The 288,358-nt window shown below is 39.9% G+C and overlaps 3 protein-coding genes across 9 annotated transcripts; all 3 read right to left on the bottom strand.

Annotated features, from left to right (window-relative positions):
* Nucleotides 1–54,610: 54,610 nt before the first annotated feature.
* Nucleotides 54,611–61,054, bottom strand: CYP26A1 (cytochrome P450 family 26 subfamily A member 1). Its single transcript, XM_022569334.3, has 7 exons — nt 58,745–61,054; nt 58,335–58,559; nt 57,794–58,084; nt 57,546–57,704; nt 56,925–57,059; nt 56,265–56,417; nt 54,611–55,995 (listed from the first exon to the last, which is right to left on the bottom strand). Exons 1-7 carry the CDS (start codon nt 58,931–58,933, stop codon nt 55,654–55,656), a joined length of 1,494 nt encoding a protein of 497 aa, XP_022425042.1. The 5' UTR covers nt 58,934–61,054; the 3' UTR covers nt 54,611–55,653.
* Nucleotides 61,055–63,640: 2,586 nt separating this feature from the next.
* On the bottom strand, nt 63,641–72,976 carry CYP26C1 (cytochrome P450 family 26 subfamily C member 1). The gene is made up of 6 exons (XM_022569335.2): nt 71,167–72,976; nt 70,421–70,645; nt 69,655–69,930; nt 68,220–68,378; nt 65,979–66,308; nt 63,641–64,043 (listed from the first exon to the last, which is right to left on the bottom strand). The coding sequence occupies exons 1-6, from the start codon at nt 71,368–71,370 to the stop codon at nt 63,666–63,668; spliced, it is 1,572 nt and encodes a 523-aa protein (XP_022425043.1). The 5' UTR covers nt 71,371–72,976; the 3' UTR covers nt 63,641–63,665.
* A 106-nt stretch (nt 72,977–73,082) lies between these two features.
* EXOC6 (exocyst complex component 6) lies at nt 73,083–266,279 on the bottom strand. Of its 7 annotated transcripts, none has more exons than XM_089897932.1 (23): nt 266,130–266,277; nt 230,284–230,455; nt 228,964–229,011; nt 228,783–228,873; nt 226,056–226,101; nt 221,582–221,786; nt 209,168–209,320; nt 207,062–207,130; nt 201,578–201,661; nt 192,515–192,561; nt 192,271–192,391; nt 190,810–190,881; nt 185,789–185,886; nt 181,655–181,760; nt 176,083–176,192; nt 172,173–172,284; nt 171,515–171,649; nt 149,208–149,387; nt 138,637–138,666; nt 125,929–126,070; nt 108,869–108,942; nt 75,425–75,537; nt 73,083–74,351 (listed from the first exon to the last, which is right to left on the bottom strand). In XM_089897932.1, exons 1-23 carry the CDS (start codon nt 266,228–266,230, stop codon nt 74,219–74,221), a joined length of 2,442 nt encoding a protein of 813 aa, XP_089754058.1. In that variant the 5' UTR covers nt 266,231–266,277; the 3' UTR covers nt 73,083–74,218. The 7 variants fall into 7 exon arrangements, with proteins under 7 accessions (XP_089754058.1, XP_089754059.1, XP_089754060.1 ...); XM_089897933.1 differs by lacking the exon at nt 266,130–266,277 and adding an exon at nt 265,692–265,929; XM_089897934.1 differs by lacking the exon at nt 266,130–266,277 and adding an exon at nt 244,947–254,411.
* Between the last annotated feature and the right edge of the window lie 22,079 nt (nt 266,280–288,358).

Genomic DNA, 288,358 nt, shown 5'->3' with positions numbered 1-288,358 from the left:
GATTCTTGAGGTCCTCCAGACCCCTAGGGGGCACCAGAGCTTTCATGCTCTCCAGAGTAAACATCTACACTACAGACAAATGCATATATTGGTAATATTGGCCATAATCCCAATGCACTGTTCTCCTTACAAAGTCTCCTTTTCTACACTGGAAAGAGTGGAAGGGAAATTCACTCATCACTCTAGTAACTACTTAAGTGTCTTAACCCTTCCAGAAAAGGTGCCTGACACACGGTGAACACTCACACATTGTGAACACTTATACTTCAAATTTCTACCTTTAAAGCTCCCAGAACCTAAGGGGTGACAACAAAGCAAGCACTCTGAATGCCCGTCTATACATCTACACTGGGAACTCATGTAGTGCGTGAACCACATTGTGACAAGCCTAGCAGAAAGGCCCAGAAATAAAGGTAGTAGATTTTCAAGAAAATGGCAAGGCTCATCAGTAATCTGCAGACCTAATGGGCTTTCCCCTTCATGACCTCTTCCAGCTCACTGTGAAAGCTGGATTCCTAAGGATTTAACTCCAGGGCCAAACTCAGGTAGGTCAGATGCAGGGAGCTCTCCTTCCAGGAAGGCTCTTTCAGTCTTGGTTATAATCCAAGGACAGATGATATAGTCAGACCTATAACCCCAAAACCTATGGTCAGGCCCAAAACCAAAAAGTCTAGGATAGGAAAGGAGGAAGAGGAACACAGACTAAATCCAACAAAGCTAGACTAGAAGAACAGTGAGAATTTAAACGTATGTGTGTATATTCACACATACATATAAACACACACACACTTTTTTTTAAGAACAGGAAATGAGTGAATCCCAGTATTCTGAAAGTTCACTTTGACAACCCTAAGAAACAGACAGGAATGAAAATTGACCACAGGTGATTGCAATGAATTTTTTGCAACTCAACATTTAGTTGACTTAAACATAAAGCTTTTGAATGCTTACTACACTCCCTTGCTATGGCTGGTGATACAAAAATGGAAATAACATCGCTGCTCTTGAAAATCTTACAACCCAATAAGCTATCACTTCCATTTCTCTGACTTCCATTTGCAATCATTTGACCATCTTAAATGTTATACAGCCCTAGAACAAGAAATTTGGAATCACAGTCAGTCTTCATTACTGATAAACCAGCCATGGAAAGTTAAAGCTAATAGCAATCATTTAGCAAACACTTACTGGGCACCAGCCCCTATGCTAAGTGCTCTACCATGCATCATGCCCTTAGCATACAACAACCACATGAAGTAGGCACTGCTATTACTCAGCTTTATACATGAGGGAACAGAGGGTGAGAGAGGCTAAAGAATTAGCCTAAGGTCATGCAGCTAGTAAATGGGAGAGCTGACATCTGAACCAGGATCCATCTGACACCAGAGCAGCAGATTCTTAACCTCTAAACTGCATTACCTCCCAGGGTGTCACAGTGGCTATTGGGGCATCTCACAAGTCATGTCTTATTCGACTCCAGGATATTAGCCCCAAAAATGGAATGAAGAAATGCACATTGAAGGAAGTATTCAAATGTCAGAAAGGATTGTGGTTCCAACCAACTGATTAAGAAAGAGTCTAGGGGACTTCCCTGGTGGAGCAGTAGTTAAGAATCCACCTGCCAATGCAGGGGACACAGGTTCGAGCCCTCGTCCGGGAAGATCCCACATGCCACGGGGCAACTAAGCCTGTGCGCCACAACTATTGAGCCCGCGTGCCACAACTACCGAAGCCCGCATGCCTAGAGGCTGTGCTCCACAACAAGAAAATCCACCACAATGAGAAGCCCGCGCACCGCAACTAAGAGTAGCCCCAACTCGCCGCAACTAGAGAAAGCCCGTGCGCAGCAACAAACACCCAATGCAGCCAAAAATAAATAAATAAATTTATATTTTTTTAAAAAAGGGGCTTCCCTGGTGGCGCAGTGGTTGAGAGTCCGCCTGCCGATGCAGGGGACACGGGTTCGAGCCCTGTCCAGGAAGATCCCACATGCCGTGGAGCAACTAAGCCCATGCACAACTACTGAGCCTGCACTCTACAGCCTGCGAGCCACAACTACTGAAGCCCACGTACCTAGAGCCTGTGCTCCACCAATAAGAGAAGCTACCACAATGAGAAGCGCACGCACTGTAACGAAGAGTAGCCCCCTCTAGAGAAAGCCCGTGCACAGCAACAAAGACCCAACGCAGCCAAAAATAAATAAATAAATACAATAAATTTTTTTTTTAAGTCTAAAAACAACAAAATCCAGAGTTGCTCGTCGTTGTAGTCATGGTGCTAGGTCAACGGCGCTAGCTCTCTGGTTTACGCAAAGATCAAGGTCAGAACAGTTCTCTGAACCATTAGCCATCAAGCACAGACCCGTTCTGAGACCCAGGAATGTTGCTGCCAGTTTTCCAGCTCGTAATGCTGGGCCACACACATCCCAAAAGTGCCTGGAAAATCTTGTCACAGGTATTTGGCACTGGTGAGATGCTCATGGCCCATTCAACCCCTCAGATCTGATTACAACAGTGCTGGCAGAAACAGCTACCTTTGATAGTAATATGAAGGGTTTTTTTAATCCTAAGAAAGTTGAATAGAAGTATCATTCAAATACAAATTAATCAGAAAAATCCATTTATGAAACCAAGTGTTTGCAATTGTCCGTGGGTCATTGTCCAAGAAGACTCAGCGCAGCAGAGCAGCTCCGAAACCATTTCCTGAGATGTGTGTAAAGACTTCTTTTTCTCATACATGTACACAGCAGGTGGGAACTAAGATTTTTTTATGTTAATTTAAAATGCCAAGTTTGATTCTACGACACATGCTTCACTCAAAGACAATCATTCTGAAAAATAGAGCCGCCAATAATTGGACCCTTCCACAGTCTGGCACCTTTCTTTCCCCTTGGGAAGCAGCTGGCTCCTAGAAATGCAGACAGCGCGTCCCCAGACACAGGGAGTCGTCACCAGGCTCTAATAACTGCTTGTCTTGCCAGGAAGACGGGCAGGCCGGGGCAAGCCCATGGCCTGCAGCATCTGTATCCTATTCACTCTCCTCAGTAAGCAAACTTTCTTCTCACCTCAGAGTGGGTCAGAGATCAGGCAGAACCATTTCATAGGCTTGGACCTAGCAAAGGTCTATCTGGGATGCCGCCCTCCATGTATGGAGCATAAGAGGTTTTCATTGCAAGAGAACCCTTCACCCCAGCCTACCCACATTTCCCGTAGCCTTTGGGTGTCCAAACCTACCCTCACACACCCCCCTCCTAGGCAAACAACTCCCCACTCAGCATCAACTACGCACTTCACGCACAGGCTGTTTCAAACGGGTCTGTCCAGGAATCCCACTGTTATGATGGGAACTGGAAGGAAGTTTAAAACCTAACTTTGAAGTCATGAAAAATTGCCCTTGACAGTTTTTGAATGAGCAGAGTTGGCTTTGGGAGCAGAGTTGGAGCCATTTGTTCATCAAACAATGAGCTATGGGTTTTTTTTCCTTTGGTGTCAAGATGTTTGTTTTGCTTATTGTCATTGTTTACTTTTGCTGGCTTCTACACTCAAATTGGATTTAGTTTCACAAAAGCAGGCTCCCCAACTTCAAGATATTTTAAGACTTTTATGATTTCATTGCTAAATGCAGCCTTTTATGAATGACTCCGGCCCCCTAGTGGCTGGGTAATAGTAGCCGATGTGATAGTAACAGCCATTTAAGGAATGAGAGCTGAAGACAAAAGTTAGCAGGTTCCATCTCTAAGGAGGAAGACTGGTAGGCTCACAGGAATGACTGCCCATCTTTGCCAGTGTAAGCCAGGCTGTAGAAACATCCATCCTGGCTAAACAGATCCACACGGACTTCTTGGCATTATGGATTAAGAGTGATTTTTTTGTTGTTGTTACTTAGGACATTGTAGAAATCCCTTTTCTAACCCATTTTCTTAAAGAAAAAGGTTCTTAAAGGCAAGGACCGTGTCTCCTGAGTGCTTAACACTCAGTACTGGGAACTCCCGTTCTACAGAAAAGGAAACTAAGACTCAGAGCTAGTCTAACAGGTAGTGTGTGTGGCAGTGTCAGGACTCAAATACATGCCAGTGGCCAGTTCTCACTGATTTCCCTCCAGGGGTCGTGGTCCCAAGAGTAAAGGCTCTGAGCTCAGCCAATCCTACCCAGGTCCCATGGGCTCTGTAACAGTGTTTCCTGTTTCATTATTCTCTTCCTCACCATCCACAAACCCTCCCACCTATATGTGGAAGTATATAGCTCAGGGTCAGGATGGGAGGTAGGGAGAGGGGGAAGAGAGATATTTATAAGCAGTTGAGGCTCTGTTTCTGTATACAGACAAAGATGTGTGTACATTACCCATTTACTGAGTACTTACTAGCTAAAGGGCATCCTGGGACTTGGCATAGAGAAGATGTTCGATTAATGTTCAGTGAACAAAAGTCTAAATGAGTTCACAAGCCAATTTTTAAAACTAATAATGGGTTTTTGCATTCGTATCTTTGAGGAAAATCCCAGGCATTGCTAACCAGCTCTGTGACCCTGAATGAAACGGTCTCTCTGACTACCAATCCACTGATCTGCAAATGAAAAGCTAGCCTAAAGGAGATTTTTGGCCCTTCCCATCCAAGCATTATGGGAATAATGCTTGTTTGTGAATCTTCAACAGGAGGGGCTGCCCTCTGTTAGAATAGCTCCTCCATTCCTTAGCAGCCCTGGAAGCTCAGTAAATACATGTTGAATGTAAGCTTTGTAAGCTGGCGAGACTGCAGAGTTGGCCAAAAGAGTCAAGTTTCCTAGAAAGTGAGTTTCCATTAAGTGATTTACATTTTTCTCCTGGTTTCCATTGTCAGAAATTAATTTTGCTTGGGCTAGTGAGAAATAACAGCTGAAAGGTATAATCAAAGCACACTCAGAATGTGATAAGAGAAAAGCACACAGATTTCCACTTCCTCAATTCAATGGCCTAGGTATCCTGAAATAGCATGGGTACAAATAAGGTTTAAAAGTCTAGACACAAGAGAAAAAGCTCTCTTTAAATAGATTAGCTTCCAAGGAAATAAGAGTACTTTACCTCCCTGAGGCCAAGATTGAAGCAGGAGACCAGAGCTAAGCAACTATTGCCACCACTGCCTATGCTGGGGCCACCTATGTATCTTCAAGCATCTCAACTAGGGTGAAGAGCCAGACCACCCTGCAAAAAGCCACAACTCAAGTAGGCTATGCCCTGGGGAAAAGGTGACCTGGAAGAAAACCCACCCAGCAGTGGCAGACAACAAAGAAAATGGTCAGTGTCTGCCCTGGCTCTGGGTGGAGTTAATAGTAACAAAAATAACAATAAAATTTCCCTGAGATTTTGTAACCACAAACTTGGCCACACACAGACGTTTGGGGGCACAAATGGTTGTACCTACAATGCCCACAAAAAGAGTGAGGAAACTTTTATTTCAAAATAAGATTTTCAGCAAATGAGTTCACAATCAAAAAATACATAAAACAAAGGAAGCAAGCCACCAAGAGTGAAAGTCAGCAGAAACAACTAATAACAGAAGATGATTCATAAGGACTTTAGGTATTAGGATTACTGCATACAAAACATAAAATAAGAATGTTTAAGATGTTTTCCAGAAATAAAAAAATCAAAACCAAATAAAAAACAGATCCGAAAATCAACCTACTATAACTTCTAGAAATTAAAATATAAAAATTTAAATTTAAAATTCAATGGAAGGGTTAAACCACAGGGAAAACAATAACTAAAGAAACCAAATAGATCTGAAGAAATTAAACAGAAAACAACACAGAAAGAAGACCAAAAAATATGAAAGAAAGGGTAAGTAAGCACGAGGATAGTAAGAAGGTCCTGTAGACACTTAATTGATATCCCAGAAGGAAATAAAGATAATGCTGAGAATTTTCCCAAACTAATATGATTCCAATCTGTTTATTCAGGAATTCCAATGAATTTGAAGCAGGATACATCCTAGACAAGGAAGTTAACAGTAGTCAGAAAGCAAAGATGGAATCCTTCAAAGGAATGAAAATTAAACTGACAGAAGACTTAACAACAAAGATAGAAGTCAGTAGATAGTGGAATAAAATCTTCAAGTGCTGAGAGAAAAGAACTTTCAACCTAAAAGTATGTACTTAGAGAAACTCAAGAATGAGAGTAAAGATAGTTTTAGATAAATAAAAATTGACAAAATTTACTGACAGATTCTCACTAAAAGTGCTTCTTAAAGGATAGATCTCAAAAAAGAAAATTACCCCCAGAGGAATATCTGAGATGCAAGCAGGGGGATGAAGCACATCCCCCTATGGGTATGGGTATGAGTAACTCTATATGATTCTTTTTTATTTTATTGGAGTAAAATTGCTTTACAATGTTGTGTCAGTTTCTGCTGTATAGTGAAGTGAATCAGCTATATGTATACCTATATCCCCTCCCTCTTGGACCTCCCTCCCACCCCCCACCCCATCCCACCCATCTAGGTCATCACAGAGCACTGAGCTGAGCTTCTGTGCTATACAACAGGTTCCCGCTATCTATCTATTTTACACATGGTAGTGTATTTATGTCACACCTAATCTCCCAATTCGTCCCACCCTCCCCATCCCCCAGTGTCCACATGTTCGTTCTCTACATCTTCGTCTCTATTCCTGCCCTACAAATAGGTTCATCTGTACCATTTTTCTAGATTCCACATATGAGTTAATATATAGTATTTGTTTTTCTCTTTCTGGCTTACTTCACTCTGTATGACAGACTCTAGGTCCATCCCCATCTCTACAAATGACCCAATTTCATTCCTTCTTATGGCTGAGTAATATTCCATTGTTTGTATGTACCACATCTTCTTTATCCATTCATCTATCGTTGGACATTTAGGTCGTTTCCATGACCTGGCTATTGTAAATAGTGCTGCAATGAACACTGGGGTGCATGTGTCTCCTTGGATTATGTTTTTCTCAGGGTATATGCCCAGCAGTGGGATTTCTGGGTGATATGGTAGTTCTATTTTTAGTTTAAGGAACCTCCATACTGTTCTCCATAGTGGCTGTATCAATTTACATTTCTACCAACAGTGCAGAGGGGTTCCCTTTTCTCCACACCCTCTTCAGCATTTATTGTTTGTAGATTTTTTGATGATGGTCCTTCTGACCAGTGTGAGGTGATTCTATGTAAATCACCATGAATAATGTTAACAAGAAGCACTTCAGTTTCTAAAAAACGTAGCAATGCTCTGCTTTAAAATTTCTCTGAATTATATTTTTTTTCCATCCAGGTTTATTGAGATATAATTGACATACAGCACTGGATACATTTAAGGTATATAGAATAATGATTTGACTTACATACATCATGCAACGATTATCACAATAGGTTTAGTGAACATCCATCATCTCATATAGATACAACAATGAAGAGATAGAAAAAAATTCTTTTTCCTTGTGATGAGCACTCTTAGGGAATTATATTCACTCAAGAGAAACGCAGCTTTCGCAAATATTTTTACTTCTCTCTACTTCTTCCCTCAAGCCTCCCTGCCTTCACTTTCTCCACCTTTGGGTACAGTTAAAAGCTAAACTGGCCAAATCTCACCTAAAGATGGAAGGAGTCAGCAGATTATCAAATGCCATAAAAAGATCAACAGGAACATCTTTGGTGCCCTGAGTAAGAGTACTTTTCGTGGACTGTGGAGGCTGGAAGTGAGACTGGGTAATGAGCGAGGGAGAGGTCGGTAGTGAGTGAGATGTGACATGTGGGGTCAGTTCACTAGAGGATGAGGACGAGGGGCACAAGGACAAACACAGAGGTCAAAGGGTACCTTGTGTGCCTGCAAAGGCCTCATATAAGCCTCCACTTGAAGCCCAGAGTAAACGGGACTCATGTAAAAGAAATTCAGACTTCAGGAACACATGAATTGGTTGTAATTCCAAAGAATTAGTACCCTTCCCTTTTAAGATTTATTTCTTCAAGGTCTGTTTCAAACTTATATTTATTGACTGCTGACTCCACACCAGTCATAGAGTGCTTTACATACATTATTGTGTAATCTTCAAATAACCCTTATGAGAGGATTACCATTTTTATTCTCAGAGGGAAACCAGAAACTCAAAACAATTGAGTAATTTGCCGAAGGTCACGGAGCTAGGAGGGGATCAGTCAGTACTTGAACCCAAGTCAGTCTGACTTCAAAGCTCATGCTCAAATCACTACATTTTTTTGCTTCCATTAACTCTTCCTATTATAGGGCCCTATTTATGTTTTTTAATGTGTAGCCCACCATATGATAGTAAAGCAACTGTGTGTGTATACACTTATATTGCCATATGTATTTTTTATATACTATGTTAATAACATTATATCTGTATAGATTATATAATTTATATTATTTAATTTAATACAAAGCAATGACTTGAAGACTTTCAGGAGCCCTGTGACCCACTATTTAATAACACTGTATGTCTTATTCATCTTTGACTTCCTTGTATTTAGCACACAGCAAGTACTCAATAAATGTTTGTTGAGTGTAGTTCTATGACTTTCTCAATAGACTGTATGTAAACACTTGCATGCTTTTGCGTGAAGATTCTTTAGAGACCTTAGAGTATGTCAGTAAGGTAAGGACTGAAAAAACAACTTTTCAAAACATGGTTCAAAAGCACTGTTGAAGTCAAGAGAAATGGATTCCACTTCCAGTTCTGACATGAGCAGCTTAGCTATTTCACTTCTCTAATGTGGTATAAATGCAGTGGTATAAATGTATAACAAGAGTAAAACATAGCCCTAATTTGTATCACGTGCCCATTTCCATGGTGTAATTTCTAGAAGGCATGCAGTAGCCCGTTATTTTCTAATATTTCCACCACACACATACAATAGACACAAATAACCTCAAAAATTTCATAATAGTAAAACATAGTAAAATAATTAGGGAGTGGTAAGTTTTGAGTCTTTATAATTTTTGCTTACTTAATATATAATTTACTTAACTACGGTTTAGTTAAGTTTATGTAATTTTATTTTTTTAAATGGCTGTGTTTAACAACCAGATTGAAATTTCCTGGAAATGTAACAATTTACTCTCACAAACAGGCCTAGACCTCATTTGGCACATCTATAAAATGTTGTGAGTTATCCTAAGGAAACAATGAAGGATTTGTGCAAAGATTAAACTACAAGAGTATTTATCACATTATTATTTATAAAATCAATAATCAAAAATTAAGCCTCTGTCAATAGATAGTTAAAAAGAACAACAGTAACATTCTTTGAACACTCAGTGTGCCTGGCACTGAGAACTTGGCACGGAAGTCACTCACTTGCTAGCCTCTGGCAAACAGATTCACTGATTGACCTCTGATCAGTTGGCCTCTCTCTAGAAGACTCCTGCGTCCTGTTCCTATGACTGAGCTCTGTGCTTTTCAAAAGTAAAGCGTCCTTGTCCCCAAGCCTGTTATGCCCACTGTACTTGTTAGAGTGTGGCTATAATTAATATGTATAGCAAAGAAACAAGAGTCATAAGAGAGTTACTGTTTCTTTGAATCTCATTTCACTACTTTGAAAAGATCGCTCAAGACAAAAAAGCTTTCAAATTATGTGTGAGAAATACAGCTCAGAAAGATGGAGGAAATCACAAACATACCAGACTGTGTCCTCAGGGTACGCCCGTATACTGAAAAAAGTTATTTGTTGTCTATCTGAAATCCGCGTTCACTGAGTGTTCTGTATTTCACTGGCCACTCTACTGGTGAGCCCCTCCACATGCTCCTTCTAAGACCCCCAAATAGCAGCTTTACTCATAAGGAGTTTTATCCTTTCAGTAACCTTTGTGTCCCAACAGACCTCTGCCGACAGAAAGAAAAGCTTTCACCTCCTCTAGAACAAGGTTGGGCCTCTTCTAGCCTGCAGTGGGGGGCTTCCCTAAAAGGTGGCCTGAGCAGCTGGCCCAGTGGGAGCCAGAGGTCCCTACGAAGCCCATGATGCTCTTAAGTGCATGGGGACAGTGAAAAGGTCCTGTTTTCAGGGCGAGACCCAGAAGTCAGCCTTCACTCACTTGACAGTTTGGCCCAGGACTAGCCTAGGTCTTAACTAGGGCTGGGAAGTCAACCGAAACTGCCCACGGAACTCCCTCCTGCTCTCCCGAGCCATTTTTCTTTATTGAGCAGTTCATCTCATACTTCCAAATCCCTTGGACATTCCCACTCCTGGATTGAACAACCTGTCTTTAGTTGCAAATGAAGTCATGTATATCCTTCAAATGAGTCTGAATCCCAGTTACAGGAAAAGGCCCCACCAGTCAATTCTGCCCCGGAACAAGAGGTGAGACATTGCCTAAAGGTGCTAGAGCATTGCACAGAACACGCGTGTGTGAACTCTCCCCTTGTCTTCGGCACCATCTATTTGGATGATGCATTGTGACCTGCCCATGAAAGGTGGGGTCGCTGCTGCAGTGAGGAAATTGCCTACGATTATGGGGAAACGTGAAAGGATGGGAGTGCCTCTTTGTAGCGCCTCACCCGAGGTAATAGCTGTCATGAAAATGACCCCAATTTTGCCTCTTCTCACTTGGGAAGGAGGGAGGAACTTCACTTCCCAAGCTTTTGAAGGGATATCCTTGGTGCTAGTTTTGGATGTAGGGGATTTCTCATTTTCAGGAAAACCCATAGGTTTATGCAGGGCATGAAGGCCCGAAGCTGGAAGCCACATCTCGGAATTTGGTGATTTGGAGTTTAGCAATGATGTTATTCCATAGTGGAAAACCTGGAAAGGGTCTGAATGTCTGTAAAAGGACAGCTAAAATAAATGAGGTGCCTCATGGATAAAACTGTTGCCATTAAATGTGACACTGAAGACTAGTTAATGATGTGAAAGACAGCTGATACAGAATTAGGTGAAAAGTTGCAAAACATGTGCAGTAATAATCCACCCAAAGGCGGACAGTGGTAATCTCTGAATGGTAGAATTATCAATTATTTTCTTCTTTTTCATGACACTCATTCGCTTTTTAAAAAATCATTCACTTTTTAAAAATCAATGAATATGAACTGCTTTTGTAAAAAAGCAAAAAAGTTCATCTACACATATTAAAAATCTTTAAGCACGCCAGAACCTAGAATAGTGCTTTTAATTCAGGTGAAAACCAAGGAACCAAAGATCCATTTAAAACCAAACCACAGCAAGAAAATTCAGCAAGGCTTCAAACCATTCTCTACACAATAGAAATTGAAACTTACAGATTTATAGACTCTCCACGAAGCCAATCAAGTATGTGTGAGCTACAAAGATCCCAGTGATGACACAGTGAACCATTATCATTTCCAGAACTCTTCCTTACTCTGTGCCAGGCATCAGGCTAAGCACTGGATTATCTCATTCAATCTTTCAACAGCCCTGTGAAGTAGATACTCCCAATCATTATCTCCAGTTTTCAGGTGAGAAAACTGAAAGTTGGAGATGTAAAGGGATATGCCTAAGGACCCATGGCTAGCAAACAGACAGCCCCGACCTGTCCCTGCATAGATGCAAATCCTTTCATTTGATTTTTCCAAGTACCACACCTTATGGATGTTGCCAACAAACAATGTCTCTCAGCCATATTAGGCCAGGGTCCTCACTTAACTGTCAAAATCAAGATCTTTTCTCTTTTTTAATTATCAGAAGAGAAAAACCCTGAGGTCACAAAGAATCTGTGTACTTTCTTCAAGCAGTTACTGGAGGAAAAAAGCTAACCCAAGTCTACAGTCCTGTGCACCAGAACACCAGCAAGCATAGAAAAAAGGTACAGTTTGGTCAACCAGCTGGTTATTTGTAGACTAACCAGTTGGCTGACTCAACAGGATTTTTTTTTAATGTTTTAATTGACTGCTTGACTTACATTCCCCACTTCTACTCTCTCCTCCCATTCCTGCCCCCTCCCTCCCATCCAGGGAGGAAGAAAATCAAGGCGGGTATATAATAAAAAACACTGCACAACTGGGCAGAGAACCCAGGCTAGCAACCAGGTGTTTCTCTACATTTTAAACAACCTTTTGATGTTGGCTTTGCTTTTTGTGTGTTGTTTTTTTCCCCCCTGAACTGATACTCTGTAGTATTCAATTAAGTCAAGCCTGTTTGGATATCCTGTCCTTGAAAAATACAGCAACATAGAAATATACTGGCCCCACCACTCCTGGGGTCTCTGAGCTCCCCTCCCCATTACCTAGACAGAAGTACTGCAATCTTGACCTCTCAATCTGAAGGTATTTACCACTAAGACTATCAAACATGCTCCTTATGGGACTTAACTCCTGAAACACCCCAGCCCAGGTCTCACGGGCAACATGGCAGTGAGGTCTATTCAGAAAGAGCATAAACAAGCTGAAGGTATGAGGAAGCTGGTGCCTTCCCCACGCAGGCCTCCTTCGAGTTAATCAGGGGAAGGGTGTGTTTCAGAAGTCCAGCTTAAAGGGAGTGAGAAAACCTGAGGCTTCATTCCATAATTCTTATTCGCTGCTGAAGCCGTGAGGCCAGGATGTGTGTTTAAAGCCTCCTTAATTCAAAGACCTGTTATCTTTACTTGACCTTATTTCCTGTCATTGGAGAGAATCAAGCAGCTTCCATTCCCCCTAATAGCCATATAGTATAACTCTTGCTGGGAACAACCGCTGTGTGTACCTTCCTTTGTGGCAGGCCGCAATCTTGGGAAGTAATATGTCTGTTTTGAAAAGAGTCATTTACAGCCTGCTGTTTGACCTAAGGGATCCAGGAGCCCACCCTTTTCTGGCCTCACACACTGTATTTCCTTCCTGGGTTTTTTCGCAGGTTTAATGCAGCACAGGTGGCGGTGCGTTTCCAAACCAGGTGTCGGAGGCTAAAGACATTCACTAAAATATTTGGCTCGGATTTTTCTTTTCGGCTTGGGATTTAACACTGTGAACTGTGGAGACATGGTGATGGCCTGACTTCATTTTTTAAATACATTTTTTACTGTCCTTTACATAGTTTTTCCTCCCTGCAGTTTTAACACTCCCTAGAGATGCTATAAAATCCCTGCAGTTTCCCTACCAACACCTCTCAACGTAGTGATGTCGCACACACAAACTGACCGCTCTCCAGCTGACTGGGTGTAGGGCTGGGCCTGCAAATACCTGATGGGGTCACAGAAGGGCTGGCCACAGAGGAGAAACACCTGGGCAGGTGTGTGGCTAGAGACGGAGCAGGTCATTATGCCTGTCACATTACCCAGTGGTCCTCCTACACGTATCACCAAAGAGCATCCAAAGTCCAGACTTTAACAATGGTTGGTGGGAGACCAAGCCAGGGACGGCACAGGTCTCTATATGCATGCCAATAATAGAATTTAAAAAAATACTCACATTTCTCGAGCATGGACCGTGTTCCAGCACTGCGCTTGATAAACAATGTCTCGCTTTATCCTCACAGTATATTCTGAGGTAGGTGCTGTTGTTAGTCTCTGTTAAGAGATAAGGAAACAGATTCAGGTTAATTTGCCCAAAGTCACACAGCTAATGAATGGTAGAGCTGGGTTTAAACCCAGCTGATTCAAACCTCACAGTCTTTAACCACTGACTATGCCATAGCATCCCAGGGTGTGTATGTCTGTGCGCCCAAACTATGTAATGCAGGATATCTAAACATGTCAAAGATGGGAAAGTTGTTGCAGATGGTCACTGACATGGCACCACGGTCGACTCCTCACTTGGCCTAATTACATCAGAGGTCCTATTACTAATACTCTATTAAACCCTTTTCCATCGAGACAAACCTACTCTAGACAGTTTCTGGTGGCTGACAATGACTTTTTGATGGAAAATACTGGAATGGGTTCTACACCCTTCTCTCACTCACTAGCTTGGCTAACTCATTTAGCTTCTCCGAGGGGTACAGTTGGGGTGACCATCTGTTCGAGTTTGCCCAGAACAGTACCATCTACATCTATGGCCCCATTGTAACTATGAATGGGGCCCCCTATTACTGTAAAGTATTCCAGTCTGGGTCATAAGTTATATGGTCACTTCAAGTACAGTGTTCCTCTCTTGAGGTTATTCCCATTCTTTTCATAGCAGCACCTAGATGTCTGAGGAATTGAAACTGTGGGTTAAATTCTTTTCACCTGCCTTCACTAATCAAGTTTTAAGACTTGCACGTCCTCCAAGCAGCACGTAGCCTTGGAGGTTTTGCCCGAGCTATTTTCCTGGAACTTGGGGTCAGCTGCGTCTAGTTCATGCTGAGTCGGTTAAGACTGGATGGGGCCACCGACCCCGAACTGGGCTTACATGAGTGTCGCATGCCCTTTCAATATCAGAGCCGAAAACGCCACCCTCAGAAGGTGCCGAGACCTGTAGCCTAGTTATGCCTGCGCAGAATGACGATTACCGCACCTTTTCCCCACACTCTCCGTGCCTCAGACCGCCCTGCTTCTTTATTCTTTACCTCAGAAATACTCCAGCCCCTTGGCTTCATGGAGGAGTATGTGAGATTTGGTCTCCCGTCTGCTTGCATGGCTGCCTTGCAAATAACGCCTCTCTTTGCTGCAAAACTCTCAGCATTTCCGCTTGCTGTGCATCGCGCAAAACGAACCTGGTTCCGGTAACAGCATCTTCCTGCCCTATATGGCTTAGGTAGCCCGAGCTGGCCAATTATCGTTCTGCATTCCCCCAGGCCATGGCGATTGGTTCAAAGCTGAGCATGTGGCCCACACCTGGCCAATAAGGGTGGACAGGCGGAACTTCCATACAAACTATCAAGGAGGAGGCCCTCTCTTTCCAGGGAGGTTGCTCAGCTGCTGGTAGGATGTCAATTTAGAGTTGTTGGCGGCTACAACATGAGGGACACCTGCCAGATAAGGAAGCCACACAGAATATACAAGCACTGAGAAGTGGAAAGAACCAGCATTCTGATGATATGGGCTTAAACCCCTGCACTGAAGCCAGACCCATGCGAGGACCTTCTAGTTAAATGTAACGACGATTTCCCCGTTATGCACAGGCTAGTTTGACTTGGGTTCTGTCCCTTGCAGCTGAAGGGGGGCTGCCTGAGAAAGAGGGGTCAGATTAGAGCATTTCAGCTCTGACACTTCATGCTTCCATTGATAAATTCACACACGTGCATGTACACACACACACACACAGAGAATAACATGCATAGAGCTCCAACCCCACTGAGGAAACCCAGGCATTACCCTCCCAGGTCTTTCATGGTTTGGTAATACTTAGAAGAACATCAAACAGTACCTAATCCAGTGTTTTTCTGCCTTCTCCATGGAGACCTAGGTTCTAAGGACATGTCTCAGTGGCCATCCCGGGTAGGGGGAAGGGAATAACAGGGATAGAGCCTGAGATGGGACCGGGCTCAACAGCCGTCCCCTGCTTAATTCAGGGAAGCTCCGCTCTTACCTGCTTTATGTATTAGGAATCAGCTTGAGAGTTCATGTAGGGGACAAAAAGGATTCCATTGCTCTAAGAAGATTGGAAAAACACGTACTTGGTCCAAACCCATCACTTTAATGATGAAGACTCCAGAATCCAGACATAGCTCACTCCCCGCCAAGCCCCCTCCACTCTCCCACTGACACCCCCATCACCACCACATGGTCACACATAGTTGATATGACAGGGAAGACTTGAACCCTGCCTGGTTCTCTGATGTCACGGTGGCTTTCTTAGTATAATAAAAAACCTTTGACTTCACAGTTATGAAGACAAATAGAGTTATATTTATAGCATAAGCAATGCATATTTATATAGTATATAAGTATAGTAGAAATAAAATATCCTGCTTGCTTCATGTCTGTGTCCCTCACTAGGTCCTTAGCCCCATGTGGGAGGGAACTAGGTGGATGGGAACCCAGCACCTAAAATACAGTAGGAGCTCAAGAAAATTTTGTTAAAAAAAAAAGAGAAAAATAACCAATTTATAGATGTTAAACAGCACCATAGGGATGAAATCATCAAAATCCAGGTTGCAAAAAAATCTACAGGACAAACATTAGTTTCTTCAACAAATAAATCTCAAGTGGGAAAAAAAAACAGTGGAGAAGGAATCTACAGATTAAGAGAGCTCTGAGCAATATATGAAACAGATGTGATATGTGGATCTGATTTGAACCAGCCAAATGTTAAATTTATGGGATAATCAGGAAAATTTCAAAGACCATATGAATGTTGGTTAACATTATTATTGTTTTCGTTTAGGTGTAACAGTGACATTGACTGTCCCTTGCTTTGAGTGTCCTTTGCCAAACACTCCCTTGGTTGTGTTTAAATAAGAGTCCCTATCTTTTAGAAATATACATGGAAATAGTTACAGCCAAGATGACATAATGAGGCTTCCCTGGTGGCTCAGTGGTTAAGAATCCGCCTGCCAATGCAGGGGGTACGGGTTTGAGCCCTGGCCCAGGAAGATCCCACATGCTGCGGAACAACCAAGCCTGTGAGCCACAACTACTGAGCCTGCGCGTCTAGAGCCCGTGCTCCGCAACAAGAGAAGCCACCGCAATGAGAAGCCCACACACGGCAATGAAGAGTAGCCCCCGCTCACCACAACTAGAGAAAGCCTGCGTGCAGCAATGAAGACCCAATGCAGCCTAAAATAAACAAATTAATTAATTAATTAAAAAAATAGATGACACAATGGCAGGAATTTTGTGCAAATAATCTGGGGGTGGGAGGGGAGGTTGGGGTAGAGATGGAAGAAGAATGGCCTCAAGTTGGTCATTGTTGAAGCTGGGAAAAGCCTATATGGGGGGTTCTTGGTACTATTTTGCTATTTTTGTGTATATCTGAGGTTTTCTATAATAAAAATTTATTTTTATTATAAAATAATAAAATATTATTATTGGGGATGCTGAGGGATGGGAGAGAGAGAAAGAAAGAGAAAGGAAAATAAGGAAGATCCTAGCCGTTGCAGTCAAACCTGGATTCAGATCTTGGCTCTTCCACTTACCCGCTGTGAGACTTAAGATACTACTTGTCATCAGTTCCCTTAACTGTGATGGAACTAAAAATAGCACCTGTCGCCTAGCATGGGTTGTAAGAATCAAATAAAATCATATATGTAACATGTGTCTAATAAATTGTATGTAATAAATGGCACCAGCAATTAAGACCAAATATAAAACATGCTGCCCTCGTTATCCAAGTATAATTGGTGTTTTTAAAATTACGCTTTGGGAATTCCCTGGTGGTCCAGTGGTTAGGACTCTGCACTCTCACTGCTGAGGGCTGGGGTTCAATCCCTGGTCAGAACCTGCAAGCCATGTGGCGTGGCCAAAAAATAAATAAAAATAACAATTACACTTTAATAACAATAATAACTAAAGTTAGAGTACTTATTATGTACCCAGCACAGTTATAGATGTTTTACATGTAAAAATTCATTTAATCCTCACACTTAAAGTGAATCCTCTTTAAACAAGATTAAAAAGTTTGCGGTAAATAGTGACATAATAGTGCCAAAAATGGATGGACATTTTTCTTTGAAAAATGAAACTAAGTAAAAATAAGTTTATTTTATCTTATATTAAACCACATTAGGAAAATAGTAGTAAATGTGCTCTAATTCTTAGACCGAACAACAGATAAATGATTTTAGGATTTCTTTGGTGCAATTTTTTCTGACAACGTTACATGATAGCACAACAGTAATATTCTTCACATTTTATTTTTCAGCACAGTCATAAAAATAGTAATTCTCACAAAAATATTAGCGGACTTCATCCCTCTTCTGAAGGCTTCCTTAATATTTCACATTCTCTGTTGAAGCATCCTGTTGATTTTCTCTCCTTCAATTGTTAAGTGGACTAATCCTGCCGAATCCACATTTGTTAACAGCTTTGTCTGAAACCATAGGAATTCTCCAACATCACCCTTCAGAATGCTTCATGAAATCCTGCATCTTTGCAAGGTTTTTTAATGTGCTGTTAGCTTGGGTAGATGTTGATGTTACGTAGGGTGAAGGTATTCAAAGGGCATTGATTGTATAAATTGTTGGTTATTAGGGAATTCTGCTTCCCTGTGCTACCTGCCAATTGTTGAGACTAGAATACTGTATCTCAGATGATCTTGTATAAAGTGAAAGTCTCATGGAAATCATATATAGCCCAAAACTCCTGAAAAGCATTATTAGAACTGACATTTCAGTATTTCAGCCTAAAAGGTTTTTGGCCTAATTATCTTGACAATTCCCCCAAATCTCCATTTCTCTTTGATTTTATGGATGTAGATTAAACCAGCTCCTCTTAAACCCATTCAGATGGACAAAGCTGGGAAGAGCAGCAGGGCCCACCAAAGGCAAGATTAAAAAGTTAAACATGGGGACTTCCCTGGTGGCACAGTGGTTAAGAATCCGCCTGCCAATACGGGGGACACAGGTTCGAGCCCTGGTCCAGGAAGATCCCACATGCCGCGGAGCAGCTAAGCCCGTGCACCACAACTACTGAGGCTTATGCTCTAGAGCCCGCAAGCCACAACTACTGAGCCCACACGCCACAACTACTGAAGCCCATGCACCTAGACCCTGTGCTCCGCAACAAGAGAAGCCACCGCAATGAGAAACCTGTGCACCGCAACCAAGAGTAGCCCCCGCTCGCCACAACTAGAGAAAGCCGCTGCGCAGCAATGAAGACCCAACGCAGCCAAAAATAAATAAATAAATTTATTTAAAAAAATAAGTCTAAGATGAACTTTGGCCTTTCGTGACTTAGTGTTAACCAGAATTCAAACTCCTGCTGCTTAACCAGAGAATTCCTTTCAATTCAATTCATGCAAATAAATATTTCAGCTCTAACATACAAAGTAAAATGGGGAATGACACCACAGGGAGTAAGATATTGCTGTATTTCAACCTTACCACCAAATGTAAACATAATCTCCATTGATTATTTGAATAATGTCACGATGTAACAAATCTCAGCAGTATCTGACAGAGATCAGAGGGAAAGTCCATAAATATAACATGAGAGATTTTACTTCCTGAACCACATAAAACCTTGCAAAGATAAACCATTCACAGCCAACTGAATTTATATTCATAAATGTGACAATCTGCCTTTACCAATGTTGACCAAGCTAGCCCCAGCACATGGGAATCACATTTGGAGCATGTTAAAAATAGATTTTTTAGATATATCCCACAGTAGTTCTAGGAGTAGAGCCCAGGAATTGATATATTTTAACAAATATCCCAAGAATCCTTCAGTTCACATAAGTTTAAAAAACACTGACTTAGTCAAGTTGGGACATTAAGAGTGAGGATGGTTAAACAATAAACACAGTGCCTCCAGCTGATCTCTGGAATCAACGTGGAAAGTAAATCGAAATAGGCTTTGGCAGCAGGCAGATGTCGGGTTGGAACTTGGCTTTCCCCCTTCCCGCCTCCAAGCCCTTGAAGAGGTAATTAACATTTGTAAGTTTCTTTTTCCTGGTGTGTAAAATGGGTATAACATCAACCCATAAGAGAATGAAATAAGGTAAGTAAATGAGAGAACTCAGCATGCTATTTGACATATAGTAAGTGTGCAGTAACTATTAAATCACTTCACCTTGTATATTGCTGGAAAACGGGTCCAATGAACAATAATATGGGCCAATACAAGCTACAAGTGCGGCACTCTTTATATCAGCCAGGTGCACCCTGCCATTATCCTTCTCCACCAGCCCCAGCCACAACCACACCGGACTTCTGTAGATCAAATTAGACACAACCAAGCTGTATTGTGCCAGTACTGCCACCTGTTGACAGCTCTTCTCCTCTTTCCCCTTGAGGGGCTCATACCCACACTGCACTCTCCCTTTTCTTCTGTCACCATCTCCCCTTCTATTACTGGCAACTGGCGTTGTCTTTCACATGAAACATCTAACTCTTTTTTTTCCCCTTCTTTTGCTCAAAAACCTCTGAAAACACTTCCTCTTACCTGCCCCCAACACTCTCCATCTGTGTTCGATCTGGGTGACAAAACCAACCTCAAAAGGAGCTGATGAGCATAAGGGAGCTGTAGGGGCAATTCTACCCGTAGCATAGAACAGAAAAGCGAAATTGGAATAGAAAGCATTGCTGTCAACCTGGGAAGTCCTTGAAGGTACCCAGAAGTTCTCTTCAGAATCAGTCCAGAAACTCGTGCCTTTCTTAACCTTTAAGAAAAACTTTCTCGGGCTTCCCTGGTGGCACAGTGGTTGAGAGTCCGCCTGCCGATGCAGGGGACACGGGTTCGTGCCCCGGTCCGGGAGGATCCCACATGCCGCGGAGCGGCCGGGCCCGTGAGTCATGGCCGCTGAGCCTGCGCGTCCGGAGCCTGTGCTCCGCAACGGGAGAGGCCCCAACAGTGAGAGGCCCACGTACAGCAAAAAAAAAGAAAAACTTTCTCAAATACCAGCGCTCATGATCAGTCACAAGCAATTTCTCTTTTAATCCTTTTATTGCTGCTCATGAAGGGAAGAAACCCTGGTCTAGGTCACAGGTGTGGCCCTCGTAAGAGGTAGTGCTAGAATCACTGAGGCCCACATATGTGAAGGTGGCCATCTTTCTTCTACTCCGAACTGCTTCTTGGCACCCCATTCTGGTGTGCTCTACAGAGTGGAGAGGATGTTGTGCTTACTGGACTCCTGCTTGTACCCACACTGGATTCCTCCCCTCTTCTGTCTTGCTCCCCTTCCTTTCCTCCCGAATTCATTGTTTTTCCCACTCCCCAACTTAGCACCATCAGATCTGGATTCAAATTCTGGCAGTACCACTTACTAGGTGTGTGGCACAGGGTACACCATCCTTCTGGGCCTCAGTGTTCCCTATCTTTAAAATGGGAGTAGTGGAAATGCCAAAGTCATAAGGTCACTATGAGGACTCAATGAATTAATAAGTTCAGAAGACAGTGATTGTGTGTGTCACACTTAGCACTGGGGCTGGTGCAGAGCCAGCACTCAACACCTGTTAGTTCTTGCTTTTAGCTCCTCTGTGTCTTTCACTTGTGCTAGCATGGGCTTGCCAGCAAACCTGGGGGAGTACCCCTTGGCCCCTCATGTGCCAGACTCATTCTCACTACTGCCAGAGGATGTGTTAAAGTAGCAGAGGAGAAGGGATGGACAAACCTTCATGGGGGTTAAGGAGCCTGCAGGACTTTTCCTGAGGGAGATTCACTTTTCCTCTTGCCTATTTTCCAAGCCTCTGTAACTCATTCAGGTCAGGAAGTAGCAGAAGCAGTTTAACCTTTGAACACATTTCTATTCTTTACCTAAGAATAAAGGTACATTTTTAAATGTCTTTCTCCTGATTAGAAATGAGACGTGATTATTCAGGATATTTTGGAAAAACACAGAAAGTTTCAAAGAAGATGAAAATCCCCTGAAATCCCCTCTGCCCAGAGATACTAATAACATTTGCCATCTTTTCCATGTGCATATATCTCTATGTTTGTTAAAAATAGACCCCTACCGGGCTTCCCTGGTGGCGCAGTGGTTGAGAGTCCGCCTGCCGATGCAGGGGACGTGAGTTCGTGCCCCGGTCCGGGAAGATCCCACATGCCGCGGAGCGGCTGGGACCGTGAGCCATGGCCGCTGAGCCTGCGCGTCCGGAGACTGTGCTTCGCAACGGGAGAGGCCACAACAGTGAGAGCCCCGCGTACCGCAAAAAAAAAAAAAAGACTCCTACCATTGTTTAACGTTTTTATCATATTTGTATGTTTTGCTTTTGTCACTTATATGGTGAACATTTCTCAGGATTGAATATTCATTGGAAATGATTGTACCGTAATCCATCATGAAAAATATGATTATTTACATATATTTCATCGTTTCCAATTTTATACAATTTACACTACCCTGAAAAATACATTTTTTATCAGAAATCTTTTGTCCTCAATTCCGAGTATTTCTCTGGGATTAATTTCTGGAGGTAGATTTTTGGGGTCAGAATGCAATGCCCTTCTTAAGACTCTTGGTAGATATTGCAAACTTTCTGCAGAAAGATTGTACTGCTTTACAACCCCATCAGCAAAGTCTGAGGGACCTAAAAGGGCCGCTTTTAGTCTTGGCGTCCTGATGAAATAGCCCCTTTGGTATGTGAGTAAATGTTGTAAGGGCTACTTAACGAGCATTCAAGAGGGATTGACCTTGCTCCCTGCTGCTTACTTTCTTCAAGAGAACCACCGCTGTATTAAAGAGTCGTCATGCTTCAAACAACTCCTACAGCCTGAAATCATCCTAAATTTCTCCACCATCTTTTTAGTGAGACCCCAAAGGCACCTGCACTAAAACTGGCTTGCATGCCTCACGACACCCAGAACCCCACCGTCACCACCCTCATATGTTGCCTACATAACACTAATTGCAAGTAGTAACTTTTTGTTCACTTGTTTCTTGTGTATCTCCCCCAGTATAATGTAAACTCCATGAGGGGCCATCTTACTTTTTCACAACTGTAAGCTCAGCCCTGGCCCTCCGTCCAGCACAGAGCAAGTGCTCAATAAATATTGTTGAGTGACTGAATGGTTCATCTTCGTCTTTCCTATGCCACACCTGCCCTCACCCCAGGTTTACAAGAGTCGTTTTGGGGTCCATAAACAGATGTAAATTTTTAATAGTGACCTGCAGTATAGCCAGTTACTACATCACCAAGGAGCACTGAGTTTCTTGACCAGCATAGTCTCTTCTGTTAACGAAATTCACTGTTATCCACAAGCTGCCCAGTTTAGAAAGCCACTTCAAGGAGCGCCACCAACACCAGGTGACAGCTTGACCACTGGTGGACTGTCATACTAGTTGTATGATGCTGGGTAAGTTACTTAACCTTACTGTGCCTCAGTTTCCTCATCTGTAAAACAGGAATACTAATGGTATCCTCCTCACATTATTTTCAGGAGGATTAATGAGCTAATACATGTAAAGCACCTGGAACGGTGCCTTGCACACAGTAAGGACCAGGGAATATTCACCACCATGATTGCTGCTGTCCCACGGCCACCAGCCCTTGCATCACCTCCATCACCTCCATCAAACTCCTCCTTCCTCAGCCTGACTCCCCCAACCCATTCTTCCTTCTCACATCTCAGATTTCCGTCCTCCCGCTATAAAGATCTATCAAGCACCAGCTACAAGCCACCGTGAGAAGGGCTAAGGAAATGAGTTTGCCCTTCTCTTGGAATCTAGTCCAGGACACAGACAAGAAACAGGGCAGTCACGACACAGCATGAAAGGAGCTAGGATGGGGGTAGGTGCGTTGCCACGGGGCCACCTAATCCAGGCTTGGCAAACCAGAAAAGCTTTCCTGCACAAAGTGACCCAGAAGATGAACAGAAATGAGACCACTTAGGGGGTCACAGGAGACAAAAGGTGAAGATGAAAATTATAGGAAGAGCCCACAGAAAGGCCCAGAGACAAGTGAGGAGAGACCAGTTCAGGGCAGTAAGAAAGCTTCTATGACAGGAAAAGAATGGGGGAGGTGCGGGGAGAGCAGGGAGTTCTGAGAGGTGACGATATTGACCCCAGCCTGGCCACATCATCCTGAGGAGCTTAAAGGCAACAGGGAACATCTGAAGGGTTTTGAGCTGGGTGGTGATGTGATCATATTTCCTTTTTAAAACATCACCCTGGCTGCTGAGGTTAAGAATGGAGGGTCTTCCCTGGTGGTCCAGTGGTAAAGAATCTACCTTATAGTGCAGGGGACAAAGGTTCGATCCCTGGTCAGGGAACTAAGATCCCACATGCCACGGGGCTACTGGGCCCACGACCCACAACTACTGAGCTCGCGTGCCTCAACTAGAGAGCCCGCGTGCCGCAAACTGCAGAGCCCATGTGCTCTGAAACCTGCACGCCACAACTACAGAGCCCACACACCCTGGAGCCTGTGCGCCGCAACTAGAGATAGAAAAAACCCACACGCCGCAACGAAGAGCCCACCTGCTGCAACTAAGACCCGATGCAGCCAAAAATAAACTAACTAACTAAATAAATAGATCTTAAAAAAAAAAAAATGGAGCCACAGAGACCAATTAAGGGGCACCATATCCAGGCGGGATGTCAGTGGGAACTGGGAATGGAAAGGGTTGGATGGTCTTGTGAGTATTGAGGAGGTGCAGTGAGCCAGACGTGGAGATGGACTGGATAGTGGTGGGGCTGCGGTGGGGGGAGGGAGTTACCCTCCCCCGGGCCCTGACCACTTGCCCCTGGGTCCTCTGGTGCCTGCACTCCTAATGCACACCCCCACTTGGCAGCCAGATTCTGCTTCCCCAAGTACCATCTTAAACTGGTCCCCTCTGATCCCCCACACTACCAGAATTCCTAATCATTGGCTTGGTCACCTCTGCTCACATGGGAACATGGTGGCTTCCACTTCCATTCCTCGTTCACACGGTTGACCTGCCCGCTGTCCCCCTGCCTGGATGTGTCTTCCAGATCTTTCTCACCCTTCAGGTCTCAGCTTCAGCATCATCTGCTCAGAGAGGGCTCCCCTGAGCACCCCGTTATTCTCACAGCCCTGACAGTGAGCATGCATTTGTGTTTGTAGCCCACCGGCTCCCCCTTCACACACACACTTCAAATGTCAGTCCATGAGGACGAGGACCCTGGCGCCTGTTCTCCATCATTGCCCAGACTCTAGCACTATGTCTGGCACACGCTGGTGCCCAATAAATATTTGTAGAATGAGGAACAGGTGAAGGAAACACACTTTGCTCCCAACCATCAGTCAAGGCAATTCCCTTCATAATCCAACCCTTGCGTGCCTCTCAACCTCCATCTCCAACCTCACCCCTACACTCACACAAACCACCACAAACCTACGTGCGTGTGTGCGTGCTCACACCCACCCCCACACACACTTTAGGCTCAACAACGTGAACCTGGCTACAATTTCCCAAATACCAAACCGTGGCACACATGGTTCCCCTATAGTCCTGTCCACCCAGTCAACTCCTCCTGGTCCTTCAAATCCCAGCTCAGACTTTACTACTTCCAGGAAGCCTTTGCTCAGCACCTCATGCCGACTAAGTTGCTCCCCCTTCCTCTCTGCTCCCTCTGTGCTGTATTTATTGCACCTGTATGTCATCATTGCCTTGTATTTGAATTCTCTGCACATCCCCCCACTAGGCTTGACAGAGGGCAAGTCCTACCTTTCAACTCTGGAACCCCAGTCCTCTCAGGGTTTTTGGAAGAATAATGCTTTGTTACACAGCTTACCACGCCCCTCCTCTCCCTCCTGAAAGACCTGCGCCAACCTCCCAAGGCCTTGGCACAAAGGCAGCTCTTCTGCTTTCAGATGTGACGCTGACTGTTGATTTGGTCGGCCTTGTCCTTGCCCTTCAACAGCCAAGGGCCAGAGGCAAATCACAGCTCCTCCCTCCCCATCGTCCCCAACGTTTTCATACAAGTAAAAGTAAATACAAAAATGGACATCCCAAACCAGACGCAATAGCAGTGGCTTCCTCTGGGGGGTGAGGAGAGGGCGCCTGAGGTCTGAGGAGGGAAGCTTTTCTTTTCCCTAAATGCTCTTTGTTGAGTTTTTACTATGGGAATGTATTCGTTTTTCAGTTACGTCGTAATAATAAAGTAGTTACTAAACAGCATGTGCGTCAAGGGCAGGAAGCCTTAAGAAGGAAAAGGCACCACAGGTCAGACCCTCAGGGAACGTATGAAGGGGATGGGGCCACCCAGACGGGGAAGAGGCAGCTGAGGCCCTATTTATTTATTTATTTATTTTGCGGTACGTGGGCCTCTCACTGTTGGGGCCTCTCCCGTTGCGGAGCACAGGCTCCGGACGCGCAGGCTCAGCGGCCACGACTCACGGGCCCAGCCGCTCCGCGTCATGTGGGATCTTCCCAGACCGGGGCACGAACCCGCGTCCCCTGCATCGGCAGGCGGACTCTCAACCACTGCGCCACCAGGGAAGCCCGGAGGCCCTTTTTAGAGCCATCTGCTTCCCCATCCTCCTGCCCTTCTGCATCCTCCATCATTGGATGAACAAGCAGAGACATCACCATGCTCAACACCAGCAAGAAAAGAAGTTTTGACAAAATTATACACCTGTTAAACATGCCCACTATCAAGATATAGATCATTTCCATCATCCCAGAGCATCCTTCATGCTTCCTTCCTGTCAGACTAACCCTTACCCAGTAAGCAAACAGGGAAACAGTGTTCTGATTTTTATCACTATAGATTAGCGTTGCCTATTCTAGAACTTAATAGAGATGAAAACGTGCAGCATATGACTTTTAGTCTGAGTTCTTTCACTTAGCCTACTATTTTGAGGTTTATCCATGTTGTTGGGTGTTTTAAGAGTTTGTTTGTTCTTATTGCTGAGTACTCTTCTATTATGTGAAAATGGCACAATTGTTTTTATCCATTCTCCTGTTAATGAACATTTGGGTTGTTTCCAGTTTGGGGCTCTTATGAATAAAGTTACTAAGAACGTTTCTAACAAAAGAAAAAAAGGGGGGAATTGAGACCATCACTGAATCTATCCGGCCCAAGGGTGACAGATCTCATCCTACAAGGGCAGGAGAGAAATCTCACACACCCGTAAGTCATGCATCTTGGGGCCTGGCTATTTGAGGCTATGTTGCTGGGCTCTACCAATGAAGAGGGCAGTATGCCTTCCAGGGCCTTCCGGGGCTGCAGATGTGTAAACGGCTGCCCACATGCAATGCAACAACTCGTCATAAACACAAACACTGGGTACAAATGTGAGTGGAGAGGAAAGTAAGGATTATTTTCCAGCCACAGCTTCAATCGGCCAGTGTCTCTGGGACTGTCTCTCCCCATCACCCCCTCTGCACGTTAAGGACCCAAAGCCTGGCAGGCCCGGCTCCCAGCCACCTGCAGGGCCTGGAACACACACTCCTTTCTTCAGCACTGAGTCTAGGGACCACCTGGTGACCTGTACCACCTCTTCTCCCAGGAGAAAGTGGCTTTTTTTTGTCCACAGTGTTAGAGAAGGGAGACCTCTTCATGGGCTAGAAAACAGTTGCCTTGTTTTTTTTTTCCCTCCCCTTCATGAACCCAGGTTTTGAAAGTCCTGCATTGAACCTACCTTGGCTACTTACATCTCTTCATAATTATGCACGAGGCAACAGTTGCGACAACTATAACTTGACACTTGGCAACGCAACTTGGTCCCCTAAATAACTGCCAGCACGGGTATAAAACCTCCTGCAACAATGCAGCCTGGTGGCTATTAGGGACGGGTATAAAACCTCCTGCAACAATGCGGCCTGGTGGCTGTTAGGGTGATTTACTCTGGACTACGTCAAGTTCAGAGGCCAGGAAAGACAGCAGAGCCTGAAATGGTCTTTCACACTTGTGTCGTAAATTCAGATCATAGCTTCAAAGGTGGTGCCAAAGTGTGGTAACCCAAAGTCAAGGGGCCTAGGTTTTGTTTTCCAGGGCAAAGGGACACCATCAATGATGGGAGAGTTCTGCAGAGTGACCCAGGGATGGGTTCCCGGCCACCTCTCCCCTCGCTGAATTCCCTTGGCCTCAAGGAAGGGACATAAAAGGTGTTGGTGGCCCCCATGCTCGGTAAATCACCGGGTGTGAACCCAGACAGGCTGGGTGATGGCCTTCGGGGGCCCCTTCTCCTGGAGGCTACACCCAGCAGGCCTCATGCTCAGTGACCTCACTGATGGGTCACCAGGAGTGTGACCACTCGGCCTGCTCAGCCACCAGAAGGGACCTTTCCCAGGGTTAGGAAGAGGTGACAGGAGACACGTCCTCAAGTCCCCCAAAGACATGGCCTCGGCTTCTCTTTGGGTAGGAATTTTACTCACAGAGCTCTTAGGAAAACACCACATGCCGATACCGACAGCTTAATCATCCTCCAGCATTCACTGAGCTCAGGCTTGATGCCAAGAAGAGTGCTACTGGGGAAAAAAAAAAAAAAAAGATTTTTTTTTCAGGACCAAAAGACCAATTGGGAAAAAGAAGTGGATATATTGCATTAGAAGCAATTATCAAAGTCATTCGTCAACAACAGGTCCCACCTATTAAGGGAATACTTTGCCCCAATACTGACCTCGAGAGGTAAATATGGTCAGAATTGCCATTTTACAGGAAAGAGCGGTCAAGGAACTCTCCCTCAATCTCACCACTAGCTGCGTCTACGTGGGTGCAAGCTTTCAGATTACATTGCCACATTTAAAAATTCAGCACTGGGGGGGACTTCTCTGATGGCGCAGTGGTTAAGAATCCATCTGCCAGTGCAGGGGACACGGCTTTGAGCCCTGGCCCAGGAAGATCCCACATACTGCGGAGCAAGTAACCCTGTGCGCCACAACTACCAAGCCTGCGCTCTAGAGCCCGTGAGCCACAACTACTGAGCCCGCGTGCCACAACTACTGAAGCCCACGGGCCTAAAGCCCGTGCTCTGCAACAAGAGAAGCCACCGCAATGAGAAGCCCACGCACGGCAATGAAGAGTAGCCCCCGCTCGCCGCAACTAGGGAAAGCCCGTGCGCAGCAACAAACACCCAACGCAGCCAAAAATTAATTAATTAATTTTTAAAAATTTAGCATTGGGGTGGTGCATTTACACTTAGTGATCAGGTCCTTTCAAGCACAAAGAACAAGTGTTTTAACAATTTTTATGCAATTTTGGAAAAGAAACATCTTTCTCTTCATTTTATTCAATATAGTAGAAAAACGAGTTGGCATGAACTCTATCTTAAGCCTAGATATTTATCGCATGGCAAGAGTTAAGAACCAGCTGGTGATCCAAGGAAGTCCAGGGCCTCAGGAGACCTGGGGTCCAATCCCACCTTGTCACTCACTTGCTGTGTGACCTCAGTCAACTCCCTTCCCTTTTTGATGTCTCAGATTTATCTTCTAAGATGAGAAGGCTTTTCTCAGGTTCCCTCCCACCCAGCTATAAAGTTGGAGTTTTAATACATGCGCTGGGAGGGGAGCCTGCCACCCAGACACCCCAGCCCAAGAGAGTAAAGTTATCCAGGGCCCTTTCTACTTTATCTTGCCTCACTGTGCTTGTTGAGTTAGGTTTGCACTATATTGGAACCATAGAAAAGCAGCAAGTTTTATGTAGCAGAGCTTCTGCCATTAGTACCACAGAGTGGCCTAGTCCCGGGATGGCAAATAGGTTTTATTTTGTTTGCATTATATCAATCAGGGTCGAGTCAGGGGACAGAAATCACACCAGGTATTTTTATAGACAGAATTTAATATGAAGAATTGTTAACTAGGCAACCCAAAAAGTAAAAAGAGAACTCTAGGGTATCATGGAGGTTGCAACTGCAGGAGTAGCTATACCCCTACAGCCAGGGCCCAAAGCGAATTAATAAAACATAGAAGCTTGGAGGAGGGTCCCTCAGAGGCAAGACTCAGACCCATGAGGAAGGGGCTGGCAGACTGGTGCCAGTGTCTCTAAAGGAGCACAAGCAGGCTGGTTTTATAGGTGTGTTGGGAAAACTACAAACCGGGTTCAGCATTTACTAGAGGAAGAAACTACCACTGCTGGAGTGAAGGACCGTTGCCCAGGTGACACGCACAGGAACACAACCAGACCCCAAGGAGCCAGTCCCTTCCATCCCCAAGCCTGGCAGCTTCCCTCTAGCTCCCCCTGCTGGGCAGAGTCCCAGCCCCAGCATCCCAAAGCAGGTATGGAAGGGTGAGGTTGGAATTGAGAGACAGGCATCTGGGCTTGCTACCTGGCCCAGCTACCTGGTTATTGCTTCTGGAGTGCAATACTGAGGCTTATGAAGTCTAGTCTAGGCTCAGCAGAAAAAAACTCTCGTGACAAATTGGTGATGTGGACCAGAAGCCTAGAAAAGAGAAATGGTGGCATGAATACCACATATTTGCCCTTCCTCTGGTGACTAAATGACCTACCACAGTGAGCATGAAAAGTGAGTGCTACCTCCCAACTTCCAAGTTCATGGACAGCTGGGCGGGCAAAGTGAGCTGCAGAGTCAAGATGGCGACCCACCAGACCCACTCCTGTCCCTCACGGCCAGCGATCACTCACCTAATGTTCATGATTAGGTTGTTGTGTCCAGAATCTGAAAGTAAATTCTAGACCTATCACCCAGTGATTTCCAGGGAACTGTTGGTTAGAGCAGGAGAGGGATTGTTTGAAAGGATGACCCTGACTACTGCCTTAGCCCCAGCCAAGGATATTCTTATAGGACCATGGAAGGGCAAGAGTGGAGGATGGGAGCAGAATCTCAGACAGCACCGCAGGCCAGGCTCCCCCACAGGGCCTCAGCTTAGAGAACAGAATCCATCACAAGGCTGGCGAGGCTTTGGAGTCAGGTAGCCCTGTGTTCAAATCCCAGGTCAGCCACTTTCTTGGTGTTTAGATTAAGTAACAGATACAATCTCTGTTCATAAATCAGGTAGACAAGAAAGATGCATTCGTATGTTTTGAAAGCACAACTTCATTTCTATTTTGCATAAGAAACGATGATTCTAGACTTTTCTGGGAGTGTTCCAGAAGGGTTTCAGTGGTGGTGGGAGCCAGCTTGCCCCAGCTCATGAGAGCAGACTGTACACAGCTTTTCCCAACTCTGCATACAGCGACCTCACGTTGGTAGCTTGAAATCAGCCGTGATGGAGCAGCTACACCACAAAATCAGCAAGTGCTACAAAATCAGGGCTTCTTTCTTTTCTTTGAAAGCCAGTTCACCAGACTCCACTGGTCCCCTTCCTTTCCCAGGGCTTGCATTCAGGTTGGGAGGGAAAGAGGGGGGAGGGCAGATCTGGTAAAGAAGTAGGGCCCATCGGGCATGGCTCCGCACATCTCACCCCCAGGATAACCCTGTTCTCGTCTGCAAGGCATCTGCAGAACACTTCTCTCTTCCCCCTTCTGTGCCGCCTCCGCTGAAGGGACCCTCTGGGAGGCTGCCCCCTTGTTCCCTCACTTAAGACTCACCACAAAGCCCTTCCCTGCAGTTCTGGGGGGTGGGGGTGTTTCTTCATTCTCATTACCTCCTACCCCCAGCCCCAGGAAGCTTTTTTTTTTTAGTGTAAATAAAATCCTTCCCTTCTCAAAATACTATTCTTAAAGTTTTTAAGCTTTTGGAAACAAAAAACCAGGAAGCTCTGTCTCAAATCTACCTTGAGCTCAGGAACATAGGACGGACTTTCTGTTTGAATGGGAAAAAGACGAGGGCAGAAATACTAGAAAGGAAAAAAAGGTTAATATGACAAAGAATTCAGGTCACAAGCACATTCCAGAGTTCTGAGCCTTTGGGGTTTTTCTCTACCACTAGAATGAGCTAATAGCTTTATCACACTTCCCTGTTGAGGCTGGAAGGACAAATCATCTTAGTAAATGGTCTCTACAGTGCTTAGCACATAGTAGGTCCTCAGTAAACAGTGCCTTCTTTTTTTTTTGAATTATCTGTTTCTTTTCAGTTTTGTTCCGTTTTTATTTTCTAGTTTTTAACATCTTTATTAGAGTAAAATTGCTTTACAATGGTGTGAATAGTGGCTTCTTTTATCTCCATTGAGGCTGTGCCCAACAAGTCGAGACACAGTGGAAAGAGAGAGCCGGCGTGGGTGCCTCATCCTTCCCTCTCTTGCCCAGGGAAGGGTTGTGATCCATTGAAATATCACTGGACCCATCCTCCTAGGCTTTGAGACACAGATACTGCTCCATTAATACGGAATAAAAACCCCACCTGCTCAATTAGTGTGTAATGTCCTCTTAGGTTAAGCAAAAAGGCAAATGGAATATTTAACAAGTGAATAAAACCAGTAATGGTCCCTCAGAGCGTAGAATCTTGGCAAGCCACCCTCTTCTTGGATGGTTTCCCTTCAGTCTCTTTCCAAGCCTCCTTTCTTTCCTGTTATTCTAACTCTACTTGTTCCCTCTGGTCAGTTTCATCCGTAACCACAGCTGCCAGGCACCTCCCCTCTGCCATCCATTGATGAATCCCAATTCCATTATTCTCTGCCCTGAACACCAGACCATAGTTGCAGTTGTGTCTCTTGGACATCTCCAGATATACTTCCCGCAGACACACCCACATTCAACATGCCCCATCCTGAACCCTTCCTCTTCCCCCTTCTCCTGACATTGACCACGGTCTGCTTCTCTGTCCTAGTGAATGTTACTTTCACCTCCTTCATGCTCGTTCCTCACAGTCATTCGATTATGAGGTCCTGTGGTTCAACTCCCTGTGGTGCCTGCCTCTGTAGCCTTTCTCTCCAGGTGCCTTGGAGCAGCCATTGTTTCTCACAGGGACAACCAACTGCTCCTGCAAACTCCTTTCTCCGCTCTCCCACTTTGCCCCTTTCCAGTCCAGCCTTCATTGGCTAAAACAAATCTGAATGTATTAGAGTTCCCTACTCAGTGGCTCCCTAATATCTATGCACTGGACTTGGAACTTCAGCAGGATACACATGGCTCTCCATGAACCAGAGATAATGCCCTAAACGTCAGCCTCATCTATTCACTCTTGCCATGCTCCTGCTGCTGCCTGCTCCAGACACACTGGACTACTTGTACTTTCTAGTTCCTTCTGCCCATGGCACCATTTTTCTCTTTTTGCTCCTGGTAAGTCATACTTATTTTTACAACTCCAATTTTAGCACCTCCTCTGTGAAGTCTTCCTGGATTCCCAACCTCTCTGATCTTATTGGATAAGTCCCTCTTTGAGACCACATATGCCTCCTTTTAAGGCTTCCCTCTCTCTTTATCTCCCTGAAATACAATTCTTCCTTTACATATCCATTTTATCCCCTGTGCTGGGCGCACTGAAGGCAATTTGTCTTAATCTTGCCTATTCTATGAAATAAGAGGTCTCTTGTAAATGGGAGTGGGTAAATAGAATTATTCTGTTGGAAGGTTATTACGTTTGTGAAGTAGGACGTCAGAAGTATGAAGTTTCAGTATGAAGGGTGATATATGAAGTCTGAAGTGGTAAAATCGAATCTAAACAGACTTTAGTAAGTTAAGGATGCATACTGTTAGTCCTAGAGAAACCACTTAAAAATATCTTTTTAATGGCTAATAAACAAATAAAGTGAGATATCAAAAAATATTTGATTAACCCAAAAGAAGGCAGACAAGGAGCAATGGAGAAACAGAAAAACTGAATAAACAAATGGAAAACAAGTAGCAGGATAAGAGGTTTAAACACGGCCATATCAATCATGACTTTAAATGTAAAAATCCTATTCAGAACTCAGAGATGATCCAACTGGATGAAAGTGAATACCACCATAAAAAGAGGAGTTTCTTCCATTTCCAACTAAGAAAGAGAAACAGAAACGAAATGCTATCTATAAGAGATACAGGTTAATTTTGAAGATGCAAATACATTGGAAATAAAAGAGATGATTAAAGATATAATGATAACGGGGGCAATTCTACAGTAAGGTATAACTATTTTAAATTTGTGTGTACCTAATAATAGAGGCTCAAAACTCATGAAGAAAAACTAAAAGAAATAAAGGGGGAAATAGACAAATCCATAATTGTGGTTAGATGTTTTCACACTCCTATCTCAAAATTTGATACAGCGAGTAGGCAAAAAAGTCATTAAGGAGCAACATCGTCAACCAACTTGATAACCACTTTGGAAACATTTTGGGAATTTCTTTTTTTTTTTTTTTTTTTTGCGGTACGTGGGCCTCTCACTGCTGCGGCCTCTCCCACTGCGGAGCACAGGCTCCGGACGCGCAGGCCCAGCGGCCATGGCTCACGGGCCCAGACGCTCCGCGGCATGTGGGATCTTCCCGGACCAGGGCACGAACCCGTGTCCCCTGCATCGGCAGGCGGACTCTCAACCTCTGCGCCACCACGGAAGCCCAGTACTTCATTACTTTTAATTACGATTAATATTCCAGTGTGTGTGTGTGTGTGTGTGTGTGTGTGTGTGTGTGTGTATACCATGTTTTGTTTATCCATTCATCCATTGATGGACATTTAGGCAGCTTCCATCTTTCGACTATTGTGAATAGGGCAGCTATGAACATGCCTGTACATGTGTTTGTTTCAGTATCTTTTCCAATTCTTTTGAGTATATACCTAGGAGTGGAATTGCTGTGTCATAAGGTAACTTTATGTTTAACTTTCTGAGGAACCGTCAAACTGTTTTCCACAGTGGCTGGACCATTTTACGTCCCCAGACTTTTTTTTTAATAGTCAACCTTTTGGCGGTATAATTTACATATCTTAAATTGCACACATTTTCAAGTGTACAGCTCAATTAGCTTTGTCAAATGTATACCTTTGCCATAATTACCATCACGGTCAAGAAATGAAACATTTCCATCACCTTAGGAAAGTTTCTCATGGCTGTGGAGTCAACCTGCCCTCCAGTCAGCCACTGATATGTTTTCTGTCCCTGTAAATTAGTTTTGCTTGTTTTAGGACTTCATATAAAGGGAATCATGCAGTATGTATTCTTTTGGACTTGACTTCTTTTGCTCAGTATAATGTTTTTTAAGATTCATCCATGTTGATATGTTCATTGTAGTTTGTCCCTCTTTATTACTGAGTAAAAATCTAGTTTACTGACACCACAATTCATTTATACATTCATCTGTTTATGTACTTTTGGGTTGTTTCCAGTTTGGGGCTGAAAAAAGTAACTATAAGAATTCGTGAACAAGTCTTTTTGTGGTCATGTATTTTCATTGATCTTGAGTAAATACCTAGGAGTGTACTTGCTGGATCAAAGGGTAGATGTATGTTTAATTTTTTAAGAAATTCCCGGGCTTCCCTGGTGGCGCAGTGGTTGAGAGTCCGCCTGCCGATGCAGGGGACGCGGGTTCGTGCCCTGGTCCGGGAAGATCCCACATGCCGCGGAGCGGCTGGGCCCGTGAGCCATGGCCGCTGAGCCTGCGCGTCCGGAGCCTGTGCTCCACAGCGGGAGAGGCCACCACAGTGAGAGGCCCACGTACCACAAAAATAAATAAATAAAGTGGTTAACTTTATGTTATTTGAATTTTACCACCATAAAAAAGAGGAGCTTCTTCCATTTCCAACTAAGAAAGAGAAACAGAAACGAAATTTGCCTCCATGCCCAAAACAACCAAAAAGAATGGACAAAATATATGAAACAATGATTTTCAGGACACTGTATATCAGGAAACAAAGGACGGTGATCCCTGAGAGGGAACAAACGAGGCAAACTCTATGATTGCTCCAGTTTCTAATTTTAAAGGGTTTCCAGGCCACAGCACACAGAGGGGGAATCCAGGTGGAATCCACCAGACTCCCCAGTATGAAGAAACACAGCTGAGTCTGGAAAGATCAAGATGCTGAGAGTATACAATCATATCTATAGGTATACAGAAATACCTAACAACAAACAAGATGTAATTTTAAATGTTTGGCATCCAATTAAAAAATTACCAGGTATGTAAAAAAGGTGGAGAATATGATTCAAAATGAAGAGAAAAATTACCAGTCGAAACCAATTTGGAACTGACACAGATGTCAGAATTAGCAGAGATGGACATTAAAACAGTTATTATAACTACATTCCATGTGTTCAAAAAGTTAAGTAGAGGCAAGGAAGGTACCAGAAAAGTTTAACTAAAATTGAACTTCTAGAGATGCACCCTACAATGTCTGAGATGAAAAGTATCCTGAATGGGCTTAACAGCAGATGAGACATTGCAGAAAAAGAAAAGAGTGAATTTGAAAAAATAGCAATAGAAACAATCCAAAATGAAACAAAGAAAGAAAAGAGGATTTTTAAGATGAAAAGAGCAGCCTTCCCTGGTGGTGCAGTGGTTGAGAGTCCGCCTGCCGATGCAGGGGACACGGGTTCGTGCCCCGGTCCGGGAAGATCCCACATGTGGCAGAGCGTCTGGGCCCGTGAGCCATGGCCGCTGAGCCTGCGCGTCCGGAGCCTCTGCTCCGCAATGGGAGAGGCCACAACAGTGAGAGCCCCGCGTACCGCAAAAAAAAAAAAAAAAAAAAATGGTGACTACATTGGCAAATACAGGAGATTTGTTCTAATTACACAAATATATATTTTAAATAATTGATAGTTTTAACCAAAAAATAACAACATAATGAGAGATTTATATGTAATATGTTTTTTATATAGAGACAAAATATATGAAACAATAATTTTCAAGACACTGGACATCAGGCAACAAAGGACTGTGCTCCCTGAAAGACAGGGAACAAATGAGGTGAACCCCACGATTACTCCAGTTACTGACTTGAAAGATATACATATCTCAACAATAGGCGTAGAGAAGAGAATTGCAATTGGAGGATTATTGTTTTAAGGTTCTTATCCAAGTATTGGAAAGAGTGTGGAGCAAATGGACCTATCTTATACTGGTTGTAAAAATGTAAAGTTGTACATCACTTTGGAAAACAGTTTGGAAGTTTTTTTAAAAGTTAAACATATGTCCATTATATAATCTGGTCATTCAACTCCTAGTTATTTACCCAAGATAAATGAAAGCTCATGTCCATACAAATACATGTACATGAATGTTCATAGCACCTTTATGTGTAATGGCTAAAAACTGGAAGCTAAATCGTCTATCAACAGGTGGATATGTGAACAAATTGTGGTATATCCATATAAAGGAGTGCTACTCAGCAACAAAAAGGAACAAGTCATTATCACATAATAACATGAATAATTATAATGAGTGAAAAGTCAACACAAAAAGAGCATCCTGTATGATTCCATTTATAGAAAATTCTAGAAAATGCAAACTAATCTATAATGACAGACCAGTGATTTCCCAGGCATTAGAGAAGCAGGCAGGAACAGGTGAGAGAGATTGCAAAGGAGAAGCTTTTATGGACGATTACAAGGAAACTTTTATGGGCGATAGATATGTTTCCTCTCAATTGTTGTGATGGTTTTACGGGTGTATACCAATGTCAAAATTTGTGAAACTGTATACTTTATGTGCCGTTTATTGTATGTGAATTATTCTTCAATAGAGCTGTCAAAGTAATACATATATATAATAAATTTTTAAGAATCCGCCCTGGACGTCCCTGGAGATCCAGTGGCTAAGACTCCATGCTCCCAATGCAGGGGGCACGGGTTCGATCCCTGGCTGGGGAACTAGGATCCCACGAGCCGTGAGGTGCGGCCTAAAAAAAATTAAAATTAAAATTAAAAATCTGCCCAGAATCAGCATTTTCCTTCACAATTTCTTGCAGCATCTGATTTCCTGGTCACTTGCCCTCCCTGCTGCACAGAAACTGGGATGGAGGCTGGCATGGCTGTGGTCAGCACGACACCAGACGCTGCTCCATCCCCGCCCCTCCCCCATCCCCCAGGCCCAGAGCCTTTTCAGCCCCCTTCCCCACGGCCTGCAGCAGATTCACTGGAAGGGAAGAGCAGCCCCCAACCCCTACCTTTGCCCCTACCTTTCTGCCCTTCTCAGTGTGTGGCTCCAACTACCCCCCCCAACCCTGGGCCCCTGTCAGCTTATAAATTGTCCCCAACCAACAGCTGAGTGTCTGCACGGGGACACCCTTCTCCCGCTCCAGGCTCTGCTCTCACCTTCCCAGGCTGAGGACAGCACTTCCAGGACCCTCCCTGATCGCTCAGGCCCCAGCCCAGACCCCTCTCTGTCAGGCACTTCTGGGGAAGTCCCCCGCTGTCACTCCAGGGAGATTGAAACAATTTGGTTCTGCTTAAAGCTTCTGTTTGAGGAGTTTGTCACACATGCTAATGAACAGCCGGGCTGACAGAGCAGACACAAGGGCAGGAGGGGCGGGGTGGGGGTGAGGGCCTTCTAATGAATTCTTCCTGGCGGCTGGGCTGATAAGATTCAGACAAATAGATGACTGGGGCACCTCCTGTCTCCTGGACTTAGGTTGCTTCACCTCCCTGAGCAGCTAAGCTCCCAGGCTGTGCTTCTGGGGCCCTCATGGGCTGGGCAAGGCAGGGAAGGATGCGTGGGCAGTGCAAGCGTGGGCAGTGGGTGGGTGTGTGTGGGGTTGGCTGGGCCCAACTCCTGCCCATTCTCCCCACTGCACCCAACCTCAGGTGCTTCTAAGCCGACAGAGGAATCGCTGAGCAACTTATCTGGGGGTTTCAACAAATCAACACAGTGCTCTTGTCCTCGCTTTGTTCTTAGTGATCTTTTTCCTTCTGACATGAGTGGCTTTTATGTATAATAGAAATAAAGAAAACACAGAAGAAAATTAAACCGCATGTGATCCCACCACCTAGAGATAACCATTTTCATTCTGTTTTCGTTTCTTCCTTATGTTTTTAATGCATATGTTTTTGAAAGCAAAAGTGGGTTCATGATAATAGTGAGTTTATTGAGCAAGTGCTTAACTTGCCTAGGTAGGCTGTGCTAAGCACTTCACGTGGATTATCTCGTTTAATTTTCACAATAGCTCTGAGTGATGATGTAATTAGTATTCCATGTATGGGGTAACTGAGGCTTAAAGAAGTTAAGTAGCTTGTCTAATGTCATCCAGCAATGAAGTAGTGAGGCTGGGATTTCAGCCTGGGAGATCTGATTCCAGAACTGACTCTCTCACTCCTAGTGCTTTGAAACTGACTAAATATCCTTAAGTATCTCTCCAAGTCCCTAGCTTTCAGGGTCATTTTAAATGACTACATAATAGTCTATTGTTCAGATGTACCATAATTTCCCCAATCCCCTATCAGTGGACACCACGTTGTTTTGAATAATACAGTCTCCAACAAGCATCCTTATAGTTAAATATTTGCTCCAAAACTAAAATTAGAAACCTTGGGTCAAAGAATATGTATAATTTGAAGGCTTTTGATACATGTTGCCAAGATTGTCCTCCAAAAATAATGGACCAAATTGTGCTTCCTACATCCTCATCCAACCAGACTACAAAGCATTCTTCACTCAAGTGATTAGAGGCAGCTCAAATTCTACTGCATGAATAATAAAAATTAGATTAATTAGGGGCTCAGGGTAGCCCAACCTTTTCCAGTGGAAATTCCATCCCCCCAGAGCAGAAGAACTGGAGCCAGACATTGGGAAGAAAGGAAGCTGGGGCAGGGAACACAAGACCAACGCCTACTTGACTGAATCAGCCCAGTAATTCTAAATTTCTCAGAAATGCCTTGTTTCAACCATTGTCATTGAACAGTCACTGTCAATGACCAAAAGGGAGAATAGTGTGTGGAATGTCCTGAGTACCTTGGCTGCTAAGTCAATCTGCTATCTACCGCTGCTTTTACGCTTGCTTCCTGACGTCCTGGGCTTGAAATAAAGATGCTGTGCTGCTGTACTCTATACAGTGCTGTACAGTAAAGCACGCAAAAGCACAACCACTTGTAGAGGATATTTTCACGCCTGTGACAATGTACACCAGACACATGAACTAACTTACGTGATTGGACATGCGAATGCACGTTCGCATCTTTGAAAGTTTGCAACTTGAAGGTTCGTAGGTAGGGGACTTACCGTAATCTCCCTTTGGATTAATCCAAAGTCAACTGCCTAGGGATCTAAATCCTTTCTGCCATACAATGCAAACTAACCACAAGGATGACAGCCCACCGCAATCACAAATCCCTCTCACATTCAAGGGAAGTGGACTATATAAGAGCTGGGAATCTTAGGGATCATCTTAAAATTCTGCCTACAACAGTGACTGTGACTGAGAGAACAGATAATGACGGAATGAATGCATAAATAAATGAAGTGCTCGCCTGTGCAGATAGAAGGGAGGAGAATGGTCTAAATGTGCACTCACTTCGGGATCTGAGTTTGCAGATCCCGGGCCTGCTTCACTCTCCCAGGAGTAGTGACCGTGAGAGCTCCCCTCTGTCCCCAGCATCTGACAGAGCGTAAGCTTACACAGAAGCTGAACATATGATCTGTTCTTTGAAGCTTGGAGCAGGGGTAAGTGATAATAATCCAGACAGCAGTAAAGATGAAAAGATCACACCTTATTTATGAGACAAAAAACTTTCATGCCAAATCCCACTTCACTTCCCTTCTCCCACCTCGTGGGTGTTTACACCATCCCCTCTGAGGTACAGCCTCTCACAGAGACCAACATCTGACCTGGGAAGGCTACATACATTCACCCCAGCCATGAAAGGCACATCGAGGAAGCCGCCACTGTCTCACCCCACACTGAGCGGGTCCATGGAGAGAGGCATGGATCTCAGTCCCGTTTACCCTGTCTCCTCTTTCTAGTTCATAAAATAACCCTAATCCATAACCACATTCCTCCTGAGTATCAGATGGGCCCAGAGAGTTGGACAAGAGCTAAGCCACCATAATGTTCCTGGAAGAAGAGGCTAAGACAATCTCCATGGTCAGTTGCCTTTCAACCTGTATTGATGACCGCTCAGTCCTCCATGAGCCTGGTCGTGACACCATCTCAGGCTCTTGTGTATAACTTAGGAGGTTTTGCTCATCTCAGGGAGAAGGGGGATGACCGTCCCTGTCTGCAGCTGGGGAAACCTCCACCACCCTCAACATGAAGCGTACTATCGTCTTCAGGCATATGAGTTCCACCTCTTTCTGGGATGCCTTTTGGCTGAAATGTGTACTCATCCATTCAAAAATGATTTTGGAAGACCTGTAATGGGCCAGGCATTTTGTTCTAGGTGCCAGGGGTCTAACGATGTCAAAATAAAAACCCTTGTCTTCAAGGACCTTTGGTTTAGTGAGGAACACAGACTGTAAGCAAGATAAATAAGGAAATTATATGACATGTCAGATGGTGATAAAATGCTCTGGAGAAAAACAAAGTCAGGAAAGCAGAGAGGGAAGGCGCACGGAGGAAGGAAGCAATGTTAAATAGGGTAGGAGGGAAGGCTGCCTGAGAAGTTGACATGTGAGTCGAGCTAGGACTTAAAGGTAATAAGGGGTGAGTCACCTGGGTATGTAAGTAGCTGCAAGCACAGATGCCCTGAGACAGCGTGGCTCGCGTGTTTGTGAAACAGCGAGAGGGCCAGACACAGCTGGAGAAAGAGGAAAAGAAACAGGAGACAAGACAGAGCAGCAAGGAGGGCAGGGGCTCCAGAGCACACAGGACCTCCTCAGCTATTGTCACGCCTCTCTTTGGCTTTTACTCAGAAAGTAAAAGGGGAGCCCTTGCAGGTATTGAGGAGAGGGGCACCATGAGCCTGCTTGCATTTTTAAGGGATCATTGTGGCCAGTGTGTGGAGGGCAAACGGTGGAGGTATATAGGGTGGGGCTGCTTCACTGGGCCAGGAACACCAGGTCAGGATCTGAAATCCTGGCCCTCAGTGAATATTTCTTGAGTAAGTGAATTGAATGCCTGGGTCTAAGGCCAGCTGAGAGTCTGTGAAAAGAATAAGACAGAAAGGGAACAGGAGGACATAGGTATCAGGGCCTCAGGAATAGTTATCAGGGCCCCAGGAAGCTGGGACTGTGGCTAAAAGATCAGCCAGGTAGAAGGAAGAAGCAAGTGAGATTAGTAACTAGTTGGCCAGCAAGCCAGCAAAGCCCACTACAGGGGCCAGTCCTTCAGGCAGGTGGAGTTTGTCCCCTCCCAAGCACTTGTTTTTTTTCCACTCACCTAATACTTATTGAGCTCCTACTGCATAGCCGGCACCTTGAACACAGAGCAGTAAACATGAAAATCAAGAGCTTGCTGCTTTGCGGGGGAGGATGGTCAAGTGATCATACAAATAAGAAATAAAATAATTATGCGTTGTAGCAAGTGCTGTGAAGGATACCGTATTGATATAAAATAAATGGGATCTAAGCAAACATCCAACCAACCAAACAGTGTGTGTGGCAGGGGGTGGTGGGGGCAGTATTCCAGACAGAGGAGACAGCATGTGCAAAGGCCCTGGGGAGCGGAAATCCACAGTGGTTCCAAGAACTAAAAGGAAAACTCCATGGGTTTGAAAGTTAAGCAGGGGCCTTGGTACGTCCCGTTTAGGTGGTCCAGGACTGTAAAGGGCTGTGCAGGAGGAACAGGACTGGGAGAACAAGTACTGGGAGTAGCAGCTGCAGGTGGGTCCTGAGCTCCAGGGATCCTCACTCCCCCAAGAGACTCAGGAAAAAGCTGTCAGCACCAGCAGTTCCTGGACTCACTCAGAACTTCAGAGGACACCAATTACCATTGTTAAATGGCCCAAGCATTTTAATAGGTTTATACATGAAATTGTGATAGGAAGATGTAGGAGCTTATTTACTGTTAGTTCTTTATTCCGTGAGAGTCACATTTCTGCTTAAAAACAGAAAAAGGAAGAAATAAAAATACAGGGCTTTCCTGGTGGCACAGTGGTTGAGAGTCCGCCTGCCGGTGCAGGGGACACGGGTTCGTGCCCCGATCCGGGAAGATCCCACATGCTGTGGAGTGGCTGGGCCCGTGTGCCATGGCTGCTGAGCCTGTGGTACGCAATGGGAGAGGCCACAACAGTGAGAGGCCCACGTACCGCAAAAAAAATAAAAATACAGTCACCCCTTGGTAGTTGCAGAGGGTTGGCTCCAGGAGACCCGGCTTATACAAAAATCCACAGATGCTCAAGTCCCTGATGGGAAATAACCATAGTACAGTCGGCCCTCTGTAGCCGCAGGTTTCACATTCATAGCTGAATCCGCAGATGCGAAACCCGCAGATAGGAATGTTCTGACTGTACAATATTCCTTCTAGGTGGCACCCCAAAACAAAGGAACTCTATACTAATACTTTTAGCTCAATTTTTGGATTAAAATAGAAAAGGGAGGGCTTCCCTGGTGGCGCAGTGGTTGAGAGTCCGCCTGCCGATGCAGGGGACGCGGGTTCGTGCCCCGGTCCGGGAAGATCCCACATGCCGCGGAGCGGCTGGGCCCGTGAGCCATGGCCGCTGAGCCTGCGCGTCTGGAGCCTGTGCTCCGCAACGGGAGAGGCCACAACAGTGAGAGGCCCGCGTACCGCAAGAAAAAAAAAAAAATAGAAAAGGGAAAAACAAAATCCATGGGAATGCTAATTAAAAGTAGCCTTCGCCATACAGTTTTTAAAAATCACATAGCATGACAGTTCTATTCCAGCTAATATGAAAAATATATATTAAATTTATGATATCCCACTAAGGGAAAGATCCTACTTCTCAAAATAGAAAAAAAAGGGGGGGCATAAAACTCTTCTAGATGATACAGACAGGCGAACAGCATTTGCCAATAAGAAAAAATCACATCCTCTCTTAAATACTTCTGAAGTAACATCGGCAACATGTTCCTAACTCACAATACTTTCATCTCTTTTCTAGAAACCCTGAACGCTCCACTCCTCCCAGGCCTACATGGAGACACCTGACCCCAGCTGGACCAATGAAACTCTCACCCAGGAATCTGGATGGCAACTGAGAGACAGCTTATCAGTCTTGGCAGGTGGACGGAATAGGTGGGAGACCGGCTTAATAGCTCCCCACAGCCATGTCCTAACGTATGTTCTGCGAAGTGAGAAGGCTATCCCGTCCACAAACAGGTATAAGCTCTTTCTGTGGCTGGATCTGGGAAAGCCAGGGTCACCTGAATACACATGGGCTGAGGCTTCCAGGATTCCCATCCAGCTGCAGACAAGCACTTTCTCCTTGGGCCTCACTTCCTCCATCTAGAAAACAATTGAAGTGCCTCTTCCAGCTATACAGCCTGTGACTCCTGAGGACAAAAGCAGTCTGATTGGAAGGTGGGAAGCAGATTTAAATTTCCCACCTGTTATGGACTGAATATTTGTGTGTTCTCTGTCCCCCAGATCCGTATGTTGAAGTCCTAACCTCCAAAGTGACTGTATTTGGAGATAAGGCCTGTGAGGAGGTGATAAGGTTAAATGAGATACTAAGGGTGGAGCCTTAATCCTATATGATTGGCATCCTTATGAGAAGAGGAAGAGACACCAGAACTCTCTCTCTCTCTCTCTCTGTCCTGTGACACAACAAGAAGGCAGCCATCTGCAAGCTAGGAAGACAACTCTTACTAGGAGTTGAATTGGCTGGCACCTTGATCTTGGACTTCCCAGCTTCCAGAACTGTGCGAAAATAAATGTCTTTTGTTTAAGACACCCGATCTGCGGTATTTGTTATGGCAGCCCAAGTTGACTGACGCATCACCTCTTCTTCAAAACAGGGCAGAGCAGGCTCTCATATGAGGGTAGTTGCCCTGCAGCACTGCCTGAATGCACACAACCTGCTTCAAACGGCAGCCACCAGCTTCCCGAGAGACATGAGCGGGAAGGCTCTTCAGCAAGCCCCCAGATCTTCCCTGGCCTCATCCCTTAGCCACCCCTCTACCAGGATCCGGGAGCTGACAAAATTCTGCCAGTCCCCCCGGGTGTGCATCCAGCCTCCTCTGCTGATGCCTGCTGCTTCCTCGGTGAGCAGAGGAGTTCTTCCACTTGGCAAATGAGTGGCCTTGGAGGCAGGAGCACAGCCCAGGACTGTCTGGACAAGGAGAACTGGCCCCTCCTGCCTTGTTCCCCAGGCTTTCCTGCTGGGATGTGTGGAAAGTGCCAGACGGGGACCTTGGAGGGTTGGGGAGTGGACAGCCCTAGGCCTCTCCTCCAGCCATGCTGCGGTCGCCTGAAATTTATATAGAGGCTCCCCTCCCCCTCTCGTCTTCCTTCATCTCAGTTGACCCACAGCCTCCCCTAAAGCTCACAAAATGCCATTTTCATTCTGCTGTGTTATCATTATGAACGAAGATCTTAATGTTCATTAAGATGGAAGACAGGGACGACAAAGCAGATTTTTGTCCTGTTTGTTTGTTTTGTAATGAAAGCTTGGTTCCTCAAAATCCAATTTTTATGTCTTTTAAAGAATGTCTTGGGCTTCCCTGGTGGCGCAGTGGTTGAGAGTCCGCCTGCCGATGCAGGGGACACGGGTTCGTGCCCTGGTCCGGGAAGATCCCGCATGCCACGGAGCGGCTGGGCCCGTGAGCCATGGCCGCTGAGCCTGCGCATCCGGAGCCTGTGCTCCGCAACGGGAGAGGCCACAACGGTGAGAGCCCTGCATACCGCAAAAAAAAAAAAAAAAAGTCTCAGCCTCCCTTTATAGCTCTCTCTCTCTCAGGCCTACACCTTGCTCTGTGCCCTTGGGAGTTACCTCCTGAAGGGCCTTGAAAAAACACAACCACAAAAGTCTGTCTCTCTCCTCCCTTGGCTTCAGAGATCCTGGCTACCCAGCTCTCCACCCCCCTCCCTTTCTACACACCTCTAGACACCGCGCCCGCTGAACAGCATTCTCTCCCTCCAAACTTGGGTCCACAGCCAAGCTCTCCTGAAAACCAGACCTAGCACCTGCCTGTGGACAATGTCCACCTGATGTCCTGTGGGTCTCCACCCCACAGACCCACCTGTCTCTCCCCCAAACCAGCATCTGCTTCTGGTCCCCGTCCCTCTCAGGAACCTCACCTGTGCCTAGTCACCATTGCTATTAAGCTTGGGCTCCTGCATCTCCTCATTTCCTGATCTAGAGCATCACGGAGCCCAAGCACATCCACCGCCCAGATGTCTCTGGCTTCTGTCTTCTCCTTGACACACCCAATTGTGCCCTAACTTCCTCTCCTCTGAACTTCTCCAATAAACTCACAACTAATTACCAACTGGGGAACTTGGGACAAGTCACTTTACCTCCTTGAGCTTGAGGATGAACTCTGGTAACATATGTAAATATCAATCACCTAACAAGTGCCAAACAAACGTTAATTCTTCCCGCACTTCTCCAGGCCAGTTCTCCGTGATGTGGTTTATCCTCTAGGGACAAATCTGATTTCTAGATCTGTAGTTTGCCAAAGACACCCTGCAATTTTCTGCTTCCAATCATTCAGCCGCAAGAGTACTGAGTGTCTTTTTTTCCCCATCTTAAACCAAGTTGATATTGTATAAAATGATCTGGTTATTTTGATTTATCTAAAACTTTCAGATCAGGATGATACCTGACTTTTTAAAAATAATTATGATTTTTTAAAGCTTGTCTCAGGAAGTTTTTATAAAACAAAGTAGAAAAAACTCATTCCCATTAGGCATTATCCTTCCTTCTCACTCTGCTTTTGGAAGGATTTTCAATTCAAATTGAGGATAAACTGTATTTTCACTTAGAAAAACACATTCCCTCTTAAGAATAAATCCCCCCGCAAAAGAGCCATATCTTTATATGTGTAACAATTTAACATGAAAATGTTACTGATCTCTTTTCTTCTTCTTATTCTTTCCCATCAACTCTTTAATGATGGAAATTTATGACTGTACAATCATACACGCACGTGCACTCACACACTTACACACATCCTTTGTCTTTTCAGATTTCTTCCCAACAAATCCTCACAAATGACAGTGATCAGGTTTAATTTAAATTATTTTAGCTGACATCAGCTTAGGGCCAGATCTTCAATATCAAAACAGAATGGAAAATTGAAATAAAACCCATAGCTTCCGCCAGGTTATCCTGACAATTGCGCAAAGTTCTGTATCTCTCAAGAGAAATGCTTTCAGATCAATAGAGAAGAAAAGGTGTGTTAGTGTGTTGATGACTAAAGGGACAGATGGCTCTGGAGTGTTGAGCTGAGTGTGTGGGCTCTGGAGACAGACCCTCTGAGCTGGACCCCTGACTGTGCCCCTTAAGAGCTAAGGGACTCTGGATGGGTTGCTAACATCTCCGAGTTTCAGTTTTCTCATTTGGGTTGCTGTGAGGATTAAATTAATTCATATATAGAAGTTAGGACAGTGCCTGGCACATACTAAGCATTCAGTGACAATAAGAATCACTATTATTCTAGATAAAATCAGTGCCCCTTCCAAGTACCATAAACCTGTACGCAATATAATGTAATGATTAGAACCTTTTACTCAGACAGCCTGGGTTCAAATCCTGACTCCACTACTTACTGGCTATGTGGCTCTGGGCAAGTTACATAACCATTCTGTGCCTCAATAGCTCCATTTGCAAAAGGTGTATTAAAAACTGTACCTGCATCATGGAAGTGTCCTGAGAACGAAATGAGACAATGTGAAATATTAGCACATATAGTAAATGCTCACTGAAGTCTGGCTGTTACTTTTATTTTCACTCTATGAAAAAAAGGTTAATTAACTCAAAACTGCTTTCCGAACCGCACAGAGCTTTTCAAAAGGCTAGTGTTGCAAGGTTTTCCACTTTAGCTGCTCATTATGGACCAAGCTGCATTACAACACACCTCCTATTTAGAGGTTATCCCGAGGTAGGTGGGCCGCGAAGGCCCCTGGGATCAAAGGAGGTCAGACAACCCCTCTGTCTGCAATTGGCAGCCGGTACGTGGGCATGTGACTGGGCTCAGCCAATCGGATGCTTGCAACTGGGCGGTGGTTTCTGAGAGAGAGCGGGGAAGGTTGGAGGGGGGAAGGGTCCGAGGGGAGGGGAGACTGAGGGCTCACCTCTAGAGCATCATTCACTTCACCCACAGCACCTTCACTTTTCCTCTCTCCTAAAATTAATTACAAAATCAACACATATTCTTTACAACCAGAAGAAGCATCCATAAATGTACTCAGAAAGTGTGATTAATCTCTTTGCAAAATATCCCCCTCAATTTTCCCAGCCAATAACCTAACTCCCTCTGCAGCTTTTTCTCCCTACTTAACAGTACATCGTAGTCATCCTTCAAGGTCAATGGAAGTCTATCATATGCGCCCTATTATGGCTCCGTAACTTGCCATAACATAAATGAACCACTGCTTTTTCAAACATTCCTCTTTAGATAGACACCTTTTTTGGCTCTCCAGTACAGTTTTAAATGCACGTTCTCATTGACCCAGCAGCCTCACTTTCAGGACTCAATCCTACAGAAGTAAAGCACTAGTTTGTATATAAGTCTGCACAAACAAGGTCACTTACTGATTGCAAGTTGCTTGGAGTATCAGAAACTGGAAATAACCTAAATGCCCAGAAACCTCCCCTAATCTGTGCTTTTATGGCATTTTGTTTGGGCAAGGGGGAGGAATTTCAACTGTGAAAAGTGATTTACGAAAACCACTACTCAAACCCAGGTGAGAATTGGGAACTTTAGGTTCCTTCCAACAATGAAACTTTAGAGGCCCTTCAGTTTGGGGAATCTGGGAGGCAGGAAGAAAAAAATAAGATGTGTACGTCAAGGTCAGATTACCACAGCACAAGTGGGTCATTGTCAGATCTATTTCATCCACATGGACAGCAAATCTGAATCCTCAGAGAGCCCAAGTTCAGGTTTTGCTCCTATTCAGAGTCCTAGACTGCAGTGTGCATAAGAATCACCTGGGACTCTTGATAAGCTGCAGATTGATTCAGCAGGTCTCAGGTGGGGTCTGAGATGGTGCATCTCTAACAAGCAGCCGGGCGATGCACATGCTGCTGGTCCATGGACCGTACTTTGAGTTGTAAGGACCTCATCAATTCACATCTGCTGCCTGAACTCAATTTTCCTATTTTTCAAATAATGTGGTCGATTAGGGTGACAAACCATCTGACTTCTCCCAGGACTATTCAGTTTTGCACTGAAAGTCCTGAGTACTAGGAAACAGAACAGTTGGATTAGGGCGGGGTCAGATAACTCAGAGGCCTGAAAAGTAATATAAATGAATGAAGTGGGCTGGTTGGAGACTTTCAGAAGGGCTTAAACGCCCACTCTGAGGCTCTACCCAAGGGTCTCCAACTTGCAACCTTGGCGCACATGACCCCTCAGACTCCATGCAGCTGAGAAATGCTGTAATAGAGCTTTTCTGATGGCAGTTGTAAGTTCCCATAGGTGATGGGTCACTATGAAAATATTAGAAATCAAGCACTGCCCAGAAAAGAGATGAAAATGCTTCTAAGAGAGAGCAGAAGAGTCTACCCACCCACTCAAAAACTGAGTATGGTAGCCAGCCTCCAAGATGGCCCCCAACCGTCCTCACCTCCTTGTATTCACATCCTTATGTGGCTCCCTCCTACAATGAATAGGGCTAAACTGTGTAACCAACAGGATACTGTGGAAATGGAGTGTGACTTCCAAGGCCAGGTCATGAAAAATACTGAGGCTTCAGTATTGTCTTGCCACTTTGTTAGACCACTTGCTCTGAAGGAGGTCAGCTGCCATGCTGTGAGGATGCCCAAACAGTCCTAGGAGAGATTCATATAGCAGGATACTGAGACCTCCTGCCAACAGCCCTGTGAGGGAGCTACCTTGGAAGTGGATCTTCCAGCTTCACCTAAGCCTTCAAGTGACACAGCCCCAGCCAATATCTTAGCTGCAACCCTGTGAGAGACTCCGAGACAGAACCACAGTCAAGCCATTCCCAATCAAGCACTCTGAAAACTTCTCAAGGATCAAAGACCCAAGATGTTGCAAACTGGCAGCCATCAGGGCCAGAAACAAGTTTTATTCTGCCTGCACATTTTTTTTAACTTTTTATTTTATATTGGAGTATAGCCGATTCACAATGCTGTGATAGTTTCAGGTGCACAGCAAAGGGACTCAGCCATACATATGCATGTATCCATTCTCCCCCAAACTCCCCTCCCATCCAGGCTGCCACATAACACTGAGCAGAGTTCCCTGTTCTAAACAGTAGGTCCCCGTTGGCCATCCATTTCAAACATACGCCTACACATTTTTCTTTAATGTGAATTAGTTACGAACATCTAAACAGCAGGATGTTCCCATGCAAATCTGAATTTCTAGCACCTCCTGAAAAATGGGAAGAGCTTTCATTCCTACAGGTCAAGGATAGGCCAGACTGAGCAGCACCTGCCCCTTTAGAGTGGACTGGTATGCCCTGCATTAACACACTTGCCTCCCCCAGCTGTTTCTCTCCCTGGTTCATATCACTTGTTAAATTACCTCCCGGCACCCATGAGTGTGTGATCCTTGACTTAGAGATCAGAAACATTTTGTCGGTGGTTCTCAAAGCGTGGTCCTGGGACCAGCAGCCACAGCATCACCTGGGGACTAGCTAGAAATGCAAATTCTTGGGTCAATCTAGAAACTCTGGGGTGAAGCCCAGTAATTTGAATTTCAGCAAGCCCTCCAGGGGATTCTGATGCATGCTAACATTGAGAACCACTGTTTCTCACAAACAAGGTTTCTTGCCTTTGGAAACTGTGTTAGTTTTCTAGGGCTGCCATTTTTAAAAGTACTACAACCTAGGTGGCTTAGAACAACAAAAATTGTCTCACAGTTCTGGAGGCAGCTCTTGTCTAGAAGGCTGAAATCAAGTCTCACAGTTCTTGTCTAAAAGTCTGAAGTGGGCTCCCTCTGAAAGCTGCAGGGGACTCCTTCCTTGACTCTTCCTAGCTTCTGGAGGTTTGTCAGGAATCTTCAGCGTTCCTTAGGCTGCAGATAACATCACTTCAGTCCTCCATCTTCACGTGGCATCCTGCATGCGTGTCTTCACATCATCTCGGCTCTACGTGCATCTCCCTGGGTCCCAATTTCCCCTTCTTATAAGGACTCCAATCAAATTGGATGAGGACACAGCTGAAGACCTCATTTTAACTTGATTACCTCTGTAAGGACCCTATTTCCAAATAAGGTCACATTCTGATGTACTGAGGGTTAGAACTTCAGCATTTTTTTCCCCCCGGGAAGGGGGATACAATTTAACCCATAACAGAAACAATTTTCGGCTGTACAGTAGAAGAAACTTAAAATGTCTGAGGGTCCAGCTCTACCAACACGCAGACCCAGCCCCCGGCCCCACCAGAAATGCCTGCAATCTGTACCCAGGTGCTCTCAGAGGCACAGGGAGAAGCAAGAACCTGTAAGCAGGGGCTTCCCTGGTGGCGCAGTGGTTGAGAGTTCGCCTGCTGATGCAGGGGACACGGGTTCGTGCCCTGGTCCGGGAAGATCTCACATGCCGTGGAGTGGCTGGGCCCGTGAGCCATGGCCGCTGAGCCTGCGTGTCCGGAGCCTGTGCTCCGCAACGGGAGAGGCCACAACAGTGAGAGGCCCGCAAAAAAAAAAAAAAAAAAAAGAACCTGTAAGCAATTTAGTCTCAACTAATCTGCTCACCTGCCTTTATTCCTGACATGTATATAAATAAACAATATGTTTTTTTAATTGAAGACTAATGCTACGATGTACCAGACACTGGACTGCCAGTCTTGATTCTCTGTCGTGGCCTTAAATTTCTTAGAGCCTCAGATTTCTCGGCTGTAAACCGAGGGGCTCGGATGATCTATCCATAATCTCCCTTCCAGCTCTAAAAGCCTGTGACTAATTGACGATTAAATGAACTTTCCGTTTCAAAATACCAAATCCCCTCCTCTATCATTAAATAAATCACCGTTATGTTGGATGGTATGTTGGATGGTACTTAATGAATCAATCAACATGTTTTGTCAAATGTCTGTTGTAAGCGAAGTACCTTGTCCTCTTTTCACAGAGCATTTGAGTTCAATAAATCTGTTAGTGACTAGATAAAATACTTGAAGCGTCTGTGGTCAGAGATGAGTGAGTAGATTTCTGACCCCTCGATAGACTAGGGAGGGGTTTGGCAGTGGTGAGAACTCGTAAGCTGTGGGTCAGCTTCTGTGCTGCGGTGCATGGTTATGAATATTGCAACATGATAACTCTCACCCAGAAAACCCACCTCGTAATCCAGGGCTAAGTTTCCACTCTGTCCCAGGGTTCTAACTCAAGTTGACTCTACTTCAAAAGAAGGAAAGCTTGTTTGGCCAAATACCCATGGAGCATCGGTTTCAGGAATGTGACATGCTGTTAAACCACAGCCGTGTAAGCTTGCGGCTGCTGAGATTTTCCAAGGAAGAAAGTTTCACTTTTCAAAGAAAAACATGGCACCGCAAAGCTGGAGAGACATAAGGTGAATGGCGTCGATTGGCCTCAAGAAACATTTTCTCCCAGAGAACACCTCTTATGTGTGAGTGTGTTCTGGGGGAGGGCAGGGAAGCACATGAGAATGAATTTACAAGATTCCAACGATGAGACACACACAGCTCCTGCCTTTGAGTAGCTTTTCAGGGAGCTCTGGGGAACGTCTCAGGGCATTGCCCCAGAAACCAGGTCAAGAGGATGGTCAGCATGGCACAGCTGGGAGAGGCGTAGGGGCTGCAGGAGCAGACACAGGACCTGGACCTGCAAGCAACAGGTCACAAGGCAGGAGAAAGGTCTCCCAGCAATCAACGCAGGGATTCAGCGTCTCTGTGAAGACACGCACCAGCCTCCCTGGGTCCCCCTCCACATCTGGCTTGGAGCTTTGACAGAATGATCACCAAGGACTGCTGAATGCCTCTGGAAGAGGATGACAGGACGTCCCGTCTCCCTAGATTGGAGTTAATGCATTTCAAAGTAAAGTGAGTATCTGAGCGGTTAAATTAATACAGAATCAAGTCTCAGAGAATCACAATTCTTGAACTTTGGAAGGGAACTTGGGAGAAATGTAACCCAACCTCTCCCTCTGTGTCAGAATCCTTTTGGCTGCTTGGTTATCGGCTTCAGTTTGGATGCCTCAGTTGACAGGGAGCTGCTGTCTCCCTTCTATGCCAAGCTCAGCGACCAGTGGTATCCCCACCAGTGTCCATGAAATCCAGGGTGGCAAGGTACAAAAAAAGCTGCAGAGGGACTTAGGTTATTGGCTGTGTCATCACCAGAGGGCTCTAGTTGCCTCAAAGTGTTTTCCTTATATGGTGCTAACATTTCCTTCCTTCTCGCTTACCCTCCTCAGTGCATGCTCTGTCCTTCAGAACAGGTCTGAACCCGCATTTACTACAGCAGCACTTTAACTATTGGAAGGTGGGGCCTCCACAGCCTCTCTAAACATTCCTAGTTCCTCTCACAGTGCTTTTGTGGGGCGGCTCCTGGACCTGGCGAGGGTCGTCTGAACCCTGACTAGTACGCACATGTCCCTCGAGAAACATGGGCCCCACTCCCTAAAAACCGAGAGCCATTTTCCAGGGAGAGTGAAAGCAACATAGGTCAAGTCATGGGCAGTACGTGGGCAACGCTCAAAACCAGAGCCACAGTGGATGGTGGCTACTTCAGAAGCTAAAAGACAGTCCAGATCAACCCCACCTGGGGTGACTCTTCCAGAGGGGCTGGGAAGCCATGACCAGGCCTGAGGCTGAGTATTTGCTAAGCCCTGGGTGATTGTAGCCTCTCACTGTCTGGGGTAAAAGCAGGCCCCGGGCCAGAGTCTGTGGACCCTGGATTTCATGGACACTGGTGGGGAAACCACTGGTCGCTGAGCTTGGCATAGAAGGGAGAAGCCCGCCCCCTTGTGGACCTCTGGGGGGTGGCAAGGTACAAAAAGCACCCTGAAACCTAGAAGGAGATGAGGGGTCTGGGGGGAGAAGCCGCTTCCTGTCGCTGCTCCCATTTCCCCAGTTGCCTGCAAGACAGTTGATCTCTGGAGTGTCACAGGGCAGGGGAGTGGTGGCAGGGGACGTGAAGGGAAGTTAGGATGTGGAAACTGCTGGGTCTTCTGGCAACAGAAAGTTGGAGACAAATCAGGCAGGTGTTACTAGATGTTGGGGAAAAAAAGAACGAAGAAGGAAAAAGCAGCAGGAGGCCTTTCCTGGTTCTGCCACTCCCTGGGTGGCCCCAGGCAAATGAAGACTACAATCCCTCTGAATGCTGGTGCTTTATGGACTAAGCTGGATGCCTTCATATGCCAGTCCTGACAATGGTCTGTCCTTGGTGGCACCACGCCCCTGACTGAAGAGAAGGGGGGATGGGAGGTAGCCAGGGCAAGGGGTATGGAAGGGGAGACGGAGGCCACCAACTTGACCCCCTTGGCAGGTCTACCCAAGGCCCAGGAGGGCACAGCACCCTCCATCACAGTGCCAGGCCCCTGGGAGCCCCAAAGAGTCCTTTCTCATAGTGGTCTCCCGTCCTTCCACAACGCTGGCCAAGTCTAAATCTGGAACAGTGGCCTCCTCCTGAAACACTTCTCCACTGGGTGACGCGTGAACGCTGACCCAGAGGAGGCTGGGCTGTAAAACACGCTTGCCCCAGACATTGTGACCAGGGCCCATCTAACGTCCACGCGGCAGCCACAAACATCGATTCTGCCTCGCGCGAACACACGTTGAAACTGCCTTTACTCAGCACTAAGCACATTATCAAAGATTGTGTTCTTAACGTATTTTCGAGATAAATTCCGCACTACTCTGTAATCGATGAGTCTAATTAAGCTAAGTGTAGCCCTGGGAGATGCAACCCAGAAGCACTTTCCTCAGAGCTCTCTGGATAAAAAGTATAGGTGGATTTCAAAAATTAAATTATATGCTAAAATGGCTCAAATTTCTTTCTGCACTCTGCTCATAGAGACACGCGGTCACGGTGTCACCGAAGACAGGGTTTTGAAACACTGACTGTCCTCTGGCAAAAAGAAAAGTATTGAAGTCCTTAAAAAATGACCTTGTATAAATCATCCGAAATAATGTCCTCAGGCTAGTGTGCTCCTAACTGGAATGATCCCGGGCGAATGTTATGGGGGGTGGGGGTCAGCTTTGTACACCGCAGTATACTAAAGCTTTGTCTGAAAACAAAAAAAAGCCTGTAATTTCTCATTTTTAAAAAAGGCATTTATAAGGTTATTATAAGGTATTATAAAGTATTATGTAAACACCCCTTAAAAAACAGAGGATTCCAACCTTAAGTTACAATCCAAGTTCCACCTAAAAAGCTAACGTCAGGCAGAACATGTAACTCTCACTGTAGTCAGAGCCCTTCTCAAACACCTATTTAGACCACGTAGCTTTTCTGCAGTATTGCCAAATTCTAAAATTGTAATGAAAAATTTAAAGTCCAAAACCTACAAGCCATCAGGGTTTCAGTAAGCAGATTGTGCCATTCCAAAACTGAAAATGTGCTTGCATAAGCAAGTCACTGGGCTAACCTTTCTGGATTGAGAGTCTGGCCTTCAGTTCAGAACACGGCTATGCCAGGGTCAGAAATGTGACAAAACTGCGTTTTCACGGAGGTTAGCCAAGGTTCACAGGGTCATGACTGGGCCATTTTATCAGTCATGTCAGGCTCACACCCTATTGCCTGGCATAGATAAAAACTTTATCTGTCAGTTTGTTAAATTTACTCCTCCTGCCTTATTTTCAATAAAGAAAACCTGGACTCGCTTATCTAAACCAGAGATTGGCCTTTTCCAATACTGTTTTCATATGCAACTTCAGAGTGAAGGAAACACGCCAGTGTTTGGGGGTCTCATTTTAGTCAATAACTTTGTCTTACCTAAAACTTTAATTTCAGGAAACAGTTCTGACACTGTGCGACACCATAGATTTATTATGTTTATTAAACATACTAAGTTTATGGCTGAAGGTGTTATATTAGATGATCTTCTCAAAGTGTTCTCTTTTCAAATTCAGCTTTCCCTAAAGTAAAGCAAACCCCTCCCCAAATTTTTAATTAACTTTGATAGATTTTCCAAATAGAGAATCTAAATTATCATCGAAAACTTAACAAAATTACCTTTAGACTAACTCACACACATATAATACATGCTTTCTAATAACTGTTAAGAGAAAAAAACAGCTAAAGTTTCTTCCTCCCAGAAAATAGATATGTACAGATGACAAGCCATGAATGTAGACATTTAGAAATCTGGTTAAATATACAAATATAAAACCGGTGGGTTTCCCCCCACAGGAATATTAAACGCAACACAAGCACCTTGAGATTTTACTTTATTTGTAAACTATCCAGTTCATTATTTTAATATTTAAAGACTGTGGTACTGTAGAAGAGACACATAAATATTATAATATACATTTAGAAATTAAATATAATAAAATCAACATGACACTAGGTAAAAACGCATATGTACTCTTCAAATAAGTCTGAGGTCTGGGCATTCCCATCCATCAGATTTCCCCTTGGAAACGGGTGAACCTTGCCGGGAGATCATCCACAGGATACACGGTGGGACTCGTTTTCATTGTAGGAGGTCCATTTAGAAGCTGCCAGTCACAATGCCTGGCCAGCTCCACTGTAAATATTTTGAGAAGAATTTTTGCAAACTCTTTCCCTACACAGCTCCTAAGGCCTCCTCCAAACGGAATGAAGCTGAACCTGGATGCATCCTCCGGGTGAGGCAGCAGAAAGCGGTCAGGATTGAATTCCTCCTTGTTGGTGAAGATATCGGCGACATCGTGAGTATCACAGATACTGTAGATAACATTCCAGCCCTTGGGAATCTGGTATCCCTGCAAAAGATTATGAAGTCCAAAGGACTGACAAACTGGAATTCAACCTTCAACAGGAAAAAAATCTATCACTGATATCCTTGGAGGAGTTATGAGCTGAAAGAAAGGAGGAGGGGGAGGTGGAGAGAGAAACAGAGAGACAGACATTCAGAGGCAGGACAATGTTATCAAAAGCCTAAGAAATTTAAGTCAAAGGACAGAGAAACAAAGGGAGATTTAAAACTACAACACAGAAGGTAAGGGTGGGAGGGAGAGAACTTTTAACTTACATTTAATTCAAAAGTCTTAAGAGCGACCCGAAATCCTCCTGGAACTGGGGGATTCAGTCGAAGGGTCTCTTTAATAACACACCCAGTGTATTTAAGCTGTTCCAAAATTTCCATGTCCAACTTGTTGTCTTGATTGCCCTTGCAAAGTAAACCCTATCAAAACAGTCACACAGAGGTGAACGGTTATTCTGTGCTCCAATAAAATCAGCCCAGCAGACGTAAACAGGGCTTAAGTAGCGGCTGGACCCAAAGGGCCTCATGATGGGAGAGTGTGAGGGGGAAACATTTGCCTCCACCCCTGGGCCCAAGTCCACTATCTGTTTACAGTTCCAAGAGAATGCTGCTCACCAGTTAGAACCACCAAGTTTCTCCCCTCCCCCAATCACCACCACCACTGCTGGCTGCCACCACAGTCCCCCAGGAGTTCCCCATTCATGCCCTTGAACACACAAATCCAAGAAAGTGGAACCTATCTGAAAATCTCCAAGGTTCTGCAAAACGGGGAGAAGAGGTAGAAGTACAAGGCTGAACCCTGCCCGAGTGGGATCACAGCTCAAGATTCCTTCTTTTTTATCGGGAAAGCACACTTACCTTTTGGGAAGCTGGCTAGAGAGTAGCTGAGTTTCTTAAGGTAATCCCCCCACCCCCCAGTTCCCTTACCTTACTTTTCAGCTCCTCTCGGACTTTCTGGAGGACATGTGGGTAGAGCCCCAGGTAAGTGATCAGAGATGTAGCTGCACTGGCTGTGGTTTCGTGTCCTCCAAAGAGGAGCTCAGTTGAAGACTGCTTTAGTGCCTAAGAGTGGATTAAGACGAACGTTTTGACAAGTCTGCATGCAATTTTACAGAGCGACTACTCAGAATAGAACTGGGGGTTCTGGAGGGAAGATGAGAAGGGCTGAAAGTGTGCTGACAGAAAATCCATTTAAACAAAATGCTAAGACCCTTTAGTTCAGCTAGAGCAGGAAGGCCAGTAAGATCCCACTCTCCCAGGAACTCTTAAATTAAAGCCTTGGTTGTATTATAATCACCCAACCTTCTTTATTTACATCTTGCAAATTCCAACTTTCCCTTTAAAACCTGGAAGGGATAGGGAACGAAGCCTCTCCCCACAGCTCCGCGGACCAGGTGTCTCAACTTCTGTGTCCCATCCCTGGGGTCTGGGCAGACTTCCCACTCTCGGAACCTGGGCCCCAGGCGGGCACTTTGGGGACCCGAGGAACTGCGATTGGAAAGCCAGGGGATCAAACTCCGCCGTGCCTCTCCTGAAGCTGCCACTCACCTGCATGTCCAGCCTCTCTCCCCTCTCCCACGAGTGCTCGATCAACAGCTGCAGCGCATCTTTGTAGCCCCTGTCCGCCTCGGCCGCCCGCAGCCCGCAGATCTTGGCGCGAATATTCTCCTCGATGCGCGCGTGGATGAGGTTCCGCGCCTTCAGTCCCTGAGCGCAGAGAGCGCACGGCGGTGAGCAGAAGCCCGGACCCCGCGCTCCCGGAGCCCCTAGCTCCGCACCCTACATGCCACACTTACCCGGTACAGCCCGCTGAAGGGCACGTCTATGGGCAACGAGAAGAGATTGCGGGTCATTTCCTCGAAGGCCTCTACCAGCTGCTGCTCTGCTTCCCCGCCGCTCGCCAGCCGGGACTCGCAGCCCATCAGGATGCGCATAGCGATACGGAACATAAGGCGCTTCACCTGGGGGTAGACTAGGAGGCCGCTCTCGCCGCAGCTCAGCCACTGCTCCAGGCAATTGCCCACTTCCTCGGCGATCACTGGCACGTAGCACTGGAGCGCCTCGCGGCTGAAGGCCCGCATAATCACCTGAGATCCGAGGATGGAAGAGTGTTAAAACCGGGCCCCACCCGCCCCTCTCGCCTTCCGGGGCCCCCTTCCGGAAACCCAAAACCCCACCAGGCCCAAGGCACTTCCCGGCTGGGGAAGCTACACTGGGTTTGAGAGGGTCCCTAGCCGACGCCTTATGCAGCTGGCGCTCGCCCAGCACCTATTTGCCTGAACCCCTCACGCGAATCGGGTCCCCCTTCCTGCCCAGGCGCCGCCACCCCGCCCTCACCTTCTTGCGCTGCTTGTGCAAGGAGTCGTGCAGGTTGGAGAGGCAGCCGGAGCCCAGGATGGTGCGCACAGACGCGGGCCAGTGGACTGACACCAGCCGGTGCTCCCCGAGCAAAATGCGCCGCACGTTGTCCGCTCCCATCACCCGCACCGTGGGCCGACCGAACAGATGTGTCTTGTAGATGAAGCCGTATTTCCTGCGCTTCATCTGCAGGAACTTCCCTCGCTGCGAGAGGAACGCGGAGGAGAAAGGCGGGAGTGAGGGGGCGCCAGGGAGCGCCGAGCCTCCGGCTAGTACTGATCCTAGCCTCAGTCACCTCCCTCCCGGGGGCGCCTACCCCGGTTTCAGTGGAAGCCTGGAGCCGAGTAGGGCTCCGGGAAACCGCCCTGTCCCGCCCCCATCTCCCTTACCTGAAGCACCATCTGCAAAGTTTCCCCAAAGAAGGGGAAGCCCATAGTTCCGGGGGGCAACGGGAGGGCGCAGCTGCGGTCCCGGCTGCTCACGCAGTACAGGTCCCAGAGCTTGATCGCTGCCAGGAAGAGCAGCAGCGGTAGCACGAAGGTGCAGAGAGCACTGGCCAGCAATGCTGGGAGCCCCATGGCGCGCCGCGACCTCCCGCGCCACCTGCCGCCGTCGCCAGAGCTCCGAACCTGCCGCGCGCCCGCTTTATAGGCGGCCCAGGTTGCTGCCCACGTTACCTTAGACAAATTAGTTCACCCAAAGTTCATCTTTAATTGCGGATTGGGCCCCTGGCTCCTCCCCCCTCGAGGCGCTGCCCAAAATCTTTAACCGTTTGTTCCGCGCAGAGGCAGAGGCGGCGCGGTGGCGGTTTCCCTCGGAGCGCGCCTCCTGGGGTGCAGGGCTAGGAGCAGCCTGCTTCGCCCATACAAGTTGTGCGGGGCTCTGGGACGCTGGCAGGGGCCGACCCGGGCTCTGGGGAACGGGAACTCCAAACCCTGGGCTTCCTGGCGGTCTCTTTGGAATCCCTCCCGCCGGGTCCGACGGGCGGTCCCAGACCAGAGCTGCCTGCATTGGCTTTCCGTTTACAGGCGCCGTGTGGGCCCCCTTCCACCTGCTGGCGGAGCAAAGGGAAGTGCGTTAAGAGATCGTCCAGCTTCCTTGTCCCACAGGTGGGGAAACTGAGGTGCAGAACGCAGAACAAAACGCAGGCCTCCCGATTCTTCCAAAGATCACGCAGAAGAGCCCAGGGCCAGGACCCAAACGAGAGTCGCGGGGAGTCGTGACCGGCTGACCATAGATTGCCAGCTCTCCAAACCCCTCAAGGAGGTCCACACTCATGAAGTCTTGGAAAGTCCTACTTAAGGTACAAGAGAGGCTCCAGATCCTCAGAACTCCAGGTGCAGCCCTGCACAAGTCTGAGCCCTAACTCTGACTCCCCAGTGGGGGACCGCGGTGACAATTCATCCGCGGCTCGGCGGCAACCAGAGCTCTGCGATCCTGCCACAGCCGGCCAGATTCCGAGGGCCCTGGGGTTAGCAGCTCCAGCTAGGCAGAGGGGAAGAGGGTCTTTAGCCCTGGCCGGATAAGGACACCGAGATGGAGGATGGATGGAAAGCCCAGACTCTGGGCTGTGAGTCCCAGCTCCATCTCTACTTGAGTGACCTTGGGCAAGTTACCACACATCCTTGCGCCTGTTTCCTCCTCCTTAATATGGAGGTGATCATTCCTGGCCTGTCTACACCACGGGGAAGTTGTGAGTTTCCAAAAGGGGCTCCTGGTTGCAAATACTCTTCCCAGCTCCAGGCACGCTAGGCTACGTTACCAAGGTGACCTGGGCTCCGGGCACTGGAGCCAACCTCTGCTCTCCCAGCTCCCACCGGGCAGAAAGCCACCCAGGCGAGAGGGGGACTGGGCCCTAAACTCAGGCCTCTGCCAGCCGCTGATAAGAGTGTTGGGGGAATCCGTACTGGGAAGTGAGTCTTCTGGCCTTCGCCCAGCTATACAATCGGCTGCTCCTGCAGCCAATGCCTGGAGCTCGGACACTGCGGGAAGCGCACGTGCGCTCCCTGCTTCCTGCCTGGTCGAGCCAGTGGGACTGGGTCCAAACTGCCTCGGACCAGTCAGGGCCACACGCCCCCTTTTGATTTGAGTGATGAACCCTCCAGTCGCGCCTAAAACGAAGCAATGATGTTTGTTTAAAACTGAAGAGCCGGCTCTCCCAGGAGCATGCCTCACTCATTGGAAAGCGTCCCTTGGGGATGGAATATACTTTGATCCTGACAGCTGTTAAATACGCGGCCCTCCCGCGGTGGTCCCCAAACCCGGCGGGTCGGGAAGTGTCTGCGGAGTCGCAGGGACCGCACACTCGCCGAAACGCTCCAAGCCTGGGTCGCCCCAGGATGTGTTTCGGAGAGTCGGCGTTTCTCCGTAAACCTACTTGGCGTTTCAGAGGCTCTAGGGAAGGGTCTCTCCCACTGTTATTTCTTCTAACGATTTCACAACTGTAAACAGTGACAGACGACTTCGGGGGCACCGGCTGGAACCGGGTCGAGACGCGCTGGAGGTAATTCTCAGAAATCCCGGGCCCGCCCCTTTCTGGACAGTGCCTCCGGCCGGTGAGCAAAGCTGGCGAGCGGGGGGCGTGACCTGGGGCCCAGTCCCAATCCTCCGGCCTGACCTGCCTGTGACCCCCGCAGGCCGGACCGTGACATCCGAGTGAACTCTGCAGGGCCATCTCGCCAAGTTCAGCGCGCGCCGGGTCACAAGATGAGCGGGGCCTGCGTGCTGGAAATTGCCACAAGGGGGAAAAATGTTTTAATCTACCTGCCCATCGAGACCCGAGGGGGCGATCGGCAGGAAAGGATTAAATGGGATAGTGAGGATCATTAAAGAACATCTTGAAGAGGGGAAGGGGCCCATAAATTACCAGCCCAATAAGAACTTTGATCTAGATCCCTTGCCAAACTTTCGTGGGTGGCAGTAGGTGGGGAGAGGGTTCACTGGAAAATAAAATGTTTCCAAGATGTCTGCAAAACAGCCTGTTGCTAAGGGTTGGGGGGTGGGGAGTGAGTTCCTGACTGGGGTCAGGGGAGCCCAGGCACCTGAAGCACCGCCTTCCACCTTTCTTCCAACCCCTTCTGCCCTTGTCTTGAGCACTCATCCCCATCCCAGGGTTCTATACCTGCTGTTCCCTCTGCTTGGGGTGCCTCTTTCCCAGCTCAGCGCTTGCTGGTTCCTTCCAAAGTCGAATGTCACCCCAGGGAAGTCTTCCCAGGCCCCAGCCTGCCCGGCACTGTGGTCATCATCAGACATGCTCTTGCTGTTGTCTGAGTTTATTTACTGTCTACCTCCTTGGTGAGCACGCCAAGTCCAGGAGGGCAAGAACCACATCTGCTCCTTCCTCAGAGAATCAAGAGCTACTAAAGCAAGAGCTCAGATTTTCTTGGAAATTACTGAGAATGGAGTGTCAACGGGAAATTAGAGCAAAATTGGAGCTGCCCCTACAGGGGCTTATAGTTAGTTCAGACCACCAGCAGGTAAACCAGGCCTCTTGGAACCAGCCAAGTCTGGGCTTCTGAGAGCCCCCTCCCCCAGTCTCTCTCCCCAAGTCAGATTCAGCCCCAAGCCCTGGTCCTCCCACCACCTCAGCCTAGTGGAGTTTCTCAGGCCAAGATGTTGTCTCTGCAGCCTCAGGAGCGCCCTGAGGGCAGGCCCCCAGATCCGCCACTTCTTGCCGGCTCTGTGGCTCTGTCACCTGCCTGCAGATCCCATGGCCTGGCGCCAGGGCCTGTGGTCAGCAGTGGGTGATGAATTGCCCTGGAGGGGGTTATGGCGGTGTCAGCCGAGCTCGGAAGGGCCCGCTGCACTGAGCTACCGACCCTGCCTGTGTCTGCTGCTTCCCCCGTCCCTTCTGGCCCCAGGATCCACCTTAAGCGTAAGGTCAGGAGGGCACCAGCTTTCTTCTGGTTCATTAAGGGGTCAGCTCAGGCCTTGGCGGCAACTTTCCTGACTCACCCATCATGTCCAACTGCCCCCAGCCTGTCCGAAGGTGGGTGGCAGGTTACAGTGAGCTGTTAGGAATAATGACGCCAGAGGCTCTTGGTTTAGATTTAAACACTGTTGGGAACTTCTGTGTTGGAAAGGTCCAGAGAGTCCTTAGGCCAATCTAGGGATCGCGTTGAAAGGGTAAAAGGCCAAGAGCTTCGCAGCAGCCACAGGCCTGGAAGCTGGAGCAGGGAGTAAGTGATGGGGGTGGAGGAGAGCACTGGCTGAGTGGTCCAGTCTCTCGCCTCAGTTTCACCCCTGTAATAAAGGTGGTTGAAGCGGTAAACCAGGATGTCCCTGCAGCCAACTACCCTGGAGATAATTCACAGCCCAGCTCCCTGGAGCTATGCTCAAGAGAGAAGTTCCAGCAGCCTGGACCCCAGGCTGCCCCAGTTCCTAGTCTCTCTCTGGATATATGCAGGGTAGGTCCTTCTGGGGGAAGGGGGGGGTGTCTTTCCTGAGTCTCCCTCCCCCCTCATCCCACTTTCCCACCAGGGAGCAGCTGCCCAGCTAAGCTGTAGCCCCCTCACCCAACTATTGCCAGGAAACTATTTCTTGGCCTTTCTGTTTTGGGTACAAATACCTCGAACGTCTTTATGTCTCAATCTCCCACGAAAATAATCCAGCCTTAAAGAGTCCTCTCGTTTGCCTATTCTCCCTTGTATAAATGGAAAGATTAACCGTGTTCTTGAACTAGGAGTTTTTCTTTTAAGAAATCGCCAGCAGAATCCGGCAGTGTTGAGCCTGTTTAGAGCCCTGGAAGCGCCCACCGTTCTGGGTTTCTGCCGAGACCTGCAGAGTGGCTAGGGCGCACCTGGCGGAGGCCAGCTGCCTGAAGGCCTTCCGTCGGGCGCCTTCTCGGTGTCTTCCTATGGCCCAAAGCCAGGCCAGAGATGCGCTCCCGGCGTCCCCTCTTCCTCGCGACCGTTGCAGGTCCCGCATTGTTCTACGGCCCAATCCTCCCCTAGCAAGCCTCCCCACGGCCCTGCAATCCATGCCTCCTCCCGGGCTTGGCTTCTAGTGGAGATGTTCCCTCCATCCCTGCTTCGAAATCCTGGGAAGGGCTTAAAAGACTTGGCCCACCACCTTTCCTTCCTCAGGGTGCGTGCGGAGGGCAGGAGGCACCTTCCCACTGGCCAGGGCACTTCTCCAGTGCGGTGGCGGTGGCTCACGCGTCTCCTCCCGCAGAGTCTGGCACAGAGCCGCATTCAGTAACCGTTTGGTGAACTAGAGAGTGCGCCCGACCCGGTACTGGGGAAAGGCAGATGGGCGGCTCCGCAAGTGCTCCGCTGCCACTGGCCAAGTCAGGTTCCGCGGCGCAGCGGGTCAGAGGCGTCGCCCATCCTGCGCAGCCGAAGGCGCAAGCGGGTGGAAAAAGAGCCGAAGACCGTCCACCGGGTGCACGATGGGCACGGTCTGCATGGCGGGGAAGGCAGGCGTGGCCAGCTCCCAGCGCGCCGTGCGCACCAGCTCCACCGCGAGCAGCTGGAGCACAGTCTGCGCCAGCTCCTGGCCGAGACAGCTGCGCGCACCGCCGCCGAACGGAATATAATGGAAGCGGCCGGCGGCGCCCCGCGCATCCTCGCCCTCAGTGCCGAAGCGCTCTGGGTCGAAGCCCTCAGGCGGGCTGCGGTACACCGCGGCCGTCTCGTGCGTGTCCCGGATGCTGTACATCACGTTCCAGCCCTTGGGTATTTGGTAGCCCTGCGGGGAGGTGAGGAGACCCGCCTGACCACGAGGCACCCGGAAACCCAGCCCGAACCGATCCTCCACCTGGGGTATAACAGGCTTCCGAAAACAAGCAGGGAGGCGCGTCTAACCCGGAAGCTACCGCTCTGCATACCCATATCAGCTCCTTCCCCGGTGAGCTGTGTGACGATGGGCTAAATGCTCAATCTCTGAGCCTCAGTTTCTTAACTGATAAAGTGAGAACAAAATGCCCATCTTGTTGTGAGGATTCAAATAACGGGTCTGGCCATATATATTAGTGGTCAGTATATGTGCTCTATTATTTGTTTCACTGTTTTGTTTTTGTCTTTTTTGTTCTCACGTTAGATCGGGAGACCTAAATTCTAGTCCTGCACCCACCAGTTGCCTGGGTCAGAACAATGCCAACGACAGCTCCTTTATGGTCATCTCAATTTTACAGCTCTTCTTGGGACTCAACTGAAAACTGCCTCTCTGTCCTCACCACCCATCAGCTGTACAGTAATGTTCAGATCAGGCAGCCACACTCTAAAAAGGTGCACATGACAATTAAATTGTTGGAAGGCAGCTTTCATGTTCCCTTTGCTCACCTCCAACTTTTTCAGCTAATCCACTTTTGAGATGTCTTCCAGCCCCGAGCATCCTGCTTCCCTCGCCTGAACAGCTTCAGGAGGCTCTCACAGGCAAACAGATCTTGGAATCACCAAGGCGCTCTCCCTCTCCTCTCTAGGCCTGTTTTCCCATCTGGAACCTGGAGGATGGCTAAGACCCCTGCCTCTATTCACCCTGGTGGTCCAGTGCCCTTCTCCTGCGGTTTCTCTGAGGTCTTGCACCCCAGCGCCTGCATGACGTCTGAATTCCAAGGTTCAGCATCCACGACACTTCTAAACCCCTCACTAATCCACCTACCTTTGTCTGGGCCATCCCCTCCCCCCCTCCCAGTGATGTGCTGTCCCCATCCTAACCCGTCACTGTTCCAGTTCAAATGCCAGCTCCCAAAATGTTTTGGTTTCATTCAGCTAGAGATCAGTCTCTTCTTCACACCAGTTTGTGATGAAGTTGCTGGCTCTGAACCCCTTTCTTTCCATGACAGCAACTCAGGGGCACAATCCCATTCCCTTAGGGGTTCTCAAATCCTGGTATGCAATGCACTAGGGACATTTGCTGTTTAGCTTAAAGTAAGGGTCAGGGAAGGAGGTGCCCACTCTGCCTGGAGCTGCCCAGAGACTGGGCTGGTGGTAGGGGGGATGCAGGGGCAGCCATTCAGGCAAACACTTTCAGTTTAGCCGCGCTAGGGCTCCCCTCCCCCGATGCTGCCACTGCGAAGCACAGCCGGGCCCCACCTGGAGTCAAAGCTGGAAGGGACCAAGACAGCTTCCTTCCAGAGAGTAAACTGAGGCCCAGAGTGAGAAGGAAACTGCCCAGGGTCATAAAGAGATGGAGCCAGTCCTAGACCTTAACTTTCATTGTCCAGCTCATGCCAACCTGATCATACCCCATACTTTAATTAGCCCGCTTCCCTGGAATCCGGCCTCAGCCGGGGGCCTGGACTGGTAACAATGATTAATCCCTTTTTCTTGTGAGGGAGCCAGATAAATGGGGTACGGGACATAGTGAGGGTCTCTCTTTGTGCTCCACCCAGCCTCACTGGCTGAAAAGCGGGTGCTGGGCGGAGAAAAGGATGTCTTTATTCTAAAACTCGGCTCTAACTGATTCACCCGGACCACTGCCAAAAGCTGAAGTGTACGGGGTCCCTAACCTTGCTTTGCTCCCTCAACCGTGGTTCCCGGGAAATGGAAGAGGATTCAGCCCATTTTCCAGGAGGGAAAGCGGAGGGCCGGAGAGGGGAAGAGTAGACAGCTCGGTCCTAACCCCTACCCCACCTTCCCGCGGCCGGCGGCAGGGGCGGGGCGGGCGGCGCGGCGCACTTACGTCGAGCTCGAAGGTGCGCAGGGCTGTCCGGTAGCCCCCGGACACGGGCGGCAGGAGGCGCAGCACCTCCTTGACCACGCAGCCGACGTAGCGCAGGCGGCCGAGCGCCGCCAGGCTGAGGTCGGGCTCGCAGCCGCAGTTGGCCGGGGGCCCAGCGCCGCCCCCTGAGGCCGCCGGCACGCAGCCGCACGCGCGCCCCAGCCCCTGCGCCGCCAGCTCCTGCCGGATCTCGGCGATGGCCGCCGGGTGCTGCAGGAGTAGCAGGACGAGGGACGTGCTGGCACTGGCCGTGGTGAAGAAGGCGGCGAAGAGGAGCTCCACAGCTGACTCCTGCAAGACAGCCCGGGAGCGCTGAGTCTCCATTAGCCGGGCCTCGGCCTCGTGGCCCCCTAACTGAGGCGCAGGGGCCCCATATTTGCCGTTGCGCACAGGCCAGAGCGCCGGGTGCTCCCGTGGCGCGGCTACCTGTGCAGGTCCTGGAGTCGATTGAATCCCAAGTCCGACACTTGGGGAAGTCACAGATAGCAACGAGCAAGAGGAGGATCTATCCACTTGCCGTGGGAGGTTCCCAAAGATAATGCCAGGAACTTTTTTTGTGTACTGTTCTTAGCGCTTTACGTGTATTAACTCATTCGATACTCACCCCGATCCTGTGCGGCACAATGCCCGTTTTACTGAGGCTCTGAGAGGTGCTCGAGGTCCCTGCCGTCACCAGTCCCAGTAGCCGAGCTGGGAGTCCAGCGCTCTTAACCATGCAGTGCTGCCTACAGCGCTGCTGACAACCCCAGCTGGGCGCCCTGACAGTAACGGCAGTGGAACTGACCAAGGCACCCGCAGCAGCAGCGCCAGCCCCCCACCAACGCAAGCATCGTGCTCCTCCTGCTTAGCGGTGGTCCCAGTGACTAAACCTCTTCCTGGTGTGCACTGCCTGCCTCTGCCCTCCCAACTCCCCGTGTGCTGTCTTCCTTCCTTGCAGCACCCAGTTTGTGTTTACACACTGATTGATGTTATTATAGGATGAATATGTACCCCTCCCGTCTCGCACCTCGAGGGCAAGGGCTATAGTTTGCTCACTGCTGTATCCCCAGGCCCAGCATGGAGCCTGGCACTGAATAGGTAGATAATAATATGTGTGGAATGAATGACCTGATCCAAGGCTAACTGCCTGCCCTGCACAAGATGGGGAGCTGGGACAGAGACCTTGGGGCTCCAAGGTCCTCCCTGGCCAGCCAGAACTGAAGATTTCTGGCCAGTGGGTCCCTTCCTGAGAACCTGGAGGGTGTTGTCACCAGCTCCCCAGCCCTGCCAAGGCTGAGGGACCATCCACTTCTTTCCATACTACTCCCCTTCCCAGCCCAGAACTGCTCCTATCCACTGGCTCCCCCATGACTCAAGAGCCCCCTGCTCATCTGTTTCTAACTCCTTTGACTCTTCCAGACTTCACAACCACCCAGGAGTCAGGAAAGAGATTATTAGTCCCATTCTCGGAGAAGAAACTCAGGCTGAGTGAGCCCCACCCTTCAGTGGCTGGCTAGTGTAAAGTGGGAAATTGAGGCCCCGAGAAAGGATGGGAGTTGCTTATGGAAGGCTTGAGGTGTTCCCATTTCTAACTTCCCTGCCCCCCAACCTCTCCACTCCTTTTTGGGTTCTCGAGCAGGTGGGTCCAGGGACCACTCCAAAGCTTCCCTCCTTACCTCCACTGTATGTGCACTATGCATACATGGGGAGGGGTTCTAATTCTCCAGGAGATTCTGCAGTGGCAAAACAGACAGGTAGAGAGGTGCCAGGTGCCAAGGTGGCTCATGGAAGTGTAGATTTGGGGAGGAAGAGGGGAGCTTCAAGGAGACTGTGGAATTTAGCCCTGAACCCTTAGGGTTTGTAGAGAAAAGGGGTGAAGAGCGCTTCATAGGCAGGGGGACAGCAGAGGCAAAGGCATGGAGTGACAGAGAAGTGGGGGAGGGGGAGAGCTGTTTGCTGCCAGAATCGGTAAGGGAGGGCCTAGGATTCATGCCATGGACTCTCCTCTGAAAGGGATGGTGACTGGCCCAAGGCCACAGAGATAGTGGGTGCAGCTGAGCCATAAGTGGAACCCAGGTCTCCTCTTTCCCCTCGCCCTGAGGAGTGCCTGTGGCTCAAAGTGGGCCCAAACAGGATGTAGCTCCATTGCTCCAGGGATGCAGCATGTGTGTAGAGACCTGCTAGAAATGCAAAAGAGGGGAGGAGAAATCTCCCGCCACCCACCTTCAGCTCCTGCACTGAGAGCTCATGGCCCAGCTCCCTAGTGCTGTGTATGATCCCGTCGAGGGCATCGCCTGGCTCCGCAGCAGCCTTGTCTTCATGAAGCTTCTCTGCAATGGCCTCCTCCAGGTGCCGATGCAGCTGGTCCCGTGCCCGGATGCCCTGTTGTGCAGGGAGAGAAGGGAGGTGGGGCAGGAAGGCTGAGGGGACCAGCCCTGGACACCTACCCCCAAAATCTTCCCAGTGTTGGTCTGGCTCTGCTGAGATCCTGGTGTTAAAAGTTTCCCAGCTTAGTTCCATGCCTGGCACATAGAAGGGGCTCAATAAATACTTATGAATTTGTCCCCACACACCATTCTCTCTTGATCACAAGCCCCCTTTGGGGCAAGGCAAACAGTTACTGTCCTCCTGATGGGAGGATGCTGAGGCTCAGCGAGGTCAAGCCATTATCCAGAGTCACACAGCTGTCAAGTGTCCATGTCTGGCACAGAACCCTGCCAGGGAGTCAGTCCATTGTCCTTTCCCTGCACAAGGCTCAGGCAGGGGCAGTGGGCACCAGTGCAGAGAGGAAGGGACACCTTGATGCGCTCAGGAAAGCTCTGGCTTAAAAGACACTATTGGAAGTCTAAACATTTAGCCTTTGCGAGGGGTAGGCAAGAGGGCTGGGGTGGCCCTCCAGAGTTCAGGGAGCAAGCACAGCGAAAGCGTCTGCCTGGAGAAGCATTTTGAGCACTTGGGCTTTTTAGTCAGGGGAGATGGGGTTCAAATCCTGCCCCCCTCCCTACTAGCTGTGTGATCTTGGGTAAGTCATTTAACGTCTCTGAGCTTCAGCTTCTTCATCAATAAAATAAGAATATTTTGCAGACTGAGAGGATTAAATCAGAAAATGTACCCAAGGCAATCAGCGCGTATAGCATATACGTTTATACATAACTATTAATTTTATTCAGGTGACTGAAAACCAGGGCATCAGCACAATAAGAAGCCCCAGTTCGGTTGCTCTCTGGGCCCAGCCCATCGCTCTGAAGTTTGAAGAGGCCATGGTTCTCTGATCCGGAAACTAGCGGGCCTGGGGCCGCAGGCAGGGAGCCGGTACCCACCCCTCTCCAGCTGGCGCCGGGCTGGGTCGGGGCGGGGGGCGTGTCTGCGGCCCTAGTGCTCCCATCCATTCGACTGGCTGGGCGCCCGCCACCAAGACCCAACGTCGGGGAAGCCGGCGGCTGCTGGGGCTGGAGCCCATTCCTCAGGCGTGACCCAGAGACGGTGGGTGGCCCGCCGTGGGTCACACAGCGAGTCAGGACAGAGGCCAGCCCCGACGCCCACCGCCACACCACGCCGCCTCCCCACACTGTGCAGAGCCTCCATCTCCCAGCAGAGGTGACGCCTGTGGCACACCGAGGGAGCCCCAAAAGGAAGGTTTGGGGAGGGGCGGCAGTACCTTGCGCAGGCCACTGAAGGGCACATCTAGGGGCAGCGAGAAGAGGTTCTCCACGAACTGCTCGAAGGTCCGGGCCAGCTCCGAGCACTGCGCCTCGTCTAGCCGCAGCCCCAGTAGGATGCGCGCAGCCATGCGAAAGGTGAGCGCTTTGGCGGCCTCATAGACAGCGACCGGCCCGCGGGTCGCGCACCAGGAGCGCACCTCACGCCGCAGCGCCCCCTGCAGGCGAGGCACGTAGCGCTCCAGCGCCGCGCGGTTAAACACTCGCGCCAGGATCTGTGGGGAGTGCGCGGGGTCAGCCCTGGCAGCCGTCCGGCTCCCTCTGCTCCACGACTCCATAGGAGCCAAAAGGCCAATTTCGGCCTGTCTCCCCTTCTAAGAGACCCGGACCCAAATGTGTTGGGTTTTGCTCTCGCCATTCCCTCTAGTTCTTTTCTGATGTACACAGTCCCTCCCATCCATCCAGGCTACAGGGGCCACCTCCTCCAGGAAGTCGTCGCTAACCCTCTCTAAGTTTGCATTTCCAGCGCTTCTGGTATCAGAATCGCATAAGATCGAAGGTGAAAGGACCTTTAATTCCCAGTCCTGGCCTTATAAACCAAAGCCGGAGAAGGTAAGGGACTGGCCCAGTGGCACCCACTTGTTAGTCAGGGGCCCTGGCCAGGTTCACAGTGTACCCCTAACACCTCACCCCGGCCTGGCCCACAGTAGGTTCTCTGAAACCGCGGGTCTGACGTCCCGACGGCACCTTCTGTTTTAGGCTCACCTTGCGCCGCTGCCGGTGCGGCTCGCCAACCGCGCCGAGCAGTGTGTGCGAGCCCAGTAGGATGTGCGCGCTCTGCGGCCACTGGCTGCGCACAAGGCGGTGCTCGCCCAGCAAGATTGTGCGCACGTTCTCGGCGCCGCTCACGCGGATCACCGGCCTGCCCAGCAGGTGCGTCTTGAACACTGTCCCGTAGCGCTCCCGGCGGGAGCTGTGGAAGCGCGAGCCCTGCGAGCCAGGAGCGAAGAGGGATGGGGCCGCTGGGCCTCAGCTGAGGATCTAGCCCAGGCCTCCCAACTGCCGCTTGATAAAAACCTCCTGCTCTAGGCTGGCGCCTTACTCTTTACAAACAGTCTCAAATGGGCCTCGTGACTACCCTACGGTAATGTATCTGCTCCTGTTCCCATTGGTGAGATGAGGAAACTGAGACTCAGAATGGGGACACGAGCGCCATAGGGCTCACTGCTGAGACTTGCTCCTGACTCCTGATTCTATGGTGGCAGGACATAGGGTCCTGGAACCCCTCTGTGCACCCCCGCGTTTTGTCGGTACTTAAGTTGCGTTGGAGAGTACGCCAGTGACATATGGTCCCTTCGAGGGAGCAGCTGGGCAAAGGTCAGGGCCGTGTATGCTCCCTGGGGCCCTGGGCGACAGGAAGAGGCTGGCTACGAACCCTGGGAACATTGAGAACCAGTGGGGGATAGGGAAGAAGGGGCCATATTGGGGTGCGGAAACGACGAACTGCTCACCTGAACTAACCAATGCAGCGTTTCCCCGAAGAAGGGCCAGCCCATGGAACCTTTGGGCAGGGGCAGGGCAGAGGCTCGGTCCCGGCTCAGCGTCCAGCGGAGGGTCCAGAGGTGCTGGGCCAGGCTGAGCAGCAGGCCCGCGCACAGGAGAGCGGTGCCCGCCGCCCCCAGCACCGACAGGCAGCTCAGCCCCCAGGGGAGCATGGCGAGCCTGCCGGGACCAGGCCACTCCGAGCGCAGGAGGCGCAGGAACTGCGGCGCCGGCAGCGCGCAGTGTTCACCTGTTCTGTCCGGAAAGGGCCTGGGGCTTGGGGACCAAAACCGAGATTTACAACCTCGGACAAGGACTTCGCTCTAAAAGCAGACGGGCAGCGGAGGGCAGCAGTGACCACGCGCCCTTAGGGAACGTGCCTTCATCGAGACCCGCGCGCTCAGGACTTTTCCCGGAGTCCGACGGCTCCCGGGCCAAAACGCAACCCCCTTGCGTGGGCGCCGGCTGCCTGGGGACCGCTCGAACCTCCCACCTCCCACCTCCCCTGGTCAGCACTCCTTCGATAGAAGCAGCGAAGGAGGGCAAAGAAAGGAGCAACTCACCGGTGTTGCCAACCAGGGCTGCGCGCACCCGGACTGTAGACCCCCGCCCACCTCTCTCTTCTCCAGCCTTTTAACCCTTTTCGGCCCACCCAGGCCACATTTATATAGATATTGGCTCCCTCCCTACGGATTGATACCGATTCACACGACGTGACCCGCCTCTGCATATTTAAAGCGCTCCACGCAGAGTAATGATTGGAGGCGGTGGGCAGCGGCGCGTTCTCCGAGGGGTTGGAGTGGGGAGTGGCAGCCGCTGCGGCGCTACGGCTAAGCCGGGGGCCGTGCCCCGCGCAGATCCTCGGGCGGGGCCTGCAGTTTCGCGCCAAGAACCTCCCGGCTCCCAGCAGGAGCTCGGAGGGTGGACTGACCAAGCGCACGGAGCTAATGCGGGCTCTCTCTGGGATCCCCACCCTCGAACTTCCAAGTGCCCCGTCCCCTCCCGGCACTCCAAGCCTAAAGGGCTGGGGGTTCTCCCCTTTGCTCTGCTTCTGTTTCAGGGAAACTGCGGTCTTCGATGCCTACCTTGGCATCGCAAGCCCTGATGGCCGGGGTTGAGAATCTCGACATCCCCACCCCTCCGAGGTCTCTGATCTACCACTTCCAGAATCCTTCAAAAGATGGTAGTGTCACTGCTTCTCAAAGCTTCACAGAGACCCCCTAATCCCACGAGGAGCAGATATCCCCCGGCGCCTTTCGGGACTCGAGGACCAAATTCACTGTCCCCTCCCGCTTCGTATCCTTCCCACCCCATCAGTCTACATGATTGCTTCTTGGGGCTTTTTGTGGGACCCGAAATGCCCCAGGACTCGGGCGTCCCAGTCCCTACAGCGCAACCCGAGGGGTGCGGGGTGTGTGTGTGTGCAGGGTGCTTGTTTTCCTGCGAACAGTAAAGCGAACTCCTCAAGACCATCACCGCTGAGGACCCACAGTGGTCTGCTCCAAGCAGTACAAAGGAGGCGTCTCTCCGAATCTGGTGACGCCTCATCCCAAGCCGGGAGACGTCCCTGGTGACCTGGAGAGCTGGGTAAGGCACTGGAGGGTCACTACATTCCAGTCCTCAAAGAGAACTAGCAGCTCACGCCTTCTCTGGTAACTTCCAGATTGTATTGTCCCTGGAATTACCATATTTTCCATGTAATATTTTTTAAAACGTTAAATACTTTAGGATAAGAGACGGTCAAGGGAATAAGTGCTTATTTTCTTTGTTTTGGTGACACTCCCATTCCAATAACTAGGGAATAATAGCCCTTCTGAAGAAAGCAGTTGTTTTAAGTCAGGAAGCTCTAAATAGATGCAGTATCATTGAATTTCCAACAACTTGCTCAACCTTTTTAATATTTAATCACAAAATCAAGAAATGTACATATAATTCTTTGCACTTATTTTACAGAGTCAAATAAAAGTTTCTTACAGGCATAAATCCTGAAAATGCAAAAGGATTATTCAGCATAAATACAATGAAGAGGAAGTAAGGATCAGATTGTTATTACCATCTGGACCACAGTACTTTACACAGTAAAATGTACGTTCATTTTAGGTTTTCCAGAGTTCATTTGGTTTGGCTTGTTTCCACAGTGAGGACACGGTACTGAGGTCTGCTCTTTGAAGAAAGTAACCTGACCCCTGTGGTAACTTCTGTGTGTAGGAACACATCTCTCCTAGCACAAGCGGCACCTGAAGTGGTTAGCCCCACTTAGTTTCTGTCCTTCTAACTTGAACCAAACCAAACCAAACCAAATAAATGGGGCCAGCTACAAACACTATAGTTAGAAATATTAACCCTGCTGAACAGAAACACCTTGCATCTTTAGAAAATCAAATTCCTTTTCTTCATATTCAGATTAAATTAAACCACCCAAGTAGAACAAATAATTCAAATTCTTATTGGGTTCAATTAAGTTTGACTTCAGGGACCTTTAAAGATTTATATTTCCTCCCTCGAAATCAGCAGAATTAGAAATTTTAGTCTATTTAAATAATATTGAGGTGAAAATTAAAGCTAAAAGTCAGAAAATGACAGTGAAAGATCAGACATAATTTCATTCCAAAACCAGATACTGGAAAACAAACAAACAAACAAAAAACAAAACAGAAAAATCATTCAAGTCTAAGTAGAAAAAACACCAATACATAGAGGCATAAGTTCTTCTAATGTATTTACACAATCAGTTTCATAGACAATTTTTGACCTGATTTATATATTAGTTTTGCCTTTTTTCCCTAGAAGTGAAAAAAAATTAATGCCAGGTTTTCCATATATAAAATATTATTCAGCTATTTAAAAATCCATACAAATGATATTTATAATTCTTTCTTGTTTAAGCTCTTTCATCAGTGTCTTTTCTCTACTGTATTTTTGAATTCTGCAAACAACTTTCTGTATCATGACCAGTGCCTGTTAGAGATCAATGTTGAGACACCATGGATTTGGTGTCACTGAGTGCAAGCAATGTGAAGTTTATGTGTGCTGGGACATACCATTCACCAAACTTCTCAGCTGTTTCACAACTGTCTCTATCAACTTCTGTTTGTCTCGATCATTCTTCCTGAATTGAGCAAATATATTGTTCTTTTTGCTAGTATCCTTCATCCTAGGAATATACGTGAATGAAGAAGATTAGTAAAAGGAAATTAAAAGCTATACTGTCACAAGTGAAGTATCTTGGCATGCTCTGGATTATCTCACACTAATTCTATGCTTGAAAAATATACTTCAAAGAAAATAGGTACTAATAGAATTACAGAGAAAGCAACCACACAAAATACTAGTATGTAAATCTAAAGCAAGTTTCCTTACGTGATACTATTTTCTAACATCATTCCATAAAGTATGCTAAAATACATACCCTCTATGGACTCTGCAAATCACACTCATAGCAAGACAAGGTGAAAGGAAAAATAATATTAGAAAATTTAAAGCAGTAATTTGTTTGCCTCAGTGGTGTTTCATGGCATTGTAAAACAAGCTTACATTTATTTAAAATAGTTCCTTATGTCCTCTCAAATCAAATACACCACAGATATTTTGAAATGTGGGGAAATAATATACACTTTTAATTCAAAAATTGAAAATTTTAATAGTGATGCTTAAAATGAAATATGGTAGAGTGAAAAGAAAACCTGCCACATAAAAGAAGGAAAAGTAACACCTACACTTGTTTTACTTTTAATTGGACGAGACGCACCAGTAAGTGTTCTGTTACTTCAGTTTTTAAAATATAATTTTTTTGAAACGCATACCTCTCTACCTGTAAAGAATCCAAGCCCATCATGGTAGGATCTAGACAGCACTGGTGGCAAACATTCCAATCCCTAACTATGTTTTACAAAATACTTTCTTTCCTGTGTTACAGTATTAAAAAAAAAAAAAAGTTCCAATTCTCACTTATCTGCAGTAAACATATTTCTAAAGCCAATTAGGTCAGATATTGAGGATACAATAGGAAAAATGTTTTGTCTGTATCAACATAAACAAATCTCATATAAAAGTACACAACACTGAAGGCGAGAAAGAAAGAGGCTTATGTTTGGATCATTAAAATGAACTGAACTTTTAGGTTCCATATAGACATTTCTCTTTTGATAAAAATTTCTAGTTCTTCAATTATCACTGAATCACAAAATGCTAAAATGGTATGCAAAAACATCTGCAGAATATACTCACTTCTCCAAAAGAGTAAGGGCTGTGTTTGGATTCACCCGAAGGTACTTAGAAGCTGGCTGACCATAATCAGCTAGATAAGTAGACCAATCCCAAACCATAAACAGGTCAAGGAGCTGAGGAAGATGGGGAAAAATGTTAAAGCAACTTTTGACTGTTTATCCACAGCTAATACATAAAGGATATGCTACTCTTGATCCATTTTAATATGACCTGCTTCTCAGATGCAACAGAATAAGGAATCTCATTTTTAAAACTTCATTAACTATATTTTATAACCAACATAGTGTATAATATCTTTTCACTTTTCAAATTACTAAAATTGTCAGGCCTTGCCTTTCTAATAAAATACTTAATTGCATTTTCAAATAATTGTAAAATAATGAAAACAGTTATATAATTATATTAACACGTACTGAGGTACAGAGATTTAATCTTTACACATTATTCAGTTCATACTCAAATTTAATTAATGAGGGTTGCTGTTACTAACTGAAGAATTTTAAAGAACTTAAATTGAACCTTTTTTCTAAAAAGAGGTTAAGTATGTTTACCTTTCAAAGAAGTCATTTGCACCTAGACTTTTCCCAAAGTAATTGAAACCGAAAAGCTCAGATAATCTCAATGAAGTGCATTAAACAACCTCTTCTGGATTCTCCCTGGTGATAGATCCTCAGTAGTGTTATGAAATGAGGCCTTCAGGACTCAGCCTGTTAACTCTAGGCAATCATTTTGTATAAACAAACAACAACAAAAAGGAAACCTTCTTGTTTTCCGTAGTGTTTTAAAATTGACTATTTGCTTTATAATCTCCAGTTAGAATTGTTGTCAAATATGGAAGTAATCTTTTAAAAGCAATGCAGTGCCTAAACCAAAGCACCAAACTCCTTATCCAACTTTAAAACCCTAATCCCCTTTAAGCCATTTAAAACCAACTTCCTATCCCCATTTGAATTGTTTCAGAAAGATAAATGTTTTACTTACTACCCTCCTTCGGTTTTTATATTACTTTTTCTTTTTGTTTTAGCTCACTTTATAAGTAAGGGGTGTATTGGTTTTGCTTTCAAATGAAGCAAGTATTTGTATTTACTCATAGGATATGTGAGCCAACCCACTGGCTCTGAGAGGGATAAAATTTCTGGGGTGGTTAAAACCTACAGAAAGTTAGAAGAAAGTTACAAGAAACTAGCTCTTCCTTACGAAGATAATGGACTTGTTTGACTCTTCCCATCCAATATACAGCTACTAATAGAGACTTTCTTGTACAAAGCAGAAAATTCTATAATGAAAATATTTACTACTAATATTAAAAGCCACACTATTTTCTTTCGGGCAACATTCTAGGCCATACCAGCCATACCAAAAGTTAAAACACTGGTACAGAAACTATACTGAGACAATGTTAAAAGAACACAGTCTTAAAAAGAAAAGGGAACATATTTCAAGTTCTGTGTAATTTTTGACTCTTGCTTAGCAACAAGTACATTTTCCCCTTCTTTCACAAGGAGGAAAAGTTACTTTCTATACTCTGCAGTGAAAATGTAAATTAGTATAACTTCTCTGGAATGTGAATTTGCAGTATGTATTTAAGAACCTTATAAAAATGGCCATTCCCTTTGATTCAGTAATCCTACTTCTAGGAATCTAACTTCAGTAGACAATAATAAAGGTAGATAAAAACTTATGAACAAATATATTAATCTCAAAAATGTTACTTGTGTTATCAAAAATTGAAGAAAAAAAACCCACTGAAAACAGCTTAAATCTCAGTATTAAGACAATGGTTAAGTAGTGAGGTATATCTATCTATAAGACAAGTATCATGTGGTTATTCAAATTGATGCTTACATAGAATTTTAAATAGCTTGGGAAGTTTATGATAAATATTACTACTAAAATTACAAAAAAACCCATCAAAAGAGAGTGGAAAAAAATTTGAGAAAATGTTAAGAAGAGTTGTAATTTGTGTGGTGGGATTATGGGTAACTTATTATCTTCTTTATTTTCATAATATTCTACAATGGGCATGTATTAACTTTAGAGTTAGAAATAAGGTTTACATACATACATATTTTTTTTTCCAATAAATTTCAATAATGAATTCTCCTCATTCAAAATAAAAGCCTCAGTTTGAAGGAGTCCTCTCCCAGGTATACGTAGGTGTTAGCTCAAGTGTGTGTGGGCATGCGCACAGTCAGCAACCACTTAATAATGTACTGGCTGCAAATTCCCTTTCTTTCCAAAGGCAACAGCAACATGACCTTTGGGACCTGGAAGAAGAAGAGGCCTTAAAATAAGGGCTGATCTACCCCCAGGTGGGAAAGGAGGAGCCCATTTAATGAATTTAAAACCTACACCAACACCAGCTGTGAGTATAGAAATGGTTCTTTTACAGCACAAAAACAGACTTTCCTAGATAAAGAAATATTATGCTTACTTTTTTCACGTATGGTCAGACACTCATATGCAAATTTCTTATTGCTAGAAATTACAGGAACCTCAAAATTTAACCTAACTGCCCATCTGTAGACAAGTCTAATCCACATGCTTTCAAATTTACACTAATACTTTATAGCAATACATACAGTGCATAGTTAACTTGTAGATATCAATGGAAATCTGCATAAATTTGCACACTAATGGTTAAGGAATGCATTGCCAAGGTGGATAAAAGGGCTAAGGATCTAGATAACATTCACTTATTCATTCAACAAATATCGACTGCCCACCTACAACGTGCGAACTACTGTGCTAGGCACCAGAGATACAGTATTGAATGAGACAAAGTCCCTGTCCTCAAAGAGTTTACACTGTTAAGTGGGGAAAGTGGGGAGGCAGAGTTCATAAGGAAACAAGTAATATTTTATGTTAACATGAAGAATTTATAAAGAAAAAACTATTCACACACAATCTTAGTAACTTAAACTAGAGTAACATATGAGGAAGCTACTGTCAATTTAATATTAAGTAAGATAGAAACTGATTTACATAGGAGCTAACACTGCTTGCTCTGTATTCTCAGGCCATGAATCCAGTGGCTATAGACTTGAGCACCATTTCAGTGTCTATGCCCCAAAGGATACATGGATGTGGGTGGAGAGGAATGATAAGGCCTAGCAAGCATGCTGATCTCATATTCTGATTTCTCATTTCCACATGTGTGACAGGGCCCTGTGGGGCTCCCAGGCGTAAGAGTCTTTTTTTGTCCCCCAATTCTTGTAGGCAAGACTCCAGCCTCCAAGACCTTCTCTGAGTTCCAAAGGGCGGATGTGAACAGTTGCTAATCAAGGGAGGAGCAGCCAAGAAACCACCTGATTAAAGGGAGCAGGACTCTCCTGAGATTAGGAGACCACCTGAGACCACCTGAGACAGATGAAAGGAGGGCAGGCTCTGCACATACCTTAATCTTGTCAGAGACCCCACCCTTGAACCACTGTTATAAAACCCTTCATCAAATTCTCTGGGGTTGGGACACATAGTTTTTTGAGGCAGGAGCCTGCTGTGTCCCCCCCCACCCTTTGCCTGGCAAAGCAATAAAGCTATCCTTTTCTACTTCACCCAAAACTCTGTCTCTGAGATTTGACACCAGTGCAGAGAAGCGGAGCTTTCGGCATCATAAGGATTTTTCAAATGCATAATACCACATTTAATAAGTAAATAGAAACAAACTTCACGGAGCTGTGCAGGCAAACTCATAAAGTATGTCCAGCAGAGCGTAACCTCTCAGTAGATATTCAAGAAGTATCACTCTCTGGCTGATGATGCCAGACCACTATTCCAAGTTACTTAGGAGCTTTTTTCTTAGGCTTCATGAGTACAAAATATAAGCACCCTACAGACAATTTTGGTTTATGAAGACAGCTCTAGAAAAAGGCCAAAGTTGGCCAGCAGGCAAACCAGGGCAAGTGAATGTAGTCAACTGACTTCCACCTTTCCCAGGCTTTCCCTGGGGCTTGATAAAGAGGATAGATACCCTTATGATAAGGCATTGGGTCTAATGTTAATTGAGGTAAATGATCTTCTTAGAGAAAGAAGCACTAATATTTCTGAATGGTCTACCAGTGTCCCTCCATCCATAACAATTATAAGATCCTTTTCACTTTTTAAAGTACAGTTATACTGACATGAAAGATGTAACACAAGACTAGGACGTTATTCCTGGGTCCTACCTAACACTATGCCTGGCCAGATTTACGGACTGAGTCCATTTCTATAGGCTGCTACCTATGCCTATTTTGACCAAGAAGCATGATCCCAGGTCTCTGGGATTGTTTAAAAAGAACGAGACTGCTCTGGAGCCAGAGTGTGACGGGAAGGGATGCGGAAACTGGAGTGGCACCAGGTACAATCACTGACACTCCTCTTCACTCCACACAGTCATTGCCTTGGGGACTGCCTCTCACATTCAGTGAGGTTTCACAGGATGTACTATGTCCTTAATATTAAAATCTAAATTATGGAAAACCTTACTTCTCTATCTCAAGTTTTACTTTCTTCAGATGGCAGTAAACAAATAATACATTTGTTATCAATCATACAAAATCTCCCTCAGTCTTGGAAATAAACTGTAAGACATGGTCTCAACAGGTGAATTTAGTAGTTAACACATATACCTGAAATCCAAAGATGTAGACCAAACATGAACAAAAATAAAATCTCCCCTAGATTATCCAAAAGCAATTTTACAATTACTTATTAAAGGATAAAGTCAGCCATATTAAAATGAAAATTGGTATTAAGTTCTAAAAATGCGTTTGTTCCAATAGTCAAGTAAAGTAATTCCACCTTAAATCCTTTAGGGAAGTAAGCAAAGTATGGATCATATAAAAATGAATAGCAAAATAATGTGCCTCAGTTCTATTTCATCATGATTCATAAGATTACCTAAAATTAGCAAACTAACTTTTTTTTGCACCAAGGATTCAAAAACACCCTTCATAACTAATCTGATAACATAAGGTGGGATTTATGCCAACTTTTTAAAGTGTGTTGTATGTTTCACTTCCTCAGCCACCCCTGTGTGTGTCCAGCAAACAAAAAGATTCAGCTTAAGGAAAGAAATGGTTGCATGGGTGGTCCATTTATATCCTCAAAATAGTTGAATCACGGAAGAATCACTGAATTAGTCTGTGTCAAGGCATTTAGCTTGCTGACAGCTTCTCGTCCTAAGTCGCACTCCAAATCTACACCCAAGAAACTTGGGGTCTCAGACCTGTTGAGATCACTTTGCACAAATGACACAATGAATCTAGGCCAACTTTAAACCATTCTATGAAACTCTTGAAGTGACTTTTTGCTTTTGTAAAAGTGAACCCAGAGTGCCAGGTCATTTTTTCCTTGAATCTGGTTTAGCTTTCTTTGTTTTGGGTCTTTTGGGTTTTGCTTTTGAAGCACCTCAGGGGCAGTGACCCAAGGCAGAAGATAAATAAAGTTAAGCCAACCTCAAGAGAAAAGCAATTGGGGATACCAGGTTTGCTTTTGTAAATGTGAACAGTGACCTGGGGGCTCAGGGTCAACCTTAGTCCCCCAAATTCCCCTTTCCAAACACTAAATCCACCTGGGGGACCTCAAAGTTGCTTTGCAGATTCCAAAAGTAAACCAGGAGATCATTTTTCCTTTGCTGCCAAAAAACAAAGCCAAAGCAAGGGTTCCTAAAGTGCTTCAGAGATTTAAACAACAAAAATCCTAAACCAGAATGTAGCTTTAAGGAAGAAACATGAGTAATTAGGCACTGGGGATTCAAGAAAAATGGGTCTTATTAAATTGGCCACAATGGGGGGAAATACAAGTCTGTTTTCTAAATAGATGTTGAAATCAAATGACGAGCTCTATATGCTTTTTTTTAAAAATAAATATATTTATTTATTTTTAGCTGCGTTGGGTCTTTGTTGCTGTGCGTGGGCTTTCTCTAGTTGCAGTGAGCGGGGGTCTTTGTTGCAGTGCACGGGCTTCTCACTGCAGTGGCTTCTCTCGTTGTGGAGCATGGGCTCTAGGCGTGCGGGCTTCAGTAGTTGTGGCTCATGGTCTCTAGAGCACAGGCTCAGCAATTGTGGCACACAGGCTTAGTTGCTCTGCGGCATGTGGGATCTTCCCGGACCAGGGCTTGACCCTGTGTCCCCTGCATTGGCAGGCGGATTCTTAACCATCGCGCCACCAGGGAAGTCCCTCCATCTACTCTTTTTTTTTAAAAAATTTTATTTATTTTTGGTTGCATTGGGTCTTTGTTGCTCTGCCTGGGCTTTCTCTAGTTGCGGCGAGCAGGGGCTGCTCTTCGTTGCGGTGCGTGGGCTTCTCCTTTCAGTGGCTTCTCTTGTTGCAGACCACGGGCTCTAGGCGCGGGGGCTTCAGTAGATGTGGCACGCAGGCTCAGTAGTTGTGGCTCGCGGGCTCTAGAGTGCAGGCTCAGTAGTTGTGGCGCACGGGCTTAGATGCCCCGCGGCACGTGGGGTCTTCTCGAACCAGGGCTCGAACCCGTGTCCCCTGCATTGGCATGCGGATTCTCAACCACTGCGCCACCAGGGAAGCCCCCCTCCATCTACTTTTTAAAGCACTTGGCTTTACCCTTCTCCAGCTATTTGAAAACATATTTGGAAAATTCCACATGCAGCATGGAAGAGAATTTTCAGCAGCAGTTAGAAAGGGCTTGGGCAAAAACTGTAAAGAAGCAGTATTGTGCTTCCACCCACCTCACTTTTTGCCCTCAGGTGTAAATTGCCCTCATGCTGACTTTTGGCTCTCTGGTACACCTGACCCCTAACCGGTGCCTGCCCTCTTTCAACGTCCCATCTGCCAAACCCGCTCTCAGCCAGCCTTTCCACTCCTACCTATGTGAGGATCAGAAGCAAGCTCTGAGCACATTGTGGCTTAAAGGCATTCATCTCTTCAAGTCACTTAATTCAAGTGAACTGCACACAGCAGAAGTAGAATGTTCTTAAAGTATTTTTGATGGTAAGCCATGTAATAGTCCTAAATAACTACTAGGTAGGTTTGGAATTTGGGGGGAAAAAAAGAGGCAAAAAGAATTTATATCATCAGATTTATACACATCTATATTTGCTTTACCTTGAATTTCTTGGTCACTACCATGGCTAAAAGACCATGCAGATACATATACGTGTACAATTTTACGTGGAAATTTATTCTTTATTAAAAAAATTTTTTTTAAGGAAAGAGATATTTATTTATTTACTTTTGGCTGCGTTGGGTCTTCGTTACTGCGTGCAGGCTTTTTCTAGTTGCAGCGAGTGGGGGCTGCTCTTCGTTGTGGTGCGTGAGCTTCTCATTGCAGTAGCTTCTCTTGTTGTGACGCACAGGCTATAGGCACACTGGCTTCAGTAGTTGTGGCTTGTGGGCTCTAGAGCGCAGCCTCAGTAGTTGTGGCGCACAGGCTTAGTTGCTCCGCAGCACGTAGGATCTTCCCGGACCAGGGCTCGAACCCGTGTCCCCTGCGTTGGCAGGCGGATTCTTAACCACTAAGCCACTAGGGAAGTTCCTCTTTATTAAAATTAATTTTATCAAGTAATACATGGTTAATAATCAAATGGGGCATGTCATGAAAACCAACAGTCCATTACCCTACCCTTTCCATTCTCAGAAGCAATCATGTTAACTCTTTCTGTTTTAATACTGGTAATTACCTCGATATCTCTAAATATGCTTATTTTTCTAGTTTTTATTTATCATCTTGTAGTTATCATATATGAGGATTTACCTTACTTATACTACCTTCCTGTTTTTGGTAGTTGTAACAATTTTTCTCTATTTTTGCTTTTATAATTTAATATAATTAAACTCCTATTTTTTGTTATATCACCTTAAAAAATTTTTTTTAAGTTTTGAGATATATTTCACATACCATTCAATTTATCCATTTAAAGTATACAAATCAATGGTCTTGAGTACATTCACAGAATTCTGCAACTATCTCAATCAATTTGAGAACATTTTTATCCCCAAGAAGAATACCCATACCCATTAGCAGTCACTTTCCAAACTGGAGTCATATAACATGTGGTTTTTTGTGTCTGGCTTCTTTCATTTAACATAACGTTTTCAAGGTTCATCCATGTTGTAGCAGGCATCAGGACTTCGTTCCTCTTTACTGCCAAATAACATTCCATTACATGGATATACCACATTTGTTTATCTATTGATCAGTTAGTGGACATTCGGGTTATTCCCATTTGGCGGCTATTATGAATAACAACTGCTATGAACAAGTTTTGTGTGGACACGTGTTTTTATTTCTCTCGGGTATATATCTAGGAGTAGAATTTGTTACAGAAACTTTTCAGAGGATCTTTTGACTCTCCATTTAGTAATGTAAGAATATTAGCACCTTATATAGTTGAATTTTAAATAATTCTTCTGGCAATTGGGGTTTAAAATATTTATATTATGTATTTAAACCCAAATAACAAAAGATGTGTAACTAAAGTTTTCTAAAAGTTATTTATGAATGCAGAATATATTAATAAATTATCATCAATAATTTGGGGGGACTGCCCTGGCGGTCCAGTGGTTAAGACTCCGCGCTTCCACTGCAGGGGGCGCGGGTTCTCTATCGCTGATTGGGGAACTAAGATCCCGCGTGCCATGCGGCTCAGCGTCCCCCGACCCCAACCAGAGCCACCAAAGAAAGAATTTTTTCGTCTTCTATTTCTAAAACACGAAAAACCTTGTAACTATCCAAACAGAAGAGAACACTTCAGGTATTTTGCTCAAGTAGATTTACCTCAAATAGCTGAGTGTGATTTTGGTTTTTATGATACCTTTACATGTATATGTGGCTTGTTTTTCTTCAGTCATGAGTACCTAATTCAGCTGCCTCATACTCTAAGGCGAGTCACACACTGAGTGCTAGCACTTACCTAATTACCAAAACTAGAAACCTGGATTCAGGTTGCTTTGACTCTTCTCTCTCACAACTCCTGCATCTTACTTATTGCCAAATTGTGTCAATTTAACTTCCTAAATATTTTTTTCCTAAATATTTCTTGAATTCACTTGCTACCTACCTTCCACCACCACTACTACTACTACTGTCCTAGATTAAATATCATACTCTCTCCCATGGGGCCTTTGGTCTTGCCTATCCCCTCTGCTTCTCCTTCTAATACGCCAGGATCCATCAACCTCCACACTGCTGCCAGAGAGATGCAGCTCAAATACAAATCTTATCATACCATTCACTTGCTTAAAACTTTCAGTGGCTTCCCAGCTCCTACAAGATAATGTTCAAGCTCCTTAACATGACATGCAAAGTGACTTTTTGGCTTCCTCTCCTGCCTTGGAATTTAAGCTCCTAAACTAGGAGCTACTCATAGTTCTCTTACAGACCGTGATGATGCCCCAGGACATTGTCATTTTCTTCTCTGAGTCTCCTTCCCCTCCCTTCTTCACTCAGGTAACTCTTTACTTATTCCATAAAATTTAAATCTGGATTCACCTCTCTCAGGAAGTCTCCCCAGACCACTATGTGTTAGCTGTTCCTCTTTCGTGTGTCCTCAGAGCTCCCTCCACAAATCTCTATCATAGTATTTTTCACAGTATGCTGATATCACAGTTATTCTGTCTACCCACTAAAGAATCAAATATCAATAATTCCTTTTGTAGTCTGGACAGTTCATGGCTGCCTCAGCGCTGTCTCTTTCTAATACGCCAATAGTTGAAGTGCCTTTTCTTCTTCCTAATAATGTACTTTGTAAGTGCCTCAAAGCTGGTGACTTGTTTTGCTTACTCTCTGTATCTTCACATTTGGCCCAGTACCTGGTATAAAGTAGGAACCAAGTAAATGTATGTTGAGATGAACTGCAAACGTTACCTTTTGACACAAAGGTATGTATGTTGAGATGAACTGCAAATGTTACCTTTTATGTCTACACAGAGCCCACATCATATATATTAATAAGATGGCTATGTTATCATTTACTTTACATGTCAACTATTTACAATCAAGACAACTCTGAATTTTTAGTAATGTCTTAGAATTATTCTGAAGGCCAGACTAGTCTCTTTGACTGATTTAATTTATGTTATAGAATGTACTAAAATATTTCATAACCAAAGCTCTGCTCCTGAGATTACCTTTTGCAAACCAGTGATGCCACCGTCAAGCATGTTAAATAAACATTCCCAGGTCATACATTTAATCTTCTGTCCAATTCATTGTATCATCTGCCACACTTATGTAACAGGTAGTTATATAATGACTTCACCAATGAAGCTCAGACTTCTAATACTAAAGAAATCAAACCTTGAAATTCATGATGTGAGGTGTTCACTAGACTTTCAGTTCTCTCTGATGAGTCACTTTGCTTCATTGAAGCTCTGAAGAAATAAGGTCTGCTTATATGAATTGACTTTGGAAGAAATCAAACAACAAAGGAAAACAATATGGATTAGCCAATGAAGAAAAATTGTATGCCAATGTGTCTTTACTCCAGGATATAGTAGTTGTTCAAATGAGGGAAGCTAGACTGGGCTGGGGTTTCTTTAAGTTCTCCTTTAGACTGCAGTTGTTAAGAAAAAGAGGGAGGGACTAACCATTTTTTAAAATGTGTAAGAGTCTAAGTGGATATTCTTCTCCCCTCCTCCCCATGGTTGTGTTTTAAAATAATGCAAATGACAACTTGGAGACTCTAATAGCTGGATTAATTTAGTCTTCAAAAAAATAAGTCACATATGTTTTACTCTAAAATTTTAGCAAGTAATATATATTATTTATAATTTGTCATTAGTTATAAACACTGACTTTTGGCTTTTGAAAAAAAAAAAAGCTAAACTAAAACTAAAACTAAATACTTCAGGCCCCAAGACATATTATCATTCTGTTCTTTAGCATGGAACTCAGACCATTTGAGACAAATGAAACATACCATGACCATTAAATCCCAATTGCCTCAGAAGGAAAAGGGAGATTGTCACTGTCTGCTAAGGTATTACCATAGAAACTAAGGCAGACAACCCAGTTCTAGGCCTTGCAAGAAATTTTTAGTGAAATGGGGAACTGAATTTCAGATACATATGTCATTTGTTCAGCTTTCTAGAGATAAGGTCTCAGTTTTATGTCCTAGAATATAAATACAGGCTCTTTACTATTTTGCCTTAGATTCCCAAAGAATGCAGAGTTAGCTAGTCTACCATACTTAGCATGATGGACATAAAGAAAATAAGAATCTTTATGGTCTATATTAAAGACAAAGAATACTACAATATCTTGGTGAGTATTTGTATTTAACGGGGCTTGCATCCTCATTTTTTTCTTTCAAATCTTATAATAGATTTTATAATTTTTACTCAAATAACTTAAAAAGATACGTCTTTTTTGCTTTTCTAAATCTAAAAGGCACTTACTTCTCTTATGTTAATTTATTAACCCCTAATTATCCAGACCTGATTGTATGTAATTACCTTTTGTCAGGTATAATAATTTGCTCAATAAACATGTCAGAACACTTGCTGCTTTGTCTGTTTTAACAGATAAATTTGGTTTTTCCATAGCCCCGAGGCATAATTAAATATGAAAAAAGGGGGCAGTTATCAAACTACACAAAAGCTGATTCATGAAGGAAGTGCATATTGGGTTGGCCAAAAAGTTCGTTACGGAAAACCCGAACGAACTTTTTGGCCAGTCCAATACGTAGGAGGAGCCATGGCTTACTTTGGGACCTGATGCTTGCCTGAGTGCTTAGTTAGTTACAGGTAATTTCTGGGACAGGGTAACAGTAACAACACTGTGATGTGAACTTCAAAAGGGCAACAGGCAAACTTTAAGATGCACCTTAGTTAAGAAGCAGCTGTTGGTAAATAGCTATTGGCATCCATCCCTCTTTCACTACAGGTTATAGCAGTAAAATACAAAAAGAGAAACTAAATAAAAACAACAGGAGAAGGACTTATTTTCTTGGGAAGATAAATGCAGCCAATGGAATTAAATGGCTTGTGATCTAAGTCCTACAATGCTTGCAATGATGTGAATCTACACTATGGGAGTGCAAAATGAAATCCCTACCTGACCTCTGGATAGCCTAAACAGGAAATTAGGACATTTCTAAGCAAAATAGGCTGTGTCATCCTGTTAAAATAATTGTTTCCTTTGACACTCTGCATAAACATCTTACACTAGGCTGTCAGAAAAAATTCAAGACATAGAGTCTCTTCATTGTAATACATAAAACAGGTGCCTGGTCCACTGCCCTCAACATAGCTGAGGAGGTAAAGTCTGTTGATAATTAGGAAGACAAAGAAGGGGAAAGAGGGATAACAAACAGGTAAGAAAGTTGGAAGCAGTCTTTAAGTATTTACAAAGAAGTTGAAAATAAATTAATTTTTTTAAAAGGAATTTAATTCTTAAGAAGAATCTGGGTTAATTAAGAGATTCAATGATTGGTGTTTCAGGATGTTAGAAATCGGTACCATTTGGTTGGGAAAAATCAAGTTCCTCCAGTGTCTCACATGATCAATACTCTACAGATATGACTTGTTTATCTGATTATATTTCACTTGGATAAGAAGTGCTGTTTCAGGACTTCCCTGGCAGTCCAGTGGTTAAGGACTGGAATACACCAGAACAGATAAGTAAGTAGCTGGGTTTAAGAAATATTTAGGAGGGGGCTTCCCTGGTGGCGCAGTGGCTGAGAATCTGCCTGCTAATGCAGGGGACACGGGTTCGAGCCCGTGTCTGGGAAGATCCCACATGCCGCGGAGCAACTGGGCCCGTGAGCCACAACTACGGAGCCTGCGCATCTGGAGCCTATGCTCCACAAGAGAGGCTGCGATAGTGAGAGGCCCGCGCACCACGACGAAGAGTGGCCCCCGCTTGCCACAACTAGAGAAAGCCCTCGCACAGAAACGAAGACCCAACACAGCAAAAATAAATAATAAACTCCTACCCCCAACAACAACAAAAAAAATAGAAATATTTAGGAGGAAAAATCCCTAGGACATGATGAATGACTAGGTGTGGGACACAGCAGAGTGGTGCCATCAACCAGAACAGAGAACATGGAAAGAAGATCTGATTTGAGATTGAGGGAAGATGATGAGTTGACAGCTTTGGCCACACAGGATACAAGACACACATCCCATTGGAAATGTCTACCAAACAACTAGATATGTATCTAAGGCATACAGCATTTGTGCCAGAGATCCGATGAGAACGGATGAGTTCACCCGGGTAAAGTGGATAGAGAACAGTGTCCTAAGAACAGAAACCTCAGGGACACCAACATTTAGGCAGTAGGAAAAGAAAGCCACAAAAGAGACAGACAAAGAACATTAAGAGAGGACAGCCTTTGAAGAAGAGAGAATTTGAGAGAGGATGTGATCAACATTATCAAACGCAGTAGGAAGAACCAGTAAGATAAGGGCTGAAAACGTCTACTGGCCTTCCCTGGTGACTTAAGTGAATACTATTTTAGTTAGCAGTGCAGCAAAGCAGGCTGGGTTGAGGAATGAACTGAGAAATGAGGAAGTACGGACATAATCCCTTCTAAATCATTCTCTTAAGGAAACTGGGTGCAAAGGAGAGAAAAAAGAGATTGGAAATAGCTAGAATGAGACTAGAGAAGATACTCTCGCACTTCCCTGGCAGTCCAGTGGTTAAGACTCCACGCTCTCAATGCAGGGGGCACAGGTTCGATCGCTGGTCACGGATCTGGGGAACTAAGATCCTGACTGCAGCACAGTGCGGCCAAAAAAAAAAAAAAAAAAAGAAGAAAATACTCTATTCTCTCTTTCCTTCTCTCAGATAGGAACGATCTGAACATGTTTTTAGGCTAAGGTAGTTAGGAAAAGGATAAAGCAGAGGAAAGGTAGAGGAGTAATGAAACAAAGTCCCATAAAAAAAGATGGCATCAAGGGCATAGGAAGATGAGAGAGCCTTGAATAAAATGGCTACCTATCATCTGAGTCTGAAGGAGGGAAAGTGAGGATGAGCGTGAATACAGATAAACTGTTTGATTGTAAAAGCAACAGCGAGAGATTGACGGTGATAGAGAGGCATGAAGGAGGCTGAAAGGGGCTGGAGCTTTCACTCAAGAGTGGAAAAACATGGCTCTATAAATAGAAATGGGGAACTAGGAGAACAACAATCTCTCATTCACACAGTGCAGCCCATGGAAGAATGCATGGCTACCACTAGAGAGGGCTATGGGCTTAGCAGTACTCTCAGAATTCTACAACAAGGAGGCAGAGAAAACATTCTGCCCCACAGTAAAACCTGTAGGGCCATTTACATTGGAATGAAGGTGTAAGAGGGCGAGAAGAAGTGAAAAGGTACAGAGTAAACAGGACAATGAGGGAATGAGACAGGAAAAAGGTTGGGAGGTGGGAAGGAATGGAGAAAGTAAGTGGAAAGAGAAGGGAGAAAGTACTTAACTTTATTGAGCAATCAAATATTTAATCATCTAGAAGGAGGGATGCATGGTTGGGAAGTGTCAGAAATGACAATGTCTGACCAAGACTCAGGAAGAAATGGTGAAAGCTGCCATGAAGTTTTCAAAAGAGCAGAGAGGCCTCTGTTTGAATGTGGGCTATCTCAAGATATCTGGAGCAGCAGCAAGGGTCCTGGTTAAGGGGAGAGCTTCTAGGAGCTCTGGTTAGATTTTCTGAAATCCCTTCTAATTCTCAAGTATTAGGATTTCATGACCATGAAAACCATTGAGTCACAGACTGAAGGTAATTGGAAGATGATCTGACATTTAAGAAAACACAAGAGTCAAAGATAAAGAACTATAAATTGTAACACGCTTTAGGGACTAAACTGTCACTTAACATTAAGTACTAAGCACTGTAATGTATACCTAAGAAGGAAGTTCAGGCAAAAATACTATAATGATTAATTCTCAAGCCAAATAATCCCTTCAGCAATCTCATCCTTTCAATATATATTAGCAAAAATTTTCATCATGACTATATTATCCACTTGGCTCTTAAGAAGGCGCTATTGACCTAAAGTACACTAATCTAAATTTATTTTAATACATGGTTTTATAAACATATAAGAGCGGAATGCATCCCTTCCAAGTGCTAGCTGAATGTTGGCGGTGTTGAGTTCCCCGAGCCATCTAAATTTGAGGATGGGTGGCTCTATAGACAACTGAGAACTTCCTAAAGTTTGGAATATGTACATATACCTAATTTCGGGGTTATGTCTGTTCTCACTTTCCAACCAAATTATGAGTCCTTCAAGGGCATGGTAATCTGTCTTACTTCTCCTTTAGGATACTCAATAAAAGTTTGTTGAACTGAACTAAATTACATTTCATAGAACACTTTGAGATGCAAAAGTTTAAGGACTGTGTCTTTTCTGTGACAAAACACAGCCATAAAGGAAAAGCAGAGAAATTAACGCACATGTAAAAGCTTCTAATTTAAACTACTAGAAGAGCTTTGCACAAATACAGCCTGACTCTGGGACTCTTTCACACATAGATTACTGAGTGGATCCTGATAGTCTTTACACAAAGTTCACAAATCACCTAACTGTTAATTTTTCTTAATCTCTATTTCAGACCATTAATCATATTTGTGTATAACTTTTCACTTGAACATCTCATTCCAGTGAAGTGGAGGCTTTTCTATACTTTATAAAAGGAGAAACCAAGTTTCAGAGAGATTGTCTTGTTCAAATTTATATGTGAAGTAGGATTAAAAACTAATTTCCTCAATTTATAAATTAAGTGCTTAAACAACTTATTTAGGATGGCTTAATTTACACAGGATTTCTTTTTATTTGTATGTATAACCCATCTGCTTTCAAAAAGAATGCTTGGTAAGGTTTTTTAGAACACTGCTGTAAGATTTCACATTAGATATACCAAATATAGTATGGGCAATCCAGGTAATTTTGTTATATGTAGCAAAAAAATCATAACAGTGAATATGGTGTTTCTGGTTATAATATTCATTAGTATGTGAAACAAACTACACTATTGCTATCTTTCTGACAAAGCATTTAAATATTTAAACTTCTCATAAATTATCCTCACAACTCAAAGAAATCTATAATTAAAAAGAGAAACATTTCTGGCTTCCCTGGTGGCACAGTGATTAAGAACCTGCCTGCCAATGCAGGGGACACGCATTTGAGCCCTGGTCAGGAAAGATCCCACGTGCCGCAGAGCAACTAAGCCCATGCGCCACAACTACTGAGCCTGCACTCTAGAGCCCATGAGCCACAACTACTGAGTCTGCGAGCCACAACTACTGAAGCCTGCGTGCCTAGAGCCCGTGCTCCACAACAAGAGAAGCCACCGTGATGAGAAGCCCGCGCACCGCAACGAAGGGTAGCCCCTGCTCGCCGCAACTAGAGAAAGCCCACGCGCAGTAATGAAGACCCAACACAGCCAAAACTAAATAAATAAATTAAATAAATTTATATTAAAAAGAAACATTTCTATTTAATAAAAGAAAAAATATTAGAGAAAAATATTATTTCTTATAAATGAATAATTGGAATTTTGGCAAAAATGTGAATTAATTTTGAGAGGAAGGATAAAGTTCCCTTTTGGAAAGTGTCAAATACTGATTTTATATCTAATAATTAATGGCTGTATAATATTTATTAAAAGCCAGAATATCACTATTCTTTATTGCTGGCAGACTATTCTAAAAAATTTAACCTATCCCTATCAGTGAAAAAAATAGCAAGAATATCAATGATTAAAAACATTTAGATGTGGGACTACCTCTATGTACATTATGCACTGGCTTATAATTCCCAGTCTATGGAGACAAAGACTCACTCCTTTTGTAACACATTGAAAATTTACCTCAAAATTAATCATACTATAATACTTATAGATAAGGAATATTCCCTATTTGTCCAAATGCACAATTACACAAATAATTTTTCCCCATAAATCTGTTAATTTTGTTTATTGTCATATTTACTAACTTAAGCATTTCTCTTAAAATTAATTCTGATTGGGGCTTCCCTGGTGGCACAGTGGTTGAGAATCTGCCTGCCAATGCAGGGGACACGGGTTCGAGCCCTGGTCTGGGAAGATCCCACATGCCGCGGAGCAACTAGCCCCGTGAGCCATAATTACTGAGCCTGCGCGTCTGGAGCCTGTGCTCCGCAACAAGAGAGGCCGCGATAGTGAGAGGCCCGCACACCGCGATGAGGAGTGGCCCCTACTTGCCGCAACTAGAGAAAGCCCTCGCACAGAAACGAAGAGCCAACACAACCATAAATATATAAATAAAAAAAAAAAAAAAAAAAAAAAAACTCTGATTGGTATAATTTTTTTTGAGCATGATTTTGGCAGTACCCAGTAATTCCACTTCTAAAGGGCTGTGAAAATACTTACACTATTGCTCAATATAGATGCCTAGGGATATTAACTGCAGCATTACTTATATGTAGAGAAACTGGAGGGACTTTCCTGGTGGTCCAGTGGTTAAGAATCTGCCTTCCAATGCAGGGGACATGGGTTTGATCCCTGGCTGGGAAATTAAGATCCCACATGCCACGGTGCAACTAAGCTCACTTGTCACAACTACTGAGCCCGCGCTCTAGAGCCCATGCCCCACAACTAGAGAGAAGCCTACGTGCCGCAACGAAAGATCTCGCATGCCGCAACCAAGACCCGATCCAGCCAAATAAATAAATATTAAAAAGAAAAAAAGAAAAAAGAAAGAAAAACTGGAGACTCCTTAATGTCCAACAAAAGAGAACTTGTTTAATAAACTATGGTATATTCATATGATAGAATGTTATGAAGAAGTGAAAAAGAGTAAAGTAGAGCCATATTTACCAATATGAAATCATGTAGCGTTGCATGAAAAATGTAAATTTTAGCGTATATGATCCACTTCCCCCCTCAAGCAAAGAATTCTACATGTGTGCACACAAGTGGGTGCATGTGTGTGTGTTTAAATGTACATTTAAAAAAGTCTATTGGGGGCTTCCCTGGTGGTGCAGTGGTTGAGAGTCCGCCTGCCGATGCAGGGGACGCGGGTTCGTGCCCCGGTCCGGGAGGATCCCACGTGCAGCGGAGCGGCTAGGCCCCTGAGCCATGGCCGCTGAGCCTGCGCGTCCGGAGCCTGCGCTCCACAACGGGAGAGGCCACGGCAGCGAGAGGCCCGCGTACCGCAAAAACAAAACAAAAAAAAGTCTATTGGGAAACACACCAATGATTCTGAGAGGTTGAAGAGGAAGAAAAAATGAGAGCTTTCCTTTTATACACTTTTTCATGTTAGATTTTTCTGTGTGTTTTAAACAGGAAGCATGCCATGTTAACTTCCTGATTTTTATAATTGTAGGTAGCTATACAAAAAATTACGATTGGGGGAAACTGGGTGAAGTATACAAAGGATGTCTCTTAGCTATATTTGTAACTTCTTTAGAGTAATTACTTAAAAAAAAAACAAAAAGAACTGTGAGCATGTATCATTTTTGTAATTATTATGGTGTTGGTTTGATTTCTTTCCCCTGTTTTCAAAAAATCATTTAGAGGGTAATTTTCCAAACTACAAAACAGCTCTAAAGCTTTACCCTTAAAATAATCACAAAAATCTAAGTTCAAAATTTATATCAATAACTGAAGAAGGTATAAGCATAAATTACATACCTAGTTAAGCACATAAACTGTAAGGCACCAGAATTATGACACTGAAAGGCAAAAGTCATTTAGGTACAGCCTAATCCTTCCTAATCTAAGCTCTCCCAAAGGGCAGCATACTTTTCTCATATCTGGACCTTAAAGGTAAATTTTGTGAGATGTCTGATCTTGTTATATTCAGGAGTAAACCCAAAAACGTCTTCCTTTAATTCTTTGGCACTTCAAATGAATTTAGGATTGTCTAAGGAAAAACTGCTTGCTGGAGGAGCTGTGTGAACAAGTTGTTGTCCTGCTACCATATCTAGTCAAACATTTGGATACTACAACTTTGGCAAATCTCATTAATACTTTAAGAAGTCAAAGACTTTAAAACTTCTAAAGAAAGTTCCTGTGAAGTAGTCACAGGGACATGTTTAAGCAAGCAGAGTGTGTATACAATATAGTAACAAATACAATGCAAACAAAAGAAGATTTGTTTAATTATAGTGGAAATAATTGTTATTTAAAAGTGCCTTCCTCCTCATCATAAAAGAATAAACTGGACTAGTGGCAAAAGAATTGTATGTTATGATGCCTTAAGATTAGTAACAGAAGACAGAAATTTCAAAGTAAAGTCTTGGCAAACACCCAGTCTCCAAGGCAAGAATTATGGCCTAACAATTCCTTCATAACTTACAAGGCTCGTTCATGTCCCTTTAGGTAGAATCAAAGTTGTTCAGTTTGAGTCAAATACAAGTATATATTTATCAGGTTTCTCCTATCTTTCTCTGGTGAAGGGCATCTGAACTTCTTTCCTAAATTTTATAACCATTTGGGGGCATGTTAGAGAGAGACTGTCTGACTATGTATATAAAAAGGTAGAAGAAATTAGGTGAGGAGGATAAAGAGAACAAGGAAGTGGGTTCCCAGGGTACTTCCCTTATTCAGCAATATTGTTAGAAGGAACTATGCTCCTCATAGTTTAACATGATATGGGTCTGGCACACAAGCCCTGCCATCACCCAGATGAAGTATGGTATACACAAAGAGATGGTAACTTCTGACTCAATCAACTAATGACACCTGCAATGCAAATTTCACACAATTCACTGATTTTAACAACAAAGATTAAGCATGTGATGAAGAAGATCTCTCCCCAAAGTAAATTATACACCATTTTCCCCCACAGATTTCATTAAATCATTAAAATATATGGTTGAAATAGTTCAGGAAATAGTTTCCCAACAGCACACGGTAGTTATTAGGAGAAGCAGGAATCCATCCTATTTCCTGGTTTCCTACACGATAATGTCCTCCTCAACACACCATTTGGATTCTTCAGTGGCTTTCTCGCTACACTCCTTAATTTCCATCCTTTCAGCCAAGATATCTTTCTGAATCTAACAGTCATGTTTATCTTCAACTTTATCTTCTTTGATACCAACTAACTCATCTCTCTAGCTCTTATTTTATTGTCTAGCTCTTATTTTATTGTCTACTGTTCAATTCTGTTTCCCCAGTGGCTGGCTACATAAGGCACTCAATAAACATTTCTTGAATAAATGAATTAGTAAATGAAGCAATAAATGAAAATCCATCCATACATAATGCCTTTTACTACAAACAGTTCTAGGATTCCGCTAACAAATGTTTAATTTACTTATACACTGTCTTGTTCCAAAGGCATCTTAAAGCAACTTACAAAGATACATGCAAGATAAATACAGCTTGGGCTTCCCTGGTGGCGCAGTGGCTGAGAGTCCGCCTGCCGATGCAGGGGACACGGGTTCGTGCCCCAGTCCAGGAAGATCCCACATGCCGCGGAGCGGCTGGGCCCATGAGCCATGGCCACTGAGCCTGCGCGTCCGGAGCCTGTGCTCCGCAACAACGGGAGAGGCCACAGCAGTGAGAGGCCCGCGTACCGCAAACAAACAAACAAACAAAAGATAAATACAGCTTAATAACTGAGAAAAGTCAGGGCCAAGAGAAAGTGAAGACAGGAGAGAAGATAAGGTTAGTATACAAAATGCACGTGATGCTATCCTATATATTTGAGCATTCTACCTCCGTAATGAAGAAGAAAATATAATTAGTTGGATAACTCACAGTATTTTGAGATAAAAACAAACTAGTTGCTGTGGATAAATTCAACCATTTCTCATATTGAAAACAGAAACCTCTGAGTCTGCATGAAGAAGCTACTGTGAAATATAGTGAACCACAGCATCAGTAATTAAGTAACAGCAATCAATCATCTATACCCTGGACTACCAAAACAATCATCTAACTGTTCTTCCTGATTCTAATTTTGTCCCTTTTCAATCTATTCTCCTTAGAATAGCCAGCAAAATCTTTTTCAAATGCAAATCAGAGAATGATACTAACCTGCCTAAAATCCTTGAATGGTTTCCCATCATACATAACATCCCAAACTCCTTAACAAGGCCCTCAAGGTCCTACATGACTTGGCTCTGATAACCTTCCCAATTTCATTTGCACCTCTCTTCCCCTTGCTCACTACACTATAGCCATACTTTCTCTTCCCTGACAGCACCTTAGGACTTTTCATTTGCTCCTCCCTCTGCCAGGAATACTATTTCCCCATATCTCCTAATTTCATTCGGATACCTACTCCTTAAAGAGGTTTACCCTTGACAACCCAATCTGAAGTGGTCCACTAACTCCCAGTCACTATTCACGTTAACCAGTTTTATTTTTCTCACAGAATCTAAATGTATTTGAAATTCTATATAAAGCTCTTTGAAATTATCATTGTTTGTTATGGATCTCCCTCCAACAAAACAAGTTTTAAGAGCAGGGATCTTGCCTATCTTTTTCACCACTGTATCACCAGCACTTAAAAGAGTGCCCAGAGCAGGTGCTCAAATATTTGTTTAATAAATAAAGACATCTCTGGAAATGGGACAGCTCTTTGCGATCTGGCTTCATCTGGACAGCTTTCCGTTTCTCTAGAGCAGTGATGGTGAGATAACTGTTGTCAGGTCATATATGATGCCTTTGTGAATATATTAAAACATTGGACCGTCTTCTCGGAAATATGCACATATAGACAAAATTTTGCATAAGCCTCCTAAAACCAACCTGTGATCCCCAGGTTAGAACCCCTGATCTGAAGGCACATAAGGACCTTTATGCAATGCAATCTATGTTATAACCAATTCCTGCTCGTGGAGTTGAACGCTGAAGGAAAAAAAAACCAGTAAAAAGCTACAAATCATTCCTAACAGATTTCTCTACGAAGTGGTAGAATATCGAAGAAGTCAAATGAGCAACAGTCACAGCTAATGGCTGCTTAGTCTCCTCATGTAGCATATGGTGCTGAGAAGCCCAGATTTGGGATTTATCATGAAAGAAAATGACATGTATGTTGATGACATATATGAATAAGAAAACAGATCTGAAGTAGTTTTATGGGTTGCCTTTTTTAAAAATGGCATATACTATACTCCTGTTCCAACTATATGAGATCATATTGGATCAGGATATGGATAGTCAAGTTCCAAAAATTGATAAAGTTAAAAAAAAAAAACTAAAAAGAATTGGCTTAATATTCAGAATGGTCCATTGACTCTTCTGGGACACAGAGAATCTTCCCTGGGTACCATTAATAAAAAGATGCATGTATTGGGTCACAAAATGACTTTAAAAAATATATTCTTTAAATTATGTCAGATCAAAGAAGTGATGGAAGGTAAAAGAAGTTTTTTAGGTGTACAGCTCCTCCTTTGCCTGCTAGGGAGGACTTGGTGACAGGTAAAAGAGGCAAACTGAACAAAGCAGCTTTTGTTCCCCTACCCCTTCTCTTTTTGTATCTGAAGGTGCTTACAGCTAAGTTAATGTGTAAAGTAAACCATCTAGGCAAAAAATTTCTGTAAGTTCTAAAGGACTTTGAAGTTTTTTCATCATGTTTTTAGTACCACTAAGTAGTAATACTATCTTCTTTGTGACGTTTTGGCTTTGTTTTAAGATTCTTATTTTGGAAGGTATTAGGTTTTCTGTCTTAAGGAAAGGTACAGCTATCTCGAAAAAAGTCACTTCAAATGTATTTAATGCTAGGAGATGCTCTTTATAACAAACAAAATATAGAACGTACTTTGATTATTTTATCAAAATATCTCTTTCAAAATTTTCCCATCTCATTTACAGTGTATTAGTAAGGGGGAGGGGGGGAAGTAGCAAATATATTCTTTATTTCTCTCCAAGTATGCATACTGTGGCTCAATAACAATAGCCTTGATGATTCACTAAGGAATCTGACAACTGTTAGGATCTGAACTCCATATGAGCTGGTATTTTAATTTCCCCCTTTAATCTCTTCATTCTTCACAAGCAATCCTGTGTTACTGTCTCATGCTTCTTAAAAACAAGTTATTCTGTGTGACTGACTGACTGGTTTACTGAATCTAAGCAGCATTAATCCTCTAGTAATTACCATCCTTCATAAAATCGTCTGAATGTTTTAAAAAAGAGGAAGTTCAACAAATCATTTTTGAAAACTTTCTACTATTTTCATCACTTTTGTATTATTTGTATTTTAATATTTAAATTTCATGTATCTACTGAAAGGCTTATCTTTTTGCTTTCAGAGCCCTATGTTTTAACCAGAACATAGTTCTAGGAACCCATAGAGTAACGCAGTGCAATAGTGGTTCACATAATTCAGTGTTTTCAAACTCTGTGCCATAGAACACTGATTTGCAGGATAGTAAGAGATTCTTTTTTGAAAAGTATTTAGTACTCAAACAGGTTTGGGGGGAAAAAGGGGATACACCTCTATTACAGGACTTCTCAAAGCCTTCAATGTGCCAATGAAATTGTGAATTTACAAGAGAGGAACACAATATTCAGGACTTCCTAAAATTATTTGTCTATAATTTACTTTCTTCATGACTCACTGTTCCAAATAACAGAAGTTTAGGACATGGTGCTTTATTTAAGTTCTGCTCTATATTTAGTCATTGCTGATCACTCAATTAAGGCATATACTGCCTTTGTCTAAATTCCTATAATTCCCCTGTTCAAAATATAGAAGAACAGTTGGGTTTGGAGCAATGACAACATTTCTTAGAAATAACATATTATTATTTTAGTATCCCTAATGATGACCAAGGTAAATCAAGAAATGTTTGTAATGCTTACACGTTTACTTGAGAAGGCAAAGAAATGTGTCATGTATTTTTAGAAATACTCCCATCAAAAATAACGGAAATAAAAAATTTTTTACTGCTTTTAAAGTATGTTTCTTTACATGGAACATTAACTTACATGTAATATCCCAATTCCAAATAAGGTGTTTCTGTACACCAAAAATATGTTTGAATATAGCTGAATAATTTGCATTCACTTATTCAACATTTATTGATTGTTTACTATGTGCCAGGAATAGGGTTAAGTAATACATGTATGGTAGTGAACAAAAAAGGCATGATTCTTGTCTTCATGGGCTTGTAGCTTAGCTTTTTTCTTTTATGTTACCTGAATTGTTATGAATACTTGGTCTAGAATTGCTTTATTTTTAAAAATACCTTTGATGTGGTGGGGGTATAGTTAGGCTGCTGTTTTAAAACCTCAACTTGATAACTAATTTGCTAATGGGGAATGGCATGAATCATGAAATATAAGCATACAGTTAGCTGGGGGACAACAGAAACCATTTTACTTGTATATTAGAAGCACATATCATTTATATTTCAAAGTCTTGTGTTTTATAACTATTTTACATTAAAATGCTATGAGAGGGACTTCCCTGGTGGTGCAGTGGTTAAGAATCCGCCTCCCAATGCAGGGGAGACGGGTTCAAGCCCTGGTCCAGGAAGATCCCACATGCTGCGGAGCAACTAAGCCTGTGCGCCACAACTACTGAGCCTGCGCTCTAGAGCCCGCGAGCACAACTGTTGAGCCCGTGTGCCAAAACTACTGAAGCCCACACGTCTAGAGCCCGTGCTCCGCAGCCAGAGAAGCCACTGCAATGAGAAACCCGCACACCGCAACGAAGAGTAGCCCCCCACAACTAGAGAAAGCCCACGTGCTCCAACAAAGACCCAACGCGGCCAAAAATAAAAATAAATAAATTTATTTTAAAAAATGCTATGAGAGCCAATTCTTTTCAAAAAATGGTGCTGGGTCAATTGCGTAACCATGTGGAACAAAATCAATCTTGAACCTTACACCCCATACCATGCACAAAAATCAATTCCAGATGGATTGTAAACCTAAATATGAACGGTAAAACAATAAAACTTTTAGAAAAAAACATTTCCAATTTCAGGGGAAGGCAAAGACTTCTTAAACTGGACATTAAAAAGAACTAGTCATGAAGGAAAAAATGATAAATTGGATTTCATTAAAATTATGAGCTTTTATTCATCAAAAGCCACCACTAAGAGTGAACAGACCAGCCACAGAGCAGGAGAAGATACTTGCAATACACACATTTGACAAAGGAAGGACTCATATTCAGAATATACAAAGAACTTCTGGAAATCATTAAGTAGACAATCCAATAGAAAAAAATGACAAAAAACCTGAAAAGTTTACTCACAAAGGAGGATATTCAAATAGACGATAAATAAATGAAAAGGAGTTCAATTTTATAAGTCATCAAGGAAACACAGATTAAAACCACAATGTAAAACTATTGTATACTCCCTGGAATGGCTGAAAAGGAAGAGACAACTAATATCAAGTGATACCAAGGATGCAGAGCAACAAAAACTCTTCTACACTGCTGGCTGAAGTACGAACTAATATTCTTGCTTTGGAAAAGTGCTTCACAGTGTCTATTCAAAGTGATCGTATACCTACCCCCCTGACTCAGCAATTCCACTCCTAGGTAAATACCTCAACAAAAATGGGTCTGTTCACCAAAAGACATGCAAAAGAATGTCATGTTAGTTCAATCTGTAACAATAAAACTGGAATCAATTCATATGTCCATCAATAGTAGAATGTATAAATTATGGTATATTTATATAATGGTAGACTACACAGCAAAGGGAATGAATGAACCATAGCTACATGTAACAACATAGATAAATTTCACAAACATAATATTGCGCAAAAGAAGGCAGAACCAAAAAGTTAATATTGGGGTCAGGGGTGGTGGTGGTAGGTTGAACTGGGAGATTGGGATTGACATATATACAGTAATATGTATAAAATAGATAACTAATAATAACATGCTGTATAAAAAATAAATAAAATTAAATTTAAAAAAGTTAATACTGCATGATTCCATGTATACAAAGTTCAAAATCAGACAAAATTTATCTGTGGTGTTAGAAGTAACAATAGTTGCTATCCTTTGAGAGGGAGAAGTGCAGTAAGGGGTAGGGGTCTCTTTTGAGGTACTTACTGGTCAAGTTCTTTTTCTTGATCTGTGTGTTACAGAGATGTATTTACTTTGTCAAAAATCAGCAATAGTATGATTTGCCTGAATGTATGTTATATTTCAATAAAACATTTATTTGAAAAGTGCTATGAGATCCATATATATTTTGCACAATTCGAATTCTCTCTCAAATTCTCTAAATATAGTTCAGAGGAATGATCACTCCTCTTTTCCCTATTTTGCCTGAAATAAAATACTTGAAAATGGAATCTAATCGTAGATAGAGAAAGAAAAATTGTAATTTTTATGGCACAGGGTTGTAACAGGCACAAGAAAATGGTATAGAGAAAGAAAATGCTCATATGTAAGCTAATAAGAACCACATATGTGATTTGCACTACAAAGGCATACCTCTCTAAGGCTTTAGACTATATATTCCCAGATTTTTTTTTTTTTTTTTTTTTTTAGCCGTGCAGCATATGGGATCTTAGTTCCCCAACCAGGGATCGAACCTGCAACCCCTGCAGTGGAAGTGAGGACTCTTAACCACTGGTCCGCCACGGAGGTTCCCTATTCCCAGATTTTTAAAAGGCTCTTCATATGACAAGGTATCCGATCACTCACTACCTTTGTAGTTCTCTCTTATGTGCTCTCCAATTTGTGAGCGTCCATACCATCATGCACAGTCTTAACAGCCCCAAAGCACAGTGGTCTAATAACCCAAATACCACACTTTGATTAGCGTAGTCTAAGAATTCCCAGCACGCTGTTGGTTCATTTGGAGTTAACTAAAATGACCAGGTCTTTTTCATAATATAAGTCAGATTTCCTACATCCTGTATTTTTAAAATTTTAATTAAAAAAATTAAATACAGCACTTAATATTTTTCTTGCTAAATTTAACTTTTTTGGCTTTGGCTTATCACTCAAGACTACTGAGAGCACTTTGATTTCGTCTTCTATCATCTTAGGTAACTCTTCTAGCTTTGTGTAATCTATACAAATAATTCATATTTCTTCTATGTATTTATCCAAGTCATCATTTAAAAAATATGTTGATCCCAAACTGTCAAAGACAGACATCTAGAGGGTGCTGCCAGAATCTTGACTTAAAGCAGCATTTCCCAAAGTATATTTCATGTAATACAAGCCAAAATTAGTAAGGGATGTGTTCTGTGATGAGTTTAGGTTTACCGCACCATTTCTCAGTCCTTACAATTCTAATGCACATGGTAAGTCTCTAAGAGGGGATTAGAGTACAAAGTGTTTCCCAAACTTAGCTGACTTGGAATCTTTTTTAAAGAAATCTTTTCTCATCTTGAGAAATCAGTGTTCCTGGAAAGACGCTTCAGGAAAATATACGGTGAAAAGATACATCAGCCAACATTCTTTAGGGAAGAAACTGTTTTATTAGCTTCAAACCTACTTAATTGCATTATCATCCAATCTACCTCAACCTCTCCATATTGTCTGAAGGATTATCAAGATATTGTCAAATGCTGCAATAATATCTTGCCAGTCTAACTTATCACAAAGTGAAATAGGACCAGGTAAAGAGGATTTAGTATTAGGATTATTAGTGAGCCATGGATGCTCAGTCTACTGTGAGAATTATGTTCAATAAGAAGCTATGAAAGTGAGAGATACATTTTTAAAGTTTCCCGCTAAATTGGCTACATTTTTAGAGTTTTGGTGATTAAAAACTAATCTTCAGTGGACTTTCCTGGTGGTGCAGTGGTTAAGAATCCGCCTGCCAATGGAGAGGACACGCGTTTCATCCCTGGTCCGGGAAGATCCCACATGCTGTGGAGCAGCTGAGCCTGTGTACCACAACCACTGAGCCTGTGCTCTAGAGCCCGAGAGCCACAACTACTGAAGCCCGCGTGCCCTGGAGCCCATGCTCCGCAGCGGGAGAAGCTACCACGGTGAGAAGCCTGTGCACTGCAACAAAGAGTAGCCCCTGCTCACCGCAGCTAGGGAAGGCCCGCGCACAGCAGTGAAGACCCAACGCAGCCAAAAATAAATAAAATTTAAAAAACAAAGACAAAAAAACCTAATCTTTAGTTTCCTGGGAAATTCAGTTATATGGGACACCTCACTTTCCAGTGATATTTACTGAAATCTTGCTATGTATTAAGAACGAGTTACTTTAAAAAGTATCACTGAATACTATACATTATACAAAGAGTCTTATAATAAAAACAGTTTAAAAATTTTAAGGTTTTCATACATTGTCAAAAGAATTTTACATATTTTGAAATTCTTTTGAAATCCATTTGAAAGATTACATTTAACAAAAGAGATGGTCTTTGTAAAAGAAAACAGATGCAAGTAAGTATACCAAAGTCCTTCACCAATTAGCAACTTCATTTCAGAACTGGGGGTAGAAGGATGGTAGGCTTTACTTATAAAACATGTATACACAGACAAATCACGTTCAAACGGCACGTTTAAAATCGAGTGAAGTAGTATACTCACATAATGCAGTACCAGTACTGCTAATCCTCCACATTGTCTATTGGGGCAGTAGGTCTTAAAATGTTGTTGAGATAACTGGCTTCCATTAGCAAGCATGTGATTGGCAGGATGATAAAGTCTTTTCACTCACAGGTCAGCTATTTCCTTTTCTTTAGAAGAGGGCAATTCTGATAATCCATCTTTTAGCTACAGTCTCTCATTGAGTCCCAATTCTCTTGCCTTAAGCTTTGATATGGTTCTAACTTTCCTCTTGTATCAGCTCATACTTGTCATCAACTCCTCTATTCAGAACAGCAAATATCAGGAGTTTGACCTCAGGGCAAAGTCCGGGTGGGCAGGTAAAATTTGACCACTAGACTTACTTCCTAATCTTTCATACCCAGCAATTCATGAAGCAGTATCAAATTCAAACTAAAAAACAGAAGCATGACCCCTTATAAGTACTATGAAAAGGGCTTTTTTGCCTTTCTAAGTATACTTGAAAAGAACTGTCAGCTGCCCTATTAAGACAGAAATGGATCACAGACCAGGAAAAAAAAAAAAAAGGAAAAGTGCAGAAATTCAACTGAAATGTAAATAAAAGTGTTAGCACCCTCTTTATGTTTGGTGATATACTACTTCACATAAAAGTGTTAAAATAATATGTTGCTATGAAATATCTTTATGAAGTCAGGAACATAAAAACACTACTGAAACTTAAGGTATCCTTATTTAAATAATCACTGATACTGATAAAAAACATTACATCACCTCATATGAGATTAAAGTTTTCAAAATGAATTTTATTTTTGGCCAATTCCCATACTTGGCATTTCACCACTAAACTGTTTGTAAGTTAATTTGAAAAACAAATATAGGTGAAAAATAACTATCATTATCAAATTATTAAATCCAGGCCTCTCAAATCATAAAATTCAAGTTATATCACAGCGGTCCAGTAGCTGAAGACAAGAATTAGTTGCATCGGGACTTCCCTGGTGGCGCAGTGGCTAAGAATCCACCTGCCAATGCAGGGGACACAGGTTTGAGCCCTGGTCCGGGAAGATCCCACATGCCGCAGAGCAACTAAGCCCATATGCCACAACTACTGAGCCTGTGCGCTAGAGTCCACGAGCCACAACTACTGAGCCCACGTGCCACAACTACTGAGCCCACGTGCCACAACTACTGAAGCCTGTGCACCTAGAGACCATGCTTCACAGCAAGAGAAGCCACTGCAATGAGAAGCCCGTGCACTGCAACAAAGAGTAGCCCCTGCTCACTGCAACTACAGAAAGCCCACGCACAGCAACAAAGACCCAACGCAGCCAAAAATAATTAATTTTTTAAAAAAAGAATTAGTTGCATCTTCTTGTTTATTTATTTATTTATTATTTTTGGCTGTGTTGGGTCTTCACTGCTGCACGCGGGCTTCAGTAATTGTGGCTCGTGGGCTCTAGAGCGCAGGCTCGGTAGTTGTGGCACATGGGCTTAGTTGCTCTGTGGCATGTGGGATCTTCCTGAACCAGGGCTCGAACCTGTGTCCCCTGCACTAGCAGGCAGGTTCTTAACCACTGCGCCACCAGGGAAGTCCCTCTTCTTGTTTTAGAATACAAAAGTACAAGAAGATAGCATAATTAAATTTTAACATTAATAATCAGAGAAAATAATTTAAGCCTCTTTTAAGACTAGAAAAATTAATATGTCAAAAATTAGCTCATCAAAATTTTCTATCCACTACTCACTTCCACTGCATACTAACTACCATACTTTAAAACTGTGTTTTATATTAACTAGTTATTTCTTTATAAATCTTTTAACAGTTCTATATACTTGTCATAATAGATTTCAGAATTCTAAATGTTTCATAATAGACTTTTTTATTCACTTAAGTCTCTTAAAGAAATTACCTTGCAGTTGTTAAGTATCCGTCTGCCAATGCAGAGGACATGGGTTCGAGCCCTGGTCCGGGAAGATCCCACATGCCACAGAGCCACTAAGCCCGTGCGCCACAACTACTGAGCCTCCGCTCCAGAGCCCGCGAGCCACAACTACTGAGCCTGCATGCCACAACTACTGAAGCCCATGTGCCTAGAGCCCATGCTTCACAACAAGAGAAGCCACTGCAATGATAAGCCCATGTGCTGCAACAAAGAGTAGCCCCCGCTCACCGCAACTAGAGAAAGCCCACGCGCAGCAACGAAGACCCAATGCAGCCATAAATAAATAAATAAACATTTAAAAAAAGAAAAGAAAGGAAATTACCTTGATGAGGAAATGTCAATCAGGACTTAATGCCTCTAAGTGCACTACTTGATAAGTAAATCAACCAAAAAGATTTGAGATGTTTATTAATATTTATAAGTCTGCCTTCATAACAATTTCCTAGTGAGCTATATGCTTGTAAAGAGGATTTCTTTGCTGTGAAATGATGATTGTGTTTGAAGGAAGAAAGTACCTAGGATCAGAGTTTTCTGCTTTGAACTACCTACCTACCTGGACAAATCAAGGAACAGAATCTTTGCCAACAGCTTTATAAATTATGTGATCCTACAGCAACATGGATGGATCTAGAGATTATCATATGAAGTGAAGTAAGTCAGAGAAAGACAAATATCATATGATATCACTCATATGTGGAATCTAATTTTCAAAAAATGATACAAATGAACTTATTTACAAAACAGAAACAGACTTACAGATATCAAAAACAAACTTATGGTTACCAAAAGGGAAACGTTGGGGGAAGGGATAAATCAGGAGCTTGAGATAAACATACACACACTACTATATACAAGACAGATAACCAACAAGGACCTACTGCATAGCACAGGGAACTCTACTCAATATTCTGTGATAATCTATATGAGAAAAGAATCTGAAAAAGAATAAATATATTTGTATGTATAACTGAATCACTTTGCTGTACACCTGAAACTAATACAACATTGTAAATCAACTATACTCTAATAAAAAATTTTTTTAAATTATGTGATCCCACCTACAATCCTACAATGAGATTACAAGCTAGTTAACAGCATAAAAATTCATACAAAACTGAGAAAACAGCAAACAATAAATTTCAAATTTTCTATGAACAGATTATTTGTATATAATGGGAGCTATCCTTGAATCACATATTCTTTGGACTGGAGATCATATTCATGTAAGTGGTCATAACCTAATTTGGAAATGAATATACCACCAAACCTGTTTCCACCTCGGTAAAGGACTCAGTTTTCTATACCATCTTATTAGGGGCAACAGGACAGCAACAGAGATAACTCCTTGTAAAGAAAATGGATCTACCTTCAATAGTAAGAATATCTTCTAACAAACTGAAATGGAAGTTCAGAATCCACTTTCTTCATTTTCTACTATCTTCCCCTTAACTTAGTAAAGCTAACCATCTGTAGATCTAGGTCACTCATAATAGTGTTTCTTGTTTGGCATAATACATGAGCACCAATTGTAAACAGAATAAATATGAATACATTTTCATATGTATTTAGGTTATAAAAATATTTAGGTTATTTCATATTTATGTTATGAAAATATTTCATAAATACGTTGTTCAGTGCTTTACAGATTATAATTGGGAGACAGAACGGCTTTTTCAATTTTCTTCTAAACTTGACTTGAAATACCAGTTATTTCCATACAACTCACTGTCTTATAAGTATTCCTAGCCAGTTTGTGGGTATTGTGCTTCTCTAAAGGATTGTTAAGCTCCATAAGGATGAAACTGTCTCTTATGTTACTTTTGTGTCTATTTCAACCATATCTCCTCTCTCCAAATAATCAATACTTAGCATTTCATAAATATTTATTGAACACTGGCTTGGAATTAGAAAAAGCAGCTCTGTGTTCAAACATTTATTAAAATAAGAGCTCTTTAACTGCTCACAATGGTCCTGTTCCAAACATCACTGTGGAAGAGTTCTATTCATACCAATGGTGGAGCCCCATCTCCAGTTATCTCCATCCCTCAAAGGGGATGGGACCATTAATAGACTGATATCACAGTGACTTTCTTTTAATTCCATCTCCATTTGGTTCTTCTTGCCAAGGGCAGCAGTCACGCCTGTTGTCGATCCTAGCACTCCTAAGCCCTCTAACTTGGATCTACCCCTCCTCCACACTCTTGTGCCTCTCAGCTTTATTAAGCTCCTTAATCCTATGATTAAGAAAGAAAAAGAAAAAGGAGGAGGAGGAAAGAGGAAGAAACGAATAAGAAGCAAAATTATGAGGGAGATGGAAAAAGGTAATATGAAGAAAATAAAGAAAATGACAATAGAGAAGTTAAAGAGTAAACTGAATAGAAGAAATTTAAAAATCATATTTGTTATTATACTTAGAGTTATGTGACTAGAAAAGAATTACATAAATGTATAATTAATTACCTTTAAAAATTAGTTTTATCCTTCTTTCTGGAAGCATACAGAAAAACTATAAAAATAACATTCTTTACACTGACAACATTTTAAGCAAGGGGTTCCTTTCTAGGTTGTAATAATTTACATTTAACTTGGGTCCTAAAACTAATGTTACACTACCAATTTTCATATACGACCATGAAATCATTAAGAAATAACTTAAGCTTCAAGTGTTATTAAACCAAAGTATAAAGTTTTTATTTATTCATGTGCTTTGCAAGTAATAACTAAGTTAAATATTCACCAATAAGAATGCCCCATGAAGTTGAGACACTGAATGGGTATAGGTTCAAAAGAAGGACCAAATACAGTTATCAAAGAAGCACTTTTCTAGGGCTTCTCTGGTGGCGCAGTGGTTGAGAGTCCGCCTGCCGATGCAGGGGACACGGCTTCGGTGCCCCTGTCCAGGAAGATCCCACATGCCGTGGAGCGGCTAGGCCCGTGAGCCATGGCCGCTGAGCCTGTGCGTCCAGAGCCTGTGCTCCGCAACGGGAGAGGCCACAACAGTGAGAGGCCCGCGTACCGCAAAAAAAAAAAAAGAAGCACTTTTCTAAAGAAAAGTTTTTTCAAGGCAAACAAGCATTCCTGTAGCATTAAAAAAAAAACAGGTGAGAAGTAGAAACCAATAAATGAGAAGCACATTATTACATCTTACTTGTCTGAGGTCAATGAATGCTAGCTGCAGAGTATCCCCTTGGAATCCTGGAACGGGCTCAGAGCTGGCAAACACTATTTAAAAAAAAAAAGAATAAAAACAAGATTGCAAAATATACAAGGGTTTAACCACTAAATTAATTTCTACTCATTACAAATGTATTATAATATTTACAGGTAATCATTTCAAATGAAGACTATTTATAACCTTCAATTTTCACCACTGAGAATGTTCTCCACATCCATTACCACAAATATTTTAATAATTTTAAACTTCCAATCTGCCATTTAATTACTCTAATCCTTAATTACAATAAATTTTAAATGGTTATCCATTTAACTTTTGTAAAAGTTCAAGGGTAGTAATATACTTCAATCAAGAAAAGTTTTCTGACTTTTTTTAGCCTTAAGTGAATGATTATAGAAGCATTTTGAAACTATACCAATTGCACGGTTGTCAACATATTTCAAAACATCTGCTTTGTTACAGAGTATGCTCTACACAAATCCTACTCTAGCTAACAGCGATAATAGGCAGCCATGTAAGAAGTCAGTTTTACATGCAGTTTTACATTTTACAAGTAAAATGTTCAAAGTAGCAAAATGAGGATGATGTAGGAATGCCTGTTCATTTTTTTAAAATAATTTTTTTCCATAATGGAATCCCACCTCTTTAAAAACTAAAAGACATCTTAAGACAAAATAGATTTCTTAAGACAGATTTCTTAATATCTTTAGATGAAAAATATTTTGAAAGATATTTTTCAACAACTTTTTTTTTTGGCCACACCGCATGGCTTGCAGGATCTTAGTTCCCCAACCAGGGATTTAAAGCAGGGCCACCACAGTGAAAGCGCCTATCCTAACCAATGGACCACCAGGGAATCCCTTTCAACAACTTTTTTGTACTTAAAAAAAGTTAATACTAGTAACATAGCTTTGTTTAGTTAGTTGAAGACAATCTCAATACTAGTTATTTTGAAAACAAAAGCCTTGTGGCTCATAAAAAAAACCCTATCATTTTACACACATGCTTCTCTCGTAAGAATATGAACGCCTGCCACCACTCTCCCTCCCCATTAATATATGAGTTTTCTTAGAGAGTATTATGGATTTTCCATTTGTGAATTTATCTGAGCCAGTATTTTAGAAACCACTTACATTGTTAGCCTATATAGATCTTGGAATAACAAATATAATTCTTAACTTTAGTATATTCTGCGTGAAATATAGTTTAGAAAGGCTCAAAAATCAACATCTAAAAACAATAAATATATGAAAGCCTAGCACAGCTTAATTTATTTGGCATTTTTGGAAAATGAAGAATTCAAATTAAGTTTTTTTTGTTGATGTTGCTTTTAAGTTAATTATAATTTTTGTTTTAAGCATCAAAACTTTTTTTCATCGTAAGCATTTTTTGATAAAATTTTAAACTGCATCATAATACTTTCCCTATCTTTTTTTTTTTTGCAGTACGCGGGCCTCTCACTGTTGTGGCCTCTCCCGTTGAGGAGCACAGGCTCCGGACGCGCAGGCTCAGCGGCCATGGCTCACGGGCCTAGCCGCTCCGCGGCATGTGGGATCTTCCCAGACCGGGGCACGAACCCGTGTCCCCTGCATCGGCAGGCGGACTCTCAACCACTGTGCCACCAGGGAAGCCCTCCCTATCTTTTTTTTTTAGAATACTAAACACTATATAAACGTTTCTTAATTCTCTTCATTGATAACCATTAAGAACTTTTATTCTATACAATAAATTCCCAGGGCTGCTATGGTATTAATAGCTGTTTTCTATTACATTAAATAGCTCAGAATGCTGTGTTGTTTGAGTTCTTGTGTCTATCTTTAATAATTTTTCTGCCTTCTCTCTTACAGGTTTAACATAAATTCTTACTCCCTCCTCTCTCACTCATCTCTTATTATGTTATCTTTAATCTTCTTGAGCAGGTAGGTAAGCTAGAATAGTATCTAAAGTAAGAGCAAATACAGCCTGAGCATGGGCCTCTCCCACAAGTAGGTGAATGAGTTTATATATGCCTTTGAGTAAATGTACCTTTCAGTTACTCAGTTACACCATTTTCCTCCTTACTTCTTGGTTCTCTGCTGGGTACTAAGTAGCTATGGCCATTAGATAGGTGACTACATTCGCCTTTCTCAGGCCCCCTATTTCCAGAAAACTAAGATTCATTCAGCAAATCTAACCATATTTTTCATTGTTTACTATAATTTACTCACATCACTGTCTTTTCATACAATGAAAAGTAGAATACTTTCATACTGTGGCAACTCCATCACCCCCTACCATTGCCCAGATAATTGAATTGCCTCTTTTTAGTAACATGAGATCTTAATTGAAAAATAACAAGCAAAATTCTAATAGCTTATTAAAAGTAAAGATTTTTTTTTTAATCTAAAAAGTACTTTTCTTAAGACCATCCAGCATATCATTGGCTTTCGTGGCAAGTCTCAGGCTACTGTTTCCAAGTAACAATTAACTATGAATTCCTTAATGGTCTCTAATCAAGGCTGTATATGTTAGCTCAGCTTCTACCATCACCACATATACATACACACATAAAGACTTCCTATAATACAGAGAGACTTACTTTACATATCAGGCATAAAAATCAGCTCAATTTCAATTATACTTCGATTATTATGCACTTAATCTTCCAGAATTTTTCTACACTGAAAATAATCTGTCATTTTTCTTCTCTCTCAGTTCCTATTTAAGATACTATAGTTTAATAAGCCCCATTGCTTGGCATTAATCCAAAGAGCTTAGAGTCAAAATTATAATAGTACCATAAACTTATATAGCACTTTATAGCTTACAAAGCACTTTCTCTTAATCATAATAATTTACCTTAGTAAACAGGGCATGCAGATGATGGATCACAAAATCTTGCAGCTAGAAGAGACACCCCCCTTTGAAATATCTCCAACAGTGCTCTGAAGGCTCCGTTTAAAACTCACCAAGTTCTTCATTTTATAGGGCAGAAAAATTAAAATTGAAGTGATTTGCCCAGATCACATAGCTAATTTAGATTTTCCTGACATTCAATTCATTGATCCAGAATCTGATTAAGTATTCAACCTCTCATCTTTTATGCCATCTCTTCTAAGAACCTAACCAATATGGAAGTGAAATTCACTAGTTTATAGCTCTCAAGTCTTTTCTCAAATATTTTTTAGGGATAGGAGGCTTCATATTTTTTCCTTTACTTCTTTAAAACTCAAATGTAGTCAATCCTGTTGGTTTTATCCTCTACAATATCTTCAGTCTGAATCTGTCTCTACCTCAGTTCAAGCTATCATCATTTCTTGCTTACATTACTAAAATACATTCCTATCTGGTCTCTCTGCTTCTTGTGTGCCACCTTTCCATCTACTTCTCCCAGTAAGATGTAAATGTGATTTATGCCACTTCACAGTTTAACACCTTTCAATGGTTCCCCATCACCTTCACAATAAAGCAGGACAAGTAAGATCCTTTATAACCTGGCCTTTGTCTATCTCTCTAGCCTCATCTCTTACCACCTTCCTAGGGGCACCTTAAACTCCTTCCATTCCAAACCACCTGCACTTCCTTGTATATGCCACAGTCTCTTACCAAGTACCTTTGATCCTTCTGCCTGGAGCATCCTTCCTCTTCTTTTCCACTGGGTAACTCTTACTTATCCTTCCATTCAATCTACATCTTCTGTGGAAGACTTCCATTACCCTGGAGCCTGGGTTAGGTCCCTCCTCTGTGATCTCCCTGCAACTTCTGTACACAGCCTAACTATACTACCCATTTTGCTATCTTATAATTGTTTATCTGTCTGGGTTTTCCCACCAGACCATGAACTCCCTGAGGGCAGGAAATATACTTCCATTTTTATATCCCGATCACCTAGTATAATGCCTGATACATAATGAGTAGGCAATAAAAGTTTCTTAAGTGAATGAAGGAAAATTGAACAAATGAACAAATAAATTCTAAGGGGATGCCATCCAATCCTGGTAATTGATACATTCTCTAGCTTATTGATTAGATCTAGAATGATGTTGTCCAACAGAACTTTCTCCAGTAATAGAAATGTTCTATATCTGAGCTGAACTGAATTCTTAGTTTTATTTAATTTTAATTGAATAGTCGCATATGACTACTAGACAGTGTAAATCTAGAACATTCTGTGCATATTTAGTGTATTTATTTCAAAATAACTGAGTGTGGGTAAGAATACTCCAAATGTTTCCTTCAGCCGAAACTAAATTGTGAGTTCTTCCACTAAACACGAAGCTCACAGGAAATAGAGATTTTTTTTTTTAACCTTTACATACTCTGTGCCTGGTGTACAAGAGATATTCAGTAAATGCGTTGAATGAATAAATAATAATACAAATAATTCATTTATACTAATATGGTCCCAATAATTCTAGAGGTAGATTTCAATCTGAACTTTTTAAAGAATTGATGACTGATTTTTGGAATAGCTTATGTTTGTCTTCAGATTCCTTCTTGGCTCAAGCAGATTCTCAATTTTATATGATTTGTCATATTTTGGGGTTTCTTTGTTCTCCTCCCTTGGGCCAACTTTTTATTATTTTTATTTAATAACACCTACTCCCTAATATGATATCTTTGTCATTCAGTCATGCCATTAAGGATAGTTTTTTTGGTTTTTTTGTTTGTTTGTTTGTTTGTTTTTGCGGTACACGGGCCTTTCACTGTTGTGGCCTCTCCCATTGTGGAGCACAGGCTCCGGACGCGCAGGCTCAGCGGCCATGGCTCACGGGCCTAGCCACTCTGCGGCATGTGGGATCTTCCCGGACCAGGGCACGAACCTGTGTCCCCTGCATCGGCAGGCGGACTCTCAACCACTGCACCACCAGGGAAGCCCAAGGATAGTTTTTAAAAACACACATTGATCTTGGTCTTTCAATAAGATATTTAAAAATAGTTTCCAGGGCTTCCCTGGTGGCGCAGTGGTTAAGAGTCCGCCTGCCAGTGCAGGGGACACAGGTTCGAGCCCTGGTCTGGGAAGATCTCACGTGCCGCAGAGCAGCTGGGCCCATGTCCACAACTACTGAGTCTGTGCTCTAGAGCCCGCGAGCCACAACTACTGAGCCCGTGTGCTGCAACTACTGAAGCCTGTGCCCCTAGAGCCCACATTCCACAACAAGAGAAGCCACCGCAATGAGAGGCCTGCACACCGGAACGAAGAGTAGACCCCACTCGCTGCAGCTAAAAAGAAAGCCTGCGTGCAACAACGAATACCCAGCACAGCCAAAAATAAATAAAGTTATTTAAAAAATAGTGTTAAAAATAAATAAATTTTAAAAAATTAAAATAGTTTCCAGGCTTTCTAAAGTTTTTTTCTTTTTTTTCTTAAAGGAGGTCAAAATCTTTGGGTTTTTTTCTCTTAGTGCCTCCTATTTGACTGTTTTTTTTTTTTTCATAAATTTATTTTATTTTTGTCTGGATTGTGTCTTCGTTGCTGTGTGCGGGCTTTCTCTAGTTGCAGTGAGCGGGGGCTACTCTTTGTTGTGGTGCGCGAGCTTCTCATTGTGGTGGCTTCTCTTGTGGAGCACGGGCTCTAGGCAAGCAAGCTTCAGTAGTTGTGGCAGGGGGACTCTACAGCGTAGGCTCAGTAGTTATGGCGCATGGGCTTAGTTGCTCCGCGGCATGTGGGATCTTCCTGGACCAGGGCTCAAACCCGTGTCCCCTGCATTGGCAGGCGGATTCTTAACCACTGCGCCACCAGGGAAGCCCTGACCATTTCTTTTTTAAAATAAAATAGCTTCATGATATATTCATTTCCTCTTATTTTTTGCTAGAATATGGAACTTAATAATAATGATTCCAAGTTTAAAAATACTCTTTTTTTTTAAATAAATTATTTTATTTTATTTTATTTATTTTTGGCTGCGTTGGGTCTTCATTGCTGTGCACGGGCTTTCTCTAGTTGCGGTGAGCAGGGGCTACTCTTCGTTGTGGTGCACGGGCTTCTCATTGCAGTGGCTTCTCTTTGTTGCAGAGCATGGGCCCTAGGTGTGCGGGCTTCCGTAGTTGTAGCATGCAGGCTCAGTGGTTGTGGCTCACGGGCTCTAGAGCGCAGGCTCAGTAGTTGTGGCGCACAGGTTTAGTTGCCCCACGGCATGTGGGATCTTCCCAGACCAGGGATTGAACCCATGTCCACTGAATTGGCAGGCGGATTCTTAACCACTGAGCCACCAGGGAAGCCCTGACCATTTCTTTTTTAAAATAAAATAGCTTCATGACATATTCATTTCCTCTTATTTCTTGCTAGAATATAGAACTTAATAATAATGATTCCAAGTTTAAAAATACTCTAAAGTAACATTAGAGGGACTTCCCTGATGGCACAGTGGTCAAGAATCCGCCTGCCAATGCAGGGGACATGGGTTCGAGCCCTGGTCCAGGAAGACCCCACATGCTGCAGAACAACTAGGGCTTTGTGCCACAACTACTGAGCCTGTGCTCAAGAGCCCACGAGCCACACCTACTGAGCCCACGTGCTGCAACTACTGAAGCCTGCACACCTAGAGCCTGTGCTGCGCGACGAGAAGCCACCACAATAAGAAGCCCGTGAACCGCAACGAAGAGTAGCCCCCGCTCACTGCAACTAGAGAAAGCCCACGTGCAGCAACAGACCCAACACAGCCAAAAAAATAATTAATTAATTAATTAGATTTTAAATTTAAAAAATTTAAAAATTAAAAATAAATAAAATAACATTAGAGAGGGGGGTAGAGGGAAAGGCATCACCTTATTGGGAAGGTAAATTTTTGCTGTATCAGTTTAACTGAGAAGAAGATAAGATTGAATTAATTTAGATAAAACTGGAAGTTAAAATTAATACATACTGTAGAAGCTGTGATTATAATGACAAAAGAAACCCCTTCCAAATTGGCAATCTATGACGTTTTAAGAGAACAGAGTATCTATAGGCAAAAACATGAATTATTTGTAAATCTAACAAAACTTTAAGCAGGAAAATATGCCCTTCCTGCCCTCAGGATCTATGCACAGATGTACAGGATTTGTATGGGGGGAACAAAGATGGCTAAGAAGTCAGGCTATAAGTATTTATCCTGGCATGAAAATATAAACCTCTGAAATTAAATGCAGAGGGAATAAGTCCTTGAACAATCCTGTCCTAGGCAGACAGTTATTTTTACTGTAAGGTGGATTATTTGGGAAACATTTACACAGGGTAGGAAGAATTGGGAAGTAGAAGAAAAAATGCCCATGGAATAAGAAGAGTAAATAGATCAAAAGATTGAAAAAGAGGGTGAGGAGGCTAGGCTAAATAAACTCTCAAGACTGCTTGTGGATGACAAGGCAAGGACATATAAAATGGAATGATTTCATAAATAAATAAATGACTGACTGTAAATAAAAACAGTCTTCATATTGAAAAGATTTCTCATAATTCCATTTCTTACTAGATCTGAAGATTTAAATTGGCTAGTTAGAACCCAAATTTTGGCTCGGCAACGTATTCTATGTGGACCAGATGTGTCATTAGAAGCGATGACGAAGAGCACCATCTAGTGGTTTTTCTGGTAGTGAAGAACTCATGCCTGGGAGTCAGGGGTCTTGTTAGAATTCTTGACTGTTAAATTCTGTTACATGTGGTTGGTAGCAGTGGAATGCAAGCCTCTAGAACCAACTGCCCCTCTACATTCATCACCCCACTCTTATATAAGGTAGTATCTATTCCTCTCCCTTTCTTGGAAAAGGAGCAAAGCAGCCTAAATTTGATACCGTAAATGCCATTAAAACCAGAACAAATTCAAGTAGGCAAAAAATAAAAGAGCATCCAGCTTACTTAAAAAAAAATAAAAGACAAATATCCTCTCATACCATCGACATGATTTTGCTTGAACCCTTTTATTTTGGGGTATGGACCTTTTTCAAGGCTAGAATTAGAGGCCCTGGGGTCATAGCCATATACATACAAAAAAATCTATAGAGACTTTCTTTCTTTCTTTCTTTCTTTTTTTTTTTTTGAGGTGGGCTAAGCCTTTATCCAATTGCAAAAAGACCAAGGCCTTCAAACCTAGAGATTCACCTATTTCTCAATAAATCATCACTGAAAAAGGTACCATTGCTCTTCAACCTGGAGCTTTTCTAGTGCTTATGAATTTAGGATGTTAGACTCTTAGGAGTCAATAACCTCAATTAGGTATTTGTGTCGAATATATGAAAAAGTACCTTCTAGACCTATTCTGGGTATCTCAAATCCTTCTGATTGCCTGATGCTTTGGAAATGTTATTTTGTTAGGGATGTGAAGGATTTCTGATACCTTTATAGGAACTTAAGAAGACACTTTTATTTTTTCCTCTATACTGTTGCATTTGTAAGGTGCCTTCTGATGCGACCCAATATATGAGGTGCTTAATAAAACAAAAGCACATACACAGATTTAGAACATCAGCTTTATGCCAAGCTTGGCAAATGCTCCTCCAAGAAGTGATTTCTCTTAAACTTATACAAAATCTGTAACAGGATTAAAGGTTCAATGTAGCTTTGTGGGGGGGCAGGGGCTACGTTTGCAATTCCGCATGGAATGCCTTCCTGACTTCTCCAACCACACAGTTATAGTAGTATTATTGGTTATGGTCAAGTTAACCAAAAATGTCTACTTCATTCATGCATAAGCCCTACCTAATATTCTCAATCAGTACAACTTTTTATCTAAATTAGGTCTGCTTCTTATACTCTGTCACAGTACCATCTACTTTTCTAGAATTTAACAACTTATAATCATATGTATTAGTGCAGTCATATAATGAATGCCTCCCCACTGGGCCTAAACCCAAAGAGGGTTAGGGGCTTTTTCTGTTTTGTTTACCACTGTATCCCCTAAATGCCAAGTACTTGGTAGATATGAAGGAATTAATGCATGACTCTAAAGTACCATACTCTTCTTCGCCTTAAATTTTACTATTTCTGGGACTTCCCTGGTGGCGCAGTGGTTAAGAATGTGCCTGCCAATGCAGGACACAGGTTTGATCCCCGGTCCAGGAAGATCCCACATGCCACGGAGCAACTAAGCCCGTGCACCACAACTACTAAGCTGACATGCCACAACTACTGATGCCCGCGCGCCTAGAGCCCGTGCTCCACAACAAGAGAAGCCACCGCAATGAGAAGCCCACGCACCACAATGAAGAGTAGGCCCCGCTCACCGCAACTACAGAAAGCCCACGCGCAGCAATGAAGACCCAACACAGCCAAAAGTAAATAAAATAAATTTATAAAAATAAACATAGTCATCAAATATGTGAAGAATTTTTATAAATGATCAGTTATATCTATATCAAGAAGTTGAATGGTCTTGAAAAAAATTACAGCAGCATCAATTGGCCTTAACCTTTTTTTTTTAAAGAGGCAGCATTTTATGTATGTATGTATGTATGTATGTATGTATGGCTGCATGTATGTATGTATGTATGGCTGCGCCACGAAGCATGCAGGAGCTTAGTTCCCCCTGACCAAGGATCGAACCCGTGCCCCCTGCAGTGGAAGTGTGGAGTCTTAACCACTGGACCTGCCAGGAAAGTTCCTGGCCTTAACTTTTTGATAACAAAGTTAGGAGAACTCTAGAAAAGCAAATGTAGATTATAGAGACTTCCTGATTTGTTAATTTGTTCATTTATGCAACAAATACTCTAAGCATAGCATTCTGCATTGGGTGCTGACAATTATAAATTCTATGTTGAATTTAACTATCTATCCTAGATGATTAAATCTCTTCTCTTTCCTCTCTCCTCTTCACCTTCCTCTCCTTTTCTCTTTCTTTTTTTCCCTCTTCATACCACCCACCCCAACCATGGGATGTATTCTTGGGTCTCTTCTACTATGTGAGTCTCTGACTCTAACCACCTAAATCATATCAAATTTACTCATTCACTAATTTTATGTATTCCCTCCTCCTCCTTTTAAAATGTCTGAAATCCATCTTCTTCTCTTCATTCCCACTGCCCAAAGTCAAGCTCTTTCTATCCTTCACAGGAAAAAGTTCAATAGTCTTTTAACAGGTCTTCCTACTTGTAGTACCTCTCTCATTTCAGTTCAATTTCCACATGACACAGAGTTAACTTTCTATAATACAGACTTCATAATGTCATGGTCCTGATTAAAAAGCTTCAATGGATCTCTATTGCTTATTAAATAAAGTCCAAGCATTCAGAAGTCTAACTTTTCTCAGCCATATCTTTCAACACTCTCAATCATGCATCTTGTAGTCTAGCTATACAAGACCGTATGAAGATTCCCTAAGCATTCTCTCATCACAGCACTTTTGCCTATGCCATTCCCTCTGCTCAGAATGCCCTTCCTTGCTTTTGATGAAACCTGACTCATCCTTTAAGACTCAAATTTCACTTCTGATAGTCAATCTTTTCAACCCCATGTAGGATTAATACATGCCTAACCTTCTCTACAAGTGATACATACTTCTATAAAGAATTTATGTTCTACTACAGTCATTTACATGTTTGTTTCCTCCCCATCTAGTATGTGAGATCTTTGAAACCTGATTCATCTTTGATTTCCCAGTAATAACAGGTAGTAGGTTCCCATTAAACATCTGAATAAATGAATCTTCCCTACAAATCAGTTGACTCTACATGGAAAAAATTCAGGTACAGACTGAAATTTGAGCTCAAGCCAATTTAACTCATAAGTATGTGTGTCACAAGGAATACCACGGAAAAGGGCACACATTGTTTGAAAAAATAAGTGGGTACAGGGGCTTCCCTGGTGGCACAGTGGTTGAGAGTCCGCCTGCCAATGCAGGGGACACGGGTTCATGCCCCGGTCCAGAAGGATCCCACATGCCGCGCAGTGGCTAGGCCCGTGAGCCATGGCCGCTGAGCCTGCGCGTCCGGAGCCCGTGCTCCGCAACAGGTTCAATCCCCGGTCCGTGGCAGAGGCCACGGCAGTGAGAGGCCCGCGTACCGCAAAAAAAAAAGAAAAAGTGACTACATAGATGGATCAGTGCTAATTCTTTCACTACCAGAAAAAAACAAAAACTAAAAGCACATGGCTGAATGATATGAGGAACTGAACTATTCTTAACTTTCTACCTCCCCAACTTCAGCTGGTTGTGCTATTTGTTTCTACCTGCAGACTGACATTTTAAGGCCTAGGAAATATATGCATAATGTTTTTACAAAGTAATGAGGATGGAAAAATAATCAAACCAAATTATAAAATTTAATTCAGAATTAAGGCCATTCTTGATGCTTATATTTGATGTTAGCCTCTTATTGCTTAAGTTCTTTGACTTAAGCCTTTCTTGAGTTACCCAAGATCTTTGGTCATTTTTGGTATCTAGTTCCTGATCTCTGCTATCTAACTTCCTTGGACTCTGGATTTCTTACTAGTGTAAAACAGACTAGTAGGATTTTATGTTAATCCCACAAACCAGTCACAGACGTTTTTTTTTTTTTGGCTGCGTTGGATCTTTGTTGCTGCACGGGGGCTTTCTCTAGTTGAGGCGAACAGGGGCTACTCTTCGCTGCAGTGCGCGTGCTTCTCATTGCAGTGGCCTCTCTTTTTGCGGAGTATGGGCTCTAGGTGTGCAGGCTTCAGTAGTTGCGGCACGTGGGCTCAGTAGTTGTGGCTCGCGGGATTTAGAGCACAGGCTCAGTAGTTGTGGCACACGGGCTTACTTGCTCTGCGGCATGTGGGATCTTCCCGGACCAGGGCTCAAACCTGTGTCGCCTGCATTGGCAGGCGGATTCTTAACCACTGGGTTACAAGTATAAGTGCCACCAGGGAAGTCCCTGGTCACAGACTTTTAAGTAATAGTTTCTGAGCCTCTTGAAGGGAAAGTAATTACTATGAATCAATATGGGTTTATGAAGAATCAGAGTAGTAACATTTTCTTCTTTGAAAAACTAATTAGACTGGTAGATGAGGAAAATTCAACGGCCATTATTATCCCTATATACCAGCAAGGCATCTGGCAAAGTTGCTCATAACTTTGAGCTATGATTTAGATTCAAAACTATGAATTAGATTCAACTAGGGAATTAGCAACTGGCTGAAGAAATCCAAAGATACCCAAGATTTTGAATAATGGATCTAAGTCAATATGAATAGATAGACCCGTGTAATGTTGTGGTTCTCAAACTTTACTGTGCATCAGTATCACCTGAAAGGCCGACTCAAAAAGAAATTGCTATGTCCTATGCCCAGAATTCGCAATTCAGCAGGTGGGGTTCAAGAATTTACATCGCTGGGACTTCCCTGGTGGTACAGTGGTAAAGAATCCACCTTCCAGTGCAAGGGACGCGGGTTTGATCCCTGGTCGGGGAACTAAGATCCCACGCGCCACAGGGCAATTAAGCCCGCGCACGCGCACCACGACTACTGAACTTGCGCACATCAATGAGGGAGCCTGAGTGCCGCAAACTACAGAGCCCACGTGCTCTGGAGCCCGTGCGCCACAACTACAGAGCCCATGTGTACTGGAGCCCGCGCGCCACAACTAGAGAAGAGAAAACCCATATGCCACAACTAGAGAGAAGCCCATGCGCCACAAACAAAAGATCCCGCATGCTGCAACTAAGACCCAATGCAGCTTAAAAAAATAAAGAAAATAAACAAATAAAATAAAATAAAACAAGAATTCACACTGCTAATAAGTTCCCAGATGATACTGTTGCTGCTCATCTGGGAACCATGTTTTGAGAATCACTGATGTACTATATATCAGGATACAGATATCAGGTTTTGTTCAACATTTTGCTAATGACCTTGTTAAATAAAAGCATGATTACAAACCTGCAGATGATATTAAATTTTGATATAAAAAGATCTCAATAGGCTAGCTGTGGGACAAATCTTAAAATAAAATTTAATAGGGATAATCTTAAAATCCTAAAACAAAAACTAATCATACAAGTATAAGAAAAACAAAGCTTGACAATCACACACAAAAAAAGAGAAAGATAAAGAGATTTTAGAATGCTACAGCTTCAATGATTCGAGAGTATACTCTGGTAACCAAAAAAGGTAATAACAGTTTGGATTTTACTAATAAAGTACAAAATATGGAACAATGTATTTGATAGTCCAACTACATATTATACTGGTTCCATCACACCTGGGTATCTCTGTATTCAATTTTGGGTGTCAGACATTAAACAGAAGGCAGTCAAACCAGTTTGTTCAAAGAAGAGCTTTGGACCTAAAATCATTATCACATGAGAACAGTAAGAGGAATTGTTTATCTCTGGTCTTCAGAAGATTCAGAAAGATATGAGAGCAGTTTTCATATAATTGGCTTGTGGATGAAGACTAGGTTTTCTCTATATGATCCTAAGTGGAACTGCCACCTGTAGTTATCAGACTGCTTACTATACACAGGTGCCCAGCTGAGGAGAGGAGTGGGGAGGGAACAGGGGCTGAAATCTAGCTCACATTTCACTTGATAAGTCATGTGCCTTGGTGGGGGTGTCCAGCTGGAAAAAGGGTAAACTTTTTTCTAATTCATAGAAAGGGGACAACACTGGAGGACTTTTTCCCTTCAGTGGGAATATCTTTTCTAATTTGCACAAAGGCACAATATGGACTAGTGGTGACTCTAGCCCTAACGCAGAACTAGGTACATTAGGAGAAGTTTAGAAAAAACAACTGCAACTCAATGTGAGAAATTGACAGAGTAATATATTAAATGCAAACTCATTTTCTGAAGAGTAGTTAATCTCCCAAATTAAATGTTCAAGGAATAGCTGGACAACTACTTGATGGGGTTATTTTAGAGTGTGTTTCAAGGTAGAGGAGTATGTGAGTATGTCCTACTAGGTGGGTGGTGAAACTCAATGGTTGTTTAGTTTCCAGGATTCTACATCTGAACTATCTGCCTGTTTTCTCCATATCCCAGTTGATTCTTAAGGCATCCAGATTCCTTCTCTTCACAAATTTACCATACATTCTAGCCTTCCTCTTACCTAGCCAAATTCCTCTTCCTGTCTCCCTTTCTTCTCCTTTCTCTGCCCCAATGTGTAGAAAGCATACACACAGCATTAATACTGAAAATAAACCTTGTATTTTAAAAAATTGCTTTCTTCCAGATTAAAAAACAAAAAAACAAAAACACTATTTAAAATAGGGATGAAGGGAATTCCCTGGCAGTCCAGAGGTTAGGATTGCATGCTTCCTTTACAGGGGGCACAGGTTCGATCCCTGGTCAGGGAACTAAGACCCTGCAAGCTGCGTGGCGTGGCCAAAAAAAAAGGGGATGAAAACTAAAATTCTCTGAACATATTATTAGAGAAAGCTAAGTTTCATTTTTAAGTGATTTATATATCAATCACTAAAAGTCATGAGTTGGGGAGTAGATAATTCTTTTGCACCAGAAAGAGAGTGGAATAGACATGAAAAATGTAATGTCAGGGAATTCCCTGGTGGTCCAGTGGTTAGGACTCTGAGCTTCCAATGCCAGGGGCCCAGGTTTGATCCTTGGTTGGGTAACTAAGATCCCACAAGCCTCGTGGTGTGGCCAATGGGGAAAAAAAAAAATGTAATGTCAATTTTTATTTGTTCAGTGAGTACTGAATGCGTGATACTGTATTAAGTAATGATTAAGTAATATTTGATAAAAATTAAGGAGCAGAGCCAACCACAGCCATAATCTTATAGGAAGCTGAGTTATCTTTTGTGGTTTGTCTTTGAGTCCTGGTTTCTCCCTTTCCATATCTATAGTACCAGAACCTTGGCCCCCATCAGGCTAGGGTTTATTCCTCTTGTACTTGACCCCAGACATCTTTAACTGAGTTATACCTTATACTTAGGAATAATCTCTTCCAAGAGATTAGTCTTTTAAGAAAACATCAACATCTTAAAAGCAACCTTCAGTAACTCCACCCAAATAAGTAACTAAAGGGAGAAACTGTCCTATGATGTAACAGAGAGGCAAAGTTTTGTGTTTTTTGTGCCTTTCTCTAAGTATAGTTAGGCTTACTCTTCATGGAGAGGTAAGAGGACAGAGAAAATCTCTAGGTACCTGAAGCTGCCTAACCAAACAGTAATTTCCATTTTTTAACAAAAATATCTAATTGAGAAGACACAACCAAATACCAATAAAGGGCTCAACCACCCTCAAGCAATATTTATGTAAAATGTTTACATAAACATTATCATACTGAAATGATCTCATAAGACAACTTTTTTTTTTCTTTTGGCGTGCGGCACAGCTTGTGGGATCTTAAGTCCCTACCAGGGATCGAACCCAGGCCCTTGTAATGAAATCGCGGAATCCTAACCACTGGACTGCCAGGGAATTCCCTCGTAAGATAACTTTTAAAGAACTTTAAGAAATCAGTTTCAAATTATTTGTAGAATGAATTAACAATTACTTTGAGTTAGAAACATTTTAAAAAGTGCTTTTTGGGGCTTCCCTGGTGGCGCAGTGGTTGAGAGTCCGCCTGCCAATGCAGGGGACACGGGTTCGTGCCCTGGTCCGGGAAGATCCCACGTGCCGTGGAGCAGCTGGGCCCGTGAGCCATGGCCGCTGAGCCTGCGCGTCCGGAGCCTGTGCTCTGCAACGGGAGAGGCCACAACAGTGAGAGGCCCGCGTACAGCAAAAAAAAAAAAAAAAAAAAGTGCTTTTTGGTAAGTATTTTTGTAAATACAAGATAAATATCATTTTGTAAACGATAGTTTTATTTTGAGAAAGAAATATATAAAGGTTTTCTAATTAGAGAAAATTAGAAATGCTTTCTAGGAAAAGAAAATGAATCCTCTTCCCTAGGGAAAAACTATCTTTCTTTTGCTTTGTAGATCAGTATTTCTCTTTTTTTTGAAGGAAATAGGTGGGTTTTTTAAAACTTTGCATTTCTTTTTTTGTGTAATAAACAATTGATCTTGATATATATAGAAGCAGACAAATATTTTTTATTTGTTGAAAAAAAAATCTGTCACTCCTGCTTCAGGTGAAAGCCACTGACATTTAATTTTTTAACGTCTTTCACAGAAAATATATTATTGCAAAATCTGCCCAAATAAATATTTTATAATCCTTCTTGTGCCCCACTGATTTTCAATTTATCAACAGTGGTGCCTGACTAAACTGTCAACCAGGGATTTTTATCATTTAATCAGTGTACCATTCATTTGAAAGTAATGCAAAAAATTGTTCCATAAACTCATGTTCTGTATAAGGGTAACCTACATCTAGAAGTATATATAACAAGGCGAATAACTAAATAGCACATTCAATTTTGAAGATGACTGGCTAATGTCAACATTAGATTATGGAATCTGCTAACTTGTCACCTAAAGAAAATAAAGTGAAAAACAATGGTAAAGGTAAAGACTTGAGAAATTCTTTGGGAAAGAGAATCAAAATTTCAGAATATAAAAGAAGCTTCACTTGGAATGCAGGGTCCTAAGATTATTCTTTAGCAGGTATCTGAAAAGTTATTTACAGGAAAGTAAGAACGACAAACTTGGAATCATTTCATTCACTTACTACAAACCTCAGGAGAGTCCTGGCAAGAAGACAAGAATGACCAAAAGAAGGAATAAAGGAAAAAAAATGAATCATAAATGTATCACCTTTTTAATTATCCAGTCTGGATTGTCACTTCAGTGCCTCTCTAGAGCAGAGGTCCCCAACCTTCCTGGCACCAGGGACCGGTTTCTTGGAAGACAACTTTAACATGGGCAGGGGGGTGGGGGTGAGGGGGGTGGATGGCTCAGGCGGTAATGGGAGCGATGGGGGGCGGCAGATGAAGCTTCGCTCGCTCGCCCGCCGCTCACCTCCTGCTGTGCGGCCCGGTTCTGAACAGGCTGTGGACCAGTAGCGGTCCGCGGCCCAGGGGTTGGGGATCCCTGCTCTACAGGCCCTAAATATGAAAGTGAGATATTTTTCTCTTGTTGAAAAGAAGTTGCTTCTAAGGCTGCCGAAAGTTTAACTGAATCAGGCCTCTTCCCTCCTTTATGAACTATCCTACTATATACCATTTTTTCATATAATTTAAATATAGATTCTTAGAAATGCATCAGATTTAACCAATAAGGTACTTACATTCACACTGTATGACATCTAAGTTAAATTGCTGAACGGCTCCCATGCTTATCTGTTTTAACTCACTGTCCAGGAGCATCTGCATTAATGATGTTGACAGATGCTGGCAGGCTGACATGCAAGCAGTCTGGGCAACTTTCCCCTGTTATACAAATATCCAAACCAAAAAATAAACAAACAAACAAACATATAAATATATCATCGTGTATCACAAAAGTTATATACATGGCATTTTTTGGTTTTTTTTTTTTGGTAGAATAGTAATTATTGGCCTTTCTCTTTCTGTATTCTGAGTGGCTGTCTTTTAGCATAGGAATTGAAAGTAATATTCTGTTGACTTGTCCTTCTCAGGATATAAATATCATTAAAGCTCTAACTGCATGCAGAAAAATTAAAGTACAAGTTTAAAACCCATTATTTATTATTTCAGATCTCCTGAAATGCCTCAAGTATTTTTAAAAATGCACATTAAAATATGACATTTGTGATATAAAGTAACTGTCATGTTGACAGAACATTTTATTCATATAATGCTCTTTAAGCTTTCCTTTATACAGTTAACCAAGAATTAAAGAAGTTAATAGTGTAATTTATTAGAATTGAAACTATACCTAATATGCTTTATAATATATACTTCGATACGTAATATATAAAATATACTTTATAAAATATACTTTGAGTCATTAAGTCCTTACTTCTAATAGGAACATTAGTTTGTAGCACAGCTTCAATTAGGAGGGAAAAAAAGAAGCTTGCATACCAATATGATTTCACAGTCATTTACAGATCTTCATTTAGTTTTAGAAATTTTTAGAATCATCTGATAATTTAGAAATATGTAGTTAATTAGCTATAAATACTTGTGGTTGTCTTTTAGTATATATATCATTATATTTTCTACTATAATAAGCTCCTAAAACTCTACATGAATTTTGACTGACAGCCTTGATTCAGGCTGTATCTTCTTTAAAATGATAAAAAATAATTTTAAATGTTTAGCCTCCAGATTACTGGGATCACAATACAATATTGCTTCTAGTATAAATTGTTCTTCTAAGCAGGATTTTTATTTCAACTAAAAGTTTAAAAGAAAATATTACAAAAACTATTTTAGGTAAAGTTTTCTAGTGTAATGCTGCTCCTAGTATGGTTATCTCCAAACCACAAGTATGTGATTTGGTGATGGATTGACTCCCATGATAGGATTCAAAGATCTAGGAACAGGGTTAGAAATAACGACATTTGGAAGATGTGCCGTGTTCTGCCTCGTTCTCATTAACAAATATTTACCCAGAGATATTTGATAATTATATATTTTTCCTACTTATCACAAAGGCCAATAAATCTATAAAATCATGAAAATCTTCCAAACATAAATGCTATAATAGATACAAAAATGTTTACAGAGGGTTGATCTGTTAGAAAAGTAAGAAAAAACATAAATACATTTTCAAGTTTACTAGAACAGCTGTTCATTAAGTTACACATTTAAAGTCAGACTAGAAACAAGCAACTTTTATGAATCTTTTATGAGTCTTCAGCATGTAGACACTATGCGCAGTGGAAAAACTGTGCATCTGAAATGGAATGCCAATATCTATATCAAAAACTTTAGAGATAAAAGCTGATGCAAACAATATATTTGACAGATACTGATGAACTGCCAAAAAGGAATGTAACAAACAATGCAAAACCCAGCATGCTTCAAGACCCCCCAAACCCAAGAGGAATTAGTCTAGGAGACATGCAGCTCCATTCCCCAAGCAGAATAATATCAATATGAATGAGGGGCAGAGGGAGACAGAAAAAGAAGAAATCAATGGCATGTAATTTAATTACAGTGTAATAGGCTTGAGAATAGTTAATGGAAATGTCATTTTGACCAAATGGAACAACTACTGCATTTTAGTTTAATGTACTTCTCCATCAAATCAGCTCCATGTCCTATTTACGTTGCCACTATAATGTACTAACTGCAAAAGCAGATTAATAAATTACCAAAACAATTATTATTACATTCATTTCATAAACACATTGCATAATGTTAGTAGTATTATTTTAAGGTGATCTTTAAATTTTAACACAGGTTCAGATGCTACAAATGACTATGTAGCAATAGTACTGGAGCCAAAATGATGGTACTAGTACAAAAATTCAGGCTATTCCATAAATTTGGTGGATATATAGGTAATGAAAACATATGTGTGTGCGCATGCACACGCACACACACACGCACACACACATGCGTTTAGCTTTTTGTTTAAATAATACATGTAATAATAAAATCTTAATATAAAATTTCCTTTGATTATGCATATTAAATACAGGCTTATTGTTCTCAAAGATAGAAGTTTAAAATATTTGTAAAATATTCAAATGGAAAATTCTTTCTTTTTTATAGCTCAAAATTAATATCAAAGGTTCAAATCCTTTAAATATTTAAAGTTATATTCTATAAGATTATACTTTTTAAAATGTCTACTTCCTGATTATAAAATGTGAACAAATATTCTTAAATTTTATCTATTACTTATTTTGAGACAGAAAATTTTAATGTTCCAGAAACTCGCACATTCCAAAAACCTCTCTGGCAATTCATTTTTGATGCCTGTAGCCCTTGGTACACTTTTGTATAACCAAAACACCCCTTTCTGAACACTATTTTGCTATTATTGTTGATCCTTTTAATACTGCATCACTTTCTAGAACAAAAATAATCTAAGTACTTTTACAACTATCTTTAAAAACTAGCCTTTTTCATTAGAGATGCTCTGGTTTTTAATATTACAACAAAGGCAAAATAATTAAGTGAAGTGACTGAGAAAACACAGCACATTTAATATCAAACACCTAGAAATTTCTGCTGTCCTCATCTGAAAAATTAATTGCAACTATTATTAACATTCTCCTCTTTAACAACATAAATTTCAGTAAATAAGTAAAAACACCTGCCAAACTTTTAAAGGTAACTACTTTTTTACCCTGATCTAACATTTTGCTGAAAAACAACTTGTAAAGAGAGAAAACCCTTGGACAAACTTCTTATATTTCAAAGGAACTTGTAAAAGAGAATCTGCTGACATATTAGATCCTTTTTGCATTACTCAAAAGCTTTTCTTCTAAGAACAATTGTGGTAAAGAGACATTTGGCTCCTAGGAAATTCCCAAAGGGTCAACCATATGCATCCTTCCATGGCACCTTCACAGTGCTGCTTTCTAGATCCATGTCTCAAAAGCAGCTTTCATCATTTACTTGTGTGTCAGTCAATATGATTTATGGACTGCATTCAACAAAGTCAAAGCATATAGAATGAGAAATATGACTACAATCTGCTAATTTGTTTTGTATTGAGCCACTTAAGAGTCAAAGACCTAATGTCAGACTGAGACCAGCAACACAATTAACCGGTCGGTGACAGATTCATCCATCCTCCCTGCCAGGCTGTGCCAATCAAAGACAGCATGAGGTGACATTTGGTGAAATCAGTAAGAAAACTCATTCTCTAAGTAACCTATGTGAGACCTTGATTGACACTTTTTGAATTTAGTTTGTGGAACACAGACACTCTACCCAATAGTCCCTCACTGCAAGCTGTGAAATAAAGCTTTTAATGCCAATCACAGGAACAATAAACCACAAACCACCAACCCTCAGTTTAAAAGGAATCAAGAAAACACATCTGTTTGTATGTCAAGCCAAATTTTCAAAATAATTTACTATTATAGATTAGACTAAAGATACTCTGCTTCCTTTGAAACGTCATAAAATGACATGGTAACAAAAATACAACACATTTTATTAGATTATAGCTCAAAACTGTTTTGGTTTCAAAGTAATGTTTTGATAGATCTACTCTCATATAATAGTAGGAGAAATGCAGAATACTTAAAAACTAATTTGACACATTTAAATTTTCATTTGAAGTTTTCATTTCTGTCTCACCATTCTCTTATTTCAAAGGCCTAATAAAGAAGGAAGGTTTGATTTCAATAGTACTTATTTGAAAGCATTTTTCAATGCTGCTTTCATTCTCTCAAATACATTTAACATAAAAATGTACTCTTGAAATCACAACCATTCTTTCTGCGTTGGTCTACTTTCCTTAATGATCCCCGGAGAATCCACTTTCCTTTATTTATACCCCCACAAAAGATCAACTTGGCACAAAAACCTACTTTTTATTTAAATTAAAAAAATAAAGACTCAGAAATATTATGTGCTGTATTTATTAATCTTTAAATTGATAACAGGTTTTGTTTTAAAAGGTTATGTAACTCTTGTCAGGAAAAACTGGAAAATAAAATCATGGTCAATTTGAATATTAAATCTAACATTGATAAGAAAATTTATTAATTCTGATTCTATGTGGCTTTTTAAAGTTGTTATTAATTTTTAAAGTTATTTAAATAAAAATAGTAAAATACTGCTATATTATTCAAACTTACTGCCTCTCAGTTTGCTTCATGAATTTCAGTTATGAGACCATGAAATAGCCTTTTCAGAGGGAAAACAAAAGACGAAAGGAAGTATTTTGATGAATTGGTCAGTCTCCTAAAGAGCTACAATTTTTAGCCTTTTAAAACACATAGTCCAAAAGAGTGAATTCTTTCATCAAATATGGAGTAAACATTAAAATTAGAAATAAATTCTTAATTGAAAAATGATGCCTAGTTGAAAAGTAGACATTTTAATTTAAGAAATCTATTCTTCTTTCTCTTTTACATAAGAATCACTAATTTAAATTTTACTATATGAAACTACATTTACTCAAATGTAAAGAACGTTATTAAGTCAGGAAAAAAATTCCTAAAACATGAAAATTTCTCCAAGGTGATTTCACAAATGCACAAAGATTCCTTTACCTAGTAAGTTACGTTTTAAACTATTTTCTGGCTGAACACTCTATATAAAACTGAAATTTCTCCGATTCCCAATACTACAGAATAGATGAGTTATAAAGGTTTAAATATCAAGATGAATTCCTTTAGTGAGTTTTAATAATAACTTTAACACTATCTTGAAGCCACAGTTTTGAGATTATGCCCCCAAAATTCATAGGTCTATCAAAATATACTTATTCTAACACCCCTAACATTCTCTAAAGTACCTCCTTTACACCTCTCTATTCCTCTCATACTCTCTCTGTCCTCATCTAAGTAGCTCTAGCTCCCAGAGAATTGGGTATCACATCAGTTAACCACAATTCCCATAGTCAATTATGAATTCCCTTTTTCCCGTCTGAGGCTTTTCTCCTCTAAACAATTCTCAATCATAAGGATACAAGACATAACATAAAGGCTTGCTCTTGGGACACACACACACACACACACACACGGATTAAATAAAATAGAAGTATCGCAAGGTTGGAAAAAAAATTCCCCAAACTTGGAAAACTTCAGGTCACTTGTAATATATGGCACATTTCTATTTCATGCCTTATCCCAGCTTCCTTATCCCAACCATAGGTCTCATCAAACTTTGGTGGCCTTTTTCTTTTTTTTAAACAATCTTTTGAATGTGGCCTTTGATGACACGTAACACCCAGATTTTTAGCTTTCTGCAAGTATCATTGTTGCTGTCATGGCAGTCCCATGACATCTTCCAACCCCTCCTAACTTTAGAAGGCAGAAAGAGAATGCAGGGACAAGTAGAGCAGTGAAAGTCTAGAAGAGGTCAAGGGTTTGAAGCTACTGATTATACCAGAAATCTGGATAAAACGGTAAAAGCTGCAGGCACTCTTGTCTGAAATAGCACAAAGAGGGAGCTAGTGTGCACTATGTAGGAACTGACAGATTTCTCCTACCTCTTAAATCTACTTGATAACAGCAAATTGGGCAATTAGGTACATGTTTAAGTAGGGAAGCAATAAAATATCAAGACCATATAACTTTCTCACTTGGCAAATGTAAGAAATACAAGAGAAGTTTCCACATGGTGACTGAATACTATGGTCAAGCCACAAGAATTGACTGAAAAGCCGAAGTATCCCAGGAACTGTTATCAAAGCAACATCTCTGTGATAGCAGAGTCATAGCCTCATTTTTTTTTTTTTTTTTTTTTGCAGTAGGCGGGCCTCTCACTGTTGTGGCCTCTCCCGTTGCGGAGCACAGGCTCCGGACGTGCAGGCTCAGTGGCCATGGCTCACAGGCCTAGCCGCTCCACGGCATGTGGAATCTTCCCGAACCAGGGCATGAACCCGTGTCCCCTGCATTGGCAGGCGGACTCTCAACCACTGCACCACCAGGGAAGCCCTAGCCTCATTTTTTTACATAAGAACCCAGCTTAGAGTATTAGGGCTAATATAATCATTAAAATGTACTATTTCACAACCCCAGTATGACTTAAAATTTACAAAGAAGTTGTCAGAATCACTAACAGGTTAGACAACATAGATTATTTCTGAAACAGGAGGGAAGGGGGCAGGGCACAACCTTTAAAAGAATGACAGAGCCCAAGGACACAACATAAACTGATTAGAACCAACTAGGTCCAAGATGGTGGACCAGTCGACTTCTACTAGACCTTGAGCCTCAGTATAGCTCACTGTAACACATAAGCAAGCTAAATGACACACCCACAGGCGCCATGACAGTTCCAAGGCCTACCATAAGGGTCAAAAAGTGGGTGGTAGCCCAATTCCTAGAAATCCCCACCCCTTCCTCAAAATAGCTGGAATACTCTTCCCACTCATTAGCCTATGAAATTACCCACCTCTATAAAAACTGACAACCCCCATATCCTGGTACCTTTCTTACCTTCTGAGATGGCCCACAGTCTGTCTGTGGAGTGTGTTTCTCTCTAATAAATCACTTCCTACCTATCACTTTGTCGCTCACTGAATTCTTTCTGTGATGAGACATCAAGAGCCTGAGCCTCATTAAGTCCTAAGACCAGGCATGTGATCTCAGTTAAAAGACCTTGGGTTCAAGTCCCAATCTGGGTTTTGGCCAGGTTCAAGTCCTGGCCCGTGGGTTCAAGTCCCAACCTGAAGTTACACAGTTTCATTTCCACATGATCATTAGTAAAATGGACAAATGTCACCCAAGCCAAGAGGTGGCTGATATATTATAAACATAGCCATGTATATATAAACAGCACAGAGCAGGTCTTTGTCATTCAAGGATTTATGTTTAGGTTTCAACCTTTTAAGAATGACTCTGAGAATCCAGTACAAGTAGGGCTTCATTTGCTGAGGCACACATTTGAATTACTTGCTCTGTGAAACAGGTATTGGGCAAGGAGGAACCACTCAGACTGAATGCAGTCAAAGTCCCAACCTCCCCAAGTCAATGTGGCTTTGCTGTCTTCTGTTAGCTGACATGGATAAAGTAACTCTCGCTAAAGTCTACAGTTTTCAATTATGTTTTATACCATTTCTGAAGGAAATTACATGGCACAGCAGTATTCTCATATTTAGGAATTTTCAAAGGTTTTGGGTATACTCATCCAGAATGTTAAGGGCTTTTTGAACACGTAACTTCACTGGGCTAAATCCTAGATTGTGGGAATGTGGCTGGGGTAAATACTGTTAAGAGTCACTTCCAATTGAGGGGGTACCTGGGATAGGAGTTTAAAAAGACTCAGGGAAATGTATCATGTGAGGGGAGGATACATATTAAAACAAAACAAAACTCATACAAAGGAGTGATGCCGAAAGCTCAGCTTCTCTGTACACCGGTGCTGAACCAAATCTCGAAGACAGAGTTTTGGGTGAAGGAGACTAGGATAGGTTTATATGAATATTTTGCCAGGCAAAGAGGGACACAGCAGTCTCCTGCCTTGAAAAACTATGTGTCCCAACCCAGGAGGATTTGATAAGGAGTTTTATAACAATGCTTCCGAAGGGTGGGGTTGCTGACAAGACTAGGGTGTGTGCAGGGTCTCAGGTGGTCTCCTAATCTTGAAGAGCATCTGTGGTCCCTTTAATCTGGCCTCAGGTGGTTTCTTGGCTGCTCCTCCCTCGATTAGCAACTGTTCAAGTCTGCCCTTTGGAACTCCGGCAGGGTCATGGAGGCTGGAGTCTGCCTACAAGAAATGGGGGACAAAAAAAGAGGCCTCCATGCCCGGGAGCCTCACAGGGCCCCGCTCAGTTTCAGGAGGAGGGAGCAAACAAGGTAAGTTATCTACTTACCTTTTTTTTTCTAAAGACAATCTTGCAAATGACATTCAACAATACCCTGAGAGTGAAAAATAAGTAGGTCAACTGCCCCCCTCTTGTTTCCAAACAGACAAAGGCTTTAAATCTCAATGCTACCATCTACCACACCAATTTCCATAAGAGGTAGAAAGATTTAAAACATGACAGCTTCCCTACCAGGCTTAAAGTCTCCTGAATGAAAGAAAATGAAGTGATTAAAATGTTGTTGCTTATCTTCTGAATTCCTCCCCTATGTGCAATATTCATCTAAACATGCACTTTTGTTGGGACTTTACTCTGCAAAGTCTAATCTCTTTACTTTTTGTATTACAGTATCTTGCATAAGCTTTTTATGAGTATGTATCAGCATCTTGGCCTGTTGCATTTTGTCTTCTCTACCTGACCTGCAAACATTCTGTAAATATGAATTCACCAAAGCAGTTCTACCTCTCCCATCAGCTCTATCCTCACCCTTATCCATTCCTATCTGTTCCGTACAGGGAAGAAAAAAAAAAGTAGGGGCTCTCTAGCCTCACCAGACCCTGGCTTGCACAGGAAACTTCTGACTCCAACATCTTCCCTACCATCTCCTTTCTTTTTCTCCAGGGGATCTGACCTCCTTTTCGCTATCTTCATCTGCTTACAATAAAACATAAATTCCAACTCAAACAATCTCTTAACCACATATTTTAGTCTCTTTTCCTCCCCCATCTCGACTTTTGCCTATTTAACTCGGGGGGGGGGGGAGAGAACTATCTTCTATTATTTTCTTTCTATTGTGTAATACAGGTTAAAGGGAAAGATAACATTTGCATTCCTAGAACTTATTCCTATCTGCAAAAATTCAAGTAACTTTCTAAACATGAATTCTCTGCTGCCATCTGGTAGTGAAACTGATAGTGGTACATTTTCATTTGTTTTTAATACTGAATCTTCCTGTTCAAAATGATCCTTTGCCCATAAAGCATGCATCAATGGTGTAGTTTATTTCATCTACAGCCATTAAAGAGTAAAGTTATAGGGTATTTGTAAGTGTGCACACGCATGTATGTACTAATACTGTGTGTATTTGTATAGGCTGGGAAGAGTCCACTTTATTTTTTATTATTATTATTTTAAAATATTTATTTATTTATTTTGGCTGCGCAGGGTCTTAGTTGCAGCATGTGGACTCTTTGTTGCGGCATGCGCACTCTTAGCTGCAGCATGCAGAATCTAGTTCCCTGACCAGGAATCAAACCCAGGCCCCCTGAACTGGAAGTGCAGAGTCTTACCCACTGGACCACCAGGGAAGTCCCAGAGTCCACTTTACTTATTTCCGTTTATATGTCCCTGTTCTGTTACAGGTTGTTCTTGTAATTCTCTCCTAGTCCACTGGCTTCCTACTACAACTCCCATGCTGTTTCCTTCTAAAAGCCTTCTATTACTACTACTTCTTCCAACTATGCCCTGATTAAGAGCAATTCAAAATACCGTTTTCTACGACCTTTGACAGCAGGGAAATATTTAAGTATGCTATGCTATATACACACATAAGACTTACAAACTTATGAAATTAAATTTCTCACCAAGATTAGTCAGCATTTAGCTAATAGAGACAGCAACTTAATACCTAAAAGGATTAAAGTTATAAAATTCAAGTATGTTCATTTTCAACTAAAAAGCAAGATTCTTTTCTTTTTTACAATTAACTTCCAGCAGTGAAAATAACTTAACTGTTTTATTACATTATGAAAAAGCTTAAGAAAAAATATAAATTCTATTTCTAATAGTAGGCTTTGACTGTTTTCAACTTTTTCATTTACATTTTCTCGCAAAGTTCTCTCTCTCCAATGTCCTGATATACTGTCAATGGTTTGCTCTTGTTGATTTCTGTGTACTTGGAAGTAACTTATTATAAGTGTATGGAAATGAATGTCAAAATGTGTCATAGAAATACCTCATTTATCACCACAGAAAGAATTATCTCATATAAGTAATTTTTTCAAAACACTGGAAATTCAAGTGCCAAATCTTTCTAAATTTCTTATGAATATTTATCTAAAACGGATCCCAAAATCTATCCCTCCTTCTTAAATACAGGACAAGAAACAATTTGAGGGTTTTTTCTGGATGGCAGGGTTAGTTTCACTTCTGCATTTTGAATATGCATATGGTCTATCTGCAGGAAACCTGTTAGCATGCTTAATAAGTACTTAACAACTACTACATTCATTTAATAAGCAAAAAGGTCAAGTGAAAGCATGAGGGTCTGTCTCTTCCGTGAGTCAAAGTGTTTGTCCTCAGTGTTGGCAATTTGCAAGTTATTTTGGTGCCGCAGGTTCTTTTATTTTATTTTAATCACTATTCAAAATTTATAGTTGCATCTAGAGAGTTGCGATATGAATTATATTATTCTTTCAAATATTTCTAATCAGTACTGATAACACCTTTACTAAATCACACTCATATTAACATTTTCTAAATTACTGTCTGTAAATAACAGACTGCAAACTTTCTCTACAAAACTAGAAAGTATTCTATATTTGACAAATAAATTTCTTGATTCAAAAATTCTGATTTTTGCAGTGTACTTTTTTTTTTCTTGTCTGCGCTGCACAGCTTGCAGGATCTCAGTTCCCCGACCAGGGACTGAACCCAGGCCCTGGCAGTGAAAGCCCAGAATCTTAACCACTAGGCCACCAGGGAACTCCCTGCAGTATATTTTTCACACTTTTTAAACATATAAGAAAATGATTTTGGGGCTTCCCTGGTAGCACGGTGGTTAAGAATCCGCCTGCCAATGCAGGGGACACGGGTTTGAGCCCTGGTCCAGGAAGATCCCACATGCCGCGAAGCAACTAAGCCCGTGCACCACAACTACTGAGCCTGCGCTCTAGAGCCCAAGAGCCACAACTACGGAAGCCCGTGTGCCACAACTACTGAAGCCCACGCACCTAGAGCCTGTGGTCCACAACAAGAGAAGTCACCACAATGAGAAGTCCACACACCACAACAAAGAGTAGCCCCTGTTCACCACAACTAGAGAAAAGCCCGCACACAGCAACGAAGACCCAACAGTCAAAAATAAATAAATTTAAAAAAAAAAAAAGAAAATGACTTTTATAGTAGTCCATTTCTTCACTATTTCTCTCATATTAACTTTTAAAAATACTTATCAAGCACTTACTCTATGTAACACACTGCTTAGGTGCTACAGAAGATACAATGATGAGTAGATATAGTTCCTAACATAAACAGATTAAATTCCAATAGCAGAAAGAAGGCAAGTCTACAACCATAGTACAAGACAAAATATAAATAGTACCATGAAAGTGGCACAAAGTATCAACATATGGTTAAACAGAATTAGCAAAAGCTTCATGAAAGAGGTAACATTAAAGATGTCTTTTGGAAGAGATCCATGATTTTTACAGTTATAAATGAAGACAAGGTAGAAAATTGAAGCTAGATCCAGGACACAGTAAAACTTTCCACTTTAAATGCCCTTGTTGAATCATGGACAGAAATGTATCAGACAGAGGCTGAGATCATTTATTTGTTAGCCTGTGGAATTTTTACTTAATTCAGTAGATAAGTAATAAGAGACCCTGAAGTTTTTGAATACAGAAAATAAGATTAAACTGTGCTTTGGAAAGGATTATCTGGCTTTGATATGTAGGATGAACTGCAATAAAGAGAGACTACTGGCAGAGACTAATTAGAAGACAATTACAATAATCAAAATTTGAACTTCGATAATAGAAATAAGAACAGAACGGACAAAATATAGGTTAGGAACATTTAAATTTCAAATGCTAGATGAGATTTTTTAAAAAATAAGAACAATTTTCGATATCTATACTTAAACAACATTTGAGTTCTTATTTTGGCCGTCAAGAGCTTATAATTGGAGGTGGAAAGGATGAACAAATACAATAAAAAGCAAAATGTGATGAAGCCATTAAAAAAGGGTAGAAGCTAAGGCAATTCAGGAGAACAATACTAGGCTCAGAGTGAAAAAGAAACATTTGCATTGGGTCATGAACCACACTGTGTTATGCACTGAGTTGGATTTTTAGAAGTAGAGTTTGGGTAAGTGTTGTAGAGAAAAAGCATTCAGGAAAAGCATAAATAGTCTTACAAACAAGTAATAATAACAGCTAATTTTTTTTGAGTATTTTATGCCAGGCACTTTTCTAAACATTTCATGTTATACTACCTCATTTAACCCTCACAAAAATCTACAGGCTATACACTCTTATTGAACTCATTTGCAGATAAGGAAAATATCTCCAAAGTGTGGCCTGTCATGCATGAGGTGACCACAAAGAGCTTTCCCAAAGCACTGCCCTCACCACAGACACATCATGATGTTAACTTTCACAATCAAGTCCCAGAGAATCTTGACTGCTTCACCAAAACTACTAGTATTATCTTCAAACTTTGGTTTCCATAAAACTACAAATGTAACAAGAACACTGCCAAAACAATTAGAATTTACCATAAACACCTATGCAGAGAAAAATAAGCCTGCAGAAAGTTCATTATTTTCTAATTCGCATGCTAGCTTTAGCTTGTATCTACTTACCGACATGGCTGCGTGATCATTGCTGTTAGTCTGAGAAGGAAGTCAGACAGGCAATCAAATAAAAAAGGAAAATGTATTCCAATAACGACAGAAGTGGTGTTTAAAGTAGCAAAGCAAAATACACTATGAGACAAGCAAGCTGACTGCGTGCTGCTATAATTTAAAGGCATTAATCAATCACATAAATGTGACTATCATTTTATTTTGAAGATTTACAGGTGAGTTTTTACACCCACACTAATCAGATAAATCCTCCTCCAAACTTTTGTCTACCTAATTAAGCTGTCTCGTCAGCATTAAAATACTGAGAACTTTAGCAGTTACTAAATGTCTGCTGAACCAGCAAATATAGAAAACACCAGCCCATTGAAAGGGTTATTTCCTGGAGAACAGTTATTCTCAAATTTTAAGCAAAAATAGGTAGATTTCTAAGCTCCAGAAATTTTAGTTCAGTTAGGTCTAGAGGCAAGCACTGGAATCTGAATTTTTAACAAGTATCTCTCCCAAGTGATTTTAATACAAAAGGAAATAAAATGTCTATTTCTTTACACATAGAAAATTATACTGAATAAATGACTCTGAAGATGCTTAGAAAGGATAAGCCACTATGCTTCCACATACTCTAATGCAGCTTAAAATAAATTACTCAAGGAAAGATGGCACACTAAATCATCTTACAATTAAGCATTTAAATATATTTTCTCCCCTAAGAAGTGACAAGTCAAAGCAAAAACCAAATCATTGGTCTTAATTTAAATACATATCAGCCCCTGCTGAAGTTCTGTACTAAATACATGGTACTGGCTTATTCTTTTAAGATATTAAGAACTAAATTAGTTAAATATTAATTCCTTAAAATAATAATGATTAATAAAATTAAGTTTAAGGAGCCTTAAAATACTGTTTTTTTAAATAATCTAATTTACTTTTCAAATTCCAGTAATAAACTATGTAATATTTAAGCACTACTTTTTTTTTTTAGAAAAAGATATTTACCCAGAAACATGGATTTAACCTTATTATATTAGGTCAATGAAACTCAAAATCTATTTATTAGTGGCAGTTGAACATCTGGTATAGCCTACACCAAAGGTGGCCCTCCATATGGGAAGTTGTCCTCTTCGCCAAACGTACAATGAGTAAAGGAGAAACCACAAGCAGAAATGGAGGAAGAAGACACTTAACTAGCCAGGCAGATTATTGCAATTAACCCCAGTAAGCAGTGGGCTGGCAGCTGTGTTAGCCAGACCATTCTTCTAGAAGACTGGACTAGACTCCAGATAATCTCTAAGTCCTTTCTAGATTTAACTTCCAATAAGTTTTCTTTGGAATAGTAAAATTATCCCATCACCACAGTTATTTTATTCAACTATTTTTCCCAAAGTCTTTCAAATTGTATGTAAAGGTATAAAATTGTATGTGAGATATAAAAGTCATAGAGTCAAGATGAAATTTAGCTAAGATTTAGTAACTCAGTCAATAAAAGTCAGTCAACAACATTTAACACATGAACACCATGTAAGTCATAAGACTTGTGATGTTTTCATCATTGCTCACATTATACAATTTTTGTATGTTATAGTCAATAAATCATCAGATCAATATTATACGTTATCATTATTATTTAAAAATTAATATACCAATAAGAAAAGACAATTTGTAAGCATATATATATACAATAAATATGTGGTTATGTTTTCATTTGATAAGGAAAGCACTAAAATGTATTCAACGCTACCTATGTCACAATTTAAAAAATACAACCTTTTTTGTATTTGTTTGTTTGTTTGTTTATTTTTTTGTGGTACACGGGCCTCTCACTGTTGTGGCCTCTCCTGTTGCGGAGCACAGGCTCTGGACGCACAGGCTCAGTGGCCATGGCTCACGGGCCCAGCCGCTCCGCAGCATGTGGGATCCTCCCGGACCAGGGCACAAACCCGTGTCCCCTGCATCAGCAGGCGGACTCTCAACCACTGCGCCACCAGGAAAGCCCCTTTTTTGTATTTTTAATACAATTCTTTCTTGTGTCACATAAAAGGGTGATTAAAGCCTATGATTGTACTTTGACTATTAAAGTTCTCCTTAGCAGTTTTCAGTGAAGTCAAAGGACATGTACATTTATATACTTAACTCAGGAAAAAAGTATGAACCAAAGAACATAAAAAGGAAGAGCTAAATGAGAAAGTAAGGTACCAGAATGAATAAATCGAAGTTTAGGTTGGGACTTTACAGCTGTATAACACTTAATAACAAATTTTAGATATGGGGACCTTAGAGATGGACTCATCCAATCACTTTACTTCAAAGAGAAGGAAACAAGTTGTTCAAAATCAAGATGGTAGACTAAGCTTATGTGTTTGCTTCCCATTGATCCTGAGATATAAGTGATACAAAAAGCACAGAATTACAAAAGGAATAAAATATTTAACAACAGAGAAAATGAAGGTGTATGGAGGAATTCATCAAGGGATATTTTCTAGAAGACAGAAAGCTGATTAAATAGAGAAGAGAAAGCAACTGCCCATTATATGCTACCAGGGAACTACAGCAGAGCTGGGAGTCAGCTGTGCATTAGAGAGAGGTCCAGCTGTGCATATGAGAGAGGACAGAAATAAGAAATGGGATGGAAAACAGGGAAAGTAACTGAAGATTTCTGAAACAACTGTGCCAGTGATCCCCTAACTACAGAGCACAAGCATTTTCCATAATGACAGAACTTTTAAGGGGAGAGCTGAGGCTCCGGGTATAGGTGGAAAGAGAGAGAGCAGGAAGGAGGGAGGGGGGAAAAAGCCCTCCTCATTCTGGCACAGTGTCATGACAGTGGAAAGAGAGGCAGAAGCGGCTACACAATTTGTGGAGCTCAGTGCAAAATGGAAATGTGGGGTCTCTTGTTCAAAAATTATTAAGAATTTCAAGACGCCAGCAGAGGACCAACCCACACGCAGGACCCTTCTAAACTCGAGACCCTGTGCAACAGCACAGGTTACACATCCATGAAGTCAGCCCTGAAGAGAGGAAACCACAATCTCATGGATAGCTCCATACCTGCTCACTCTAAGGTGAAGAATCCTAGGCAAAATGCCTCCCAAATTAAAAAAAAATTCCAGTCAGATTCCTACTAAGGGGAAAAAAAACTATAAAAAAATAGGGTATTTATACAGTAGCAGAGTAAACCTTTATCAGCGTTCCAGGTCCTCTTTGTTAAAAGAGAATGAGAAAAACAAAGAAACAAAAAGCCTATTCGAGAGTAATAGAGATAATTCAAGAAACAGAAAATACCTTCTTTTAAAAACCCTCTAATACCTCAGGGAGGTTTGAAAGATATATCCATTAAAAAAAAAAGAGAGAGAACAGTAGTCTAGGAAAAAGGAATACTTTTAAAACAGAAGTGATTCCTTAAAAATTAAAAAATACAACTAATAAAATATTCTCTAGAAGTACTGAAAATAAAATTTAGAAATTCTCCCAAAACAGGGAACAAAAAAAGATAAAGAGATAGGAAATGAAGGAAAGGATAATAGATATAGAAGACCAATCTAGTTAATGAGAGTCCAAGAAAGAGAATAGAAAAGTAGGAGGAAGAAAATTATCTAAAAAATAATAAAAGAGAATTTTCCTGTGCTGAATTTCTGCTTTGACAGAAAAGCACCACAGAGTAAAGAGCTAAGTGAATGAAATAAAAGCTTACATCTCCACACATCCCGTGACATTTTAGGATATTAAGGAATAAAAAACAGATCCTGAAACCTGGATGCCAGAAGACAATGGAGGAATGCAATAAAAATTGTCAGAGAAAAACCATTCAACCTAGAATTATTATAACCAGCTAAACTATCAATCAAACATGAGGACAGAAGAAGGTATTTCATGATATGCAAGGACTTAAATAGGAGGAAATTACTGTTTAGCAAGTTTAGCAAGCAGTTTAGCAAAACCAACCAGTGAAGCAAAAAAACCCACACAGAATCCAGGAAACAGTTCCCAACCCCGGACAGCAGAGAAGGAAAGTCCTAGGTTAAGAGCTACACAGAAATTCTAGAGAGCAACTGGTACAAAGTAGAGACAGAGGTCTCTGTAGCTGTCAGAAAATAGCAGATGAAGAACTGATAGAGTGAAGGGTAGGGAGGCTAATACCTTTACCTTACATAGAAGAGAATTAAGATACTGACTAAAGAAAAGGAACAAAAAATCAGAGTATAACCATTTTATATAAAGAAATGATAAACAGAAGAAATAAAATAAAATGTAACAATGAATGGAAGAAAAGGGTAAGCAAGAGGTTGCTATATGTGCCTTATCTTTCACAGTAGGAACTAACAGACATTCTCTTTTTAAGATAACCATCAGAAGAAATGAAAACATATGGTGAAATGGTAGCCTGGGGCTTGGGGGGTACAGGGGGAGGAGGTTATTTTCCATCCCAGACTCTTCTGGACTACTTGATTTATTATCATGTACACAAATTAACTGAAATAAAAGTATATTAAAACAAAACAACCTTTATTTTCAGTTCTATGAAATAAAACAGACATTAGCAAATTAATCCAGAGACTGAATGATTTGTCTACTTCCATAATGCTGGTTAATTGGAAGAATCTGGCCTAGACCCCAAATCTCAGAACTTTCAATATAGTGCTGCATCTTCAGAAAAAAATTCTTAAGGAGAATGGTTTTAAAAGTTAGACACTATCCATTTCTGGCTAAATCATGCATCTTCATTTATTGGATATATATATTTGTTTCTCACTTACAGAAAGCATATTTTTTTTAACTACTTATGGAAATAAAAAATGCAAATTAAAAATTCAGTGGCACCAGATTCATCATTTACATATATCCCTTAGTGGTTGTAAATCAATAAAACATCTTTACTGAAACAAATACATAACTAGCATTTATGAGAGAAAGAAATGCTGAGTGTTCTTTCCAGCAGCAGATCAGTGCTGGGTCTTTAGGTGGTACTGTATTCACAGTAAAAGGTTATACTGGGTTCCATTTGGCAGTCATGAATTACTAGATAACTTCAATTTGCTCAACAATTTCTTCTATTTATAGACTTGTAAGGGGTGAATGAATGTTGAATGCTTTTAAAAATTCTTCTGGTTTTAAATTTTCTAGCTAATATAAAATCTTATTTAAAAAAACACAAAGCTTACAAATTAGGCTTAAAAATAAGTGTCATAAATGCATAGAAAAAGATGACTTGTAGAATACATGCCAAAATGTTAACAGTGGTTATCTTTTTACAAGATAACAGCAGGTAATTTTTATTTTCTTCTATACTTAGCAATACTTTCTAGTTGTCAGGGAAAAAATTATTAGCAACAAGAAGGGTCACTTACACATTTGAAGTAGTAAAAATTGCTGATTCCAAGAGTACTGATTTGGGGATAAAATAATATTTATTCCATATACTAATCATACTTCACTGGCATTAGCTAGCATCTGACCGTTAGCCACTGTAAGCACTGCAGTCAAGCTATAATAATTATTCAAATAAACATGCTTTATAGTGAGTATCTTTCACAATTAATGAAGTTTCTAAAATGTCTATATAATGCAAAAGTATAGAACTCAAAGCTAAATAATATCAAGCTAAAAATGTAGGCATAAATACAAGGAAAAAAAGCGAAAAGATATTAAAACTAATACTATAAAGGGCCTTAAAACAACAGAGGAGGGCTTCCCTGGTGGCGCAGTGGTTGAGAGTCCGCCTGCCGATGCAGGGGACACGGGTTCGTGCCCCGGTGCGGGAAGATCCCACATGCCGCGGAGCGGCTGGGCCCGTGAGCCATGGCCGCTGAGCCTGCGCGTCCAGAGCTTGTGCTCCGCAACGGGAGAGGCCACAACAATGAGAGGCCCGCGTACCACCAAAAAAAAAAAAAACAAAACCCCACAGAGGAAGAAAGGAGAAGGAAAGATAAAACTAACATTTATTAACAGTACCTTTATGTCAAGCACCCTGCCAGTCAACTATTTTACACATGGTTTTAATTCATCCTCTGATAGTCCTATGGGAAAAATGGATTCTGCCCATTTTGCAGAAGGAAAGGGGCTCAGAGAGGTTAAGCAGCTTCAGGATTCCAGAGCCAAGAAATTAAAAATCTAAGGCTCAAACATAAGTCCTTCTAACTCTAAAGACCACCCTGTGCTCTCCTCCCTTCATCATCTGGTCCCTAAGAACAGTAACAGATAAATGGGTCTAGCTCTGAGTCATAAAATGGCAAGTTCCCTTGAGGCAGATAATATATTTAGCAGGGCAGCTTAACATCATTATTATAAATACTGCCTTTTAGCTTGCTGTTAATTCCTATGGCCAGTAGAGAGCCTGGCTTCTCTGCTAGAGCACAGGGAAATGCAGATGAGGAGATAATTTAACATGGAAGCAAGGAAGCTCTTTACTTTTCCGTCCTCTGCATAGGCTTGCACTGGCTGACTCTTAAGAGAAACAGGTGAGGGAAGTAATATACCAATACTCTCATGCATCCAACCCCAGAGATAGGAGGTATTTAAAGGAGACATTACTGGTGATCTTCCAAATCCTGCAGCTTTCTACCACAACCACAGTGTAGTAGAAAAGAGAAAACAATAAAGTTCTTTCTCTGGGCTCCATCAAAACCATTATTATCCATTAACTTCTATTGTTCTCATACCCTGTGAGCAGAGAACAAAATTCTATTAGGTGGATTATAACTTTTCTAGAACCAATGGAACTTTTACTACGCAATGTGGTCAGCAACTACATATCATGACTACCTTTAATGGAGAAAATATTCTTTTGTAACAATGGTAGGGACTGACAAAAAATAAATATGCAATGAAGCTAAGAATGGAGCTTTTAAACTAAAAGTCTTAGGTACTTTTTAGGGTCGGGGGCAAGAGAGTCATCTTTATCTCACAGAACCTACTTCTCTGTCCAATTATTTGCAGTACTGGCACTATTTGCACTATTTGAAAGAGTGACCCTTGGTTTCATAGCTCCCATTGACTCAAAATCATGGAATTGTTTATTAACACTGCCAAAACCAACAATCATGGAGCCAAAACTAGCTCCCCCATGTAATTCCTCATGTCTATACATGGACAAGCTGATCGACTTGGGACTGACTGTGATAAATAAATATCTTCTGAAGATTCTTTTGGTTTGAAACAGTCCAAAACTGGCCCCTCTTTCTATTTGGGTACAAAGGTAACCTGAAGACAAGGATTTATTTCCAGCTTAAAACATTTAAATAAAAATGGTAGCTTACATAATGCCATATGTTGCTTAGAAAAATAATACATTTAATAACATTGCCTCTGTTCTTTGCTTGAAAGAACACAAACTAACTGGATATTTTATACAATTTCAGGATTTCAGAGAATTAATACACTAAGCCATAATATAATTATCAACCTTGCTAAAATTTACCATAGGAAATAATTTAATATTTTTGCTTGGGAATTATACTTTTAGTTCATCCCTTGAATAAGAATATACTGTTGTTAGTACCATTTTTTTCTTTTCCTAGCTGTAAACTATAATTTTCTTATTTGGTCATATACTACATTTATTGTTGGTCTACATTGTATAAAAGTGTATTTTCTTTGCAGAAAAACCCATGTTAGATGACATAAACATCCAAAATGGCACACAAAGATTCACCTAAAACTATACAAAATATCATAATAGATCAGATGAGTGACAGGAATCTGTCATTCTCAATGTCACCAGAGTATGTCCTATGAAAAAGCAGGATTTCCCTCTAGATGTCAGTCTCCTGAGGTGAGCCATTAACCCAAAACATTTCTAACATATAACCTCTCTTAATCTTACCCTAGTTATGCACAAAATCCCTACCCATCATCTCATGTCAACCTGCGAAGCAGATACTGCAACGATAGAAACATGATGTGTGTGTATCTTGTGTATGTGTGCACACATGTGCATGTGTTTATTCTTGAGGATTGGTTTTGGCTGGAAGCACGGAGATTTACATTGACAAGGTGAATTCAAATTAATTCAACAATTATTTAATGCATACTTTTTTGAAATTAATTGATATAAAAATTATACACACACACACACACACACACACACACATACAGGTTCCCTTTTTCAACTCAAGGACAACAGTGAGGAATATAGTATCATCCCTGGGTAAGCTTCTAAATGTTCTTTGGCACAAATCCACTGTTAAAATCTCTTTAAGAAATTCTTCTATTTATTTTTTAGCAACACCTTCCTTCAACTATTCTAAGTGGCCCTTTGATGGGGAAAGAGTGAAGGGTGAGGAGAATAACATTTTTTTTTTTTTCATTTTAAGCAAGGGAGATGGTTGGAAGCAGTTGGGTAGGCTCCATATTAAACTTTTTTGTGTCTAGCTACATCTTATCATGAGATTATAAAAAGGTCAAAATTTCTCCCTATTTTATTTGTACAAAACTATTCCATTCACATTTTAACAGTAGTTCTTTTGTTAAATATACCTAATGAGAGAATGTGCACCCTACCATCATCTCTTTGATCTTTGCCTTCCTTTTTTTTTTTCCCTTTGGTCACACCGTGCGGCTTGTGGGATCTTAGCTCCCCAACCAGGGACTGAACCTGGGCCCTCAGCAGTGAAAGCATGGAGTCCTAACCACTAGACTGCCAGGGAATTCCCTTTGCATCCCTCTTCTGAAGAATCCAGTGTTTCAGCCTATTCACACTCAAATATCCCTGTTACATCATTTTTTTTAATGTTTCATCAACAGATTATTCAAGATATAGATGTACTATGACTATATATTAGTATAGAACAATGTTCCTATTTTACTTTTAATCTCTAGCCTAAAACTATCCAATAATTTCTTGGCCTTTTCTGATAGGAAAAGGCATTGATTATATTGACTTTCATAAAAACTACTCCTATTAGAGTTTATTTCTATTTAAGCCTGTGCTGTCAACTTCAGGATTTTGTTTTGGGTTTGGTGGAAAGAGAGTTGTAGTTATTTGGGTTAAAAAGTAAAACAAATTAAAATTTCAAATAACTGACTAAAGAGGTATCATGATCCCTGATTTCAAACTATACTACAAAGCCACAGTAATCAAAACATGGTATTGGTACAAAAACAGACACACTGTTCAGTGGAACATAATAGAGAGTCCAGGAATAAACCCACACATACATGGACAACTAATTTACAACAAAGAGGCCAAGAATATACAGTGGGGAAAGGAGAATCTTTTCAATAAATGGTGTTGAGAAAACTGGGCAGCCACATGCAAAAAAATGAAACTAGACCACTATCTTATACCATACACAAAAATTAACTCAAAATGGATTAAAGACTTGAAACTATAAAATTTCTGTAAGAAAACATAGGAGGTAACCTCCTTGACATTGGTCTTAGCCATGTTTTTTAGATCTGACTCCAAAGGTAAGAGAAACAAAAGCAAAAATAAATGTGCCACATGAAACTAAAAAGCTTCTGCACAGTGAAGGAAACCATCAACAAAATGAAAAGGCAATGGGAGAAGATATTTGCAAATCATATACCCAATAAGGGGTTAATATCCAAGATATATAAAGAACTCACACAACTCAACAACAAAAAAACAAACAGCTGAAAAACTGGACAGAAGATCTGAATAGATATTTTTCTAAAGACGACATACAGATGGCCAACAGGCACATGAAAAGATGTTCAACATCACTAATCATCAGGAAAATGCAAATCAAAACTTCAATGAGATATCAGCTCACATTTGTTAGAATGGCTATTATCAAAACAACCAGAAATAATAAGTATTGGAGAAAATGTGCAGAAAAGGGAACCCTCATATGCTGTTGGTGACAATGTAAACTGGTACAGCCACTATGGAAAACAGTATGGAGAGTTCTCAAAAAATTAAAAGTAGAACTGCCATATGATCCAGCTGTTCTAGTTCTGCATATTTATTTGGAGAAACAGGAAGACACAGATTTGAAAGTATATGCACCCCTATGATCACTGAAGCATAATTAACAATAGCCAAGATATGAGAACAACCTAAGGGTCCATCAATGGATGAATAGATAAAGAAAATGTAGCACATGTATACAACAGAATGCTATACAGCTATAAAAAAGAAAGAAATTTTGCCATTTGTGACAACATGGATGGACCTTGAGAGTATTATGCTAAGTGAAATAAGTCAGATGGCGAAAGACAAATACTGTATATTGCATTTGTATGTGGAATCAAACAAAATAAAGACAAACTCAAAGATACAGAGAATAGATTGGTGGTTACCAGAGGGGTAGGAGTCGGGGGAAGGGTGAAGTGGGTTAAGGGGATGGTAACTAGACTTATGGTGGTGGTCACTGTAGTGTATAAAATATTGATTTATAATGTTATACATCTGAAATTTATATAAATGTTATATACCAATTTTTACTCAATAAAAAATGGCTAAGATTCTTCACAAATTGATTTATAAAAATAGAAAAGAAATATTCAAGCTAGGAAGTTGGTTTAAACAAGTAAGCCTCCAACTAAAATTGAATTCTAAAATATACTTCAGAAAGCAAAATTATAACAATTTTTTGAAATTTTTTTATACTTACGGGCAAATGAGTAAACACTTGAAAGATGCTTCTCAAAAAATTAATAAGGTCCATTAAGTAACCACTAGCTCTTCCATCTGGCTCAGACATTGTCCAGTCATAATCAGCAAGCTGAACAAATTCATCAATTTTCTGATTAAGTTTGGTATATATTTCTCCTTCTGCTGCATGTCGGGCATCCTGACAGGAGACAACATAAAAAGTAAGAAACAGTTATAGAAGCAGTTAATAAAACAAGTTTTCTTAAAATTCTAAATTTTGTTTTTATTTTTCTTTGGTCTAACATTTTAAATATTTATTCAAAGTCCAAGAAAACTGTTGGATTTTTGGCTGGAAGTACTCTATTTATTTGAGTAGATATCACTTTCTTTCCAACCTTACTATCAACTTTTTTGTCTTTATCTGGTAGTAGAACTTATTAGTTATCAATTCTGAATTGTTCTCACAGCTCTAAGAAATGGAAAACGGAAGTTGTCAAGAATGCAGAAGACCACTCCCATCTGTTGACTCACTGAGGGAAATTAAGTTGGACCATCACAGAAGCAATGAAACTTACTGGTGTTTTGAGTCAAATAGCCCCCCACCCCCACCGCTGCCTGCAAAATAGTTAACTTCTCAAAGGAGGAGAAAAGAAACAAAGGGAGTGATGCAAAAATAGCAGAGTAAGGATATACAAACATTTTCTGATCCATAAAAGCATCAAGAAAACTAGCAAAAGTTGTCAAAAATCAATTTTTCTAGAAGTCTGGAAATTAATTCAAAACTTGTAGCAATTCAAGCAGCATTATTCATGAAAAATTTCTGAATCTTGGTAAGGAAACAAGCTTTGTGATGTTTTGATGTGCCCCATTTCCACTCTCCTTGCCCGGGTCCAGCTCCACAGTATCCTTGAAAATCAACATCCCACAACTGTGGTGCAAACCAGCAGCCTGTCAGTGAACAAAGTGGGGCAGAATGGACTGGAGCTCCTTCAAAGCCACATTCCCAGAAAATTATCATTATTTGACCTATCTGGTGGTTCCCTGGACGACATCACTTGCAGAGATGTCTTTATATGACCTAAACTGGTGATTGTCCAGAGCAGAAAGCCTTTTCTTGGGGGCATTTGTTAAAAACAATTATAGGCAATTGTTTAACATTACAGATACCTCAGGTGGTAGATAATAGCTAGGGTATACAATAAGCTAACCAAAAAGCTTAAAAGGAAAAACTGGGGAATGAGATGTCCATAGACGGCTTTGAAAAGCTCTGACATATTCCTGGGAACCTAGAAGACTATGTACATGCGTAGGGCTGTTCACCTGCTCAGGAAAGACCTGAGAAAGCTCTAAGCTCTCATTTACAGCTGACCCCGAAGCTCTGTGCAAGCAGGAAGTGATGGCTAATGCAGAGTTATCAAATGCCTGATTGCTGAAGGCATGCCCCAATACACACAGAGAGCTCCTTAGCAAAGACTGGGAGACTGATTGGTTCCAGGTTTTTAAGGAAATCTATGTCCAATCATTAGCTGGCCACTAAGCTAACCAAGCAGAGACTTAAGTGGCCACACACAACAAAAAATACAGACTTTACAGAATTAATTCAGAGAAGTCATGAAACAACCAGCCAACCACCAAGAAGAAACAACAAACTTTGAGGAGAGAAGAGAATCTGGCTTCCAGAATTGCCACATTACATTATTTAATTATTTAAAAAATATTATTGGAGTATAGTTGATTTACAACGTTGTGTTAGTTTCAGGTGTACAGCAAAGTGAATCAGTTATACATATACATATATTCACTCTTTTTTAAGATTCTTTTCCCATATAGGCTATTACAGAGTATTAAGTAGAGTCTCCTGTGCTATACAGTAGGTTCTTATTAGTTATCTATTTTACTATTAGTAGTGTGTATATCTCAATCCCAATCTCCCAATTTATCGCTGCCCCCCCTTATCCCCTGGTAATCATATGTTTGTCTTCTACATCTGTGACTCTACTTCTGTTTTGCAAATAAGTTCATTTGTACCTTTTTTTTAGATTCCACATATAAGCGAAATCATATATTTGTCTTTCTCTGTCTGACTTACTTCACTTAGTCTGTCAATCTCTAGGTCCATCCATGTTACATTATTTTAAATGTCCAGTTTTCAACAAAATTTACAAGTTACACAAAGAAACAAGAAACTATGAGACACTGGTCTATAAGACAAAGGTTTAAAATCAGCTATTTAAAATAACCAAAGAACTAAAGGAAAATATGAGAACAATACCTCACAAAATTGACTATAAATTAAGAGACAGAAATTACTTTTAAAAAAGAAGAACCTAATAAAATTTCTGCAGTTGAAAAATACAATAAATGAAATGAAAAAGTCATTACAGGGGTTCAACAGCAAATCTGAGTAGGCAGAAGACAAAGAAGATTAGATCAACAATATCAACCAACTAGACCTAACAGACATCTACTGAACATTCAACTCAACATTAGCAGACCATGCATTATTCTCAAGTGAACGTAGGACACTATCCAGAACAGAGCATACGTTAGGTCATAAAACAAACCTTTAAAGTACTGAAATCATACAAAGTATGCTCTCTGACCACAACGGAATGGAATTAGAAATTAATAATAGAAGGCGCTGGAAAATTCACAAATACATGGAAGTTAAACAAGAGACTCCAATAAATAACTAATGGGTCAAAGAAGAAATCATGATCAAAATCAAAAACTACTTTGAGGGACTTCCCTGGTGGTCCAGTGGTTAAGACTCAGCGCTTCCACCGCAGTGGGCGCAGATTTGATGTGGTCGGGGAAGTTCCACATGCCGCACAGTGAGGCCAAGAAAACAAACAAACAAAAAACAAAAAACATTGCGATAAACAAAAATAAAAGCACACTATCAAAACGTACAGGATACAATGAAAGAGGTGCTTAGAGAGAAATTTATAGCTATACATGCCTATATTATAAATGAAGAAAGATCTCACATCAATAACCTAAACTTCCAACTTAAGAAGCCAGAAGAAGAAATAAGAGTTGTGGGTTCTCACTTAGACAGCGGGACTCCGACAGAACAGCATGAGGGATGTTGGGGGACTGAAGATTAGGCATTGTGTCTTTTGGAACCAAGGCAAAAGATCTTCACGCCTATGCTTCTCTTTTAAAGGATCACACAGACTTGGACAAAAAGCATTTTGAAAGTTAAAACTAGAACAATCTCTGCCTTTCTCTCAGTTTTTTTTTAGACTGTAAAAGGCCCTGGAATTCCTTTTATCACCTTAAGGAGGGTGGACAACTTGCCACTCTGGCTAGTAGAGCTGAGAGCGAGATTTAATTTGATGGTGGCTGGGGGCAGTGGTGGTGGTGGTTTGTGATATTTCTGGCAAAACTAATACTTATTGGGAATTCCCTGGCAGTCAAGTGGTTGGGACTCTGAGCTTTCACTGCCGAGGGCACAAGTTCAATCCCTGGTCGGGGAACTAAGATCCCGCAAGCCACACATCACAGCCAAAAAGAAAAAAACAACAACTAATATTTATTTAGATTCATATCTTGACTAAGAAGAGACCTAAGTATCACTCACCATTATCAGTCCCACAATATATTTGCATACAACTTAACCTAATATATCATTTATATCATGTCTATGAATAACAGCAGTACAAAGACACAGATATCTCCCACCCTCAAGGATCTCACAATCCAGGAAGAGATACAATATTACAAAACATGATTAGTGCTACATTAGAGGTTTAAAACAAAGCATGCTGAGTAAACAAAGGAGGAAATAATTACTTCTTATTTGATAAAACGCGTTATAGAAGGGATGTCATTTGAGTTGTAACTTTTAATAATATAATCAGGAACTCTTACATTGGTATCTTGGTTTGTGTGCCTTAAGAAATTTTCAAAAAAAGAACAGTGTAAGAGAAGGCAAACATGGACAATCAAAACGTACCATTTTCTCATTTCAATGTTTTTTTGGCTCCCTCTCTAATTTTCACAATGTCTAACCACTTACTACTCACGTTGGGTTGAAGAAAACTAACTACTGGTAGGCATCTTTCCATTTACATGCTTGCCTACACAGTAGGATTGAAACAGGAATTCCAAGAAAGATTTTTCTGTTCTTCCTACTCAGAGGTCTAACACAAATTTGACACGATAAAAAAAACTTTCAACAGTGTCTCTTCTCAACTATAAAGGAAAACAAACATTGTTTTAAATAAACAGGAATTTAAGATAAGGTAATGTTATTAACTGAAATTTTAATAATTATTAAATATGACAGTAGCTAAATGAGTTCTGACTCAAAATAAAATTAACTACAGCAACTTAAGCTCTGTTAAAATTTCTAATGCAATGCAACTCTACTCAGAAAAATCTTAAGATTGAGGAGTTTAACATTAGAGTTTATCAATAACACTGTATCAGCCACTATAAATTTGATACTCTTAGGTAATGTAGGTACAAAACACCCACTAAAATGTAAGCTCCATTAAGGCAGAAAGTTTGCATCTGTTTCTGTTCACCGATTAATCCTCAGCACCTAGAACAGTGCTTGCAACAGAGTAGACAGTTGATGAGTACTCGTTAAAAAAATTTTTTTAATCACTCCTGCCTCAAAGAAGTTTATAACCTAGTTGGGATAGAAAAGTACCTCAAATGAAATAATCACAGGATGAATAAATATTAACAAATTAGTAATGACTACATGTGTAGTAAAAGTGTAGTGAAAAAGGAGAGATCATGCGGGCTGGAAAGGTTTATGTCACTTGCTGTTCCAGTTACTATTGCTGAGTAACAAACTACCCCCCAAATCTTAGTAACTTAACATAACAAGCATTTTATTATGCTCACAGATTCCATGGGTTAGGAATGCAGACAAGGAACAGTAAGGATGACTTCATTCCACTCTATCCAGGACCTCAACTGGGATGACTTGAAGGCTGAGAATGAGACTCAACAGCGGGGGATTAGAATCACCTGGAGGTTTCTTCACTCACATGTCTGGATAGGCAGACTCCCCATATGGCTTGGCTTCCCCACAGCATGGTGGCTACAGGGTACCTGGACTTTTTACATGGCAGCTCAGGCCTCCAAGCATGTGTGTTCCATGCATTAAGGTGGAAACATTGCCTTTTATGTCCTAGCCTCAGAGTCTCACAACATTGTTTTCCCTGTCATCTACTGGTTAAAGCAGTCACAAGCCTGCCCAGATTCCAGGGGAGGGGACATAGATCTCCACTTCTTAAGGACAGAAGTGTCAAGAAATCTGTAGTCATTAAAAGAAATCACCATCTTGCTAATAATGAATAATGGAAAAATTATCTATAAAAAATACGGGCCAGGGGTTTGAGAAAATAAGAAGAGGTTCGATGGCCACTATTTCACTTATCTTTACATCTTGAGCAAATTACTTAACTTTTGTAAATCCTAGTTTTTCATCTATGAAAAGAGCATCATCATCACTTAGAGAGCTGTTCTGAGCATTACACAAGTTTCTACCATTAATGTAAAATACCTAACAGTACTTGGTACCTAGTAGGTGCTCAAAAAAAGTTAGTTTCCTTGCACCTACTAGTGTTGGGTACTTAGTAATGCTCAATAAATGTTTACAGTTCTTAAATGAACTGTATTGAGACAATTAGTATAATCTCAAGCCTTTCAAATTGCCCAATTAGCTTAACTTAATTGTAGTTATTTGCATGTAAGGGAGAAAAAAATTGGGTATTAAACATTCACAGAATAATTTTTTAAAACATGAAACAGTGGTGAGATGGAAAGGGGGTCATATTTAATGTGCAGCAATTAGTCATGGCAATAATATGTATCTCTCTTTAGCCTGCTGAACAGCATTAGGGGCAGGTACCCAAGATGGCAAATGCTTATGGCCTACAGAACTAAACCGTTACACACATTAATGATACCACTTATATGTCAATTTCTCAAAGCAACATAAAAGTGTTTATTATTACCACTTTGCATTTTGCCCCAGTGTTCATCATCAGCCCCGTTTCATGTCTCACTACCTTTACTGAATCTCTGCAATTCTAGAAGGCAGCTGGATAAAGGAGGCTTAAAGCTCAGAACTGTATAAGCATCCCATAATGCTCAACCCACTTCCCTTCTATCACCAGGCAAAGAAAATTTGGAGTCTCACTGCTCCCATCTTCTACTACATTCCCTATCTGCTGCACTCAGACTGCTACATATGATTTCTCTTGCTTTTCTGGGATGCCTCTAACATAGGCAAAAAGGGAACAAGATACCTAACAAAATTTTAAAAACCAGTATCAAGGGACCCCTTTCCTCCAAACTCAGAGCTAAACAACTTGGTGAAATTCTAGATTTTTTTTTTAAATGGCTATTCTTTTAAAATCCTAATTTAAATCTACCTTTAAAATCAATGGTATACTTAATTTCCCTTTTTACTCTACAGAATTTCATTAAAATAAAGAAGATGTTATTTCGCATTTTCCTAGATTTTTTAAAAAGCAATATGGGACAATTAAAATATTAACCAAAATTTGAGATGGAGAGAGGGTCCAAAAATCTAGAAAATTTGAAGTCATGAAAGAAAACAAATGCTGTATTTATCTGAAGGAAGAAAAATTATAAAAGTGATGATGATGAAACTATTCACATTATAGTCAAATAAAGTCATTATATGCTTTCTGGATAAAGTGATTCAAAACCCACTAATTTTCTAAAAAAAGAACTAAGCAAAAATAAACGGAAAAAACTCAAAATTTATTTATTACGTTTTGCTGTTACTATTTAGAAATTTGCTGATTGATCTACTTTTCTGAGGTGACATCAAGAACAGGTTCCACTTTTCCCATATACTATCCAGATTAAGATAAATTTAAATGAAGTTTGGGAGAGGAGTGTTTTTTATTTTTAGAAGCTTATTAGTACTTTCAACAGGCTATAATAACAAAGAAATCTAAGGCAGTCAGTGGCTGTGCTGTGTGAAAGAAAAATTTCGGACAGCAGTTCTAGGCAGAAACGTGTTTCTTTTCTTTTTTTTTTGGCTGCATTGGGTCTTCGTTGCTCTGTGCAGGCTTTCTCTAGTTGTGGTGAGCGGGGGCTACTCTAGTTGCGGTGCACAGGCTTCAGTAGCCACTTCATTGCAGTGGCTTCTCTTGTTGCATAGTACGGGCTCTAGCCTCGCGGGCTTCAGTAGTTGTGGCATGCGGGCCCTAAAGAGCATGGGCTTCAGTAGTTGTGGCGCATGGGGTTAGTTGCATGTGCAATCTTCCCTGACCAGGGATCAAACCTGTGTCCTCTGCATTGGCAGGCAGACTCTTAACCACTGCGCCACCAGGGAAGTCCAGAAACATGTTTTAAAGTTAACACCTGAAAGGACTTTGCTAAGGACTAAGGATTCCGCTTATTTTATAAACCAGACAAATATAATCATTACAAATCAGGTGCATGACCTGACTCACTACATTTTATTTTTAAAGAAATAGGAGCAAGGAAAGAAACACAGAAAAAGATTTCATTGTAACTTTTCCTGTATTTATACACAAGGATACACTGAATTATTTGGTAAGATATTTCTAAAAGAGATCATTAATTGTTATTCAGAGGCTGTTAAGAAAATTAGTTTGGACTTCCTGGGTAGTTATACTACAGGTGAAACTGAAATACTCTTCAATCCTTATGACCTGACCAGAAAGTCAAGAACATATCAACTAACTCCTAAATTAAATTTTAAGATTCAGCTTATAAACAAAGCAATTAAATTCCTCCTTTGCTTGTTAAAGAAACAGTGCCCTCTGGAGACAGAAATGTACGCCACATAACTTGAGAACTATTTTTTATTTCAATGTACAAGAAGTAAGTGATACCATGCTATCAGTGGTTCTTTTTTTTTCTTTTTTTTCCGGTATGCGGGCCTCTCACTGTTGTGGCCTCTCCCGTTGCGGAGCACAGGCTCCGGATGCACAGGCTCAGTGGCCATGGCTCACGGGCCCAGCCGCTCCGTGGCATGTGGGATCCTCCCGGACCGGACCCACGTCCCCTGCATTGGCAGGCGGACTGTCAACCACTGCGCCACCAGGGAAGCCCTATCAGTGGTTCTTAACCACAGGTGTGCAACAGAATCACCCTAAGAACTTTTTTAAACAGACATATGCACAAACTCCATGCTAGACCTCACAGGCCAATAAGCATGTGTGTTCTGAATAAAAGATAAGTAGTAATATCACTGAGTATTTTAGTAAACATCTATGATTTACTGTCTATCATCCATTCCTCCTTCTTGGAAAAGTCCCCAGATGCATTTTGGAAAAATCACTCTGCTCCCATTCACAGCTCTATTTGGTCTGGATAGGACTGATCTAGTGCCAAGGATGGATCCTGATGAGTTTAAGTCAACTAACCATGGTCATCCTCTTACCCACAGGTAGTTCCTTAGCAGCTAGTAGAGGGACACACTCTTTTAGATGATAGTGCATGAGGATATAAGGTTTGGAACTGTGACCTCGCAGCCATTTTACTACCAGAGGAGAAAGCCTATAGCTGCTGCCCCACCATGTACAGTCTGAAGATGAGGCCAAAACTGCATAAAGTGGAGTTCAAAGATAAAAGGACTCTGGGTCCTTGGTGACATTTCCTGAGCAGTTGGCTCTGCCTTACATGGAATCTGACCTATTCTTGGACTTTCCAGTCATAGTGGCTAATAATTTCCCTCTATTGTTTAAGACGGTTCGAGTTGGGTTTTCTATCAGTTCTTGTCAATTTTCTTTTAGTTTCCTTGATTAATACAAGTGGCTTAAAACATTTTATTGAACATTCTAGATGAAGAAAGGTTACATTCAATATTACTCATTTGGAGCAAGGGGAACACTTCTATGACATTTTTCTGAGCCTTAAAAATCTAAGCAGGAGATGAAGTTGGAATTGTCAAAATGAAGGTGTCCTCCCTAGCTAATTTCTTCCTGCTCTTAATTCAAGAAGTGATGCTTTGATAACCTATGCTATTGATCTGGAAATTTCTAAATGTTAGTAGCATATAGCATCCAACTCGTTAGTCAACGTCACTAGTGATACTATAGACAGAGGGAAAAAAAGTAGATAAGACTAAACATAGAAACCTAGTAATCAGTTATGATGCGGTAAGGGATATGACAGGAGCAGTTAAAAAGAAATACATCTAAGATAACTCCAGGAAGCAAGAAAAATGGTGGTACCACCATAAAAAATCAGACAGGCAGAAAGAGGAGCCAATTTTAAAAATTACGATTTTTTATTCACATATTTTAGATATCAGTGTGACAATTAAGGAAAGCTGTTTTAGTCTTGTATTTGGCACCTAAATCAATAAAAAGAAAAATGATTTGCTTCCTTATGCTTCAACTTAATTTAATGAAATGGCTACTTATCACTAGGTTTTTCATTATACAATATTACTGTGATTCAAAAATAAAAGTTGTAGGTTTTAGGATATGCTTGGTTGCCTTATATACATGCAAATCATATATTACCTCTTGACCAATAACACTCTGGATTAAACAAAGCTCAAGATCTGCTCCACAATGAACTAAGAGGTCAAATGTAAAAAGTGAAAGAAAGTTTATATTAATTATAAGAACTGAAGTTTTCATAAAGTTCTAGAAAACTCTTTTTTTTTTTTGGCCATGCCACGGGGCATGAGGGATCTTAGTTCCACACCGGGAATCAAACCCATGCCCCCTGCAGTGGAAGTATGGAGTCTTAACCACTGGACTGCCAGGGAAGTCCCTAAAAGATATTTCTTCATAAAAGAACATAGTCAACATGTAGTATAAATCAGGGATGCATAATCTCATAGCTCTAAAGTCAACAGGTCACAAATAGTATACTAACTGTTCCATTAGAGATACAGATTACTGTAGGAGTTACAGTTAATTACACCTAAACAATTTCCATGGGGCAAGTCCAAAACTCTTCTTAAGATAACTAGAGTTAGATAATAAAAGCTGGGACTTCCCTGGTGTCCAGTGGCTAAGACTCTGTGCTCGCTATGCAGGGGGCCCGAGCTTGATCCCTGGTCAGGGAATTAGATCCTGCATGCCGCAACTAAAAAGATTCCACATGCTGTAACGAAGACTGAAGATCCCGAGTACCACAATTAAGACCCAAAGCAGCCAAATAAATAAATATATAAAAAAAAAAAAGATAATAAAAGCTAAAGTAGCACACAGAAAGCTACGGCTCAGATGAGAGAAAAAGAAGCTGAAGACAGAATTTCAGGAAACTGATACCAACTGTCGAGAAAGAATTATATTTTCCCCCAGAAGAAACATTCAAAACACATGTAAACCAAACATGATTTTTAAACAAAATATGCATGCTTATTAACACAAAATAAATAAATATGATTTTATATCCCTTCTGCTGGGTCATTGCATTTTAGGTTCAGGATCTCTGAACTTTCTGATCTTGAGCTTTCTAGCTTCTAAGAACGGGTTTATACCAGTTCTTCCCTTCCCTCATCTCTGCTGATTGCAACCCTACCCATGCTCCAAATTGATGCAATACCCAAATGCCTTCAGGGTCCAGGCAGGGAAACATAAACGAGTATGACTGGCAAGGTGACTGTGGCAGGCAGGATGACTATGGAGCATAAATCGAATCTAAAGGTGAGATTCCAAATGCTATAAAACCAAATCAAACATGTCTACAGGACCACATTTTTCTATTTGTTATACACTGTGGTTATTTCTTTGTAGTTATCTGCCCTTTTAGATTAAAAAATCCTAGTGGTTAAGAACCATTCCACAACCCTTCCTCAGCAACTAGCACAGTACAATAGAAATAGATTTTTGCTCTATAAATATGATTTAATATATCCTCCCAGTCCAAAACTATCAGTTTAGATGAAAAGTTCCAAGCAATTATTGATTTGTCCCAGAAAAATGTCCTTTGGGGGACTTCCCTGGTGGCAGTGGTTAAGAATCCGCCTGCCAATGCACAACTCCTGAAGCCGAAACTAAATAAATAAATATATTTTTTAAAATGTCCTTTGGGACACAATCAAAGCCTCACTTTAGATAGGACAAAGTTTTTTTTTTTTTTTTTTTTTGGCTGCGTTGGGTCTTCATTGCTATGCATGGGCTTTCTCTAGCTGTGGCGAGTGGGGGCTACTCTTTGTTGCGGTGAGTGGGCTTCTCATCGCGGTGGCTTCTCTTGATGAGGAGCACGGGCTCTAGGCACGCGGGCTTCAGTAGTTGCGGCATGTGGACTCTGTAGTTGTGGCACATGGCCTCAGTAGTTGTGGCTCATGGGCTCTAGAGCGCAGGCTTAGTTGTGGTGCATGGACTTAGTTGCTCCGCAGCACGTGGGATCTTCCCGGAGCAGGGATCGAACCCATGTTCCCTGCATTGGCAGGTGGATTCTTAACCACTGTGCCACCAGGGAAGTCCCAGGACAAAGTATTTCATTTCTTGCTCCTTACCAAAGTAGGTCCTAGAAAAACCTAAGTCTACCACAGAGCCACTTACTAAGCTACTCCACTTCTAACAATAGGCCAAAAAGGGCAATATATGTTTTGAACTAGAATCAGAGTCTACACTAATTAAAAATCCAGCTTCTGGATTATCTGGGACTGTTGTAAATCATTATAAATTGAATCATTTTCTAATTCTCAAATTACCTCCTTTTTCTTTTAAAAAGGCAAGTGCTACATATTTACCTTTCCAGTTTTCAGGGACTTCTGTATCTCAAAAGTTTTTAAGAATGTCTAGGGGCTTTGGAGTAGCATCTGCCACTTCTTAGGTAATCTAGGTTGTTTGTGATCAGGTTTGCACATCATCTGATATAAACAGCTTTTTAAAGTATCCTCAACCATTTCCTTCCCTATTCTGTTTCTGCTTTCCACACCTTTATAAGAGGCATTTGCTGTAAGCAACTGACTACTGATGATAAATTACAGAAAAACAGAAAGCTGAGCACATTCACGTATCAATGGGGTCCATAAATTTTGTGATCTTCTTCTTTTGCTTATAGAGCTGAAAAATACTTTTTTTTTTCTGTTAGCTTTTATATTTTTGGCAAAGTAGCATCCCCATTTTTTACTTTTCTGTATAATTAAACTAATTATTTATTCAATAAATATTTAAGCTTTGGCTTTTTGCTTTTTTCTGATCTTTTAGGACTTTATGTCATTCAAATGTATTAAATCAGCTGCAAGCATGAAACTGCTTTATGCAGCCCTCTCTAATGCGGGGAAGATAAGGAGAAGCTGGTGGTAATGAGTGACAAAAGAAATAAATGTCACATACCTTTTAAAAATGACAACCAAGTTGCATAAATAAAACACGAAGTTGTACAAAGGAACACTCCACCAGTAACACAAGACTATGTACAAAGCACATGAGTAATCAGAAGTTGAAATGTAATTAATCAGTCAAGAAATAATATTGCAAGTGTTATAGCAAAGCAGAAATAAATCAACTTTATATGTAAAATAATGTAACAGTTATAACTTAAATGAGAAATTTTTAAACTTCCTAATACCTTACTAGTTTTAAAAGTATGATTATATCAGTTTATGAATTTATATCTTTACCACTAAAAATTAAATAAATAAGAATTTTATTTTATTCATACAATAACACCTCAGTTATTCAGAGGTCACATTTGCAGTCAATAATCAAGAAGAAAGCAAAAACAAGTCTCTGAGTAGCTGAAAATAAATTGTAGTAAATTTTATAATGGAATACTACACTGAACTGAAAATAAACTACAGCCACATGCAGCAACACAAATGAAATATTCCAAAATATCACATTGAGTGAAAGAAGTGAGATACACAAAAAGATGCACTATATATGATTCCATATAAATAGTGCCCCAAACAGACAAAACTAATCAGTACTATTAAGAGTACTGAAAGGCAGAGATGATAACTGGGAAGAGGGATGAGGAAGGCTTCTACAATACTACTTATCTAATGTTTTATTTCTTGATTTCATAATTACATGGGTGAGTTCACTTTTTTCAATTTAAATATAATTTAGTTTTTAGAGCAGTTTTAGGTGCATAGCAAAATTGAGAGAAAGGTACAGTGATTTCCCATATACCTCCTGACCCCACACTGCCACTGTCAAATGCCCCCCAGTGAGGTATATTTGTTACCATAAATGAACCCACATTGAAATATCATTATTATTCAAAGGCCATCGTTTAAATTAAGGTTCACTCTTGGTGCTGTATATTCTATGGGCTTGGACAAATGTATCAAGACATATATCGACCATTACAGTATCATACAGAGTGTCTAAATTATGTGCATGTTTTAGTGTTTCGTGGAAGACAGACTTGTGAGCAATGAAATTGGATATTTAGCTGAGGAGATTTCTAAGCAAAGTATTGAAAGAGCAGCTTGGTTCATACTGACTGCTTATAGTAAAATGAGAAAAGAGAGAAATGAATTGAATAAAAAATTGTTAAGCAAAAAGGAATTAGAACTTAAAGATGTGGAAAATTCTCAACTTGTCCATATTGCAAAAATTGAGAAAGCAGGTTAGCAAGAGAACTCCAATGGTAAAGCTAAACTATCACTTGGTAAAGAGATTATGGGGGACTTCCCTGGTGGTGCAGTGGTTAAGAATCCACCTGCCAATGCAGGGGACAGGGGTTCGATCTCTGGTCTGGGAAGACCCCACATGCCGCAAACCAACTAAACCCATGTGCTGCAACTACTGAGCCTGCGTTCTAGGGCCCATGAGCCACAACTACTGAGCCCGCGTGCCACAATTACTGGAGCCTGCGCGCCTAGAGCCTGTGCTCCGCAACAAGAGAAGCCACCGCAATGAGAAGCCCACGCGCCACAACGAAGAGTAGCCCCCGCTTGCGGCATCTAGAGAAAGCCCACGCACAGCAACGAAGACCCAACACAGACAAAAATAAATAAATAAATACATACATACATAAATAAGAAATTATGGGACTACATGAGCAGAAACTGCCAATTTGAAAATGAAGGGAGGCTATTGGACTTCTTAGATGTTACAGGACAGGACCACAGAGCTAATAGCAACAACAATGTGCTATTCTTCAAGACAAGTGAATAATAACCCCTAAGGTAATTCAGAGATCATCAGAGCTGCCTCCTTGGTTCAAAAAGGGGGGCCACTGCCTCAGATTCAACAGGTCAGAAGGCAGCCACCCAGAGCCTTGTGGGTGGGCTCCCTCCAGGCAGAGCTGCAGAGGCACAACCCCCACCTCAGCAAGGCTAGAAAGCAGAATACTAAACCAAAGAGGATTAGTCTTGAGCCTTATGATCTAATGAAATTCACCATACTAAGTTTTGGACTTGCTTGGGACCTGTCACCCCTTTCCTTATTTTCTCTTTCTCCCTATTGGAATGGAACTTCTATCCTATGCCTGTCCCACAGTTATATCTTAGAAGCACATGACTTGTCTGGTTTCACAGGTTCGCAACTGGAGAGGAATTTTGCCTTAGAATGAATCATATCTGGAGTTTTACCCATATATGATTTAAATGACATTTAGATAAGATTTTGGACATAAGAACTTACAGTTAATGCTGGAACAAGTTAAGACTTTGGGGGCTCTTGGGATGAAATGAGTGTATTTTGGATGCAAGGACATGAATTTTGGGGATCAGGGCAGAATGTTATGGACTGAATTATGTGCCTCCAAAATTCATATGTTGAAGCCCTAACCCCCAGTGTGATGGTATTTGGAGATGGGGACTTTGGATAATTAGGTTTAGAGAAGGTCATGAGGAACGGGCCCCTCGTGATGGGATCAGCACCCTTATAAGAAAAGGAGGAGCCATCAGAGCTCTTTTGCTGTCTACCATATATGAGGACACAGTGATAAGGTGGCCATCCGTAAGCCAGTACCTACCATGCTGGTACCTTAATCTCTGACTTCCAGCCTCTAGAACTGTGAGAAAATAAATTTTTCTTGTTTAAGCCACATAGTCTATGGCTTTTTGTTTGTTTGTTTTTTATGGCAGCTTGAGCCACTTAATGCACTGATAAATAGGAAAGCTATTAACTTTCATACTTTAACCTTGTGCCTTGAAACTTTGTTATAGTTGCTAATTAGTTTCAGAAGGTTTTTTAAAAAATCCTTTCAGAGTTTCTACATAAACAGTCATATCATTTGCAAAGAAAAATGGTTTTACTTCTCCCTTCCCAATCGGTATATCTTTTATTTCTTTTTCTTACCACATTAGCTAGAACTTCCTGTATGATGTTGAAAAGGAGTGGTGAAAGGGAACATTCTTGCCTAGTTCCTAACGTTAGTGGGAAAGCTTCAAGTTTCTCACCATTAAGTATGATGCTAACTGTAGGTTTTTTGTAGATATTCTTTATCAAGTTGAGGAAGTTCTCCTCTATTACAAGTTTACTGATAGTTTTTATCAAGAATGGGGGTTGAATTTTATCAAATGCTTTTTCTGTATTTATTGATACAACCATGTGATTTTTCTTCTTTAGCTTGCTGATGTGATGGAATACATTAACTGATTTTTGAATGATGAACAAGCTTCGCATAGTAGGATAAATCCCACTTGGTTATGATGTAGAATTCCTTTTATAAATTGTTAGATTCAATCTGATAATATTTTGCTAAGGATTTTTGCATCTATGTTCATGTCGGATATTGGTCTGTAGTTTTCTTTTCTTATAATGTCTTTGTTTGGTTTTGGTGTTAGGGTAATACTGGCCTCAGAGAATGAATTGAGAAGTATTCTCTCTGCTTCTATACGAAAGATATTGTAGATAATTGGTGTAATTTCTTCCTTAAATATTTGGTAGAATTCATCAGTAAACCCATCTGGGCCTGGTGCTTTGTTTCAGAAGGTTATTAATTATTGATTCCATTTCTTTAATTGATACAGGCCTATTCAGGTTGTCTATTTCTTCTTGTGTGAGTTTTGGCAGATTGTGTCTTTCAAGGAGTTTGTTCATTTCATCTAGTTTGTCAAATTTGTGAGCACAGAGTTGTTCATAATATTCGTTTTTATGCTTTTCTTTCTTGACCCACGTGTTATTTAGAAGTATGTTGTTTAATCTCCAAGTATTTGGAATTTTCCAGTTATCCTTCTGTTATTGATATCTTGTTTAACTCCATTGTGCTCTTACAGCAGACCCTGTATGATTTCTATTCTTTAAAATGTGTTAAGGTGTGTTTCATGCCCCAAAATGTGGTTTATCTTGGTGAAGGTTACATGTGAGCTTGAGAAGAATGCATGTTCTGCTGTTGCTGGATAAGTAGTCTATAAATGTTGATCATATCCAGTTGATTGATGGTGTTGTTGAGTTCAACTATGTTCTTACCGATCTTCTGTCTGCTGGATCTGACCATTTCTGGTAAGAGTCGTGTTGAAGTCTCTAACTGTAACAGTGGATCCATCCATTTCTGCTTGAAATTCTATCAGTTTTGGCTTCACATATTTTGACCATCCATTGTCAGGCACATGCACATTAAGAATTGTTATGTCATCTTGGAGAAGTGACCCCTTTGTCATTATGTAATGGCCCACTTTATCCCTGATAATAACTTTCTTTGCTCTGAAGTTTGCTCTGTTTGAAATTAATATAGCCACTCCCACTTTTTGATTAGTGTTAACATGGTATATCTTTCTCCATCCACTAATTTTTTTTGAATAATTTTCTTATTTATTTATTTATTTATTTGGCTGCACCGGGTCTTAGTTGCAGCACACGGGATCTTCGTTGCTGCATGCAGGATCTTTAGTTGCGGCATGTGGGATCTACTTCTCCGACCAGGGATTGAACCCAGGCCCCCTGCATTGGGAGCACGGAGTCTTAGCCACTGGACCACCAGGGAAGTCTCTCCATCCACTTATTTTTAATCTATGTGTGTCTTTGTATTTAAAGTGGTTTTTATAAACAACATATAATTGGATCTTGTTTTATTGATCCACTCTGACAATCTCTGTCTTTCAGTTGGTGTTTTTAGACAGGAGATGTTTAAAGTGACTATTGATGGCTGGATTAATATCTACCATATTTGTTACTGTTTTCTATCTGTTGTGTTTGTTCTTTGTTTCTACTTCTGTGTTCCTCTTTTTCTGTCTTTTGTGTATTAATTGAGCATTTGTATGATTCCATTTTCTCTTCTTTCCTAGCATATTGGTTGTACTTTTCTTTTTTTTTTTTTAGCTTTTTTTAGTGGTTGCCCTAGAGTTTCCAATATACATTCACAATTATTCCAAGTCCACTTTCAAATAACACTAACACTACACCATTTCATAGGTAGTGTGAGTACCTTATAATTACAAAACAATCCTAATTTCTCCCTTCCTACCCTGTGTCATTGTTGTCATTCATGTAAACATACATAAGTACACATATATACACACAACTATATATATATAAAAGCATACATAATTGAACACGTTGCTATTATTCTTTTGAACAAACTGTTATCTGTTAGATCAATTAAGAATTTTACCTTCACTTGTACTTTCTCTGATGCTCTTCCTTTCTTTATATAGATCCAAGTTTCTAACCTATATCATTTTCTTTACCTCTAAAGAAGTTACTTTAACATTTCTTGCAAGGCAGGTCTACTGGCAACAAATTTCCTCAATTTTTGCTTGTCTGAGAAAGTATTTTTCCTTCACTTTTGAAGGATAATTTCATAGCATATAAAATTTTATGTTGGTGTTTTTCTCTCAACACTTCAAATATTTTCCTCCATTCTCTTCTTGCTTACATGGTTTATGAAGAGAAGTAAGATGTAATTCTTATCTTTGTTAGTCTAGGTAAGCTTTTTCCTCTAGATTCTCGAAGGATTTTTTATCTTTAATTTTGGGCAATTTTGAACATGATATGCCTAAGGTGTAATTATTTCGGTATTTATCCTGCTTGGTGTTCTCTAAGCTTTTTAAATCCATGGTTTGTTGTGTGACATAAATTTGGGAGAAATCTTTGTCATTACTGGATCAAATATTGCTTCTGTTCCTTTCTCTCTTTTTTCTCCTTCTAATATTCCCATTGCATGTATGCTACACCTTTTGTAGTCGTCCCACAGTTCTTGGATATTCTTGTTCAGTGTTTTTTTCTTTGCTTTTCTGTTTTGGAAGTTTCTATTGACAGATCCCCAAGCTCAGAGAGTCTTTTTTCAGCCACGCCCAATCTACTGATAGGTCCACCAAAGGCATTATTCATCTCTGTTGCAGTGTTTTGTGATCTCTAGCATTTCTTTTTGATTCTTTCTTAAATTCTCCATCTCTCTGCTTACATTACCCATCTGTTCCTGCATGCTGTCTGCTTTATCCATTAAAGTACTTAGCATACTAATCATAGTTTTTTTTTAAAAAAAATTCCTGGTCTGATAATTCCAATAGTCCTGACATACCTGAATATGGTTCTAATACCGTATCTATCTCTTCAAACTGTATTTTTTGTCTTTTAGTCTACCTTGTAATTTTTTCCTGATAGCTGGACATGGTGTACTGGGTGAAAAGAATTGCAGTAATTAGGCCTTTAGTAATGTGGCAGTAAGACAGTGGGAGAGGGGAAGTGTTCTTTAGTCCTACGATTAGGTCTTCAACTTTAAGTAAGCCTTTGCCCCTTAGCCGTGCACAAGTGCTTTTCATTTCCACCCCTCAAGTTGGACAGGATGGCCAGAGCAGGCTGGAATTGGGTGTTTCCCTTCTCCCATTAGTTTAGGCACTGGTAAATAGTTTATTTTGAGGTTAGGTCTTGTTGAGAAAAACAGAATGCTTAAAGAACAGAATGCTCTGGCCCCTGCTGGAAATGTAAGAGGATTTTCCTCAAATCTTCACTGGGAGAACCTGGTGCCCCCTCTAAGACTGGGTTCTCCTGGAGTTTTAACTCTCAAACTTGTCCATACTGATTTTCTAATATTCATTAATTATACTTCACGTTTTCCTACCCCAGTAATGACTTCTATGGGTTTCTACTCCATTAAGTTGTGATTCTCTGTATTTGCCTACTTCTCCAATTTTGGGGGCAGCAGTGTGTCCTGTGATCTCACTTCTCTGAAAGATCAAGGAAGAATTGATTTTTTCAGTTTTCTCAGCTTTTTACTTGTTGGAACAGAGTGATAACTTCCCAGCTCTTTACATGCCAGACTAGAAATTGGAAGTCTGTGTTCACTTTTTAATAATTAATTGAGCTATACCTATTTATAATTATTGCATTTATAAATTGTGTGTGCTTATATATGAATGTTACATTTAAAAAAGGAAGTTTTTATAGAGTCCACGTACCATGTCCTTGCTCCACAGGAAGAGAATTTCAAGCCCTTAATCAAAGATAATTTACCACTGTCACTTTAGCCATAATCCTAAAAACACTTTGTTACATACTCATCAATAGATTAAAAAAGGCAAACTGAAAAAGAATCGCAAGCATATTCTTTCTAGGCACTTACAGTTGCAATCACTGCCAGGGCTCAAAAGGAAAGGACTCTTCGGGGTGGCAGGTTGGAAAAGCTCCAGGGAGCAAAGTTAAAAAGCTCTGATGCCAAAGAAAAAGAACTGGGCCATTTCTCTACACAGATTAAAAAGGGAATGGTATTCCCATTTTCCCCTCTATTCTGATGCAAATCTTTTCAGTTAGAAGTCTTATATTAGCTTCAAGTAGCTCTCAGTGTGGGTCCAGGTTAATTTCAAAAAGCTGTGGTACTGCTTGAGGGCAGGAACTACTTACTTTACCTCTTTTGTACCACTCACAGATTTAGTAAAATGAAAGGCAAGCTAACAAGGCAGTCTATATAATATTTCATAAAGTAAACAAATATATAAAATCTACCACTTTGTATATGCATATGTGGGATTTTGGAGGGGAAGCAAATGGAGGTATGGGTAAAAGGATCATGTAAGTGCTTATTTCTATAATCATTAAGCAACTAAATAGAAATATATTTGATCAGGTCACTGGACTGAAAAGAATTAGGCTAAGAGGTTAACTAAGCAATCCTTGCTAATGTCTGTAATCAAGACTGTACTTTAATCATCTACAGATTGACTATTCACTGTGAATGGAAATTCCCCCAATCTCCCTCAGTAATTCACTTTAACGTTGATTTAATGATTCTCCCTGTTGAATTGCTTTCTCATAGTACAGTTTAAGACAAATTCCTCTTGAAACAGATCAAAGGAAGAGTTGAAGAACACTTAACCTTCAAATATTGAGCTTGAAATAACTCTTGTTTGTATATCATAAAACAGAAAGGGTTTCCTGAGTTCTGTGCAAAAATAAAACAAAAAATAAACAACAAGAAATAAGGATGTTCTACTATTTGTACAGGCTGGACTTGATTTCCTAGAAAACCCAAGGGGTATCCTATGGCAGTTGTAGCTTCAACTAAATATCTACAACTTAAGAAGTACCACTGGAACGATGGACCAGAGCTAACATTTCTAAACATTTCCTCTCAACAGGGAGATTTTGAGAAGTGTAGTTCCAAGATTCCTTAATCTGAGGCATCATGTTCCAGTATCTGTGGTTCTTTGACTTACAACTGATAAGAAAAATTGCTTGAAGATCCCTAGATACACCAGATGTCAACGCATTTCATGTTTTAATCAAAGTACAGAGCAAGCCTCTTAAATATAATGTTAATAGTTAAATATGCTTACAACTCCATTCCCTAGTAAATCCCTTCTTGACAGTGTATGAGTAACACATGGACATAAGGACAGAGAGCAAGAAAGAAAGAAGAAGGATTGTGTAAAATCTAATATTGAAGCAAAGAATCAATCTGTGGATAAATAAATGTCTACAAATTTGTGGAGTTTCCTCCTATATTATGGTACTTATTATATCATATTGTCAATTGTCTTTTTATAGTTTTTTCTCCCGTGAGCTCCTTGAGGGCAGGGATACATTTCTATATTTTCAGCATCTAATAGAGCGCTCAGAGCACAGATCATGTACAACAAATGGCACTGTGCTAAGTATCCCCTTTAATCCTTAGAATAATGGTATGAGGTAGATAATATATTGCTATTCTAATTTTGTAGATAATAAAACCAGGAATCATTAAAATGAAAGAATGTGGCCAAAGTCACACAGCAGTCTAACTCCAGAGTATATGCGCTTAATTACTGTACTATACTATCTGAATAAATGAACGCCTGTTTTGTCCAGCTTCTGTCTCGTTTTAATAAATAATTTTATTAATTCATTCACTCAGATATCATCTGCATTTGTGTCTTATGGAGTAGGATGACAACATGGGCTCAAGAATCATCAGAGGAGCATAAGATTTGGGGGCCAGGCAGATAACTTTAGGAACCAAGGGTCTTTTCTGGACTTCACACTTTCAAAGTCTGGTTACTCTTTTTTGTTTTTATTTTTGGGGGTTTTCTGGTTGCACCACGTGGCACGTGGGATCTTATGAGTTCTCCAACCAGGGATCAAACCTGCGTCCCCTGCATTGGAAGTGCGGAGTCTTAACCACTAGACTGCAAAGTCTGGTTACTGTTAACATTAAATTAGTTATATCTAAATACAAGTATACTGAATTTTTTAACTGTAAATGATTATACTATAATTTTAGGAGATAAATTGGGTAATTTATAATATAGCAAGAGTAGGGAAGATGATAATTCTTTTTAATAGAAAACTTAGAAAGAGCTATGAGGTTAAACTAGCAAGCCTATTTTATAGATAAGGGATCAGCAAATGGTTTATATTAGTTTAACAAATTATTCAATGCAAAAGGATTTATTTTGCTAGACTATGCCAGTGTCTCATTTACATGATTCCCAAATCAATAAAATAATAAAAGTTTATATAACAAATTTATGAAATTATTTAATTCATAATGCTTAAAACAACCATTAATTAATGTTTTGTTATATCCCATGGTATTATAAAAACAAATCTGTCCATTCAGAAAAGAGTAGGACTTGACTAACATGTAATAAGGCAACATTATCAGAGGCAATAAAGGATGTAAAGCAAATCTTACACTTGTCTAATTCTTCTTACAATTTTAATTTCCAAACATACACACACTTATATATATTACATATACAATTAACTATTAAACTGTGAGACATGAAAGAAAATCAAGTTAGACTGATTCAGCACTACTCTAAGTCTTCAAAACATGAAGAAAATGTAATATAGCTATAGAAAATCAATATACTTTTCTTCATTTTAACAAGATGTTTAATGCCAAAAAGGAACTGACATTTATTTGCTCATTGTTGACATTGATTACCACTAATTTTCAATTGTTAGAAATATAATGGAATCATGTGTATTACAAAAATTGTCTTTACTTTTTAAAAGTTTGCTTACAGTAACTGAAATAAAAACTTTTAGTCAGATTTTTACATACCTTAAAAGTAGAGAGCCCATAAAGTCTTGTGGTATGAACAGTTTCTTGAGAAATATTTGTAATGTTAGTTATAAAGTCCTCAAGGTATTTGCAAGCTTGTTCCAGGTGTGTGGTGTTTATAATGATTTGCACTAGCTAGAAAATAGAAAATGCCTCCAGTGAAATGCAGGTTACATGTATACAAAGCCATTTGATTTTTAAAATTAGGATTATTACTTCCAGCAAGTGTACCACTTCTGCATAATTATAGCATTATAGGATACAACTGATTATCTGATTTCAAAAGCCTGCTGTTGAATGCTATCATCTAAAAAAAATAACCAAGAGTCTAACTAGCAACTTTTCAAAGCATTTTGTCAAATTTTATACATTCACCAAGTAAAAAAAATTAGTATTGTCACTTTTCATGTAAAGTCTGGCAAACATGAATCTCCATATATCTTCTAACATCATCAGCGATCCACTATTCCCCATGTAAACCCTTTTCCCTCACTTCACTGGAATTTACAATGACGCTTTTATTTTAAAACAAACCCACTTCTATTAATAAATTTAAAATGGAAAGCTAGTTTTATAGGATGATGTTCAGCAATAAATTAATTTATAATAATTGTTTCATATAATGAAACATTTAGCTATAAATATCTTTTTAACCTACCTCTGTCAAACCTATGTGAGGTTTTTTAATAAGATTCAGTAAACAGCTACTCAAAGTTCTGGTCAGCAGCAGATTTGTTGATTTTCTAAGCATATCATCTACTTCTGTTGAGCTAAAAACAAAGGTTGATATTATTAAGGTTTCCACAAGGGTTACAATTAGTTAGCTTCCTAAATAATTTAATGCAATTTACTCTAATTCCTTTATATCTTTAAATAAATTACAATCATTCATATCTATTAAATCACATATTTCAATTCAATTTAGTTTCACAAAAGGGATACTTTCCATAAAGTAGAATGTTCATTTATAGAATAATTTAAATGTATTCAATTAACCATTACAGTAAAACCATGGAGTACTTAGTATAAGGAAATAAAACTATTCTTAAATTATGACTCCATTATGGTACAGCCACTTTCAAAGACACTTTATATACAACTATAACTAAAATTACTTTTAAAATACAAATTGATGTGAACCCTCTGGATACAATTGCTAGATTTGATTTTAATATAACTAAGCTATCCATTTCCATTGAGAATTTTTTTTAAAAAGATTCAAAGAAATTAATTGCCTTACACTAGTTTTAATTTGGGAGAGGAACTAACCCTATGATGTTTCTTAACATCCTAAAAATTACTAGCCTAGCACTAAAAAGCTTATTATTTTCTTCTAACCACTAGGCCTTCAATTTAAGTAAGTCATGATTTTTTGTATATAGCCTCATTATCAAAACGGTTAAGCTGTCCTTAGACCAAGTTTTCTCAGTCTCAGCAATATTGACATTTAGGCTAGATAATTCTTTGTTGTGGAGCTGTCTTGTACCATTGAAAGATGTTTAGCAGCATCCCTGTCCTCCACCCGCCTGATGCAAGTAGCACTCTTCCCCCTAGTTGTGACAACCCAAAATGTCTCTAGACAGTGTCAAATATACCCTGGGGGGCAAAACTGCCCCAGATGAGACTCACTGCCTTAAACACAGTCTAACATTTTAATTTTAGAACCCTTTCACTTTTTACTTTATTAAAACATTACTCTTAAAAATCTATGAGGTATAAATATTTACTAGTTTACATTTATTTTAAATATGCAAATAGAACAAGATTTGACAAAACACAGGTAATTTTCACTACTATTCCAGTGTTCTCCATTTTAATGCAGGTGCTCTTCAATTTCTGCTAACCCTAATTCTGGCAGACCTGAGGAGAATATGCCTCACTGATTTCGTATCTGAAGTCAAGACTTCCCAGGGAATAGCATATATATACCAGTAAGGTTTCAGGGTTACACAGTTAGCAAACTCTCTGCCAGAAATCAGTCATGTCCCTAGAACAAGCAACGTACTCACACCGATATAAAGGAGGTGGTTGCCAACTCCTCTGGTTTCCTTTCTGACACACTCAAATTATGCTTAAAGACACCCTGTATAGCATCCTTTTCAGATGAAAAGTTATGCATGACAGATAATGTCTTTTGTTTAATTCCCCTGAAATTCCTTGAATGCTGAATCAATGCATAAGTAAAAGCAGAGAAAGAAAACCTATCAGCACCTACATCCTATTCCTGCCAGCAAGATTTACCCAACAGTGACCAGGATTTTCTCCAAGAGGTTTTTATCCTAACTGAGCAATTTTTTTCCCTTAACTCCTTCTCTTTTGAGCTTATAACCTGTACTCTTCCCAATTTTTAAATAACAAATAACACATTAATTAAATCTCAATATACAATAAATCTCCTAAATTATTTGAGAGCTTAGCCTCTTATGAAAACTGAAAATTTCTTAAAGATCATATTAGATCCAGATGTTTTCTCTGCAACCAAATAACTGAGACTTTAGAGTCTCATCATGAAATCACTTAATTCTCTGGCCCTGCTCTTATTCACATATAAAAAGAACCCCAAACATTTTTACTATAAGAGCTCCAAAGCATCTTTTTGGTCTAAAAACCTAACTGCAAAATATGTTTAAACATAATAAAAGAGCTTTAAACCCAGAAAGTTATTTTTCCATAATTCTTTAATGACAAATTAAAAAAAAATGACTCAGCTCAATTTTAGGCCACAGATGTAAATTTTTAAAACAAAAATATGTCAGAAAGCTGATAATCTAGAATAAATTTAAATTTACATATTTTAATACTAACTATGCTTTCTGTATTCTGAACTACAAAATGAAAATAGCCAATGTTATTTAGTAAAGCTAATTTTTAAAAATGTAAGTATAAAAAGCCTTGCTAAATGAAAAACAGTATCATAGTTAAATAGAATGACTGGATATTGAACTAACAAAGATGACAAATATTTTTATCAAAGACAGAAGGAAAAAATAGATAATCTTTTCTGCTGTAGCATTAGTATACAACATTTACCTTTTAGAATGCTAGGAGTTCATGCACAAAAAGAGCCAGAACTGAGGGGGCAACTCTAGTTCTAGTCAGTCAGTAGGGAAGCTTTAGGGATAATTACACATAATATTATGACTAAGGGCTTTTACCTTTGGTGTTATAAATGTGGTAAAATCAAATAACAGGACTTCCCTGGTGGCACAGTGGTTAAGAATCCACCTGCCAGTGCAGGGGACACAGGTTCGAGCCCTGGTCCGGGAAGATCCCACATGCTGCAGAGCAACTAAGCCCGTGCGCCACAACTACTGGGCCTGCGCTCTAGAGCTCGCAAACCACAACTACTGAGCCCCCACATGCCACAACTACTGAAGCCTGCGTGCCTAGAGCCTGTGCTCCACAACAAAGACAAGCCACCACTATGAGAAGCCCGTGCACCGCAACAGAGAGCAGCCCCTGCTTGCCACAACTAGAGAAAGCCTGCACATAGCAACGAAGACCCAGTGCAGCCAAAAATAAATAAATAAATAAATTTACTTATTTTTAAAAATCAAATAACAATTAGAGATCTACTGTCTCTTCTCTGTAAATAAACAAAATAAAAGTTAATTCCAAACTGCTAAATTTCTATACTTTCTACAGTTTACTTCCAATCTACCATCCACATTGTGGCCAGAGTAAACTTTCTAAAATATTACTCCAGTCATGTCGTTTCTTAGTTAAAAATTCTTCAACAGTTCCCCAATGCCTGCAAATGAAATATAAAATCTCCAAGCTCTAGTCTCACATCTTATATTGTAGTATCTCATCTGCTCCTACGTCTTATGTGCCTACCATGTGCCAGGCTACACGGAGTGCTTTACACACACTCACTACCTCATTTAATTCTTAAAATCACCCTATGAGTTATTTCTCTCATTTTACAGATGAGGGAACTGCAATTTAAACAGATTAAGTGACTTGCCCAAAGTCCTACGGCAGCTAGTGGGTGTCAACATCAAGAATCAAGCTCAGGTGTAAGTCTGAAGCTTATGTTCTTAAGTACTGCATTATACTGCTCTGTTTTAGATCAGAACTTCAGAATGTTCAATGAAAAAAAAGATAGGCATAAATTATTGGTAGCTCTTGGACCATTAGAGCTCTGCTAATGAAAACTACCACTGTAATAGTCTGTCATTCCTTTTCAATGAATACTCATTTGTATCCACTGTTTTTCCAATGCTGAATGATATTGTGTGTTATGTTATAAGCTAATGTCTTTAAAATACATGTTTAGAAACTTTGGTATAAGAGACTAGTAGAGTATGATGAAGCTTAAGGCAGTGGTTCTTAAACTTGGAGTGTATCAGAATCACCCAGAGTACTTGGTAAAGCCAAGGGCTCCACCCTCAGTTTCTAATTCAGTAGGTCTGAGGTTGCATTTCTAGTTAACCCCAAATGCCACTAAGATATGTAAGCCTTCCAACGAGATAATAGTCCACTGAAGAGTCATGGCCTAAAAATCAAGTGTTAATGTATCACAAAAATAGCTATGATAAAGATACATTTCTTATTAATAAACTTACCTCCGGTGTAACGACTCTGAAAATTTAAGGCTGGCATAAATAAATTCTTTAACTTGAATATAAATATGAGGCACTGATTGAGACATGGGCAGTTTCTTTGGGAAAGATTGCTGTTGAAAGAAAAACAAAATTGAAACTGTTGCTGAAATTTTAGAAAAAGATATTCTAATCACCTCAAAAATGTAAAAATTAAATTGATTTCACATTTGAATTAGTAGTTAATACTTGCATTTTAAAGTCTACTGTTATCCCATTATTTTTAAGATTTTAAAAAGAATTAAAATATTTCTGAAGAAAATAATGTGGCAATTTACCTGTTTCTTAAATCATGTTACTAGACTTCTAACAAGCAGAGAAAGTATATAAGTGTGTGTCCTGATGACAAGTATCCTGCAGAAGATGCTTAACTCTTTGCTTCCTTACAGCCGTAATACAGAGTCAGGTTGGCATGAAAGTTATGGGCCAGCTTCCTGGCTCAGTGTCATCAAATAATTCTAAGACTCCCTTCACTTGCTTGAATGCCAATTTAAGAAAGTACCCACTTCATTCCAAAACTCCTAGAATACCTTACAGCAGCTTTCTGAGCTAATATGAAGCTAATGGTTTGCAGTATGCTTCTTGGCTAAAATGCTTTACCAGCCAACATCCATTAGCAAATTCTCAGTCTCCAAAAGGTAAACTCTCCCGAAGATTGTTACCAAAAGCCCCCTCTTTACGCTTCATGAAGCCTAATCTACTTCAATCTTCACATTCATTGCAACTTAGTTTACATCATTGAAAACACCCTCACGAAGGTCACCAATGACCTCACAGGTGTTAAATCCAGTAACTTTTCATGTTACCTGATTCACCTGAACAATCTGACACAATGGGCCTCCTGCTTTTTTTTTCCCCCCCTAAATAAACCCCCATTTTATTTATTTACTTTTGGCCACTCCACGGGGCATGTGGGATCTTAGTTTCCCGACCAGTGATCAAACCCGTGCCCCCTGCACTGGAAAAACAGTGTCTTAACCACTGGACCACCAGGGAAGTCTCGCCTCCTGCTTCTTAAAGGATCTCTCCTTCCTTGGAATCCATGACCCACACTGGTTTTCCTTTGTTTCTCTACCTTCTCTATATCTCCTCCTCTAGCCATCCCTTAATTGCTACTCTTTAGGGTTCTATCCTACACTTTCTTCCCTTCTTACCACACATACTGTCCTTAGAGAATCTCACCTACTCTCACCATGCAAGTGCCAATATCTCCCAAATCTAAAACTCTAGGCCAAATCTTTCTCCTGAAGTCCAAATCTGTATATCTAACTAACATTTGAACACCTCCATTTAGCTGTAAGATTTGAGACATTCTCAACAGAACCAAAAGTGAAATGATCATCCCTTCTTTCTAAATCTGCTCCTCTTGTGTTTCCTATCTTAGTGAATGCTACCACCAGCCAAGGCAGCAATGTGGCTATCACACTTGTGCCTCTATCTTCATCATCCCTCATATGCAAGTGATAATCAACTCCTGTCATTCCTACTTCCTAAAAACCTCAAATCATATTCCACAGCCATAACTCCCATTCAGGTCACCAATCTCTCTTGCCAAAATAACTGCAACAATCCCCAAGCTAGTATCCCAGCCTTACTCTTGTCCAATCCATTCCCCACACACTAGCCAGAGAGATCTTTCTAAAGCACAAATCTGATTATGTTTTTACTGCTTGAAATCTGGTGGTGACTTATTCGAGCCATCAGGCTAAGCTCCCTAACATTGTTTACAAGGCCTATTATAGTCTGCCACTTTCTACTTCATCTTCATTTTTTGATCTTCGTCTCCTGCACTTCATCAACCTTGTACTTTATACTGCAGAATTACAGCCTTTCTCCATGCTGCTTCTTCTATCTTGAGCAGGGCCAACTTCTGTGAATTGTAATTTCCTGTTTATTTAATCTATCCCTCACTTGACTACAAGTTCCTTGACAGCAGAGACTGAAAAACTAGCACATAGCACAGTGTCTACTAGATAGCAGGTGAATGATAAATATATGAATTAACATATGTACTCTTAGGTACCTCCAGCAGAAAGAAACTTACAATAAGCTGGTAGTGAAAACATTTGCAGAGAGCAGTCTCTCTCCAAAACTGGTAGGTTCAACCTTTCCAAATTTAGGAACTGAATTAGGAGTACTACAAAAATCAACTAAAGAGTTGCTATTCTTTAAAATCACCTTATAATAATGTAAGAGCTAACTCACCTCCAAGTTATGTTTTACAGAATAATGAAACCAATTAACTATTTGAAAGATATTTCAACTTTAAGAATTGATTTTAATGACATTAAAGACAATATGAACATGTTCTTATTTTAGCCAAAGGATCCTAGTTAAATTAGCAAAGCTATCTGCAAAAAGACAGATTTTAGCATATATGTTCAGTCTTATTCCTTTCTCACTTGTAATTTCTGCTGAAAATAACTCATGTTATTTGAAAGACAATTTCACATCTTTTTCAATCGTTTTAATTGAAAATTATACTTAAAATAGGAAAAAATTAAATATATAAACACACAACCAAGAGACTATTACTAAATAACTTATGGGATTTCTAAGTTATCACATTTAAATTTTCCATGTGCCTTTTGCCTTAATGATAGTTCTTTTTAATGATGAATAATACACAAGCCAATGAATACAATTCCTAACAAGCTTAATCCTCAGATGCTGTATATTTTGGAAGTACCCTACAAGCAAAGTCAAATATCCTTTTAACTATAAATCTATTTAGAATAGTTTAGTGTAATTAGAAGAGACATTCGAGATTATTTAGTTCAACCTCCTTATTTGACAGATGAGGCAAAATGCCCAAATAGGGTAAGCACTTGCCCATAATAAGCCACAGACAGAGCTGGCACATGAATCCAGACCAAATCCAGCGCTCTTTTTGCAGATGCTATATCCTGAACACATTTATTACCAATAACTAAAACAAAACAAAGCCAAGCTGTGAGACAGAGAATATTCTCATAATATTTATTTTTTAAAAAATACATTTATTGGGCTTCCCTGGTGGCACAGTGCTTGAGAGTCTGCCTGCCGATGCAGGGGACACGGGTTCGTGCCCCGGTCCGGGAAGATCCTACATGCTCTGGAGCGGCTGGGCCCGTGAGTCATGGTCGCTGAGCCTGTGTGTCCGGAGCCTGTGCTCCGCAACGGGAGAGGCCACAACAGTGAGAGGCCCGCATACTGCAAAAAACCCCCACAACATTTATTTATTTGTTTGTTTGTCTATGTAATTATTTTTGGCAGCATTGGGTCTTCATTGCTGCATGTGGGCTTTCTCTAGTTGCGGTGCGCGTGTTTCTCATTGCCGTGGCTTCCCTTGTTGTGGAGCATGGGCTCTAGGCACGCGGGCTTCAGTAGTTGTGGTCTGCGGGCTTAGGTGCTCTGCGGCATGTGGTATCTTCCCGGACCAGGGATCGAACCTGTGTCCCCTGCATTGGCAGGCGGATTCCTTTTTTTTTTTTTTTTAAGTATTTATTTATTTAATTTTTAGCTGCGTTGGGTCTTAGATGTGGCATGTAGGATCTTCGCTAAGGCATGCAGGCTCTTCATTGCAGCGTGTGGGCTTCTCTCTAGTTGTGGTGTGCAGGTTTTCTCCTCTCTAGTTGTAGTGCACAGGCTCCAGGGTGCATGGGCTCTGTAGCTGTGGCGCGTGTGTTCCAGAGCACACAGCTCTAGTTGAGGTGCACAAGCTCAGTAGTTGTGGCATGCAGGCTTAGTTGCCCTGTGGCATGTGGGATCTTAGTTCCCTGACCAGGGATCGAACCCTCATCTCCTGCATTATAAGGCAGATTCTTTACCACTGGACCACCAGGGAAGTCCCGGCAGGCAGATTCTTAACCACTGCGCCACGAGGGAAGTCCCTCGTAATATTTCTTGACAGGGAAACTTTGATTGGGGTTTCAAAAATACAGAACTAGAGGGCTTCCCTGGTGGCGCAGTGGTTGAGAGTCTGCCTGCCGATGCAGGGGACACAGGTTCGTGCCCCGGTCCGGGAAGATCCCACATGCCGCAGAGCGGCTGGGCCTGTGAGCCGTGGCCGCTGATCCTGCGCATCCGGAGCCTGTGCTCCGCAACGGGAGAGGCCACAACAGTGAGAGGCCCGCGTACCACACACACACAAAAAAACCAGAACTAGAATAATTATTCTGGTCTTTTGTGTGTATTAGAATACAATTAGGTATATGCAATGGCAGTGTTAGCTATAATCTAAAAGCTATGCATTAAATTACTTGGTCCTGTATTTAGTGACTATTACACGTAATATGCTTAGTTTATGTATATACAAATGTAACATAAAAATTTACAGTCACAATTCACACAACTCATTCAGAATTCATTCTTGTTCATTATTAAGGGATAAAAATGTAGAAAAGGACTAAATTATAAAGTGTTGAAAAAATAATTAAAAAGGATTAAGGGAAAAAAATCAAAAATGAAGAGAATGAAAAAGGTGATAATAACAGGAAATATGATATCCTTTTCTCACAAGATCTAATTCTACCCAGGGATACTGGATTGGTACAAGTGTGTGTGTTTCTGTGTGCATGCACGCATATGGGCAATCAGGTGTATTTCCAGAATACTCTACGTGCTGGTCTATTTCCTTTCTCTAGCCTGTCTTTTGTTCAGACATCTTGACTCCAAAAATAGACATTCTTACTTCAGGAAAAAATCTACAGGTGGCTATTGCCTTCATACACCTCTTACTTAACCAAGATAAACTTTTTTTTTTTAAATAAATTTATTTATTTTATTTTTGGCTGCGTTCAGTCTTTGTTGCTGCGTGCAGGCTTTCTCTACTTGCAGTGAGCAGGGGTTACTCTTAGTTGCGGTGCATGGGCTTCTTATTGCGGTGGCTTCTCTTGTTACAGAGCACAGGCTCCCAGTGCGTGGGCTTCAGTAGTTGCAGCGCATGGGCTCAGTAGTTGTGGATCGTGGGCTCTAGAGCGCAGGCTCAGTAGTTGTGGTGCATGGGCTTAGTTGCTCCACGGCATGTGGGACCTTCCCAGATCAGGGATCAAACCCGTGTCCCCTGCATTGGCAAGCGGATTCTTAACCACTGCGCCACCAGGGAAGTCCCCAAGATAAACTTTTTATACAAATATATTTCTAGAAAAAAAGCCACAAAATAAGATCTTCCACAGTGATGGAAATTTCAAAGAAATTCTCTCTTTCCTTACAATATTCTCTTATTCCTATAATCTACTCAACATTTAGTATATCTAATTTGGAATCCACCCAATGATAGTAACACCTGCCCTGGGAATCCACCTAATATTTGGGACAAGGGCTCCTAGTAGCCCCAAGAAAGTCCTTTCTTAACCTCACCAAAACAGTAGTAGTAGTAGTAACATAATCTTTAAAAGTTAACAAAACATAATTAATTTTCTCAAATAACACAACAATAACAACAAAGGCCTCAAAAGAAGCTATTCTCACTTACAATATCAGATTAATATAATGTAGCAATAAAAATGATTAATTTATTTTTAAGAAAATTCTTGAATTAAATACTAGCTTGTACCTTTTCAACGTCTGGATCTTGAAAGGGAAATTTACTGATGACTGTTTTATATTCTTCTTCATTAACAATAGGGATGGGACTATAATTATCTTCTTCAAAAATGTCCCTGTTAAGAAAGAAGACAGAATTGAAATTTAATATTAGAAAACATATCAATAGAGTGCTATAGGACAATACTTTTAAAAAACCCCAACTATTACAAAATCATTTTTTGTGTGTCAGTTAAAGTTCTAAACAGGAAAACAGTGCCTAATCACTCAGAATTCTGAAATTCAATAGCAAATAAGTCTGTCCCTCAAAATTAATGTGCAATCTCTTCTTTCCACTTGTTTATTTTACATCCTCTCAGCACTTTAGTTTTTATTTTCTAGTCTAGAACAATTCTCAACATGATATAGTCTGAATGAACTCATTACAACTAAAAATGAGGTGAAGAGTATCCCAGTCACACTTCTTGATAGGAATAACTCTCAAGTTGTATGTTTTTTGTCTTCTCTTTCCAACTAGACCATAAGCTCCTTGAAGATAAAAACAATGTCTTCCATTTGTTTGTCTCTCATAATGTTGTACTTAGAAAAGGACCTTTTATACTTAGTAAGTCAGACACATTTACTACTCACCAAATAGGCAAAGTCATATGACTAGTTTTAGCCATTGGACTGTGAATACAAGTTACATGTGTTGCTTTAAGTCTAAAGCATTTATGAACTAACTGTGCGACCCTTAGTCCCACAGTGATAGGGGAGACCACCATGTTGAGAAAGTAGAATTACAGATGTTAAAAGCTCAAATCTTGGACTACTAGACCCACTATGGACTTCTGTGCAAGTGAGAAATAAAATGCCAGTGTTCATCCAATGAGATTTTGGGCATTTTTGTTACTGTAGCATAACTCAGCCTGTCCTAATATACCTGCTGTCCAATCAACTTCATTTTAATCAATAATTCAGTTTGATTTTTATGTACTGAGCACCTATTATGTGCTAGTCTGGGCTAACTCTGATGAAAACTCCCTACCCTCATGAAAATAAAAGCAAGATCACTGTTCTCAAGCCTAACAGGAGAGATAGATATGCAAACAAATTATAATGTTTATAATGATGTGTTATACGTACAATAAAAGAGGCACAAGTTTCAGAAATAGGACAAAGGAGGAAGTGATTAACTTTATCAGAGTAGGTGGGGGACATCTCATGAAAAGTTTTACAGAGAAGCTACGGGCTCTGTACGGTCTTCAAAGATGAAAAGAAACACTTCTAATGAGATTATGGGAGAACAGCATTTCAGAAAGATGGAACATAACATGCAAAAACATAAGGGGAGAAAAAAGTATGAGTGTGGGGAGGGGTTGAGTAAAACCACAAGTAGTGCAGTACTACTGGAGTATAAAGTATTCAAGGGACATGGTTTAAAATGAGCCTGGGCAGATGGACAAACTGAGGCACCCAGATTTTATCCTGTAGGCAGTGGAATACCATAGTAGGTTTTAGGCAGAGGAATGTCATAGGAAGACTTTCACAGAGTGGAGGAAAAACTAGGAAAAGGACAATAATGAACAGAGAAAGGCCAGTTAGAAAGACTGAATAATCCAAATAAAAAGTGACGAGAATTTGAATTAAAGCTGTATTTGTGTAGGAAGAGAGGAAGTGGCAGAAACAAGAGTTTTTAAGAAGTAAAATACATGGGATTTAGAAACTCAATGAGGATTATGAGGGAAAGTATTATATAATCCTGGTAAATCCGTGGTTTCTAGACAGGGCAAATGGACAAATGATGTATACCTTACCTCATCAGAGACACTTGCTGAGGTAAGGAACATAAGGGAAGGATATGGTTTGGGCAGTGGATGAAGAATACCTAATTGATAAATGGCTCTGGCATCTTAATGAGAGGCTGGAAATAAAGTCATATGCTTGTAAATCACTGAGGTGCACAAGGTAGTTAAAATACGACTCTGTTTGGAGCTAGGCAATCAAGAATATAAATAAAACACTAGTGCTCTCAATATAGGTGGAGAGAACCACACATGGATAAACAAAGTATGACAGTAGTCAGATCATAAATTCTATCATGGATGTCATCAAGTTTTAATTATTCAGTACTGATAACTTACTTTTTCCCCATTTAATTGTTAGGTTGTCAATTCACTACTTGTACAGTCTTTGAAGATACAGATCAAGGACAAAAAATGCTTAAAATCTGCTACTTCTTAAAAATCTAAGCAAAAAGCATGACCTAGAACAGTACTGAAAGTAGAAGTCAAAATATACTTCGTAATTACAATTGACATGCTATCATTTGCTCTCACCCATGATGATAATGGAGGATAATGTTAATCCTATCTCTTTTTGAAGGAACCCATTATCTTTTCAGAGAGAAAACAATACCTCACAGTTTCCCCAATCTTGAGGAACAATCTCACTACTAGAAGTCTTAAGATAGATAAGAGAGAATAGCTGGTTCAATACAAATCTATCAGCAACTGTAAAAACTTAAACACTCTTCTGAAAAGGGTAAGTTAATAACAGAAATCCTGTAAGTAAAGATTTTTATATACAAATATATATAAATAAAGATATATTATATCACATTAGATCATGGCATATATATTATATATTACCGTCCCTATCAATAAGCACTACCTCTATTTCTAAAATACTAAATATCAAAAATTGTTAATATTTATACATGACTCATCTAAGACTGTCAATTATTCATTTGGGACAACATCCTGACAAGATCACTCCTATGGAATGTTAATACAAAAAGCTTAAATAAGGATTGATTTAGTTCATCTTAATAGAAGTGTATAACCTTGTAAACCACTTCGGTATTTTAAAAGATTTCTATCACAGTATTCAGAAGGTCAGCCCTCCATAGGTTTTGAAAACTGATGGGGTAAATGCCAAGCTAGTGTTAAATCATTTAACATATTTTCTATTTTAATAACATCAACTATTATTGCCACATTGTTTCTATCATATTTTGGCTAACCTAGATGTAAGCTCTCAAGATTGACTTTTTGTTGAAACAAAGAAAAAAAGAAAGGAAGGGAGAAAGGCAGAAAGGGAGAGAGAAAAGTTTTTAGAATTTAAAAAGGAGGGAGTTGATATTTCTTTTCATGGCAATACAAAATTATATAGTTATTAAATACTTTGTGCCCTGAAGGCAAGTGGTTAAAGCGAAAATAATTGTCCTAATTAGATACTTTAAGATTTTTAACTTAACAATTATGTTGTTTGTAAAAATAGCACTTTCCCCAAACAAAATTTATAAGCCATAAATTTTTGTCTCTAGTACTAAATACCATTGAATATTTACAGCCTCATATCTAATCATTTACTGGGGAAAAAAACTACAGAGATTAGGACTAAAAGTAGAACAATTAAAAATTGATTATAAGTGATATAGTCACTGTGGAAAGCAGTATGGAGGTCTTCAAAATATTTAACATATATTAACCATACAATCCAGCAATTCCACTTCTGGGTATATGCCCAAAAGAATTGAAAACAGGGACCCAAACAGATAACTGTTCGCCAAGGTTCATAGTGGCACCATCCACAATTGCTAAAAGGTGAAAACAACCCAAATATCCGTAAGTGGATGAATGGATAAATAAAATGTGATATACATAATGAAATATTATTTAGCCTTAAAAAGGAATGAAATTTTGACACATACAATATGGATGAAGCTTGAAGACATTATGCTAAGTGAAATAATCCAGATACACAAAAAACAGACAAATCCAGACACAAAAACCAAACATTGTATGATTCTACTTATATGAAGTACCTAGAGTAGTCGAATTCATAGAGACAAAGCAGAATGGTGATTGCCAGGGACTAGAAGAAGAGAACGGGGGTTACTGTTTAACTGGTACAGAGTTTCAGCTTAGGAAGATAAAAAAGTTCTGGAGATGGATAGTGGTGATGGTTGCAACAATGTGAATATACTTAATGCCACTGAACTGTACATTCATAAAAGGTTAAAATTGTAAGTTTTATGTTATATATATTTTACCACAATAAAAAATATTATAAGCATTTTTATTGCTAAATGCAAAAACCAATTACTTTAGCATCTGACAAACTTTTTCATTACATTAAGGCACCATGGCTTAAGACTAACCTGAAAACTCCAGCCCATTTTTTAAGCAGTGTTTCATTGTATTGATCTCTTATTTCAAATAAAAGGTCAAAAAGTCGGTTCACTGGAAAACCATAACCCTAAAACACACACAAAAAAGCAGATAAACAAGTAAAATAAATAAAGATAATCATTTTTTAAAGTTCAGAATACTAGAGAACTGTTTGAAGTGATCACTGTATCACACTGTATGCCATCCTAACAGTATGAAAAAAAGATATCCTTTTGACTTTCTACTAAGTTGTACTAGGTAAAAAAGGGTCTAGAAAGAGTTTTATGAACTGGAATAATTTTTCTATTTCTTCTCTCTCTTTTTTGTCTGGATTACATTGTTAACCTTAAAAAGTATTAGAGGGGCTTCCCTGGTGGCGCAGTGGTTGAGAGTCCGCCTGCCGATGCAGGGGATGCGGGTTCGTGCCCCGGTCCGGGAGGATCCCACATGCCGCGGAGCGGCTGGGCCCGTGAGCCATGGCCGCTGGGCCTGCGCGTCTGGAGCCTGTGCTCCGCAACGGGAGAGGCCACAACAGTGAGGGGCCCGTGTACCGCAAAAAAAAAAAAAAAAAAAAAGAGTATTAGAAGTCAGAATTGGAGAAAAAGTTCAAGATTAGTGATCTATACATCTGTGTCTTGGGAAGTTGCCTCTAAATAAGATACAAGAAGAAAAGAGAATACATTCTGTCCGAAACATGATGGTTTCCTTTTGTACCTTCAATTTAACACTGACTTTGTTGTACAGGGAAAAGTTATCAAACGTAACGCTCCAAAACTTTATTCCTTTGCAACTCCAAATCCATTTGAAATGCTACCCACATCAGGACCTAACATTTCTGCTCGCCTCAAAGTTGTCCCTATTCCCCTTCAAGGCTTACATCTTCATCTTTGGTCTTGATCCTATCTCCTCCTGCAGGAACTGCTCCATGGATTATCTACTCTGCTGTGTCTTTAACTTCCACTAGCTCCTTTCTCTTCACTAAATAAACATGCTAAATTGCCTCCCATCTTTAAACCAAGAACAACTAAAGAAAACAAAAAAGCCTTCCCTCAGTTTCCTGTGTCACTCCTTCCATAGCCAAACCTACTACAATCTAACTCTCTCACTCCTATTCCTTTATTGAAACTGCTCTTAGCAATGTCACAGAGAATCTCCTGAATATAAAATTCCATGATCTCTCACTCCATCTTACCTCTGTTTCTTGAAACTCTTCTGTTTTGAATTCTGTAACACCACTCTCTCTCCTTGTTCTCCTTTCATCTATGAGTAATCCTTTTGGATTCCTTTTTTCTTCTATCTCTATCCTTCAATCTTTTCTTCTAGCTCTCTAGGGCAATTTCAAGTTGATTGACTTCAAACACTACTTACTCTGATTATTCTCAATCTGTATCTCTAGCTAGACCTCTATAAATTCTAAATATTTAATTCCAACAGCAATTAGACATCTCTAGTCAGTCTGCCAACAGGAACATTAACTTATCTCTTCCCTTTCAGACTAAACCACGGGTTCTTCCTATTTCCTATCCCTGTTAATAGTTCTATCATCAATCCAATTTATCAAGAAAGAAACCTGAAAGTCATCTAAATGCCCTCAAAACAAACACATCTAATCAGTCATCAAATTCTTTTGATTTTACCTCCTTTACAAATCTCATTCAAACCTATCATTCTTCTCTATCATTTACTACCTTTATTTCTTCCAGAAATCTTCCCAGTATCACTGTTTTACTTCAGGTCCTTAACATCTCTTGCCTAGACCACTGTAAGAGCTTCCTAAACTGAAATTCCAACCATCCTGTCTCTTTCAACTCAATCTGTTGCCCAACTCTTAAAATTATCATCTGAAAGTGCACATCTGATCACGCCAGTTCCCTATAGAAAGCTTACTAAAGCCTCACAAGACATGCCACAATCTGGCTCAAACTACCTTATCAGTTTCATTACCACTCTCTGCCCTTCTTTGCTTACACTCAAACACTACAGTTTCTAACACCATTAAGCTGCTCAGCCAGTCTCATGCTCACCATACCATACCTCTACCTGTAATTAACACATGCTATTTTGTCTGCCATTAATGCCTCTTCCTTCATATCTACTTGCTGAACTCACATTTCCTTCAAAATCCAGCTCACATTTCAACTTTCTGTGTAGCCTTTCCCAACTCCTGGAATCAAAGTTATCATTCTATCTTCTATGAGCCCAAAGCTCTTTAACATATTACTAAATTAGTATGTCTTATTATACATCTTATTTGTTTACAACTAAAGTGTGAATTTCTTGAAGCCAAGAATCTTTATGTCCCTACTGTTCTACTGATTTTTATATCTATCATTGTATATATCATCTAGCTGCTGGCACATAGTGGGTGCTCAAAAAAATGTTAATGAACGAATCAATAAATGCTTGCTTTTTATTTGCTTAATAGGCAGTAAGCAGAACTATGAACATGCTGGTGTTTTTTATTTATTGTTTAGTCAGCTTTGTTTTAAATGGTGAAATAATTACATTTTTAAAAGAAAAAAATTCCTTAAGTTGGCAAAGTGCCAATTTTAAAAGCTAAATATTGTGCAATATTCTTTAATTAGTTAAAGGTTAATTAGAAAAGACCCTCCTCAGGATTCCCCTGGTGGTCCAGTGGTAAGAATCTGCCTTCCAATGCAGGGGATGTGGGTTCGATCCCTGATTGGGGAACTAAGATCCCACATGCCACAGGGCAACTAAGCCAGCACGCTCTCAAGCCTGCGTGCCACAACTAGAGAGCCCGCATGCAGCAACTACTGAGACCGCATGCCACAACTAGAGAGCCCACGTGCTGCAACTACTGAGCCCACATGCTCTGGAGCCCATACACAACTAGAGAGCCCCCATGCTGCAACTAGAGAGCCCTCGTGATGCAACTACTGAGCCTGCGTGCCACAACTAGACAGAAGCCTGCACGCCACAACGAAAGATCCTGCATGCCACAACAAAGATCCCGTGTGCCGCAACTAAGGCCAGACACAGCCAAATAAATAAATAAATAAATAAATAAAAATAAATTTTTTTAAAAAAGACCTTCCTCAATTCTTCAATTATTAAGTATAACTTGAAAAGCCAGTATTTATTAATTCAGTGTGAGATTTACCTAATAATCAGCCTGTCAGTATTCAGTGAAATGAAAATACTGCAGGATTTCTGAATAAGTAAGAAGAACTGGTTCATTTTCCTTAACTTTATTTCAAAGTAGTAGGATGAGAAAGGTGTATTTACAAGGGTTTATGCACCCATCACTGTTGCTTTTTTAATGCTTCTATTATTTGAATGTTGTCTATTACTCCTTGATTCTCTGCAGAGTTCCTTGGAAACACATCAAATACTCAGTCTACAACTGAATCTACAGTTGTACTCAAAGTGCCAACTCAAGAACAGTTTGTATGGTTTTTAAAAAAGAGGTAAGGAGCTTGCACCAGAATACAAATCAATGCTGATACTGATATCAAGAAAATCTTGTTACCAAAAAAAAAAGCCAACTGAGCTAAATTTTGTACTTAGTGACATAGTTGATTTACATTCTGACAAAAGTTTCTTTTCATTATGGATCCATAACAAACGATTTGTAGACCTGTGATCTCTGGACCATATTTTGAGTAGCAATGCTTTAAGTCATTAAGGATAGCAAAGCCCCCTCAAGTTACTTAGACATAGGCCCCAGATATTAAGGCAGTCTTTAATAAAACTTCCTAAGTTTTCTTACAGAGAGATCAGTATTACAGGTACATTAGTCACAAAATTTATGAAAGCAAAAAAACCCCAAATTATTTTGGTATTATAGTATAAGCCATACAAGCTAATAAAGATGTAAGGTAATAAAATAATTTACTAAGGAGCTTGCGGTATCTTCTCCTTAGGTTTAAGAATAAAATAGATAACTATTATTCTAGGATGGAAAGACTCCTGTGATTAAAGCCAACAATTTAGCATTTGCCAAAGCATTTTTTATGAAGCTATAGATCTAAAAGATTCTCTAAGGGGAAAAAAGATTTACGTGTCAAATATGTTGGGAAAATGCTGCATAATCACCTTCCTTTTGGAAACGTATGGTATAAATTTGCTCTGAGATAGGCTTTTAGTGGAAAAATCTGTTTTACTTCACTCAGCATTTTCTAAACATTTTTGACCACAGAACTTTTTAAGTAACATCTATTATCACACTTCGGAAAATGCTGGTCTATATTTCACAAAAAAGTTATTCCAATCATAAAAATCCCATAAATATAAGCATGAAAAACAAATGCAATCAATTCTTTATTATCTGTGATCAAGGAGGAGGGACAAGTTTAAAACTTTGATACTGAAAACCACAAAGACATTGAGTTTTAAGATAATTCAGTTTTAACCTTATTTTAAAAAGAAAAACAAAACCCAAAACGCAAAGAAGTAAAGTGATTTGCTCACAGTCACAGTACACCTGAAATTAGGAAGAAAATAAGTACACACAGCTTTCAAACTAGTATGTGTTTTCATATACAGTATCACATTTAAAACTCAGAACAATTCTGAAAACTAGTAATTAACAAACTCATTTTCACAAATGAGGATCTAAAGTTTAGAAAAGTTGTAGACATACAATTAGTCAATAGCAAAGGCTGAATATAAACTCCGGGTCTTTGTGATTCCACAGCTCATGTTCATTATCCTCAGGCAGAACTTTAATCTTCTAATTTCTAGTTCAGGGTTCTTTCCACTACACCGTGTATTTTTTTTTTAACTGCAAAAATATTGTATCTACTCTAACAGAATGACCAATATTTTAAAAGATGGTAATATTCCGAGCTCTGTCCAAGCTTCATAATCAGGAAGGAGGTGGTATTAAAAGTCCTGAGTAATAGGAGAATATCAATACATAAGTAAACATTTCATTACTACTAATTTACTACCATTAAGCCACAATAAAATAAATGAGTGTGGTCTATGTTTTGAATAGCTTTAAGTGCTCAAATAGCCATTAATTGAATATTAGATTATCACCCACCTGCAAAGTATCTGCAAATATTACAATGAGATTCTTCAGTTCCAGAACAAGATCAGGATCAGTGCAATAAGACTGCGAGAATGAAGGGTAAGTGGGGGTGGAAACACAAACAAACACACACCAGAGTCATTTGGTTAAAAACTAAGAAATAAAACTTAAAAATTTCTCCCTTAATTTGCCTGATTTACAATAAATTTGAAGTCTTGGTTATTAGATCCACAGCTGGCTTCCTCTATTCATGAAAAATTTTGTAGGGAAAGATCATAACATGACATAACTAAAGTATCTGTATTATATGAAAAGAAATTTTTCTGAAATTTGTACACACTAAACTTTGGTCAAAGCAATGATGCTTATATTTCTAAAATTCTTTAGATTTTAAGGAACTAGCTATTTCAAATTGAAAAAATGGTTTATATATAGACCATATATTTCTACTTTTCAATTATTTATTCTATTATAAAAGAGATACAATCAATATATTTCTCCAATATAAGAAATGACAATTTAAGTATTTTCTTAGTAATGCACCAAAGAAAAATAATTAATTTCAAAGAGATAGTGAAATTCATTCTTGTTCCCTTAATAGCATGTCATAAGATTTTAAATGCGATATGTTGCATTTAATATATTATGATCTCATACGTGATGCCATGGAATTAATAGGAAGCACACTATCATATTACATATTCATAGCTGGCCTGAATATAAACCATGATAAAATGTATTGTTCTTTATTATAATATGTTAGAAAAAGTTGTAGTTCATTGGACAAATACTGTATCCAGAATCTATGTCCCTGATAAATAAAAATATATTTATAATCTAAATATCACTTAAACTAATAATCTTCCTGCAAAATACTTTCAATCTCTATTCTCAATAATAAAATTTTAAATAATAGATTATAAAACTTTAAGTTTGGGGAAATTTCACTGAAGGTAAACTCCCAAAATTGTCTTAAGAAAAAGTCCACACTAAAAAATTATTAATTTCAATAGTCTTTATAACACATCTAAATGAGTTCAAATTCTGAGAACTGCATATTTTTAAGAAATTTATAACTGTATTACTGCAAACAAATTATAAACATCGAAGAACAAGTTCTACTGAGTTTTAATGGTGGAGTTTACTTTGGAAACAAAGAATCTGGACTGATAATTAAAAACCCTTTCTTCATGGTGCTTTTCAGTGATCTAATGAAGAGGTCAGTTGAGACTAATGAGACCAGCTTAATTCTTCATCTTCTATAATGCTGGACTAAAAGTGTCTTCAGAAGCCCCACTCAGTTGCAATATTACCAGACAAACAAAGGCCTGTCATTACTACTTCCAAATCTGAGCAATTACCAAAAAAAAATGCAGAACTGATGGAGGTATAGTTTCCTTCTGACATTATGCATTTCAGAAGTTCTAGAAGTAACTGGATTAAAAATTTAGTAACATAAATTGTCTGACTTACTGAATGAGCTCTAAGGACAGCAATTATCTTTGAGAGGGCCATGTTCCAAAGTTCATCAGTGTATGCCCTGGTTACTAATCCTTGGGTCACATGTAAAATGTGATCTTCCACCACAAAGAACCTAAGAACAGTAATTACCAAAATAACATGAGTTAAAAAAAAATTAAAACCTAAATAGGAGATCATTAGTTCTGACACATAACACAATATCAAAATAATACTTATTGCCATATTAGATACATACCCTACAATTTGAGTGAAATATCTTCTATAGCCATCAACTGTTTCATGCTTTAAATGAAAAATAAAAATCAATTTAAAACAATAAATATCAGTAACATAAAAGTAAGTTCCAAATCAGTGCAACATTTATTAACAAATATTTATTGAGAGTCTACTATATGCTGCATACATTTATAAGGCACCAAGGATACACTGGTAAATAACAAAAAGTCCTTACCCCTCATGGAACTTGCATTCAAAAGGAAATGAACAATAAACAAATTAAAAAGTAGTATGATTTCAGAACCTCCTTCTCAGCAGGCTAGTTCAAGCTACCATCATCTCTCACTTGGACAATTACATCATTCTCCTACCTAGTCTTCCAAGCTTTCAGGCTTGATCCCTACAGTCTATTCTCCAGACAGCTGCCAGAATGATAGTTTTTCAAACAGTAATCAAATAATTATATCATTTGCTAAAAACCCTCCAATGACTTTTCATGTGATTCACAATAAAAGTCAAATTCCTTTAAAATGGTCTATGCTTTCCTACTGTTTATAATTTTAACAATAGGTATACAGGAAAATATTTGAATATTTGAATTTCATAAAAGTGTATTACATGAAATATAACAATTAAGTTCAAATATTATATTTTATATATTTCATAAAAGTGATCAAAAATTTCAAACATCTGGATTTTTTCAGGAGGGGACTGTTATTACTTTTTGGCTTAAAAATACTATGATCAGAGAATACAGTCTCCATGACACAAATGTTTGATATTTCTTGATACCTGCTTTATAACACAGTATGTAGTCACATTTTATGTTCCATGTGTACTTAAAAAAATGTTTCTACAGAATTCCTTTTTTTTTTTTTTTGGCTGCACTGTGTGGCTTTTGGGATCTCAGTTCCCCGACCAGGGACTGAACCTGGCCCCATGGCAGTGAAAGCGCTGAGTCTTAACCACTGGACCCTCAAGGAATTCCCAAACAGAATTCTATACAGTTTATTAGATAAGCCTATTAAGCATGTTCTGTATTCTTACTAATATTCTGTTTACTGGCTGATAAGATACTGAAGCATCCACTATGCTTATGGATGCACCTCAATACATAAGGCAACTGCTAACAGCTATAAAAGAGGAAATTGACAGTAACACAATAATAGTGGGGGACTTTAACACCTCACTTACACCAATGGACAGCTCATCCAAAATGAAAATAAATAAGGAAACAGAAGCTTTAAATGACACAATAGACCAGATAGATTTAATTGACATTTATAGGACATTCCATCCAAAAACAGCAGATTATACTTTCTTCTCAAGTACACACAGAATATTCTCCAGGATAGGTCACATCTTGGGTCACAAATCAAGCCTCAGTAAATTTAAGAAAATTGAAATCATACCAAGCATCTTTTCTGACCACAACGCTATGAGATTAGAAATCAATTACAGGGGAAAAAAACGTAAAAAACACAAACACATGGAGGCTAAACAATACGTTACTAAATAACCAAGAGATCATTGAAGAAATCAAAAAGGAAATCAAAAAATACCTAGAGACAAATGACAATGAAAACACGACGATCCAAAACCTATGGGATGCAGCAAAAGCAGTTCTAAGAGGGAAGTTTATAGCTATACAAGCCTACCTCAAGAAACAAGAAAAAGCTCATATAAACAATCTAAACTTACACCTAAAGGAACTAGAGAAAGAAGAACAAACAAAACCCAAGTTAGCAGAAGGAAAGAAATCATAAAGAGCAGAGCAGAAATAAATGCAATAGAACCAAAGAAAACAATAGTAAAGATCAATAAAACTAAAAGCTGGTTCTTTGAGAAGATAAACCAAACTGATAAACCATCAGCCAGACTCATCAAGAAAAAGAGGGAGAGGACTCAAATCAATAAAATTAGAAATGAAAAAGAAGTTACAACAGACACCACAGAAATACAAAGCATCCTAAGAGGCTACAACAGGCAACTCTATGCCAATAAAATGGACAACCTGGAAGAAATGGACAAATTCTTAGAAAGGTATAACTTTCCAAGACTGAACCAGGAAGAAATAGAAAATATGAACAGACCAATCACAAGTAATGAAATTGAAACTGTGATTAAAAATCTTCCAACTGGGCTTCCCTGGTGGCGCAGGGGTTGAGAGTTCGCCTGCCGATGCACGGGACACGGGTTCCTGCCCCGGTCCAGGGGGATCCCACGTGCCGTGGAGTGGCTGGGCCCGTGAGCCATGGCCGCTGAGCCTGCGCGTCCGGAGCCTGTGCTCCACAATAGGAGAGGCCACAACAGTGAGAGGCCTGCGTACCGCAAAAAAAAATTCTTCTAACAAACAAAAGTCCAGGACCAGATGGCTTCACAGGTGAATTCTATCAAACATTTAGAGAAGAGCTAACACCCATCCTTCTCAAACTCTTCCAAAAATTGCAGATGAAGGAACACTCCCAAATTCATTCCATGAGGCCACCATCACCCTGATACCAAAACTAGACAAAGATACTACAAAAAAAGAAAATTACAGACCAATATCATGGATGAATATAGATGCAAAAATCCTCAACAAAATACTAGCAAACAGAATCCAACAACACATTAAAAGGATCATATACCATGACCAAGTGGGATTTATCCCAGGGATGCAAGGATTCTTCCATATATGCAACTCAATCAGTGTGATACACCATATTAACAAACTGAAGAATAAAAACCATATTATCATCTCAATAGATGCAGAAAAAGCTTTTGACAAAATTCAACACCTATTTATGATAAAAACTCTCCAGAAAGTGGGCATAGAGGGAACCTACCTCAACATAATAAAGGCCATATACGACAAACCCACAGCAAACATCGTTCTCAATGGTGAAAAACTGAAAGCATTTCCTCTAAGATCAGGAACAAGACAAGGATGTCCACTCTCACCACTATTATTCAACATAGTTTTGGAAGTCCTAGCCATGGCAATCAGAGAAGAAAAAGAAATAAGAGGAATACAAATTGGAAAAGAAGAAGTAAAACTGTCACTGTTTGCAGATGACATGATACTATACATAGAGAATCCTAAACATGCCACCAGAAAACTACTAGAGCTAATCAATGAACTTGGTAAAGTTGCAGGATACAAAATTAATGCACAGAAATTTCTTGCTTTCCTATACACTAATGAAGAAAAATCCGAAAGAGAAATTAAGGAAACTCTCCCATTTACCATTGCAACAAAAAGAATAAAATACCCGGGAATAAACCTACCTAGGGAGACAAAAGACCTGTATGCAGAAAACTATAAGACGCTGATGAAAGAAATTAAAGATGATACCAACAGATGAAGAGATACACCATGTTCTTGGATTGGAAGAATCAATATTGTGAAAAAGACTATACTACCCAAAGCAATCTACAAATTCAATGCAATCCCTATCAAATTACCAATGGCAGTTTTTATAGAACTAGAACAAAAAAAATCTTAAAATTTGTATGGAGACACAAAAGACCCCAAATAGCCAAAGCAGTGTTGAGGGAAAAAAACAGCTGGAGGAATCAGACTCCCTGACTTCAGACTATACTACAAAGCTACAATAATCAAGACAATATGGTACTGGCACAAAAACAGAAATATAGATCAATGGAACAAGATAGAAAGCCCAGAGATAAACCCGCGCACCTATGGTCAACTAATCTATGACAAAGGAGGCAAGGATATACAATGGAGAAAAGACAGTCTCTTCAATAAGTGGTGCTGGGAAAACCTGACAGCTACATGTAAAAGAATGAAATTAGAACACTTCCTAACACCATACAGAAAAATAAACTCAAAATGGATTAGAGACCTAAATGTAAGTCCAGACACTGTAAAACTCTTAGAGGAAAACATAGGAAGAACACTCTTTGACATAAATCACAGCAAGATCTCTTTTGATCCACCTCCTAGAGTAATGGAAATAAAAACAAAAATAAACAAATGGGACCTAATGAAACTTAAAAGCTTTTGCACAGCAAAGGAAACCATAAACAAGACGAAAATACAACCCTCAGAATGGGAGAGAATATTCGCAAACGAATCAATGGACAGAGGATTAATCTCCAAAATATATAAGCAGCTCATGCAGCTCAATATTAAAAAAACAAACAACTCAATCCAAAAATGGGCAGAAGGCCTAAATAGACATTTCTCCAAAGAAGACATACAGATGGCCAAGAAGCACATGAAAAGCTGCTCAATATCACTAATTATTAGAGAAATGCAAATCAAAAGTACAATTAGGTATCACCTCACACCAGTTAGAATGGGCATCATCAGAAATTCTACAAACAACAAATGCTGGACAGGGTGTGGAGGAAAGGGAACCCTCTTGCACTGTTGGTGGGAAGGTAAATTGATACAGCCACTATGGAGAACAGTATGGAGGTTCCTTAAAAAACTAAAAATAGAATTACCATATGACCCAGTAATCCCACTACTGGGCATATACCTAGAGAAAACTGTAATTGAAAAAGACACATGCACCCCAATGTTCATTGCTGCACTACTTACAGTAGCCAATTCATGGAAGCAACCTAAATGCCCATCGACAGACAAATGGGTAAAGAAGATGTGGTACATATATACAATGGAATATTACTCAGACATAAAAAGGAATGAAACTGGGTCATTTGTAGAGACGTGAATGGATCTAGAGACTGTCATACAGAGTGAAGTAAGTCAGAAAAACAAATATCGTATATTAACACATATATGTGGAACCTAGAAAAATGGTACAGATGAACTGGTTTGCAGAGCAGAAATTGAGACACAGATGTAGAGGAAAAAATAAAAATTATATTTAAGTATATATTGTTTCTATTCTTTTAGTGGTTACAGAAATTACATTATGCATACTTAAGTAATCAAACTCTAAAATTAATCAATAATTTTCTTTTCTTTTCTGGACAATTCCAAAACTGTGGAATAGTTTCACTTCATTAACTTCCATCTCACTCTAATGTTTATGTTATTGTTACTGTGCATTTCAACTCTATCTTGTTTTAATGTCCATAATATTTTATTAATATTATTTTCTACAGTCAACACAGATTTGTCCACATATTTATACTTTCCTTGCTATTCATTCATTCTAGCAACTCATATCTTCCATTTGGCATCACTTTCCTTTTGACTGCAGTATATCCTTTCTTTACTAAGGGTGTCTTGGTAACAAACTCTCCTCTTCTTTGCCTGAAAATGTCTATCTTTGCCCTTGTTCCGCTGAATATAGAATCCCAGGAAGACAGTCATTTTCCTTCAGCACTGAAAATATTCCACTGTCTTGTTTATTTGAAAATAATCTCTTCTCTCTGGGTATTTCTGAGGTCTTCTCTTTATCTTTGCTTTTAAAGTCAAATTTACTGAGGCATAATTTACATAAAGCAAAATTAAAACGCTTTTTACATACAGAGTCCGATGAGTTTTGATGAATGTAGACATTTGTGTCACCACAACCAAAATCAAGACATAGAATATTTCCGTCTCATAAAAAGTTCCCTTTATGCCCCTCTATAGTGAATCACTCTGCCCAACCCTGGCCCGTTGTCACAGATGCCATTCTATGCCATAGTTTTGCCTTTTCAAAAATGTCATGTAACACAAATCGTACTATACATAACTTTGCTGTATCTGAATTTTTTCACCTAGAATAGTGTTTTTAAGATTTATCCATGTCACTGCATGTATCAGTTCCTTTTCTACTGCTGAGTAGTATTCCATTATGTCGAGGTACAACTTTTATTTTTTTTTTTTTGGTACGCGGGCCTCTCACTGTTGTGGCCTCTCCTGTTGCGGAGCACAGGCTCCAGACATGCAGGCTCAGTGGCCATGGCTCACGGGCCTAGCTGCTCCATGGCATGTGGGATCTTCCCGGACCGAGGCACGAACCCGTGTCCCCTGCATTGGCAGGCGGACTCTCAACCACTGCGCCACCAGGGAAGCCCGAGATACAACAATCTGTTTATCTATCACTAGCTCACAGACATTTGAGATGTTTCCAGTTTCTGGCATTTATGAATAAAGCTACTATAAACATTCACATACGAGCCACTATGTGGATAAATTTTGATCTCTCACAGCTAAAAACCTAGGAGTAGAAGTGCTGGGTCATATGGCAAGTGTATGCTTAACATTATAACAAACTGTCAAACTATTTTCCAAAGTGGCAGTACAATATTTATACCTATCAGAAGTTTATGAGAGTTCTACCTGCTCCAAATCCTCACCAGCACTTGCTATTATCGATCTTTTTAATTTTAGCCATTCTAGTAGGTATGTAGAGGTGTCTCATTGTGGTTTTAATTTGCATTTCCCTGATGAAAAATGATATTTAACATCTTTTCATGTGCTTACTTGCCATCTGTGTATCTTTGGTAAAATGTCTATTTGAATCTTTTTAGTCTGTCTTTAGTTAGTTATACAAGTTCTCTATATATTCTGGATACAAGCCTTTTATTACACATGAGTTTTGCAAATGTTCTCTCCATCTATGTCTTGTCTTTTCATTTTCTTGATACTGCCTTTTGAAGGGTAGAAGTTTTCCATTTTGATGTTCAATCTATCAATTTCTTTCTTTTATGGTTCATGCTTTATGTATGTCACCCAAGAAAATACTGCCTAACCCAAAGTCACAAAGATTTTAACCTTTGTTTTTTCTAAAAGTTTTACAATTTTAGCTCTTATATTTGGGTCCATGATCCATTTCTTGAAATGCTGAATGAGGTAAGCATCAACATTCATTTTTTTGCACATGGATAATTTCATTCTCTTGTAGTAAAAAGACACACTTTGTACAATTTCAAGTTTTTTAATATTTATTGAGATTTATTTTATTACCCAGAATATGATCTATCTTGATGAAACTTCCAGGTACACTTGGAAAAGCACGTGTATTCTGCTGCTTTGGGTGAATTATTCGATAAATGTCAATTAGTTCACTTAGCTCATAATGTTTTTCAGGTCTTCTATTTTCTCCTTATCTTTGGTGTTCTACATTTTCATTTTAAGTTCTCTAAAAGTGTACTTCTTTTCATTTAACCTACTTGGATTCCTTGGACTTGACTGTAGGTTTCTGTTTCTTATCTGTCTTAGTAAGTTCTCAGGTATTACCTCAAATATTCCTCTGTCCCTCTTGTTCTATCCTTTCTTTCTAAAACTGCAACTAAATATGTTAGACCTCTCTGTATCTCCTCTATCTTTCTTCTATATTTTTATTCTTTTGTCACTCTATGATGTAGTCTAGCAATTTCTTCAGATCAACTAAGAGAATTCATCAACCTGTTCACAAAATTTTTCATGTTGGCTAGTATATCTTTTTTTTTATTTTTTTGTGGTACGCGGGCCTCTCACTGCTGTGGCCTCTCCCGTTGAGGAGAACAGGCTCCGGACGCGCAAGCTCAGCGGCCATGGCTCACAGGCCCAGCCGCTCCGCGGCATGTGGGATCTTCCCGGACCGGGGCACGAACCCGTGTCCCCTGCGTCGGCAGGCGGACTCTCAACCACTGCGCCACCAGGGGAGCCCTGGCTAATATATCTTTAATTACTAGGTATTCTACTTGATTTTTTTTCCACATTTTTTTGGTAATTCCTTTAGAGTTTCTTGTTGCCTAATGATATCAGCAAGCTTGCCTTTTATTTCTTTAAATATAATAGTGTTATTTTATATTCTATGCCTGATAACTCAAACATTGAAAGTCTTTTACAATTGATTTCTGTTGTCAATATTTCTAATGATTCTCACTTGTTTGACAGCTAATTCTGAGTATGAGTTGCTAATTTTCCTTGAAATCTCAACTATGGATATCCTTTAATTTGGTATGAAGGTTCGGAGAAGAACTGCATTTGCTTCTACTAGGCACCTGGAGACAATATCAAAATGGAACCACTTTAAATTTTCAGCTTGAGATTTTTTCGATTATCCAAGTAGAATGAATTTGGTTTGCAAACACATTTGAGGAACTGCTTGTTATGAATTCTCAGAGATTTTTTCTCTTTGTTCACTCAGCACCAGGATTTGGGATAGGCAATTTTCTTTAGTGTATTTGGCAGAAGGACCAGAGAGGTTTTGCTAGATGGTTTTATCTCTAGGTCATACTAATAATGGGCTATAATTCTTTGGAGTCTCAGCCTTACAAAGGAGACAGTCTCTTATCACCCACTTTGGGTGACTCTATGCTTAGCCCCCTGTACCCCTATGTCCTCAAAACTTATGCTTTCCCATTCAGCCCATGCCCCTAGGATAAAAGCTACAGTCAGTTCTTCATTGTGCCTGTCTGAATTTCTTTCCTCATTTAGGTTTTCCTGTTTTGTTTTTCTTATATTTAGGTGTATTGAGGTATAAGTTACATGAACAAAACTCTTTTCCATGTGCTGTTTCTATGTGTTTTCACAAATACATCTAGTCACATACCTATCACCGTAACCAACATATAGAACAGTTCCATATTGACTTAGTTTGGTTTTTTTTTTTACATTATGGATTATTTTATTTCAATTTTTCCTTATTTTTCTACAGTGAATACATCACAATTTTATAACCAAAAAAATACATATATTCTTGAGAATGACTAATAAAAATCCCACAAACAAAGCCCTTTCAGATTACTTATTTCGTCTTTGTCAGGACTATACTTTCCTACCTGATCCTCAGTACATTTAAAAAGAATTTAAGATTTTAAAAAATGTTTTATCCAGCACCTTTAGTTGTTTTTGCAGTAGAACAATTAATCAAGATACACAGTCTACCACATCGTCAGAAACTAATTATCACTCCCTGACATTTTATATATTTACTTATTTATCTTTTTATGTATTCATTGTCTTATTTATTCACTTACAGTCTATCTTCCCTAATAGAATGTAAGTTCATGAGAGAAGGGACTTAGCCATAGCCATTTTGTTCACTGCTGTAACCTTCACACCTAAACCAATGATTGGAAATGGTAGGTATTCAATAAATATTTGTAGTTGAATGCATGCCTTGAAGAAATTAAAGAGGATAAAAACTTCAACATAACCAATTCAAAATTTTCACATACTTACCATATTTGACTGGGGTTGCAATACCAGTCTTGCCTGTTTCTTTCTTTGTTTTCGGTAATAATTTTCAAATGTTTCCTCATCACCCTAAAATAAAATCAGAAGAGTAATGAAAAACACACATACACAAACACACTGCTAAACAGAAAACTTTACCCCGTAAGAGTCATTTTTCAGTTTTTAACAACTGGATTTAAATGCGGAATGGTATTTCATATTGAATACCAAGAACAAGTTCTGGCATTATGGTTCACAGATAGTAACCTTGTTTGGTATCATGACAATTAAGACTAAAGGTAAGTTCAAATAATTTGACTGTTGCCCAACTTGTCACTTAGCCTTTATACATTTTTGACTGACGAAAGAAAATATCGCTGTCAGTGAGGGAAATTAAGAAAATTAGTTGGCAAGCCTCAACTTCTGAACATGTTGTACAAGAACTAAGAAAATCTGACCACAGGACAAAATATACTATTTCTAACATGGTTTACTATTAATCTGCACAGGAAGAGAAAGGGAGGAACCCTTTGTGAATACTGTCCCTTGATTAATCATTAAAGAAGACTTCTCCTTTATTTGGCACCTTGGAAGTTTTTATACATCAAGACAATGCACAATGGTACCACCAGGTATCAGTGAAGGATATGTCTTTCTTTTATAAAGTAAGTGTGGTAGCCTCCAAGACACCCCCCAAAGATCCCTTGTCTCCTCCCACATTGTACCAAGGTTGGTCTATGTGACCAATAGAATGCAGGAGAAGTAAAAGTATGTCACTTCTGAGATTAAGTTATAAAAGGCATCATGGTTTTCATTTGGTCTCTCTCAGATCACTCACTTCTGGGGAAAGCCAGTTGCCACGTCATGAAGACTATCAGGCAGACTTGCAGACAGCCCATGTGGCAAGAAACTGAGACCTGCCAACAGCCACATCTGTTACACAGGTATAAAGATACAGTCTTTCCCAGAGGACTTAGTGCCTGTTGACATAAACTCCCAGATAAAGTATATAATGTGTCTGTATTAAAAACTGAGTGTTGTGTTAAAGAGTCAATTACTAAATGCAGCAAATCTTTATGAAATATCAGGTAAAATGGAAGGCACTGGCGAAAGAACAACAAACACTCATGGTCTCTTGCAGATCATACACATATAGAACAGGAATAATACAAAGTAAGAGAAGTGCCTACTGGAACTCACTGTAGCACGGTGCCATAAAAGACAGAAAAATTGAGCACCATCAAAGCAAAAAATCATTCTTCTACACCAAACTCAAAACTTATAAGAGAACATCCAATTTAAAGGAGTTGTGAAAGAATAAAACTTCATGTGGGGCTTCCCTGGTGGCGCAGTGGTTAAGAATCCACCTGCCAATGCAGGGGACACAGGTTCGAGCCCTCATCCGGGAAGATCCCATATGCCGCGGAGCAACTAAGCCCATGTGCCACAACTACTGAAGCCCGTGTGCCTAGAGCCCATGCTCCGCAACAAGAGAAGCCACCACAATGAGAAGCCCGTGCACCGCAACAAAGAGTAGCCCCTGCTTGCCACAACTAGAGAAAGCCCGCACACAGCAGCGAAGACCCAATACAGCCAAAAATAAATAAATAAAATAAATTTATAAAAACAAAACAAAACAAAAAAACAACTTCATGTGATTAGACAAAAGGAAGCCTAGTTTTCAATGTTACTACAGATAGCAGTGTAATCGTGATGGAACCTACCCTCTGTTTGCCTCAGGTATGAATGCAGTTAAATGTATATACTACCACCTCACATTGAAAAGAATCTATGAAGTTAAGGTAGTTTATAATCACACACATTGAAAGAACTATTTTATCAGAGACTAGACTAAAAGTATTATTGTTTTGATACTACACTATGATTTATTATAGCTTTAAAAAGAGAAATTCTTCTTAAAGGTCTATTCAATAAAGTTCAACACACTTGAAACGTCACTTACTTATCTGTAAAACAGCAAGTTTACATTGATATTGTGCTGTTAGATCACTTTCATCTCAGCTAGGAAGTGCAGAACTAGTCCTGTCTTTTAATAGAGGACTAAAAGAAAAAAGTTAACAAATAAAGATAGTTCTATTTGCTCTAATTAACATAATTACCATTCTTTTTTCAATTACATAAATAATCCAAACCTCAAAGCTCCTTAAAAGTAAATGGCTTAAGAAGGCAGTGTGATGACATATTCAAAGCGCTGAAAGAAAAACCAAGAATTCTATATCCAACAAAACTACTCTTAAAAAGCAAAGGAGAGGGAATTCCCTGGTGGTCTAGTGGTTAGGACTCTGTGCTTTCACTGCCGAGGGCCCAGGTTCAATCCCTGGTTGGGGAACTAAGATCCCACAAGCTGCACAGTGTGGCCCAAAAAAAAAAATAAAAGCAAAAGAGAAATTAAGACACTCCCAGATAAACAAAATTGAGAGAATTTGACACTACCAGAACCTTCCCTAAAAGAAACACTAACAGGAGTACTTCAGGCAGAAACGCAAGGACACTAGACAGTAACTCTAATTCACATGAAGAAATAAAAAGTACCAGTAAAAGTAAATACAGAGGAAAATATAAAGACAGTATATGTGTATTTTTGTTTGTAACTCTTTTCTTCTAATTTAAAAAAACAACTGCATAAAGAATTATAAAACTGTGTGAATGGCTAATGTGTAAATATATAATTAGTATGAGAACAATAACACAAAGGAGAGGGATTAATGAGAACTAATTATACTGTTTTAAAATAAAGATGTTACTTGTAATTCCCAGGGCAAACACTAAGAAAATACTAAATATATAAATGTGTGTGTGTGTGTGTGTGTGTGTGTGTGTGTGTGCATATAAATAAATGACAAGGGAATTAAAATGGTACATGAGAAAATATCTATTTGATGCAAAAGAAGGCAATAATGGAAAAGGGAGGAACAAAAAAAGACATCAGACATATTAAAACAACCAGTAGATGTAAATCCTACCTTATCAGTAATTACATTAAATATAAATGAACTAAACAATCCAATCAAAAGGAAGAGATCAGCAGACTGAACTGAAAAGAAAACAGATCCATCTATATGCTATCCTACAAGAGACACGCTTTAGATTCAAAGACACAAAAAGGTCAAAAATAACATAATAAAAAAATATACCATGCCAAGAGTAACCAAAAGAGCCTGAGTGCCTATACTAATATCAGCCAAAATAGAATTTAAGATAAAAAATATTACAAAGAAAGACATTTTATAGTGAAAAAAGGTCTTACTACAGAGACATAACAATTATAAACATATACACACATAACAACAAAGCCTCAAAAATATATGAAGCAAAACGTGGCAGAACTAAGGAAGAACAGACAATTCAACAGTTATAGCTGGAGGCTTCAATAATCCCATTTTTAATAACAGACAAAACAAGCAAAAGATCAACAAGGATAAAGAAGATTTGAACACTATAATCAACTAAACCTAACTGATGGCTATAGAAAACACCACCCAACAACAGCCAGATACACATTATTCTCAAGTATACATGAAACATTCTCCAGGATAAAGCATATGTTATGCCATAAAACAAGCCTCAATAAATTTAAAAGGACTGGAATCATACAAAGTATGATCTGTGACTACAGTGGGATTAAATTAGGAATCAATGACAGAAGAACTTTTGTTTGTGAACAGAAATTCACAAACATGGAGATTAAACACATTTCTAAATAACTAATGGGTTAAAGAAGAAATCACAGGAAATTAGAAAATACTTTGAGATAAATGGAAACAAAAACACAACACACCAAAACTCATGGAATGCAGCTAAAGCAGTGGTTAGAAGGAAATTTATAGCTTTAAATGTCTGTATTAAAAAAGAAGAAAGGGGGCTTCCCTGGTGGCCCAGTGGTTGGGAGTCCACCTGCCGATGCAGGGGACACAGGTTCGTGCCCCGGTCTGGGAAGATCCCACATGCCGTGGAGCGGCTGGGCCCGTGAGCTATGGCCGCTGAGCCTGCGCATCCGGAGCAGAGGCCACAACAGTGAGAGGCCCGCGTACCACAAAAAAAAAAAAAAAGAAGAAAGGGACTTGCCTGGTGGCATAGTGGTTAAGAATATATCTGCCAGGACTTCCCTGGTGGCTCAGTGATTAAGAATCTGCCTGCCAATGCAGGGGACATGGGTTCGAGCCCTGGTCCAGGAAGATCCCACAAGACGCGGAGCAACTAAGCCCATGTGCCACAACTGAGCCTGCACTCTAGAGCCCGTGAGCCACAACTACTGAGCCCGTGCACCTAGAGCCCGTGCTCCGCAACAAGAGAAGCCACTGCAAGAAGCCCGCACACCGCAACGAAGAGTAGCCCCCGCTCGCCGCAACTAGAGAAAGCCCACGTGCAGCAATGAAGACCCAATGCAGCCAAAAATAAATAAATAAACAAAATTTAAAAAAAAAAGAAAAAGACTCCACCTGGTAATGCAGGGGACATGGGTTAAATCCCTGATCCAGGAAGATCCCACATGCCACAGAGCAACTAAACCCGTGTGCTGCAACTACTGAGCCTGCGTGCCACAAATACCAAAGCCCACACACCTAGAGCCCGTGCTCCACAACAAGAGAAGCCACCGCAATGAGAAGCCCACACACCACAACAAAGAGTAGCCCCCACCTGTCACAACTAGAGAAAGCTCGTGAGCAGCAACAAAGATTCAACACTGCCAAAAATAAAATAAATAAAAAAGAAGACAGATCTCAATCAATAACTTAAACTTCTACCTATATGAAAGAAGTTGGACACAAAAGGCCACATATAGTATGATTCCATTTATATGAAATATCCAGAATAGGCAAATCCATAGAGACAGAAAGTAAATTAATGGTTGTCAGGGACTGGGGGGAGGGAAGAATAAGGAGTGACTGCTAACAGGTAAGAGGTTTCTTTTTATAGCAATAAAATGTTCTGGAATTAGTTGTAATGGTTGCACATCCTTATGAATTATACTAAAACCACTGAACTGTATACTTTAAAAGGGTAAAATTTGGGGTATATGAATTATATCAGAATAGTGCGATTATGTTTTTTAAAAAGATAATTGTTTAACCAAAACTAAAAACAATGTAGTGTGGGGTAAACAAATGTAGAAGTAACATACTTAAAAGTAACTGTGATACAACAGTACAAAGGCAAGAAGGGAGAAATGTAAGGTTCTTTTAACATACATGAAAAGTATACTTGAAAGTGTACCACGATTAAGTTAAAGAAAAAAATAAATGCCTTACACACAGTGGATATTTCACAAGTAAATACTGCATGAAGGTTTAGAGCTCAATGAGCTTGTGGTCAGCCTTTAGAAAAGCAGGCCTAAAATGCATACCTGTCTTTTTAATAATACAAATATACACACACAAATGTGTATACACACATATGTATACACACACAGACATATATATATATATATATATATATATATATCCATGCACATATACAAAAGATACTTACCAGAACAGAATAAATGTGCAAACATCGGTAAACAGGGGAAAAATCAACAAGATCCTGAACAGTTAAGACCTGAAAAATAAAACCATTTTTTAAAAATTATAGGTCAAACTACTAGTCTACTGTTGAATAATATAAAGTTAGACAAGGAGATTCATGGACTTCGTATTATAACATTTATCAACTATAAAAAGCACACACTATAAACACAATGCCTATTTTGTTTTGGCATTTGTTTAGTAATTCATTCTGCATATATTTATCATCATTGTTGACTATTTTAGATTATAAGGTAATAAAGGGGAGAGACTGTATATCTTTATCATGCTTGATAGATTACCAGAAAATTGCTATGGATAACTAGATACATCATTATTGCTTCTGGTAAAGATGGTGCACAAATGTATGATTTACCTATAGATGAAGTTCCTTCTCTTATGCATGACTTATAATTATTTCATCAAATTGAAGAAATCATCATTATTATTTTATGGAACACTAACAAAGAAAAAAAACACTACCACTTGAAACTGTAGTATCATCAATTTTAAGATGTTTCCTGATTCTGAGATGTTAATAATATTTTTTAAAGTACATCTTACAATTAAAGAAACAGTAATATAAAGTTCCCCAAACTTGAGAAATAAACTCTTTTTAAAGGAACACATTTCTATTCTCATGAATCCTCTGAGTGAACTTAAATTATTTTTATTATAGAGTTACTTATTTGGGAAAATGATAGAAACAAAATGTAGTAATAATTAAATAGATCGTAAAGAACAGGGAAACAACCAAGTTTCTCTTAGAGTATGGATTTGGGTGTCGGGCCTGACGGCAATGTTCCCAGCAATTAAAGATATACAAAACAGACTATGGAAAATTGAGACACGAAGACTAGATGGTCCATTTTTACCATTCTGAATCTCAAGGGAGAAAAGACAGAGATTCTCTGAATATTGATTAAGAAAGAGCAAAAAAGTAGATTTCAAAAACATTTATTTCATTTCAAGGGACTAATCAGGCCACATTAATTCCACATTAGAAAGACATTAAACTATTTAAGGCTGTTTATTTATCTGTATATCAGACATCTACTATATATGCAAACATAAATGTATATACATACATATATACATATTAACATACATATACGTACACACACATATATATACACACACACACTCACAAATACATACAGACTCACTCATCCTCAGGCATATAATGCAAATGTACATACTGAACACTCAGTGGTTCCCCCAAACACAGAGAAGCCATGGACACATATTTATATGGTTCCTTTTTAATCAATCAATTAAAAGTTCTTACTACACCCCAACAGTGTCCTTAGAAAAAGAATTTAAACTCTCACTGACAAGGCAAAACTTATAAACAATTGGGAATACTAGACTCCTTATGGTATTAACTAAATTCAAAAGGAATTCAATGGAAAAGATAAAAAGTAGGCTCAACAGAAGACTTCGTGGAGGGAACAAAAGAAGCACTAGGACTAGGAATGAATTTGAATGACGAGGATAAAAGAAAGCAAATATTTAGGACAATTTCAAGGTTTCTAGACTTAGTAAAACTTTTTTAAGAAACTGAAAACTTAACTTTAATCATATTAAAATTATTTTGTAGTATCTCAGCACCAGCCGAAGGAAAAAAAGGTAGGCTATCCAGAATTAGTCTAAATGGCAAGGTTAAGCCATCATGCAATTAAATGTCTGCCACAGGTAATTAAATTATCAGTGATCACTACAAAAATAGCATTAAACTTACACTTTTACTGCTAATTATGGCAGAAAACCTAGGTTCAACTATCTGCAGCTTACAAATATAATCTACAATATATCTTGTTTATCTGTCAATTATTCAGTGTAACATTTCAGACGACTCCTTTGCCCTAATAGCTCATTACAAACTGATCTACGTAAATTCAGTTTCCACATGGCAAGACTGAGTGTCACACAGACAACATTACAACTCAAGAGATAAAAGACATCCAATAATAGATGATGGAGGGAGGAAGGAAAGGAAGGAAGGAAGAAACAAAGATAGAAACAAAAAAAGATACAAAGAAAGAAAGAGAAAGAAACAAATTCCCATCACCTCCTCTTCATTCTCATCCTCTTCCTCAAATACAGGTTTCAATACGATTTCATTCCTTTCTTCTGGAATTCTATTATTTATATATATAGTCTTCCCAAATTTTACATTATTTTGCTTCTGCAGAATAACACTGAAGAGTTTCTGCTGCTGTGCCTATTTGGGAAAAAGAAAAATTAAGTTTATTTGAAAAATTATTGTAGTCAAAATTGGTTCAAGAAATTATTCATATTTTCTCATCTTTTTAATGTCTGTAGGTATAGGATCTGGAATGATGTCCCATTTTTGTTCATGATTTGCACCCTCCTTTTTTCAACAGTCTTGCAGGGGTTATCAATTTTATCTGAAAAGACTAAGAACCAACTTTTGTCTTTGTTGATACTCCCTTTTGTATTTTGTTTTCTATTATATTGATTTCTACTCTTGATTATCTTATTCCAGTTTCTTTTTTTCAATTTTATTTTATTGTGGTAAGCACTAACATGAGATCTACCCTCAAATTTTTAAGTGTACATACATATTACATTATTAATATGTATATCAATAATTTAATACATTATTGTTGATAGGTATAATACTGATATTTATAGAAGACCTCTAGAGTTTGTTCATCATTTTTTTTTTTTGGCCGCACTGTGCAGCTTGTGTGATCTTAGTTCCCCGACCAGGGACAGAACTGGGCCCACGGCAGTGAAAGCTCAGAGTTCTAACTGAGACAGGCCTAGGACCTGGGACCCTTTGCTTCAATGCTGCAAAACTTGCACCTGGACGAACCTCTCCTCCAGCAACAAAATACAAAGAAACTATAAGGGACTAAAAATAACTGCATGCATGCACAGTTGGGGCAAACTGTGGACAAAAGATACAAAGGGACCAAAAAACCCCACTGCCACTTTTTAAGAGCCCAGAGCAAAAGCAGGGTACTGCGCATGCCCTCTACACATTAGGCCACCTAAAGGGTGGGCAAAACACCTAAGTCACCCCTCCAGCCTGACCCATGGACACACCCCTACCCTCACCCCATATAAGGAACAAGCTCACCCCTCCTCAGGGAGTAAGCAAGCAAGGGAACCTGTTGTCTGTTCTCACTCCCCCCCCTGCTGCAGCAGGGGCCCCAATAAAGCCTTGGCTGAATTTCTTGTCTGGCCTCTAGTCAATTTCGACTGATTAGGGAAGGCCAAGAACCCTGGTAGGTATCACTAACCACTGGACTGCCAAGGAATTCCCTAGAGCTTGTTCATCTATACTGAAACTTTATGTCTGTTGATTAGTAACTCCTCACTTCCCCCTGGTAACCACCATCCCACTCTTTGATTCTATGAATTTGACTAACTTAGATAGCTGATAATTTCCTTTTTAAAGACTGGATAGTATTCCATCACAGGTACATACCACATTTTCTTAATCCATTCATTTGTCAATGGATGTTTACATTGTTTCCACATCTTAGATATTGTGAATAATGCTGCAAAGAGCATGGGAGTGCTAATATTCGTCAAGACCCCGATTTCAGGTTTTTTGGATAAATACCCATAGTAGAACATATGATAGCTCCATTGTTAACTTTTTTTTTAATTAGTTGATTTATTTTTAATTTTTTTGGGTTGTGTTGGGTCTTCATTGCTGCGCATGGACTTGCTCTAGTTGTGGCGAGCAGTGCTCTTGGATGCGGTGCTCGGGCTTCTCACTGTGGTGGCCTCTCTTGTTGCGGAGCGCAGGCTCTAGGCGCGTGGGCTTCAGTAGTTGTGGCATGCAGGCTCAGTAGTTGTGGTTCGTGAGCTCTAGAGCGCAGGCTTAGCAGTTGTGGCACACGGGCTTAGTTGCTTTGTGGCATGTGGGATCTTCCTGGACCAGGGCTCAAACCCATGTCCCCTGCATTGGTAGGCAGATTCTTAACCACTGCGCCACCAGGGAAGTCCCCATTGTTAACTTTTTGAGGAACCTCCATACTGTTTTCCATAGCAGCTACACCATTATGCATTCCCGCCAACATTTTGCAAGAGTTCTAATTTCTCTACATCCTTACCAACACTTGCTATCTTTTGTTTTTTTGATAATAGCCATCTTGAGAGGTGTAAAGTGACATCCCATTGTGATTTTGATTTGCATTTCCCTAATGGTTAATAAAGTTTAGCATCTTTTCATATATCTGTTGGCCACTTTTATGTCTCCTTTGGAGAAATGTCTTTTCAAATCCCTAGCTCACTTTTTAATCAGGTGATTAGTTTTGTTTTGTTTTTTGCTATTAAGTTGTATGATTTCCTTACATATTTGGGAGACTAACCCCTAATCAGATATACAGTTTGCAAGTATTTTCTTCCATTCCGTAGGTTGTCTTTTCACTCTGTTTCCTTTGCTATGCAGAAGCTTTTGAGTTAGATGTAATTCCACTTATTTTTGTTTATGTTGCCTGTGCTTTTTGTGTCACATCAATACTTCTACTTTCATTGAGTTTAACTTGCTACTGTTTCTCTAACTTCTTGAAATGGATACTTAGGATCATTGATTTCTGCCTTTCTTTCCTAATTTATAAATTTAAGCCTACAAATTTCCCCTAAATTTGACTTTTATCATATCCTACAAGTTTTTCATATATCACATTTTCATTATAATTCAAAATATTTTCTGGTTTCAAATGAGTTTCTTCTTTGACCCATGGGTTATTTAGAATTTTATTTCTTAATTTCCAAATATATAGGGATTTTCTACTTATCTATTTATTACCAGTTTCAGGAATAATTCCAATGTGGCCAGATAATATGTTCCGTATTATTTCAATCCTCTGAAATGTATTGACATTTCCTCTATGGACCAAAACATAATCAATTTTGATAAATGTTCTTTAAAAATGTATATTCTGGGGCTTCCCTGGTGGTGCAGTGATTGAGAGTCTGCCTGCCGATGCAGGGGACACGGGTTCGTGCCCCAGTCTGGGAAGATCCCACATGCTGCGGGGCGGCTGGGCCCGTGAGCCATGGCCACTGAGCCTGCGCATCCGGAGCCTGTGCTCCGGAACGGGAGAGGCCACAACAGTGAGAGGCCCGCGTACCGAAAAAAAAAAAAAAAATGTATATTCTGAAATCAAGAGATACAGTGTTACATGTTTCAATTAGGTCAGGGTTGCTAATCATTATTTTAAAGGACTAAATCCTTACTATATCTATTGGCTCTAGTAGTTACTGAGAGGAGTGTTGAAATCTATTATGATTGTCAAGATGTCTATTTCTCCTTTTAATTCTGACAATTTTTGCCTTTATATATTTTGAGACTATGTTATTAGATAGAAATAAATTTAGAATTGTTTATTTTCCTGATGAACTGAACCTTTTATCACTATGAAATGTTACTCTTTCTTAAGCTTTTTGTCTTAAAGCCTACTTTAATATTAATGTACATACATCAGCTTTCTCTTGGTTAATCTTTTCATGATACAACTCTTCCATCCTTTTGCTTTCAACCTCTCTATATGTTTATACGTAAGATATGTCTTCTGAAAGCAGCATAATTTAACAGTTTTTAAAACTCATATCAATTCCCCTCCCAACTTAAGTACGGTTGTTGTTTCACACTGTTAATTCTATACATACATAAACCTTATAAGATGATTTTGTTTCATACAGCCAATAGATATGTAGTTTTATCCCAAATAGTTGCCCTTTCTATTTACTTCTGCATCTCTGGCCTTCTAACTGGGATGATTTTATGTCTGAAAACACTAATATTTCCTTTAGTGCAGGTCTGCTAAAAAAAATTCTCTAGGTTTTTATTTATCTGAAAAATACCTTCCTTTCACCTTCATTTCTAAAAGATTTTAGCTAGGTACAGAATTCTAGGTTGACGCATAAGGCTTATCAGCACTTCAGATATACTTTTCACTGTGTTTTGGCTTCCACTGATTCTGCTGAGAAGTCAGCTATTGACTGATATTATTATTGTCCTTTTGAAGATAATACATTTTTTCCTCTGGCTGTTTTAAATTTTTTCTTTGTTAGTTTTCAGTATTTTACTATTATATGCCTAAATATGGGTTTGTACTTCTTCTGCTTAGAATTCATAGCACTTTTGTGGCTTCAAGGTCTGTCCATATTTTTTATGCCCTATTCTCTCTTTTCTCCTTCTGGGACTATAATTACATATACATTAAACCTTTTCACCTTACCCCATGTGTCTAAACTCTTTCCTGTACTTTCCATTCTTTTGTCTTTCTGAGATTCAATTTGGATATTTTCCTCTGACCCATCTTCTGGTTCATTAATTCTTTCTTCAGCTGTGTCTAATATGTTCTGCCTCCTATACGATGAGTTCTTAATTTGTTAATATATTTTCAGTTTTAGAATCTCCAGATGATTCACTTTATGGTTTCCAATGATCTCCAAGTTCTCAATCTTGCCTTATAATTCCTTGAATACACTGGGTTGGTCAAAAAGTTCATTTGGGTTTTTCCATAACATCTTATGGAAAAACCCGAATGAACTTTCTGGCCACGCCAATATTAATTAATTAATATTAAAGTCTATGTCTAATAGTTCCATTATTTAGACTTTGTTTTGCATCCTAGAGTTAAGCTTTATATCAATTACCAATGAGTATACTCCTCTTCCTTTGAGTGATTCAGGTCGAATAATGATTCAATTATTTTAATGACTTTTGGTTTGGAGCACTGTCAAGGTTTTACAAAACAATTACCACTAGTTGTTTTTTAAGAGGAAAACCAAATACATTAATTTAAAAACACTAGAAAATTTTAAAAGATATGATACATACAGGAACATACATAAAAATATGCTGCCTTAACTCCAATGGATTATTTGTAGAGAAAAATGTCTACTAACCTCACAGAAGGAACTATGGTATCAAGTTGCAAGCTTATTTTATTTTCCACAGAAAATGACCACAGCTTGTGAAGACTAGGAATGCAGAAGCTGTTATCCCACAACTGACTTAATTATTGACAAAAATGAACATTTATACAGATTAATAAGTTGAGAAGCCTTATTTTTTTTTACGCATCTTAGTGATACTTCACTATCAGAACTTCATTATCAGAGATTGAAAAAAACATAGGCTTAATTCCAGGATTTTACTAGTGGAACATTCCCTCTGTTGTGATAGGTCAGATTGTAGCTACTCTGTTCTGTTAGCATGTAGAAAGTTTACCCACTGCCTCTTTAGGGTGAATTTTCTCTGAAGAATACACTACTGCTAATCAGACCTTTCTAATCCCAAGTAATCAGACAATGCAAACCACAGAAATCTAGCTCTGCCCTCACCTAGACCTAAAGGCTGGCTCCAGAGGCTTGTACTTAAGAAAATCATTATCCCTTCTCCTCCATTACCATTATTAACCTACTCACTGAAAAAAAAATCAGAATTCCCTTTCTCCCTCTGCGCCCAAACTTATTTTGTCTATGATTTTTGGTTTTCAGAGTAAAAAATTATTTATTTAGAACACTGCTTCCAAACAGTGTTATGTACAAAACTAACATTTCACACATTATCAACAGATACTCCTTGAAAAAAGGGTTCTATGCTCAAATAAGTAAGATAAATATTACGTACTTTACCTCCCTTCCAGGGGATTTACAATTCATAAGAAATATGCTTAACTTTATTTAACCCAGGTTTCCAAAACTTATTTGACCATTTAGTCCCATTTTCCCCTAAAGAACACTATTAAAAGGTGTGCCAGGGGATATAATATGAAAATGTTAACTGAGACTATGAACTTTAGGTATTTAATGACTAATTAAGCATCACACTACTCATAGTGGATTCATCTATCACATTAGAATGAGGAAAAAAAACCCACTACAAATGCAAGTCTGCCTTTTACTTTAAAAAATTCTCCCTAGAGAAGCTAAAGCTCAGCTCTAAATTCCTTCAAAAAAAAAACTTCTTTGCATCTCATGCTAGGCACAGTGCTAGATCTCAGGAAGGTAAAAATAAATAGGATATATCCCCTCACTTTAAAAACTCACTGTCCAGTTAAAAACACAAAATATGCAATTATAATGTAGTGTGAAAAGTACAACAGACATATGCACTGAGGAGGAAGAGACCATCTCTTGCTAGTAGTAGTGAGACAGAGGAAGGTAGATTTTACAGATGAAGTGATACTTAAGTCAGCTTTTGGGGGGCAAAAAAGCAGTAATTCATCAGACTGGAAAATTTAGAAGAATGGAAGGCATTCTAGGTAGAGGAAACAACCAGTGTAGTCAAAAGTTTATGAGATGTGTACTTCTGTAGCACACAGGAAGAGGGAGTATCCAGAGATGACGCTTTTGTTTCATGCTGAGGAATCTGAGCTTAGGTAAAGAGTAACTGGGAATCACTGAAGAGTGAGTGATGTGGTTAAAGTTGAATTTTAGGATAATAAGCAAAAGGAGAAAAGACTAGAGATAAGAAGAATAATTAATTTGATATAACAACAGTCCGGGTATGTACAGCAGAGGATACAGAATCTACAGATAGTTACTAAGTAGGACTTTGTAACAAACTACATAGAGCATAAATACTCCTGAAAAGTCTAAAGTACTCCCCAGTTTCTGGCTTGTGAAAATAGGAGATACTGCTATCTGAGATAGGAAATACAGAAAACACAGATTTAGTGAGAAGATAATGAGGTTACTTTCAGAAATGCTAAGTTTGAAGTTCCTATAGGACATTCGAGTGAATACATAACAAGCAAATCCATAAATGGGACATGAGATCATAGAATTAAACACAAGATACAGAGAACCTCCAAGGGAGGGAGCTACTTAGCAAAGTACAAGGTTTCCATTTATGTCACCTAAGGAGATTCCAGAACCAAACTGTGATTCTGACAAAGTGATGACACTTTATGAGAAACTCCAGAAGGCTTCCAATGCTCAAAAAAACCCACAAGATATTAAATGGGTGCAAGAAGGGAAACCAAAATTGAACAAAGCACAAATTTTCTTATCAGATCTTAAGGACTCTAGTTGTTCCACCAGAAGAAAACTCTCTAACCTCTCAGTTTTGTGGGAGACACCTTCTAAAGGAAACATTGTAAGGAAAAAACCCCTACAGACAGATGATTAGGAAAGGTTTCTGTATAAAACATCTGTCTTTTGGTTGCAGAGGTAGGGAGCGTGACTGTTTATACAAAAAAAAAAAAAAAAAATAGTGGTGAACCAGGAAGAGTCTATTCCTGCCCAGCAAGAAATTATCATAAACCTTAAGTCCTAGAGCCCATGATTTGGTGGACTGCCTAGGCAGAAAAAGTCCAAAACCAGTCTACAAAAAACAGGTCAGAGAGAATAAATTTAATAATGAAACTCTTAATTAAAATGTATAATGGAACATGAACTTTAAACTACTGTTCACATCTTCACACTGAAAAATCTTCCACGTGATTATGTTTTTTATCCCCATGGCATACACATAATTCCTTATCCAGATGTAGGAGAAAAAGTACTGAAAACAAGAAGGCAAGATACTGAAGGCAAGAACATAAAGTTGAAGAGCTCACCAGTGGGGAAGAACATTCACTGATCAGAGGCAATCACTCAGGAAGACTTAAGATCCTGAGAATAATGGGAGGTGCTATGGGAAGAATCAATTGCTTCTCTGACTCCCATTTTAGCATAAACTGTACCAGCAGTCCTGTGAGCATCTTGAATTGTTGAAGTGTCAGCAGTGGAGGAGAAGGATGATCTCTTCAGAGGAAAACTATGAAACCCCACACTTTATTCTACCTTAACAGTGAGTTAATATCCAGTCTTTTGGTTCTACCGGGGCTTTCTTAACCTATATAGTTCTCTGGAATAATCATATTACCTAGATTCAAAATCTCTGGATTCTTTTCCTGAACTTGGCTTCAAATATTACTCTCTTACACTTTCTTAATATTTATTTTTTCCAGGCTACTAATGTGATGTTCAAACTCTAACTCGCTGGCCTACATTTCTACTATTTCTGTTCCTATAACACCACCCACAACTAACCATACTCCCCCCATCCCAATGGTAGGGAAAATAGCCCCAGGCCTAGCTTTCATAGAAAAGAGAGGCAAAAAGTGTGGTTTAGCTTAGTAGCTTCTTCTTATTTACAGCAAATCAAGATATTTTGGGGAATTTCCTGGAGGTCCAGTGGTTAATACTCAGTACTCTCACTACCAGGGCCTGGGTTTGATCCCTGGTCAGGGAACTAAGATCCCACAAGCTACTCAGCGTGGCCAAAAAACAACAACAACAAAAAGAATTTTTGTCAACCAAGTATTTAACTAATCTTAACAAGAGATAACTATCAAAATAATTTGAAAATCAAATCTGCTATATGGAGAAAAGGAAACCCTCATTAACTGTTGATGGGAATGTAAATTGATGCATCCGCTGTGGAAAATAGTATGGAGGTTTCCCAAAAAACTAAAAAATAGAGCTACCCTATGACCCAGCAATTCCACTCCTGGGTATACATCCAAAAGCAAAAACAAAAACACTAATTAGAAATGATACATAAACCCCAATGTTCATAGCAGCATCGTTTACAATTCCCAAGATATGAAAGTAACCTAAGTGTCCAATACACAGATGAATGGATAAAGAAGATGTGAGATATAGATGCACACGCACACACACACACACACACACACAATGCAATACTACTCAACCATAAAAAAGAATGAAATTTTGCCATTTGCAGCAACATGAATGGACTTGGAGGGCATTATGCTAAGTGAAAGAATTCAGAGAAAGACAAATACTGTATGATACCACTTACACATAGAATCTAAAAAATACAACAAACTAATGAATATAACAAAAAAGAAGCAGATTCACAGATACAGAGAACAAACTAGTGGTTACCAGTGGGGAGAGGGAAGAGGGAGGGGCAATATAGGGGTATGGGATTAAGAGGTACAAACTATGAGGTATAAAATAAGCTACAAGGATATATTGTACAACATGTGGAATAGAGCCAATACTTTAAAGCAACTATAAATGAAGTATAACCTTTAAAAATTGTGAATCACTATATTGTAAACCTGTAACTTATATAACATTGTACATCAACTATACTTCAATAAAAAACTTAAAATTTAAAAAAAAATAATAAAACAATGAGAAAAGTAAAAAAAAGAAAAGAAAGAAAAGAAAATCTGCTATAGTCCATCTACAGGTAAGAAACACTTAACTACAAATTTTTTTAAAAATGAGACAACTTTTAAAAAACATTATCGTATATCCTCACAAGTCCTACATTATTGTACATTGTTTTCATTTTTTAAAGTAAATTCATCCTGGTAAAGAATTTTCAAACTCAATGCATCCTCAAAGTAAAACAATCTATTAACAAGGCAAATTAACATAGAATATAATACTGTGTAAAGCTGAAACAATTAATAGAAATATAATGGAGATTATCTGATTTATAGGCAATCCTTTAGAAGTTAAAATAGGAAGAAACTTCATATGCTGAATTTTAATTTCCTCTGCTGTGGCAACAATCTGATACAGACATATTTCTTTAATTAGAAAAATGAACAGACAACCTAATCAAAAAATGGCCAGAAGACCTAAACAGACATTTCTCCAAAGAAGACATACAGATGGCCAATAGGCACATGAAAAGATGCTCAACACTGCTAATTATTAGAGAAATGCAAATCAAAACTACAATGAGGTATCACCTCACACCAGTCAGAACGGCCATCATTAAAAAGTCTACAAATGATAAATGCTGGAGAGGGTGTAGAGAAAAGGGAACCCTCCTACACCGTTGGTGGGAACACAAATTGATACAGCCACTATGGAAAAAGAAGTATGGAGGTTCCTTAAAAAACTAAAAATAGAGTTGCCATAACATCCAGCAATCCCATACCTGGGCCATATCCACAGAAAACTCTTAATTCGAAAAGATACACGCACCCCAATGTTCACAGCAGCACTGTTTATGATAGCAAAGACATGGAAGCAACCTAAATGTACATCAACAGATGAAGGGATAAAGAACATGTGGTGTATATATATAATGGAATACTACTCAGCCATAAAAAGAATGAATTAATTCTATTTGCAGCAACATGGATGGACCTAAGGATTATCATACTAAGTGAAGAAAGTAAGAAAGAGACAAATACCATACAACATCACTTATAAGTGGAATATAAAATATGATACAAATGAATTTATTTACAAAACAGAAACAGACTCATAAACACAGAAAACAAACTTAGAGTTACCAAAGGGGAACGGGGGTGAGGGAGAGATAAATTAGGAGTTTGGAATTAGCAGATACAAACTACTATATATAACATAGATAAACAACAAGGTCCTACTGTTTAGCACAGGGAACTGTATTCAATATCCTGTAATAAACCATAATGGAAAAAAAACACGAAAAAGAATATATATACGTATAACTAAATCACTTTGCTGTAAACCAGAAACACAACATTGTAAACCAACGACACTTCAATTTAAAAAAAAAGAAAACAGAGGGACTTCCCAGGTGGCAATTTAAAAAAAAAACAGAGGGACTTCCCAGAAACACAACACTGTAAACCAACGACGCTTCAATTTAAAAAAAAAGAAAACAGAGGGACTTCCCAGGTGGCACAGTGCATAAGACTCCACTCTCCCAATGCAGGGGGCCCAGGTTCAATCCCTAGTCGGGGAACTAGATCCCACATGCATGCCGCAACTCAGAGTTCGCATGCCACAACTAAGGAGCCCGCCTGCCGCAACTAAGGAGCCCTGGAGCCGCAGCTAAGGAGCCCACCTACCAGAACTAAGACCCGGCGCAACCAAATAAATAAATAATTAATTTAAATTTTTTAAAAAAAGAAAATAAAAGCTTCTCTAAAGTAGTCTGTAATACTTGAGAAAAAATCAGGAGTTAGAAAGCATGATGAACACAGCTTTATTTCTATGACATTGTGATTATTGGGGGGTTTTAAAAGCAAACTCTTTAAGTTTTAATTCATTTAAATAATTTTAAAACTTTCTATTGGGCTTCCCTGGTGGCGCAGTGGTTGGGAGTCCACCTGCCGGTGCAGGGGACGCGGGTTCGTGCCCCAGTCCGGGAGGATCCCACATGCCGCGGAGCGGCTGGGCCCGTGAGCCATGGCCGCTGAGCCTGCGCGTCCGGAGTTTGTGCTCCGCAGCGGGAGAGGCCACAGCAGTGAGAAGCCCGCGTACCGCAAAAACAAACAAACAAACAAACAACTTTTTATTACTGAAAATTTCAAATACAAAGTAAATAGATAAATATAATGAACTCAAGTTCACATCACCTATCTTCAACAGTTAATGTTTATACATCCTTGTTTCATCTATGTCTTTACCTACTCACTCCACAAACACCCCATGCATTGTTTACAATTTTTTTTCAGATAAGACTTACATACATTAAAATATACAGATCTTAACTATACAATTTTGACAAGCGGATATACTTTGTCACGGTATAGAACACTTCCATCTCCCCAGAAAGTTCCCTTGTGTCCCTTCCCAGGCAATCTCCCCACCCAGAGGCAGCTACTGTGTTGATTTTTTTTTTTTAACCTTAAATTAGTTTTGCCTGCTTTAGAATTGCATGCAAATAGATATAAGTGTGTGCTTTTCTGTGTCCAGCTTCTGTAGCTCAGCATAATGTCTGGGAGAAATTCATTCCTTCTTATTGCTAAGTAATATTCTATTGCATGAGTATAGCACAATTTGTGTATCCAGTCTCCTTTTGATGTCCATTTGGCTTGTTTCCAGTTTCTGGCTAGTTGTGAACAAAGCTGCTGAGCATGGAGCATCGTGAGGATGTGCTTTCATTTCTCACTGGTAAATACCTAGGAGAGTAACTGCTGACTCAAAAGGTAGGTACGTTAATTTTATAACTGCCAAATATTCTCCCATTGTTTGCCTTTTTGTTACTGAGCTGTAGGAGTTAATTCAAAGATAATACTTTCAAGTTGCTTTAAAAAGAGAACAATTTATAACCTTAGCATAAAAGGGCTCCCACTTGCCTCTGTGGCTGCCTCTTTTTAGCTAATTTTATACCAAATTTGCTGAAAAGTTAAGGTGATACTACATACATGGGGAAGATTGCTGAGAGATCAGTTGGTGAATCAAGTTAGACCAACTTTACTTAATTAAATAATTAATTAAATAAGGAAAAACTGCAAACAAAAGAAGAAATGCTGATGAAATCCATTCTAAACAAGAATAAGGAAAGCTAAGAAAAGGCTAAAACTAAACAAAAACAAGTACTTTATGTAAGTAGAAAAAGTAAACTTTGGGTATATTCTATAACCTAGATTATTAACTAACATTAAATTATAAGTCTCCTTTTTAAGAATGTATGTGTAAAACTGAGTCACTCTGCTGTACAGCAGAGATTGGCACAACACTGTAAATCAATTATACTTCAATAAATAAATAAAATTCTACTTTTTAGTCTCACCTGTTTCATTGCTGTTCCACCTATTTTGTCAGAATGTTTGCGAATGCTTTCCAAAAAGTCTTTGAGATCAGACATGGAGATTTCTTTAATATCTTCACGGAGCTTAGGAAGATTTTCTATCATTAGCTGACAAAACCGGTATTGACTAACCCGGGGAAAATACACATTCTCTAATTGTTCCATAGTTTTTAGAGCAGAATAATACCTGCGAGAAGTTAAAAAGAACACTCTATAAAAAGTTCTTATTACATTTATTTTACAAGTAAGTCCAAATAATCAGTCCAACACTCCCAACAAAAAGGATATTGTTATAGTAAAAATAAAATAAATAAAATTAACATTTATTTCTATTTACTAAGCACAAACTATAAACCATATGAAAAAGTTGCAGGATGAAAATTCACTAACAAACAACTTCTTTACTTCATTTCATCGAAATCTATAACATCACAAGCATTATCACAGTCATCACAATACCTTAAATGTATATATGTATAATAGTTCCAAAATTTTTAATCAGAATATTTAGTTATTTGATATATGATTTCATGATATCTCTCCCATCCACATCCCCTACCTTCAAAAAAGTACACGGCACAGGTTTAAATCAAATCAAAGGAAAATATATTTTAAGAAAAATATTTTGGAAAATGTTACACTCTTTAAGGCAATTAGAAATAATATTGTGTCACAAAAACCATTTAAAAAGCCATTAATAGGGCTTCCCTGGTGGTGCAGTGGTTGAGAGTCCACCTGCAGGGTACACGGGTTCGTCCCCCGATCCGGGAGGATCCCACATGCCGCGGAGCGGCTGGGCCCGTGAGCCATGGCCGTTGAGTCTGCGCGTCCGGAGCCTGTGCTCCGCAGAGGGAGAGGCCACAGCAGTGAGAGGCCCGCGTACCGCAAAAAAAAAAAAAAAAAAAAAAAAAAAGCGTTGGTGAAGATGGCGGTGTGGGAAGACGTGGAGTTAGCATCTCCCCACAACTAGGGCGCCTGCCAGCCACTGGTGCAGGGCTGTGACGCCCAAGGACATGGGAGTGAACCAGTTGGAGGTAGGGGGACTGAGCGGGGAGGAGAAGTGGAGGCCAGACAGGATCGGTGCCCCTGAGGCCAGGGAGATCTGGAGATGCAGGTGGGAGGGACTCTCCGGAAGGAGTGGGAGAGGGGCAGAGGGCGATCGCCTGGCCCACTGGGGCCGGGGAGCCTGCTGAGCTCCCAAGCCTGTCCCCCCACCTCCAAAACCCCATCCAGGCCACGCAAGTCCTGGGGGCATAGGAGGGAGGCTGGGGAGATCAGGAGAGGCAGCTGGGAGGGGCCCTCCAAGACGGAGGAGCAGGAGAGGAGAGGAGGGTGTTTGCGCCGACCACTGGAGCCCAGGAAGCCTGCTGGGCTCCCAGGTGAAGTCCCCCGCCCTCTGAGACCAGGGGTGGCGTGCACGCCTGGTAACCTTCTGTTCCTTGAGCCTAAGCCCCACCCCCCACAGTCCCCAGGGCCTTTTCCAGACCTGTGGGTCCAGAGCATTGGCCCCACCCACCGCCCATCACCCTTGCTTAGGCCCCGCCCTCCACATCCCAGGCCTCGCTCCCCCCCTTTTTTTTTCCTTTTCCCTCCTCTTTTTTACTATTGTGGTACTGATGTACCTTCCGGTTGTTGATTCATCTATACTTTTATTTTTACATTCTTTCTAACATATCTGTTAGTTTCCTAGTCTTATTTTATTTTTTACTTTGTTATTGTTCTTTTTTTTTTGCCACCCCACGGGGCTTGCAGGATCTTGGTTTGCGAGCCCGGGGTTGGGAAGAAGCTCCTGCAGTGGGAGCTCCGAGTCCCAACCACTGGACTAACAGAGACCTTGGTACATCCAACCTGACTTAAAACACTGATATCTGTGTGAAAAAAATAATTTTTTTAAAGAAGAAAAAGAGGGACTTCCCTGGTGGTGCAGTGGTTAAGAGTCCGCCTGCCAATGCAGGGGACACGGGTTCAATCCCTGATCCAGGAAGATCCCACATGCCAGGGAGTACCTGAGCCCATGTGCCACGACTACTGAGCCTGCGCTGTAGAGCCCACGAGCCACAACTACTGAGCCCACATGCCACAACTGCTGAAGCCCGAGTGCCTAGAGCCCGTGCTCCACAAGAGAAGCCACCACAATGAGAAGCCCGCGCACTGCAACAAAGAGTAGCCCCCGCTCGCTGCAACTAGAGAAAGCCCGCGCACAGCAACGAAGACCCAATGCAGCCAAAAATAAATAAATTTATAAAACTAAAAAAAAGTTTTAAAAATAAACTCACTAAAAAACAAAAGTAGGTTCACGTAGTACCCAGCACAATGGAAGTAAACAGACCCACCCACATCAAAGCTCACACCAGTAAATTACAGACCACAGATGACAAAGAGAAGATGCTAAAAGAGAGAAAATGTGGGTCACAAACTATGGATGAGAAATCAGAATGACTTCAAACTTGTCAATGGCAAACGTGGAAGGTGGAGGGCATGAAAGATAGGGTGTGTGTGTGTGTGTGTGTGTGTGTGTGTGTGTGTGTGTTATATAATAAGCCTACCTAGCATGCAGATCTTAGTTTCTAAATACCATTACTCACTAAAAGGAGCTGTGCTTTGGAGGACGGCTCCAGATCTAGGGCAAGAAAAGTACAACATGAGTCTGGAACATCTCACTCATTGTATGATAAGCAAGAAAGCACTCAAAGACAAATGAGGACACAGGAACTGGCTTAAGGGGTTCCCCTAGCCAAAATGGGGACAATTTGTGCATCAAAAAGAATAAAGAGAATTACAGATTATAACTCATTTATTTTTTAAAAATCTGTGAGTCCATAGTGATAATCAGAAAAACAAAGAGCTAAAAGAGGAAAAGTTCTTTACATAAAAAAGTCAGCTAACAAATGTTAAAGGAATGATAGAAGTATAAAAATCACCATTTTGTAACCCCAATGTGATAAGTGACTAAAATAAAAACCCTAAAACCACTGGGTGAAAGATTGTCAAGAAACAGGACTCAAAATATCACCCCCCACAGATTACATATTAATTGCAAAGAGAAAAATATACCTTTTCTTAAGAGATCTGATAGCCATCCCCTTAAGCAAATGATCAAATTTAGGATAACCTAGAGATAATCTGATAGCATATACCTTCTGATGTCATACACAATACCACTTATGTTGTACTCATGCCAAAAACATGTAATCTGCATCTAATCATGAGAGAATGATCAAACAAATCCAAAATGCCCTGGTGTACAAGACAACTAACCTTTTCTTTGTTTTTCATGAAAAACAAAGAAAAGTGGGAAGACTATTCTAGATTACAGGGACAAAAAAATACTAACCAATATTTCAGGAAGGAAAAGAAGATATAAGACATTTGGGGGACAACTGGGTAAATTTAGATATAAATATTAGATTATGAAATATCTGAAGAAATATATAATGCTCCAAGCTTAAAAATAGAGAAGTAATAGTAAAAGTTAGTTATTTAATGACATAAATGTAAATACCAAAATAATTTCTTAAAAGAGGTAAAGGTTTTTGCCCCTAGGAAGGAGGAATGGTGAATGGCAAAAAGGGAAGGTGATGTCTGTTTTTTTTTTTTGCAACAAACACACAGAACTATTAACTATTATTGTACTTAAAATATGAGGATGTACAACTTTGATAGATAAAATACAATAAATTAATAATATACACATAAAATAAAAGACGCCTTCAGAATAGATTATGGCTCATGTATTAGTTAGGAACAAAATCATTCTACTAATTAGTACCAATTGGTAAAGACCAATAAAATTCAATGTAAAGCACTATGAAGCAGGACATACACAAATCTGAGTATAGATTTGCATATACTGCGATGTGATAATTAAGCAGTTATTAATAAACAAGAAGAAATGATTATTTTCCTATTTCAAACACATCTCGTTCTGATTTTTCTATGTAATTTAAAATTGTTCATCTTTAAAACATTTTAAACATAATTACATCTAATGCTCCTACAGCAATTCATAAACTACTTTAAATCACTTTATCTTTCATCTGTCATGTATTCATATGTATTATAAAAGAGAACATGAACTACACTAGTCCAGATTGTCAAAATGTAACTACCCACGCTTTGCTTTCACAAAGTACACACTTAGCCTTTGATTGTGTGCAACGTTAACGTGTTGTTAAGTTAATCAATATTTTTTCATTCCTGTTCAGTTGTCTATTTGTTCTTCATCAATATTATCAATCTCTGATATCAATTACAAAGGACAAGGATCCACAAATAAATGGCTAAGGACTGCTTTACTGAATGATCCTGATGGGCAAATTGCATTAACAAAGAATAGTTAAACACAGAAAAGCAAAACTTCAGATGATTCACTATAATTTACAGTAATTTTATCTATGCTCTCAGTAATAGGAAAAAAAACTCTTATTAAAAATAATTAGGAAAGAAAACAACTCACCTTTTTGCACTCATCTGTTCTTTCAGCTTACTGTACATTTCCAGCACTGCATTAAAAAATATAACTTATTTTAGCTTTCAAAATGAAAAAAAGTTTTGAGAGATGAAAATAAAGCAGGGAAGAACATATAAATTCAGTAATTTTCTCCATACCTTGATTTAGGCTTATATTTTCAAATAAAATTTTATACTTCAATTAAATTAAAACATTTTAATTTCTACATATATTGAACATTATATTATATAAATTAATACATTATATTGAACTGGGAACAATTGTACATGCTGACACCTATAACTGAGACATCAACCTAGTAACAATTATCCTAATCAGAAACTTACTATCTCTTCCTGCAGTGGAAGTGGAAGTTTGGATTTTAGTTATTTGAGAGAGAAAGTTGAGCAACAGTGAGATTAATTGATTTTGAGTCAATATACCAAATAAAATAATGCAACTGTGTTACAGCTCATTAAACAAAATTTTACACCAAACGCACAGAGAAAGAAAAAACTCAAAAGTTTTCAGCGGAGAGTAAATTATAATAAAGGCATAAATAAACATAACAAAGTATCTATACTTGTTTTATCATTTCCATCGAAGGCTCAGAAATACAATTATTCAATAAAATTGTTATAAGCTTCAGCAAGAAGACACACTGCCACCAAAAAGGTTTTAATGCAACAATGTAGATTACCATTCATCCTTAGTAAAATTTCAAAGTATAAAGTAGGTAAATTACTGTTAGATCATCAAGTCAGCTCACATTTTCCTAGACAAGAGAGATAGACACTTTTTTTTTCCAGATTTTTTACAGTCTTATGGCTACTCCCTAGGGGTCTTCAGGTTCACAAAAGATATTGTTTAACTGCCTGAAAAACCATAAAAACTGCAATGGTGGCTATAATGAACCAGTCCTAACTCTGCAGACCCTATATATATCTCTATCAAAGTCCCTTTATTGCAATGCAATATATCTCACATTTTCCAATCAAAGCATTACAGTGAACACATAACCTAGGAAAGAGCCTAAAAAACTGCTGCTACAAGTATAAACTTTCTTTGAAGTCTCCTGTTTTATCTCAACAATTCGTGTAAATTTCACAACTACCTTATATTATTTCCATATTGTTTTCATATAAAAATAATGCTTTCCTCAAAAATAATTAACTAATACACCAGGAAAATGCATTGTTTACCCTGTGACTTCTTATATCCTCTCATACTCCTCTTAACCTAAGGAGGAGTTAGGCAGTTGTACAGTAATGGCTTTCTTGTCTTTATTCACATTAGATGGTGGGACCCTTCAGAGCTGGGACTATATCATTTTCAACTTTATATTTCCAATATCTACCATAATGCCTGACACAAAAAAGTAGGTATGAGTGTATAATTAGATAGAAGGATAGATGGAGGAAAGGAGGTAGTGGTTCTGGATGTAGCTGTTAAGAACACAATGTTGACATGAACTCAGATTTCCTGTCCAGCCTTGACAGTAGCAGTAAAAAAAAATCTAGCTTCTACTTCCCTTTATTTCTCTATTTCAAATAGCCCACTAGGGTTGAATAAGCTGAATTTACTCTTTCTTATTCCATCAGTACCCAATTTTTTAGGCTTATTACTATTCAGGGACAAAGCATTCAAACCTAGAGTGTGTTCATGACTATTTCAGTGTATCTGATGGTGACAAAGAAGTATTATTAAGCATTACTATAAGGAAATAGGTTTCTCAACCCTAAAACCTAACATAATAAGCAGACATTTTATTTACTCAAAGTTAACGTGCACATATCCCTGATCCATTAGAAATTAAGATGAGCAGAATTTCACTGATTCTAAAACAAAAAAGAAAAGCTTTATTCTCACAAGTCAGAAAACAATTTTTTTAGCTAATAAAATATGCTAACAGTTTATGTAATTTGTAGTCTAAGCTAAATTTACATTATATAAATATTATACAAAGCACCTTATTCTATTGCCCTGGATATGGAGGTTCAGGTTCCTTCCAAAAAAAAAAATAAGTTAAAAATGGGACACTGAGATTTAGCTTACTATATTAAAAAAGGATGTCATATACCTGTTTCCTTTGTTTGAACAGGGTATATCCAGGTAAAGAAAGTACTGGTTAGTTTCTTCAGAATTTATTTGATGTCCCAGGAATATGTGAGCCCTAACAGAGACACCAGAAACTCAGAAACCTAAAAAGTCAGTCTTCCCAAAATATAAGAGGAAAGGCAAGACTGAAAAAGGGAAAAGATCTAGCACTTTTGGATGTTTTCTTATTAGCAAAATGAAATTGTGACCAAAGGCAAACCTGCTTAAGTGACAAAAAGAAAACAATGGAAAACTAAAGGTAAAAAAATTAGGCAAATTAGGAAAATGAAAGAAAATGTAATCAAAAGACACTCTCTCCATGGGAAAGTATTCTGAGGGGAAAAAAGGCAGGGGGTGGGTTGGGGAGGGACAAAGGGCAAACTAGGCAGAAAGCAAATGGAAAGGTAGAGGTTGTTCTAGGAGACTGATGTGACAGATCATCAAATAGGGGCCTTATAATAAGGAAAACCATGAAAATTCAGGGAATAAAGTAGATATGAAAGAATACCATGGGCTTTGGGGGGGGGGACAATCACCAAGTAATCTGTAATACCTATAATGAATAATGACTATACACTACCATTAAATTACAATTTCACCAAGCTGAACGTTACATTATAGACAAGTTTAACTTACCTGGAAGGCATAACTGCAATTTTTCTATTACAGTTGTAATATTCCTCTGCTGAATTCTACATCGAATAATATCTTCTGTTTGGACTATCACCTTAAAAAGAAGAAATGTCCATATTTTAAAATGAACAGTTAAATTGCATCCACATATTGAATACACACAAAAAAAGTATCATTTTCTCACCTCCTTTCCAGCATCTTGAAATCTTCGGTTGGTATCAGTAACTTGCACCTTAAAAATAATTTCACCTTAGTTAGACAAATACGCATAAAACTGCCCTGATGTAACTGCTCACCCTTGTAATCAGATCATGCTTCATGAGAAAGTTAGAACAAAGAAATGCAAATTCAAATTAACTCTACAGCTTGAACTTGAACTTTTGATTGAAAAGGGCTTTTGTTAACTTCAATTACTTATGACAGTTCTTTTTAACAGATTCTGTGGCAAACTTCTCAAATTTAATCCAGATTTTTGAACTTTACTTGCTTCTCTAAGTCTGTAAAACAATTCAAATCACTGACCCAGTTGACCACTGGTCCCTTTTTGATAACTTCAATGAGGTCTATGTGCCATTCATTGTCTGTAGGAAATGGTGATTGCATTTTATGGTAATTAAACATTCATACTTTGCTGAATGCAAACACTGGGTGGTTGATTAACATCAAACACGGAAATCTCAATCCACAGCAACATTTTAATGCTGCAGGTGCAGGCAAAGCTCAACCTCAAATTTTCCCACATATTAAGTGACTCATTAGGTCATCATAGTAAGGAAGCACATTCTGGTTTATTAAAAATCTCATTAATTTCTGAACAAAGATGCTCAGTGACCTCATTGATGCTGTATTTGGTCTCTTGTTATCTGAATATCCTTTATATAATGGTTTTCTAATCATAACCTCTGGTGAACCAGGGTCATTCTGTCTGCTAAGCTCTCCAAATGTAAAGAAAGATAAATAGGACAATTCTTATAACTAAATATTTTGTATTCTGACAGAACAAATCCAGGTCTCATTTAATAAATAATGTTTTTGCTGTGTGGCAGAAAATGTAGACCAACTTTCCTTAAGAAAACTACACATTGCTATTAAACTAAGAAAAAAACAGTTTCACTATTATTAAATAACTTTGAGAACACAATCATTTATAGTAAGTTTTTAGAAGTTTTCAGAAGATAGCTTTTTATCAATATTGTACTAATCGTCACTTTAGAACTCTAAAACTCCAAATGAGGACTTTCATTGTGTGAATTTTTTGAGTTCAATTCCCTGCATGGAAAGAAATCCTGTTAAGTCAATGCATTACTTGGTTTACAAAAAAAAAAAAAAAAGAGATTACTCCTGTCATTAGCATGACAACTGTATTAATAGAGCATTCCCAAATATGTACACTAATCCACTTCTTAAAAATAGCGCATTTAATAATGATTTGTAAATATGCACTATAAACTAATACTTGAGTAATTTGAGAGCAAAGGTAAATAGAATTTTAACTATTTCTTACCTTCAGTTTTTCTGCATCAGTCCTTACTTTAAGGAGTTCTGTAATAGCATCTACAAAACCCTGATGATGAAAATTACACATCTTTTCAATTTCCTTGTCATGATTACGGATACAAGCATCTAACTTTTCCATAAACTTCTTGTGTGCATTCGGTTGGTCATCATACACAGACCTGTATATATACAAAAAGAAAGCTAACATTAACTTCCCAGTTCACCAAAATTTACTCTTTATTAAGCCCAATCTCTGCAAGAGCTGATATCTTAAAATCTCTGAAGAAACTAGGTTGATAGTACTGACATTAATAGAAATAATTTGGGTGGAAAATACTTAATTTCTTTTTGAACATGTTAATATTTAAAGAGCCACAGCCCTCTAGATATATCACTAGGCATCTGGAAATAAAAGTCTGAGATTCAGGAGATGAGTCTTCAAACATACTAGTGCTCAAAAAACAATCACTAAGTGAATGATGAAGGAATGAATGAACAAACTCCTGATTTCTACAGCATTTACTATGTGTCAGGACATATTCTGAGTGCTTTATATATTAACTCTTTAATCCTCATAACAAGCCTGTAACGTAGTATTGTTATTACCCTTGCTAATTTACAGATAAGTTACAGATTATGTAACTGTCATAAATTCCACAACTAGCAAGTGACAGCTAGTTGCTAGTTGTGGAATGAACATGAATATGGGATATGAATCCTGGTAATCTGGCTCCAGAGTTCATATTCCCAAGTACAAGGCCATACTGCAATCACCCCAATGTTCTCTGAACATGACGTTTGCACTCCTACTGTATCTTAGCTCCTGCTGTCTCCACATTGAGGGACTTCCCCATCCACCATGAAGGAAAGGATTAACCTTGCCCAAAAAAAGGTTTGGCCCTTGCTCCCAACTCCTGGGCGGTTAGCCTTTGGAATGTCCTGCCTGATAGATGCCTTTGTTTACTTGGGCGCCTTGGGCAATGCCAAATAGTCTAAGCTAACAATGTGACTTACAATGTGATTTACAGTTGATGGGGGCATGGGACCACATGGTATGAGCTCTGGAGGGGCTGAAGATTAAGGTCAGCAACTCAGGCAGTCAGCTGTGCCTATGGGACCAACCCCCAGTAAAAGACACCATGGCTTGGGAGAGCTTCCCTGGTTAGTAATACTCCATGACTGTTACCATGCATCATTGCTGGGGGAAATAAGTGCTGTCCACATGACTCCAGTAGGAAAGGACAATTGGAAGCTCCCTGCTGGAACTCTCCTAGATCCTGCCTTCTCCTGTTGTTAATTTTTAAACTGTATCTTTTTAAAAATTATTATTTTATTTATTTATTTAGGCTGCACTGGGCTTTTGTTGCAGCGCGCGGGCTTCTCTAGTTGTGGCACACAGGCTTAGTTGCAGTATGTGGGATCTTAGCTCCCCAACCAGGGATCAAACCCTGGGCCCCCTGAGTTGGGAGCACGGAGTGTGAACCACTGGACCATACTGAACCTGAAAGCAGTCTTGGGGACCTCCCAAAAGTGTGCGCCCCCATCTGTTGCCCATGGTTTGAGGTTCAGTTCAAGTCCCATTTCCTCCAGCAGGCCTTTTTCAATCATTTCCATGCCAAGTAATCTTTTCATCTGTAGGACAGACAAAAAGTCAGTCTGCTCACTCTGACACATTATATACAAATATTTCCTTACATTGTAACTTAAATGTTTCAAGTATATGTCATATATTGTGTTTCTCCACAAAGACCATAAGCTTCTTGAGGGCAGCCTCCATGTGGCAGATTTTTAGTGAGCACCTATTATAACACTAGACACAGCAATATAAGGTTGCAATCATTAAGAACTTGGGCCTTCAAGAGCTAAGCTAGAACTAGGCTCTGATCTTGGATATCTTCTCTTTTCTACCTATACTGTCTCTAGATCTCACCTAGACTTGGAGTTTTAAATTCCATAGACACTGTGACACCTCCCAAATTTATATTTCTAGGCCTGACCTCTCCCTTGAACTTCGAACTCATGCATCACTCCAACTGGATATCTGATAAGCATCTCAAATATGTCCAAAATGAATTCCTATCTTCTTCCCCAAACCCTGGTCCTCCCACAGCCTTCCCTCATCTTAGTAAACTCCATTATTCTAGTTGTTCAGGCAAAAAAACCTTGAAATCATCCCTGACTATTCTCTTCTCTCACCTCCCCACCAAAACAATCCAACCACATCTCACTACCTCCACTGGTATCACCCTGCACTAAGCCAACAACGTGTCTTGCCTAGATTATTGCCAACAGCTCCCTAGCCAGTCTCCTTGATTCCACCCTTGTTTCCCTTCAGTCTGTTCTCAACAAAGTAGACAAAATAATCCCACTAAAATATAAGTCAGACCCCATGTCTCTCTTCTGCTCAAAACCCTATTTTTCTTACAGTAGCCTATAAAGCCCTACATAATTCTGCCCCATATTATCACAATTACCTCACTTCCTAATACTTTACTTATTCCACGCCAGCAACACTGGCCTCCTTGTGGTTCCTGAAACCCACCAAGCACATTCCTGTCCTATGCTTTGCACATGCTGTTTCCTCTAGCTGGATCACATTTCTCACACATGGCTGTCTCCCTCTCCTCCTTCAGGTTTTTGGGTCTCCTTCTTGATGAAGCCCTTTCTGGCCACAATATCCACATTATAAACACACACACACACACACACACACTTCCCTTTCCTGCTTTTTTTTTTTCTAAAATAAAGGAATTTACTTTGTCACTGCATCACTCTTACCACTATTGAATATACTCTCTATTTCACACTTTTATTTTCTGTCTTTGCTCACTGGAATGTAAGTTGCAGGAGGGCAGAGAGTTTTTGTCTGTTTTGTTCCCTGTTGTACACCCAGCCCTAGAATACAGCCTACCATGTAGCAGGTGGTCAATAAATAATTGATAGATGGACAGACGGATGGATGGAATCAAAAAGGACACTTATTAGCTGTTCAACCTCAGATAAGCCATCCAACTTCTCTAAAACCAAATTCTCTCAACAATAAAATAGGGATTTAAAAAAGTATCTACATCAGAGTGTTATGAGGATTAAGTTAGTAAACATATGAAAAACTCTTAGCACAGTAACTGACACATAGTAAGTGCTCAATATACACTGGCTACTATCATAGTATGTACATAAGAGACATCCAAATCCTTGTTAAATAAGTGAACCATCTGCTGAATAATTAAGTACTGGCTGCAAATATCAAGTAGCTAACACTCAATTACCCATGCTGTAGGAGTTGACTACCCCTAATACCTGACAATTGTATAGGGACTTTTATAATTTTTACATCTAATGTTTCATTTATTTCTTATACCACACCAGAGAAAATATCATTGCCTCCTTTTTACAAATGAGGAAACAGGCATAGAAATGGTAAATGAGTTGCCCAGGGTCGCCTAGTTAGTGAGTGACTGAGGCAGTACCAGAATTCCCATCTCATGCTTTTCCTATAATTAACACATATAGCTAACAAGAACTCTTAGTTAAACAAACAACATTATACCAAAGGAAAATTTGTGTGCAAGAGGAAATTTATTTAACTGACCCTGGTGTGCTATAAACAAATTTTTATTTAATAATTGTGAACAAGTGTTATATTTCTTTAAGTAATGTATATATATGCATTTCTAAGATCATTTTTTACATATTTTAATAAAAGTTTGATATTTATCTGGCTCTTAAAATACCAGGTAGTAAACAGAAAATACCAAAAGAACCGGCTCTTTTTTTTTTTTTTTCTATTACTCTTGTAGCATTGTAGCAAAAAACTAGCAAGAGGTATTTCAGGACTGCCCTACTACAGTGTCACTCCAAAGGAAAGTTTGACTCCTTTTGTGAGTGCAAAGGCAATACTGTTATCTCTTTAAAAAATAACACTGACATATAAATAAAAAGAAAGAAGAGAAACAATAGTTATTTCCCAGAAGTCTATTTTATTTTAGAAAGTTCTTAAAGTCCAAACCTTAGTGTGCCTTTCCAATTTATTCTCTAGAGCTTTAAAAACTACTCCTGCTTTATAGCGCTTCAGAACACTGCCAGTGCAGCTATCATAGCATCTATTTATATATATACACACATATATAGGGATATAATACATATATTACAGGATATATATTAAAACATATAATAGCAGTGTAACTATTATAGCAGGTGAACACCTTTTTTCCTATTGATGTTATTAGTATGGAGAAAAACAGTATCATGACATACGTATTTCCCACCATCCATTAACAGAAAACCAAAGCCTGAAATGGGTGAACTACTTACATTCCATGCCTTCTGCTATTAAAATAGAAAGGTAAGTCCCAATATAGGAAATAAAAATAACATTAAAGAATTAGTACTGTGAATGAGAAGGAAGAGTAGGTCTTGATCTGCCTACTGATAAGTCTCTCCTGACCCTTGGTAACCATCTGCCATTCCAGTCCCGAGTATAAGTTGCACTCCAAGCTGATACAACCACTTGTCAACCACAATCCATATCAATGAGATCATTCTGAGCAGAGTACACAGAAATGAAGTTGAGATAGAGAAATGTTCTAAATCACAGAAATGAATTACATTTAAACAAAGTATTGAAGGATGACCTGGCAAGTGCCAGAATCCAAAATTCACCAAATGATAGAATATTCTAGGGTCCTGAAAAGAACCCTAGAAAGTACATAGTTCTACCTTTCTTAATTTAATAGATGCAACACAAATCTAAAAGCCAAATCCATGTACTCAAAAAAGGCATTAATCACGACATATAGTTGATTTAACCCTCTACCCACTCTTATGAAAAGTAAAGTAAAAAATAATTACTCTAAAAATTTGCCAATAAAGCCAATAACAAATAGTTAAGTGAATAGAGAGAGGCAGGAAGGGAGAAAAGATGGGTATGTATAGAACACTGGAAAAAGGAAGAAAAGAAGAGCAATTCTTATGCCAAGAATTTTTGCATAGCAATTATCAGTCTTCTCTCTGAAGGGATCTATGCTTAATTATAGAGATGATCTGGTGACAAGGTGGAGGGAGACGTTTATGGAGAGAAGCAGAGAAGATGTGCACTCCCTGTCAACAATTCCCCAGAGACTTAGTGGACTAAAGAGGAGTCATATTCTGCTGCTTCTGGCTTAATGTAATAAAGACTACAAAAAAAAACAGCAACACACGACCAAGTACTCACTATTAGGTGATTTACATGCATTATCTCATTAGTATTCACTACAGCTTAATGATGTAGATACTGTTAGCATCCCAATTTACAAATGTAGTTTGGGAAGATTAAGACTTTAAGTCCAAAGTCACAGAGTAGTGGGACCAAGATTTAACCCAAGGTCTACCTAGCTCCAAAGCCAGTGCTCTTAACCATTATTTTAGACAGCCTCTCCAATCAGAAATGGTGATAAGCAGCATGAGAATGCAGAGAAGTTACCAGCATAGCAACTAACCAGATCACCTTTGAAGATCAACAATTGAGAATGACTCAGTAGGGAATCCCTGATGTGCACTGTTGCACCCATCAGGTGAAATCATCCAACGAACAGAAAAAGGGGATGAGAACTGAGGCATAGCTAATTGTTAGGCAGTATTAAATTACAAACGCAAGAAAATAAGGAGGAACAAAGTATGAAGCAGAGAAAACTGAGGGCCCGGTACTCAGCTAACCTCAGCTGAAGGGACTCTGAAAAATCTATTTTTCTTTTTCCTTTTTATGTCTTTGAATGATAATCATTATTCTTTGAAATTCTGACTTGCAGGGCAAGAAAGGAAATACCATTCAGCACTATTCATTCCTTGAATCCTAAGTTGGTTAACAGTTGTATCCATCTAATTAGTGTGCCAGATATATTGCTGTTCTAAATGTTCAAGCAATATACAATGTTAATGAAAATAATTTTTTCTTCTTTCAAAATGTCCCCAGGATTTTATAATGTCTATTGGCAAGCCTAATCAAGTTTCTATAAATAAACACACACAGATACGACAAAACCAGAAGGAGTGAACATTAGAAAGTCGGTAAATTTTCCACTACCCACATCCACTATGGGTGCAACTTAGTGCTCCATATATAGATAATGACTTCAATATAAGAGTCCAGTCAGCACTTCCAAAAGCTTAGCACAATAAAACCTTACTTCTGGCAAAATTTAATGCTAATCAGACAAAACTCAGATGCAAATCAATTTTAAATGAAGAGATGACTTTAAAACTTCGTGAAGAAAAACAAAGATGGACTACGCTACACTATGATTTTATTTACATATTTTAACTTTAGCAACTAGGAATGTATAAAAGCATTCCTGTACTTGTCTTAAAAAATGTTTATGTCTTAAAAGCATGGAAAAAAAAATTTTAGGTACACACGTTCTATCTTCATTATATCTAATCTTCCACAGCAATGCAAAGTACGGAAATATGAGTTATCTCACAGTATATGATCATCTGATATATCAGGCTTATAGGATGTAAACAAGTAAATGTGCTTTCTGAAATGCCTCTTGAATTGTATGCACAGGGCTCCACCTAGTGGTAATAAAGTAAATATAAGAAAACTAAGATGTCATTTAAATGTTAAAATTGGTTCTTTGAAAATTAATGCTTTTATCATCAAACCAAATGTCTTAATGGAGGCACTCAGGCTACTTCGATATTTTAGACAGATGCTACGTTCTGTTAATAATATTAATAATTTACTAATCATATTCCAATTTTTTTTAGGAAAACATCTTTCTGAAGAAAACAAACATTCACAAGATACTATGTGAAAAAGAACTCTCTTCTTATTACTGGCAACATTAGGATTTTTTTGTCAAAAAGCATATAATACCCGTACACTATTTTCAGTATCTTTTTCTTTCATTGTATCTTCATTGTAAAAGAAAATTCCATCATAATAACTCTAAAGAAAATAAAATCTGTTTCCTGAGAAATTATTTTTTAAATTTTCTTTTACTAAAATAATTGTATCAGCTACTTCTGACTTCCACTGTATGCTTTTTAATGTCATTTTCTACATTTTCAAACATTAACCACATTTTTTTCACCAGTTCCTCAAATGACACATTTGCCTTAATTCTGTACTTCTAGTAATAAAAAATTGTGTTTGCATCCATTTGAGCATTCTATATTCTTCCAGTCCATAGGCATTTTTCTATTCTCTCACCAAAGTTTCAAATGGCTTATCAAACTTAATTTCTAAAATATTAATTTTATATTTCCAATAACTAGTATTCAAGATTTGGTATTTCATATTAATGAGATTATTTATGATACTTTTTCAGCAATTTCATATTTGTATTGAATGCTTTTCATGTTCTAAGTACAATCATACTGATTAGTACTGAAATTTTGGTTACTAACTATAAAAATATACTTTTCTAATATTAAACATATTTATGACAATTAACCACCCTAGGATTATCAGCTTTTGACAAATTTAACATTCCTAAAAATGCTGCTATGAAAACAATGTTAAACGTAACACAGAAAAAGTGATCAGAAGTTTTCAAAAAGCTATGAAAAGCTATGAAAACCATCTTATCCAATACAAATTACTTGCTATCAATCTCAAAAATAGTTTTTAAAACAGGTTTTCGGTATATCAATAAATTTGGTAAATTCAGCAAACTGGTCATGCAACAAACCAGTCATTTGGCAAGTAATTTAAGGCCAAGATTTGAAAATATTTCCTTAAATAGAAGCACATGAATTGCTAGTTTAAGATCTTTCAGAACAGGATATATGTAAGCCCCAAGTATAAAAGGGCAGTTACACACCAGTGAGACGCTACTTTGTCTCATCAGCAGTTCTCTGTGCCTACTGTATGGATCCTGGAAACTAGGAGAAGCTACACTGAGATACTCTAACTGCTCCTACCCTAAGTGACCACTTGGTTTTTGTATCCTAGGCTATGTAACTTGGAAATGTAATCTAATTTTTCAGTGGAGCAGTGTCTTTAATACCAGTTTATAACCCACTTGAAAACCTGCAGCTAGAGTCAGAAATGGGACTTGAAACGCTGCAACTCTCTTCAGCAGCCTTTAGATACATTTAAGGTGCCCCAAATTCCAGTAACATCCATATGAGAAACAATAAGCTAAAATATTCAAAGACAGCAAATGAGTTCTCATTGGGGAGAAAAGCCCCTTTTACATAAGGTCACATGATTTGGAATTCTTTTTTTTTTTTAAACAATGAATAGCAAAGACACCATTTCCCTTCCTTAAATACACAAAAGGACTGCTCAAAGTACCACTCCATCTTGGGGAAAAAAATAAATTTATATTACAGTCATTTAGAACAGCAAGAAAGAAAATAGTCAATATAAGGTGTCATGTTAAATGTTAGTATTCCTAACATTTTCCATTTCATCAAATACATCAAACATGAATAACAAATTCCTATAACTTTCCCTGATTCTCTGTAATCCAGGTGCAAATAAGAAGTGAAATAGCTCCAAAGCATTAACAGCAGGATAAAGAGAAAGGAGAATTCTTTCCAACAATATTCATTAAGTACCAACCATGTACAACAGAAACTGAAAATTAAGCACAAAAGACAGGCATATGCACAGGTAACTTTAATACAGAGGATGGCTGCTCCCTAAATCATTAAAATTTATCTGTGCTGAGCCTAACTCTTCAAGGAGGCAGGAAAGTAAATGAAGTTTTATAACACAGGTTCAAAATTCTCTGACACACCTTCCCTTTCCTTTGAATTTGGACAGGCTTATGACTGTTTCAACCAATGGAATATAACTTAAGTAATAGTATGTGACTTCAGAAGCTAGAAAAAAAAGCCATGCAGCTTCCACACAGAGGTCTTTAGATACTCATTCTGGGGAAAACCATCCATCACGTAAGAAATCTAACAATCCTAAAAATGACATGCTGAAGAGGCCACATGTGGGCACTCCCAAATGATAGCACATCATCTGCCAGCAATGTGAGTGAGCCACCGTGGCTGTCTAGTCCAGTTGAGCCTCAGCTGAGTTTAGCCCAAGCAGCAACCAATATCTGACTGCAGCCGCATGAAAGACCCCAAGCCACAACTGTCCAGCAGAATCCTTCCCAAACCTCTGAAAAAGGTTTCTAAGTACATGAACAAATTGTTTGGACATTTGCTTAAAATATTTAAAATCGAATTAAATTTAAATCTTTTCCAGAATAATTCTTTTTTTCACTATTTCTTTTTCCCTTTTGGCACTAATCCTTTTTGGCACTGTCCTTAACTTCTTTTTTGACCCCAGGATGCTCTTCCCCACAATATGCCTCAATCTTAAACTTCCTTCAGAATTCACCTCAAGATAGTTCCTTTGGGATACTTTCATGAATAGCTATATTGAAAAATGAATTCCCCATTACCTAGAATTTTCCCAGCTCTTTTACATACAGTCTATAATACACTATCTTTTTTTTGCGGTATGTGGGCCTCTCACTGTTGTGGCCTCTCCCGTTGTGGAGCACAGGCTCCGGACGCGCAGGCTCAGCAGCCATGGCTCATGGGCCTAGCCACTCCGCGGCATGTGGGATCTTCCCGGACCAGGGCACGAACCCGTGTCCCCTGCATCGGCAGGCGGACTCTCAACCACTGCGCCACCAGGGAAGCCCAATAATACACTATCTTCTATTTATTTGTATAACACATCAAATTTATTCTCCAATTACTTAGTGTATGTTTTATCTTCTAAATTCCTTGAGAACTGAAGGTGTCTTCAGTCCACAAATGCTGTGAGGATGCAAAGAACTGTCAATCTTAATAAAGAGAAAAGGTTCACTAGAGGGCACTCTTCACCAAAAAGTAATCTCTAGAAATCCAAATATTTTTCTTTTACGATTGTATCAAAATACGGTGTGCATCTATCTCATACTCAACCTAATTAACAACTAAGTACTGTGAAATCAAAATAAAAATATTTGCTCCTTTTTAAAATCTGCTTTATGCTGTTATCTACTGCTTTAATATAATGGTTAAAAACAGCAGAACAACAAAAACAGACATACAAATCAATAGAACAAAATAGAGAGGCAAAAAATAAACCCACACACCTACAGTCAATTAATCTACGATAAAGGAGGCAAGAATATACAATGGAGAAAAGACAAGCAAGTAGTGTTGGGAAAGCTGGACAGCTGCATGTAAATCAATGAAATTAAAACACTCCCTCACACCATATATAAAAATAAATTCCAAATGGTTTAAAGATCTAACTATAAGACATGATATCATAAATCTCCTAGAAGAGAACATAGGCAAAACATTCTCAGACTTAAAACGTAGCAATACTTTCTTGGATCAATCTCTCAAGTCAAAAGAAATAAGAGTAAATATAAACAAGTGGGACCTAATCAAACTTAAAAGCTTCTGCACAGCCAAGGAAACCATTAACCAAATGAAAAGACAGGGCTTCCCTGGCGGCGCAGTGGTTGATGCAGGGGACACGGGTTCGTGCCCCGGTCCAGGAAGATCCCACTTGCCGTGGAGCGGCTGGGCCCGTGAGCCATGGCCGCTGAGCCTGCGCGTCTGGAGGCTGTGCTCCGCAACGGGAGAGGCCACAACAGTGAGAGGCCCGTGTACCGCAAAAAAAAAAAAAAAAAAAGAAAGTCAGCTGTAAATGCATTTCATTCTAACTCTGAAAGAAAGGATTCCAAAATTATTCATTTTTAAAATATACATTAATACATATTAATTTAATTTTTATAATGTGTTTTTCAAAAGACACTTTGCCAAATAAGTGTAATTCAGAAATAGTGTGGAAGAAAAACGAAAGATGGTTACCCTGATACAAGGCTGATCCTAACTCCCACTATTCATCCTGACCACACAGTCCACTTCTGCTGGTCATTTCACAGCTCAGCAGAAAAAACGGACAAAAAACAAGAAGTTGAGAAGAGCAATTCTGTGTCCATTCAAAAACAGAATATAATTAACAAAATAAAAAATAAAACTAATCTTTTACATTTGTACTGGTGCTTTGCAATCCACAAAGCAATTCTGCATACATCATTGCATCTGATACCAAGAACCCTAGGGAAGTGGACAGGGCAACTGGTTTTATCTCTGCCTCACAGATGAAGGAAATTAGGCTCAGAGAAGTTAAAGGATTTGCTCAACAGCACGTGTCTACAAAAGGCCAGAGCCAGGTCTACAATCCAAGTCTTGAATTCACATGGAGTGTTAGAGAATATTGCATGAAAAAAGGTAAAAGGAGCTCACTGCAAAAAATCACCACTCAGTTGCTGAAATTCTTTACCTTAAATATGTCAGTAACATGTTCATTACTCAATCCCAGAGCATCTTTCTTATTATTATAGCAATGCCTCCATTAATGAATTCTCTCAAAATTAAGCTCCTTTAAAATGAAGTTGGCAATACTCAAACATCAACAACACACACACACTCTCTCACAAACCACACAAAGAATAGTTGCCTGCCTTCACATTCAGGCATGACAAAAACAAAACAAGACAACAAACAAACCATTGTACATGGATTCTATTAGGCCCGGTCTACCAAATTGAAACGAACTAGCCCTTCTAGTAAGAAAGGCTAAAAGCAAATCTGATTTATGTTCTTTTTAACACAGGAATGAATGAATGAGGATAGGAATGATGAAAAAGAGAAGGCAGGGAAAGATGGTATCTTGTTTTTTCCATCATTTAGAATAGAAAAAGGGCCTGAAGAGGGTACAAAGGTCAGTGATTTTTCTTGCATCAAGCAACCCCCAGTCCTGGAGAGAATAAACCAGAGACTGGCCTTACTAAAACTACTGGAGGCCTGTATCTTGTAACTGCAGAGCTGCAGAGGAATAAGGGACCTATATCTGACCTAGTACAAGTTCAAGATACAGGACCCTCCCTCCCTGAGTATAATTCTGGTCACATTCCTCACTGTTTCCAATCTTAATGTAAACCTTCCCACCTTTTTAAGTTAAAATTTAATAATGTTTTTATATTGCAGCTTTCATTATCTGATACTCTAAATCAGAAGGCAAAGCATCATGACTAAGAGTACAGGCTCAGAAGCCAAATGGCCTATGTTCATATCTAGCTCACCACTTACTGACTGCCTAGGGCAAATGACCTAATCTATCTCTACCTCAGTTTCTTCATCTGCAAAATGAGTACCTCATTTGCTTCTTATGAAGATTAAATAAAATAACACATATAAGTGTTTAAAACAGTGGCATATAGTAAATATTCAACAGATGTTAGCTATTACCTATTATTTCCTACATGATTATTTTCACTTCTAGGAACCAAGATTCTAAGAAATTATTTTAGAGTTAATATCACCGTTCACAGAATTTCACAAAAAATAAGAACCACCTAAATGTGCAACAACAGGAAATAATCAAATAGAGAAAACAGGTTGAAAATTATATATAATGTAATTTAACTTCATTTAACAAATATTTAACAAAGTTCAACATTTAAAATGTTGAATATCATAACTTCAATAAATAAATATTTGTTGTTTCTAACATAAAAAATGACTAGAATTTTTATTATCCGTAAGCAGTAGGGAAAAAAGTGATTTTTTCCCTCCTCTCTATTCTATATATTCTTCAAGTTTTCTATAATGAAGGTTCTTGTTTTTCATTAATTCAGTTCAAAAAGTATTTAATATGAGTCTGTTGTACCCATGGCAGTATGCTACGTAACAAAGTTGGAACTAATCAGAGATGCATGACAATAATAAGCTTCATGGACTATTACATTAGGCCTGCATTTAAGATACTTATTTAAAATATACAGGGAATTCCCTGGTGGTCCAGTGGTTAGGACTCAGCACTTTCACTGCATGGCCCAGGTTCAATCCCTGGTTGAAGAACTAAGATCCTGCAAGCCGCACAGTCCAACCAAAAAAAAAAAAGAAAGAAAAGAAAAGAAAATATATATCCTAAGTCATACAACTAAATAACACTGTGTAGCATTTTTTAAAATCCTTGCTATAAGATTTCAGACACAGAAAATACACATATATGTATATGTGTGCATATATTTATTTATTTGTTTATTTATCCACATAGAATGCAGTCTTCTAAGATGCCAAGATTTCATAGAGGAAATAGGACCTAAGAAAGGAATTCAGTAACAGGTAATACTTGAGTAGGTGGAGAAATAAGGAGGAGGGAATTCAATCATGGTTAACACAGCCAGGAAGGAACATAGTATTGTGAAAAAGACAATTAAACTGTCTAACTGACATGAAGGATACCTGTTGTAAGTAGAGAGAATTCTATCATAACTCTTAGAGTAGTTATTCTTAACCTTTATCTGGGCAGTGGCCAGGGAGTGGCAAGACTCTTCTCTGCGATTTTAATAAAAGTTATAGATCTTCTCCCCAGAAAAGTGCACAAACACAACGGTAATATATTCTTTGTCTCTGAAAACTGTTCACAAGGCTGAACGAGTAGTACAGCCCCTTCCAATCACAGTACGTTGCACCAGAGGTGTACAACTGATCCGAGCTGGTTCAATTAGACACATGCTTTCAGGAATTTTGAAGTGGAATTCAGAAATAGCCAGCTCTATGTGCCTGACTGACATATAGAAGCTGTAGGTAGTCATCCTCAAGTGCAGAGAGAAGCAGAGAAAGCCAGACCTCAGAAAATGAAGACAGAATGGAGCATGGAGAAACAAAGAAATATGGTCTTCAACTTCTTTGTTCCAGTCTTTTGAGAAGTATGATTTTTGTGAGATACCCAGTAACTTTCATTTTTTTCTTTAAGTTAATTCAAGTTGGTTTGGTACTTACAACTAAAACAAACGAACAAAAAATCCTTAACTACGACATACATGCACGCATGCACACAAGCACACAACACACACACACACACAATTTTACAATTATAAGGAACTGACAAACTCCCTTATCTGATCAATACATTAGAGTACATCTTCCCAAATGAGTAAGTTATAGGCATACCACAATAATGATCAGCTCAACCCTCATTCTAACTTTGTTTGTGCCATGATATAAAAAATGCTGGGAAGAATTACCACAAAATAATCCAGAAATAAAGGTATAGTTTAAACAGACGCTTGAGGAAAAGAAAATGTCAAACAGGTCTCTAGAATAATAATAATAAACAGTAATAATATAATGCCATCTAGCTTTTACACAACACTTTTAACTTCTTCAAAACATCCACAATATTGTACAGCCAAGTAAAGAACTCAGGATAAGTTAAGTGTCCTAAAATACCAGCGTTGGGTATCTAAACCAAGTAGGTATCTTGTAGCTGCAGAGTAACTGAGAGTTTCTAGCAACTCTAGGAATGTATAAACACAGAAATGTATAAACACAACATTTAATTTCTTTCATTACAAAACGCTGAAAAAGATTTCTTGTTAACAAAATAGTCACTCTTTTCCCATGAAATATTTCATCTAGTTTGCCACATGCATTCTTAGAATGCTTTAGTAAACAATGCCCAGGTGTTTCCTCTAATTCAATTGAAGATATTCTGTCAAACAATATTTCAATGATAGAGTTGACATGCCCTAATTTTTTAAAAAATGGATATGATCATATCTTAAAGGATCATACAACCTATCAAAGCATCAAGATCAAGCAAAGGCAAAAAAGCAAAGGATGATTTTCTCCACATTTCTGATGTTATATTTTACTTGCCTTGTTTTCCTCTATGTACAATTTCTCAGCCTTGTTCTCAAGAATAGTATCCTATTTCCATGCATAGGAAAGAGCCTAGTGCAGTCTGTTAGTTAACATTACTTCCTATAACTAGGATTGACATTCTGTAATACCAACATTAACACTCACTGAAATTCTGGTTAACAACACAGCACAAAGATGATCGTTAATGGACATCCTCTATGGTGAAATGTGAATTGATAATCAGCTAACAGAGATCTGCAATAGACTTCCTCCTTCCTGTTTTTACACTCCTGACCAAGGAGATGTCTCTTCCTGTTGACTTTTGTGCTACTTGGTAAAAAGCTAAAGATGAGGAATGGAAACACCTAATACACGGAAATTTAATTTCTCCTCTAGGATAACAAATTGAATTGCTAAATAAATTTTAATTCAAAAACCTTAAACAATTAAGCAGATTAATGAATGCAGACATAGACTGCTTCCCTAGAAGAATTTAGAAAATTCAACAAAAATATCAAATTGTCTACAGCAGATCTAATGTGCAGTTTGCCTAATAACTTAAGAGATGATCTATATATGCTACCAAAGTCCTTTACAGGAGTATTAATCTATAATTAAGGAGAAATTCTCTTAAGATTGACTTCTCAGCAAAACAACCAAAAACAACAACAACAAAAACCACCATTCACCATGGAAAAGAGAAAATTATTTGAGCTTTACACTTATAATCTGTGCACTTTATGCTAAAAAATACAGTTCAAAATATAACATTAATATTTACATACCCAAAGTTTTAGCAACAAACTTTCATAAAACAGAAACTGTAAGAGATGTGAGAAGAGACAGTAACAAATTAATAAAATGGGACAGTAACACACCTCTCTCAATTCAAGAAAGATCAGATGAAAAACAATATGAGACCTTAGAAGATATAACCAACTTATTTAATAAGGAGTCTGTGTGTAAAACTGAGAACCCAAATAAAAAATATGCTTTCTTTTCAAGAGTACATGAAACACTCATGAAAACTAACCATATATTAAACCACAAATAAAAACCTCAGTGAATTCCAAAGAATAGAATTAGTGCAAACAGATTTATCTAACTGTAGTGTAATAAAACTAAAGATTAAAAGCAAATTTTTAAAAATAAAAAACTTACACATCTAGAAAAAGTTTTAAGACATAACTATTTAAAAAACTGTTGGATCAAAGGGAAAATACAAAAATAAAACAGCAGAATTTCTTTAAGATAGCAATAAGGAGGGCTTCCCTGGTGGCACAGTGGTTGAGTCTGCCTGCCGATGCAGGGGACGCGGGTTCGTGCCCCGGTGCGGGAAGATCCCACATGCCGCAGAGCGGCTGGGCCCATGAGCCATGGCCGCTGAGCCTGCGCGTCTGGAGCCTGTGCTCCGCAACGGGAGAGGCCACAACAGTGAGAGGCCCGCGTACCGCAAAAAAAAAAAAAAAAAAGATAGCAATAAGGAAAACATCAGAATATGTGAGATACAGCTAGATCAGTCATCAGAGAAAAATTAATAGCATTAAATAATTACCTCAATAAAATAAAATAAAGCAAATGCAAAATACAAAAAGCTATAAAAAATAAATCAAAAGAAACAGAAGAAATAAATTGTTAAATATAAAAGCAGAAAGGAATGAGTTAGAAAACAGAAATTACTAGAATGAATAAATTCCAAGACAGATTTTTTTAAAAAATCAACAAAACAGACCAACCACCAGCAAACCTAATCAAGGAAAAAGTGAGTGAAATCACAAATATCTACATTAGAACTGACAAGGGGGATAAAACAAGCCATCAAAACTGAAGAAATTTTAGCATAAGACTACATTTGCACAACCCTACTCAAATAAATTTGAAGAAATGGATAATTTTTCAAAAGAATAAAACTTACTGACCCTGTATAGACAGAAAGTGTAACACAGACCAACTGTCACAGAAGAAATAAAGAAAGGAATCAAGACTCTCCTACAAGAAAAAAAGAAAGAAAAAGAAAGGCACCAGACCCAGCTGATCTCATCGGTAATTCTAACAAAACTTTAAAGATTAGATAATAATCAATGCTAATTATATTATTCCAAAGAAAACTTCCAATTTTATTTAATGAAATAAGCACAACATTGATTCAAAGACCTGAGAAAGACTGCACGGAAGAAGAAAACTACAGACCATCTCATTTATGAGTATCAATGCAAAAAAATTTTGAAAAGCATATGCACAAACAGAATCCAATGGCACACTAAAAGAGCAATTCATCATGACACAAATGGGATTTATTCTATGAAGACAGGACTATTTCAAAATAGGAAATACATTAATAAATTCAATCATATTAATGGAGCAAAAGGAAAACAAATCATATGACCATCTCCATAGACACAGGAAAGACAAAATTCAGCAGTGTTTCATGTTAAAAACACTAAATAAAATGGGTATTTTTCCTCAGCATAATAAAATATAAATACCTCGGCTCAAAAGCCAGAGTTCTCCTTAATGAGGAAATACTAAAGGCTTCCCTGCTGAAGTCAAGATAAAGATGCCCACTATCTCTACTGTGTTGCAATTATTAGGCTATGAAGTTTGACTACATAGCAATCTAAGGTTTAAGACCTGGAATGGAAGAAGTAAGGTTATTTCTATATACAAATTATATAATTACATTCCTAGAAAAACCAGAAGGAATCAATGGGGAAAAAATTACTACAAACAGTAAGAAAATTTAATAAAGTTAAGAGGTTAAAAATTAACATACAAAGATTACCAGCATTCACATATATAAACAAAAATGAGAATGTAAGAAAAGACCCAACTAAAATAACTACATGTAACCTTAAAGAATTCTAAAATTTATTTGTGCAAAACTTCTAACTCTCCTGAAAGACATAACATGTTCGTAGATATGAAGACTAAACATCATCAAGATGTCTGCTCTCACTATTTAATTTATAAGTTTAACTCATTCTCAATAAAATACTTTGAGGATTTTTCTAGAATGACAAGTTTATTATTAAGTTCATTTGGAAGAATAAACAAGGAAGAGTCACTAGGAAACCCCTGAAAAAGATGAGCAATAAGGTGAGGGAAGCCCTACCAGATATTATAACAATAGAGTCTCTATAATTGTATGATGGTATATAGCACATGAACAGACATGTAGACAATGAACAGGATAAAAACCAGAGATAGACCCACCACATAAGAAAATTCAGTAAATGATAATGGCAGCATCTCAAATCAATGTGAAAAAGATATACTTTTTAATAAGAAGTGTTAAGATAGCTGGCTTGCCATATAAAAAAAGATAAAATCAGGGAATTCCCTGGTGATCCAGTGGTTATGACTCCGTGCTTCCACTGCAGGGGCAGGGGGCCAGCCAAAAAAAAAAAAAAAATAGATAAAATCACATCATACCCCAGGCAAATTCAAGAGGATCAGAAATGTGAATGTAAAAAATAAAACCATACAAGTACCAAAAGAAAACATGAGTCGATTTCCCTATAACCTAGTAGCATGGAACACTTTCCTATAATTCAAAAATCAAGCAAAAAGGCCAAAGATTGATGAATTTCCTTTTCTTTTTTTTTTTGTCCATGCTGCACGGCTTGTGGGACCTTAGTTCCCCAACGAGGGATCAAACCTGGGCCCTTGGCAGTGACAGCGTGGAGTCCTAATCACTGGACTGCCAGGGAATTCCCTGAATTTTATTTTCATAAAAACTTCTGCATGGCAAAAAAGGGATAAGCATAGTAAAAGACAAAATGAAAAAAAAAATGTTTCCAACTAATGGCAAGAAAAATTGTGAAAGATTTTGAAATGGACAAAAACAATTACTTTATGTCCCATCTAGTGCACCCTTCTAGATTATCTGTGGCTTTCACTGTCTTGGGCTATTTTACTTTTCTGTAAATTGCTGAAAGCTGATAGTAATGCAAGTTACTCTTGCCCATAGAAATGCAAAACACTTTTACCAGTGGAATGCAACTGATTATGCCCTGCAGATACTGACCAGTTATTTGTCTACTGACAAATCTATTTCAGCATTCCCAAATGCCTATATCATTTTTTTTGCCATTGCCTTTAAAACAATTGTAACATCTTACTGGTTCTCTCATTAATTATTAAGTTAAATAAAATTCCCTGGCACGCATTAATTTTTATTTAATGATAGCTGTGACTTTCTCACTCAGTCATCACAGCTCTGTTTTTAGGGTTTTTTTTGGGGGGGGCGGTTCTTGGTTGGGTTTTTTTTTCCGCCATTCCGCTCAGCTTGTGGGATCTTAGTTCCCTGACCAGGGATTGAACATCCCCCACCCCGCCCTTGGCAGTAAAAGCACGGAGTCCTAACCGCTGGACGGCCGGGGATTCCCTAATTTTATATCTGTATAATTTTATCATTTTTGAAAATTATCTTTTAATAGTTTTGGAGGTTTCACCAGGATGCCCAGTGGATTCACCCAGCAGAACCAGGAAACTGCATTACCAGAGAACTGCACCTCATGGGCTGCTTTAGCTTTTCAAGGGCTTCTAGGAGGAAAACTCAAGTGGCAACATACATTTAACTTTGCTGACTCTCTGTTTCTGTAAATTTTGTTTTGTTTCTTTTCCCTCTCTACAGATTGTATATTTTCATCTGGTTTCCAGTTACTACATGGCCATTAAGTTATTACCCCTAAGTGGTAGCAATGACTGAGAATTTGGTTTCATAGTTTGACATTTATTTGGTGATCCCTATACAAGGATGACAAATCTCTTGGGTACAAGATGAAAGACACTCTGGTTTGTCTATTTGTCTATTTTGAGCTCAAATTTTTTAAGAATTTCATTTTCAGTTCTTTGATAACTAGACCAGGGAGGTTTTCTCTCTACAACTCATGTCTCTTGACCTGGGGGTGAAATTATAGAATCAAAGCTATAAAGCTCTGTATCTGTAATTCAGAAAGGTTTTTACCTCTCATTGTGTGTGATAAATCAAACAATTTATCTCCAGAGGTTATTCAGTATTTAGATTTTAAAGTCTCTTAAGTTAAAGGAACTCTGTTTTGACTGGCTTATTAATAAAAAAAAAAAACAAAAAAAAACAAGGACTTATACAAATGGAATATTTGTAAAATTCCCAGAAAACAAAAGAAATTGAATTTCTAACACTTTAAATGTGCTAGACTTCTTTAAAAATTTCTTCCTACATGAATTAACTTAGAAACATTTTAAAAATCTAAGTTCAGGGCTTCCCTGGGGGCGCAGTGGTTTAGAGTCCGCCTGCTGATGCAGGGGACACGGGTTCGGGTCCCAGTCCGGGAGGATCCCATATGCCGCGGAGCAGCTAGGCCCATGAGCCATAGCCACTGAGCCTGAGCATCCGGAGCCTGTGCTCCTCAACGGGAGGGGCCACAACAGTGAGAGGCCCGCGTACCGCAATAAAAAAAAAAAAAAAAAATCTAAGTTCACATAATTCACGTACAATTGACCCTTGAACAACTAAAGAGTTAGGGGCACCCACCCTCCACACTGTTGAAAATCCACATATAACTTTATAGTTAGTCCTCCATAACCAAGGTTCCTCTGTATTGGCATTCTGCATCCGCCGATTCAACCAACCTCGGACCCTGTAGTACTGTTGTATTTACTACTGAAAAAAAATCTGTGTATAACTGCGCAGTTCAAACCCCTGTTGTTCAAGAGTTAACTGTACAACTTCAGCAAACAAGCCTAGTTGGATCATTTTGGTTTATAAAAATAGCTATTTATTTTTTATGATTAATCATTTTATTCCACTTGGGTTTGTTTTTCCCTGAACGCACACAGGTTTACTAATCAAACAAGCTAACATTACCCTACAAAAATATTCAAGATGATTAAAAATGTAAATTTGTGCTCAACTAAGCAGAATCATTACTCTGACAAACTTTTTATTTCAACACATATTAAAGATTAATTTCTAAGATCTTTAGGTAACTTAAAACCTTAATATTAAGTTAATTAAGAGACAATCACTGTATAGCAGTTAATTTTTAAGTATAATGGAATCCTAGCAGACTGATTACTAAGCATAACTAAGTTTATATACTTTTGCTTCTTATTTTTATATGCTATTGAAAAGCTATCGTTTCCGGATGCGTCCATGAAAGTGTTCATTTTTGCCACTTTAAGGTATAAAAGTGACGTTTGTAACTGTAAGAAGTTGTATTCAGAGATTTGCTCTTATTCAGACAATTCTCAATGTTCCACTTCCGTGTTTCAATGTGAAATATAAATTAGTTACTTTGGTTAAAAGTTAGAACCATTAGCAGTAGTTAAGATACTAGGAACAGTGACAGAGAAATACAACTGTGTATGTACTTCTGTTTTATCAAGGAAAAAGAGCAGCTTTCTCCTACAGCAGTAGTTTTCAAATTTGGGGGTCTCTTTTACATAACTCTCAAAACTTACTGAGAAATCGAAAAAGCTTTTGTTTATGTGGATTCTAACTATTGATATTTACCGCATTAAAAACTAAAACTCAGATTTTGTGTGTGTGTGTATGGGGGGTGCTGCATAGCACGGCTTGCAGGATCTTAGTACCCTGACCAGGGATGGAACCCAGGCCCCCAGCAGTGGAAGCGCCAAGTCCTAACAACTGGATTGCCAGGGAATTCCCAAAACTGAGAATTTTTTTTTAAATTGACTGATTCATTTGAAAGTAGCAATGATGAATGCACTGCATTTTAATGTAAATAACCTCTTAGCATTATTTGAAAATAGTTTTGACCTCACAGATCCCAAAAAAAGAACAAGTGCTCTAAAGCAAACTGTTTAAGAACATGGAAGAGCACAATGAAGGACAAAACATGGAAAATGAATTTTATTTGCCTTCATTTACAATATAAGACTGAAAATACACTATGATATATGTTTAAAATTCAGCAACATTTGTTCAGTTTTGTTGGGCTTGCTTCCTTGGTTTACTGGTTAATGACCTGCCTAAAATATGAAAGGTTACTCTTTACCTTCTATGTAATCTGCCTAGATGACTGTTTTGCCAGAATAATGTCTGTACTTCATGTGGACTTTATTATATTCTTGATTATTCAATAAAAAACAGAAAAGGTTTCCTCTCACTTATGAAAGAACTAAGTTTCTTTACAATCAAGTTATCTATGTTTATTTTTTAAATGCTTTACTTTCACTTTAATTAACCAAGTTTTGCTTCTCAGGCAACCTCTGACAACTGTTTTGATTTTGCCTTTCCAAATTTGGATCCTAACTATAGAAAAAATAAAATAAAACTTTCAAGATATCTTTCACACCAAAACTGTCTTGGAGATTTCCCAGAAGAACCCAGAAAGAGCACAGTTATTTATTTTCATCTTATAGAAAGACTATAAATAATTAGGTTTGTTTGATATATTACTATAGTAAATGTTGCACGGGAAGAGCTGTCAAATTAGAGAGATGCTCACCCTTCCTAGGTTAAATGTGTAAGTAAAAAATGTTATAATACAAACATTTTTGAAATTGTACTCTTCATGGGAAGCCCTTGAATGTCAATTTCTGGGACAAAAATTGCTAGCTATAACTATGTTTTCACTAATCAAAACTTTTAAGTAGTAATGTATTGTACCTGACAGAAAATTTTACTCTTCTCCATTCTAATATTAGTTACAGGAATAAATTAACCATAGCCGTTAAGCCTCTGTCATCTACAGATAGTCTTTGTTTCACTCTTACACTTGCCCGAAAGCTCTGCTATAAGCTGTAAGTCTGAGTTTATGGCTTCAACAATGGACAGTTTCAGAGCCCTGCGGCACTTCAAACTATTGACACTTCACAAAATAGACTCTTTTTAAAGTTAAACATAGAATAGCCATATGACTCAGCAATTCCACTCTTAGATATATACCTAAAAAAACTGAAAATAGACATTCAAACAAAAGCTTATACATGAATGTTCATAGCAGCACATTCACAACAACCAAAAGGTAGAAACAACCCAAATGTTCAGCAACTGATGGATGAATAAAACATGGAATATCCACACAGTGGAATATTATTCAGCCATAAAAAAGAAAGAAGTACTGATACATTGCTACAATATAGATGAATCTCAAAACATTATGCTGGGCTTCCCTGGTGGCTCAGTGGTTGAGAGTCTGCCTGCCGATGCAGGGGACACGGGTTCGTGCCCCAGTCCGGGAAGATCCCACATGCGGCAGAGCGGCTGGGCCCGTGAGCCATGGCCGCTGAGCCTGCGCGTCCGGAGCCTGTGCTCCGCAACAGGAGAGGCCACAACAGTGAGAGGCCCGCGTACCGCAAAAAAAAAAAAACCATTATGCTGAAATGAAAAAAGACACAAAAAGTCATATACTGTATGCTTCTATCAATATTTTAATGAAAAATCAAAAAAAGGTAAATCCATAGAGACAGAAAACAGAGTAGTAGTTGCCAGCAGCTGGGAGAAGAGGGGGAATGGAGAGTAGCTACTAACGAGTACAGGGTTTCCTTTTGTAATGATGAAAATGTTTTGCAGCTAGATAGAGGTAATGGTTATACAACATTGTGAATGTACTAAATGTCACTGAATTGTACCTTTAAAATGGCATATTTTATGTTTTGTGAATTCTACTTCTATTTAAATGAAAAACAAGATGAAGCTTCCCAGAATTCATGAAACTACTTCCTAGTGAAACAACCATAACCAATGAAAATTACTTAAAAACAAAAAACACCATTTGAAATCTCTGAAAATTGTCCCAAGAGCATACAGCAAATGAAGAGACATTTATTCAAGAAAATCTACTAAGAACAGTAAAAGCTTATGGCCCCTGAACCACAACTAACACTCTTCCTCCAGCTTAGCATGATAGAAGCTCCATCCTGGCTGGGTGTGGCTAAGTAGTCAGGGCTTCCTCTCCCCCCAGGTTTCAGTTAAGGGTCAGAAAAAGGGCAGGTATACAGCATTTCTCATCCTCCATCCCCCACAGTTCTGTGTTACAGAAGCTAAATTCCAGGTGAGTGTGGCTGAAAGGTTGGGGGCCTCCTTCTTCCACCCAGCCCTCCTTCCTCCATCCAGCCCCATGAAGGATGTCATAGGACAGAGGCTTTCCCAAAGATGGAGTAGCCAGGAATACTGGGATCCCAACTGCCCCACCTCAGCTTGAGACAGGCTGGGACCTGGGACCTGGGACCCTTTGCTGCAGTGTCTGAACCTGCGCAAGTGTCTCCTCCAGCAACAAAATACAAAGAAACTATAAGGGACTAAAAATAATTGCCTGCATGTGCAGATGGGGCAAATTATGGACAACAAGACACAAAAAGACCAAAAAAAACCCCCAACTGCCACTTCTGAAGAGCCAGGAGCAAAAATAGGGTGTCAAGAGCAAAAGCAGGGTACTGTGCATGCCCCCCGCACTCAACACCACCAAAGGGGTGGGCAAACCACCTAAGCCACCCCTCCAGCCTGACCCCTGGACACACCCCTACCTTCACCCCATTTAAGGAACCAGCTGGCCCCCACCTTGAGGAGCGAGCAAAGGAAATTGTTACCTGTTTTCGCTCCCCCCCTGCTGTAGCAGGGGCCCCAATAAAGCCTTGCCTGAATTTCTTGTCTGGTCTCTTATCAATTTCTATTGATTAAGGAAGGCCAAGAACCCTGGTCTGTAACAAGCTCATAGGACAGAGGCTGTACACTTTAAGGGGCAGGCCAAGAAGAACAGAGATTACTGCCCCACACAGAGTCCTACTCCTCTGCCCCATCCAGACTGCTGCTCTTTAAGAATAGTATCGCTTGAAACAGGCCATTGTTCCTGCCCCAAGCTCTGGTGCAGTGGCGCAGAGATTATCCCCACTGGAAGAAGCAGGAGAAAATTGCAAAGTTCTCCCCCAAAAAACTGACTTTGTTTAGAACAGAATGTAAGGAAGTCCAAACATTATGGTACTCCTGAAAACAATGGAGATTTTGGTAGCAAGCAATTGAGAGGAGGCTGGTACCTCCATGTGATCAACAAGTTAAATCATAGGTCAGCCAGTTTACCAAAAAGAACCAGAGAAAGAAAATGTGAAGAGCCCTCCTATGATCAGAACAAACCTCAGAGATTGGCCTGAAAAACTAACCCTGCACTCAAACACGTATTTGTACATCATGTTCACAGCAGCATTGACAACAGCCAAAAGATGGAAGCAATCTGAGCGTCCATCAACAAATAATGGATAAACAGAAAGTAGTATATACGTACAATAGTATATTATCCAGCCTCAAAAAGGAAGGAAATTCTGACACATGCTACAACATGGATAAACCTTGATGACATAATGTTAAGTGAGATAAGTCAGTCACAAAAGAACAAGTATATGATTCCACTTATATGAGGTCTCTAAAGTAATCATATTCATAGAAACAGAAAGTATGATAGTAGTTACCGGGGGCTGCTGGGACAATGGGGAGTTACCATTTAATGAGTACAGTTTCCGTTTGGAAAGATGAAAAAGTTCTGGAGATGGATGGTGGTTATGGCTGCAGAGCAATGTTAATGTACTTAATGAAACGAACTGCACATTTAAAATGGTAAACTTTATGTTACATGTATTTTATCACAATTCTCTAAGTAATATTTAAAAATCAAGATTGGGAAGATTAGGGGACTTAATCCACTAGAAAAATCATTAAGCCAGGAATAAATATAAAGTAGAGAAATAAATGAAAAAGTCTATCATTTATTCCTTCAAACTTACTAAGCGTGATCTAGTTGGATGTGTTCTAGCTGCTGGGGTGTGTAGTAGATCCCCGTTACCTGGTGGTGCATTCTCCTCCCAGCTACTAAGGACCCAGAGCTGCACCCTTCTCTGGAGACCAGCGAGTAGGAGGCACTCTGCCCAGTAATGCCTGGGAAGGTATGCACCCCCCCAGCAGTCACACACTCTGGGGGGTAGCCTATAGCCAAGGAGAGGTTGTTGGAGGTGGGAGTAAAAGTTCAGCCCCATTGCCTCAAAGTGGAACAACTCTGTGATATCATTCTTTTATTTTTTTTATTTTTGGCTGTACTGGGTCTTCATTGCTGCACACGGGCTTCCTCTAGTTGCGGCGAACGGGGGCTGCTCTTTGTTGCAGTGCACAGGCTTCTCATTGTGGTGGCTTCTCTTGTTGCAGAGCATGGGCTCTAGGGGCACAGGCTCAGTAGTTATGGCACACGGGCTTAGTTGCTCCGCAGCATGTGGGATCTTCCCAGACCAGGGATTGAACCTGTGTCCCCTGCATTGGCAGGCGGGAATCTCAACCACTGTGCCACCAGAGAAGTCCCTGTGATAACACTCTAACTCCAGAGCTCCTCCTGGAATCAGGCTGAGGCTAGACTTAAGATGAACCCACAGTTTTAGATCTCCTCTACCCTATCCTATTTCCCTCACTCCTACAGGTTTCATCTGAAAGTACTGCCTCAACAAATTACTTGCATAAGGGCGGAAAAAAAACTACCACTGCAAAGGGGACCAGATTTAATTGGATTAGACTGTGAAACAACTTATGCCCCTGAATACTGTTGAAAACAATAAAGCAACCAGCCAGCAATTACTGGACTCTAACATCTCAGTGTGATATCAAGATAAGCAGGCAGGGACTTCCCTGGTGGTCCAGTGGTTAAGGCTCCATGCTGTCAATGCAGAGGGCATGGGTTCGATCCCTGGTCAGGGAACTAAGATCCCACATGCCATGGGGCGTGACCAAAAGATTTAAAAAAACAAAAGATAAGCAGACAGCTTAACAGAGAGATCAGGGAAAGACATAAAGAGAATTCTGCTAAAACCACTGTCATTCCAGAGTGACTGTGTACATGCCAAGATTGTGCCCTCTGAGGAGCTGCAGCAGAGGCTTCACACTGTGAGGGAAATACACTTGACTGAAATAGTCCAGGCTAGCCACTAAACAAACAAACACAAACAAAAACAAGCTCCAAGGACTTCCCTGGTGGTCCAGTGGCTAAGACTCAGTGCTCCCAATACAGGGGGCCCAGGTTCAATCCCTGGTCAGGGAACTAGATCCCACATGCATGCTGCAAGTAAGAAGTCTGCATGCCACAACAAAGATCCCGCATGCCACAGCTAAGACCTGGCACAGCCAAAATAAATTAATTAATTAATTAATTAAATATTAGGGGGAAAAAAAAAAAAGCCCCAGAAGGTGGTTGGGGGGGTGGGGGTGGGAATCAGTATCAAGAGCTGATAAAATATACTGTCTAAACATTTTAGTTTTCAACCACAACAACGAATTATGAGATAGGCAAAGAAATAGGAGACTATGACCCACACACAGGAAAAGAAACAGGCCCTGTTAAAAGGCCTTGATGGTGGAGTTAACAAAGACTTCAAAGTACTAGGTTCATAGTACTAAAAACAAAACATGCTTAAAGAAGTGAAAGAAGGTATGATGACAATGTCTAATAAAATAAGAGACTATTGACAAAGAAAGAGAAATCATAAAAAAGAACCAAGTTAAAATCCTGTAGTTGAAAAGTCAACAACAGAAAGGAAACACTCATTAGAAGATCTCAACAGTAGACATAAATTAGCAGAAGAAAGACTACTTAAACATAGACTAATACAGAATATGTAATCCAAACAGAGAGAAAAAAGAATGAAGAAAATGCAGAGCTTCAGAGAAATGTGAACAGCGTTAAGCACACCAACATACACATGATGGGAGTACCAAAGTAAGGAAGAAAATGGAGCAAAAAGAGTATCTGAAGAAATAATGGCTGAAATTTCCCAAATTTGATGAAAAACATTAAACTAAACATCTAAGATGATCGACAAACTACAAGAAGGATAAATACAAAGAACTCCATACCCAGACACATCACAGTAAAAATAACGAAAGACAAAGGAAAAATCTTGAAAATAAGGGGGAAAAAACCACATATAAGGGAATCCCACTGAGATTAACAGCTGACTTATCATCAGAAGAAATGGAGGCCAAAAAGGCAGTGGGATAATATATTCAAAGTGTTAAAAGAAAAAACTGTCAACTAAGAATCTTATAATCAACAAAACTATCTTTCAAATAATGAAGGCGAAATAAAGTCACTTGCAGATAAACAAAGACTGAGGGAATTAGTTACCAGCAGACCAGCCTTACAAGAAATACTAAGAGAAGTTCTTCATAATTAAAAGAGTGAACCCAGATGGCAATATGAACACATGCACACACACACACACACACAAGAACACCAGCAAAGGTAACTATGTAATTCTAAAAGACAGTATAAATGCATCTTTCTTCTCTTAACTAATTTAAAAAGCAACTGCATAGGACAGTATGTACATAACTGTACTGACAACATATAGAAACATATTTGAAAATAACAGCACAAATTAAGTATGTGGGAACAAAGCTGTAATGGAATAAGAAAATGACACAACTAAAAACTCAGCAACAAATAAAGAGAATTAGAAATGGTAAATAAGGCTAATGTAACAAACTATAAATACTTGCTCTCTTTCTCTCAGCTTCTTTGAAAAATAAAAAGTTATATATAGCAACAAATGTAACACCATATTGTTGTGTTTGTAACATATATAGATGTAAGATATTACAATAATAGCACAAAAAAGGGAAAGAGGAAACAGAGTTAGATAGAAGTAATGTTTTGGTACTTCACTGGAATTAATTTAGAATTAATCTGAAGCTGATTCTGAGAGCAACCACTAAGAAATAAATTTCTTTTAAACACTGGAAAAAAATCACTAAAGTAATTAAAATGTTACACTAGAAAATATTCACTTAACAAAAACTAGTAAAAAAAAAAAAGTCTGGGGGGACAGAGGAGCAAAAAGAAATGAGACATACAGAAAACAAAAAGTAAAATGACAGCTATAAATCCAACTATATAAATATCAACATTCAATATGAATGGATTAAACAGTCCAGCCAAAAGTCAGAGATTATCAAACTGGATAAAAAACAGATACATCACACTTTAGATTCAAGGATAAAAATAGGTTGGGGCTTCCCTGGTGGTGCAGTGGTTGAGGGTCCGCTTGCCGATGCAGGGGACACGGGTTCGTGCCCCGGTCCAGGAGGATCCCACGTGCCGCGGAGCAGCTGGGCCCGTGGGCCATGGCCGCTGGGCCTGCGCGTCCGGAGCCTGTGCTCCGCAGCAGGAGAGGCCACAACAGTGAGAGGCCCACGTACCACAAAAAAAGAAAAAAAAAAGGGTTGAAAGTAAAAGGATAGAAAAAGAGTCAATCAATCAAGAATATGTAACAAGTATACACATTTATATACCTAACAACAGAGCCCAAAACACATGAAGCAAAAACTATCCAATACCCAATAATGGATAGAACTAAGCATTGTACCAAAAAGGAAGTAGAAGACTTTGAACAACTATTATCTAATGAGATCTAACAGACATCTATAGAATCTTCCACCCAACATCAGGATACATATTCTTCTCAATTGCACATGGAACATTCTCCAGGATAGACCACATGTGAGGCCATAAAACAAGCCTCAATGAATTAAAAGGACTGAAGTCATACAAAGTATGATCTCTGACCAAATGCAATGAAATTAGAAATTAACCATGGAAGGTCATTTGAGAAATTCACAAATACATAGAAATTAAACAACATATGTCTAAATAACCAATGACTCAAAGAAGAAATCACAAAGGAATTTTTTTTTTTTTTTTTTGCGGTACGCGGGCCTCTCACTGTTGTGGCCTCTCCCGTTGCGGAGCACAGGCTCCAGACGCGCAGGCTCAGCGGCCATGGCTCACGGGCCCAGCCGCTCCACGGCACGTGGGATCTTCCCAGACCAGGGCACGAACCCGTGTCCCCTGCATCGGCAGGTGGACTCTCAACCACTGTGCCACCAGGGAAGCCCCCACAAAGGAAATTTTAAAAATACTTTGAGATGAATGAAAATGAAAAAACACAATACCAAAACTTACGGGATGATGCTAAAGCAGTGCTTAGAGGATTATTTATAGCTGCAAAAACCTATATTTAAAAATAAGAAAGATCTCAAATCAATAGCCTACCCTTCCATCCCAAAACACTAATAAAAAGGAGAGCAAATTAACCTAAAACAAGCAAAGAAAAGAAATAAAGATTAGCTACAAAGGAAATAGATGATAGAAAAACAATAGAGAAATATCAATGAAGCGAAAAGATGGTTTTTGAAAAGATCAATAAAATTGACATTTAGCTAAACTGACCAAGAAAAAAACTCAAATTACTAAAAGTCAAGAATAAAAGAAAAGTCAGTATTACCAATCATACAGGAATAAACAAGTTACAAAGGAATGCTATGAACAATTTTATACCAACAACCTGGTAACCTAGAAGAAATGGACAAATTTCTAGAACAACACAAACTACCGAAACTGGTGCAATAAGAATAGAAAATCAGAACAGACCTATAACAAGAGATTGAATCAATAATCAAAAACCTTCCAAGAAAGAAAAGCTTTGGTGACAAATTCTACCATCTATTTAAAGAAAAATTAACACTATTCCTTCACAAACTCTTCCAAAAAGTGGAAGAGTAGGGACACTCCCTAATTCATTCTATGAGGCCAGCATTACTGATACCAAATCCAAATAAAGACATCATAAAAAAGAAAACTACACACCAATATCCCCTATGAATATATATGTAAAAATACTCAGTAAAATATTAGCAAACTGAATCCAATGTGTTAAAAGGCCAAATGGAATTTATCCCAGGAATCTAAGAGTTATTCAACATTAAAAAAATAAATGTGATACAGCACAAAAATAAAACAAAGGGAGAAATAAAAACACATTCATCTCAATTGAGGAACACTAACCAACTCATTCTATGAGGTATTATTCTCGTGCCAAAACCAAAGACATCACCAGAAAATAAAAGACCAATATCTCGTGAATATACATGCAAAAATCCTATACAAAATACTAACAAATGGAATCCAGCAACATATAAAAATGATTATACACTATGACCAAGTGGGATTTATTCTGCAAACCCAAGGTTGGTTTACATCTGAAAATTAATTAATGTAAAACACCACTTTGATACAATAAGGGACAAAATCTACATGATCATCTCAACAGAGGCAGAAAAAGCAACCGAAAAATTCAATGTTCCTTCATAATAGAAACACTCAACAAACTAGGACTAGAAGGGAACTTCCTCAACCTGAAAAACAGCATCTATGAAATTCCCATAGCAATATATGAGAGTGCCAGTTGTTCTACAACTTCACCAATACATGGTATGGTCGGTCTTTTATTTAGACATGCCAATAGTGTGCTGGTTTACCCCGTAGTTTTCATTTGCATTTTTCTAACAACTAATGATGTTAATCTTCTTTCCATGTGCTTATTTGCTCTCTATATACCTCCTTTTGTGAAGTATCCATTCAAATCATTTACCCATTTTTTTAACATATTTATTGGACTATAATTACTTTACAATGGTGTGTTAGTTTCTGCTTTATAACAAAGTGAATCAGCTAAACATATACATATATCCCCATATCTCCTCCCTCTTGCGTCTCCCTCCCACCCTCCCTATCTCACCACTCTAGGTGGTCACAAAGCACTGAGCTGATCTCCCTGTGCTATGCGGCTGCTTCCCACTAGCTATCTATTTTACATTTGGATTTACCCATTTTTTAAATGAGTTGTTTGCTTTCTTATCAGTCAGTCTCAAAGACTTCTTTTATACATTCTGGATGCAATTTTTTTTTTTTTTTATCAGAGATGTGACTTGCAAATATTTTCTCCATGTCTGTGGCCTGTCTTTTCATTAACAGTGTGTTTGAAGACCAGATGTTCTCAATTTTGATAAAGTCCAATTTATCAATTTTTTCTTTTATGTATTATGCTTTTGTAATAGTATCTAAGAAATCTTTGCCTAACCCAAAGTCACAAAAATTTTCCCCTGTAGTTTTTAGGAGTTTTATAGTTTCGCATTTAACGTTTAGGTTTACGATCCATTTTGAGTTAACTTTTAAATATGATGCAAAATACATTTAAAAGTTCATTATTTTCCATATAGATATCTGACGTTCCACTACTGTTATTTAAAAAGACTATCTTTTCCAATGAATTCTTTACATCTTTGCCAAAAATTAACTGACCATGTGTGTAAACCTATTTATGGAGTCTTCTCAGTTTCACTGATCTATTTGTCTAGCTTGATGCTAGTACCACACTGTCTTGATTACTGTAGCTTTATAATAAATCTTAAAACCAGGTAATGTAAATTCTCCAACTTTTCATGTTTTTCTTAGTTAGTTTGGCTATTCTAGGTCTTTTGCATTTCCATATGAACTTTAGAATCAGTTTGTCAATTTCTACCAAAAAAATTGCTGGATTTTTATTGGGATTGCCTTAAATCTAAAGACCAGTTTGGGGGAAATGACATCTTAACATTATTGAATCTTCTGATTCATGGATACAGCATATGTGTACATTTATTTAGGTCCTCTTTAATTTCTATTAGCAATGTTTTATAGTTTTCAGGTAAAAATCTTTCACATTGTTTGCCATATTTATCCCTATGAATTTCATATTTTTTGATGCTATTAATTTTTTATTTCAATTTTTGATTGTTCATTGCTAGCACATAGATATACAATTGATTTTTGCATACTGATTTGGTGTCCTATACCCTTGCTAAACCCACTTAACAGTTCTAGTAGCTTTTCTATGCATTCCATAGGATTTTCTCTATAGATAATTACATTGTCTGTAAATAAAGATGATTTTCCAATCAAGATTTTTTTTCCTTATCTTATTATACTGGCTAGGACCTCTAGTACAGTGTTGAATAGAAGTTGTGAGAATGAACATCCTTGCTTTATTCCTGATTTTAGGAGAAAAGCATTCAGTCTTTCACCGTTAAGTTTAATGTTAGCTACAGGTTTTTCATAGATGCCTTTTTTCAGGCTGAGGAATTTCCATTCCCAGTTTCTGAGGGTTTTTATCAGGAATGAATGTTAGATTTGTCAATGCTTTCTCTGCATCTATTAAGATGATCATATAATTTTTTTAGTTTAATATGAATTACGTCAGTTGGTTTTTCAAGTGTTAACCAGCATGCATTCTTGAAATAAATCCCATTTATTATTTTTATATATTGTGGATTTAATTTGCTAAAATTCTGTTTAAAGTGTTTTAGTGTGTGTATTAATAATACTGGTGTATAGTTTCCTTTTCTAGAAATGTCTTTGTTTAGTTTTGGTATCAGGTTAATGTTGACCTCAAAAATTGAAGTTTATCAATTTTACTGATCGCAAAGAACCAGGTTTCAGTTTCACTGATTTTCTCAACTGTTTTTCTATTTCCTATTTCACAGATGTCCACTCTAATCATTAACATCTTTCTTTGGCTCTTTTGGATTTCATTTGCTCTTCTTCTTGTAGTTTCTTAACTTAGAAGATGAGGCCATTATTTTAAACCATTCTTTTCCAGTAGAGGTGTTTAGTGTATTTCTCTCTAATTATAGATTTAGCTGTATCCCACAAATTTTGATATGTTGTGTTTTCATTTTATTCGTTCAAAATACTTTCTAATTTCTCTTTCCATTTCTTCTTTCATCCATGGGTTATCTAGATATGCGTTTTTCAGTGTTCAAATATTTGGGAATTTTCCAGATACTTTTCTACTGACTTCTAATTTAATTCCATTGTGGCCAAAGAACCACATCATACGCCAGGCCCTGTGAAAAGTGTATAATATGCTTCTCATTTAATCATCTGGCTTCCTCCAGGAAGACTGATCTGATAAAAAGTGAGTCAGGAAAAGGTCAGGCTGAAAAAAAGTCTGCCACTAAGAAAAATAATATTAATAATAACTATAACAACATAAGCCTACATGCCAGCTAAAACTTAATTGAGAAATAACAACAAAAATTAATCTTAATGCTGAAATATTTATGGATGAACTGCTGTCTGGGATTTGCTTCAAAATAACCCAGGGTGACGAAGAGTGGAAATGGGAAGAGATCAAATGAGACTGGCCAGGGGTTGAAATGAAGCTAGACGATAAATTCATGTGGTCCATTAGACTTTTCTACTTTTTAAAACACTTAAATTTTCCCATAATGAAAGTTTTTTTTTAATTTAGTATTAGCATGTCACTCAGTGAAACCTTGGGAAAAGATAACAGTAGCTTAAATTGTTCAAGTGAAAAGACCACTAATAGTGCCTTCTACATGTGTGTGCAAAGAGTCTGCTTATAAACGAGAGATGACAAGTGTATATATAGGATAAGTATGAGTCAACGTAGTTCGCTAAAAAGAAGAGTGTGGGTTTCAACAAAGCGAGCAGGTTACAAAAATGTCCAGCAAAATAGAAAAGAATGATAACACCATGAATACATATATTCTATTTGTGTCACAAGAATCTCTCAATATACAGTTGACTGTTGAACAATGAGGGGTTAGGGCCTCGGACCCTTCATGCAGTGAAAAATCCACATATAACCTATAGTCAGCTGTCCATACACTGGTTTCCTCCATATCCCAGGTTCCACATCCTCGGATTCAACCAACTGTGGATCGTGTAGTACCACGGTATTTGCTATTTAAAAAATTCCAGGTATAAGTGGATCGACAGTTTAAATCCATATTGTTCAAGAGCCAACTGTATTTCAAATTTTTCTTCTACGTCAATTTCATCTGCTATCAAGGATACTGCCTAGCACATTTTCTCAAGAAGAAGCATCTCCTTCATAACCAATACTATTTTCAAAAATGGACTGTTCTGATAACTATACCACATACTCTACTCTTTCAGTTTCACCACGCAGTGAGGAAAACAAAGCTTCCTTTTAGTCTATGATTTCTACTTTCATTACCAAATGCAGAGTTTTATGAAAAGAATTACATTGAAAAATTAAGAAAATGCACTAATTATTCTTATCATATCATAAATGGAACTTCATTTGACAAAAATATATCAGATGCCTACCACATGCTCCGTGTTAGGCATACAGCAGTAAACAAATAGGCAAGGTCCCTAAGGTCCTGAGCTTTCTGGGCATCTAAACACCTACCCCTCCCCTGTCTACAAATAAAGAATCAAGGTCCAGAGAAGTTAAACGATTTTTGCCCATGACCTCACACTTCATCAGTGGTTAGACTAGGATAAACCAAGAACCCAGGTCTCCGGATTATCAGAGCAAGGTGGATTCACATCATAACTTGAACTGGCTTCACTTTATACTACATCCTCAGTCCACAAAATATCCAGCGCTCCATTTCTAGGAATGTATCCTGAAGAAATAATAATGATTAAAGCCCAATGAGTCCCAAGTTCCCTAAGTGAATAATAATTTCATTATCATCACAGCGAAAAATGAAACCTTATGTTTAAAAGGCACTCATCCTTGAAGAAAGTGCCTAACGCTCTAATGGATCACTATAGTACCCGGCTAATATTCTATTAGGGCAGCAGGTATTCAGTCTGGAATATTCATTGTTCTTGTACTATTTTTAAAGGGTGGAGATTCTTTTTAAAATAAACTGCGAAATGCATGCAAAATTAATGAAACGTTCGTAAATAAGTAAAAGCTCCCCAGGCTTGCCGAGCGAGCGCACGGTCACATCAGCACGTTCCCGAGCGTCAGCTCCTCCCCTCCAGCCCACGCTCTCTCCTCGCCCACTCTGGCCGCGCGGGAGGGGCGATAATGGTGCCGGCGTCTCCCGCTCAATTTCAATTCTCCCACGCCCTCAGCAGCCCAGCTCGCCAGGGTTTCCACCTGCGCAAGCGTCGGTACCTCGGTCACGCCGGTCACTTTCGCCTCCGCCACGCCCGCAGCCAAGCCGCCCTCGGCCCCTGCACGATCCGAGAGCCAGGAAGCCCCAGGCGCGTCCTCGAGACCCCAGGCCAGGGCCGGGACTGGACTGCGAAGGCGGGGCGGCGCCGCGGCTCCCGGGGTCAGAGGCGCCTTGGCAGCCACACCCTCCAGCTGCGCTGTGACAGCTCCCGCGGCTGAGGCGGGCCGCGCCGACAGATGTAGCCTCCCGTGCCGCCCCGCCCCGGTCCCGGCTCAGGTCCCGGCCAGCCACCCTGAAGCGCCCCCACTTGCCCGCCCGCCCCCTCGCGCACCACCTGTCTGGCCGCTCCGCGCGCCACCGGCGGCGGACGACCCGCCCGGCTCCCGACGAGCGGCCGGAGGGGGCAGCCCGACACCCCGGAAGGATGAGAGCTTTACCGGAGGGTGGGCCCCACGCAGGCGGTGTCGGTGCTCTGGATCTCCTGCAAGATCCGCTCGTGCTCCGGAACGGTGCCCAGACCTTCGCCGCTCTCCGCCATCTTGGCTGGAAGCTGAGAAGCCAGCGAGGCGCGGCGCCGCGAGAACCGCGGGGGCGAGCAGCCTGTGGCGCGAGCGCGAGGGGGCGGGGAAAGGGGCGGGGCGGGCGGGGTGGGGCGGGCAGCGCAGGGGCGCGCGGGAGGCGTGGGAGGCAGCGCGCGGGCCCGCGACCAGGTGTCGGGTCTCCACACCTGCGGGGAGGTCAAGGTACTGCCGGGGGCGGCGGGGAGTGGAGACGCATCACCTCCAGCTCTCGCTCGGCACTTGTCCCTAGTTGCTGTCTATTAACTGGCTGGGCTTTAACATAGATCCCTGTATTCTGTGTGCCCGACCCTCTGCTACGCGCTGGGGATACTTTAGTAATGAGGGAGGTCGACAATCTGTAATAAAAGCTACGAGAACGTTTAACAGGGAGGCCTGATGTACTACTCTGGGCAGTGGAGAGTCAGAGAAAGGAAACCGTGTACTCAAGAAAAGCAAAACGGTGTGTGGGAGTAAGATTTATTTTAGGAATGAGCCAGGAAGATCCCAGCTGGCGACTGCTCTGAATGGATTCCTGTCCCTGCCCGCGGGAAGTCCACAGAGGCCAGTCAACTTGGAAATAAATTATAAGCGCCAGAAAAAGTAAATGACGTAAATCTATGACACCTTATGGCAAAGATAAAAGTGCAATGTGTGATTTCATGCCAAAGTCCTAGAACCCAAGTGCCCCCAAGTTGCTGTGGCTGGGATAAGGCGTGGAAGCTCTTGAGAGCAGTGGGCATCAGCGAGATGGGAAAGAAAGGCAGGTGGCTTGGGCAAAGGTACTAGTGTAGAAGAGTTCTGTTTAGTGAAGTGTTTGTGGGACGCTGAGTAAAGCAGTTTGTCATGGTCAAAGCAGCGACTGAAAAGGTTAATCAGGAAGAGAGTACATACCTACCCCTGAGGGACAAATATTTTCTGGTCTCCATTAATCCAGGGCTCTGAATGTCCCTTTGAGTCAACCAAGCTCTTTACTATACAGCTGTGTAACTCACTCCTTCAGTGAGCTTTTTCTAGAAGCTTTTACTACTTCCATCCTCCTCCCACAAAAATCCTGGGAGATGATATTGCATAATAATTAAGAGCATGAGCTCTGAAGACTGGTGTCTTCAAGTTAATTCCCTGGTCCTTCACTCCACAGCTGGGTGACATTGTGCAAGAACCTAGTCCCTTTATAATTCAGTTTCCCCATCTGTAAATGACCATAATAGTACTGTCTACTTCGTTTTGCTGTCCCATGTTGTGTTAGCTTTCTATTATTGCTGGAACAAATTATCACAGACTTAGCTTAAAACAACTCAAATTTATTATATTATAGTTCTGTAGGCTAGATGTCTAATACGGGTCTCACTGGGCTAAAATCAAGGTGTCAGCACAACTGTGCCCTTTCCAGAGGCTCTAGGGTAGAATTCATTTCCTTACCTATTTCAGCTTCTAGAGGCCTTCCACATTCCTTGGCCCATGGCCCCCTTCCTCAGTCTTTCAAGCCAGCAATATTGCATCTCTCTGACCGACCATTCTTCTGTAGTCACATCTCCCTTTGACTCTGACCTAGGCCAGAAAAGATTCTCTGCTTTTAAGGACCCATGGCATTAGGTTTGACACAACCCCGTAATTCTGGATAATCTTCTATCTCAAGGTCTTAACGTTAATCACATCTGCAATATCCCTTTTGTCATGTGAGGTAATATATTTGCAGATTCCAGGGATTAGGACATGAACATTGTGGGGGAACCATTATTCTGCCTGCCACACTTAGTAAGGGCCCAATAAACATTACTAACATATATAAATGTCCTCCTTCCTATTAATGTGAAATTTCTGCCCTCCTTGGAAACTTCAACTCAGATTTATCTCCTTCATAAAGATTTCCCTAATGAATCACAACCTTCTCCACTGACACTAGATTCAATGTAGCACATATATCCATTCCACCAACAACTGTTTTAAGAGTTTGCACTTGTTTTGATTAGTTCCTTTTTATAATTTGAATTTTGTTTGTTCTGTACAGTTGACCCCCAGGGAACCGAAACACAGCTGACCTCAGTGCACACTGGCTTGGAAGACTAAGGAAGCTCTGCTACATCCAATATTTATTTTACCAAGAAACCCTATCACAAGCTTGTTTCCACTGTCTTGGTGGTACAAGAGAATCCATATCTTCTCTGGGTAATCTCACTTCCACAAGCTGTGAAAATATACAGAAAAAAAAAAAGAAATCCCTTCCCAAGTCCACCAGCATTTTCACACCATGTTAAGGTCCTTAAGTTCAGAGATGACTTTTTTTTTTTTGCAATTTTTTATAGTTCCTCATAGAGTCCTGCACATGGCTGAGAGAAAGTTGGAAGGTCTTCAAACCAGACAATGCTGAAGTTCTGAAGCCATTGGAAAGAGTTCAGGATGAGTTAGAAAGGAGCATTCCAAACAGGTCTGAGTAGGTAGGAGTTTAATTAATCCATTATTGGTAACAATTAGGAATTAAAAAAATATCAAATTGTAAAAAGTTTCTTCAAACTTGCTCTTTATATGTTGACATTAAATATAACATCTTATAATATTGTGTATTCAGTTGCCTTAATAGAAATCTGCAGCACAAACAAAACGTTACCTCAAACTCCCTGATGTTCACTTTTATCAGGAGCTTCAATGCAAGAAATGATATTTATGGACTTTTGTCAGAGGATATAAACTTCATCCATTCCTCTGGTTATTTAAAATTTTATCCTTGGATGGAGCCAAATACCTGTACCTAGACCCTAGTGTTTTGGCCCTTCATACCACTGTTTTTCACTGAGTAGTAAAAAACTGAATTTTTTTCTTAGCAGACTGTGTCCTCAATTGCTGAGGCACCACCACCTGGTGTTAGCACATCTGAAATGCAGGTTCAGCTCTTGAGGGGGGAAAATAAGTCTTTTGAAAATTGAACCTGAAACCAAAGCATAAGATCCGAGAACAAATTTTTACTGTCCTACAAAGTGAACAGAAAGCCAGTTCTCTCTGCAGGAAATGGCAGGCTATCTTAGCTCAGACGATGAGCAGGACCAGAATTCACTGTTCTGAAGAGTAAAGCAAGGTGAGGAGACATATGGCACAAGCCAGCTTCTTATTTGGCAATGCCCCATACTCGTGGGGCATTCCTTTCTGGAGTGTTCATTACCCAGACCTTTCCCCTTCTCTTCTCCAACCCTGGTGCCATCTATCTAAACCCAGCTCCAAATGCCCGTGCCCTGGGAAGCCAGCCCTGCTTACATACTCCTCACTCCTGGCCTGTTTCAACACCTGCCCATAGAGATTACCTCAACGTTAAGTGGCAGTATCTTCCCCTCAAGTCAAGATGGAAGGAAGTCCATATACCACTTCTCCTTCTGAAACAGCTCTTGCTGGTTCCCTCTGTGGCTTCTGACAGTTCCATTAGTACCTGAAGTTTTTGCTAAGAATTTAAAGCTAAATGTCCTCAATAGCTAACTATGTAAATTTTAATTATGGACGTAGCTATAACAAACACATTTATGTGAAAAAGGCCTAAAGTGCTACATTTCTAAAAGGCTCCAAAACGAAGAATTTCAGCTATAGGCCAAAATAAAAACCATAATAGCTATTTACTGAGCACTATTTGCTAAGCCCTTTATATTATCTAATTTAATCTTTAATAATTTAATTCATAATTTTTTTGGTAATTAAATTAATACTAATTTTCCTAACATCTTATTTCACCCTCTAGGGTACTTTTGCTATCTCCAATTTAATTTGAAGAAACTGAGACTTAGAGAGATTAGGTCACTTGTCCAAAGCCACACAGCTAGTGAGTTGGAGAAGATGGAGCTAGTAAGCTGTTCCTGTTTTTCCTGTTAATAAAAAAAATCAGGTAAGACTGTTCCGATGTTGTTTGACCCAAGGAATAAATGACTCAATCTGGTCTGAAGAGGTTGGGGGCAGTAGGGGACACTGGAAGACTACACATGCATGTTGAGTTCTTTTGGGGGCAGTGGATATTGACTTCCAGAGATCCACCCAAAATCTCTCATCAGGACTCCGGGGAGGGAAAAGATATATCAGGAAGACTGACAGAGCAGGAGACTGGCAGAGCAAGAGACGCGCTCTGTGTCTGGCAGGAAACTAACCAGCAAAGTAAGGGTTTAACCTGTAGATAAAATCTTAATCATTAACGACTTATACTTTGAGCCGCTTGTCTACAGACTAATAAACAATCTTGGGAAAGTCCCTCCGTCAGAAGGAGGCTGTAGAATGCAGCTGCCCAGGTCTGGCATTTAAATGTTTGGGTTCAAATTCCAATTCATCTCTTACTAGATGTGGGGCCTCGGTAGAGTGACTTAACTTGTCTAAGCCTCAGTTTCTTCAAGTGTGAATTGGGAGCAATAATAGTCCCTAGCTCACCAAGTGGTGTGGAGATTAAAGGAGATAATATATGTATAATGTTGCATGAGCATTGGAGATGAGGATTATCCAACATTTGTTATTAAATCAGGAAGCCCAGAATTTAGCTTCCTCTTTGGTAAAATAAAAATAAAAACCGGACACAATATTGTTCTTTTTTTCTAACCATTAACAAAATAGCCTAATTCTGTATCAGAGTTCTCTGAACCTGAACCTCATTTTTTTTTTCTGAATGCTCGATGGAAGGAAACTGCCTGAAAGTTGTTCCTGTTGTGGCTGGGGAACCAGGGCCCTGTCTTTGGGTTAGACCCTTGGTTCTAGATCCACTTTAGTGAGCCCTCCGGATCTTGCTTTAAGTCAAGGGTCTCTTCATTGTCCTTGGAGGCACACACAGCATGGTGCCAAACAATCAGCGAGTCTGTCTCCATTTCCAGGCATGGGACAATGTCTGTATGGTTTACTACCAGCCCAGTTACTATTTGTTAAATAAATAATCCACATGCAAATACTTCTCATGTTAAGCTTAATGTTGTAAAAGCATGTTTCATGAGGTAGGGTACAGCTCTACAGAAAGATTCCCTTTCTCACTCCTAGGAACCCTATAGCAGACTTCCGGATCTTTATCCTCTCAAGACTTTGCTAATATCATTCAGATGTTTCTTAAAGAGTTTAAGAGCCTTTGTTATATAATTGCAGAACTTTATCAAAATGTAGAGTACAGGCAGCCTTTATATATTGGCTCTTATCAACTAACCCTTCCCTGTGCCTTTTAGCCACTCTTTGGGGCTGTCTTGTCAGCGGCTTTCCTCCAGCTTCTACCTTTTTGGTGCAGTGACCCCAGGTGGCCATAGTCTGTAAGTGCAAGAGAATGTGAACAAAGCCCAGCCAGGCCTGGGAGGATTCCTGCTGCAAAACTGTTTCCAGGAATCTGTTCCATATCCCACAGGGGAGAACAATAGAAGGAAATCTGAAATTGAAGCCAAATAAAATCAGTTTTTCTGAAATATGGGCCAGTCCTCAAAGAAGTTCAAAAGTAATTAGCCCCAGGTTCTCTTCATTCAACAACTGCTTTTATTGAACGCCTGCTGTGTGCCAGGTTCTGTGCTAAGCTCTCAGAGCTGGCTCATCCATGCGGGGCCTAAGAAGCTGCTCTTGGCTTAATGCTCTGCCATCACCATCTTGTAATTCTTAATAATTTTTTGAACAAGGAGGCCTGCATTTTCATTTTGCATTGGTCCTGTAAATTGTATCACTAGTCCTGCCCTCAGAACGATGTCCTGAAAGCACCATCACATTGCTCATCCCAAAGCTAAACATTTTAAAGTCCACTGAGCAATTAAAGAGCAACAGTATTTTCTCTGAATTCCATTCTCTCCTTCCTCTCCCCACGGCACCCCAGCGCCAGCTTATGACACCATTTTCTCTTCTCTTTCCTCTTTCTTTCCTCCTCATTGTTGGCTTTTTATTCCTCACTCTTTCCCCACTTAGCTTTTCTTTATTGCCTTTCACCCTCTCTCCCTCTCTTCTCACTCGTCCTATTTTTTTTTCTTCTCTCAGCAAAAAAGGATTTAGAAATGTAACTAATGTAATGTAATGAAATGTTAATAAAGATAATAATAGCTGACATTTACTCCCTGGCCCTCCCTTTTGTAAAATAGGATCCCTGGACCTCCCTATCCTTCACCCTGATTTGTTATCCTTCATAGCACTTATTACCACTTTTTAATTTATTTTTAGCTCTTCACTAGAATGCCAGCTGCCTGTGAGCAGGGAGTTTCCAGGTCTCTTGATCTTGCTGTATCAACAAGACCATTGCCCATCCTCCACCACTGCCTGCCACATTGGAGATGCTCCATAAATATTTACTTAATGAATGAAATAGCATTTGCTATGTATGAGCCACTACATTAAATACACATAATGCCTAATTCATATAAACCTTTCAGTAGTTCTATTAGTAAGTTGTATAGAGGCAAAATTTGAACACATGTCCTTCTGGCTCCAGAGCCCATTCATTTAACCACTAAATAAACAGAACTGTCTCCCTGCTTGGAATACTTAGTTCCCAACATAAAAAAAATGTTTTTTTTAACTTCTCTCTAGTGTTCCACTGAAGGTCAAGCAGCTAATGGTATTATTTAAGTGTTCAGTGCAAATGTGGCAACTACACAGCCCACTGTCATCAGGGACCCCAGGCTTTCCTGAGGTGCTGCAGACGTGGCAGGCCTCAGTCATAATTAGGCCCACAGTTATTCCTGGATTCCATTTTATATCCACAGCATGCTGTACACTACACCACTCCCATTCGAGATTAAATGAGGTCATGATATTACATTAGCATCAAATATAAGAATTAGTAAATAGGATCTTGAAAAGGGATACCTTTCTCCCCTGAATATTAGGCAACCAAAATAAAATTTACATTACTCAATATTTTCCCCCTGCTCAGAATTTCAAGATGTTGTGAGTGCTTGTTTACTTCAGCACTCTAAAGTGTATATTATATTATGCTGGAAGATATATCCTGGATGTAAATTAGACATAATAATAGCTAAAATATTGAACATTTACCATGTGCTAGGCCAGCATTGTGCTAAGCACTTCAAATACATTTGAGATAGGTTTTATTATAATTCCCATTTTATAGTTTCAGAAAGTATGGCCAAAATCAAATAACTAATAAATGCTAGAGCTTTGATCTTAACATACTTAATGAAATAAGATTTAATAGAAACCTTACATTTCTGAAGATAAAAACAGCAAGAGCATCCTAGAATGTCTACAGCTGAATTTAACTAGTTATATTTTTTAGTATGTCATTCTAAGATTTTACTGTGTTTACAGTTCAGGTGGTTGTTTTTTGTTGTTGTTGTTTTAATGTTTTCTGTTCTTTCCTAAAAGCATGTTATCTTCATTCTTAAAAACATTAAAGTCAAAGAAATAATAATATCCTGTTTGCTCTTAAACTGTTAAAACTTCATGGTCAGCTTTTGGAAAAGAGCCCGAGAGAGTCTGTGAGTACAAGTGTAAAACAATTATGTTATCATAAAACAATTACAAAAATTTCTTCTGGTACGTCATCATGTACAATTCCCTTTTCCTCCTATTTTTCCCAGCCCTCGGCAGGGCTTTCTTTGGATATGTCCTCTTTTTCTTCCTCCCACTAACACTGCACTGCCCTTCAATCTCTTTATCTCAGTCTCAGCTCTAGCAATAAGACACACTGTAATTTCTGAATTCAAATTGGTTCAGACATGTTATGATTTCAAGACCTGTTCTAAGAGGCTAACAACACACCTGCAGGAACCTAAGAGGCGTAATGAGCCCAGGCTATATCCAGGTATGAGAGGGTATCCATTGGGGCCCAGGTCTAATGAGCGAGGCCTGGCAGCAGGACGTTCTAGTGTGCATATGACCAATGTAAGGATGCTGCTCTACTGTGTTATTCTAAGACCATAGCTACCATTGCTATTTTATCAGAACCACTCTCAACATGAGGATTCAGAAAACCACTACCAATGCATTGGAATTGATATACTACTAGTTGAAAGCTATTAACTATCCTTGTTCACGGAAGTTGGTAATGCTGAATAAGGCTGAATAAGGAACAAGTGTTGTAGTTTCTTTTCTTTTCTTTTCTTTTTTTGGCTGCACCATGGGGCATGTGGGACCATAGTTCCCTGACCAGGGATCAAACCCGTGCCCCCTGCAGTGGAAGCATGGAATCTTAACCACTGGACCGCCAGGGAAGTCCCTGTAGTTTCTTTAAGCATGGCTCCAGACAGCCGGTAAGCCTACCAGGGAGAGGCACGCCCCCTAGAGGCAGCAGCTGGCAAGGAGTTGGGCATATCTAGGCCAACCGGAGGAACTGGATGGAGTAAAAATAAGAAAACCTAATAAGGATGAGAAAATCTACTGGAAATTACCATATGGTGGTGACATGATAAAAACAGCGACGCCCAGGGCAAAAGGATTAGGGTAGCAAAACTAATTCCAGACCCCACCTGCTCATGAGTTTTAGCCTGCCAAGCGTCTGCCAGCCAGGTGATTTTGAACGCCCAAAGCAAAGCCATGCTAGGACAACACAGGCACTAGCGGTAGGCCTTTCTTCACATTTCTCCCTTTTCTTTGAAATTCAGTCACTGTCTGCATGGCTAACATCAAATTCCAATTTGCCACCCTGGAAATTTATTCCCCAATTCAATTGTTAGAGCTGCCTGAGATGTCTTTATTGGGTATTTCATTGGCAACACAAATAAACCATGGAAAAACCATAATGTCTCAACTCTCCCCTAAAACTATCTCTCTTTTAAAATTAATACTTTGGGCAGTGGTCCCATTTCACACACGGATGGCAACAAACACAGGACTTCAGAATCATCTGATTCTTGTCCACTTTTCCAGCAAAACAGAAAGAAGACCAAAGGAGTTGACTCAAGGGGCCCACTGGGAGAGTCAGGCAGGAGACAGGATGCGAGCAGCCTTGTATGAAGTCAGGAGGTAGGCGGAAGGCAGCCCGGGCAGGTGAATGAGACTATGGCCATCGACAACATGAGTCCCGGTCCCAGCAACCCCCTCACGACTCCTAGGTGGAGGAGACCCATTCTCTCAGATGATGGTGGGGCTAAGTGTGCCAGGAAGCCTTGCACACCCTGTTAAAGAAGGGCTGTTGAGCCATCCTTAAAGGACACTAGCAGAAATCATCTCTGGGTTTTGAGTTCCTGAGCTCTCTGAGCTCACCTTGCTAGAGAAACAAACCCCACCTGACCCTGATCTGAACACTGACCTTGAGCAGGGCACCTCAAAAACAAGGTGGGCGGGGAGAGGAAGCTAACAGTTTAGGATTTTACAACAGAAAACGTCTGTAGGAGTAATGCCTTTCTTCTGTGACAGGGAAGGACAACTAGGAGAATTCTTGGATATTTTCTCTACCTCAATTCCCAGGTGCAGGGCTTTCCCTGAGAATGTTTCTCCGCTGTATTCCCAGCCCCATCCTCTCAATGTCCTAACCCTCCCCTCACTGTCCGTTCCAGCCCTTGGGCCAATCTCCCTCCAGCCAAACTTCTTTTCCACCCTCTCTGCCTTTAGAACTTGTAACTATTCAAATACTTTAGCCTTCTCTTCTTCCCCAAAATGATGACTTTCTCTCTGGACTACCTTCTTTCTTTTGCCTCGCAAGGTCATCATTAGTTCAGAAGCTCATACAAGTCAGTTCAACGAATACATATCTAGCTACTGTGTGCCAGGCATGGTAGAAGCTTCTGCAGAGGACGCTAAGATATAAGTAAGACACAGGTTGTGCCCTCAGGAGTCTTTAGCCTGAGAATGGTTATAGTATAAAATACACACACACACACACACACACACACACACACACACACACACATCCAAGTGAGTCCGAATAAATGCCCTGGATTCTTTGGGGCTTCAAAGGACGAAGCGCTCACCTGTGGTTGATGGATCAGAACATTTGAGCTGTGCCTTGCAAGATGGGCTGGATTTGGGCAGGCAGAAATAAGAGTGAAGGATAATAAAGGAAAGGAAACATGAGCACGAGAAGGAAGAAAATCTCAGGGCATATTATCAAATAGTAAACACTCCAGTTTGGCCAAAATGGAAGTCCTGTCTTTATTTTCCAACCCTCATACTTGGCCACATGAGCTGATTAGGTTCCATAAAAGCAGTGAACCAGAATAGGTGACATTGGAATATCAATGACATGCACAGGGATGTGTAGAAAGGCGTCGAATGCTAGCCTAAGAGGTCTTCATCTAATCAATGATTACAGCAACAGTTTAGGAAAACTAATTTTGGTGAATATTGTCCCAATTAAAGGCTTGTTAGGAGCTCTGTGTCTATCTTCCAAAATAACATCGAGGTGTTTTAACAGTAGCCTTTGGAAAAGACTGCTCTTACTCCTCATTCAATAACCTAAATACAGGGCTTCCCTGGGGGCGCAGTGGTTGAGAGTCCGCCTGCCGATGCAGGGGACACGGATTCGTGCCCCGGTCCAGGAGGATCCCACATGCCGCCGAGCAGCTAGGCCCGTGAGCCATGGCCGCTGAGCCTGCACGTCCAGAGCCTGTGCTCCGCAACGGGAGAGGCCACAATAGTGAGAGGCCCGTGTACCGCAAAAAAAAAATAACCTAAATACAAAGCTAACAGTGGTTATTCCAGGTCCACTGGTGGTGATGACAGGCAGCACCTAGAGAAAATATTTGTGCTGTGTCTACTCTTGTGATGCTGGGAAAGTGCTGTGACTGCCAGATCTAAACCAATTCTTTTCTTTAGGAAGACCAAGTACAAGACTGGGGATATTTGCCCTCAGAATGGAGGGTAGGACAAGAACCAAAGCAGGAAGTCAGGTCCGGTACCAGAGCAAGACTAGCTGATAGTTCCAAGGATGGATGAAACCTGTAGATGTTGGCCAGGGTTGTGAGACCAGGAGAGAAGTAGAGGGGGCCAGGGGTGAAGACCAAGGGCTCTAAAGCAGCAGTAGCAGCAGAGGCCACAGTATTTAACACACATCCAAGGCTCCCTTTATCCCCCTCTCATGTTTCTCTTTAGACTTCTGACCTAGCCACCAGGGAGATGCACAAGTTTGAGAAGGTGCTAGTACGGTATAAAGTATGTTCCATTTGGAAAAAATTACCAAGTTTCCTATCAGTGAAAAGCTTTAGTTTCTTCTACCTATTGAATAGGGTAAAAATCACCTGCCCTCCTTCAAGGATGTTCATGATGCTCAGATAAAATGAAGGTGTAAGGAACAGTTATAATGGAGCTGTAATTATTTTTCAACTGCACCTACATATTGACAGCCCAAGAATCAACCAATAAATATCAATATCTTCCCATACCCCCAACACTACCCTGGGCCATTTGAAAAGATTCAGAATTTATTTAATGCAAAATCAAATTTAAACATTTGGGAGAAATTTATTCAGATTTAAACTGTAGGATTTCAAAGCATTTTGTCCTGGATCTTTCTGAGACTGAAAAGACAAGAGCAAAAAAAAAAAAAAAATCCTTTCACTTAATCTACAAATATTAGTCAACAAATATTTATTGTCTATTACTGTCACATTCAGTGATTGCCATCCTGTTCCCACACTGATAAGTGTCAGGTACAGGCAGACAGTCAAAAAGACTTAAAATTTTAAAACTGCCTGTTTAACACAGAGATACATTGTCTTTCATTTTAATCCTGTCCTTGAAATATGCAAATTAATCCCCATCTTAGCAAAGAAGCTATTTTTAAATCTTATATAGAAATAAAAAATACATATCCGAAAGGTCACTATATACCCAAGGGCAGCAACAATACAAGTAAGCATTCTACGTTTTTTTCCTACAACTCACATCCACTCACATATAAATGAGTCTCAATCTATTTGGAGTTGGCATGAGGTCCTTTTTGATCACTTGAAAGTCAGTTCTATTTTTTAACCTTGTGGTGATGAATCATGAAACAAATACAATGCAAAAAAAAGTGGATTATTTATTTACTGTCATTCCTCTAAGGATAAAATTTTGAGATTAGATATGTACAGAGTTGTAACCATTTTTCAAAATTTATTTTTTATTCTGTTTTAGAGAAAAGGATAAAAAGAAGTGAATAAGACTACCTTATGACCACTAAAGAAGAAACAACAAAATATAAAGGAGCCCTACCTTAAAGTAGCTTCAATGGGCAGCTCAAAAGATTGAATCTCAGCCAGGACATTCTCATAGGTTTGATCTGGGTCTTCCACCAACATTGCTCCTGATTTTCCAGCCACAGACATCACATTTTAAGTGCCAAACAGTTGTAATTTATAAGAGAAATGCAGTTTTCCTTATAATTATGACAAGGATTCTGTGTTCACCCAGAGTAGCAGCAAAAACTGAGCTCACTGTCTGACTTCATGCTATCAAAATCCTTGCTTCCAAGAATGTTGCACAGCTGTTGCTGTCCTGTCTCTACTTATAACATTTTATTTATTATTAACCTTGACACAGTTCAGAAAGTTCCTGCCTGATGCCTGCTGTATTTATTTACTTGTTTCTCAAAGACAGTAACTGCAAACTTTGGTAGGAATTAGAAGAATTATACTATAAAAAGTTATTAAGTACAATCGACTTGTTAGGGCACATATTATAATGTTATTTATGCTAATTACACCATTGAAGCTATGCTCCTAGTTATTCCTGCAACTACACCCTTGCCCACAGCCCTAAAATATATAACAATCAGAGAAAAACATAACAATCCTATAGGATATAATTTTGAGGTCACTGGGCAAGCACCTTGGTTCCCCATCTGTTTCACTTCTCCACACTACTTACTGCTGTGTGAAGTTCCACCATTATAGAGCCATTCCTTTTTTTGTCTCCTGTTCAAATACAAATGCTCCTGGAAGTAAATTTTAATCCTTATCAGTCATTTATGCCTTACTGTGAGTGAATTTGCTAGACCCTTTCTGCAGGATAGATTTTGATGGGGAGGGCGAAAGCATGAAGGTGCCAGGACGTTAAGGGGTCTGGTTGCCACTGAGAGGAAGAAAGTGTGCAAGAACTGAGGCCTAAAATATCAAGGAAAAATGTGGCCGACAGCCAGCCCCAAGCAGGCCTAAAAAATTAAATGGGTACATATTTCCCATTACCATTTGTACTAGATCTTCCTCAATTCTGAGTTTAACCTCATGCTTTCTTGCCCAGTACAAGAAAGTGGTTATTTAAGGGATAAGTAGGGACTTTCCTGGTGATCTAGTGGTTAAGACTCCGTGCTTCCACTGCAGGGGGCATGGGATCCATCCCTGGTCGGGGAACTAAGATCCCGCATCTCACATGCCTCGCAGCCAAAGAAAATAAAAAATAAAGGGATGAGTAGTGACATTCTTCCATATGAATCCACTTTTTTAAAGTTTTTACCAGATTTGTTAATAATGCTCCAAAAAGAAGTTGAAGTTCTTTCTCCTCAAAATGTACTATTCATGTAACCACAAGGCATATGTCATAAATTGCATCCACTTTTCACTTTTCCCTGCATCCATACCCTTGCCAGTGCCTCACCGATTGTCCCTCCATGCCCCAGGACTTTGGGCTTAGCCCATGAGTTCTGCTGGCCAATGATATATGAGGTGAAGTGACAGTATGTGAGCTCCAAGCCTGGGCTTTGTAAGGCCTCACATACTTCTCTTTGCCCTCCTGCACCTCTGCCATCACCTGAGAAAAACATGCCCTGGCTAGCTTGCTGGTCCAAGGAGGATGAGAGATGTATGAAGCAGAGTCATCCCGACTGATCCACAAAACTGCAGGGAGAAGCTTATTTTCCCAACCAGCTGCAGCATTCTGATGCAGAGCTGCTCACCCTAGCCCCAGCCAGATCAGCCATGCCCCAAATACCCACAGACACAGGAGCAATAATGAATGATGGTTCTTCGCAGCCACTGAGTAATGGATTATATGCAGCAATAGCAAACCAATGCAGCATTCTTCACATCAATTCCACCAATAGGCTCAACTCTTAGCCCTAGTTTTCCTCCATGGCAGAATGGAAGAAATGCATTAGGAATATGTCTAACACCGTTTCCCCTTCTCCAAGACCTGACACAAAACAGTAATTTTCTATCTTGTATTAAAGTCATTTATGTGCAGGGTTTTTAATTTATACCAAATTATCAGATTATTTAAGAGCAGAATGTCTATTTGATTTGTATTTGTATTCCCTGTTAACACAACACACGGTCCTGTGTAACAGTAGGTGCTCAAGAAATGCTTATTGAATGAATAAATGATTGACAGCAAAGCTACAATCTAAGAGTTACTTCTGCCTTATGCCCAAGTGTTGGTCCAAATGATGCAAAAATATGAGACTTCCAGATTGAATTTATCAGACTATGAGAATACATAAATTCATGATGGGAAATCAGTCTGGTCATAAGAGAGTATTGGTCATCACTTTATTATATAGTAGAGAACAACTTCATAGGTAATGCCACATACACATGAACATATATCTGTGATGACCCACCGAGCCTTAAATATAACATAGTTTAAAAATTGATTTTTCTCCCCACATACCCCAAATTTTTATTTTTAAAATTTTCATACTGGGCTTCCCTGGTGGCACAGTGGTTGAGAGTCCGCCTGCTGATGCAGGGATCACGGGTTCGTGCCCCAGTCCGGGCAGATCCCACATGCCGCGGGGTGGCTGGGCCCGTGAGCCATGGCCGCTGAGCCTGCGAGTCCGGAGCCTATGCTCTGCAACGGGAGAGGCCACAACAGTGAGAGGCCCGCGTACCGCCAAAAAAAAAAAAAAAAAAAATTTCATACTTACAGAAGAAATACAAGAACAGTCACATAACCTTCATCTGATTCATCAATTGTTAACATTTTGTTACATTTGCTTTCTCTTTCTCTCTTTATTCAAGGGGATTTTATAATGTAGACATATGCTTTTAATACATAGAGTGATAAAACTGTGTTAATTTAAATAGAGTATTTTTAGAACAGTATAATGCTATAAAGTAGTATAATTAATGAACCACAATAGCTTTGACTCATAGTTCTGCCCTAACCTGTTCCTACTACACAGCGCTGTTATCCTCTTCCTGTACAGCCGGCTCCACCAGGAGACTCAAAGTTTTCCATCCTGTTGCTTGATTGCCTCCCTCCACCCCTTAGCTCTCCCCATACCTCCTCTACTCCCACCCCGTCTCCTCCCACTTCTGTTAAGTGAATTTTCTCTCTGCTTCTTACTTTCTTCCAAGCCGTGTAAGACAGGCTACAACTTCCTGTTTCCACTGACTAAACCAGCATCTTCCTTTTATTCAAAACTTTCCTTGAGGGTTTCCCTGGTGGTGCAGTGGTTGAGAGTCCGCCTGCTGATGCAGGGATCACGGGTTCGTGCCCCGGTCCGGGAAGATCCCACATGCCGCGGAGCAGCTGGGCACGTGAGCCATGGCTGCTGAGCCTGCGCGTCCGGAGCCTGTGCTCCGCAACGGGAGAGGCCACAACAGCGAGAGGCCCGCGTACCGCAAAAAAAGAAAAAAAAAAAAACTTTCCTTGAGTGCCATTTCCTGCCGGAAGTCAGCACAGATTGAATGAACAGGAGAGGATCTCCTCCCAAAAGTAACAGTCAGAAAAACAACCTCCCCTATCCCATAGCGCTGACAACAAATTCACCAAATAAGGAAAAGAAAAGGAGGTAATGGAAAAATTTTAAACAGCCATATTCCAAGATGCCCATAAAAGAGAATGGGGAGTAAGACTGGAATGTTCCCAGTCTCAACCCTTAACCTCGCCTCCCAGCTACAGCTCAAACTCTTTTATAGTACTACTTTCTGGAATCAAGCCTGACCACTGACAGGGGATGATTAAGTAGCTCTAGGCCAGTGGTTCCCAATGGGTGATCTTGTCTCCTCCCACCCCTAGGGCAATGCCTGGAGACATTTTTGATTGTCTCAGCTGGAGGTGGGTGCTACTGACATCCAGTGGGCAGAGGCCAGAGGTGCTGCTAAATGATGCAGAATGCACAGCACAATCCCCCACAACAAAGAATTAACTAGCCCCAAATGCCAGTGGTGCTGAGACTGGGAAATCCTGCCCTAAGCAGATCTTTGGGACACATCATCAGGCTATGTGTGGTGTTGCTATGGCCCTGGTCCTGGGTCCCTTTCTAGGCTCTGTAACTAAGCCTTTGTTCTGTTAATCTGCTAGGAACCCTCTAGAACTAGAAACTGACCCTTTAGAAAAATTAAGTTTATTATTCAAATAAAACCTGGTTGGGTTTTTGCATTCCTCCCTCACCAAAACTGGAATCCCAGCCTCCTTACTCTATACTGGAACCACCAATGGGAAACATTATGCTCATGGGTTTCATTGGCACAGGTGCCCCTTCTGCAATTTGCAGTCTCTAGGAAACAACTGGGAGCCTGGGGGCAAGGCAGGGGTGGCTAGAAGGTAGAAGGATACCAAAAGAGGTGGACTAGCCTGACAATTCTCACCTGGTGTTTAGTTCTGTTAAGAGGCTTGGTTCCACCCTTCCACCCCTACAGCATACCTTCCTGTAGAGGTAGTTTCCTCACCTTTATAGGTAATTCTCACACCTATATATCTCTTGATGGGTCCAGGAAATTTAAAAAACTGTTACCTAGGAATAAAAGAGAATTTCTTAGTATAATAAAAGGAGTCTATCCAAACAAACAAATAAAACAAAACAAAACAAAACAAAAAAAACCTCGTTAACATCTTACTTGGTGACAAAATGTTAAACGTTGGCCTCCTCAGTTCAGGGAAAAAACAAACCTTAACTCTATTTGAAATTGACCTGGAAGTCCTAGCCAATGCAATGAGGCAAGATAAAGAAATAAAAGATATAAAGGTTGGTAAGAAGGAAGAAAAACTGACATTTGCAGAATACATGATTGTATTAAATAAATATAATAAGTATCTAGGAAGTTGATGTGCTGACTAACTAGTACTTGAGGGTCTATTGGGCCACAACTGAAAGTGCTAACAAAATTTTAAAACATTAAGGAGTGACAAGGTCCAAGATTTCAGAAAGGCAGAATGAGGATTACAAACCCAGTATAACACTGCCCAGGTATAATATATGTGCACAGGAGTTTTCCACTTCCTCCCCCATAAGACTCAATGTGTGAGCTTCTAACCCCCACAATGGTGACTTGTGTTTCTCTGGCCTACCTTCCCCTACCTGGTATCTTCTCTGGCCAGCAACTGAGCTCTCCTAGGCCAGACTTGTCTCTGGTAGCTGGCACAGGGAACCATCTTTTTCAGCATCTCTCCACCTCTTCCTTTCTTCCTCTCCGTCTTCTGTTTTAATCTTCAGAGACATCAGGTACTTGTCATTCCTAATCCCCTTGTCATTCTCACCCAAATAATCACTTTGTTACACATGCACACACATTCAAGCATGTACATACACACACAACTTCTCTAAAACCATAGTATTTTTAAATGGAAGGGTCATCTTCAAGCTCTAAAATTGAAGGTCAAGGAGATTTTTTTTTTAATTGCCTAAGATTTTTATGTGTTGGTAACAGAACACAGAAAAGACTGTAAACCTCCTGACATATAGTCCAGTGTTCCTCTGCTGTGCTATTCTGACTTTTTTTTCCTCTAACTCTACCCCACCATGACTAGCATCTTTGGTAAGCAAAGAAATTTATCTCAATCAGAAACAATAAACATATTTTTTAACAAACACCTACATAGCAATTAACATATGCCAGACATTGTTCTAAGCATTTTACAAATATTAATTCATTTAATGCACACAACTTCCTATGAGGCTGATTATTATTATCTTCATAAACGTATAAGTCAATCATGTAATCCAACTGCTAAAAGTCTAGTGCAATTTTAGGCTGTGCTAATAACAGTACAGAGTTCAGTGCAAAGAAGGCTAAAATTCAATTGTATTCTGTGCTCTCCTTCTGATATTCACTTGGCTCACTCCTTCACTTCCTTCAGACCTTTATTAAAAAGTCACCACCTCAGTGATGCCTTCACTGGAAACAAAATCCAACATTTTAACTTTGATCCAGAACTCTCTATCCCCACTACTTCCTCCAATGTATTTATTTATTTATTTTTGTTGTTGTTGTTATTTTTTGGCCACGCCCCATGGTATGTGGGATCTTAGTTCCCCAACTCAGGGATCCAACCCGCACCCCCTGCATTGGAAGCACGGAGTCTTAACCACTGGACCACCAAGGAAGTCCCCCTCTGCTTTATTTTTATCTCTCAATATTTATCATCTTTGAACATACCATACACTTCACCTGTTTTATTACCTGTCCCTCCTCTTAAAAAGTAAGATTAATGAAGACAGGGAATTTTTTTCTGTTTTGTTCACTGAGGTATCTCCAGAGCCTAGAACTGTGCCTGGCAAAGAGGGGACACTCAATAGTGTTTGTTGAATGGATGATGAATGAATAAATGAGAAAACGTACAGATGAGAAAGGAGAAAAATAAATACCTGAATAATTATATTATATGAAGGCAAGAGATGAGTACTAGAAAAGAAGAAGGAATAAAAATGCCAGGAAGGGCAACCCAAGTGTCCACTGAAAGATGAATGGATAAACAAAATATAGCACAAACATACAGTGGAATATTATTCAGTCTTAAAAAGGAAGGATATCCTGTCACATGCTCCAACATGGGTGAATCTGGAGGACATTATACTAAGTGAAATAAGCCAATCACAAAAAGACAAATACTGTATGATTCCACTTATATGAGGTGTCTAAAATAGTCAAATTCATAGCAACAGAAAATAGAATGGTGGTTGCCAGGGGATGGGAGGAGTGGGAAACGGGGAGTTGTTGTTTAGTGGGTATAGAATTTCAATTTTGCAAGATGAAAAATTTCTGGAGATCTTGATACACAACAATGGGAATATACTTAACACTACTGAACTGAACACTTAAAAATGGTTAAGATGGTTTTAAAAAAATATAAAGGGAAAGCTCAGGAGAGAACAAAAATAGCCATGTAGGAGGGACATTGGTACTGAAAATTGAAGAATGGGTACTATTTGGATATTCTAGGGTGGTGAGGGGACTCACAGCCCATTCGTATGCAAAGCAGTTGGTGGGAACACGGACTTCTGATGTAGAGAGAGGGCATGGCCAGGGAATTGAGTGAGGCCAGGGTGGTAAACAAGGGTTGCTTGCTGGAGACAGGTGTGGAGATGGAGAAGTAAACAAAGATTGTTCCCTTGTTGTTGTTTGCTGCTACTGTTACTATACCCACAGCAACTAACAGGATGGCTGGCACTAGTGAGGTGTTCAATAAATATTTGTTCAATAAATAACCTTGACGCAGCAGCACAGTGCTTTGTAAGTAATAGGCAACCAATAAATATTTAATCGTGATATCACAGTTTGTCTTACAAAGGCTATCTAAAATAAAATAGTTAAAAGTTGTTTTAGTTATATTAGCATTATTATTTCAACATTAGGAAATCTTTCAAGACGCTCAGTTAATTTTAAAACTTTAGCATTTTTATTTTCAGGAGACTCTCAGTAATATGGTTAGTTATTTGAAAGTTAGTTTTTTCAAAAGAATCTCTGGTATCCAAAATTGTGCTTCCAGAGGGCCATTCTATATATTTTTCCTATCATCTTCAAAATTCAGGATGTAAAATTTCATTACAAAAAGCATTTTGGTCTTTTAATGAATCAGTGTTTTCTCAATAAACTATATTCCTACCGTTCTTTTTTTTTGTTTTTTCCTACTGTTCTTTAAAGAATACTTTTTTTTTTTTCCTGGCTGTGCTGCGCGGCTTGTGGGATTTTAGTTCCCTGACCAGGGATTGAACCTGAGCCCTCAGCAGTGAGAGTGTGGAGTCCTAACCACTAGACCACCAGAGAATTCCTAAGAATAAAATTTTTAGGTAATTAAAAAAAATTTTTTTTAAATCTGTTCTAAATTTCTTTCTTTCTTTTTTATTGGCCACACTGCACAGCATGTGGGATCTTGGTTCCCCCACCAGGGATTGAATCTGCCCCCCTGCAGTGGAAGCGCAGAGTCTTAACCACTGGACCACCAGAGAAGCCCCTGTTCTAACTTCTGATACAACTCACCACATTTTTCTGTTTATAAACTCATAGAGGACATGGTGTTTCCCTGAATATTATATCATTACTGTTATCTGAGCTTCTGCTCCCAGGAACATGCCATGGTTCTGTACACCTTGGAAACTTTATACATGCTACTTCCTTTATCTAGAGTACCCTCCCAAAACTTGTTTTCTTGTATGGAACATGGAGGTAATAACAGTATCACCTACCTCATATGGTCACTGTGAAGATTACATGACTTTTGAACATTTATTAGGTAGAGCACTCTGGAGAGTGTTTGGCACATGGACATCAGTGTCGGCTGTTACTGTTACTTATTTTTCAAGGCCTTGTTCAAATGCCTGGCTGTGTAGAATGATTTGCTACTATCTCCCCTACCTCTCAAACATGTCTATCAAAGCTCTTACCCCTTTGTATTACTGTTTTTCTGTTAGATATTCATCTACCTTACTGGACTGTGAGCTACACAAAAGCAAGGAATGTGCCTTATGCTTCTTTATATCGCAAGCATCTAGCGTGATGCATGGTGGGCATGTTCTGAACGAATGGAAGACTTCAGTGGGAATGATGAAGACAATATGACTCCAAAACAACTGTGAGTAGTGTTTACTGCTTAATTAAATTGACATTTTTCTATTTTGCCAAGGAAATTTTGAATTAATTGTTTTAATTAATTGTGATTATTGCTTTTCCTTATCTTCGTGCAAATCTGGGGTTTCATTAAGAGAAGGGGAAGGTAAAATCTCTTCCACTCACTGTTTTTCTGAGTTCTCAATAAACATAATTGCTCTGGTAGAAATAGCTTCCCCAAGTAAATACTTGAAACTTATACGTCTTACGTTTGCTATGCTAGGGTGTTCTGATGGAAAATTTTTAGGGCGCCCTTGTTGATCTTTTTCCAAGTATAAATCTTAAACATGTTCATCCTGGCGATAATCAACAGCGTCAGTCCTATTGTCACAGAGCTAGATTATGGCGCTACCTAGTGGTCAACTTTGGTCACGGGGTTCATTGAAACTGGCTCAGGCCCTTCTAGGTTTTAATTTTATTTTTTACATTGGCAATTGTAAAACGTCATCAGAAATCACTAAATATCTTGCTCTCTTTTTTCTAGTATTTCTGGCAACTGTTCTATGTGTCTTTTATCCTCCATTCATCTAGTTCAGATCTCTTCAGCAGAACTGAGAAGACATTATGCAAAGCCTATTACCAAGCTGCCAAAAAAAAAAAAAAAAACCAAACTACCCTTTTCTCCCACAGGAAAACCTGGATATTTACTGTCAGAATTCAGGCCACTAACTTCTTTGGGCCACGACATGAGAGGATAGGTTACCTTGTGCCCCATCTGAGTCTACGTACGTCTGGCAGGCAGCCCTTGGCAAGTACATCCTTCTTTGCACACATTCTTCTAAACAATCATCTCTTTTCCCTCTTTTGAAACCAAACAATTCCTTCAAAAATATGGTTTCAGGCATAAAATAGGAAATAGTACTAAACAAACGGAAATGTTTTGCTTTAAATACTGAAGCCATTTGTTTACATTAAGAAACAGTTTGCATTCAAAGCCCATAATTGAAAAGAAACATGAATCATCAATCACAAGGGGACTTTATAGATAAGAAATCGGTGCTGGCCTGAACAATTGTGTTAAACACGAACAACTCTTCTTGGAGCTTTTGCTGAGTCATTTTTCAGGAAGTGGGCTGTCCAGGGAGATTTCTACAGGAGGAACAATTGACAATATTTTCGTATTAATAACCTCCAGTTACTTTATTGTTCTCAAAACTTTTGTTAATGAGTACTTTCCTGTTCAGTGAAAAAAAAATTAATCAAAAGACAAAGCCTAATCTGATTTATTTTTATATGTTTGAGGTTCTTTTCTTCTGTAAGTGATACTAAATATATTTAAGTAAGAGTTATAAAACATCCTCATTCCTGAGCATAATATCAGGAAATATTTTGCTCTGAATCTTTTTTTTTTTAAATATGTGCTATAGTATATACTGGACATGTTTCTTAGAGTGATTCCAAGTAATCATTTCGGATTCAAATTCATTTCAAGGCAGCGGCAATGTTTCCACTTGGTTTGGAGCCTCTTCTGCCCAACTCTTTCTGAGATTT

This window comes from Delphinapterus leucas, chromosome 16 (assembly GCF_059928025.1).
Source record: "Delphinapterus leucas isolate spDelLeu-1000000601 "Yukka" chromosome 16, BTC_Dleu_Yukka2, whole genome shotgun sequence".
In the NCBI taxonomy this organism is placed as follows: Eukaryota; Metazoa; Chordata; class Mammalia; order Artiodactyla; family Monodontidae; genus Delphinapterus; species Delphinapterus leucas.
This window is presented reverse-complemented; position numbering and strand designations above follow the sequence as displayed.

Excerpts from the sequence above, each read along its gene's own strand:
- CYP26A1 (XM_022569334.3), bottom strand. The coding sequence starts at position 58,933 with ATGGGGCTCCCAGCATTGCTGGCCAGTGCTCTCTGCACCTTCGTGCTA. Across the intron at positions 57,060-57,545 it reads GAGAGAGGCTGGACATGCAG|GCACTAAAGCAGTCTTCAAC; the intron begins GTGAGTGGCAGC and ends ATCCACTCTTAG. Across the intron at positions 56,418-56,924 it reads GAGAGGAGCTGAAAAGTAAG|GGTTTACTTTGCAAGGGCAA; the intron begins GTAAGGGAACTG and ends CTGTTTTGATAG.
- CYP26C1 (XM_022569335.2), bottom strand. The coding sequence starts at position 71,370 with ATGCTCCCCTGGGGGCTGAGCTGCCTGTCGGTGCTGGGGGCGGCGGGC. Across the intron at positions 70,646-71,166 it reads CGCTGCATTGGTTAGTTCAG|GGCTCGCGCTTCCACAGCTC; the intron begins GTGAGCAGTTCG and ends CCTGGCTCGCAG. Across the intron at positions 64,044-65,978 it reads TGCGCACCTTCGAGCTCGAC|GGCTACCAAATACCCAAGGG; the intron begins GTAAGTGCGCCG and ends ACCTCCCCGCAG.
- EXOC6 (XM_089897932.1), bottom strand. The coding sequence starts at position 266,230 with ATGGCGGAGAGCGGCGAAGGTCTGGGCACCGTTCCGGAGCACGAGCGG. Across the intron at positions 209,321-221,581 it reads GTGGAACAGCAATGAAACAG|GCACAGCAGCAGAAACTCTT; the intron begins GTGAGACTAAAA and ends TTTCCCAAATAG. Across the intron at positions 207,131-209,167 it reads AGGATGAGAATGAAGAGGAG|GTCTTAACTGTTCAGGATCT; the intron begins GTGATGGGAATT and ends TTTATTTTTCAG.